General features: G+C 40.2%; 13 protein-coding genes across 26 annotated transcripts; 8 read left to right on the top strand and 5 right to left on the bottom strand.

Annotated features, from left to right (window-relative positions):
- The first annotated feature begins 1,703 nt into the window (after positions 1-1,703).
- mri1 (methylthioribose-1-phosphate isomerase 1) lies at positions 1,704-16,641 on the top strand. The gene is made up of 6 exons (XM_031753142.2): positions 1,704-2,432; positions 3,363-3,586; positions 9,934-10,103; positions 10,192-10,368; positions 10,461-10,685; positions 13,010-16,641. The coding sequence occupies exons 1-6, from the start codon at positions 2,301-2,303 to the stop codon at positions 13,141-13,143; spliced, it is 1,062 nt and encodes a 353-aa protein (XP_031609002.1). The 5' UTR covers positions 1,704-2,300; the 3' UTR covers positions 13,144-16,641.
- A 4,464-nt stretch (positions 16,642-21,105) lies between these two features.
- Positions 21,106-24,056, top strand: c6h19orf53 (chromosome 6 C19orf53 homolog). The gene is made up of 3 exons (XM_031753132.2): positions 21,106-21,261; positions 23,334-23,389; positions 23,494-24,056. Exons 1-3 carry the CDS (start codon positions 21,174-21,176, stop codon positions 23,638-23,640), a joined length of 291 nt encoding a protein of 96 aa, XP_031608992.1. The 5' UTR covers positions 21,106-21,173; the 3' UTR covers positions 23,641-24,056.
- Positions 24,057-24,207: 151 nt separating this feature from the next.
- Positions 24,208-28,040, bottom strand: si:ch211-196h16.12 (regulator of G-protein signaling 5). Its single transcript, XM_031753120.2, has 5 exons — positions 27,863-28,040; positions 27,724-27,780; positions 27,583-27,635; positions 25,081-25,244; positions 24,208-25,001 (listed from the first exon to the last, which is right to left on the bottom strand). Exons 1-5 carry the CDS (start codon positions 27,904-27,906, stop codon positions 24,834-24,836), a joined length of 486 nt encoding a protein of 161 aa, XP_031608980.1. The 5' UTR covers positions 27,907-28,040; the 3' UTR covers positions 24,208-24,833.
- A 2,074-nt stretch (positions 28,041-30,114) lies between these two features.
- Positions 30,115-47,016, top strand: slc25a23a (solute carrier family 25 member 23a). 2 transcript variants are annotated; one of them, XM_031753109.2, is made up of 12 exons: positions 30,115-30,628; positions 33,650-33,867; positions 37,593-37,716; positions 37,802-37,889; positions 40,008-40,119; positions 40,256-40,414; positions 40,545-40,697; positions 42,071-42,184; positions 42,310-42,477; positions 42,558-42,705; positions 43,718-43,900; positions 44,294-47,016. In XM_031753109.2, exons 2-12 carry the CDS (start codon positions 33,673-33,675, stop codon positions 44,302-44,304), a joined length of 1,455 nt encoding a protein of 484 aa, XP_031608969.1. In that variant the 5' UTR covers positions 30,115-30,628; positions 33,650-33,672; the 3' UTR covers positions 44,305-47,016. The 2 variants fall into 2 exon arrangements, with proteins under 2 accessions (XP_031608969.1, XP_031608965.1); XM_031753105.2 differs by having other exon boundaries at positions 30,116-30,628; positions 43,718-47,016.
- Positions 47,017-48,781: 1,765 nt separating this feature from the next.
- On the top strand, positions 48,782-58,028 carry LOC116330680 (KH-type splicing regulatory protein). The gene is made up of 18 exons (XM_031753093.2): positions 48,782-49,101; positions 50,832-50,934; positions 51,017-51,070; positions 51,151-51,187; positions 51,281-51,339; positions 51,439-51,510; positions 51,598-51,655; positions 52,616-52,763; positions 53,257-53,355; positions 53,444-53,545; positions 53,679-53,781; positions 54,199-54,323; positions 54,745-55,041; positions 55,150-55,259; positions 55,359-55,444; positions 55,525-55,734; positions 55,964-56,160; positions 57,710-58,028. Exons 1-18 carry the CDS (start codon positions 49,012-49,014, stop codon positions 57,716-57,718), a joined length of 1,959 nt encoding a protein of 652 aa, XP_031608953.1. The 5' UTR covers positions 48,782-49,011; the 3' UTR covers positions 57,719-58,028.
- A 1,143-nt stretch (positions 58,029-59,171) lies between these two features.
- Positions 59,172-66,906, top strand: dcaf15 (DDB1 and CUL4 associated factor 15). Its single transcript, XM_031753082.2, has 13 exons — positions 59,172-59,343; positions 59,912-60,009; positions 60,441-60,579; positions 60,673-60,779; positions 60,882-61,027; positions 61,121-61,282; positions 62,274-62,897; positions 62,991-63,082; positions 63,318-63,440; positions 65,081-65,163; positions 65,259-65,363; positions 65,460-65,575; positions 66,244-66,906. The coding sequence occupies exons 1-13, from the start codon at positions 59,248-59,250 to the stop codon at positions 66,297-66,299; spliced, it is 1,947 nt and encodes a 648-aa protein (XP_031608942.1). The 5' UTR covers positions 59,172-59,247; the 3' UTR covers positions 66,300-66,906.
- Positions 66,907-68,148: 1,242 nt separating this feature from the next.
- rfx1b (regulatory factor X, 1b (influences HLA class II expression)) lies at positions 68,149-84,042 on the bottom strand. 4 transcript variants are annotated; one of them, XM_039613376.1, is made up of 18 exons: positions 83,926-84,042; positions 81,511-81,880; positions 76,052-76,149; positions 75,853-75,942; positions 74,672-74,745; positions 74,246-74,543; positions 73,966-74,147; positions 73,752-73,871; positions 73,319-73,440; positions 73,051-73,169; positions 72,491-72,594; positions 72,251-72,402; positions 71,959-72,056; positions 71,557-71,706; positions 71,236-71,447; positions 70,993-71,146; positions 70,827-70,872; positions 68,149-69,940 (listed from the first exon to the last, which is right to left on the bottom strand). In XM_039613376.1, the coding sequence occupies exons 2-18, from the start codon at positions 81,857-81,859 to the stop codon at positions 69,762-69,764; spliced, it is 2,547 nt and encodes an 848-aa protein (XP_039469310.1). In that variant the 5' UTR covers positions 81,860-81,880; positions 83,926-84,042; the 3' UTR covers positions 68,149-69,761. The 4 variants fall into 4 exon arrangements, with proteins under 4 accessions (XP_039469310.1, XP_031608913.1, XP_039469309.1 ...); XM_031753053.2 differs by lacking the exon at positions 83,926-84,042 and adding an exon at positions 83,017-83,195; XM_039613375.1 differs by lacking the exon at positions 83,926-84,042 and adding an exon at positions 82,200-82,887 and having other exon boundaries at positions 68,149-69,937.
- rln3b (relaxin 3b) lies at positions 83,932-84,640 on the top strand. The gene is made up of 2 exons (XM_031752650.2): positions 83,932-84,132; positions 84,235-84,640. Exons 1-2 carry the CDS (start codon positions 83,958-83,960, stop codon positions 84,513-84,515), a joined length of 456 nt encoding a protein of 151 aa, XP_031608510.1. The 5' UTR covers positions 83,932-83,957; the 3' UTR covers positions 84,516-84,640.
- A 1,668-nt stretch (positions 84,641-86,308) lies between these two features.
- On the top strand, positions 86,309-98,589 carry LOC116330636 (transportin-2). 3 transcript variants are annotated; one of them, XM_031753033.2, is made up of 24 exons: positions 86,309-86,505; positions 87,149-87,248; positions 87,473-87,548; positions 87,686-87,835; positions 88,071-88,177; positions 88,302-88,435; positions 88,558-88,639; positions 89,305-89,427; positions 89,512-89,630; positions 89,732-89,792; positions 89,897-90,068; positions 91,009-91,161; positions 91,740-91,965; positions 92,053-92,224; positions 92,307-92,501; positions 92,587-92,745; positions 93,289-93,382; positions 93,475-93,573; positions 93,682-93,777; positions 93,894-93,969; positions 94,288-94,387; positions 94,507-94,581; positions 95,618-95,747; positions 95,855-98,589. In XM_031753033.2, the coding sequence occupies exons 2-23, from the start codon at positions 87,150-87,152 to the stop codon at positions 95,723-95,725; spliced, it is 2,676 nt and encodes an 891-aa protein (XP_031608893.1). In that variant the 5' UTR covers positions 86,309-86,505; position 87,149; the 3' UTR covers positions 95,726-95,747; positions 95,855-98,589. The 3 variants fall into 3 exon arrangements, with proteins under 3 accessions (XP_031608893.1, XP_039469307.1, XP_039469306.1); XM_039613373.1 differs by lacking the exon at positions 86,309-86,505 and adding an exon at positions 86,566-86,680 and having other exon boundaries at positions 93,295-93,382; XM_039613372.1 differs by lacking the exon at positions 86,309-86,505 and adding an exon at positions 86,566-86,680.
- A 4,114-nt stretch (positions 98,590-102,703) lies between these two features.
- On the bottom strand, positions 102,704-113,844 carry LOC116330345 (Na(+)/H(+) exchange regulatory cofactor NHE-RF2). 2 transcript variants are annotated; one of them, XM_031752637.2, is made up of 7 exons: positions 113,181-113,844; positions 112,538-112,843; positions 106,137-106,328; positions 105,583-105,736; positions 105,282-105,502; positions 103,703-103,875; positions 102,704-103,484 (listed from the first exon to the last, which is right to left on the bottom strand). In XM_031752637.2, the coding sequence occupies exons 1-6, from the start codon at positions 113,385-113,387 to the stop codon at positions 103,708-103,710; spliced, it is 1,248 nt and encodes a 415-aa protein (XP_031608497.1). In that variant the 5' UTR covers positions 113,388-113,844; the 3' UTR covers positions 102,704-103,484; positions 103,703-103,707. The 2 variants fall into 2 exon arrangements, with proteins under 2 accessions (XP_031608497.1, XP_031608490.1); XM_031752630.2 differs by having other exon boundaries at positions 102,704-103,875.
- Positions 113,845-117,218: 3,374 nt separating this feature from the next.
- On the bottom strand, positions 117,219-124,430 carry nthl1 (nth-like DNA glycosylase 1). Its single transcript, XM_031753021.2, has 7 exons — positions 124,340-124,430; positions 122,406-122,739; positions 120,014-120,270; positions 119,773-119,943; positions 119,492-119,651; positions 118,440-118,545; positions 117,219-117,751 (listed from the first exon to the last, which is right to left on the bottom strand). The coding sequence occupies exons 2-7, from the start codon at positions 122,665-122,667 to the stop codon at positions 117,448-117,450; spliced, it is 1,260 nt and encodes a 419-aa protein (XP_031608881.1). The 5' UTR covers positions 122,668-122,739; positions 124,340-124,430; the 3' UTR covers positions 117,219-117,447.
- tsc2 (TSC complex subunit 2) lies at positions 122,387-154,722 on the top strand. Of its 6 annotated transcripts, none has more exons than XM_031752977.2 (41): positions 122,387-122,512; positions 126,273-126,458; positions 126,566-126,652; positions 126,748-126,858; positions 126,948-127,095; positions 127,692-127,809; positions 127,949-127,997; positions 128,836-128,961; positions 129,100-129,173; positions 129,248-129,401; positions 131,414-131,557; positions 131,811-131,948; positions 132,052-132,155; positions 132,308-132,389; positions 132,702-132,857; positions 132,946-133,065; positions 134,469-134,591; positions 134,674-134,780; positions 134,875-135,040; positions 135,377-135,499; positions 135,594-135,728; positions 136,351-136,540; positions 136,652-136,745; positions 136,828-136,930; positions 137,965-138,059; positions 140,764-140,904; positions 144,209-144,370; positions 144,464-144,625; positions 145,525-145,637; positions 145,898-146,140; positions 146,381-146,629; positions 149,821-149,975; positions 150,682-151,289; positions 153,134-153,212; positions 153,287-153,373; positions 153,466-153,652; positions 153,732-153,871; positions 153,959-154,037; positions 154,129-154,220; positions 154,303-154,401; positions 154,492-154,722. In XM_031752977.2, exons 2-41 carry the CDS (start codon positions 126,324-126,326, stop codon positions 154,648-154,650), a joined length of 5,637 nt encoding a protein of 1,878 aa, XP_031608837.1. In that variant the 5' UTR covers positions 122,387-122,512; positions 126,273-126,323; the 3' UTR covers positions 154,651-154,722. The 6 variants fall into 6 exon arrangements, with proteins under 6 accessions (XP_031608837.1, XP_031608847.1, XP_031608852.1 ...); XM_031752987.2 differs by lacking the exon at positions 122,387-122,512 and adding an exon at positions 123,677-123,697; XM_031752992.2 differs by lacking the exon at positions 122,387-122,512 and adding an exon at positions 123,945-124,118 and having other exon boundaries at positions 129,275-129,401.
- A 666-nt stretch (positions 154,723-155,388) lies between these two features.
- On the bottom strand, positions 155,389-226,908 carry pkd1a (polycystic kidney disease 1a). 2 transcript variants are annotated; one of them, XM_039613368.1, is made up of 56 exons: positions 226,003-226,908; positions 208,934-209,005; positions 208,743-208,811; positions 207,706-207,777; positions 205,745-205,926; positions 205,175-205,422; positions 204,427-204,687; positions 204,067-204,235; positions 201,557-201,734; positions 198,749-198,963; positions 197,404-197,525; positions 197,158-197,308; positions 195,995-196,257; positions 195,399-195,779; positions 194,647-195,129; positions 194,418-194,549; positions 193,840-194,015; positions 193,072-193,202; positions 189,875-192,498; positions 188,955-189,149; positions 188,555-188,854; positions 188,022-188,440; positions 186,692-186,842; positions 183,346-183,498; positions 180,951-181,091; positions 178,640-178,961; positions 178,335-178,551; positions 177,916-178,075; positions 177,655-177,807; positions 177,387-177,531; positions 176,544-176,867; positions 176,319-176,407; positions 175,630-175,942; positions 174,654-174,834; positions 174,262-174,526; positions 173,981-174,176; positions 173,601-173,771; positions 173,367-173,510; positions 173,031-173,241; positions 172,808-172,934; positions 172,589-172,699; positions 172,417-172,466; positions 171,849-172,063; positions 170,252-170,330; positions 170,045-170,160; positions 168,905-169,107; positions 167,670-167,864; positions 167,417-167,556; positions 166,910-167,040; positions 166,487-166,598; positions 165,985-166,110; positions 164,458-164,629; positions 164,077-164,367; positions 161,207-161,341; positions 158,815-159,138; positions 155,389-158,667 (listed from the first exon to the last, which is right to left on the bottom strand). In XM_039613368.1, the coding sequence occupies exons 1-56, from the start codon at positions 226,269-226,271 to the stop codon at positions 157,660-157,662; spliced, it is 13,983 nt and encodes a 4,660-aa protein (XP_039469302.1). In that variant the 5' UTR covers positions 226,272-226,908; the 3' UTR covers positions 155,389-157,659. The 2 variants fall into 2 exon arrangements, with proteins under 2 accessions (XP_039469302.1, XP_039469303.1); XM_039613369.1 differs by having other exon boundaries at positions 166,487-166,595.
- Between the last annotated feature and the right edge of the window lie 830 nt (positions 226,909-227,738).

Raw genomic sequence — 227,738 nt, 5'->3', positions numbered from 1 at the left:
ACATATTTGATCATGTTTAAGAAACACATGTTTGAAACCACATTTGAGTATCGACGATAAATTAAGCAGGGGTCAGGGTGCCCTCCCGCATGGAAGACTTGGTTTAATTAATTTGAATTTTCTCTGCATCAGAAGACGATGCAAATGTATTTATGTAAAGAAAAACACAAAAATCAGGCACCCGTTGACGATTCAACCCGTATTTTACTTGTAGTGGAATATTTCACTTATGCTTTTACTCCTCAGCAAGCACACTTTATCTCTCTGCAAACAGCAGAGTCTTTAGTCGCTTTTACTCAATGCCAAAGGGTAGAACAGGTTCAAATGCTCCTTCTGTTTTTCTTATGTTATCCGCTTGTGTGACTCTCATTTCAGATAATATGAGATTCACAGACTTGTATATTTAACACTGAGGTCTCCTGTGCTCTTTACTCATTAATGCAAATCATGAGTCTGTGCTGTGGTTGGTAACATGATTTTAATTTTTAACTAAAACAAAACACTAGGTGTGGGGAATTATAGTAACTGGATTGAAAACAAAAACTAGACTTCAGACAAAAACTTAAAAGAAAACATGTAAAAAATATCTTTTAGGTTTAGTCTTAGTCACTTTTGGGCTTAAAATAATAACAATAATAATGATAATACACTGCTACAATATAATAATAGTGATTCATGATTGTACTGTTATACTCTTTTTAAACTTCCTCTTAAATCGCCTCACAAATACCTCCCAAATTATACTAATAGTTAAGAACTGAAACACAAAGTAAGCTGAAAATAAACATTATCAATAAATAAATGAATAAACCTACTCTGTAAACCAGGTGAAACAAAAATGTATTGTAAAATACTTAAAATGGAAAAATAAAATAGTTTTGTAATTTTATTACTTTTTGATTTTATGAAATGTTCTCATTTTTACTTTTATTACATAAAAAAAGTTTCGTTTCAGTTCAGATTTTATTACTTTCAGTGTTAGCCCAGCTTTTGCTTTCATCGTAATTTAGTTGTACAATTTACTGAAGGTAGCTAAGTTAGAGCAACTTGTTAATTGTGAGTGCACGGTACTTAGAATAAAAATTAAAAATAAATATATAAATAATAGTTCAACTGGCATATATACTAAATGAATCCGTTGCAAAAAGAAAAATGAAGTTATTCTAAGTACTGTGCACTAACTTAGCTATGTTAAGTAAACTGTACTTTGCATTTTGGCAATTTTTTAGATTTTATATTTACAACTTGAAACAGATACAATACAAACAAATACTCTGACTCGGTACTTGAGCGTGTTGGACTCAAGCCATTTTCTATATATTTTTTGCAGTGTTTATTTTAATTAAACTTCACAGGTCACTTTTGTTAGTTTTCCCTTTTAAGCAAAAGTCCAGTTTATATTTTTATTTCAGTTAACCAGTTTTTGTTTTTCATTTATAATAATCCTGATTTTATATATATCTGCACTGTGTTTAACAGGCATCGCCCCCACAGTCCCGTTGAGAGGATCCCCCTCTGAAATCTACTCCGGTAACATATTGGATTGGTTTTTGCAGTGATTACTGCACACAGAGCATGCGGTGCTTGGTGGGAGGAGGTGTCGCCAGAAGACAGAAACAATAAAATCTTGGGACAAAAATAGACTTGTCTTTGCAGAAGGAGCCTGCTGTTGTTGGGGGAAGCTTGTGGTTCTTTGGTGTTATGCTAATAACGTGCGTGAGTGTGAAATTTCCCCAGACAAAAGGTGGGGGGGGAAGAAAAAAATAAGAGGAAAAGGTGGGGGGAAGGGATGGCGCACAGAGGCATAAGAGGGGAGCCTTAAAGAAATTGGACAACCCCGCGAGACTTTAGTGGGCGTGGACAGCGAGGCCAGGGCTTCCTGCTCGGATGAACACGTGGTTCCGTGTCTGCCTTCCTGCTCGTCTGTCAGTGTGTGTGTGTGAAGGTTTCCAGCCCTTCTCTCACTCCTCTCCCTTTCATCCTCCCATACAGCAGACAGCACACCACCTTCTCTCCTTCCTCCGTCCCACCCGCACCTCCTCATCCTCCCGCTACACTTTCCTCCTCTTTGCGACGGGACTGCCGACAGCCAGGCCGCGGTCACTTCAGCGTGGATCAGCTCAGAGAGGGAGAACGAGTGTGTGTGTGAGTGTGTTAGTGTGTGTATATGTGTGTGTGTGGAAGTGTGAGTGAGTGAGTGAGTGAGTGAGTGAGTGCGTGTGCGCGCACCCGCCGGCAACCGGTCCATCCGCGTTATTCCCCCTCACCCCCTTCCCGCTATCCTGCCTCGTTGCTCGGTCATGACGCTGGAAGCGATCCGCTACCGGACCGGGTCTCTGCAGATCCTCAACCAGCTGCTGCTGCCACACCAGACCGTTTACGATGACATCCGCTCGGTGCAGGACGCTTATGAGGCCATCAAGTCCATGAAGGTACGGGGTTCTTCTTCTCCCCTTTCTCCAAACCTTCTCCTTTCACCCGCTCCCCCAGCCTGCCCTGCACGCCTGCTGCATGTGCATTCATTCCCGTCATGCATGTGTGGGGTTTTTGTGTGTTTGTTTTGTATGTGTCGGGTCTTTTGTGCTCTCACTGCTGCATGCATGCAGGCACACATACATGTGCTCGCCGCCGTCGGCCTGTATTTTTGTTTTTGGACCTACCTGCAGCATCGTCTCACCTACCTTTAAACCATCCGTTATTTTTAGTTTTCACATCATGTGTAAGCGCGATAAAACTGGGTGTCTGCGCTCACTGAGCCACCCAGCCATGAAATATGCCTCCCCCCTCTCTTCTTCCTCCTCCTCCTTTCTTTGGGAGAGATTATTGATGAATTATTAATGACCTTTGCCAGGGGTTTTTTGTTCGCGTTTTTTGGTTTTGTGCTGCACTCGGTGACACCTCCAGCTCCAGTTTGTCTCCACACCTGAATTCCTGAAATACCTGAGTGTTCACATACATGTAAGACGCTCAAGTTCTGTAACAGTTGGAGCATTTTAAGGTGTTTATTATTATCATTATTATTTTTATTATTATTGTTGTTATTATAAGAGCTGAGAAGACACTCAACCTTGTGTCTTTGAGTTGCACACACACTCACTAGCTGTTTGTTTGATCCTTTGTGTGTGTGTCAGAGTGAAGGAACGTGCCATAACCAGAGGGGTGATGTCATGTTAATAAAGTCTAATGGTAGTGAGAGAAATGACTCCAGTAACAGAGATGAGATCATTTTAGTCAAAGCTGTCGTGACAACTTTTGGCTCTGTGTTCACCCACTTCCAGCTCTGTGCTGGAAAAACATTGATCATCCTCTTTAAAACTGATGATGATGATGATGACTACTGTCCTCTTCGCTCTCTCCTCCAGGTGCGCGGGGCTCCGGCCATCGCCATCGTTGGCTGTCTCAGCTTGGCCGTGGAGCTGCGGGCAGGCGCCGGAGGTGACGACCCTGTGACCTTCATCAGGGAGTCTCTGTGTCACCTGACCTCAGCGAGGCCCACCGCCGTCAACATGGGCCGCGCCGCCCGCGAGCTGATGGAGTTTGCAGAGAATGAGAGTATGGAGAAGAACTCTGAGCAGCTCAGAGAAAGGTAGACAACAATTTGCTGTTTGTTGGTTATGTTTGATATGTTTTGTAAAATAAATGGAGTTGCATTTAATTAATCAGATAGCGGACAGTATTCTTCTGCGGGTCCTGCACGTCTGTTAACCCGGGACCTGTTGGCCACCTTACACTGATCAATCCCAGCCAAAATCTTTGCCTCGTTGCTCAACTTCTAATCTACCTAAAACCCCTCTCTGTGGAGTAATTGATACATTTCTGCTGTTTTGAGCAGCGATTCACATGCATGGTGCTGATCCACATTTTTGATGATAGCTTCACATTACTTCCTGGTCTACTGATGGTGGTTTGGGGTCAGAAAACACAGCGATGTGCCGGTAAAGATGAGCAGGATGAAGTGCACAACAGGAGTGGGGGATGATGTCTGTACTGCATTGTTTCTTTTAAGGTTTGCAGGGGCTCTTAAGGAGTTCCCTCTCTTTGAGGTGATGGACCAATGGGCTGTGATCTCGTGGGTTGCTGGTGATTAGAGTGATTTTAAATTTATTTTATTTTTTTAAAGCATGTTTTCTTCGTTAATGCATTAAAGCAACACTCATTATTATTCCCTTTGATGTCAGAGTCTCCACATGTGGCTGACATATGAGATGCACACACTTTCTGTGCTGTTTAAAATGAATGTGAGGAGCAGCTACAGTGAAACGCCGGGTGGTGTTTGTCTGTTGACTTTGCGTGTTTGATTTTTAAATTAGAACTTAATGTAAACACGTTTGCAGAGACTCTCGCTAGTCTCATCTCCTGAACTTTTTGTTTCACGGTGTGTGCGTTTGGGAGTAAAAGACTCCACGTAAAAGCGTGGAGGACACGCAGGGGAGCTTTTTTACACTCAAAAATGCACTCAACAAACTGGTTGAACCAAAAAAAATGTAAATAATCAGGTGAATCTTTTCAGTATCTGTTCAGCTGATGTAAATCCACTTTTAGTCCCTAATTACAGCTGGATAGGTCATTCCTCATTTACGCAAACGGCTCTCACACCGGCCTTTGTCTTCATGCTTTAAGTGGAAAATAAACTCCCAGGGTTTCTGTCTTACCAGCACCGGTAGCTCACTTCTGGATTTTTTTGGATCATGGTGTTTGCATTATGAAGGTGGGTTAACAAGTTAACCATGTCCCTGTTAGCCATGCACAAAAATGCTGTGAAAAAAAGACATTCCAGCTTTTTCCCTTTTTAAGGATATTTGTTTTAATTGTATCTTGGATATCTTGCTTGGATTGTATTACAGAATTAATGGACTGTGTTAACATTATTATTGTCTGCAACATACCGTGATCGTATCATGAGTTACGGTACTTGCCCTGGATTGGTGTTATGTCACGCGAGAGATTACTCCGTTCCCCGGCATTGGCCACGTGATGGACAATCAGTTAGATAGTCGATGACTGACAGATGCGCTAGATCTTCTACAGGCTTATAAAGAGTGCAAAAAATACACCTGATCGGAGAAACGCTTTGTGTGGTCTGATTTATGATTTCAAACCCAAATCAACTTGGCAGCTTAACTGAAAACTTTCTCATAATGGACAAAAGTATTTTTTGAAATCATTTGGTGTGAGAAATAATCCATGCAGTTGTTGAAGTCATCTTTATTTGAGATGGACATTGACTAGTTTCACAGATTTTCAGTAGTTTCCACCAGACCGTTATGGGGTTTGTGGCCTGCTGTTATATCCACAGGCACACAGTGAGAGCTTGGTTCATGCTGTTCGCAGTAAGTCAGTCATGGTTCGAGTTGGACACTGCTAGAGGTGCCATTTAACTTTTATGGAGAGAATTTTGATTTTTGTGGGTCTTCTGCTTTCATTAAATGATGACCTCCAGCTTACATTGGAGCATTTTCCAGCTGAATGTGACACGTGAGGAATCCTGAAATCCCAGGCATTTTGAAGTCGCACCCACACCTCGCCTTATGTGACCTCAATAGCTCACACGATGGCGGGGTGGGGCAATATCTCAGAGGTTTTAGTCGTCGGCCACGATGATGGTAATGACTAGAGATGGCACGATACCACTTTTTTATGTCCGATACCGATATCATAAATTTGGATATCTGCCGATACCGATATGAATCCGATATAGTGTGTTTTTTTTTTAATCAATAAAACTGTTTTTTTAATATCTTGCTGCATTTTGTATAAGTTCATACTCAAGTTTAAATAAACAATAACACTAAAGCTATTCTGATATACCTGTATGCAAAAAATACACTGCACCCAAAATATTTCACACTGATCAATCTAATAAACTTAAACCTACTCCATCCTCCCTATTCTGGTATTTTAAAGAGTACTTAGCAGAAATATTAAGCAACCTAACTAATAGGGTTGCAAACTCCCAGCAAAAAAAAAAAGGGACCACCCCCCACCCTCCACCTCATGATGCTTAATCGATGTAATCAACTTTAATTTGATGCAGGGTGAAAAAAAAAATGCACAGAAATAAATTATTTTTCAAGAATAATTAAATAGATTCAACATCTTTCTTCAACAGAATTGCAGAATTCACAGATGGTACCTTCTCAAAGAAAAAAGTACTATAGCTTACTAGGGTATATTAGACTTAACAGTTACTATATACAGTAATGGACTTCTATACATTTTACATCAGATTAAAACTTTGGGTGTAAGATTCAGATAATTATTTATTAAAAGCTAGGCATTTTAAATGAGAATAAGAAAGAAAAGTATGTCTTTGTGCCCCCTTTTCCCTGTTAATGCCCTATCAGCCCCCCTGGCTACACTTTGCTAGATCCGCCCCTGCACAGTTACCAGCCGTCAGCTGCGTAGAAAAGGATCCTGGTCTAGAAAGTAATATTAAATAAATTCTAACAACAGCTTATCAAGCTTAAACGTGCTGCTGTTGTTCCGCCGCTGGTTTCCTCTTTCTGGTGCAAAGTGGACCAAAAACAAAGAAGAGAGACGGACTTGCGACAGAAAAGCCGATCAGCTGATCATTAAGCAGTTTCACGATTGAAGTAGCCGCAGGAAGGTGAGGGAGAGAGAGAGTCAGTCGCTCCATATATCGGTTGTTAAGCTTAACATGGGAACGCTTTACAAACATTCAGAGATGAACTTACACACTTGCTTTACTTCTCTCTGGGATAACTTCCTCGGAGATGAAATGCTGGTTTGGTAGCGAGGCTACAAATGCACACAGCCGCTCTATCACATGAGGCATACTGCTCCGATGTGCTACGGTTATGAGCCGAGTTACGCTGTGTCGCAAGTTTTGTGAGGTGTTTTTTTTTTTTATATTTAATGGATCGGATTACATTTTTTATTTCTCGCCGATATCCGATCCAGTAATTTAGGTCAGTATCGGACCGATACCGATACGTAATATCGGATCGGTCCATCTCTAGTAATGACCCAAACATTTTTCCCCTCACCTTGGCTCATGCGATGACCTGGTAACCAAGATTGGGTTAACTCCCCCTAGAAACGCCTCCAAACAGGACAGACCCCACTAGGGGTTTATGAGCTGGGACTCTCTGAAAGTTACGCTTCTTATCCAAGACGTTTCTTCAGTTCTAAAACGTCTTCAACAAAACAAAAACAAAAAAACTCCTAAAGAAGTCCAGTTACCTTCTTTCCAACATTTAAGGCAGGAAATAAGCCACATGGTGTTTGAGTCCTAACAATGATTCAAAGATTTTCAGACTTCCCTGTTTTGCATAAAGTAGTAAACTTGCTGGAAATGCAGAGCTATGTGGACACATGCTTTCACTCTGTGATTCGCACATCTGGTAAAGAATAAAGGGTTCAAACTGTGAACAGCCGGCTTTGTAAAAGTTTCATCAGGAATAAAAAAAACATTTGCATTTTAAAAACGTTCATTTATCCTAAAGGATACAGAGACTTTATGCTGTTGAATGCAGAAGCAAAATTGCCAATTGATATTGACCGATATTAATATAAGATAAGATAAGATAACCTTTATTAGTCCCATGCGTGGGAAATTTGTTTTGTTACAGCAGTGGACAGTGCAAAGTTGCATAGAAAAATTAGAGAAAAACACTGGAATAACATATCAATAAGATACTGTTCACAATAGAATAGAAATAAAATAAAATAAAATACTATATACAATCGAATAAAATAGAATACAAATGCTATATACAATATGGGTATAATACAACGATGCCAGAAAAAGTATTGCAATATATTTAGTGATATCAGACATCAGGTGAGATTTTATATCTTAATATATCGGTGCTGTTCAGCAGTGATCTTTTTTTGTCACAGCTAATCACAAATTACTCGTTTACACTTAGCCCGACTGCTCGGATCAGCTGGTTGTCGTGTTTTAAAGAGTTCCTCTGGTAGATAAACTATGCAGCATCAATGCTCATAACATGATTGAATGGCATTTTTCCTCTCTGTTCTTTACTTTTTCCATTTTCATTTATTGGTCGTCATAAACGTTGATACGAGTATATCCGCAAATAGTTTTCTCTTTTACCTCAGAAGGGTTAAATGAGAATACAAAAAATAAATGAAAAAGTAAAGCTAGTGTCAGCCACACCGATATATCGGTCAGGCTCGACTGTCAACTTGTCAGTTGTTTGCTCTGTATGAACTTGTTCTGTTACATGAAATCATCTTGGCTCTTCAGTTTTCCTCCTGAATGGTGTCTCCCGAGTTAGTTGCTGCTGTAACACTTCCTCATTTAACACCAGCTGCAGGTGTCTTGTTGAAGAAGCTGCGGAAGCTATCGGATCAGTTGTGAAGTGAAAATTGGAAAGCATCAATATTATACATTTTTGCAGCTTATTAGTGTTAAAACCAAATTATCAAGTGGTAATTTTTACAGAGTTCACTTGTTAAATAGTGATTGAATAGCAAATTTGATTCATTTTTATTTTCAGACAAGTGGAAAAGAACGCGTTTGAAAGACATTGGTGTTTCGTGGTGACGGAAAATGTTCAGTCTAGGTGGATAATGTCTGTCAGGGGAAGATGATGCAACTTGTTTTTGGTAGAAGGGAGTGATCTACTTTACAGTAACCCCGGCCTCAAGGCAGCGATTCGCTTAAATTTTATGCAGAAAGCTACGTAGAGTTAAAAGAAGAAAATGCTGGCGCCAAAGCATGAATCGATATTTACTGCGGTTGCACCAATACATGCATTTCATGGTAACTGTTCCAGTTAAGAAGCAAGTGTTTCAGTTCATCAGTCACGGGCCTCTAAGCTTATCAGTGACTGAATGTTTTCCTGACTTTCGTGTCAGTGGGCTGAACGTAAGGGGGCCCTCCTCTTCGTCACTGTTTTTAGGTCAGGGATCAAAGTAACGCCATGTCAGTCGTTAACATCCACTCAGAGGAATTTGTTGAAAACAGGCAATTTTTAAACGGGTATTTAAATTGACCTTTAAGCTGGTATTGTGCGTTATAATTTGCTTTCAAGGAGTGAAATAGTCTCTTTGGACATTGGCTGCTTTTTCACTCTTTTTGCGCTTTTTACCTGAATGTTTTCAGAGGTTTGTTCGTTAAGCCTCTTGGAACACTGACTTATGAGTCATTCGAGCCCTGTCCAAACCAAGTGTCCTTTTAAAGACTGAGGAAACTGAAAGGGTGACTAGCTCCCTTCCCACGTGTTAAATGAATATGTTAGATTTCCACTACAAAGCAGTGAGTCACATTGCTTGGGGTGACTGTAGCTCAGAGACCTGGTCAGGTAGAGCAGGTCACCCACTAAAGGGAAGGAGTAGTTTGATCCCTGCATGCCACATATCCTTAGGCAAGGTACTAACCCCAAGTTACTCTCTGAATGTGGATGTTTGTGAATGTTAGAAAGAAACCACTTAAGCATAGAAAAGTGATTGTGTTTGTATAAGGTGCTCTGAGTGTTTATGTACAGTAGAAAATCTCTGTATAAGAACCCGTCCATTCATCTGAGCACAACTTGGGCTAAAGAGTAACCCTGTAGTGGTGGAGTGAAAGACCTAGCAGGTAACCATGGAAGATTTTTGTTACTTTAAACTTGGTGTGGGTTGAATTGTGGGCCAGTCTCCAAAAAACTTGTGCAAGTGTTTACTTGATAATGAGTGTCTGCAAGGTAGGAATCGAGACTGTGCAGCAAGAATAATGTAAGAAAGTGAGAGAAAACGAGGGAGATGTGGCACAGCTATGGCAGAAAAGAGAAGGAACAGCATGAAGAAAAAGATTGTGTATGAGAAAAGCGGAGAAAGCAAAGTCATGACAAACAGAAACACAAAGCCGTATTGCTCCTGCAGATATGATGGACACATTGAGTCCACAGTGGCAGACATATATCCTCTTCTCAATTCCCACCTCTTGTGGCCCCCCTCCTGCAGTGTAATTGCCTGGATCGAAGACATGCTGGAGCGTGACGTCAATGACAACAGGAAGATCGGTAACTATGGAGCTCAGCACATCCTTTCTGGCGTCCCGAGGGACTCGGTGACCATCCTCACACACTGCAACACCGGCTCACTGGCCACAGCTGGATACGGGACGGCGCTGGGTGAGACTGGAGCGCTGGCTCTGAATGAGAAAAGAAGGTGGTTGTTGAAATATTTATAGCACTGTAACTGATATGAGTCTGTGTGTAGGCGTGGTGAGAAGCCTCCACGCGCTGGGCAGGCTGAAGCGCGTGTACTGCACAGAGACGAGGCCGTACAACCAGGGGTCCAGACTGACGGCGTACGAGGCTGTAGCGGAGGGAATCCCTGCCACGCTTATAACAGACAGCATGGCCGCCCTCACCATGAGGGAGATGGACATCACAGGTGTGTGTTTGTGTTCCATCACGCCGCCTTCACTTCACTCAAACCTTACGTTTTTTTTCTTAAGACTTCCTTCCTGCTGTTTTCTCCCTCAGCTGTGGTGGTGGGTGCAGACAGGGTGGTTGCTAACGGTGACACAGCCAACAAGGTCGGCACGTACCAGCTGGCTATCGCCGCTAAGCACCATGGGATACCTTTCTATGTGGCGGCACCCAGCACGTCGTGTGACCTGAGCCTGGAGAGCGGCAGGGACATCATCATCGAAGTGCGCCCCCCCGAGGAACTCACTTCTATAAACGGGGTTCCCATCGCTGCCCCAGGTAAGGTGTGAGGGATGTCTGCGCAGAGAGAGCACTTAAATAAGCACGAGCTCGGTAGAGTATTGACAGGAAAGCATCAAGGTTGGAGAGGAGATGAGCTTGGCCCAGTTCCAAAGTCAGCCCGGAGGCTTAAGCACCGAACACACTCGGAGTTAAATTGGCATCACATGAAACGTAAGTGCCAGAGTGAAGGAGGCTGTTAGCTCATATGTCCTGCACAGAGGCGCCCAGTGGCCACTAATGTGCACACAAAGTTCTTCTGTCATCATTCCTTTTTATTTTCTCGCCAGGTTTTCTTTCTTGAACTATCTTGCAGGCCATTTATGCGTCTTTATTAGTCAGTGGCATGATAGAGATAACAGAAGAGTCGTTTTCACACATGCACCACTGCTGTGAACTTTTCCAGACGTCGCCCACAGAGGTGTACGTGAGACCGCAAATGTCAGACGCATTCATGTGGGACTTTAACTGGTTTTTAACCTCCCAGCTCCCCAGTACAGTCTGTGTGATGTCATGTGCTGCTGAACAAATTATGGAGCTAACAGTCCGGCGCATTCAGTGCTAGTGAGTGGGTGTCATGTGTCTGGCTGCCTCTACATGGGGAGCTCCTTTCAGCTGAACCGCATGCATCTGAAGCAGACTGTTTTCTGCTCTGTGCTGCATTACAGAAAGAACAGCTGTGCAAAGCTGGCCAAAGTTCATGTGTGGAAATGGCCTGTGCTTGGACAGAAACACAGTGGAAATGTGTGAGGGCAAACTAAAGCCTGGATTATCAGTAAACATATTAATGCTATGCACTTTGAAGTGCCCAGAGCAGCCCTACTGAACCACATTGCTTACAAAACAACTGTGCTCATATACCATTATGGCTGAAACCCAGGTTTGAATCCAACTTGCAGCTCTCGCTCTCTCTCTCTCGCCCTCCTTCCTGACTCTTCTTCACTGCTGAAAATGTAAAATAAAAGAAAAAAGCTAAAAAAGAAAAATGGCAGAGGCCACAGTGAGATGGACCTGAGTCTGAGTCTGTCAGATCAAACATTGAAAATGTATTTTAGTTGAGTTTGTGAGAGCTTAGTTGAGTCATTTAATCTCTCTGTACCCAGTGACATCACAGTAATTATGCTGAATTAATGAGTACACAGGCCCCCGGGGACGAGGATGTGTGCTTGCACATTAGTTTTTCCACTCTTTAACTTTCCCCACAGACTTTAATAATTATGAATTAACCTTTAGTTAAGGTTTTGGTGTACTAGAACCACACTGTTGCACTCGTTACGCATTCCTTTACCACAGTAAGCGGAGCAGTGTGGGGTGTAATCCTGCTGCTGTTTGAGGGATTATACACCCGAGCCAGAAAGCAAGTTCAACAAACCTTGAGTCTAACTGTGGGAGACTCTGAATATCCAGTTCCAGAAAGGCTGATCAGACTTAGTTAAATCAACTCTGAGTATGTTCACCCTGAGTGTAGCGCGATTAGGGAAAGAAAGCTATCATCAGTGGAGCTCCGATACCATGATTTACCCTGGCGACAGGTAAATATAGAGCACCGCCTCCATTTTAATCCAGTGTACTGAGAAATATGAACATGTATCACTTAAAACCATGATGTTTAGTTTAAAAACAAGGGGGCAGTTGTTGTATTCGCCAGCGTCCACTCAGTCATCGCTTACCCACTTTCAGTTTGTATTAACAGGAAAAGACGGAAAACCTAACAAAAAATTACATTTTTAAAATGATTCTGCTTCCGTTGTGACCGGGACAAAAATGCAGGTAACAGCAACTGTAAATAAGAGTATGTTTTATTATGACTGACTTATAGTTTTTGTACATAAGTAAGACTGATTTGGGTCATTTCGAGTGGAAAAGATGTCAAACTTTAAGCTTTTTGGGTGTCCGTTTTGCTTTACAGTATTTAATGATAATAATTTAATTCAAAGTGTGCACACAGTGTTCGAAAACTCACATTAAGGCACATTTAGATCAGACATAGAATCTGAAAGTAATTCAAGCCTCTTTTTGACTCAGGAGTCTTCACATCTTCAATATGATGAGACTTTTTTCATCACAGCAACAGATTGGACCACACCAAATGATTATTCATATTGATGATAGGTTTTTTTTTTTTTTTTTTTTTTTAATCAATCGTCATCTTGTTGTTTAAATCAGTGTTTAAACAACTGACAAGGAGCACTTTGGGCTCAGTGTCAGACTGTTTAACTGGGTTTTAATTCTCAATATAACTTACACATTAGTGCACTTGCATTATAATAACCTGTGAATTGTGCTGTGTGACTGACCCCCTCATTCCCGGCCGTTTCCTGCAGGTATCGAAGTGTGGAACCCGGCCTTCGACGTGACCCCTCACCAGCTCATCACAGGAGGCATCATCACAGAGCTGGGAGTCTTCCTCCCCTCTGAGCTCCAGGCGGCGCTCACCGGCCGCCTCACTGCCCTCTAGAGCCACTCGGCTCCTCCTGCTGGTCCGTGTGCACCACTGCACGTTTACGTCACACTAAGAGACACTTTCTCATCATCACAGATAACGCACAGTTGTATTTCTAATTGAATTTTGTTCAATACACAGTCACTGTTGCATTCAGTGGTGCACACAGGAGAAAAAAAATCTTGTCACTTCTCCACATACACAGCTACATAGAGTCTCACTGCAGGGAGTCGAGTAGCCACACACGTGCAGTCTCCCCTTTCTTTTAAATCCCTGTTCTGTCTTTGCCTTTCACCTCCAAAGCTTTCCATCGCATCTGTCATTGTCTCTTTCCGCCTCTCTCTCTTTCCAAATGGCTTCTGTACCAACAAAAAAAAGCTCAGCTGGACTCGAACCCAGAAATTCAATTTGGCAAACAAACCTAAATGAGACCTAAAAGTCACATTTTAACAACTTAAATAATAAAACGAAAGTCTAAATAGCACGACTGATTCTTTAAATTGAAACAAGTCGTGGTTTCTAAAATGCTGCTACCTACTTGTAAATATATATATCCTTGCTGGTAGTGTGTACATATGTAGAAACTAACCACTGCTCGTGAAACGCGCCGCTTTTTCATCCAAATAAGCGGTTATGTAAAAAATACATTTCCCATCTAAAAATGTTATATTAACATTTCATGTCTTTTGCTCAGTGTAGGAACTTTTTTGTAATAGACAAATTCAAATTTTTAGCTCATAGTCTTAATATGGAAGAATTGTGTTTCTCACTTTTTAACCCGTGTGTCAAAATAATTGGAACGATCGGTCACGCTAGTCAGCTGAAGCCTTTAACGTCACATGGCTGCTTTTATACCTCACTCCTTATTTGCGTCTTGCTCTTCCCAGTTATACTGTATCATACCACACATGTACTCTCATAATAGACTTGTATAAACTGATCAGCCACAGCATTAAAACCACCTGCAGAAACGGGTCCAGATCGGTCTCTTTCTGATGCATCCCGTGGCCGCTCGATCAGATTGAGATCCGGGGAGTTTGGAGGCTGGACAGCACTTTGGGCTGCCTGTCACGCTTCTCTGTAAGGAAGAATCATTACAAAAAATAGGAGTTAAAGGAGTAGTTTGCTTCAAAATGAAGGTTTAGTTATTGGCTTGTGTGCACATCAGTCGAGACTTTTAAAATAATTTTTTGATGTCAGCTTTCCTGCTTAGAAACGAATCTCTCTCCAGATGGTGCGTTTAACGACATCAGCCTCAACACACGAAAAGCTCCACAAAAAAGGATTTTTACTCTCACACTTCCTGCTCTGCGTGACGCAGCAGACAAACACAGCTGACAAGTAGAAGAAAGAGATGGTTGCTTTGATTTGACTCCAAGCTAATGGTTAGGTTGCTCTGTGACCACAGAGTGTCATCATAACAAACTGCTTTGCTAACACATCCGCCTTGATGGCTTGTTTTAACATTGGCTTAAGCAGCCTAATGATTATATTCCAAACCATGTGAGTGAAATCTCCAGTGTTCAGTCCTTTGTTGCGTGTCATACACCCACATCTCTGCCTTTATGTCAAGCTGCTCTTAACTGCCAAATAAATACCAAAATACTCTTTTAATATCTCTGTTACTTTGTGTGTTGTTAGTTTGTTTTGCCACTAAAGTGTGGAAAACAAATCATTGCAGTTTTAAAGCCCTCCAGTATTGACATCATGCTGGCGTTTCAAAGTGTCAGAGACACAAAACTTAGTCGAAAGGTTAAGTCTTAGATTTCAGACTAACTAGTTGGGCCATACAAACCTGAGAGACTGTCACAAATTTAATGTGGGGGTGAGCAGGAGCTGACTGTCTCTTTTTGTGGGGGTGTGAACCACTCGTTTATGATGGAGGGCATCTTCTGCGTTACGTACTTTTACGCCACCACCAATGAGAATGTAACATTTAAGTCGTATAAATGTTGTTTTCGTTTGGGGCCGGACGTCAGACACTCAGCCACTTCTTGCCTTTGCGCTCACCTTCGAATGTGTTTCGACCGCTTGGACTAATCCCTCCTCATAAACTGAAATATGTTTTACAAAGATCGACTCCCGGACAAGCTCACGACTCGCCGAAATCTGTGCCGTGAGCGACTGAAAGCAGGTCGATATCAAGAAGTACACAAAGGTTTTGTTTTTTTCTCAGAAGTTATTGTTTGACATTTCTGGCCCCTGACTTTCTTTTCTCTATCCTGATGAAAGAACAGGACTATAAAGGAAAAATGAATTTCATAATAGTAGGAAATGCCAGACTCGTCTAGTGCTGAAACTATTTGTACAGGAAAAGAATGAATATCTTAACAATATAGCAGTTGTTTAAAGGGAACCTATTATGCTTTTTTCCAGATCCATATTTTTATTCTTGGGCTCTAGTAGAGTAGATTTGCATGATTCACAGTTCAAAATAGTTCTTGTTTATTCTATTTATCCTCCAGTTCATGCCATCTGAAACAAGCCATTTTAGCTCCTGTCCATGGAAGACCACTCTCCCTTTAAGAAATCCCTTTATGAGCATCCAGCATTGTAACAATATGTGTGAATTTATAACAGAAAATAAAGTATTTTCACACAAAATACTAGTTGAAATTTTACAACCAATCTTTGGATAACTTGAAGTCACCTTCAAGTTATTTGCTAAATTACTAACTGATAAATGCAGGATCGTTAGGCAGATTGATTGATGCAAGCCTGTATTTGAGGTCTTGCATCGCAGGGTTTTGTGTGTGATTTGAATGCACTGAATTTTTGCCACCTGGCCTGTGAGCTTACGGTGCATTTGTGGTTGCGAGAGGCTTCGTAGAAACATCCCAGACGTCTCTTATCTGCGTGGTGACACCTAATCATTTACTGAAAGTCACCAGGTCCGCACTGTTTGCTGCCTTACAGGTGCAGCCTGATTGTAGCTTACTGATGTAAGGCAGTAATCCCCTCGCTCCGTCCTTCAACAGAGTTCATATCGTGTTGCCAGGGTGCTTAAAGGCTGAGGTAGGCAGTAATATTTTTTTGTGGTTATTAGACAAAAAATCCTTTAATAACCTTTCAGGATATTGTAATTCAAGTGCTCTCAGAGGAAACTAGACCTCTGAACCATCTCTTCACTCTGTTTTCAGGCTTTATTAGATCTAGATGTCTTTGTTCGATCACAGGCCTAATGGCTCCTCTGCAGATGTGCAGAGGAGTCCTTTGCACATACTTCAGATTGTGAAAAGTAGCAGAAATTCCTGAAGGAAAATATGATTTTCAAAATTCACTGCTTGCACTGCATCGCAGGCTGGTTTTTTGTTTTGTGGTTTTCCTTGTATATTACCTAAAACTCTGCCATAGCAATTGGAAGGTAACATTTTTGTTTCATTTAAAAATACAAAGCCTGATGGCATGTTGAAATCTCAGACTTGCCTGTTGGTGGCATGTTTTATGTCTGTTCAAACATTTCTGCCTCGTGCAGAAAGAACCAAACCTTGTTAAAGACGCCCTAAAAACACGGACAGCGTTTTGATTTTTATGCTCTGTGTCAGAAAATGCTATCCCACTCCTACACACAGTGTGTCCACTCTTTTGTGAGTGAGTGGATTTACCTGCACACTCGTATAATGGGGAAATGTGTGCATATAAACACACATGAAACGTGATTGTACTCCTACGTGCGTCAGTCAGTATCTGTGTAAATGGCCGGAAACTGCTGAGATGGCTCAGCTGATACATAAATGAGCGGAAACTCGATACTGTAATTACGCAGGGTTATGACTAACATCAAGGTTGAAAAGCAGTGCTCTAGACCAGCATGGTAATGTGCATGTAAATGCATTTACTGACTCGATTAGAGAGATGTCAGAGGTCTGGCCACAGGCACCACCACCTCACACATTGACTGCCTGCTACACAACTTCACTACTCTACAGGACCACAGGGAGGTTCTAAGAACACATCATTTTAAAAAAGCTTAGCGCCAATAATTACGACAGTGTCTATTGTCTATATCTTAAAAAATGCTGTAATGTAAGCTAATTTCTTCACTTTCTTCCTCATCAATCATCACCCCTCTCACCCATCAAACCTCAATTCACAAAGATGCTGGTAGGTCACACGCAAGTGTTAAAAAAATTACTTTCGTTTTGTAAAGTTAAAGACTTCATGATTTTTTGGGGGGGGGGATTTTAGACAATTTTCCTGACATATGTAGCAATTTTATGGCCCGTTAGATGCGCCGCCTGTCATTTCTGTTTAAGAGGTACAAGATTTTGTTTGTCTGTAGGTCATGATTATAACTGTTCTGCTGTGGTTTGTTGGTTTATTTCATGATTTCATTGTGATTCTTAGTGACTAGGCCATTAGAGCACCACACTGGGGAGGCCTCCTCAACCATACGCACTACCTCTCCGTCTGCCTGCACGGACTCGAACACTGAAATGCATGAACACAAGCACTTAATGCGCCAGCCTGCAGCAGAGCAGATTGACAAGGTTGATAAAAAGAAATACGGATTAAAATTTTCACTCATGTTTGTATCTTGAATGCTAAGTGACAAATAATTTGTGGCGGTGCTTTTAGTTTGCCAAAGTAGCCTAGATTCAGGCTCGTCTGTTATTTTAGGTTGCAGTTGAATTACAATACCTTGCAGATGTCTCAAGTTATCCCTCATTTCTTTATATTTCACTTCTAATAAGCCACATTTTCCTGTTATTTTTTTTAAATTTTATTTCAAGTGGTCTTGAGTAATAGTTCTGTAGGCTTTCTAAAGGTCTTTCAAAGTTCTTCTTTGGACATTGGCTGCTACATAAAATAGTAAAATGGTATATTTGCCCCAGCAATGTGATTCCCGAATAGCTATTAGCCAAAAATTTGGCATATCTCGGCATGGAGTGCTCTGAGTTCTTAAAAAAATTTGAGGAAAGTGGACAAAAGAAGAAAAGGCCGGTCTGTAGAAGTATCTACAGCAGAAAGTGTTTTTTGTCTTATATACTTACTAGGGGTGCAACAATACATGTATTGGTATTGAACTGTTCGATACAGTGCTTTCGGTTCGGTACGCATATGTATCGAACAATACAAAATTTTTAATTTATTTTATCAACTTTTCTTCTGGCGATGCTGTCTGTGTTGAGAGCTCAGTGGATCTGCGTTCCACTACTCCGCCTACGCTGCACAGTCGAGCGCAGATCCACTGAGCGCAGCGCAAGCTAGCGAGACAGAAGCTAAGCTCGTTGCAACATGGCAACTGGCTCAACGCTACCCGAAACTGAACCTCCCCCACCCTCTTTCAGATCTGGTGTTTGGAACTATTTTGGTTTTCATGTGAAGTATGACCCTGATGGACAAAAGTAAAACAGTATGTCTGATGTGCCAGGCAATGCTCAATTACATTGGTGGGAACTAGTGCGTTAGCGCAGTTAGCTCGTTAACGTGTTGACGCCGTCCAGCCCCACGCACGGGGCGATCTGCGGTAACTTGTTAAGGGAGATTTGCCGCGTTATTGCATTAACGTTATTTTAACGAGATTAACGCTGACAGCACTAGTGGAACACAACGAATATGACTGCACATTTACGCGGACATCCTAGTGCAAAGACAAGTGGAAGCAGACAAAAACAACAAGCACACATGCTACAAATTTTACCCGAGTCATTTAGACAGCCGTTAGCACATGATTCTCCTTATGGGGACCTGATATGTTTAATATGCTGCTGAGAATATAACCCAGAAGAAGGGTATAGTATAGCTTTTATTTTGGAAAGAGCCATTTCTCTGTAATAAACTCTTTTCCAAAGATGAGGGATTTCTCGATCAGATTTATTTTTTTTATTATTTTCTTGTTTCAGCAACATTAAATTTAAAAACTGTACTTTTGAGTTAAAATATATATTTATAATTTTAATAAATGACAAATTAAAAAGGCATGAACATTTTTTTGTATCGAAAAAATATCGAACCGTGACACCAAAGTATCGAACCGAACCGTGAATTTTGTGTATCGTTGCACCCCTAATACTTACATATTTGTTACCATGTTTCCATAAATTGGTGCAGTTATTTCCAATTTCTCAGCAAGATATAAAGAAATGAGGGGTGACTTTTGCACAGTACTGTATTTCCGTATTATGGATTAATGCTTTTTAAGCAGCAGCAATATAGTGCCGTATTTTATAAAGTTATAACGCAGTCCTCTCCTTCCAAAAAGGCCAAAACATGGATAATAATGAGGTGCCAAAATCCAGCACCGCCTGTCTCGTACTTTCCAAGTTGATTTGATTAATCATAGCAGATGTGTGTGCATTATAAAGCGATTGGTGCAGTCTGCGTTTACCATGGAAGGAGTGTTGTTCAGATGGCCTCTTTAAGTGCAAGTATGTTGTTGTTGTTGTTGTTGTTCTTGATAATCACCTGGTCTGGGTTTGATTTTGTAACATGTGGAAAGTGTTCTGAACTGGGTTTTAAGTTTTAATTTAATTTTTTTTATATTTACGTATATGAATATAATGCTGTAAAGTGCAGTCATAAATTAAGAGATTTCTCTTTCACATCAATAAAAGAAAGTAAACCACAGCAAAAATGCACAAAGAGAATTTGCCTTTTTGTCATTTATTGAGCAAAATTGTGAATACATGAGACACATGACGTAAAAAGTAACCAAGTCTTTGGCCTCAGAGGCGCCGATGAGCGGGCTACTGTCACCTCACAACAAGGTTCCTGTTTTGAACATGTGTGGGTTTGATTTCTCTCTCCAGAGCATTTCATTCCCAAATACTTGGTCTTTGTCATATGCTCACTGGGAAACTGAGGCCTTTTTGTTGGCAGGCGTCCTATGCAGATCAAATGTGTACACCCTCTGCCTGCCACCGCCAGTGACACCAGTGGCTGCAGGATTTTTCTGCAGATTGTTTTGTGAAATTTGGCAGACTGGGGGACTTTTTTTTTTTTATTTTATTTTTTTTTACTTTAAATAGCTGTCTCATGGGATAAAATTGCTGGGATGGCAGTCCTAAAGGGACAGGAGTTAACAATTCCACCTTACAGCAAGACGTCTATGTTCAAACTCTGGTTTTCCTTCAAGTGTTTAAGTTAACTGGTGATTCTAAACCGTCTGTAGATGTGGACTGAACAGACTATGGTCCTCTTTTCTTTGTGTTAGCTGTGAGGGCCTGGCAACCTGTCCAGTATGTGCTACCTTTTTTTTTTTTTTCCCCTCAGTGTCACCTGGGATAAGCTCCATCTCCACCACAACCTTGAAATGGAATAAGTGGATGAGTGTATGGCCAGCCAGCCACACGCTGTTCAACCAGCATTTGTCACAAGTCAGTCACTGTGGTTGTGTTGGTCCCTTCTGCCACAACAAAGAAATGATCAACCAAACACAAATATCCTTAGTTTTTGTGCTAGGTTTATTTTTTAAATCTCTTGCCAGGTTCATTGGCCATCCACAACTGTTTATGCCTTCGAGGACTCTTTTGAACTTGGAATAGCAATAGCAGATGTCAGAGTACACCTCTGACATCTGCTATTGGAACCAGTCTGCTAAAAAAGACTGGTTCCACCTGTCCCTAAAGTACTGGACCTTTATAAAGGATAACAATGCCAATGACACAAAACCACTAAGGAGTGACTTAAAAAGAAGAAATTGTGGGTCATGGAATCGCTTAAATAAGGTAAGCACAAATGGCCACATATTTTCTATTTACATTGTTAGAGGTTACAATGAAAATATCACATTATTACATAGAAATCCACCTGGTGCCCTACAGCTTTGTCACTGCCAGCCGGACAGCACAGACTCTGTGCAGTCATTTGCAACACTCGAACATCAACTAAACTATAAAACTAAATTAAGTTTAAGCGGGACCAAGTAGGTTTAGACTTAAATGTATGTAAGTGATCGTGTGATTCTAATGCAGCGCTTAAATTCATTTCCAAGGCTGTACTAAACAGTTGTAAGCTGATTAACCAGCAGGTGGCGTTAATGACAGAAAGAAGGCTATAAACCACCTTTTTATGCGAAGAAGAAGAAACGGAAGGACGCAAAGATGGCTCAGGGTTCGCAGAAGTTTAAAGCTCAGCGTCCAGGAAACAAAAAACAACAACAGAGCAAACAGAAAGGCCCGAAGAAAGGAGGTATGGCTCTGATTTCTTACTCTTATGAACCCCGACGATTAAAAATAATAATAACGTGTGAAGTATTTTTAGTCGGTCAGCAGCTCCACCATGTGACCCGCCTGTAAACAGCTGAGCACGTTTCAGATTAATTACCTCAAACATGGGGACAGTCTGTCCAGCACGAATACTTAAACGGCACTGAAACCAGTAACCCACTAAAGCCTTTCAAAGGCACACAAAATAAATAAGTACAAATAAAAAAATAAGGGGGTTGTGAGTAAAACAGAAACATCAAATTAGCTTCATGCCTTTGTAAACAAGCTAGTGACATCTAGATACGGTATTGATCTAGAATAAAGAATGGAAATAGTACAGTCTACAGGGTGGGCCGTTTATATGAATACACCGTAATAACATGGGAATGGTTGGTGATATTAAAGTCCTGTTTGTGGCACATTAGTATATGTGAGGGGGCAAACTCCTCGAGATGGGTGGTGACCATGGTGGCCATTTAGAAGTCGGCCATCTTGGAAGAGGGCCACGTGACACATCAAACTTATTGGTAATGTCACAAGAAAAACAATGGTGTGCTTGGTTTCAACATAACTTTATTCTTTCATGAGTTATTTACAAGTTTCTCTTTGTTCACAGCCATTGACATGTCGAAGAGGTTAACACGTGAGGAGCGGATCGAAATTGTGTTGATATCTGGTGAACGCAGTAACCGGGTCATTGCAGCAGATTTCAATGCAAGACACCCTATGAGACCACCCATCTCCCATGCTACAGTTAGCAAACTGCTTGCTAAGTTTCGTGAAACTGGTTCAGTGTTGGATTTGCCAAAATGTGGACGCAAGAAAACTGTCACTAATGAAGAAACATCAGTGGCTGTCCTAGCTTCATTCAGCAAGAGCCCACAGCTTAGCACTCGCCGCATGTCACTGGAGAGTGGCATTAGTCGAACATCCCTTCGGCGGATATTAGCTACTCACAAATGGCACCCTGACAAACTGCAGCATCTCAATGAGGATGACCCAGATCGGCGCACAGAATTTGCAGAATAGGCAAAACAAAAATTGGCTGTGAACAAAGAGAAACTTGTAAATAACTTATGAAAGAATAAAGTTACGTTGAAACCAAGCACACCATTGTTTTTCTTGTGACATTACCAATAAGTTTGATGTGTCACATGGCCCTCTTCCTATTGAAAAAACAAAAGTTGTATCCAAGATGGCCGACTTCTAAATGGCCACCATGGTCACCACCCATCTTGAGGAGTTTGCCCCCTCACATATACTAATGTGCCACAAACAGGACTTTAATATCACCAACCATTCCCATGTTATTACGGTGTATCCATATAAATGGCCCACCCTGTACAATAAATAAACAGCATAGTTAAAATGCCACAGGTGCATAGTACACAGTGCAAGTAATGATATATAGAACAGTGGCTAAAACGTTATAGAAGAGTGAAAAAAGAGAGTAGTGCACATCACATTCTTTTTTTTATATATGTATGTATGTGTGTGTGTGTGTGTGTGTGTGTGTGTGTGTGTGTGTGTATGAAACAGCTGCAAGAAGGCATAACTAAAATGTGACAAAATGTCAGCACTTGGGAGCGAGAGAAGTGTAAACTTACAGACTTAAATTTGATATCAGGGAAAACTGTAAACCATGTGGAGCAACTTGAAGTGTACTTTCTGAGGAAGCTTAGTAAACAGTTTTCTGATGTGTCTTTATTAAAGTCTTAACAAATACATAATGAAAATTTAAAAATATGACCTCAATTAGAGTCACAAATGAAAATAAAACACAGTATGCTGTATGCTTGCTGGCCTTTTGAATGACAACACGTGAGTGAACAAATGTCTCAAATGATTTCAAAAGATGGTGATAACAAACATTCGGCTCAAAATTCACTAAATTCATTAACCGCTGTGATGTCATGGTGGCTACATCCATCTTTCATATACAGACTGTAGTTTTTGCAGGGTATACCAAAAAGCGCTTGAGCTCCATGTGATGGACAAACCTTCAGAGTATCTGAAAAAGGAAAGTTCATCCTTGTGATGCTTTCTGTTATAAAGGGAGGATCATTGCACCGAAGAAGGCTCAAGTGGTTCAGCAGCAGAAGCTGAAGAAGGTGAGGAGGACAAGTGACAGGGAATCAGAGGAATTTAACAGTGAGTACAGGTCTGAGCCTGACCCGCTTTAACTTGTCTCCAACTCCTCTGCTGCTCCTTGAAGGGTCTAGAGGTTGCCATCAGGAACAAGATTGAGCAGGAGGTGACCCAGAAGGCCAGCTCCTCCCTCCACAAGCCGCTGAGTGTGATTAAAACTCCTGAGGCTAAAGGAAACCCTGGAGCAGCCCGTCCTGGAACCAGCTCCAAATAAAACCAGCTCGCTACAGACCTGAGTCTTCTAGTTTTATATCACAAATTGATTAAAATTACGTTTTAATGGGTTGCAATTAATATCAAATGTTACGTGTCCTATTGTTTTTTTTGTTTTTTTCTTTTGACTGCAAGCTGACTTCTATGTTTTTAAGAAGTTAATCCAAACCATTTAGCGATTACACTCACTGGACCATGGAGGTTACATCAAGCTCTTGTGGAGCTATCACAGGATTTTATCTTTTCCTGCAAAGATAAAATCAGAATAGACAGAGGAGACAGATTTTTGGTGTTCTGTCAGATTATTCTGTAGTTATCACTGTACAGAAAATTGTATTGTAAAATGTATAAATGGGCTTGATTTGTGTTGATAAATTGTTTTGTCAGCTTGTTTTATAAAACTAAAGATGATCAGTTCACTGTCTCTCTAAACTGTTGTGAGAATGTTTACACACTGACAATAACTATGAAACTATCACCACATATATTTTTTAATAATACGAACATTTTTTGGGTGTCACTTTTTTTCTTTCCTTTGACGGTACTTGATCCATGCTTTGTAAGGAGTATAAGAATTTTACAAGGACAAAAGAATCTGTCCTGCTCATGTTCACACTGACAACTTTAAATATGATTGGCAGGTCCCCACAGCCTTTTCCAGATCACAGTGAAAATGTAAACAGGTCAAATAAAAGCAGCAAAATCATTTTTAAATGCCTCTCGCCCAGTCAGACTCCAGCCATGCTGACAATAGCTGCATGCTCAGACATGGTTGCACGTTTACTGGTGCTTTTCTAACGTAAGCACATGTGTTGTAGTGATTGGAGACAAAGTTAGACAGGCAAGACTGAAATGGTTTGGACGTGTGCAGAGGAGGGATGGACAAAGGATGCTGAGAAAGACCGCAGAGAAGGTACAAGAGTTCTCTGTTATGAGGTATTTATTTAAATCCTTTTGCTGGATTTAATTTGTAGCCATGCAGAGGTGCAACATCTACATTTAAGTTTGATAATTATGAGGTTACAACGTTAAAGCTTACTGATAGTATACTGTGCATATAAGGACAGCACTACCTTATGGTTAACATGATCACATATGTTAGATTAATTGCTAAAATACAATCAACAATTGAAGCAGTACAGATTCACCAGCACTTATTTCTAAAGCAGGTCTCTAGTACTAATCCGAGCATGTTTAAAAAGCCTTAACGGCCTCCATGCAGTGATGTGAGCGCAGGAAACGAGGGAAGGAGTCCTTGGCCATCAGACTGTAGATCCTCTGCTGTGCTTTGTTGAATGTTTTGGGACATGGAGAGTCCATCACACTCAGCAGAGCCTCCCGGGTCTCAGCATCCAGGTTTACCTAACGAGGGAAAAGTTATTTAAATAAGTTTTGTTCTTCATCATTTGCTGTTTAGTGACGTGTGCTCCTCTCTACCAACCTCCAGTGGGGCGTCAGGGTTGATAAACTGGTTGTAGATACTGCAGGCCTTGGTCTTCTGCAGGTTTGAAGGGGAAACCCTGTAGTCCTCGCAAGCCAGCCAGAACTGAAGGTTCTCCTCACTGAACTCGGAGCGCAGGAACGCCCGAAAGGCCTGCAAACCACCTGAAGAACAGTTCAGGTTTAGCACAAATTTCAACTAATCGTCTGAGCTTTTCATGTTTTTACTTGGATACAAAAATTCAAAAATACTGTTCTAAAAGCCATTTTTACACAGTTCCTATGATAAACTGTGCCACTGGAATTAACCTTGAGTTATTTCATCTTAATTATCCTTATTCAGGCTTAAATGGTACAAAATATGCAGTTGTCAAACACAGCTGACTGCCTTTCCTTTGATACATACCGTTTTAAATAGTAAGTCAGCATTAGCAACACTAAAAAATAATTTAGCCAACAGTAATATGATGGTTTTCACCATCTAGGACAGGGGTGTCCAAAGTCCGGCCCGCGGGCCGCCATTTTTAATTGGCCCTCAAGTAATTTTATAAATAGAATAGAAAATGGCCCGCACTTCAACTTTTGCTTGAGTGTATTGCACTTCTTAGTTTTAACACCAGGGGGAGCTACTGTTGATCAAGGCAGTTGCTCCACCAAAAAGGACAATCACAGAAGAAATTTACCCCCAAGTTACCAAACATGGCAGAACCAAAGAAGCCAAAGATAGAAAGTGAGTGCAGAAAATTTCAGACATGGTGGGAGAGTGAATATTTCTTCAAAGAATTCAAGGGGAAGTGTGTCTGTTTGATCTGCACTGAAACTGTGGCAGTTATGAAAGAGTATAATGTACGACGTCATTATGAAACCAAACATCAGGCCTATGCATCCTACACTGGTGCTGAGCGAGAGCAGAAATTAAAGCAAAGGGTAGCTCTCCTGCGGGGCCAGCAACAGTATTTTTTCGTGCTCAAATTGTCCAGGAAAAGGCTCCAATAGCAGCTATGAGGTCGCCCAACTCATCGCAAGACATGGCAAGCCTTTTTCAGATGGAGACCTCATAAAAAACGCTGCCTCGTTAAAGTCACCGAAATAATGTGCCCGGAAAAAGTGCAGGACTTCAACAACGTCAGCATGTCCAGAAATACAGTTGTGCGACGCACTGAAGACTCGTCAGCCAACATTAAACTGCAACTGTCTGATAAAGCTGTGCTTTTGATTTTTACTCCATCGCATGCGATGAGAGCACCGATGCCACAGACACCGCACAGCTGCTAATGTTTTTGCGGGGAGTGGACGAGAGCACGAGCACTTTAGGTGAGTAAAGAATATATTCCACAGTACCCATGTGTTAATGTGCAGGTACACATGTTTCAAATATCAATAATGCGCATCAATTCTGTCACTACCCTGCTTTTGCGCACCACTTTCTTATATGCGTTTTTCTTGTTAACACACAGAGTACACACCGCTGTGCACAGCGCACGCACACGCAAAGTCAGCTGATCTCATCTGATGCAGATCTGCTCCTTGATCAAGAGACATTTGTCCGGATTTTTGGCACGAGTGGCGTACGATCAGCACCGCGGCTGGACGGCCCGATTTACATACCCAGCGCAGCTGATACTCACCAGAATAATTTACTAAAATTATATGCACTCCTGTTATTAAGTCCAGTTCAGTCTGTTAATGTTGATAACCGTTTCAAACGAACGTTAATAGGTGTGTTGCTAAGTCTAATAACTTAAATAACAAACTTGAAATGTACCCGTCCCATTTTCCCCTTTATTGTTTTTTCTCTGTACTGTAAATCTTCTGTCCAAGAAGAAATCTGAGGCTGCTGTTCTGAGAATGAGCTACCAAAGCTTTTTCTGAATAAATCAATAAAGATCCATCGATGGAAAGCTGTGTCTTTAATTATATTCAACAATATAACACATTTGACCACTTTTAAATGATTTTTCTAACTTTAATACGCTACAGTTGAGGTTATATACCTAATTTCTAGTAAGTGGCCCAGCCCCTCCTATATTTGTATGTATGTGGCCCTCAGTGAAAAAAGTTTGGACACCCCTGATCTAGGATATTAAGAGTACAGGAGATGTGTATAAAAGTAAAAGTACTCTTACTTTACAATTATTTCTATAAGAATGAACTCAGTAAAAAGCAGTTCAATTAGGATGAACCCCGAATAAATATTACTGTTTCACATTTTTAAAAAGGAAGAACACTACATGTTAATAATAATAATGCCTAATGACTTCACACTTTTAGCAGAAATATCAGTGTGTATTCTACACAGTAAAAGCACTTTGCTGCCTGTGCAAACAACTGATTAACCTTTCTCAGTAAAGATGTGCTAGAATTAACCAGAAAAAAGGGCCAAATCTCCTTAGCCTTAAGATATTGATTAGTCACTGAACAACAGACTAACATTGATCTGTTTTTCATGTTTTATTGGTAAAGTGGGGATTTGACTTTAGAAGTAAAATAATGTGAATCTTACTTTTGCTGTTTAGCAGAGTTTCCAAGTCTTGCAGAATTCTTCCATCCTGAGTCCTGATAAAAGGGGCACAGACAGTCAGAAATGTAGCTTCAGCTCCTCTGATTTACTCCTTATTCGAAATACAGGTTTCAGTGAACTTACTTGTTCTTGTGGTGGGTCTCAGCCAGGTGGCTTAGCTTCACCCGCATCTCTTTTGCCCTGAAACACAGACAAAAGATGTCAAACAAACTCAGGGTTTCATTTATTAATGTAAAACATAATATCAAAAATAAACACTTACTTCTCCAGACATGAGGAAGGCAGGTAGGAGAGCCCCTTACACATTGAAGCTGCTAGTATTAAATGATCTGCAAAGGGAAAATTAACCAAGCTGTATTTGATGAATTATTCCGAACCAGTCTCCTAGACTCAAGGGTGCTGCTCTTATATACAGCAGTCCGCCTGTGTGCTATCTGATCTGTCAATCTGCTTCGATTAGAACAGCAGGTGTGGCGATGGGAAGTGAATAGAGATTAAAACCGTTGAATGAGAGGCTGTATACGTGCTCAAAGGCCATGTAGTCCTGTCAACAAGAGATACAAACACAGTCAATATATAATACAATAATAGGAAAATCACATGTGTGAGTGTACATGAGTGGTCAGGGTACACTAGTCATCTTGAAAGTGTGTCATAAACAAAACACAGAGTGGGCTGCAGACTTATATCACAGAAGAATAAAGTGATGAGGGAGGAGCAGGTGGACAGGCACAACCACTCATCGCTGGAGAACATCTGAGATCTGCAGGATGGAGATGATGATGGACAAGCTGGTGGACAAAATTAGAGGAACATCTGGCAAAATCATTAAATAAGGTCCAGCTTTTCTTCTCTGTTTCTAATTTGTTAGTTGGCTGTTTTATAACCCTCTTATGTGGCTCTCTGCAGTCAGTGCTTATCTGTATGTCAGTGCAAATAATGTTAATAAGAGAGCTAAAACTTTGTGCCAAATTCTGACCAACTCCATATTACTGTAGATTTGTAAAAATCAAATCAGAGACACATAGAGACAAAAATGCTGCTGTTGAATCATAACTTCCATTGTTTGAATAATGTGACGTGTGGAAGGCCTGCAGATTACGTCATGCTCCTCCTGAATGAAAAGATGACACTGATTGGTTAAACATTTGCACATATGAGTCACCTAATTTTTAAATACTGGTGTTTCGTTAGACGCTGTGAGGAAAACCCCAAATTATCTGAGCTACTCAGAAAGATCCCCACCTGTGTTCTTGTTCATTGATGTTCTTGTATCACCTGGAGAGAAAAATCATTTATGAATACATATCAGTGCATTCGGTTATCTTCGCTGTTTAATATTATTGACTTGAAAATGCACGAATATCCTCTCTACATGTTAGTGATTCCTTTTTTCCTTCGACCATATGCTATTGCCAGCTGTGATAGGTTATAAAATGTAACAGACTGGCTTTACTTTAAAACATCACAGAAACTCATGGCCTCTGAAAAATGAAGCAAACCAAATTTAAGATGGTAATTTGTGCCTTCCTTAAATTAATTAAGACCCAGAAACGACTCAAGTCTGGCAGGCTCTTACATCGGAAACCAATCTCTGAGTAGACTACAAGTTTAGCAAACACTGGGGATTTTCCAGGGAGACTATTTGTGCAACTAGAACTAGATTACTTTTTAGATTATTTCCCATCATCTGCTGATTTTTTATGTAATGTCATTTATTTTAATCTATTTTCAGAGAGCAGAAAAAAAAAGAGCTCAACACAATCACAGCACTGCTACAGATGGAGCGACAGAAAGTTTGAATATTTGTTGAAATAAGAACACTGTTTGCATTTACAGTGTGAGAGAAACCTTTTACTGTCACTCACAAATGTATATACTTGGATGCTTGAGCCTCACTGTGGTAAACTATGTGCACTCAGGCTGTTTTCACGGTCATCTGCTGGAGGAGGAAGGTTTCGCCGTGCTCATCTTCAAGAGGTGCAGGGAAGTAGCAGGAATTTTGTGACATAACTAGTGTGGAAGCCAGTCACGTGTGATTTGGAAACTTGAAACCTCCAAACACACTGAAAATAACGAAGAAGGGGACACCTTGTGCCCAACAGCGGAATTGTTGAAATGCCTTGAATAATTTTAGGTAATATACTGTGTTAAAAATAAACAGAGAGGGGTTATGCGAATGAATATTTAAAGTATTTTAAAAAGTCAAACTAGTATAGTTAAAATCCAGCATGCACGAACGTGTCCAGCTTTTAAAAACCGCTCGCAAAGCATTGAAGGTAGAAGAAGCTCATTTAGCAGAATCGTGTCTATCAGTAATATATATATTATTTTTGCGTCTGTGCAAGCTTTCAGCTTTAAGTCAAGAGATTTCACAAAAGTACTGCATTAACTGTTTAGGAAGTGCCGCCATTTTTAATCATATTGCTCAATAGTAACTGGACAAACTAACTTTAATTACAGTATGACTGTTTGAAAGTCCACTGTGGTGGTGAACAGAGGCAAAACTAAAAACACTGTCATTGTCCAAATACTTATGGACCTAAATGTATTAGCCTATTATAAGCATTAGGGAACCATGGACTGATGAGCTTATTATTTATGAATCTGGCCCAGGGGCTCTAGCTGATGTCACGTGAGAAGTCCGTGTCGTAAACAATTAATAATTCTTTTTATTGACGCAAAATAAACTGCCGGCTTCACACTCTGAGTACACCGTGGACACACACGGATCGGACACTTCAGCAGCAGGCTTCAGCAGCAGCAGCAGGAGGAGGACGATTGCGTGTTTCTGTCTCTTCCTGCTTCCTCAACAAGAGAGTGTCTGAGAAATCTGCAAGACGCGGCGCTAAGCATTGCAGAACACGGAGACCCCCTGAAGCCAAAGGGAGCCCGCTTGTGTGGTTTCCAGTGCTGTTTTAGGACACGCTCGGCTCCGGACTGAGCGAACCTGCCGGTTTCTCCTGCGTCCTGATCCTCCGCATCCACCCGAGCATGGGCGGCGAGTCGGTCTGCAGATAAACACACCGTGAGTGCGCCTCAAAATGGTCTCGTAGATGTTATAATTAGACCGTAACAGCGTGCGTAACGCTGTGAGGATCAAGTGAAAGCGATTGTCATGTATTTAGAGGATAAAGTGCTGTTGTGTATGTGGATGAACCTGTGAGCCGGGGTATTTCATGGCATTCCCAGTTTACCGGTAATAACCAGTAACTCAGTTACTGAGTGTTCGGAGAAATCCCACAGACCTCTACACATCAGCATTAGGTTACAAATTTACTAAACGTTCCACTGGATGCCCACATGCCCTGCTGCTTGCATTCATTTTTCAAAATAGGCTAATCGTAGCCTATCAGATTAACAGGGTGGGCACAATAACAGCGCCTTACACAACTAAGACTGCGTCCTGTGCTACAAAGTCAACTACAATACACACTCTGAATCAACTACACATCCACTATGAATAATAGCGTTCGACTGTATTCATTTCAAATGGTGTTTTATAACAGGAACACCATGTAACAGCTACAGTACACCCAGTTTAACCCTGCCAGATGTAATCTTTACCTATCATCAAGGCTTTGTAAACAAAACTGTGACTGATGCCTGTTATCAACAGATACAATATATATATATTATATATATATATATATATATATATATATATATATATACATACATACATATATATATATATATATATATATATATATATATATATATATATATATATATATATATGTGTGTGTGTGTGTGTGTGTGTATACATAGCCTAAAGGCTTAAGTAACTATGCAGCGTATGTAAAAATATAGAGATAAATAGTAATTTTGTGACTTTCATGATTTTACTCCTCAAAACCTGCCTACAGGTGTTGGGGAATGAGACTACATAGTGTAAAATGCGTATAAAGCCTTGCAGTTTCAGAAGGGGTTTGTCTGAAATACTTTAAGACAAGCATCACTTGGACCTGAGGGCAAAAAAATGAAGGTTTAAAACTTAGTGAGTTTACATCTGAAGCTTCCTCCTCATCTTATCTCTGCTCAGGGGCATCTAGTTTTGGGTAAAAGCTCCTTGGTGGCAGGAGGAGCCTTTTAGCCTGGAATGAAATGTTTGTTTTTCCTTTGCTGTGTTTCATCCGTAAGTAATTTGTCATAATTAAATTGCCTGAATACATCAGCTTGGTGACTGAATTTTGATTTCACAAAAATAGTGGAGGCTCTACTAGAGGTATAGAGGTGCTACATTCACCTTATACAAATGAAGCCGACCCCACCCTTGGCCTTGCTTTTACACCACTAATTTATTGTATCTAAGTGACAGCTAATGGCATGCATCAACAAAGGAGGGAAGGCAAAGTGAGGGGAGTCAGCTGTTAACAAATTTAAAGGTTTGCAGAGCACAGCTAACAGGCTTAGAATGGTTTAGCAATTGTTAAAGACAGTGAGCCAGTTTCAGATGTGACACTGCATCTACCAAAATGACCCAGGACAACCTACAACTAACAGTATGAAACACATGGCCTTTCATTTCAGAAACAGTCAGAGAGAGTGAAGCAGCTCCAGGCCCCTCTCCAAATGATCCGCAAAATGTAACACAAACTGAGGTCACATCACAGCAACTCGGAGTATTTCCAAACAATCATTTCTATCCAGAATAGTTTCAGCTGAAAGCTTAGCCACACTAATGCCAAGTGTCTTCATGATATGCTGGACCAGTGACTCTCAGCAATTAGACAGTGAGATTTTCAGGCTGATGAAACAGCATTTTTAAAATACCACAGTGACACTGCTTCTTATTTAAAAAAGAAAATTATGTAGTCACTTTTATGGGTGTGTTTATTTAGCTTTTGCTGTTTGCTGTACACCAGCACGTCTTTGTACACTTACAAAGATTGTCATGTGTTCCAAAACCACCCGATATATATCTGCAAAAACAATAGACTTCCTTATATGATATAGTTAACTTCTGCTTTAAACATGAAATAAATACCAACAGAAAGCGGTTGTTATATATTATTTTATCACACATATCATAAAATTAATTAAATTGAATGGATTTCATTATTCTGTTATTCAACCTACTCAACCAAAGGACTGTAATTGTAGCTAGTTTTCAAACCTTAGTCAGTATCTCACTATGGGGAAGCACCCTCTGGTGTGACTAATCACAGAAGCTACACTACCACCACGTCTATTCAACAGACCAGTCACTGCAAAGACACGAGGTCCGCCTTTATTAAAGTCACTGGCCCCACATGAGGTATTTTCGCTTTCTTCCCCAAGAGCTCCTTAGCAGTCCTGGTCCAGTTTCATCCACTTAGCCATTCGCTGATACAGCCGTCAAGGTAGTCCATGGATGCGGGTTCCACTTTCATAAACACAAAGAAATTTGGAGACTTATTTAAACTTTCACAATTATCAAGATAATCACATTGTTACAACTTATAGTGTGTCTCAGTGATCTGGGTAGACCTCTAATGTACCTTAGCACTAAACAGGCTGAAAACAGTGCTAGGCTGTAAGAAGGTTAAGAGGCTTATACAGGCTACAGTATGTTACGAGATGAGGATCCAGACATGGGGAGATTTTAAGGTGGGCAGACTATTGGACATATCATAGTTTTGTTTTTTATTTTTTTAATCAAATGCAGAATATGAACAGTTCATTATTAGCTACACTGAAAGATACAGATCAAGAAAGGAAGGGGGCCCACAGAGACTGGTTATGAATGGGGTCCAGGGTCCTGCGCTGTGCCAATGTTTCTGTTTAATATTACATTTGCTGCCTCTGCAAAACCCGCCAACCACATAACAGCTGTTTGCAGTCGGTTTTAATAATTTTCTCGATTGTTTTTCGATCTCTTTCTTTTCAGCCCATAAGCTTCAGTTTAGTGACCCTAATGGGTTGCAATGCTCTCATTAACAAAACTTAATTTTGATAACTGAATAGTTTGTTGTGCAAATGAAAGTTTGAGGCATTCACAGATAAACAGACATACTGTTCTGTGTCAGGCTGTGGATACTGAACTGGTGCCCCTGTATCTTATCAGCTAACTCTGACTGGTGACCAGTCATGGGACCCCAGTGGACTTGGTTCCCCTGGGTGCACTGCCAGGAGAGTGAATCCTCTAGTCCAGACGAGGAGCGGGAGCAGCGCTGGGCTGAACTCTTTGAACAGCTGGACATCAACAAAGATGGACACATTGACATCCTCGAACTGCGGAGAGGGCTGGCAGACCAGGGGCTTTCCAAAGGCTCAGTGGAGAAGGTAATACAGCAGCATACAGTGATACTGTGCACTACAAATGGGTTCATTTTCTACAGATATTTGCTAGTTCATGTTAGACACTTCCCAGTGTCAGTGATCAGACTGTCTCGGTCTTTAGGAGCTGGCCATCTGTGTGGCTGTAGCTCAGGTGGTAGAGCAGGTCACCTACTAACTGGAAGGTTTGCGGTTTGATCCCAGTCTGCTCCAGTCTGCAAGCCAAATATCCTTGGGACACTAACCCCATGTTGCTCTTCGATGCATCCACCGGAGTATGAATTTGTGTGAATGTTAGATAGTAAGCGCTTAGAAAAAAGTGCTTGTGTAAAGTGCTTTGAGTGCTCAGATAAAACAGAAAAGCGCTAAATAAGAACCAGCCCATTTATCATCAGACACAGTTTTACCATTAAACAGTCAATAAATCATTCCTTATCTGTTCTATGCTCTTTACAAATCTTGTTACCTAACATGCACATGAATAGTGGGCCATTTTGATAAACTACCCTACACTGCAACCTTTCACTTCATTCAGTCTTTGCGAGCTGCGTTGACCCAGCATGTAGCTACATTTCTTGGGAGGTGCACATCAGATTACGTGGAATGTTAAACCGTAGGGTTTAAAGGAGTTTCCAGTTACATCATAAATTATGAAGCAGATTTCCCGCTGAAGCATAATTTAAGCATAATATGATTCCTAGCACAGTGGGACAATCATGTTGTCTTCCCAGTCTCATTACACATTTCCACCCAGCTGAATCCTGGAAAAAGGAAAGTTGAGTTCCCAGAAAGTTGATTCTGTTTAACCGGACGTTGAGAAATGCAACGTCCAGGTAAACAGGATCAACGTTCTGGGAACTCAACTTTCCTTAGTTTTATGACTGAGTGTGCAATACATTTATTCAGGGTGGTTATAGCGAAAATTTTAAACAAGTAGACAAGAATGAAAGTGAAGACATTTCTGCTTTGTATTTCTTTTATTTTAGGTAGTTTTGTAAGTCTGCAATTATGCTTTTGTTATTTTATTTTGTTTTTCCACATCTAATTTTAGTTTAGTTTTAGATGATAACTTTGGTCCCCAGCTGGCCTACTGTCTCTACAGCAGATCATACTCAAGAGAGAATATATCCACCAAAATCCTCCAGCAGGTTTCTACTTTTGGGCTTTGCCATTTGCCATTTTTGTATATTGAAGTCAAGGTGCATTAGAGGACTCATGAGGGCTTGTCTCTGTAAATGGCAAACATAAGTAGAGGGCACTCTGTAGTACCAGCAGCCACTTCACATTAAAGGTCACATCAAGTCAGTTTAGTTGTAAAGAAAGATTTCAAAACCAGATGCTGGTTTCAGACAAAACTTCAGTAATTCAGCTCAAAGTGGCTTTTTTTTCTCATCACTTGCTGCTCTACCGCTGGAAGGCCATTGTTTAACTCAGTGGTTTAACCTGCTTATGCATGGGTTTTTGTGGGAAGGAGAAACTGTGTCTAAATTTCATCTTCCCACACAATTTCTATTCATAAAGAACATTCATCTTTCCTCTTCTCTTTACATTAAACAACCAGGAAAGGCAAAATCTCTGCCCTTCTCCCTTTACCTTCTTGTTCCATCTTATCTGCATCCTTACTATTTATGCAGCAGCAGCAGCAGCAGCAGAGAACATCAACAGCATGGATTTGTATTGTGAAAGCACACAGGCTGTCTCTCTCCTCTCAGTCTGTCTTTGAGTGTTTGTTTTGGTAAAAAGTGTCTGGGTCACCGAGAGAACTCATCAGTTCTTCTAGTTCTGCTTCTTCTCTCGTCTGGACTGTGTGAAAACTGTAAGCTGAGCCTTGCTACTCTTTGTGAATTAAGAGGTCTGAAAGCATAATATGGTTTATTTCAGAGTTTAAGGCTTATGTAAGGGTAAGATTTAATGTGTGAGTGTCTGTCTGTCTTTGCACACATGTAAAGGGCAGCGGGATGCTATTTTGGTCGAAGGAGCAGGACTTTGTAAGCTGAGATTAGTAACCTTTTGCTCTGTCATATGCTTGATCTCTCTATACATAGATAATTGTCCAAAATTTCTTTTTCTCCTGTAACATTTATCAGTGCTTCTGTGTAATTCCCACTCTACGTTCGATGTGTTTTGTCACCTGTTTTTCCAAGAATATTTCTGTGATGAGACAGAGTTACCTTTTTAGGTAACTAGACAGGGATTCTTATTGTTATTTGAGCCACTACATAAAAAAAGGTGGACACCAGAGTTTGGGAAAAATGGGTTTTATTTTAAATTATTAGGTAATCTAATAACAGAAGCCAGGAGAGCATGACAAGCTCTAGAAAAAAGTGGTGTCTTCTCCAAGCTGAGCTAGAGCATGCTTTTATCGACACTTCATCAGGTGTAGACAATCAGCAGTTAAGCTGAGGCCACAGCCAAAGACTCCTGCACTCAAACTGTAAGGAGAGTAAGGGTTGCAGAGTGGCATAGTAGTCATCCAAACCTTTTGTTTAAAAGAAATCTATTTTGCCCTTCCTTCTTTTTCTTTCATGTATGCCTTTACAAATGTGGACGTTCATAACACACATGGCCAAAATTTCAAATGATAACATCATGATAAAGTCAGCATACATAAATGTAATCACTGTAAGTCATACAGCTCTTACAGTGAACACATAAGCCCTGCCTGACTACTGTTTTCTCTTCATGAGGGGCAGCCAATCAGAATGAAATGGCTTGTTTTAGACTGAGGAGCTGCACACAGATAAATGTCATAGAGTATGTGAAAACTGAAGTCCAAACATTCTTTTTTCTTTTTATATGTTTTCTAAAATTTCTAAACTTCTAGATTGCAAACAACAAATTTTTCTATCTTTTTTTTTTTTACTTGATAAGATATGAAACTCTGTCAGTTCTGACAAACGAAAATACTCAGCAGATAAATAATTGTTTATAATCAATTACAATTCAGATAAAAACTCCTTTACATTTACACGAAACCATTGATTGATTACAATCCACACAGTGTCATTGCCACAGGCTAAAGATGAAAAAGTTGCGAGCACCACTAAGGAGGTAATACCCACTAATGGATTTTAGGCAAATCGGTGCGTTGTTTATTTGCAGTTTATTCATTAGAAACTGTTTATTAAACTACATTTTGAACACAGTTTTGAGTGATATTAGTAGACAGTGAAGATAACAAACACTGGAAATATTGGAAATGATACTGTTCACACCTTAAATTAACTATTAGCTGGTTGTGCAAAGTTAGATTAATAGTTTTAGTTTATAAAGCAGCCTTTTTTACTTTTTAAAACAGATGAACCGATCCTTCTTGGGAGAAATGCATTTCATTTAACACATATTTCCTTGACTGCACAACACCTATCAGCCATATTTGTCCAACAGATGGCAAAGTTTATGTAAAGTCTCAAACCCCAGAGGCTGCTGGAGTTTTGTGAGGAGATATTTCTTTGCTGTCAAGGTCACCTCAGCTCTGTGTGCTCTGATAAGCTGAAGCAACCTTATGCTGTTGTAGAGAACTACAAACACACTGTCTTTGTAGTAATGTGTAGACAGGCTAAAGTCCATTTTTGGTCCTGATACTTTTAAGTAAAAGTAAAAGTATACTTTTAAGGACCAAGCAGCACTGTGTAATATAAAGCAGGTATTACACTTGTTTAAAGCCTAATTAAGACCTGTTTTTTGTTCTTGACCAAATGTTGTTTTACATCACATGTCCTTGCTGTCAGATCGTGGAGGCCGGAGACACCAACCGTGATGGAGTGCTGGACTTAGAGGAGTTCACTCAGTATCTTCGTAGCCATGAAAAACAGCTTAAAGACATGTTTCGCAGCCTGGACAATAACAACGATGGTCTGTATCAGATCACAAGATGATAGTTTTTGTAATTATCTCACTTGTCTCTCACTCATCCTGTGTGACTTGTGGATATCTGCAGGTCGCATAGATGCAACAGAGATTCAGGTCTGTCTTCGCAACATTGGTGTGAATATTAGCTTGGAGGATGCCAACAGGATTTTGATAAGGTATGTTATCAATCAGTAATCCATATGGCATTAATAATTCCTAACGATCCCTGTCTGTCATCAAATATACTGCCACCATTTCTAATAGGTTGAGCAGCGTGACACTTTCAATATTAAGTCACTGACTATGCTCTATAACCAAACTGGGGAGAATTTTTAGAAGCTGTTCAATCACCTCAGTCACAGTGACCCATTGTTACAGGTTTGTTAGTTACTCTCTAACCTAGAGATTTCGTTTTGTGGAAGTTATAATGTCAATTTTTGCTGGAGTCAATCCTCACTCTGGCCCAGTGATGGAGAGGAGTTATCCATAAAACCTTGATTTTAGCCTCATATTTTAAAAAACTTTCAACAGAGAGTTGAAAACTTGAATATGAAGAGTTCTCCACACTGATGAAACTGAGTCTTTAGAATAGAATAGAATAGAATAGAATAGAATAGAATAGAATAGAATAGAATAGCCCTTTATTGTAATTGTACATTTACAACAAAATTGTAGGTGCTCTACACCAACTGTCCTGGGTTAAAATATAAATAGTAGACAGCAGGAATAAATAGAAAACAAGAGAAAAATATACAAAAATAAGAGAACGATTAAAACATTGGACAACAAAATAGTTGCAAAGTGCTCAGAAGTAGTGCAAAGAAAAGACTTGGTCTGAAAAGAGTCCATGTGTGAAAGGCCATAGTGATGAAGGTTACTCCGACGATGGCTCAGACTAGGGAGGATTGGTGGGCAGGGGTGGGGTGTGGGCTTTATACTGTTTCTTGACAGTCCGAATTGCTCAGGGGAGGAAGCTTTGTGAGTCTGGAAGTGTGAGACCTGATTGACCTGAGGCGCCGGCCAGAGGGCAGCAGGTCAAACAGGGGGTGGGTGGGGTGCAAGGGGTCACCTGTGATGGGCCTGGTTTTCCTGAGACAGGAGGAGCTGGCAATGGTCTCAAGGGGTGGCAGAGGGCAGCCAATGATTTTTTGGGCAGTGTTAATTACCCTCTGCGCAGCCTTCCTGTTCTCAGCTGTGACCCCTGCATACCAAACACCCAGGCAGTACTAGAGCACACTCTTCACTGAGGAGCGGTAGAATGCCAGCGGCAGGTTCTGGTCCAGGTTATTCTTCCTCAGGACATAGAGGAAGTGCAGCTGCTGAACTACTAATAGTAGTAGTAGTAGTAGTTAATAATAATATTAACTTTTATTGATTTATATGAACTTAGTGTGGTTTCAGTCCTCCCATCTGCAGTGAATCTGTGCTCCACCAGGGGGTGTCTCACAGTTTATGAACTGCTGCCTTAATGTATCAAATTGGTTTCAGTTAGTCAAGAGACACAAAGGAATATTTGTGTCTTCTATTTCAATGTAAAACATAGACTGCATATAAAAGATGTAAGGTGTCTGAAACCTGCAGACATTCTAATGACCAGCAGGGGGCAACAACCCCTTGTCTCCCTTACTCTATGACCCCAGAAAATATTTTAATGACTAGCTTATAGACTCAAATTTGGTTCGGACCACTGCACCACAACCTCATAGAAGGTCCAGGATTTGAATCCATTACAGGGCCTTTCTGTGTGGAGTTTGCATGTTCTTTCTATATCTGCATGATCTCTCCAGCTTCTTCCAACAGTCCAAAGACATGCATTGGGCGAGGTGAATTGGTGACTCAAAATTGCCCATAGGTGTGAATGTGAGTGCGAATGGTTGTCACAGTCTCTCTGTGTTACCTCTGCGATAGATTAGTGACCTGTCTAGGGTCCACCTTGCCTCTCGCCTCATGGCAACTGGGATATGCCCCAGACCTCCTGCACCCTGAATTTGATAAACATAAGAAAATGGATGAATGGATGCATTATTTAAACCAAGTGAAGTCCACACTGCATGTGTCCCTCATTTTCTCAGTCAGTTTCACCGACTGTCAGGTTCAATTTCAAAACACCAAGAAGGAGAAGGAAATGGTCAAAGTTTCAGGAACACCCTCCACTAACCAGAGGGTGATGTCACTGTGGCTTTGGCCATCCTTGTTGTACAGTCTCTGGTGTTTTTCTTTCTATGAATTTTATGACCTTTTTATCTATTTATATTATATTTTAAAAAACATTTTTTATATATGTGTTTCCACAGTATGGACAAGGATGGGACAATGACCATTAACTGGAATGAGTGGCGGGACCACTTCCTGTTTAACCCTATCACTAACATGGAGGAAGTGGCACGCTATTGGAAACGCTCATTGGTAAAGTCGGAAAAAAATGTATCATACAGTATGCAGTGTGTTTGATACCACTGTTAAGGATTCAAAATATTTTTTTATTCCCCACTCCTTGTTACTTATTTTTTTATACATCTTCTCACCTGCATGGCTTCAGTAGATGGTGGACATCGGTGAGCAGCTGACAGTCCCAGATGAATTTTCAGAAGAGGAAAAGAAGTCTGGGTTTGTCTGGCGGCAGCTGATGGCTGGAGCCATGGCCGGATCTGTATCCCGGACTGGAACGGCCCCTTTAGATCGGCTTAAAGTCTTCCGACAGGTCAGACTGGTGCACTTACAGCCTTATCTCTCTGATGACTCTGAATTCATCCATGTGTTAATGTTTATGTATAAAAGTCTTTTTTGAGCTCTGATGCTTTAATATTGACTTTCTTGCTTTACTCTGCCAGGTACACGGCTCCTCTGATTTTAAAGGGAATGTGCTAAGCAATTTTCAGACGATGGTGAAAGAGGGAGGAATCTGGTCTCTGTGGAGGGGAAATGGAATCAATGTCCTAAAAATTGCCCCGGAGACTGCTATCAAGTTTGCAGCTTATGAACAGGTGGAGAAAACTATGAACACACATTCAATTTTTCACCTTACACTCCTAACTCTTTCCAGGCTTTACCGTGATTCATCATTCTCTTATTATTATTATTTTCCTTTGTCCAAATATTTAAATCTTTCTAAATGATCTATTTAGATCATTGTGAAAAATAAACATATTCTCTTATTTAGAACTGAGGGTCTCTTCTCTCTGTGTCGAATATGAATCCAAACCAGCAGCAGCTAGTTAGGTCAAGATATCGCGGAAGTGAGAAACAGATGCAGGACTTCTCAGGCTATTATTTCCTTCACTGTCCTCTGGTTGCATGGCAACAAGACTGCAGAAAGTCACAATGTTTTTAACCTTCTGTGGTACAAATAAAAAAAGATTTAACTAATGAGAGATGCTTTCCTGAAAATGCTTATTAAATTCTAAAACATGACAGTGTTGTTTCCTCATTAAGCAAATCACCCAAAATGTTGACTTCCTCATTATATATTAATTATACACAATAAACATTTTCCCCTCGCTCGTGCACCAGTTTTGCAGTTTTGCATGTACATTTTCCATCTAATTTTGTTTCATAACTGCAATGTAAAATGCTCAATTTAATGGAATTTGCGCAAATGAAATTTACTTGATTGGTATACATTCAGTTTATACTGTCCTTAATCATTAATTATATGAATAAATAAACATTTGATTTTGTATAATCCTGTTGCATTTTAAATTTAAAATTATTCCTTCGTGTTTATGAAGGCAAAGAATTTTTTTCTTTGCCTCTAAAGCAGGGAAGTGTCTTTACGGGGTGTTATGCAGTGGCTTTACTGGTCTGTAAATGTTGCACATGAGCTAAAACAGCGTAGAGATTCCAGTATTAGACTTCTGTTACCTACTGATCTACTAGAAATTCTGAGAACCACAAACCCTCCAAATCCTGGAGTGCTCACCACTGACCCAATCTGAGGCTCACTCTGTGCTATTTTTGGATTCTATTACTCTCTTTCCTTGCTGTTTCCAGTACCAGGGCTTTAGTTTGTTTGTTTTTGTTGTTGTTTTTTTTGCAAGGTAGTTTTTCTACAAGTAGTTTAGTTGTTCCAGCATCCAATATTTCCGCTACCTGGGGAAAGCTGCTGATAGCTACCAGTCATCTTTTTTTTATTTCACAACTCAAGGCTTGAATTTTCTAGGACATTTTGTTGCTTGGTGACATCTTAAAAGCAAAGCTTGCATGGAACAGATGTAAAAGCTGACAGTCATGTTATTCTCATTGTTCAGTTTACTTTTTAATGATACATTAACAATAATTGCCAAAATAATTTGTCTTTCTTCTCTGATTGTACAACCATTTCTCATTATTAACTTAAAAAGTATGTATTTCTGCACAGATCAAGACAATGATGCGTGGCAGTAATGAATCTAAGACTTTAAAAGTACATGAGAGATTCGTTGCCGGCTCTTTGGCTGGAGCAACAGCTCAGACAGCCATCTATCCAATGGAGGTAACAGACATAAAAAATATTTATATATTATTGAGAAAACACATTTTATAGAGTTCATGAAAATGAACAAGTTCTCTCCTTTTGTCTGCTCCTGTTTCTTTTCCTTCTCTCTTTCTTCCCCTCAGGTGTTAAAGACCCGTCTCACACTGAGAAAAACAGGTCAATACTCAGGAATAGCAGACTGTGCCAAACAGATCCTACAGAGAGAAGGCGTCGCAGCCTTCTACAAGGGCTATATACCTAACTTGCTGGGTATTATCCCTTACGCTGGCATCGATCTGGCTGTCTACGAGGTCAGAGAGACATGAAAACGCACAGCTCCTGCTGTGTTTTCCTTAGTCTTGACCTTCTTTTCATGCCTTTTATTCAACAGACTCTGAAGTTTGCTTGGCTGAACAGGAACAGAGGTTTAGTGGACCCAGGGGTCACGGTGCTGGTCGGATGTGGTGCCGTGTCCAGCACTTGTGGACAGCTGGCAAGTTACCCTTTGGCGCTGATCCGTACCCGAATGCAAGCGCAAGGTGAGGAGAAGCATGCTCGTACTCACAGTTACAAATAAGTGACAAATCAGAGGAATTTCAACACATGCTGGTGTGCAAAGATAATAATTCATATATGAATTTTATATTTCTAAGTCTTTGATGTGACTCTCCAGGCGATATATATGGTAAAGGATCCTACAAAGCATCAACTGCACATAATCACATAAAGTGGGCAACTCTTTTAGTGTGCTAATACAGCTGAAATGGACAAGTACTCCAATATAATCTGATGCCGTCTCGAAGAAATATTGTCTTATGCTTTGGTTATTGACAATTACAGTTCTGAGGGGCTGTGCACGTTCTTGGAATAACTGTCTTAGGGCTGATTTAGACTTCTGCTGTAAATCTTTGTAAAGCCTACGATGCAACCTACATAAGTGGCTGAATCCTTTAGCAGAATTCATGCTTTCGTGGGGTATTTTATGGGTTAGTTAGTTATATGTTGCCCCAGCCATAATAGAAAGAAATAAAGTGTTGGGTCTTTTTTCCTGTGTCCCTTCTATTTGTTCTGGTCAGGTTCTTTTATTTATAGGCAAACAAATTATTTCCATTTCTTTGGAAATCCACAGGAGAAATCAACAGTACTGAAAAGTCCAATCACAATAGTCACAGGTTGCATCTATGCATCTATGTCATTAGATTTCCAGGGAGATGTAAATCAGGTTACCGTGTACTTATGGCATAAATTTAAAACATAAATTTAAAACAGAATCATAAATCGCCTGTTAGCAAGATGTCTAGCCACCACAGGGCTTTTAAACAGTAGCTTGACCAAAAAAAGGAAACAAAGAACATCTTAGTTCAAGGTATATTTCTTAACTCTTTTCCAGAGTCTTTAGCTCAGTTTTCTTTCAACAGAGTTTGCTTAGTGTTTATAACAAGTTCAGAAATATGTAGGATTGACATGTTCAGCTCCATCAGATGAAGACCATATTGTGCCCCTTGTGTTAAAAGTATCTTGATGTGGCTCATCTCTTTTCTCTCCCAACAGCTTCAGTGAAGGGAGCCCCTAAAGTCTCTATGTTGACGTTGCTTCAAAACATTTTGAGCCAGGAGGGCGTTACTGGACTTTATCGAGGAATTTCTCCCAACCTGCTCAAAGTCATCCCCGCTGTGAGCGTGTCCTATGTCGTCTATGAATACACAAGGATATTCCTGGGAGTGGATATAGAGGGTAGGAGGGTAGGAAAAGGAAAGGGATAGCAAAAGGAGAAATTGTGGTGCTTTTTACCTGCAAGCTGTTGGAAGTGCATGGGTAGACAGGCTTCTGAATGATACAAGAGAATGTAAGTCTTTTATTTTGAAGATAAAGATGAGAGAAATCAACATATATACTGTATGTTATATATACAGTATGACGTGATCTGGCAGCTGCTGGAAGCTTTTCACGTGTGATTGCTTTGCGATGCATGCCAGCAGATGTGTGAAAGCTAACAGACTGACATTTTGCTGCTGGAGTGACCTGGACAGACGAGGATTTGCATGAACTTGACTGAGAACAGGTAAAAGGTATAGCCGATCTTGGAAACCATATTATATTGCTACAACATTATTTTTTTTCTTCCAGGTGGTACTTAGAGAAGATGGAGGGCTGATCCAATTTCCTCATTTGTAAGTGAGAGGAATGATTGGTTACATCGTAACCAATTTTCTCTAAGTAGAGAGACTTACAGGGTCTCCCAGTCCCACATATTTTACATGTAAGGGGTCTGATCTCCCTGGGGATACTCTTTAAGAGACATCACTGATTGGCTATAGAGTCAGAGAACCTAGGTTACAAAGTAACCAACTGTTCTCTTATGTATCAAGGCTCTCTCTCCACCCATTTTCAATGTATATGAGGACTCTGTAAGAAACACGGTTAGGAAACGAAGCAAATGTAGCACAAAATGGCAGCTGAGTATTAGTGTGATTGTAGAGTTCTTCTACACATAAGCATATGCTCATGGTTTTGGTCCAAGATGCTACCAAGGGTTAGCTGCCCCTCCCAAGCACTACGGCTACTTGCAAATGTAAGGAAAGCCACTTGGCTACAGTGAAAAAACAACATCATTCTCAACCATATGTGAGCCATGTGCTACAGAGTCCAGCATGCATTTTTCAATTAATTCACTTTTAGGTAAAAGTGGTAAAAGTGGACAGGTTCGTCCAAAAGGCTCCTGTAAAAAATTTCTGTGAGAAACACATCCTGCAGTAAAGCCCATGAGGTGGTAGAACTCCTCGAGGAAAAACATGCACTCTGCAGGTCCTGGCCTGCCCGTTTAAATGAATACTAGATCATCTCAACAATCCAGTGACAGGTTTCCCCAGGCAGTCTGGTCTGTTACAGACAAGTAGTTCACCTACTGATCTCTGAACACGAGTCTGAAAAAGATACATCTTGAAAACAAGACCTTAAGGTGAAGTGGAGGGTTTGGATAAAGCACCGCCTGCATAATCTGGCAGCCAGCTGCAACACTACCTGTGTACTGAAAGCTCTGACGTTCTCACAGTCTTTCAGCTGACACCACAACCAGCATGAACACAGAACCATTACCTCCAAATCCCATGGCAGGACAGCAAAGCATAACACTACAAGCACTTTTGGCAAACCAGGCAGTACAGGTGCTAGTTTATGAGTACCAGCAAAGGTTGTTTTCATGGCTGCAATCAGTCCCCTCAAAGCTAAGAGGGACTTGTAGAAACTGGAGAATGTCAGGGGCTGTGCAGATGAGGGAATCCACCTGTCTCACATTGAACTCTGTTTCAACTTTGCTTGAACTACTCCGTAGTCATAAGAACACACCACCCTGTCTGATCAAGAGCCTGGGCCAAAGCTGTGGCTGGAAACTCAGAGGCCAAGCCTAAAGCCTCAGCCTCTGTGAAAAGGAATGATAAAGGTTGCTAACATACAGACCTGATGACCACAATGATGAGGGTCACTCAACCTAAACTCTTTGCAGGAGGATATGGAGTAAAGTGAGGCAGGTCAAATAGAAGGCCACTAAGGCCACAGATGTGCCACTGTGCAGTTAGGTGACTGAAAACACAACCCAGCGACACAAAGCTCCGGTCACCTGGGTCCTCTGAAACTGGCTGGGCTGGTGTAGCCTGTGGTGTCTTTAGGATACATTCTTCACAGCCTTGTGGGTGCATTCTTGACACTTCCTCTTGAGCCTGCTGTAACATCAAGGTTGCATTTGACTTGAACAAAATTGATGGTACAATCTTTTGGACAGGCAGACCTGTCTTCACATCTTTTCTTGCCAAGCAAGTGGAAACTTCTGCTAATCACAATTACACAAACAATAGACACAAACACTCAATGCAAGTTGAAGAAACTGTAACACAGTGGTCACGAGAAACACACCACACGACTCCAGACTCTCAGTTTCAACTGTGCAAGCACCGTTTATTCTCACAATTAGTGATTTAGTGGTCACACTTTACAGCGCCCTTTCCTCCGTCTGCGTCGCTCTGATTTCTCTCTCTGCTTCACACCACCGGTCCCAACGTCCTACTGTGTAAATAAGGGAGGTCATGATTAGCTGATGACTGGCAGCAGTGCCAATCGCCCCTGGCACTGCCCCTGAACCCTCTGCTCCACCCCTCCCCTGCCGCTGCACCACAAACCACACCCTGCCACCATACTCATGTTTTCTGGACTCCATGGAAATCAAGTTATTAAAAAGCCCTGCACACATTGCACTTATACTGCGGTATTGCCAACCATTGTGTGTACACCACAGGTGATGTGTCTTAAACAGTATACACAGTAACTGAGCTGGGGGGATCAGTCCTTGTACATGTGGAATATGTAGGGTGGAGGTACACTCCTGACTTAAAAGGGCCACAATTAGTAAAGCAAAGCAATAGGTAATGAAAAAACTACTGAACTTAAACCATTAAATGATTTTGTGTACAAAAGCGAAATGGGGCTGGTGAAAACAGGAGAAGAGGCACTCTGTCATGCATTTCCTAGAAGAGTTACTACTGAATAAAGCACACCCAAAGACTTCATGGTTTACAGAAGATGAACTGCCAAAGCAATATCAAGGAGCACAGATTGTTTCAGATAACTTCTTTGGCAAAATGCTCATGGGTAACATCACTGTTCTTATGCAGAGAAGTATTTGAATGCTTTCTTACTACATGGGCCAGTGCCATATACATTATTTTCATAAACACTATACTAAGACTTATCTTTGTCTGTATCATGAAACAATAATAGTATTTAATGCCTGTGAACATTTTTTCTCAGTATTCAAAATATGTATGAATGAAAAATAAAATGAAAGCAGTGAACTAAAAGAACTTTGTAATTTGTTTTTATTGAATGCTCCTTGTATTTGATGACTGTGTGTTAAAAGATGTAATCAGACTTTAATAACACTCCTACTAAACCCCAGCTTGTTATTTTTACCTGATATACAGCAATTATGCAATTAAATTCAAATGTAATTAATTGTGGGGTTTGTTCTTACCGTTTCCTATGAGAAGTAATTCTTTTGTGAATTTCCAAATAATTTCCTGCAGTTATCCAGGAGAGCACTTCATTGCAGTCTAGAAGCTGTTGAACGCCAGTGAAGACATTTTTATTCTGCACTGAGTTTTTAAATTTTTCCAAACCTTTGAAATTGTCAGATTTTTCTTGATTTGCAATACAATATGAGGATTTTTTAAATTCAGAATTCTGGACCTTACAGTATATAATTTAGTTCTTCTAAAGGTCAAGACTGTTCAATTGGGACACTAGTTGATAATAATGAAGGAAGAGGATTACCTCCAAATTCTTCAATTTCACCTCAGATCAATAGCTACACAGTTCAAACTCGGACACAGTTCGGTGTTTCAACACGACACTGATCCCAAACACATATTGAAACTGGTGCAGGAATGGATAAAGCAGGCAATAAACATAAAAGCAAAAAACAGACTCAATAGAAGCTTCTACCCACAGGCTGTCAAACATGCCCTACCTCCAACGTGATTGAAGATTAACTGCACTGCCAAGACTCATGGACATTACACTTTTACACTCTTTCTTGTGTAAATGTAAATACCTGTGTTATTGTGTAGATACTTATGTTATTGTGTATTACACACAATGGAAAGATGCCAAACTGTGTTTCATTGTTCTTGTAACAGTGACAATAAAAAGCTATTCTATTCTATTCTATTCTATTCTATTCTATTCTATTCTAAAGCTCCTAGAATGGCCTCCCCAAAGTTCTAAACTCTATTGAAAATGGATCTGTGCCAGGAAACCAACCAGTTTAAATGAACTCCAATTCTGCCAAGAAGAGTTGTTTGGCCGAGGTGCATCTTGCTAAGGCACTAAGCAAGTTTTTATTTTTTAAAGTCATGAAAGATGTATGCTGTACAATCACGTCACCTTGGAAGATTTAAAGAAATCATCAAAAAACAAAGTTACCACAACATTCATGACCATTATGAATGTATGTAAACTTCTGACCTATTGATAAGTCAAAAGTTGACCTTATACTCTTTGTCACGTTTCTTTAGTTGAATGATTTGGCAGTGTGGTTGTCAGGACCAGAGTCAAAGGGTAGCCACAAATGGCCAAAGCCACTTCAGACTTCACTAAAGAGCCAGCAGTGGAAGCCACAAAGGGACAAAGCATATAATCGCTGAGTGGGAGAAATATTCTGACACCATAATTTCTCTAGCAGATGTCTTTTGCTGAATAATTTCTCCCCATATTTATTGCCACATGAACAAATTTTAACAGTGCAATGACTCATCTAAAGGACAAGTATCTTATTATCTGTATCAGCAATTACATAAATATAAATTTAAGCATCCATTGCAAAGTCTTCATGGTGTATCTCTACATAAACAAATTACATATCTGATATAATGTTATTAATCTAAAATTACACTTAAAAGCCCACAATTACTTTAAAACATGGAAAGAAAAACCATTGAGATCACTACACATCGGTTTCTGTGGTATTTCAGTGCAACTACACTCCAGTCCAGATGGAGGCGACATTTTTTATTGTGTTTGAGATTTTTAACCATTTAACCCTCAAAGGTACAAGGAAGAGGAAGAAGAAAACCCGGGGTCGAAGATGCAATGATTGGTTATTTCAAGCAGGGAAGTTTGCCGGCGTGGTAGGAGATCTCACACACATCGGTGTCTCCCTGTACGCTCCTGTTAACCTTCCCGCTTCTGCGCAGCTCGACCCGGCCAAAGCTGTCCAGCCTGCCTGCCCCCCGCCCCCTCCCCCGTGTGTGTGTGTGCGCGCGCGCGCGCGTGTGTGTTAGCCCTCTGGGAGCAGCATGTCTGATTACAGCTCTCTGCCATCAAATGGAGTCGGAGCAGGAATGAAAAACGACGCTTTCGCAGATGCCGTTCAGCGAGCCAGACAGGTAATCCAAGCGCTCGACTACGAGAGGAGTGAGCCGGCGAGCTAGTTAGCTGCTGGGAAACCACAGCTAGCATAACGAGCTGTAACGTTAGCTTTAGTTAGCGAGGTAGCACACTAGCTAATAGCAAAGCCATTCATTTGCCCTACTTTCTGTTCAGATCGAGGCAATTGAGGTTGTGCATGTTAGCATGGCTCTGTTACATAAATGAAATGTTTGTCCCTACCGCGATCCTTGAGGTAAATTTAGTGAACTTGGGCTAAGTAAGCAACGTTTACTTATTACCCGTTAGTTAACAGTTAGCTGTTATATGGGGATCATCTCCCCTCATTTATGAGGCGTTTAGTAGGTAACTGTATTATAGCATTATGGCTGTTTTGATTCATGTAGATCATTGACTGAAAAGAGTTCAGGAGCCATCGTTTACTTTTTTTCACTGTAAAGGGTTGTTTTTCAGCTAATGACTACTTTCATTAACATGTATAGTTGTTTATTTCAACAATAAAAAAAACACACGTCGTCTATTTTATCTGATGACGCTTAAATTTTGAGATGTTGAATATATATAATATTAAACAATTTTGTTTGTTAAATTAAGATCGTTGAAGGTTATTTGTGATAATTGAAGGGACTGTTTGCATTGGAGTATTTTCAGATTAGCTTCTTTTGATTTATTACATATAAATTAGTGTGGGGTTGTCTGACTGTTGTGCTTCCATTAATTTGGGGGACAGTCACAAAGGCTCATCTTTCAAAGTGGCTTCTAATATTATACTAAGTACTTAATATTTGATCAATTATATGTGGATAAGCCCAGGGAGTCAGAACAAACATTTATACAACAAGTGGTAGGATATTTATTATAATGCATACCACAACAAAGACAAACCAACAATAACCAATAATAAAAAGCAAATTAAACTACACCTTCATACAAAACAAACCTATTAAGTTATTCAGTTAGAGAAGAAATAAATGAACATACTGAATAGACATAGAAATGGAAACAAATAGACTTACTGAAAACATAAGAAGTCAAAACAAAGTTTGTTTAAAACAGTGATAAAATGGACATTTAAAGATAACTTATTCCAAACGGAAGCTGCTTGACACATGAAAGCTTTTTTTAAACCATTTATCTGTGATACAAAAGGGACATTAAAAGACCTGGGGATCACATCTTTTTGATTTATAATGTGGAGCAGAACTAAACATTGTTTTTGACTGTAAGAATAACCAGAGTTAAAATAATAACTAAATCATTTGTACCAGTAACGCTTAAACAAGACAGAGTCCATATCAGCACTGTACAGTGAAGGGTTAATGAAAAGTCTGATATAAATCTGTAGTCAATTATATATAATATTAAGAGAATGAGGATCAGTTTTGGAGGGATTTAATACACTCCAATATTATTGGTAGTTTATTCCTCCCAGCCTGGCACATGCTCACATCTTTCAAACTTTCTACTCTTTCTTTGTAACAAATAACCCAAACCCCTGAATACTGTGGGAGCATCGTTTATTAGCACTACATTATCTCCTCACAGTTAAACATATCTTCATGTGTCTGTTGATTGCAGTTTTAAATGTGAAGATCTTTTATTTATATGACATGAGCTGAACATGTCCAAGCAATGTCAAAGATTTCTTACCAAATTCGACAAATTTCAGATGTCTTAATGGTGTCTTTGCAAAGTTGTCTGATTTAATCCAGTATTCCCCTCTTTCCAGATTGCAGCTAAAATTGGTGGTGACGGTGTGCCCATGACAACAAACAACGGAGGAGCTGAGAGCTATCCGTTCACATCACAGAAACGATCCCTGGAAGAAGGAGGTAGAAAATCTGATCAAACTTGGACTCTGTCTCCAGTTTCCTTTACTCCACTTTAAAGACTCACTGTTATTTTTGTTTCCAGATGAACCCGATGCCAAGAAGGTAGCATCACAGAGTGAAAGAGATTCTGCAATGTGTACGTTAAATAATTCTGTAGTTACAATAACTCCTTTTTGCTCAATTTCCACCTGCTCACCAGTTTTGAATCTCTTACAGCTATTGGAGCTCAGCTAGCTGCTCTGTCCCAGCAAAGGTTTGACTTTTATTTTTCTTTATGTGAACACCTTTTGCTGTTTATTGTTGAAACACTATATGTCATTAATTATTCATGATCATGTGTCTGCAGTGTAAGGCCCTCCACAATGACAGAAGAGTGCAGGGTGCCTGATAGCATGGTTGGGCTCAGTGAGTAGACAAACCCTTCATAAACTGTACAAATTATTCCCGTGTTGCTGTGTTACGCATGTTCAGACTAAACTCAACATTCTTCTGTTTTCCTTAAAGTCATTGGGCGAGGAGGCGAACAGATTAACAAAATTCAGCAAGAATCTGGCTGCAAAGTCCAAATTGCTCACGGTGAGCTGTGAATAGTTAAGTAACCGGTGCCCTATCGATATACCATCGTCCCTTTTGATTTATAATTATTATCATATCAATCCACAGACAGTGTGGGTCTGCCAGAAAGAAGTATTTCCCTCACAGGATCACCCGATGCCATACAGTAAGTTGGTCCTTTAAGTCTTTTGAGTATTGGGAAAAGCTGTCAAGAAGTTTGGTTTGTGGTAAATTTTGTTTCATTATTAATATCTGTAGGGAGAAGTAGTGACAAGAGATTGATGGCCAGCCTAGTTAAATGATAGACAAACCTCCTGGTGTACCTTTAGATTGTGTGAAATTTCTATTTCCTGTGTACTTGTTAAGTTTCAGTGGTTTGTACTGTTGTGCTGAGTTTGGCTTCTAAGACACGACTCTGTGTTGTCTGTGTCCTTTATTAAGCTTAAACCACAAATATGGTCCTTAAACTAATCATTGTTTGTTTGCTATTGTATGTATGCCATGAATCTTTAGGTGACAGAAGAAAGTTGGCGTGCTGTCAGGGATTTGGACATGTTGTGTTACTGCTTGGATACTATAAGATGTCAGAAGCTTTATAAGTTCCAAGGCACTCTGTGCAACATAGATCTAATGAAGCTTGTCTAGGACAACAAGACAGGTTGACTGCATAGTGATTTAAAAAATATTGAATCATGGGCTGTGACTCTGCTGTTGTTTGTTCCCATTCTTTGTCCTCCTTGAGGCAATCGTGATAACAGCTTGAATACACAGCATACAAAACAAACTACTTCTGCCTCAACTTGGCTGAACTTCCTTTGGTGGAATTCCAAACTTTTTTTTTTTTTTTTTTTGGATCAGCGTGTTATTTCATGCAGCATTCCTGTTGGTTGGTCCTAGGTCGTACCTACAGTCACATTGGGAGATAGTCCTTATTATAAACATTTGGCAGGGTTACCTGTTCGAATCCTTGCAGCTTTCTGAGGCAATGCCATACTGTGTGCTTTAAAAGTTGCTTGGACTTTCTGCAATAATGGTGTGAAATGTTAACTAGGTTGCTTTTGTGCCACATTAACCTTGTGTTCTTCAATCATTTCATGACCCTTCTTTGATATGAATTTGCTTGCAGGAGAGCCAGGGCGCTTCTAGATGATATTGTGTCCAGAGGTCACGAGTCAACCAACGGTCAGTCAAGTTCCATGCAAGAGATGATAATCCCTGCTGGAAAGGCTGGCCTTATTATCGGCAAAGGAGGAGAGACTATCAAACAACTGCAGGTGACGATGCAGCATTCAGTTATACAGATGGTGATGATTATTTATTTAACCAGGAAAAGATGGCTAGCAGCATTGCTTTTGCAAGAGTGCAGAGATCAGTGGTTGCATAAACTAGTAACGCAAACAAATGTGCACATAAAATGCACAAGTATATAATTAAAGTAGCAAACTTAAAGCTAGGGAAACCTAAAACAGCAGAACAGTTAATTGATTTGATTTGTGCCAAGAAAGGCCTTAATAATCAGGAGTAACATTTAGAACCTGAGGTAACTCAAGGTCATTTAAAGTGACTTTAAACACATTTAGACCATCTCCTGAAGTTTGTTTTTAATTCTCAGATGAGGGAGAAATATTTGGAAGAAAATTATTATTACAAATAACATCTGACATATCACATAGTAGGAAATCCCAGTGCAACAAATGGACGGTCTAATGTGCCAAAGTTTGGTTAATCTGTCACGTGTCTGTAACATACCTCTTCCTTAATTCTTAGGAGCGAGCTGGAGTCAAAATGATTCTTATCCAAGATGCGTCGCAGCCACCCAACATAGATAAACCTCTTCGTATCATTGGAGACCCATACAAAGTCCAGGTACCTTTTTGGGTTCAGTGGTTTCAGTTTTGTGGGAAATATGTTAAGCTGCTGTTGGTTAAAATTTTTCTTTGTGTTGCCTTTCTAGCAAGCTAAGGAGATGGTTAATGAGATCCTACAGGAGAGGGATCATCAGGGTTTTGGAGAGAGGAACGAATATGGATCAAGGATGGGAGGAGGGGGCATAGAAGTGAGTAAAGACAGTGTGTTTGAATTTGAGCAGCACAGTTACAGCTAAACGTTCAGACTAATGTGTGTGTTTCATAGTTCTATAAGTGAGACACATCAACTCTGAATGGTTAAGTATTTATTTAATGTTACAGATAGCTGTCCCGCGGCACTCTGTGGGAGTTGTGATTGGTCGCAGTGGAGAGATGATCAAGAAGATCCAGAGTGATGCTGGCGTGAAAATACAGTTTAAACCAGGTACACTCTCTCACTCTACTTTCACTGCATGTAATAAAATTGAAAAATGTCTTCACCCCAGTGGGCAGGTGGGCGACATGGACAACCAAGTTTGGGAATACGATAACTCTAAAATGAGATGACAGAGTTTTGAAATTCATACCATAGGTGCATCTGCTACAAATCTTGGATGAGTTTGAATCGTGACTTTGACCTTGAGGTCAAGGTCAGAGCTCAAGTTTTCTGAAAGTCTTGTGGGTGTGATAACTCAGAAGGAAGTATTCTAGGATGTTCACACTTATACCATACATACATCTACTCAATATTGGTGGCTGGCAGTTTTGTTTGTTTTGTTTTGTTTTGTTTAGGTTTGTTTGTTTTTGTCTCAGTGTGGACCCTCATCAATAAACCGAACTGTCATTTTCTTACTCTTTACAGATGATGGTACAGGTCCTGATAAGATTGCTCATATTATGGGTCCACCAGACCAGTGTCAGCACGCTGCCTCGATCATCACTGACCTGCTACAGAGCATCCGTGCCAGAGAGGAGGGTGGGCAAGGGGTAAGTACATGCTGAAGAGACGGGGAGGGGATGTAATTTAAAATCCTCAATTTCAACTCCATATTTTTATTCTTGGATTATGCTAGAGTAGCTTTGCGTGATTCAAAATAATCCTTATTTATTGCATACTGGGTGTTTATGCAGCCCCTCAGGTTATGTGTATGTATTTTAGCTCCTCTTTTTTTCTCTAGATAGGCTAGCCATTAAACAGAGAAAGTGCAAACACAAAGTGGGTGGAGCCAAAGCTGTGTGGCTGAGATGACCATTAAGTCAGTCTTCAGCCTGAACTTTTGGCACCCAGGGATAAATGTTATATACACTGACCTCATTATTTGAAATGTTACACATGTTTAATAAGGGCCTCTTTAAGATTTTAATGTTGAATTTCGTGTTGATTAAAAAGAATGTGTTTCTTTCACAGGGTCCACCGGGTCCCGGTGCTGGTATGCCACCTGGTGGCCGAGGGCAGGGTAGAGGCCAAGGGAACTGGGGTCCACCAGGAGGTGAGATGACTTTCTCCATCCCTGCTCACAAATGTGGGCTTGTTATTGGCAGAGGAGGAGAGAATGTCAAGTCCATCAACCAGCAAACTGGTGCATTTGTGGAGATATCTCGTCAGCCACCTCCAAACGGTGACCCGAATTTCAAACTGTTCACCATCAGAGGGTCTCCACAACAGATAGATCATGCAAAGCAGCTTATAGAAGAGAAGATTGAGGTAGGTTCACATTACTTACAAAGCAGAGAATGCCTTTAAGCAGCTGCCTAAAGATCCCATGCACTCTGAAGTTATTGGTATAATGATTTTTATTCCCTGTTTTTCCAGGCTCCATTGTGTCCTGTGGGTGGTGGTCCTGGTCCAGGAGGGCCACCTGGTCCAATGGGTCCCTATAATCCGAACCCTTATAATGCAGGGCCTCCTGGTGGAGCTCCTCAGTAAGTACAGTGTGAAAATAGTTGTGCCAGTGTGTTTTCTTTCAGGGGAAACTCATTTAAGTAGCTGGTTTATGCTTTAACTTTTCTGTCTCTCTGCAGTGGAGCTGCACCAGGTGGTCCCCAGTATTCTCAGGGTTGGGGAAATGCCTATCAGCAGTGGCAAGCCCCAAATCCATATGACCCCAGTAAGTCCTTTATTTATTTCTCTTTTGTTGGTTTCATTACTTGATGTATTCCTCAACTGGATTTCATCTTTGCCAATTAGATAAGGCCGCAGCAGACCCAAATGCAGCATGGGCAGCCTACTATGCACAATACTACGGGCAGCAGCCCGGGGGCACAATGCCAGCTCAGAATCCAGGAGCTCCTGCAGCAGGAGCATCACCAGGAGACCAGAGCCAGGCAGCCCAGACTGCTGGGGGTCAGCCAGACTACACTAAGGCTTGGGAAGAGTATTATAAGAAGATGGGCATGAGTAAGTTGGAACTAATTTTGAGTAAATAATGTGTATTACAGTCTGTAACTGACAGCATTTAACAACTTCAGTTATTTAATTCTTAAAGAATTTTAAAAGTCACAACCATCAAACGTGCTGCCATCTCACAAGTGACTTTAATGCTAATATATTATTCATTCATCCATATGTGCTTGTAGCATGTAACTGTAGCTATATAATGTATGTTTGCACTTGTTTTCTTTTCCAGCTCAGCCAGCAGGAGGGGCAGCAGCTGCTCCAGGCACAGCAGCAGCCCCCACAGCAGCTGCAGCAGGAGGAGCTGCACCTGGTGGCCAGCAGGACTACAGTGCAGCCTGGGCTGAGTACTACAGACAGCAGGCTGCCTACTATGAACAGACAGGCCAGGCTCCTGGACAGGCAGCTGCTCCACAGCAGGGACAACAGGTATGGCTGGTATTTAAAACTGACCTCATGGCTGCTTGGAAGGGGGTAAACTAAATTCATTAATTACCTATATATTTAATTAATTAAAAAAATAATAATTTAGGAATTTAAAAAAATTCCCCAAATTTTGTGCATAGAATTCTGTAAAAATGGATAATCGAGTGATCCTCACAGTTATGAGATAACATTATGGTATGCTAGAAAACTGTTCTGGCAGCAGGGTAACAAATGGACACCGCCTTGTGTAAAGATGGAGTAAAAAGCAAGATATGCCTATATGTGATTTGTAGTTCAGTTGGAATGGTAACATGCAAAAATTTATATGCATCTATGTCAGAGTACGTTGGGCAAGTGGGTTGGTCAAAAGGCCAGTGATGATGTTTCCAACCATAACAGGTATGAGTTCACCGATGAAGTGAACCTCAATTACATGTAGGATATTTTTTTTTCCCCTTTTTCTTTCCCCTTGCTGTCGGTGTTTTCACATTAATGAAAGTCTATGAGGCTAAGGAAAAAACTTGCACTTGCACAGATGTGTGCAAACTGTAAGGTATATTTAGTGGGTGAGAGCCTCAAATTATAGCACAATATTTTTTAGAGAATTTGCAATAATGACATTTCTGACTATCTGTGGCTGAGATTGTTTGGAGATATGGAGAGGAGGGTTAGTGGATATATCAAACAAAGGATGTTAAATATGGCAGGCAGGAGGAAAAGAGGAAGACCACAGAGAAGATTGATGGATGTAGTGAAGGAGGACATGCAGAGGATTAGTGTGACAGAGGAGGATGGTGGGGATGGGGTGAGATAGAGGAGACATGACGACCCCAAAAAGGGCAGCATCCGAAAGAAGAATATATTTCAGATGAGGAAAAAATTCAAACGAATGCTTAACGTTTTCAAACACTTTCAAAGTCAAATGTGAGCACAAAAGTAGCCTAGGTAACTTAACTGCTTAACTCATTAGTATATTAAAACTAAAGTAATGTAACCTTGTAACTTTTCAGGAGCTATAGAGTGCTGTCTCATAATAAAACTGTTTTTTTGTTTTGTTTTGTTTTTGTTTTGTTTTTTAATATAAACCAGGGATGTTGTATTTTGGGTTAAGCTTCTCAACCAGTAGCTTATATCGACCACATCAGTACTTTCCATATTCTTCTGTCTAAAGATATAAATGGCATTTACTTTGAATTATTTATTTGGCACCTTTCATGCAAGTTACCTTCAGTTCAAAGTATTTTACAGATAACTGACAAGATGATGGAACAAAGCAAATAAAAATGTAAACATTGGCGAAATAAATCAAAATTTAAAATGACTCTTAAGTACCATAAGGGTATATCAACTGAATTTGAGAAGAACTAGAAAATACAGTAAAACTTGATACTAAAAAAAAATAAATAAATAAAAGTTTAAAGAAAACAGAAAAAGCATTATTTTTAAAAAAAGGTTAATACCAGGAAATTGACTACATCAACTGTTGATGTTGATTGTAAGAACATTTTTGTCTTTTATTAGTGTGACTTTATCAGTTTTCTCTTCTTTTCAGGCCCAGTAAACGTGTGACTTGTTCTGTTGGGCGGATGTGTTGAATCTCCGGGCTTGTTTTTGTTTTTTGTTGTTGTTGTTTTTTTTGTTTTTTTTGTCTTTTTTATTCCTCCCAGTTGGGTTTTTTTTTTTTTTGTTGTTGTTGTTTTTTTTTTTTGGCTTTAATAGGACAATAAGCCTGTGGTTAACTCATCCTCTCAGACATTTTGTATTCAAACCTTCCTGTTTGTTTGTTTATTTTTTATTTTTTTTAAATGAAATTCAAAAGGGAATGCATTTTGCAGATGTATTGAAAAAAAAAGCACTAACTTACCCCTTCACCTCACCTTCACCTTGTAATACATCAGATGGTTTGGAGTTTTTTTTCTTAAATGTGAAATAATAAGCATCTTTGCTTGCAAGCTAGCACAACAGCATCTCAACAATGACTCACATGTCAGTAGTTTTCCCCTTCTGTTTGCTGAAGGTAAAAACTGTCTAGCAGTATTTTGAATATATTCAAAAAATTATGTTTGTATGGCAGAAGATACAGAAGTTGTTGGTCTTTTTTTTTCTTCTTCTTCTTGTTCTTGGTACTTTTTTAAACTTCAGTTTTTTACAAAAAAAGATTCCAGTGTTTAAGTTGCAGGTGAACTTCTCCCTGCTGTCATAATTTCTTATTTTTAATTACATTCTTTGTGATTTTCGTCAAGGGGCGAGTCTTGTGTGTCTGTATACAGTGTATGCTACTGAACAGAAGACTGCGTGTAAGTTGGCTGTAATAAGGCACTAACTGTCCTGCAGTTATGTAGGCTGGTTGTTTGTGCACGTATGTGTTTGTGTGCTTGACTGCCCTTAGTTTCATTTCTACATCTTTACAATGAAAAGAATAGTCTCTTTTCCAGTAAGTTCTCTTATTGTATGCTGATTTTTCTTTTCTTTTCATTTGTTTTGTTTTTTACAGCTTGTTTTTAAATACTTAAATAAAAACATTCAATTACCAGCGTCTTGTGTGATAATCCCCTGTGCTGGTTGTAATGCCATATTAGGTAAAATGCCTAAAATGAAAGTTATCCTTTCAAGTTTAATGTTTTTATTCATATTTGAAAGTTTTCAACACTGAAATAAAAACTATAGCCTCTTTAATAATAATGTAGGGGATACAAAATATTACCCCTGACAAGTAAGTTATGATCAGATATTACAATAAAGCCAAGAGGACATCACAATCTCACTAAACATCTTCATATATATCATCTCATTCTTAATGTCTTGACAAATTTGGCCAGGTTATTTTTATATCAGGTCACTAAAAAGAATTTTCACAACTGCCTATTTGTAACTAAAATCCTGGGCACGTCAAAAAAAAACCAACCCCACAAACGCATGCATGTCTTCCTTTGTGGTTGCTTCCATCGGGATGTTCCCCTTGTCGTGCCTTACTTTTGTTTGGGGTTTTGATGGATGTGAGTGCTGGCGAGTGAGGGCCGCCCCGTGCAGCCCGTGAGCCAATCGGGACGGGCCTCTGACGGGCAACTGGGAACAACAGTTCAGGGGGAGATGGCGCCCAGCTCGAAATCTGAAAAGGACGACAGCAAACAGAAAAGCCAAAGAAAACACAAAGACCATGTCGTGAAGCTTCTTATGCGCGGAAAGGTAGGCATGCATCCGCAGGACCTGAAGAGAGAGGTTTAGAATGAGCCGTCAAAGAGAAGGCCTCTAAGGTTTCAGGAGCTTCTGAGGCCAGCTAGGAGCTAGCTGCTAACTAGCACCGCGGCTAACTTAATAACAGCCAACGGCTGGCAGGTGGCTAATTGGCTAATGCTCCAAAATGTAAAACAATGCGGCTTCCCTGCTCTATGTTATGATATTTATCGATTTTACTTCCCAGGTTGGTTTGCAGATGGCCCATACACATTTTAATGTAACCGAACCGTGTTAAAGTGCTAGCCACTTAAGCCACATTTGTAAAGGTCTATTTGAACTGAGTTTTAACTTTACCGGTCAGGTTTAGCGTTTATAAAACCGCAGCAGCGCACCTCAGATTTAATGGCAGTCTCTGTGCATCAAGCGTAATTCGTTTACTGTTCGTGTCGTCTTATTGTGCTGGGCATTACACGAAGATGAACAAAAGCACACCAAAAATTGCAAAGTATTTCGGGCTTTGTGTTACACTGTGTGCTAATTAGCTGTATCTACCTCTACTGTGGTTTCTGTCCTGCAGCTGTCAGGGCAGTTTTCTCAGCGCCTGTTCAGGAAGCTGCCACCTCGAGTTTGTGTACCATTAAAGAACATTGTCAGCGAGGAGTTCCTGAGAGCAGGGTACGTATGTGTTTATTGCATAGCTTTACTGTGATTAAAGAACCTTGACTGGCACAGTATGCTACATTACATGCATGTACACCACACTAGCTGCATCTCAAATAGACTGGGATTATTGATGACTGAATCAGAGCTGTTGACACTTGTGACACATGGCTGTCTCTTGAAGTTATGAGGGTTCAAAGATGATGGAAAAAATTGGTTAAAAGCACCAAGTTTCCACCCGCCTCTGGTGTACTTTAAGTATCTGGTACTGGAAAATATTCATAGTATGAAAATAAAATTTTCCATATGGTCTTTGAATATGATAACATTACTGTATTTAAAAAAACAATTAGAAGATTCTGAGGATGTCCGGTGGGTAATTGTTGTTATTTAGTATTGTTCAAGCTGGAGCATGTATGACCAGTACTTTATCTTTTTGTTTTCAGGCACATCTTTCTTGGCTTCACCAAATGTGGACGCTACGTTCTGTCTTACACCAGTGACTGTGGAGAAGATGATGATTTCTCTTTCTATACTTATCATCTTTATTGGTGGGAGTTTAACCTGCACAGCAGACTGAAGCAGGTAAAAAAAAAAAAAAAAAATTCTAATTGTAATATATAAATATAATTGGAGAATTTATTTTTATTTTCTTTAACTCCTTTGGTTTCTCTTTAGGTCCATCATGTGCGACTGTTTGCAGGAGAGGAAATCTACAGTGACCTGTACCTTACAGTATGTGAGTGGCCAAATGATCACTCCAAAATTGTCATCTTCGGCTTCAAGTAAGGAATGATAAATATATTTATTAATGGCAAGAATAACCTTACTGCAAGCCACAGGTAGTGATGGCTAAATTATGTGTTGGTGTGTATGTTTCTGCTAAGTACACGCAGCTCCAACTCAGTCCTGATGAATCTAATGATGAGTGATGAGAACAATAGAGACATCTACATCACCATCGCCTCCATGCCGCCTCCTAAACCTTGCGCTCAGTGCTGTCCTGTTCCTTCAGTCACTACTATACGCACAGGTTAATAAAAATACATACAGAGCTACTACTTCACCGCTCTCATTACGTCTGCCTCTCTCGCTCTCATCAGACATTATCACTTTCTTTCCACAGGAAGTGGTGAGTGTCTTGAACACGGATATGTGCTCAACAGCAGGTACCAGGTGGTATATCCGTTCCCCACCTTTCAGCCAGCTTTCCAGCTTAAGAAGGACCAGGTCATTCTGTTAAACACTAGCTACTCTCTGGTAGCCTGTGGCATCTCACTCTGCCCAGGTAAGACACACACAAATAGTAGAATTGCCATATTTCTTGTCTCTTTATAATGCCTCAGATAAGGTTTTTTATGGATTTAAGATCACCACATTATGAATTTCCTTATCAGTGAGTCCACAAAGGTTTACGCAGCTGAAAATTTCAGACCACCCACACTCTGCAGACTGTGCACATACACAGACTGGTAATATAATGGATGCAGTTTCTGAGCATAAAAGAGAAAGGCAGTGTTGGAAGCGCCTCAGTTCTGCATTCTTTCTGTTTGCCAGCAGGAGGTGACTCCACTGGTTGCAAAATCACTTACTATTGTAAATAAGTCTATAGGGAAATTGTTCTCATCTCCCCTAATCTGTGACTTCAGTAGACACCTACGTTATGAGTCACAAGTTTCAAGTTCTATAAACCGTGATGTTGAGTTTGTAGATTTTGGTCTGTTTTTGAGTCGGTAAGTGGGTAAAAGCCTGTGAACGTGCGGTAGTGCTCGGTTTCTCAGATGTGCACCTTGCTCATAACATCTCATTGCAAAACACCAAGATGGTGACAGTGAAAAGACTCAGCTAGAGGTTTTGCAACAAGACCAACCAGAGGGTCATGTCATGCTGGCTATATCCCCCCTCTTTAAATTCTATCCAGGTAAATAGAACATAAAGAATATTTTAATTTTGCTGTGAGGATGTTAACATCAATTGTTTTTGCTTGTTTAATGCATAGGTGCATGGTTTGTCCATGTACAAATATCTTCTTTTTTGTTTGTTTTGTTAATTGTAGGAGCATATATGTTGATCATATCTACAAACACGGCTGTTCATAGGCATACATTAAACAGCAACCCACTCTTATCTCCAGATAGGATTAGAAGGAACAGTGCTACACTGAGTAGGGGCCTAAAAATGCTTGTTTCTTCAAGAGTGAAAACCATCACAGTGATGTTTTGCTGTCTGATTTTCATTGTTATTTTTCATTCCTTTTTTTTGATTTGTGTTTGCTTCAGGTAAACAGGGTCAGCCATCGCAAATCCTTTACACAAAGAGAGCAGCCCTGTCAAGTCAAGCTTCGACGTCTTTTTCCTCCTCTTCTTTGGTCTCTTCTTCCTCACTACCTCAAGAATCTCCTGAACATCGACTTCCACCTAGCAGACCCACTCCAGTCCCCACTCCAGTTCCCTCATCTCCTAGCCATTCACAAGCTGCAATGCGAGCCCGGGAGTTTGCTGCCGACCTTTTCAGGCGAGCCCAGGGAGGAGGGAAAGATGGTGAAGGCCAGGGGGAGAGGAGAACGTCTGATGGTGGTGAAAAAGAGGCAGTACAGACAACTGGAGACAAAGGGACCATTGCAGAGACTGTGAGAGAGGAGGGTGGTTGTAAAGGGTTGAGGGTAGAGGAGAGAAGGACTAATTTACTACAACCATTAATCTCAGGTGTTAGCCATAGTCTGCCACAGGTATCGGAACAAGTGATGTCTCCTGCCTCTTCTTCCTCATCACCGTCAGCCACTCCAACTATGTCTTCGTGCCAGGAAGCCAGCCCCACTGAGCCTGGATATGTAAACTACTCACGCCTACACTACCGCTTACAACAGCCAGGGGCAGCAGAGCAGAATGCTGGAGGTGCAGGAGGTGAGAGATAAGAAAAGAGAGAGTCAAAGTGTGTGTCAGGTCAGATCCAAAGATGCTGACTGGCATTTCTTCCTCATTTTTTTTTTTTTCTAGGTTATGAAGATGATAAAGTCCAGCTGCCTTTCACAGTTACAGATCTGAAAGGACGTAACCTCCAGCTGGTTACAGGGCCACACAATGGACAGGTAGGTGTTGGTGCATGTGACTGTAAAGTCAATGGAGAACATGTATGGAAGTAGCAGTAAGGAATAAGTCAGAACTCTCCTGGGGATGTTGGAGTTACAAGGCTGAGTAACCAGAAGGGACATGGATTAGACACTGAAGACAAAGGTAGAGAGGCAAAGCTGAGATAGTTTGGACACGTACAGAGTATTTTTTGTGTGTCTGGTTGATCATGAATTTTTGCTTTTTGTCTTGCAGAGTGTTTGTGTTGAGCAGCTGACTCTGGATTTCGAATATCTAATCAATGAGGTGATCAGGAGTGATGCTGCCTGGGCCACACAGTTCTGCTCCTTTAGTGACTATGATGTTGTGATATTAGAGGTCAGCACACACACACACACACACACGCGCGCAGAGCTCAGGACACTCACATTGTCTAATTTACACCTGACTCAAGGTTGCTGTAGCTTTTATGAAACTTGTCATATCCGAAGACTGTTTTTATTGTGTTTATTATAAAGTCTTACGGTATTAAAACAGTACTTTCATGTTGCATCACAGCGTAGACTACAAATACCAGTTCTCATTAAACAAAAGCAAGAGAAGTCCATAGACTAGTTGTTCCACCTTTTTTTTTTTTTTTTTTACTACTGGTCGCTAGTGACGGGACGCAGCTACAACATGTAGGCAGCGGCCTGCAAAACAAACTAATCTGATATTGAGCTTGAGCAATATTATGCACAGCTCAAAGTGTACATTTCAGCGACATTTAAAATATGATTTGATTTTTAAAGAATGTGAATCTTAGTTTTAAACAGTCCCCAGCTTTCCCTCCTCTGAATCAGGCTGGTGTATTGCATTGTTTAAAGTTGATTCTAATAATTTGTTTGTTACTTTCCAAATTGTTATTGCTCTCAGATCTCAGATCATGTTGGTATTTATATCTTAGGACTAAATTGAAAAAGTATCATCCTACAAATACCTGAGTATCTTTGTGAATCTTAAACTCACTTTTAGAGAACATATTGAGCCCTAAATGAAGTAATTGAAGGCTAAATTATGTTTTTATCATTGAAATATGGGCTGTAATAATTTAAGTTTGGAGTTAGGGAGACACTTGCACATGCTTCGTTCCTAAAAGAGTTTAGGGATAGCTCAGTAGGTAGAGTGGTTGCCCCACGATCAGAAGGTCGTGGGTTCGACCCCACTGAATAGGTACCCCTGAGAAAGGTACAGTCCCTACACACTGCTTCCCGGGCGCTGCATTGATGGCTGCCCACTGCTTCACTAGGTGAATGGGTTAAATGCAGAGGAGTAATATCCCTACGGAGGCTAACGCGCACACATTATTAGTAGTAGTAGTAGTAGTAGTAGTAGTAGTAGTAGTAGTAGTATATTTTTAACTACAAAGCCAAATGGAGTAAAGTCTTCCTGATTTGTCACAAACCTACAGTTAAGATTTTTCCCTCCTTTAGACCTCTTCTCTTAAGGATACTTGTATTTTTGCAGAACTTGGAGGCATAGTGTTCTCTTATTTTGCACCTTGGTCACAGAGTAACCTTCATAACAACAAGAACTAAAGGTTAATGTTTTTGTTTCGCTGGTGGGTTTAAAGAGCTTCTAAATGATTCTGTAACTGAAGAGTGCAACTGTTGCTCCAGAGATGGATTTTAGATTATGTGTTGCTGTCTGTTTATGGAAAATGCAGCTTTATCATTTTTGCAGGCTTGTAATGGTGTGTTTCCTTGGCTACGCTTCCCTTGAAAAAACAACAGAGATATTAATCTCAAGGGACTTTCTGGTTACATTAAAAATAAAAAAAGCAGGGCTTAAATACACAGAGTCAGTGTTTAAGCCTGTTCATTAGATTGTATGGATTTTTTGCAGTTTTTTTTTCCTAGTCCACTAGTTTTCTCCAACTAGGAATTTTCTGATTTCCCTAATTTTAATTTCATACATTTAGTGCAAGAACCGTGGAGGAACACTTTGCATGTGGGTAACATGTTTTTGATGTGTATCAGGTGTGTCCAGAGACCAACATTGTGATGATCAACATTGGTCTGCTGTTACTAGCATTCTCCAACTCTGACGAGGAGCACTGCAGGTACTTCGCCTGCTCTTTTACCCTAAAGCCACCTCGACCCTCACCTGTTTCACCCGCTTTGGATTTGTGACCCGGTGGCTCTTTTTTGTTTTCAGGCCAAACACATACCATTCCAACCTGCAGGTTAGCTGGGACCTCAACACGGGTGTGTGTCGCACTGTGGGTGTTGGTGACCTCACAGAAGTCAAGGGTCAGACAAGGTGAGCCCTGCAAGCCTGTAACACATACACAGGTTTCTCTCTGCCTCCTGTTTCTCGTTAGTTCAGTTGTGTTGAAAGGCTTTGTCTGTCCGTCAGTGGGACCGTCTGGAGTTCGTACAGGAAGTCCTGTGTGAACACGGTGATGAAGTGGCTTGTCCCTGAGAGCAGCTCCCGCTACATCAACCGCATGACCAATGAAGCTCTCCACAAGGGTGAGTGTATAGTCACAGAAACAGATAAACATAAATCCTCCCAAAGAAATCTGTCAAAAATAGAAACTGCCAAATGTTAAGTCCTTTTTGGAGAAATGAGGCCTTAGTGAGCTGTAAGATAGAAGATCAGAATAAACAAAAGAGCCTTTGACTTTCTTGTGCAAAAAAACAAAAACAAAAAACTACTGCACTTTGTTTCTGTTTAGGACCAACCATTTTGGATGAATCATTTGACAGCAATAGGCTTTCTGTGCCCCATTTGCTGTTTAGAGACCAAAAGCACATCAAAAACATTAAAAGATGAGACGTCTCAGATGTTAAGGACTTGTGTATTTGGACTAATGTTTCTGACTGACTGAAAAGATGAATTGATTGCTTCGTTTTTTAAATATATGGGATGAGTTTTTATGTTACCAAAGATGAAATCACATTCCACCTCATCTATTTAATTACTAAGCTTAATACTAGAAGTCATCTGAGAAAAAAGTAAAGACTGATCCTCTTTGCAGCTGTAACACGTTAAACTAATGTTACTTCCTTATACTGAAAGAGAAATAGAGATCTGACTCCTCTTCCTTAAAAACTTTACTGTTTTTAGTTTGCATCTTTTGTATTTTTTTGTTTGTTTTTTTAAAGAGAGTTAAGTCCCGCTCTTTTCTCACCTGCAGGCTCATCTCTGCAAGTGTTGGCAGATAGTGACCGGTGTACCTGGATTGTATTATGAAGGAAGAAGAGATCCACATGTGTCGAAACAACATAAAGAAAAGCACATAGACGTACACATTGACATTGACATGAGCTCACCTGCAGTATCAACCTTCATCAGAGGCTCCGTTTGTAGCACGTGTGGCTAAAGCCAAACAAAGAACCAGATGAAATACTGTAAAGGTTTTTGTGTGTTTTTTGTAATTGTGTACTGAATTGTTGTAACAACCAAAACCAAGAGCTGGACTGAACAAAGACTTCATTTTTACTTTTGTTTTTATACATTAAGGCAGTTTTATTGTCTGTGAGTGTGAGTAACTGAATGTATGTGATATCTGTACCTGTGTGATGTGCACAAGGTGGGTGTGTGTGAAATTTAACAGATTTTGCTGCTTCTGAACTCGTTTCTCATTCAGTGTGGACCAGCTCTGTCCAGCTGTGTGTAAGGCTGCAGTATTTGAAATTTGAAAAACTCTACTGCTTCACTTGATTTCCGTTTTTGTTTTTTAAAACCCTCGTCAGTGGAAGCAGGAGTCACCTGCTTAGCTGGCTGCTGTCGTGCTGTATGAGTGACAGCATGGAATACAGACTGGGGTCTTTTGTTTAAATAAAATGTTTAAAAGCCTTATGAGTGTGCTGTGATGATAAATGGATACATGAAAATAATCCAACAGTCTGCAGAGAAGATCTTGCCTGGAGGGGAAATGAATACCACAAAAGTTGTCATGTGACTTCAGCTGAAGCAGTGCTGGTTCCCTAAGTAGAACCATTTATATACAAAACAGAACAGGCCCAACATTGGAACAGACATCACACTGTCTGGTACTAAAGTTACATTATAAAGACACAAAGAGCTGGCAGTGTACAGTGAAGAGGTAAAAGTACTCCACATGTTTAACTGATTAACATACAAATCAAACACAAATGTTTTTTGTTTTGTTTTTTTTTTTAAAACATTGTACAGTCTTGACAACGTGTGAGATCTGCACTATCCATAAAGCAACTGAGTTTTGGGTCTGTTAGGGTAGTACTGGGTATTTGCAGTGAGGCTAAAAACACTCAGAATTTTTATTCTTTTTTTTACATTGTCAGTTTGGTCGTCTGAAGCCTAAAGACCTTTTAGACTATTTATCAGATTTGCAGGTTTTAGATAACACCCTTCACCTCAAATGAGTAGTTCATTACAGGCCATGGAAAACAGATCTATGAGGAGGTAATTTAGCCATTTGACATTTTGGATCACTTTTTTTTTTCGAGGCCTTTCACTAGTCCCTAATGTCTATTATCTGATCTACAAATTTCACTAGTCCAATGTATTATCTGATCTACAAAGTATTATCTGATCTCCTGTCTTTTAGCTGAAGTAGACCCCCGGGCCATCCATCAGGTCTGACTTATACAACCCCAGCATTAATTTGTATAAGAACCAAAGAATGAATGAGGGACACGGTCAGTTCTGCAAACTCCCACCAAAGTATTCCTCCTGAATCTGAGGTTTAACTGATCCCCCTGAAATGGCTACATGATCAAAGGTCCGCTGCCTTAGTTTGCCAATCCAGAGGAATTGCCCCTGACTTCCGATGCTGCAGCGATGCGTCAGTGGCAACAGCCCCACAACATCTAGAGCAGGTCTTCTCTGAGCCCTCAGGTTCTCTTTTCCTGAGTCTCCATTATGTTTAAATAAGTCAAAGAAAAAATATTATGAAAACTCAGGTGGTCATTTTTTTTTTCCATTACAGCATTTGTTTCATTTTGAGGACTCACAAACCAAACTTATGTTTTGCCGTAGACCTCCAGTTGGAAAAAGTGGTTAAGAAAGAAATTCCAAGAACAACACAGGGAATGAAGGAAAAACAGTCTGGCACAAGTTTTGATAGCAATCACATCTCTTTAGTTGTAACAGTGAGAATAAAGCTACAAACGTTGATCACAGGTTTAAGTACAAAGGTCTTCAGAATAACAGCAAGAACCTCGTTCAGAAATGGTTCTGCAGCACAAGCAAGGGACAGAATCCACGGCACAGTTTGTACGACATCGCAGTTAGCGGTTAACTTTAATTCGAGTCAGATTTTGTAGCCTGCTCTCACATATCTATATTTATATATAAATGTAAACATACTTTTTTTCTCCTTTGTAATGTTCTTTGGTGACATCTTTGTAATCAGGTGGTCCTGAGGGACATCCAACTACCATTACAATATTTTTATTTCTTTTCCCCTCAGTCCCACACTTACACATTGCTGCTGGTTGAGCGTGTGCTCTTTGAGGGGGTTAATCTTAAGTCACCATACTCACATGCTTGGTCCATCATCACAATAAAAATATAGCTCAAGACTCTGGCTGGTGGACATACCACGACATACTTATTAAGGCAATAATGGTTAAACAACATACGAATATTTTGGATATATTACGTCGTTCACAAAAAGGTACATAATATAAGTTATCTACAAACGTCCAGCATACACACTTTCTGAAAATAAACATCTACTCTTACACTACAAAAACTTTGAGATAGCTGGTACATCTAGCTGGTACAAAGATTGCAAAATATGTGGAGCTGATCAGGTGGGAAAGCTTTGGCCTTGTGTTGCCCACACATGCGTTGAACAGTATCTATGAAATGCGTGTGTGTGGGGGGGGGGTTTGCACTTGAGTCATCTGTATGTTTGTGTGTGAAAGAAAGATGATGATGATGTTGAAAGAAAGGATGGATGACGAATGGATGAAGACCAACAAACCAGGCAGAATCATCACAAAACTAGACGATCACCTTTTTTTCTTTTAACAGCTACAAAAAGTTCATGACAACACCACGACTACTTCACAGGACGTTCATTTATTAAACCACCGATACAGAATATATAGAGCACAACCTTTTTTTAAGCCTAGAAATCTCTCAAAAGGCACAGCGTATCAGTTAGTTGGCCAAATGAATAAGAAGTCGCATTTATAAAGCCAAATACCTTTCACTCAACGTCCATGTGCCAACAAAAATTCATGATGCAGTATCATTCCAGATGCTACTCTTAAACAAATATATTTTTCAGACAATACCATTCATTCAAAAGTTCAGCTCCCCTGCATAGTCATTGTGTTAAAGGTAATTAAAGTGATATTTGAGTTTAGAGGACAATGAATCTCTCCACAGCAATCAGGTCAGTGGTTAAGGCGGGATGGGAGGGAATCAATAATATATGTATATATAATTCAGGCTGAGCAGGAGCAGCCACTGAAAAGGCAGGGAAGGCACAGGGAACAAAGGGAGGATTGTGAAATGATCACGTGAAGGCAAACATAAAGGTTGCAGCACAAACAGTACAGCATAGAAAATTTGGCAAAAGGCCCTCCCACTTTTTCACCACAGACGACCAAACATGCAAACCAGGAGCTCACGTGGTGCGACAGAACAAGATGACATGATTTGAAACTTAAAGCAAAGGCATGTGTCAAGCATTGTGCTAACCGTACAGGTGATTAGCTAAGGTGGTGTGCTGTGTGTCTCATTGAGCGTGTGCAGACTTATGTTTGTCCTGGGCTGTTTGACTGGCGGCTCCATCACCTCCTTCTCCTCATCAACCGCGCTCAGAGAGCTGGACTGCAGCACCAAATCTCCGCTGTCCTCCTCACTATCTTCATCGTCATCCTCCTCCTCTTCTTCTAAGACAAGAAAGACAATAAGTAAATACCACGGTGCCATGATGAGTGTTGGCCTGTTGCAGCAGCTACTGTGCAATTTTGTTTTGTTTTTTGTTTGAATCTGCACATTTTCTTGATCACTTACTCAATCTGAATAACTCTAATGCATACATTCATTTGTCTTCTCTCCCATAGTTTGTGTTTTACCCTTGTCTCACCATCTTTTTCTTTTCTCCCCCTAAACAAGAGTTCTTCCTCCCCACCATCTCTATGTGATAGTGCCTCAAGCTGATTTTATTTTGATTAAAATTGGATCAAGGTGACACCAAATGTAAAAATCAGTATAAAAAAACTTTATATTACCCACATTTTTTATGGATGATCTTCAAACTTCACAACAATATACTAAACATTACATACTAAAGTATACCATTTTAGTATGTAAGGTCAAAGGTCAGGGTAACACAAATAAGGCAAAAGTTCAGCACTTTCTTTGCTTGAACTCTTTAAAACATGATTTCATGACTTTACAATGATGCAAAAAGAATAATATACTTCGCTACATTTCCATATTAACAATACGCACATCACCATAAATGATCTCTAAAAACTGCTGATGTCATCATATCGTCATAAAAACTTCCCCTCAGTGGGGACCTCGTTACTGTTTGCATAAAAAAACAACCACAGGTGTGAACTCTAAATCTATAATGCAAAGAGTTTTATAAAAGATGGACGAGCATTTGAAAAGTGAAGCCAATACAGAAGTGCATTAATCCAGCATTCTTTGTAATGGCCAGCAGGGGGCAACTGCTGTGGTTACAAAGTAGCAAAACAGCTAAGGCTGAGGCTGGTGCTTATGGGGAATCCTAATAAAAGACTATTAAGGAAAACCATCATCATTTACCTTTTTCAATGTCTTGAGAGGTCCGGCTCTTGACAGTACTGGCAAACTGTGTCCACAGCAAAGAAAGCACATTTATAAATGTCTGCGAAGGTTCTCATTTATAGACATATTTATAAACTTAATTCCAAAGTGGAATACAAGTATGAGTGTGTGTTCAGATACATACTTCTGCCATGACTGCTATGGGAGTTTCTCCTTTAGCCTGAGCCACTCTGTGCTCGATCAGGTAGTACATGTACTCATCATACAGCAAGCGGATCAGATGAAAGGACCCAAAACTTGCAGCACTGCGCAGAGTCAAGTCCCGGATTACCATAGAACTGGTGAAAAAGAAGAAAAGATTCAGAAAATATTTCTTTAACATAAAACTGCATCTTTACAGAGCACATTTTTTCCCATTTCCCCTCACCTGTAGAAGGACCAGTTTAGCAGGAAAACCTTTGCAGCCTTTGGCAGGGCCATAGGGTTGTGCTCATAGGGCTTTAGGACCTGGGACACAACACCATCTAGCCAGGTAGCCCACTGTTCCAGAGAGTTCTGCTGCTGCAGAGTCGCTTTAAAGTCTTGCTCCAGCCTCTGGATCACACGGTCTTCACACTGACAAACCCAGGATGCCTGTTCCTGAGGGGGACGCAGGCAAGCGCAGTGAGCACTCTGCTGTTTTATTTAAAAACCACTGATGTACAGCAGCAGGTAAGAGCAGGAGTCACAGACAGCAGTACTGGCAGACCTGTACGTTATTGAAATCAACCCGATTGAGGTCGGAGAGCATCTGGTTGATCTGAGCTGAGTTCTGGAGGACGGCCCGGGCAGCCTGAGCCAGGTGGTTCAAACTGGTGTAACGACGCAGCGTCTGGGAGAAAGAGCCAATGCACACCACCTGAAAGGAAAAGTGATGAGAAGGAAATAAAGCACCCTTGTCAAAAAGAGCTATAAAGAGGACAAGTCACATTTTTCCATCACAAAATGGCAGCACTAAAAACCATCAAGTCAGAAAATACATCACAAATCCCACTTATTTTGGTGAGCTAAAGTGAGCTAAGTGCTAAGGGATGCACCAGTGTATTAAATAAAAAGCTCTAAATTAAAGCACAGATACAGAGCTCAATGTAAAAAGAAAAAATACAAATACCTTTATGCGAACCATCTCCTCTGGGATGTTCATCATGGCACCTGTCAACCAGTTTTCCAGACTTTTGGCAAAGTTACGGATGGCCTGAGTTAAGGCACCTGATGGCGGTGATGCAAAGAGGAAAGATGCAGTTTAAAGGGATATACAAAAACACAGGAACACTTCTCTCCATTTTTAATGAGCCGCAATGTATAATTCTTACATACAGTATACATCACCAAAACAGCAGTGAACGTATTCAGGTGGGTTTCGCAGAAAATTAAAACATTTATACATGACCTTATTAACTTACTTGGAATGGGTCTCAGTACATCGGAGATGAGGATCTCCACCAGAGTCTGGTAGAGCAGGTTGTCACACTCTCTTGTCCAGCGTAGCACTGGCTCAAACTTACACAACACCACCAGGCACGATTTGGGCAGTCGCTTCTCAGACTCGTTGTGTCTGGGTGGGCATGTGAAACAGCTGATCAGCTTCAGTTTCAGCAGGGGATGCTTGGGTGCACACATTTGAGAGTGCTTGCGATACTTACAGGTTGAGTGATTCTGCATCATTGCTCTGGCTAAACCTCCAGAATGATTTCCACAAGGTCTCAACGAGAGTGAACTGAAGGTTGACCATCACATCCAGAATAGCCTGCGAGGATCACATATAGCATCACAGAGGTTTGATTGGGATCTATATGTATAACACTGCAATGGTGGATGCTTGTATTTATGTTAAAAATTTCAAGTAATAGGCTCAACGAGTCAAACATGATATTTATTTACACAGGACAGAAAATTAGAAGAAACTGGGCTGAATAAACTTGGGGGCTGCACCAATGTCCAACATAAAATAAAGATTATTTTGAACTGTGTGAATCATCCCAAGCTATTCTGGAAATGACCACAACTTCACTTCAATGTTTCTGTTTAACTGCTTAGCATTTCTTTGGAAGCTGATGTTACTGTGCTTTACAACAACTACAAGAACTTTGCTTTTTTTTTTTAAATGACAAAATGAAATGGCAAGAGAAATAAGTACACACACATGGAAAGGATGTCAATTATATCAAGTCTCTGTGTCCTTTCCTTTGTCTAAGCTGCATACCTCACAGTGTTCTCTGTACAGAGTCTGAAAGGCCTTGAGGTGCTCTAAAAGGATCCCATCGGGCAGGGTTCGATCTTGAAGATCAATTTCCACAAAGTCTGGCAATGTCTTTGATGCCTCTGCACATGATAATGCACATGAAAAAAGGAAACACAGAGAATTGATTCAGTATCATTTGAAATAAAATCATATCCATCCATTTTTTAACTGCTTATCCAATAAACTAAAAGAAAGAAACAATGATCAATAATGTGCAGGTGTTCCTCACCTAGGAACTGCTGGTACTGGTGCACCTGGGCCGAAATGTCACAAAGTGTCGAGCCCTGTTGTTGACCTATCCCGCCTGCAGTGCCGTTGGCGATCCCCTGTGACTTCTGAACTGGCTTTACCCTATTTGACACACCATTCACATAGAAACAGAGCCGGAGTTATCGGGACAGTTTAATGTTCTACTGTTACATATTTTTGTTTGAGTGGATCTTTTCACACAAGATGTTCAGTTTTGACAAAATAACGTAAAACTCGACAGGAGGACCAGTTGTGGATAAGAATGAAATGTCATCCATGCATAGTATTAAATCATAAACCACAGGAGGAATTTTTTTCAGCAGTGATGTACTCTACTAGTATTTCATACTATATCTAGAAGCTCAGTACCTGTAATAGCTCAAGGACAAATTTTAGAGTGCATGGGTGGCTACCTGTTTTTCTGTGAGAAAGGCTGCTGCCTCATCGCCATGTGCTGTTGTTCATCCATCAGTCTGAGAAGAGGTGACCCGGATTTGATCCTCAGACCATAGTAGTGGTACTTAGAGTTCCCTCTGAAACATACACAGGAAAAAGTTATGATAAACCCTTGAGAGCCTGGTCTTGCACAGTTCATGTATGTGTGCCTGTATGCGTGTTTTTGTGTACCTGGTTCCTAATCTCCGTGTACGCAGCCCCATGAAGACAGACCTGATGAGTTTTCCAAAAGATGCAGCATTAACAGGTTCTAGTTTCTGCTCCTGGCAGTGGAGCAGGTAGTGGTAGTAGAGGGTGCAGCGAGGTAAACTCACGCCCTCAGCCCCCTCGTAATTATCACAGAGCCACTGCACCTGGAGAAGAAGGATGTCACAGGGCTCAGTATTTGAACCTTTGGGTGGCAGGCTGTCACTGATCATAGATGTGCTTCACTTTCAACTTTTCGACTCACGGTAGCAGGTGGGGCACGAGAGTTGGGGCTGGAGTAACTCTGTCCTCCTCCTCCACCACCTGCTGTTGGAGTTCCTCCTGCTCCTAAGACATAACCTCCTTGAATAACGTAACCACCTCCACCTGCAGCAGCTGCTGTGCTGCTGGCTCCTGCTGTTGCCACAGAAACTGGCTGTGAAGTCACAGATCCAGTGATGTCTGACTCAGAGCTGGGCGTGGCCTCGTAGAAGGTGGTGGCAGACGTAGGAGGTGTCTGGGAATACAGGGGCGACTCGGAGAAGGGGTAATTGTTCGGTCGACTGGACAAGAAAAGACACAGACACCGAAATATATCAATGGCTCTGTGATGAGCAAAGTTTCAGTGTGTGTAACTGAATGTGTGAGCATAGAACAAACAGACAGACAGATCAGGTGCTTCACTACTTACATGGTGGGTGTGGTGAAAGTTGCATCTCCTGCTCCATCCACATATTGGACCTGGCCAGAGTACACATGCTCCACCTGAAAAATGACCAAAAAGGAGATTAGATTTACACAATTAAAGGGTTGCAAGAACTGAATGAAGTCCTCCTTTAGCATAGAATATATTGGACCATCCTCCTATAGGAAAGGAGATGGGACCCCACATCTCACAATTTAAAGTGACACACTAACAGACTGTGCTCAACATGACTAACAGTTGCATTTTCCACCTAATGACATAACTCACCAACATGCAGATATGTTTTGAATGCCCCACTTTATTAAGACCGCTCCTTATATCTGCTCCTTATGAAGGTGTTGCATGAACAACTGTGAAAAGCACTCTATAAGTGAAGATAACTAATGTAATTAAAATGACCAAAGTGAAGAGAAGGGTGCAGTGAAACTTAGCGTGCATCAGTTATGCTCTCAATAATTATTCACATTTTACTTATTAAAGCCGATAGTAAATATTGTAATGAAGGAAAGATGAATCGGCTCTTCAAACGCAACATAAAATATGAGTAGGCACAGTGTGAGCAAGACTGCTAAACCTTTTGATTTCACATTTGTGACTGAAAAGCTATATTCTTTTTTAAAATTCTAAGGAGTTACTATACAAGATGCACTTTTTTGTAGTACATTTCAAATCAATGAAATGCAAGCTTAATGCGATGCTGGTGTGACTACTAGGTAAAAAGATGCAAAACTGTTCTCTTTCTACACATCCACTTGGCGTGAAGTTATCTTTCTGGCTATTTCAAATTGGTTGCAAAAACATTCCTTAAAACATTTATACAAAAGCAATGTCTTAATCTTCATCAGGCATTATGTCGACGACAAGCAGAGCAAGCGTTCATTCACCAAGTTCAATATTTGATTTGCTTTCATCGAGTCCTAAAAATTAACTGTCTCTTTGACTGCCCACGAGGTTCTCCCGGTCTTCAGTAATATCATACTGTGCACTCAACATGTTGATTACACATTAATTAAACCCAATTTGTTTACTTAATTGTATGATAGCAGGCTATTAAGGAATACAACTAATGAAACAAAACTGGCAGCGGTGTGCTGTTGCAGATGAATGTAAGTGGTGTGGCATGACTGACATGCTGATGAAGTGATGAGAGGAATTATCTTCCTTACCTCTGGGCTTATATGCACAGACTGCAGATTGTTGACGTGGCCTGTCTGATTCCTCTTGGCTGCCTGAGACACGGCTTGCAACACTGACCTCTGTTAATGTATAAAGCCAGAGCGTCAGATACAACCAAATACAATGTTACGCTTGCGCCGACATAGTCATGGCAAATTCATGGGGTTTGTTCATAGGTGTGCATCTTACCTGTGGGGTGGTCTGCACTGATTGGACCACCTGAGTAGGTACACCAGGGGCGGGCGGGCTGGAGTCTGACAAACTGTCACTGGAGGGCACGGAGTCATCTGTGGATGAAACAGAAAAGGTAAAGGAGAAAGGTTTTATTTGACGATCAGGCAAATTTAACTGAAAACCCATCCACCATCACTTCAAGTGAAGCACTCACGACAGACTGGCTCCAAATCGTAATAACAGCCACCACAGAACATCTCGCAATCAAGTTTCTTTTTTGCTCTACTGAGAAAAGATGGACAGTGAGGAGGAGGAGAAGTGTGTCTGTCCAATTCTCATTTCATCCTTATATCTTGTATGCAGAAGGGACAGCCTTGGACAGCTAATCTCCCCAGATGGAGAGAGAAATCCCTCCATCTTGTAAACATGCAGATCAGATGAGAGGGGAAAAAAGAGAGATACGTGTGGGTTGACAACGGCGGGAGAAAATACAGAACGGAGGTTGGGTGGCGGAGAGGGCAATATTCACTTGTTTTTATTTTCAGGTGAGAAAACATTTTACTTTAACCACCTGTACTGTTACTCCTGCTGTGATGCTCTTATTTCAACCAAGGTTGAACACTCCAAGGTTGAAATACACTACCAGTAACTACACTTTGGTCAAGTCATAGCTGACTGATGCACAGTGTACCACTCAGTTTAATTTTAAATTATTATAGCGAAACGCTCTGGCCTAGGTGCTTGTAAATGATAAAAACTGATCACAATTTCACCTCCCATTTTTACAAGAAAAAGTGTTTTATTCAGGCAACAACATCAGTCTGACAGCTAACTGGTCACCTATGTTTGGTGCAACAGTATAAATCCAGTCTGTCTGTGGTTTGGTGGATACATTTATACAAGATTTGTCAATCCTGTGTAAAAAGGATGGCTTGCATTGTTTAACCTGGTTTAGGGCTTGTTTGTAACCCCAGCCCAAATACACCACTTTAGAATTCTATTGTTTTCATCAATTGGTATAATTAGTACAGTTGATAAGTCAGTTATTTGTTAGAGAACTTTGCTTTTATTTTTTCAATCACCTACCAATAATCCAAGCCTATACAACCTGAAGGTTACAAGGACCATAAATAATTTTTTTTCTCATTTTACAGCTATATTGTTAACTATTGAATAATGAAAATGTTATGTTCTAGACCAGACTGAAGCAACATTTAAGAAACAACATCTAAACCTTACAGTGCAAAATAACATCTAGTCGTATATTAACATTCATAATTATTTGGACAATGCCAAAGGTTTTGTAAATTTGCCTCTATACACCACCCCAGTGGATATGAAATCAAACAATCAAGCTATGACTGAGGTGCAGATTTTCAGTGGGTTTAAAAAAAGTACTGTATTAACTGTTTAGGAATTACAGCCATGACCGTGTAGACATTCAATCATTTTCAACACCTAAAAAAGAGAAGTAATTGGACAACTGGGAAGCAATTTAATGGAAAGGTGAAGACAGTTCCTTATTATTGCATGACAAATTCATTAACTGTGCTGAAACTGTTTAGGCAGCTGTTTACTGGAACGTTCAACATGAGGTCTACTTGTCAATGTAAGCATGGGAAGCCATCCTTAACCTGAAAAACCACAATAAATCTGAGAGACAACAAAAACTTTAGGAGAGGCCAAATCAACAATCTAGTGCTTTCTTAGAAAGGAGGGCTGCTTTGGCCAGGTCAAAGTGCACACCACAAAATACATTCAAGAACAAGACGTCCACATTAAACTTTGACAGAAAGCAAGCGCCTACACAGTTCTTTGGACAGATGAGACCAAGATTAATGTGTGCCAGAATAATGTGAAGAAAAAAGTCTGGAGGAATGGAGAAATAGCTCATGTTCAGCAGCTTACGACATTATATGTTAAATATGGTGAAGATAATGTTATGGAATGGGGATCCATATCAAACAGTCGAACCCAGTCATTAGTGTTTAGTGATGAAGTGACTGCTGATAAAAGTATCAGGATAAATAACGATGCATACAGGGCTATAGCCTCTGCTCAGATTCAGCCAAATGTTGCAAAACTAATCAGACGGGGTTTCGCAGTGCAAAAGACCATAGTGCTGTCGATTATGATCCAAAGCATACTGCAGAAGCAGTATGAATTTCTCAAGGCAAAGAAATGGGTTATTCTTCAATGATCAAGTCACCTGACCTCGATCCAAACAGAGCAACCTTTCAGTTATTAAATAATGAATGCAGGGAGATCCACAAACAGCTGAAGGCAGCTGCAGTTCCAGACTTCAGGCAGCCATTGGCAGGATAGGATCTCATCCAAGTATTAGAAAACAGTCCTTATTTTTAAAACGTTCTTAGTTTGTCCAATTACTTTTAAGCTTCTGAAGATGTGGGGCTGTGTTAAAAAATGGCTATAATTCTTAAAGAGTTAATACTATTTTTGTTTTGGTTTTTTTGTTAAATTACAAAAAATGTGTCAGTCACTAAATTCTTATGCCCCTAACTGCATAATATTATCCATGTTATAGAAATCTGAAACTATATTTCCAACAAGCTGTCAAAAAATTGAAATACAGAAAACAAACATGCACAAAGTCTGTTCTTTTTACTGTAGTCTATGTTCTAGATACTGTTACATTGTGCATTTTGTATTCCTACTTTATGAGGCAGAGACAAGCCCCAGGCAGCAGGCCTGTGAGGCTCTCACTCTGGGTGAGAGGGCACAGCGTCACTTGATACCGGCAGGAAAAAAGATCTACAATTAGAAGGCCCTAAAATAAACATAGAGATAGGCACTGATACTGGGGTCTCTTTTCATTTCCTCTAGTTAGCATAATATTTTAAAATACTGATTTGTTTTTTTGACTAAGGGTTTGTATTTATTTAATAGAATACATTTTAAAAGAAGACATGGCTGATAGTACTTCTTATCTAGGAAAAGTTCAAAGTTCAAAAGTGTTATAAATCCATCTTACGTTAGCTACCTTCATTTCTAATGTCTAATTTTGTACATTTGCTATTATGATTTACAACTTTTGTGGCATCCCAACCCAAAATTTTCTGGTTTTGTTTTTTTTTCTTTTCTACAAAAGAAGTTCAACAACTGCTAGGCAGAAATTTAAAGGTATGTTGATGTAAAATAATTATTCTTAAAATCCCCATATGAAGATCTATGTATAACAGTAAAAGCAGCAGAAAAGAGGTGCAGTGAAGTTTCATTCATTGGCTACCCATAGTCCCTAGTTTACAACTATTAAGGCAAACAATCCAGTGCATATAGATTGTCATTATAATGCATCACCATCACACCGCACAGGTTCATTCTACATCAGTGGGGTTTCTTTCTTTTTGGTGAGACTTTCCACCAACAGACTGCCTGTGCTGAGATAGGTTTACCTTGGTGCCTTTTTGAGAACCATCCCACATTTGGACATTTTTGAAGACTGAATGTTACTTAGTGTCACTGGCGAAAGCTTCCATTGCCGACACAATCTGTAGACTGCATCTGTGAATCATCAGTAAAGTTCTTATGGTAGTCCCTCCAGTAGCCAGTGGATTCAACTTTTGGGAACAGCAATTATGTAATGTCTTGCCAGTACTAGCTTTTTGGCACTAACACCTTTTTATTTTATTTTTTTTCCCCACAGGGGGAATGCGTGGAACCGGTTCTACAGTAGGCACCAGTGCTGCTTCGTTGGAAAAAAGGTATTAGATATCCATTGGACTTCTTCTTTCTTAAAGAGATGGCAAGAGATGACAGAAATTCTCTGTAATAAGACTGATGGGTGATCAGGAAACATCAATGCAAAATTATTATTATTATTATTTATTATTATTAATAGAATAATTATTATTACTACTGATATTATGCTCTAGGTATTCTCATTGAGATTGAAATCTCATTTTCTGTGTAAAAACATTACGCTTGGATATCCAAGCATAATGTTTTTAGTGTTTGTACAACACACATGCACTGACATCCCTTCATAGAAGTTCTGTTATTCAAATACCCATGAGCAAGCCAAAGTTTGCCACATATCTGGGCGGCTCTAGCCCAGGAGGTTAGTGGTTTGATCCCCAGCTCCTCAACTTCACATATCAAAGTGTCCTTGGCCAAGATAGTAAAATCCCAAAGATGCATCCATTAGTAGTGTGTGAGCGTTTGTTAGGTAAAGAGCTCAAAGTGCATAGAATATAGTCCTGTATGAATGCGTGTGAATGACTCAATCTGGCTAAAAGTGTAATGAGTCTTTGAGGAGACAGTGGGACTATGAAAGCACTGCATAAATACCATATCATGAGCATGAGGTTTGCGAATGTAATGAGCTTAAAACATTGATTTGAAATGCAAAAAAAAGGTAAACAAGGCCTTGTGTTTTACATGCCTCACCCAGCTATTCATTTCTGTGGAGGAAATTCCCTCTTTCTTTAGTACAACAACACAGTTCATTCACAGAGTGACAAAGTGATGTGTCTTCCCCCACAAACAGCATCTCGGAGAGCGCATTTAAAGACAAGCAAAGAGTCACTGTAGTTGTAAAAAAAAATTAAGTATGTGATACAAAATCTAGTGATTCTCAGTGTTTTTTCAGGAAGTATGTTTTTTTCTGTTAATAAAATATGTTTTGAGGGTCTAATTGTCTTGTCAAAATCAAAAAGCTTGAATCCAAGCCAGTATTCATCTGAAACATTAGGGACAGATTAATGGGATAAATACCTCTCCTCTGATCATACAGCCTAGTGCTCAATCTAGAATTGGTTCCACACGTTTCTACAAAACAAAAAACAGCTGCACCCAGAGTCTGAAGTAGAGATGCTAGTAGGTACAGGAGGGGCTGCTGCAAGAAATTTATCACCATTTGCTTCCACATAACCATATTAATCCAGTTTCTGGTACACAAACTATGTAACACAGCTGTGTAGAGACTTTATCCAACAGACACGTGGCAAAAAAAAATTCTACTAGTTTAATCTAAATAACACTCAACCCTGCATGCTGCGCTAATCATTGCCAGAGAGAGATGGAACACTGCTGTCAGCCTTCAACAAAGTTTACAAGAAATCTGTGAAATTTATACATTTCACAACTATATAGTAAACAGTGTCTGCACACAGACAGTTTTCATTTTCATTTCATTTCTTCACTTCTTAATTCAACAGTGGTTTGACTGTGTAAAACTAACTGCTGGTGGATGGAAGTAGAGCAACAGATCACTTTCCTTTGCATTTCTTCATTTTAAACAAGATTTTTGTTGGCATTTTAACATAAAGATACTGACTGTGAGAAAAAAAATACTCATTAGTGAAGGTTCATTCCAGCCAGTTATCCAAACATTGGCAGCTGACCAGTCAACATGCCTGGGCTAAGAGTTCATTGGTAATGTTGAATCCTGGTGTGTGTGTATGTGTGTGTGTGTGTGTGTGTGTCAGTCAGTCACTCCTAAGGTAGTCTCTCACCTGGAATTGTTACTATGATGTACTGAGGTGAGCTGCTTTGACCATTACTCTTCTGGACTGGAGAAGGCTGAAGATTAGGGTTCACGTAGTGCTGTGTGGGAGTAGTCAGAACCACCGCCTTCTGGCTCTGGGCTTGGGTGGGCGGAGCCTGAGAACAAAGTGCATCCTGTCCAGTTTTAGAAGCAGCAGTTGACTGGTTAGCTGACGAAACGGTTCCAGAGGCTGGTGGGATCTCAGACAGGAAGTGTGCAGTCTTTGCGGATGAGGGTGTGGTGGAAGCAGGTGTTGCTATGGTTACTGTGTTGGCCTGCTGAGGCTGAAGGTCTTCGGAGTATCCAGACGTTGCCATGGCAACCAATGCTTTGAGGCACTGGTTTTATGGATATAGAAAAAATGCCATTCATTAATGAAAGTGCTATGGACATACACAGAAATACAGTTTGTTGTCCTATTATCTCACCATGCTTTGACCACACAGAGTGAGTGAGTGAGTGTGTGAGTGAGTGTTTGTGTGTGTGTTTGTCCTTGTGTGCCTGTAACATAAACCTTATGAGGAAGTAGGGCTTTTGTCTGAGACTAAGCAGTAGTCTAAAGCCTTTCCTGTTTGGTCAAAACGGAAAGAACCAGTATGATCTTACAGCATAACAGATAACGCAATTAATCAAATTTTCAAAATAACATTGACTGACCATGGCCGTGACATTCCATCTCAAATAAAATAATCAAAACCGCTGAGCAAAAAGCAATTACATTTACGGATTGTGGACAGTCCCGTGATTGCATAACCTGAAGAAAGAAATTACTGGAGGCATCGTCAGGCCATCCTACTGCGCGAGAAGCCACTCCTGCGTGAACCAACATGTCACACAATACAAGCATGAGGTACACCGTCCTCACGACAATCACTTCCACTGGATTCAATGTCAGCGCAAGAAACTTTTTCAAAGTCACTAAATGATTATGAAACATACTGCAATCATCTTCTGCGCGTTTAAAACCCATTAAAAACCCATTGGTGCGTGTGTAGTTTGGTGAACGTTTCAGTATTTAATCTCTTTAGTCAGCTTTTGTTTGAAATGTGAGTTGAGAAAGTGATAGCTCCCCCCTCTCGAGCTAGCAGCTCGCTCACGTTGACTTATGACGTTAACGCAAGCTAGCCAACTGCTAGCTAGTCACGTCGATAGCGACTAAATCTACGACCACGTTACAAATCTCGCCTCGTGAGTTTCTCAGTAATCGAAACTGTGACAAACAACCTGAACATTATGACAAATTAGCACAAAAAAGTACCACAGGCACCACAACACAACCGCCATCTTGTGCTCTTATCAAAGATCTGACATCGCCATAACAACGGTCTACGTTTGGAAAGAAGCTAGCAACCACTTTCATCACCGAAACGCTCGAGCGATTTTGCGCGAGCGTTCGCGACTGCACAAACACACGCACGCACACACACAGTTCACCTAAAATTAAATGGGAATTCAGAGATAGTTTACTTTTCACCTGTTTGTTCCGGTTTTATCCTTTTTAGGCGTTAAAGTTTTTTCCTCTTAGATTTAGGTTGTTGTTGTTGACTCCCGTTGCTTAGTTCTTGTCGCCAGGACTACCGTGACTATGGCGCCGAGCCTTCACCGGGGCAACTGTTGCTACCCTCTTGTCGTTACCCCTCCCTCTGCTAAATGTTGATTGGCTCTGTAAGGAGGTGGTCGAAGCGTCAGTTGGAAAACTCGACCGTTGATTGGCTGGTTACACCTGTCTATCACTTTCGCTAGATTCTAACGTCAAATGAACGCTTGTAATGTTACTTTTTTTGATTGCCCAAAATGTCACACAGATTGGAAATGATGGGATGTAAATTCATTCTTATTCACAGAAAGCGGTGGTTATCTCTGTCCCCCGTGTGTCTCTCTTATAAATAATTAGTATTGGATGATGATAATAGGACGTTCACAACTGATTAGTCACTGTGGGGTCCACTGAAATGTCTCTTTAGTGTAGTGTGTGTGTGTGTGTGTGTGTGTGTGTGTGTGTGTGTCAGCAGCGAACAGCACCCTTCCTTGGGGTGCAAAGATAGTGATCTTAGTCCCATGGTAGGCAGAGTTAATGGTGATACTGTGCTGGTGTCAGACAGCCCAATCAAAATGATGTGAGGGACAGAAAGGCCACTTAAAGGTCACAGGTGATGAGATTCCCAGTGGCACTGTTGACATCACCTCTGGTATCGTTCAGCATTTTAATCACAACATTTCTTTTTCTCTGAGTGCATTGTTGCCCCTAAAGGTCTCCAGCCTTATCTCGAGGTATGACGAACACTGGAGGTGAGTTGAGGTCCTCCTCGCTGATGCTAGGCCCTATAAAAGGTGGAAAGAACATCCAAAAAGAAACACAAACCACAGAGACACTTCAACGTACCTTCGAGATACCTTCAATATTTGTTCAGCATCATGTGGAAGGCAGCGCTCTTGACCCTGGGCTTGTTGGTGGCTCTGGTAGACAGGGTGCGGCCCAATGATGGTCATCCCTCTTTTTATGGGGTGAAACTGTGTGGAAGAGAGTTCATACGAGCTGTCATCTTTACCTGTGGTGGTTCTCGCTGGAGGAGAAGCGCAGAAGACTCGGGTAAGACGGTGTGATTTTGTGTGCTGATTTTCAATGATGTGCTTTGTTTTCCTAGAATTAAACTGCAATATTGACAGATTTACTTTTTTTTCTTTTCATTAGCATTTATTGGAGAAGAAACCTATGATCCATGGAAGGCAAATCCCATCCCTCAACTTACAAGCGAGCAAGATCCTGCAGATTCCGAACCATGGCAAAATCCAGCGTTAGATATGGCATCTGTGGCAGCAGGATTCAGCCGCTCAGCTCGCTCACCGATCACAGAAGAGGTACTGGAGGCTCTACGGAGTGCAGACAGGAAAGGACGGGACGTAGTGGTTGGACTGTCCAACGCTTGCTGCAAGTGGGGCTGCAGCAAGAGTGAAATCAGCTCTCTCTGCTGAACTTCGATTTTTCTAAATATACACCCTGTTCTGTTCAAAATGAAGAACTTTACTCCCACACACAATTTCTTAAATGTTCACTTTCGTTCAACTACCTGTCCATAATGTGAATGTGTTCTTGATATTTGTTTGCTCTGGTTGATGTGATAATAAAGCTTTGCTTAGTTGATTATGAAATGTTCTGCTTCTTTAAAAAGAAGAAAGTTATAATTAAGATACTTCATGCTGTTAGAGCACTTCCCATTTTCCAAAGGACTGTTTCACAGTTTTGGCAAGTATTTCGAAATTAAGGAAGTGGTGATAACTATGACTACACGGAGTGGCCTGCGATTAACTGAATTATACCCAAGTCATTTTCCTTCCTTAAAATGTATCTGATTATAGTTGCTTACTATGATTCTGCAAGGGCTTACAATGTGACATCCCTGCAGCATATTAGGCTTATGATGCCAAAGGTTTTTTATTCTTTTTCTTCTTTTTCTCCGTAAATGAAACTTTGCAGTGCAATTATTTGTTTTCAGGGGGATATCTGGAAGTGTGGACTCCCAATGAATACCAATGTAAAATTGGACTGGGGTTGCATGAGAATATGGCTAGTACTTGTGTTAGTTCATTGGGAGGTAACTTAGTAGATTTCTACTTTCTACTTCTATTATATTTTGGACACAAATATTGAACTTTATACCCCATCACACTGTTGTGAAAACTGCTGAAGCCTTTCCCAGCTGCCATAGGGCGAGAGGCGGCTGGGATAGGTCTGAAAAGGTTCCCAGTCTGTCCCAGGGCCAACACAGAGAGACAGACAACCATTCATACTCATATTGACACCTACAGCCAATTTAAAATCACCACTTAACCTAACCCCACTAACTGCATGTCTCTGAACAGCGGGAAAAAGCTGGAGAACCCACGCAGACATGGGAAAACCATGCAAACTCCACACAGAAAGCTCTAGCCGGATGGTGGACTTGAACCCAGGACCTGTGTGGCAACAGTGCTAACCACTGTTCCATCTTACTACCTTGTATTAGTATAGATAAAGCTAAAATTAGTCATTTAATTAAGTAGTAACATGTGAAATAAATGTATGTATTATATATATATATATATGAAAGTGTACATATTGATTAATTAATATTTATCATCCAATAATATCGCACATATATATGATGCTGCAGTAGTGGATACTTTATATATTTTAGACATGTTTTGAAAACTTTAGTACTATTACTTATGGAATTATAACTTTTACTTAAGCAAAATCGTCTAAATACTTGTCTAAGCACTTTACAAATTACTTAATTTGAGTGTAGTGCCACTCTTCAAATAATACATATGTTTGAAGGCACAGGAGCCCTTGAATATATACACAGTGTTTTCAGTGCCAGTTTTAACACTGTGTTTACCTTGCTCATATCTCCCCTGTGCCACACCGGTGACAAAAATCACGGAGACGCCCATGATTGTGATTGTTGCTGGGCCATCATCTCTGGTGACTGTTTTTCTGTCAACGCCCTGTCTCGCTTCATACACATAGCTAACAGGCTAGAGGCGTTGAATATGGCTCCATCTAGTGGAGAAAAATGAAACCGCACAAACCGACGTACGTATAATGTATAATCTGCTCCGTTCACGGAATAAAATGCTATCATACTTTTATAATCATACATGCATTATTAATTAAGCAGTACATGCTCATAAATGCTGAACACATAGTGAAATAACACTAATAGTTAAAGTTGTTTACGTCCCTTTCACCTCTCTCCAATACGGAAGCCGAACGTGATCAAACAGATCACCCGGCTTGATTGCAAGGCATGCAATCTCTGTCACATACCAACTAGCATAGCAACCACGTAGATCTACTGCGATTAGAAGTTTGTATTTAGCTACACAGAGCGCGGACATATATATTATTTAATGTTAGTTTGTACATTGTATCTGCGCGGTTGTCTGTAGGAATATAGATCTACCACATCGGAGAAACCAGGTAAAACCTTTCGCGGTACTTTCAGGATGCTGCTAGCTAGCCGTGCTACTGGGAGCTGCCGGGGGGGAAAGGGGGGTTGGTGTGCGGCTGCCTTCTTATGTATATTAATTGAACCCCTTTAGCGGCGTCTTTGTGGCTTGGATTAAAACATGACTGGGGCAGCCGGGTAGTTGATGTAAGAGAGCGTTTCGGCAATCACTGAATCGTTTACCTGTTACTGCGACGCCAGGCTAGCTTGCTAGCTGATGGAGCGAGACATTTGCGCCTTTACCGTCTGGGCCTCACGTAGAAAAGGTTCTTAGGGTCGCGGTTGATAGTTGGTGATGTTTGGCTACTTATTCGTGAAGTCTTAAATGACCACTGGTTGTTGATGGTGCTCGCCAGACATGTCAAATGTTCATAAACGCCCCTGCTTCCGCAGCACTGTTTTGCTACGCTATACATAAATATTTACACTGACTCCAACATTTTGTCTCAAATTACGATTGAAAGAGCCGGTTTTGAGGCTCTTTTACAATTTGGTGCTTTTAATAAGTCAGCATAATTCATTTGTTCGGTAGTCATTACATGGCGTTTTGATTTGTAAGATTACAGGTGCTGCAGTGAGCCCCTAAACGACTAACGTGTGTGTATTCTGTTATAGGATGGAGTGGCAGCCGGATGAACAAGGTCTACAGCAAGTGCTTCAATTACTCAAGGATTCCCAGTCCCCAGACACAGCAACACAGAGAGCTGTACAAGAAGTATCCTTACATCTGGCTCTGTATGTGTGTTTGACAGTTAGGGTGAGAGGAGAAGGTGTGAAATGTTGCCTCCCCCATGAGAGCTGGTGTGTCAGTTTGGAGGACAATGAGAAGATACTGTTTGTTCAGCTTGCATCAAGTGTCTGTGAAATGAACGTCTGTGAGGATGTGTGAATTCTTGCTCTGTGTTTATAGATGATTCGACTCCTTAACAGACTCTGCAGAAACTGGAACAGCTTAACCAGTTTCCAGATTTCAACAACTATCTCATCTTTGTTCTCACAAGCCTAAAATCTGAAGGTGAGTTTGTGCATGTCAAATTTATAAAAAAAAAAAAAAAAAAGTGTACTAGATTGTTTCATCTTTGCTTACCTCTCTGTATCTCACCACCTCCTTTTGTGTTTTCATGCTGCCTCTCTGCTGTCTTCCTTCTCAAGATGAGCCCACTCGCTCTCTGAGCGGTCTGATTCTGAAGAACAATGTGAAAGCTCACTACCAGAACTTCCCTCCCAATGTGGCAGACTTCATCAAACGAGAATGCCTCAACAACATCGGAGACCCTTCACCGCTTATCAGAGCTACAATCGGTGGGTGTTTCAGTCAGAGAGGGAAGCTTGAGAAGTAAAAGGTTTAGTTAGATGGAGTTTTTCAGCAGTGTGAGTCAGATTATTATGGAGGTGGGTGAATTTTTGCAGGTAATATGGTTGTGTGGGAGCATGTGTTGTATTTTCAAGATGTTTTAAATGACAGCGGGTGAGTTATCAGGCTGGGTTTTAAAGCCTAATGTACTAGTGTGTAACTTTTTAACTCTTTATCATAAAGGCATTCTGATCACGACCATCGCCTCCAAAGGAGAGCTGCAGACCTGGCCAGAGCTGCTGCCTCAGCTCTGTAACTTGCTCAACTCGGAGGACTATAACACCTGCGAGGTTAGGATTACATGCCTTAAACACATTCACAGCCTTGCAATGATAATTTGGTACTATATTGGTGATAAGATTTATGTCTGTTTCTTTTGTAATTTCTTTCTGATTTGTTTTTGTTTTTTGGCAGGGTTCTTTTGGAGCACTGCAAAAGATCTGTGAGGATTCATCAGAGTTGTTGGATAGCGATGCTTTGAACAGACCTCTCAACATCATGATCCCCAAATTCCTCCAGTTTTTCAAACATTGCAGCCCTAAGATCAGGTCAGTGAAATCAAAGTCTCAGTGTCTGAATCTGTCAGAATTAGCAGTTTTCATTTCCTCCTCATCTAAAATCTCCTTGTTAAAATTATCTCTTAATGATCTTCTTTCTTTTTTTTCCCAAGGTCCCATGCTATAGCTTGTGTGAACCAGTTTATCATTGGCCGAGCTCAGGCTCTGATGGATAACATCGACACCTTTATTGAGGTGAGCAATTCAACATTTTTTACTTTTACTAACGTTTTTACTAGGATCGCAAAATTTTGCTCCATTAAGGTTTTTTTTGTTGTTGTTTATTTGTTTTTTAAGCAAAAGTATTTTAGTTTGTGAAAGCCTCTTTTCAACTTCAAACAGAAGCTGCATGAACACGGCACTTTTTCAGCTTACTGTGAAAACACCATTTGGCGCCGCACCACCGTCTGCTCAGCTGTGATATACTCTGCCACATGTGTTGCAGACAGTGCTGACAGTTTTGTAAACAATGAAGTCTGAGCTGCTCTGCTGGACAAACTATGTGATGACATAATTTCTAAAATATTCCAAGCCTTTTTTTTTGCCGGGTGTTCTGCAAAACAAAAAAGAAAAGGTTTTATATTTATTCCTGTTGAGCGACATATCTGCTGTGTCAGTGACGGACCAAAATGTTCTTAGACTCTAGTTAGTTTGTGGATGTGGGTAGATTGCCAGCACATGTAAAATAATTAAACAGACCTGCACACGTTTTATAAGTTGTCAAGCCTCTTAAAACCTCTAGAATAATAAATTAATAATAAATTGTTTTTGTTCCTTCCTTCATTTTTGTTGACTCTGCCTGTCTTTCCTTCCCGTTTTTCATTTGTTTTCTTTCTGTTGTTTGTTTATTTTCTATCCAGAGTCTGTTTGCTCTGGCCGGGGACGAGGACAGTGAAGTGAGGAAGAATGTGTGCAGGGCTCTGGTTATGCTCCTAGAAGTCCGAATTGACCGTCTCATCCCACACATGCACAGCATCATCCAGGTAAAGGCCTGACTCATCTCGACCTTAAACTATGTTTGGCTGTTGTTTTCTCATCTTCTTAATCACTTATTGTTTTTTTTCCAGTATATGCTCCAACGGACGCAGGACCCAGATGAGAATGTGGCCCTGGAGGCCTGTGAGTTCTGGCTGACACTGGCTGAACAGCCCATCTGTAAAGAGGCCCTTTCTGGCCACTTGGTCCAGTAAGTGCTCACTTTGTCCCTTAGCAAGGACTGGGTTAATGATGAGATAATTTCATCTGAGTAGTAATCTGTTTCCCTATCTTTTTTTTTTTTTTCTTCAGACTGATACCTATATTGGTGAATGGGATGAAGTATTCTGAGATAGATATTATTCTACTGAAGGTTAGCATCCTTTGGACAAATCAAACACAAACACCCTGGCTTCTCTTCTTGTGTTTGCTGTTTACCTGTGTTCTGCATTCACCTTGAGCTCTGATCTCCTCCAGGGTGATGTTGAAGAGGACGAGACGATTCCAGACAGCGAGCAGGACATCAAGCCTCGCTTCCACAAGTCCCGCACTGTCACTCTGCAGCATGAAGGAGGGGAGGGCGAGGAGGGGGAGGACATCGATGAAGATGAGGACGATGATGATGACACGCTGTCTGATTGGAACCTACGTGAGTTTTGCGTGCAAAGTTAGAATTAAAGTTAGATTAGATTTCCTTACCAAAACAATTAAAATGGAGCAGAGCAGCTCAAAAACTAAAATGTAGAGCTAAATTATTAATAAAGAAAAGATTCTTGTGAAATCTTTTATGGCATAAAATAATCTAAGCATTAGAAGGAAAAAGGTAAGACTGGGTGATCTTGTGAACATTATTTTAAAATTAAGGTTAAAGTAGAATAGAATACAAGGATGTTTGATTGAAAAGGGATCCTGTAGGTTTTTTGAACCTGTGTGGATCCTGCATGATGTCAAAAACGTCTTTAAACCTAAAACCTTTTATATACTTTTTTTTAGGTAGTGTTATTATTATAATGACTGTTATTAATATTGTTTATTGTTATGTGTATGTTATTTAGATAACAATACAATAACAAAATTAATTCACATTTTTATACACAAAATTAATCCAGCGCACTGGACTTCCCTGAAAAGTCAGAATTAATCAAGCATAACCATAATGAATCATTAAAATAATTTTTTCTGTTCAGTAAGTGTAATTTGGCATCTTAATCAGAAAATAAAAAAGTGCTTCACATTTTTTTTCTTCTATTTTTTCTTCAAAACAGTACATTTGAAACTTCATGGACAAGGTTTAGGGTTAGCATTGAAAACGGTTTTTGATTAAAGAGTGTGCACATACTGGTGAATTACTCATTACAGAAACATAAAAATGTAACAAATTTGTTAAGCGCCCTGTGTGTGTGTGTGTGCGCGTGTGTGCACGTGTGCAGTTATGTGAGAGATGAATAGAAAGGGAGTGATTTCTCTGGGGAGCATTTACCAAAAAAACATCTATTTATCCTCTTCATTATAACCTGTATAACCCTGTTGTGGTAGTTTTTATTATATCATCGTTATCCAACACTTATCCTGGATTTTCCTCTTTTCAGGGAAGTGCTCTGCTGCCGCTCTGGATGTTCTTGCCAACGTGTTTCGTGAGGAGTTGCTGCCTCATCTCCTCCCTTTGCTCAAAGGCCTGCTTTTCCATCCTGATTGGGTCATCAAGGAGTCTGGCATCCTGGTGCTTGGGGCTATTGCTGAGGGTAAGATAGGGCAGAAGCACAGTAACAGGGACTTGTTCATGTTTATCTATTTTAACAGAGGAAAAAATGCATGTCAATTTTTTAATCTGGGCTTTTTGTGGTGCCCCAGTTCATCCACTACTGAAACAAGCCATGTTTGTTTTCTTGGCCCCTCCTTTTAAGCTAACTTGGCTATCGCTTGAAGAACAGCTGGATGGATTTTTTTTTTTTGCTACAGCCAGAGCTGAGTATTTGAGATCACATTAGGAAAATCTACTCTGACTGACCAGAACCAAGAGATAAAAAACTATCTGAAACAAAGCACTTAGAGCAATCTGAAAATTGAACTTTTGGCTCCTAGGGATTACCTTTGTATATGACAGAAAATGGGTATGGGTTTACCTAGGTCCCCTCTAAAGAAAACTGATCTTGAAAGTTAAGTTTGAGACTGTAACTGTGGGGAGACCCCCCACATATTGTGTAATCTTTTCTAAAACATTTAAAAAAATGTTTTCCTTTTTTAAAATTTTATAAATATAAAATCAAATTGTTTTCTCATTTGTACAATAGTGCTAAATAAATTACGCTTATCCTTCCAGGATGTATGCAGGGTATGGTACCTTACTTGCCTGAGCTTATCCCTCACCTCATCCAGTGTTTATGTGACAAGAAGGCCTTGGTGCGCTCCATTGCCTGCTGGACCCTCAGTCGCTACGCCCACTGGGTGGTCAGCCAGCCCCCTGATGCTCACCTCAAACCCCTCATGACAGAGCTGCTCAAACGGATCCTGGATGGCAACAAGAGAGTGCAAGAGGCTGCATGCAGGTATAGATCTTCCTTTTTCTTTGTTTTCTGTGTGCTTTCTAATTTCTTACTAATAACTGGTTAAACAAAACTCGTCCTTCCTCAAAGTGCATTTGCCACTCTGGAGGAAGAAGCATGCACAGAGCTGGTGCCATACCTGAGCTTTATCCTGGACACCCTGGTTTTTGCTTTTGGGAAGTACCAGCACAAAAACCTCCTCATCCTCTATGATGCCATAGGAACACTGGCAGACTCTGTGGGACACCATCTCAACCAGCCTGTGAGCCCGAACGTTTTAGACACAACTGCATGCATTTACACAAAAATGACAAAGACAAAAATCTCACTCTTGTTTTGTTTAGGAGTACATACAAAAGCTGATGCCTCCACTGATAGCCAAGTGGAATGAGTTGAAGGATGAGGACAAAGATCTCTTCCCTCTGCTCGAGTGTCTGTCATCTGTTGCCACAGCGCTGCAGAGCGGGTTCCTTCCCTATTGTGAGCCCGTCTATCAGCGCTGTGTCACCCTGGTCCAGAAGACCCTTGCTCAGGCCATGGTGAACCAAACATGCATATTTAATTACTCACAATTTATGCTTTTGCTGCTTTACATAAATGACACTCGTTTTGCGTGCATCTCAGATGTACAGTCAGCAGCCAGACCAGTATGAAGCACCCGACAAGGACTTCATGATTGTGGCCTTGGATCTTTTAAGTGGGTTGGCAGAGGGACTTGGAGGCCACGTGGACACACTTGTGGCTCGCAGTAATATCATGACCCTGCTTTTCCAATGCATGCAGGTGAGGAGAGCCTATGTTTGTGTGAATGTCTTTCCAGAGATCATCCTGAGTCAGTGCTGTCTATGTTTAAGTTTTCATTTTTAATGTTGGTCTATGAATCTCTGAGTCTCTCTCTGAATCAAATTAGCTGCATGCATGTATATCAGTATTAGTGTAATTTCATGTAATGGATTTAAAAAAATAAATAAATCCCAGGTTCTTTGTATCAGTTGTATTTAAAAATGCTCATGTAAACAGCATATTTTCCACTACTCTTACTTTTCACTCTGCATTTAATTTTAATGTGAAGTAGCCAGAGGAAATGTGCTATATTTGTAGCAGAGTGCTCAGTGCTTGCAGCCATTTGATCACAGAATGTTTATCTGGAAAGAAACACTTTTTTTTGTTGTTGTTTTAGACTGCTCATGTTTTGCGATTTTTTTAAATTTTTTTCAAAATCGCAGAAGAAGGAGGACAGCTGGCACGACATGTTAGATGTGCCAAATTCTTTCAGTCAGTTGATGGTGTATATTCACATTACTCTTTGTCTTTCTGTCTCTTTTGTCCCAGGATACGATGCCCGAAGTAAGACAGAGTTCATTTGCGCTGCTGGGTGACTTGACCAAGGCTTGCTTTCCTCATGTCAAACCCTGTATTGGTAAACATTTAGCTGTCTGTTACCCTTACACACCTGTACATACATAAACATGTCCCATAATTCTGCTTTTTAACATTTTGTGTCTCTCTTAGCTGAATTCATGCCAATCCTCGGAACAAATCTGAACCCAGAGTTCATCTCCGTCTGCAATAACGCTACCTGGGCCATAGGAGAGATCTGCATGCAGATGGGTACGTGGAAGAAGCCCAGTTTTTGTTCTGTGTATTTATGCTAACTATTTGATGTGCAACTCAGTGTGAGATGTCGTGCGTCTCATTTGATTTTTATTTCTCTATCAGGAGTGGAGATGCAGCCATACATTGCTATGGTTCTGAACCAGCTGGTGGAGATTATTAATCGACCCAATACTCCCAAGACCCTGTTGGAGAACACCGGTATATGATTTCACAGATCATTTTATGCATGCTTTCAAGGGGAAGGGAAGGGACTTGTATAGATACAGATACGCATTTATCTAGACCAGGTTTGACTCATCTCTGTTCTCTTCCAGCAATCACCATTGGCCGGCTGGGCTATGTGTGTCCTCAGGAGGTTGCTCCCATGTTGCCGCAGTTCATCCGACCCTGGTGAGAGATGGTTTGATTCTGAGTCTGAAAAGTCAAAATGCAGACTTAAGATGCTTTTCTAATGGATGCATTATCATTTACATAACTTCATTCTTTAAATGATTTCCAGAATTATTACTGAATTCCTTGAGGAATAAGAATTCTTTTCTTCAAGCCAAATAGAAAAATAAGTCGTCTTTCACAGTGACACAACAGTTTGCATGTTTCCCATTAATTTTTGATTTGGTTTATCTCTTATTAAAATGGAACTTGTGAACTCACAATTCTGGCAGCATCATGCTTAGCAGTCACTAACTGGTTAATAATTGCACAATGCAGGTGTACGTCTCTCCGAAACATCCGAGACAACGAGGAGAAAGACTCCGCCTTCCGTGGGATTTGCATTATGATTGGCGTGAACCCTGGAGGTGTGGTGCAGGTGAGACACTGCTCATTGCAGTCATTAGGATTCACAGTGTGCGTATTTGGCTGTAAATTAAATCAAAAGATAATGTTGAGGTTGATCTTGAGAGTTGATCTCTTCCTCTGTTTGTTCAGGACTTCATCTTCTTCTGTGACGCAGTGGCCTCCTGGGTTAATCCTAAAGATGACCTGAGAGACATGTTCTACAAGGTGAGGGTCCAGCTCATTTTAAGGGGCGAGTTCTTGTTTCCACAGCTAGTACCATCCAAAAACTCGTGTTTATTCATCATGAAATAATCTTCTGTCTCCTCTCCCTCTGAGAGTGACTCAGTGTGAGGTGCAGTGACCTCAGGCGCAGCAGAGTGTTAACTATGAACCTCAGCAGCACAGACAGGGATGTTTCTATGCAGAAAAACTGACTGCACACATTCCCCTCAGGGTCCATCACATAAAGTGTGATCTAAGACTAGACAGACAAACATCAAAACACAAGGATCCATTCAGTAATGTTTAATTCACTCTAATGGGCTTCATTATAAAAGGAACCCTTAATATGGATTTGGACCAAACTGATGCATTGCAACAGAACTTGTGTAGGACTCTTCCTTTGATGCATTTTATTACCCCATTCCTCTATGGCAAACAAAATGAAATTGGTAAATCTGCCTGGTCTATATATTTACCTTTTATACTATATTGATCTAAACTGATTTTGGCCTAGTTTATAGTATTTTGATACTATATGGCGTAGGTCTCCAAAAAATATTGGGTGATGCTTATTAGTTTCACTCCATGTCCCTGAAGGAAGTAACCACTTACTGGACACTGTTTTACACACACATACTTTACTTTGGCGGGGCTCTCAGCTATGTATGGCTACTCATTTAATTTTTTTCTTTTTTATGTTCCTCTAAGAGAACTATTGCATTATTTTGAAAGTTGAATCACTGCTAACCGGCTACCTTCAGCTGGATTGCTGGCTCGGTGGTAGTTGTGGTGGTTAAAATGTGACCACAAATGACACATTCAGTGGGTCTATAATGCAGTAAGCAGTGGTTGCTGCATAACATATAAAGACAAAGTGGAAATGTTAGAGCAGATAATAACAGAAGAACCCGAGGTTGTAGTTATGTTTTTTCAAGTCAAGCAGGTTTGAATCACTGGATTCACTGTACTGTTTCTCGATCAGTCCACTTCTCCTGCCTGTTTGAGATATTGAAGAGATGCCATTTTTCTGTTTCCAAAGATCTTGCATGGTTTTAAGGAGCAGGTTGGGGAGGAGAACTGGCAACAGTTTTCAGAGCAGTTCCCACCACTGCTGAAGGAGAGACTGGCAGCCTGCTATGGGGTTTAGATTCTCTACACCCACCTAAGAGGTAATGCCACATCCAGCTTCATTTAAACTGCATTTTTAGGCACAAACTGCATTTGATTAATATTAACATTTGTGTCCATCGCTCTCTTACTTTTTCACTCCTTCCAGGTGAGCCAGCAGGAGGAGGGTGAATGGGAAACTCATCCATCTGTGTATTGCACTGCCCTGATCTGGGGGGAGGGAGAGGGATGCTATTGGCCGCTCCCCCTGATGGACGGCCCCCACGCCCTATGTGTTTGTCCATAGAGGGAGGGTAGGCGGGTGGGAGGGAGGGACAGGGAGGACACCTCTAGATTAACTAGGCAGGGACCCGACACAGAAAAACTAACTGGTAGGGACAAATAGAGAGGGACAGAGAGAAGGAGATGGAGGGAGAGACAGGATGGGGAAGAGGGGAGGCAGGGAGAGATACCAGCATAGAGAGAGTTCAGGGAAAGAAAGGGAGGGAATTCAGTAATAAGGAAGGGAAACAAGAGCCACAGAAGGGTCTGTTACTTGGCTTTGAGGACAGGGACAGCTGAGATTTTAATGGGATTCTTAAACTTAAGAGTAATAGATTTCTTGACTGACAGAGACAGACCAATGAAAACAGACTCTCACACTTTAACTTGCACATGCTGTACATTCAGTACATGTAACAGACTGAGAGTGGCACTATAATTTAGACTTTTTAAGACCTACTACATGTAGTTAGGGACCGACAGGTGTCTAAACTCTGTTCATTTTCTGGGTGATACATTTCTTTTCCGGGGAATAGGATTCAATATAAATTACTTCATCCATAGTCACTGAAACAATACTTAACTGTAAGATAATCTAGCTATCTTCATCTATGTTTCCTACCTTCATTTTTGACCAGAGTGCTGCTTCACAGAGCTTTCTATCGATCAGACGTATTCCTGTCACATTTTCTACCTGATCAAACTAGAGTAAGAGAGCAGGAGGGAAAAAAAACTAAGCATCTTTTCCTCGTGGCTTCACAGCAACCATTCCTCTAGGAAGGGAGGATTAGGGCTAACACATTTGTTTTCTCACCAGAGGGGGAGGAAATCTTACCAAGAAAATCACATTTTTAGTTGTGTCTGTGCAGTTTTGTGCGTGTGAATGTGCACGCGCGTGTGTGCGCGCATGTGCAGTTTATAAATCCTTACTTCGGCATTCTGTGTTAACAGTGTGTGAAATGTGTATTGTTTTTCATATGGTACCGAGCTAAAACTTGACTCCCACCGCGATGTCCTTTGGCACCTGTTAACTGTGACCAAGTGTGTGTGTGTTTGTTTGTTTTTTGTATGTGTGTGTGTGTGAGTGTGTATGTGTTTGTCTACATTCGTACTGATATCCATTTGATGCCATATCAATATCTTAAGTAAAACAGTGATTGGCAGTGTCATTGTGATCTTTATAATGTTTTAAAACTGGTCCTTTTTTTTGCTGCTACTGTTGATTCTTGTTTTTGTTTTTTTATATAGTGGATTTAAATTCGCACACTTAACACAAAAAAATGAATTAATGCTATTTTCAGTGACTGTTAAGTTGTTTTTTGCACTTTTTTTTTATTTTATTTTACCTATATTTCTTTTTTTGTATGGATTTTTTTAACCTCACCCATATGATATGTCTTGACCCTAATGTCAGTGTTTGTCATACTGTGTTGCACTGTGAAATTAAGTGTCTGTGACTGGCAAAAATATCCCAATACTAAATGGCAAATAAAAATAACTTTGTGAAACTGCGACTAATCCGCACTTTTACAATGACTAACCTTGCCATATTGCTGAGAGGTACGTGTGTGCGTGTGAATGTATGTGTGTGTGATCCTGCATGTGTAGGTGCGCATGAGTACCTTTTTTACCTATGAGCATGTTTTTGATAGTTTAGTTTTGATGTGTGCACAGCAGGGATGCAAATGATATTTTCTTTCTGTATTTGGAAGGGTTGTAGCCTGCCCCAGCATACTTTGTGTGCATGCTCAGTGTCGGTGTTTTCACCTTGCGTGCGTGTATGTGTGAAAGTGTGTGTGTGTGTGCAGTTTGATGGATATTTTAGAATAAAATGATTGCCCTTTACACACCAACACATCACCTCAAATCACAATAAGACAAGAGCACAGTACACTTAAAATAATAAAAGCTAGGACACTGCCAAAGAGCAATAGCCACTGAAATTTTAAAAGCAGACAGTGAGTAGAGGTGAGCTGCTATTCCAATAGTCACCTTGTTTGTCATGCTGGTGTAGAGTTAGACGCACAGTGGGGCTTTTATGGATAATCATTGTTAAGGTTTTTCCAGCAAAATTGACTACAGGGATTTTTTTTTTTTCATTTGATCTGCCAGTGTTTTGCAGCATGTAGATATTTGGAAACACGCAGTGGTACTTGGTTTGACCTAGACTGTGATCATAGAGATAATCAAACCGATCCTTAGTTATTTCAAATATGAGACAATCTCAACCCCAGTTTAATTCTCTCGCCTCTGTCTCTTAGTTCAAAGCTTGAACACACACAAAAAATGTTTGTGGTTGCTTGTTTTTAGTATTGTTTTATTTGCTTTACTGCTATTTTTTTATCTTCATGAGCAGTTTTTGTATTGGCAAGGTCGGTGTATTTTGTTTCTTTGTCTGCTTCAGTGCCAGTCAAGGTTTGAAGTGAAAGTGGGGGCGTGACGGCTTCTTTAAGAGGAGAAGAAGCAGTTTATGTGTCAGTTCTGTTTATATAATAAAGAGCATGATAATGTTGCAGTTTGGCAGAAAGACCTTGGTACTTTTTGTTTTTCTGTGAATTCCTCTCGCCAGTCGTGTTCCCTTTTTTGGAAGATGGGAATAGAAATAAAAATGCTTTCAGTCTATTATATGATTTATAGTTTGTGTGTAATCTCAAAAATCCAGATGGATAGTGGAGTCTTGAAATAAATCATGATGTGCATGCTGAAGGATGATTGTTACAGTTGCCAGTCCAGTGTCTTTTATCAAAGGATGACGGTTTGGCGTGAATGTTACTCTTAAAAATCCTTAGCCCTTAGGGCTTAATAGATTTTTTTTTTTTTAATGCTGTATTTTCTGTTCATGCAAAACTGAGCTGCAAACTCCATCATGATCAGCCATGAGTTATCTCTGGAAATATTAATGACACAAGAATTTTCTATGGTCACCTCATCTGGAACTCTGTGGCACAAAGGTGGATGTTTTACAAAAGTGAACTGCAGGAGTCTCAGGAAACAAAAGTAACATCACTTCCTTTGGTTTCATTTTCACAACAGAGCTTGTACTGAAAAGTAATGATGCAAAGGTCGAAGCAGTCCCGCTAAACTGTTACCTTTAGCCCAAAAAACATTAAGAGACAATGCTGATTTGAAGTAATCTGCAAGGGTCATTTATAGCTCTAAGAACAGTTACTTTAACGTGTAGGTGGCATATTCACATGTTTGTATCTGCAGTTTCTTTACTTAATTTCAAATATGGACTTTGTATATATTTCACACATTTTTCACTGCTGAACGTAGAGTTTTTTAAAATACCAATTTCATTTTCAAAATTACATGAAAGATGTAGTGTTTTGATCATTGTAGTGCATTTTGGGCAAATATACTTTTAACTGTGAACTAAAAGAGCATATGTGAGTGTATATAACACCAGCCATTAGTTCGTGGATTCTGCATTTTTAAGCTGCCATATTAGCATTTTGACCACAGCCATGTTATACTTTTAAAGTCAGAAGTGACTCCCTAAACTGTACAGCTACAATGCACAGACACACATAGGCCACTTTCTAATTATGTTGATAAAATACAAGAATTTCACTCACCAAGACTGAAGCACAAACATCTGGGACGTATAAATTGTCAGATAATTCAATTAAAAATCGAGACACAGCTCCGAACTGTTTCCAGGAAATTTTATGGCGGTCTCTGAGCCAGTTGAAGAGGTTTGTGGGAAATCAAAAAATTGTAGCTTTCATATAAACTCATATACAGTAATATAAAGCAGCTGCACTCAATCACAAGATTTAAGGATGAGGTAATGGAGCTAATAAAATATAGTATAATAGTAAATACTTTTAATTTATACAGAGTGTTAGAGTTGAATAACACTGCATCATAAAGCTTTGTTTACAGTTTGCAAACTAGTCGAGGTACATGAGAGGGAATCCATTTTTACAGTTATGTAACGAGGAAAACAAAACTGTTTCTCACAAAGATAACCATCTCCTTATGGTTGCATTAACATGACAATACAATACAGAATATGCTGCTTTCTGAAAATAGTGTAAAGATACAGTATTTGTAAATGTTAACACACCAGCCCAAATGTTGCAGTTTATAATTAAAGGCCATATTTATTATGTAAACAAGTGAAGATCTGTGAGAAGTCTCCAGGACCGTATTACATGTGATTTCAGATTTCTGCTATGCTGCAGAGCTCCACCTCAGTATTTAGCCTGAAGTTTGAGGTGACGTTTGGGCAGAGAAAGTTCAGGGAAACCCCTGAGTTAAGCTCTTTTTTTGTCTGATCACTTCTCTCCCAGTGTTTCCTTCCTTATCTGTCCCTTTTCTGTCTCTGTACTGAGACACCATCACACGTAGATCAGCACACAAAATCTGCATCCAATGCAAAAATTGTGAGAAAGCTGGCTCGCTCGCTTTGACAGGTAAAAATGTAGGCTCAGTTGTTTCTATATGTGTTTGTTTCAGCTGTAAACTGATACGAACAGGCTTTCATCTTCTGTTGGTGTCCTCTTTCAGCCTTTTGTTCGTGTCCCAGTAGTTGTAATGTAAGTGTCATAAAAAAGGATACAACTTACAAAGTTCACAAAAAAGAAAGGAAGAGCTGCTGGTCCCACAGGGCCAGATATTTTTGCCATGCCATGAAGACTTTAGTGTCAGTTCACTCTGGTCTGGTTTTTGCTACAATGCTTGAAGAGCAAACCTACAAATATAATTTCACCTGAACAGAATTTTGGTTGTTTTCTGCACTAAATAATATCTAACAACATCTTTTGGATTTTAGTTTTTAAAATAAAAAATTGTTGTAGTTGTTTCTTTCACTAAGCTAAAGCACTTGATTTTTAAAGTTTCTCATACCAGCAGTTCTGCTAACTCAGAGGTTCCCAAAGTGTGGGGCCCGCCCCCTAGGGGGGGCGCAGAGCCATTGCAGGGGGGGCACGGTATGAAAAGAAAAAAAAAAAAAAGAAGAACGCTTGGACACTGCTAGCATAATGGACAGGTTTTTGACGGGGCTCCCACACAAACGCAAAGCAGGAGATGAAGCATCGCCAAACATATTTCCAAACCAACTTCCTTCCAAGCCAAAGACTAGAAAATATGGTGAAGCATATCTTCCCTTTGGCTTCACCTGCACAAGTGCCAAGGTAGGTCTCCCCTGCAAAATTAGTTTTCCCTGCGTCCGGAGCAGCGCGAACATTTTTCTTGTAAAACAAAGGGGGGCCTGGCAAAAAAAGTTTGGGAACCACTGTGCTAACTAATGACTTTTGGTGGGATTAATGGAAAAAGATGCAAAGGGATGGGGGTTTGACAGCTGAACGGGTCATAGCATTCATGAGAAACTGCCAGTTGAACAACCTAAATGTTTCAGATCATCAAACAAACTTTAGACATCGATGTGGAAGAATTTAGGTTCTTCTTTGCAGATTTGTTCTAATTGACTATGTGCACGTTAGCATATGCTACTTCCGGTGCGGAAACTCCTGTGGGGAGCTTTGTTTCCGGTGTCCTATTCGCGCCTTGTTTACGGTCCAAAACAAGTTAAGCAAATGAATGAATCAAGCGGCGATTTACATTTCTATAGATGTTTTGGGCATTTACCCAATATATCTGTAAATGATGTTCATCGACTTGTCGATATTTTTCCCCCGCACCTCAGGGCAAAAGAGAAAAGGGATTCAAATGTTATATTTCTCAGCTGTCCCTGGTTTATCGCGGGTGTTATGTTCTAAAAATAACCAGCGATGGGTGAAATCAAGTAGCCAGTTTTATTTTTTGACGCGTGGACATCGTGGACATACAGTACTGCACTTCAGAGTCACACTGCTAGCGATCGATGCAGCGATTCTGTACTGTACAGGAGAGACGTCACGGAGGAGATTGTCTGCAGCGATCAGGACGCAGGACACAATGTGATGTAAAAAAAAAAAGCATGCAAACTTGCACTAAAAATCTGCGAAACAGCGAGGTGAAAAGTGAACTGCGTTATAGCGAGGGACCACTGTAATTTTGAAGGTAAGTCACAACACACCCTTCATAAATACTAATGCATAGAAACCCTTACCAGCAATCGTTCATTTTTTTGTGTGGCTTTTTTTCATGGTTTGTTAACATGCTGTGTAGGCGTGTACTTGACTAGCTGATATCGACATAATGGGGAAACATCTGGTTTGACTATTGTTCACCTGTAGTTTGAATGCTGAACATTTGCCTGTTTAAATGTCTTCTGCATGCAGTAATGCAGTTCTGCTTGTGTTGAGTGATGTAAACAACTGATCGATCTAAACTCTTTAAACGTCAAAATTGATCATTAGATTTTTTTTATGACACAACAGTGGTGAGTGTTCCCACCTTCTCCTCTTTGTAACTTAATGCGATCTTTCCGTTTTCGAGTTTTGGACATGATTTTGGAGTATATCTTCGCAGTAGCGATTGACCGCAAAGTAAAGCTACCGGAAATGTACAACCCCACATCCGGTCTCAAACCAGGAAGTTAGCATTTTCTCGTGCACAGGGTCAATTCAACCACAGTGGTGGTGGTGGGGGGTTGTGAGCATAAACGGCCTGTTTAAGGTCACACCAAAGCACCTCAGTTGGATTTAAGCCCACACTTTGACTATGTCACTCCAAAACCTTCATTTTTTTTCAGAGTCATGCAGAGTTTGACTTGCTGGTGTGTTTTGGATCATTGTCAACATTCCTCCACAGCAATGATAGTTGTAGCTGCCAGACAAAAGGAAAAGAAAAGAGCAAATACGAGGTTTGTGGAGATGACGAGAGATGGCGACATGTGCGACAGAGGAATATGACAACAGGAAGTGTTGGAAATGGATGATCTGCTGAGGTGACCCCAAACAGGAGCAGCTGGATGAAGTTTAGGATTGGCCTTGCACATAAATGCTTGTCAGACCTGGATATTACAACACTACTGTTGCATTTTGCTCATATTATGAAAGTTTATTTCACACAGCGAGAAATAAATGGGCACACGGACAAGAAAATAATTTACAAAGCTAAAACAAGTAATCAGAAGCTACTTAGTCTATCTTTTAAATATTTTCCGGTGCAGAAATCACTGTGGACCATTTAAGAAAAGTGCTGAAGTGATTAAACATCATATATAATATTGCCCTGAATTCACATTTAAAAGTCACACGGTATCTAATCTGAGATATTGCACACATATGGTGACTACCTACTCCAGGACGCCAGTCTGAAGGCTTCATTTATAATTGAAAAAATAATTTCCAAAAAAAGCTTTATCTATAGATATATATATAGACATAGATATATACAGAGGAAAAAAAGAAACATTTATCTACAGCAAATACAGCAGGTACCCATAATATCATAGAGACATGAGAGCACTGTGCTCATGGCTCTGAAATTGCTATGATTTCACACACTCTCTGTGGTCTGGGCACCATAGGAACAGTAAATGGTTTGCCAGTCATCAAATGTCGTTGTTTAATACAGCCAGATTCCTGACACATCCACAGGGCATGTCTTGGTCCTTAAAGACACTGGAAAGTAGACATATAGACAATATTATGCAATATCTTAAAATGATTTTGTACACAGAATAAAATTTAAGAATATTACCACAAATGTTCCTTTCCTTATACAGTTTATCTTCTTGCACCTCTTTCCTTTCACATGCCTTTGCAAAGTGAAGCTATGCTCCTACAGCAATCATGATATCAATCCCCACTTTGTTTCAGTCTCTTATTTTACCCCTTACTGGGGTCAGAAGTTGCTGAAGATCTCGTGTTTCTTGCTCCAGTCCATAGGGGGTGCTCTTTTCCTGTTGCGGCTGCCCAGGACCTTTTGCTTAGCCTCGGCAGCTGTTGGGCTAAGACGCAGACCACTGTCCATAAAAGGGTCTGGAATATGACTGTCATCCTCATCAGGGATCTACAGAACACACAAACACACCTTCTTTAATTACACTATCATTTTCAGATCATATTGTTGATCTCACACATCATTTCTTCTCAATTTTTATTTTTCAAATGCCAGACAATCATAAAGCACATAGGTACACATAGAAATGATAGTCTCTTCTTTTTCTTTTTTATAACATTCAATAAACATAAATAACATAGATGGCATGAATACCCCCACTCCCTCCCAATAATTTAAAGGTGAATATGTTACAGAAAGATGGATTAACCCATACACACAAAAAACAAAACAAACAAAAACAAAACAAACAACAACAAAAAATCAACAATAAAGTGCTAGTGCTTATCCTTATAGATTAATATTAACATTAATCAACATCAGTTAATATTAATATTAATGACTACTTGCTCCTCAGTTGAAGCAAATTAATAATGCTGGAATATCTTAAATGAATTAGTCTTATGAGGTGGAACAGCCACTGCCGGCAAAATTTGTGCATGGTCATATGGTGGACTACAAAGAGATTTCTCGTGCTGGTAACTTTTCTAAGTGTTTAAGTAATTGTTTCCAGTAAGTAAAAAATCTATCCGACGAGCCTCTGAGGGAGAATTTTATCTTCTCCAATTTTAGAAGTCTTAGGATGTCATGTTACCAGACTTTGATTAATGGTGGCTGAGATGATTTCCACAACAACAAAATTCTTTTTCAGGCAATAAGAGAAGCAAAGGCAATAATGTTATTTTGGATAGCTGTGATACAAAGGTTATTTGGTGGTTTGCCAAAAATAGCAATATGTGGAGTTGGAGTTAGATTTATACCTAATATATCTGAAATTGTTGTGAAGAATTGATGCCAAAATTCAGACAGCCTGGGGCACGCCCAAAACATATGAGTAAGGTTGCACCTAGACTACAAAGTCCTTTATCTTCTAAGACAGAGAATCTCGAGTCCGTCTTTGCTGGAACGAATAAATGATTTCTCGCACATCATTATTGTGCAGGTTCTGAGTCATACAGGTCATGGTAGTCTTAGGAGCTTGAAAAGAAGGTGACTGTGCCTAAAAACCAAAAGGCTGAGAGTCCCAGGTTTTTGAACCCAAGTGGACATCGTCCCTTCGGAGGTGGTTGCTGACCCACTAGCAATCATGTATGTCATCAAATGAGCCAAGCTGTGTATAAAGCTGTGGGGTCATTACCACCAGAGGTTTTGGTTGAAACCAAGGTGAGGCCTATTAGGTCACCAGATGCAAGGTCATCAGGTGTGGAGTAGGGGGTTGAGGCACCTGGAAAGGGATTTCAAGAGTGCATTATAGGTGTCTGAGAGTTGGTGTTGTAAGCCACGCCCTCTGTTCAAAGAAGTCCAGTCGCCTTCTTTTCAAGCCCTAAGATGGGTCTCATAAATAGTCCCTCTCTCACCTGAAAGCTCATGTCTGAGCTGCTGATCTCTGACTGGGTGGTGGAACTTCTGGAGGACTGGGATGCTGAGCTGCCATTGGTACGGGACTTGGGAGAGAGTTTTGTAATCAGGGAGTTTGTCATGGTGACGTTTATTATCGGTGCATCTGTGGCAGAGAATTCAGTGGTTGGAGAGGGCGTAGGTGGCTCACTCTCAGGGGCTGGGTCATCCACACACACCTCTGTGAAAACAGAAACAACGATAAGCATTTCCTTTCAAGAACAAAAATAACTGTGTCTAATAGCACAGGTACTATTTAACCTTTAATGTGGGTGATAGTAGGTATGATTCCCAGTCTGTTAAAGAGCTCATCTGTCTCCTGGTCCACCACTAGGAGGCGTACTTCATCCCCTGCTGCTCTGATGAGCCCTACGACTTCTGAGTGCCTCAGGCCCTCTGTGGTCACTCCATTCACCTGAGACAGAAAACAAAAACAGAACAGCATTGGAGACAGAAACAGGACAGTGAAGATTAAGAAAACAGGACAATTAAAGAGCCTAAAGGCACGACACAGGACAAAGAATAGGGAGTGGCTTTAAAACTACGTGACAAGCAAAAGGTATGAAAAGATCAAATCCAGAATGATTTGCATGAATTCCCTTCCTGCCTCTTCACACTTCCTTTACCCAACACAGACTAAAAATCTCTGTCCGTGAGTATCCCATGAAATTTCACTTTCTTTTTGCCAGTAAAAAACATCGCTCTCCCACACAGACTGACAGGAACTGATGTTTTAATTCCAAAATTAACGACAAATAAATGAAGACTTCCAATAATCACCAGGTATTCAAAAAAATGACTGCATTTTAGTTTACCTCCAATATTCTGTCTCCAGGACGCATGCCTGAACCCTCAGCGGGTGAGTCGAGATCCACGGCACGTACAAACTGTCCACGCTTTTTCTTATCACTGTGCAGGTTAAAGCCATAGCCTTGCTGTCCCTTTACCATGTGACACAGACGGGGAAGGAGCTCAACGGCTGGCTCTGGTGAAGGCCCGACCTGCAGCTATAAAAGAATGAAAGAGAAAAGCAAAGATTGGGATGTTAAAAGTCATGTTTAAATGTAGCGATGGAGAAGATACACTGACCACAACACTGGTCAGTAACTTAAAACTAATGAGAGGTGAGGTCAACTAAATTAAATCTATTTCCCCTGAGTTTGTGTGTGTATGTATTAATGCAGTATAATCCTTAACATTTAACTCAATAATGTTTGATATACTGATAAGGCTTAACATTTAATAATGTTGTAACACGAATAAGATGAATAATGTACAACCTAAAAACTTCCATTAGAAAAGAATATCAAAAATACTGAAGGACAAGCAAAAATTTTGAAAAGGTCTGAGGACTCCTTATGAACTTTAAAAAGGATTTGGATTTTACAAAATAGTTGTCAATAGAAACCATGCAATATTTAGTGTCAACTAAATACTGCATGGATGCTGTTTGTTTTTGTGGCAATTGTTGCCTGGTTGTTATTATTTTTACTTGTTAAAAGAAAAAAAGAGAAGAAATGAGCTCTACCATGAAGCAAAAACTACTCAGGAGCCGTATTTGGGATACCTCCTCTTTATGACATCATACAGAGCCAAGAGTGGGAAAAAACAGCCTACTCTTGTCAGTCAGAAACCTGAGATTTTGGCTCATATGGGTTACTTTTACATATGCTGGTATCACTGTTTCAGACTTTGTCCATGTTTAACATGACACAAGCATAATAGCTCCCATCTAAAATGCATGAAGAGACATTGATGATGAACCTTTGATTAAATACATGAATACAGATTTGATGTAATAGACTTAAGGGGTTTATAATCATGTGAGACTCAAAGCCTGGAAAAGAAAACCTCAACTATGTCAGCATAGTTTGCTGTGATATGAAGTATACTGTAAAGACATTATATTTTATAGTAAATTATGTGATAAACACTTAATACAATATAAGGTTCATGAAGATCCTTTATCTGAACTTACTCCACCTTATAAACTGGTGACTCTCAGTTTACAACAATTAGCCACAACATTGAAACTGGTTGTCTAATAAAGTGGGAGGTGGGTTTAGTATTCAATTCAAAAGAACATACTAGTGTCCTGTAAGAATTAACTGTGTGAAGAACGCACTATTCTTTACATATTTATCAAATATTTCATTTCACGCAGTTATACAGTAAGCAGCAGCTCCGAGTTCTTGACACAGAGGCGATCCTTTAAATATGCAATATGTAAAAATTGTTGGTTAGTTTATTTTGTTTTTATCCAATCCTAATCTAGTTTGATGTCAAAAATTCTTTTTTCTAACAAGAAACAAGCAAAAACATTACAGTATGGCTGTCCCAAGATATGATTTATAACAAGGCTCTTGTATTGGATTGCAACAGATTGTTCTGGGCATTCATTCATTGTGGTATATCAGCTTTCAGTACAATGGTGTAATGAGAATATGATCATATCAAATTATTTTTTGACATAATTCAGTTCTAATAAGTTTCACAAGTACATTACGAGTCAAAATGAACAGAACAGAAGTTGTTTTGCACACTTAAGACATTTTGCTATATGCAGTTTTACATTTTGTGTGCAAACTTCCACAGATGTGGAGGTGAGAGTGTTAGGCTGTCTGTTTCTCTGACAGCCTAACACTCTCACGGTTGGATAAAAGAATAAGGTGGATGTTTACCTTGCATAATATTGCGGCTGCACTAAAAGTTAATCAGAAGGTAGTGGTTGCCGGGTTGAATTAGTAGTCTAAGTGGATCTGGCTAAAACACATTAAGCCCAATGAAGGGCCTAATTTCCAGTGACAAGAATTGGCACAATGTATGACTCAGCTGCTGCCCGGACCTTGACTTTGGCTTATAGTACTAGGTACATGCTGGCTTTGTGTTTGTGTGTCTCTGTGTGTTTTGCACCAGTCCCTTGTATTAGTCCTTGTCCTGAGGGTAGCATTTAATATTGACTGTTGAGTGACGCAGTTGTGACTACACCTTCATAAGTAAGCTGGCCTGAGGGCATTGTGACAGATCGCTGTGCTTTCTGTTCAAACAAAAACTGAATGCAAAGCACTCACAACTCGAGGAGTAGCAAACATATATGAATAACTACAGTCCGGAAAGGTTCATCCCTAACTGTCAGTTTTAATTAAGGAACAACACTGCGACTGCTTTTAAAGATCTCTGTTATATTATAGACGGATTAGCTGTATTTGTCATGTTGACCCAAAATAACTGACACATCAAAACTGCAGGAAATGCTTATCTGGAAATATCTCAACTGATCCATTTGAGGATCTAAAACTTTTCCTCTGTAGATAAAATATTTGCATATTATATTAATGATAATCAAACAGGCAGTTCAACAGACAGAATGAATTGCCTGCAATGGAAAACACTGTTTTAGATTCTTGCTTCAGGTTTTAAATATCTTTGGGTTTTTGCTCTATTTGTCAGACAAAAAGTCCTTTTTGGGCTCTTGAAAACCACATTTTGATAATTATCTGACAATAAAAACAATTAACTGAATGGTAAAAGCAGAAATCTGCACACTAACAGATGCCTTTTTTCTATATCCATCCTATACCATCTAAGCAATAACAAATGATATATTGTTTTTAAAAAATTAAGGAAGTCTGAGTAATTGAACGCAGCAAGTGGAAGCGAAGTGTGTCTGTGTGCAGGTAGCATTTCTGTGACTGAGCCAGATCAATTTGCAACTGTAATACCAGCTAACACTGTAGTTATGTTAGACTGTTGTATATGGGCATCTGCTTCCATAATAACACCACGGAGCAATGAAAATGTGTCTGTATTTACACGTACCATGATGTGAATGTCAGTCACAAGACAAATGACACAGAAGTGGAGAGATTAGAGCGACTGTGTCTGCGTATGTGATGTGCTTGTCAAGGGCATGAAAATTTCATCTCTCGTGCACATCTGCAAAAAAGTATATGTATCATATACACAGAATTACCCTTCTGTGTAAGTGATACATGCAGCTGCAAAAAAAAGTTCAGGTCCACGCTGAAAAAAAAATCCCAGATGTAACTATAACATAGAAAATCCTTTAGCAGCAGCTTCCTCCATCATATGTTTCCTGTAGCTGCTCATGAGACTTTTACAGCAACAAGTAAGAATTCTGGAGCATTGCTCCCAACAAAACTTCATCAATATTTCTAGGATGCCTGGATTGATGTGTGATGTCTTTATAACACAACCTTTAGAGATTTTGTTCAACTGGAAGACTTGGCAACAAAGACTGTAAGAATCTGTATTGATTTTTGCAGCTGTGTTGCTGTGGGGTTGCTCACTTCTTTTAGGTCTCCACAAGAGGTCCACTCCTATGGACAGTAGCAATAATTTGTCCCAGTTTGTCCTGGTCTTTAAAAAGATTTACGTAACCTTTTTCAGCTACTTACAACTCTATTGTGTTTTTTGAAAGATCCTGTGAAAGTTGGCAATTCTTACTTTGATAATCCACACTTCCAGTCTCAACCTCATAACTTGAAAATCTAAGTCTAGTAATTTTAGAAAAAAATAAATTCCATTTACAAAGACTCACTAGCAACTGCAGAGTAAATTAATTATCAGCATAATTATTACAGATTTCAGGGTCCTGGATTTTGCACTTTCAGTGAGTTTTTAGACTTTGAATTAATTTGTAACTATCTTGTATCTTTAGTTTTAGTTGTTGTGCTTTGTTGTTTAGAGTCTTTACTTTAGAGTCTGAGTTCCCCTTACTTATGTTACCATTAATCTCATATGGTTTTATGCTGTGAATATTTTGTTCCTCGGGTGTTTCTCAGTTGTCTGTACTCTTCAGTAATTACCCTTCTGTGTATATATATTCGCAGGCTCCTTTTGTTTTTTGTGAATGCCTCAGTTTAAAGTCCCTCGTGGCTCTCAGTTTATGTTTTAGAATTAGGTGGATTGAAGTTGTTTTCTTTTCTATATTTTTGCACCTTGTGGACTTTGGCTTCCTAGTAAAAAGTTCATTTTTATGTTTACCTGGTTTATCTATGAGTCCTGGATTTGGGTCCACTTCCTGCACTGCGTCATATTTTATTTTGTCTTGTATTGTATTTTCACATTAATTATGTGCCTACAAAGTAACTTTAAAACATCAGAAATCTAAAAGAAATGGCTACCCTTGCAAATGATGTGTTAGAGACTCACATTGTTCCCTGCAGAGGGGGTGGCCACAGTAACACCTGCACAACGTAATGTAAAGCTTAGTTAACTTTTAGTTCGAGCAGCTGTTGGCTGTGGTGTAACATTATTGTAGAGGGATTTCTTATATTTCATTTTATTCTTTATGCAAACCTTTTACTGAAAATAAGCCGCTGTAATGGCCATCAAAGCGACAGCCGCTTTTTACTCTGCCTTGAGCTAAACAGATGGCAGTCTGACGTGAGCCACTGGCCTTACAGATCCTGGTCCTCTTTGTTTATATCCCAAACAGTCAGCTAAATCTCTGACAGCCAGTTGCCGTTTATTTCTGCAGCAAGACTCTCATTACAACGTCACATTGAGGTCTGGTGGGCACTTGTGGAAATTTTGTTTTTGCTCCATCATACACACTGAAATTTAGGAATTTAATTGATTTTGTGTTTATTTTGTTAACAAAGAATTTACAACAAGAGTTTTTTGCAGTCAGATGTAGTACAGACCCTCACTGAAGGAAAATAAGAACTTTGCTAGAAGGCTCACATTTTTTGACTGTTTTAATGTAGCCTGTAGTCCTGCTGTGCTTCACCTCATTATTCTCTGTATATAAAACAGAACAAAGTTTTAAGACTATTTCAACTACAACTTCATACTATGTTCTCAAAATAAAAGTCTGTCTAAACAATAACTATTGTATTGTGCAGGAAACTGTTATGTAAGCAGGGCTTTGTCACTGGTTTTCAGTCAGGTGGGAACAACCAGATTACATTAATGAGAGGTGACGACGCTCAAAGAGACAGCACTCTTTGATTACAGCTAAACAACAGTGGCTTCAAACTGATGTAACAATAACCTTTCATCATATTTAAGCAGATTCCTGAATCACAGGAAAAGCTAAAAATAGAGCAATAAAATTTGACAATGCATTTTGACTAGAGAGGAAAGTAACAAGTGTGTTTCTGCAAACCTGTGTGGGTGTTATGGGTGTAAGACTTCTGTAACGCAGACTGAAATTTCAATACAAACAGCCTCTATGTTGCATCACAGTATATTCCCTTACCACGCTACCCATATGGCCCTATTACTGCCTAGGCAAAGCATGCATAAAATGCATCAAAATACTAGTTTTTCATTTAAAAAAATCTATTTATGATCAAGTTTTCAGGCATGTGGTCTCCCTATTTTTTACATTGATCCCCTGCATAGAAAAAACAAGCAATGAACCAAAACCATGGGGTGGAGCATTTTCACTTCTTGTGGATATCATCTCCGTCCAAGACAGCTAGCTCAGTGAAACAGTAAGTAATTTAACCTCCCAAATAGTCCCCCCATCCTTTTACGCTTATCCAGTTCAGGGTTGTGTGGGGGTGGAGCTTATCCCAGCTGCCAAAAGGTGAGAAGCAGGGTACACCCTGGACAGATCACCAGTCTGTCACAGAGGCAAGACAGACAACCATTTGCACTCACATCCAACCTTATGGACAATTTAGAATCACCAGTTAATCTAACCAACTGCATGTCTTTGGATTGTGGGAGGAAGCCAGAGCCTCTAGGTACAACCCACAGAAATACTTTTGATGGATTTGAACCCAGCACCTTCTTGCTGTGTGGCAACAATGCTAACCACTGTGCCACTGTAAATGTCAGTCTTCTAGTGGGTATCATCTCTGTCCAAGACACCTAGCTCATAATTAATAATAATTATTTAAACTCCCACATACAATTTTATATTTTATGAAGAAATTCATGTACCTTCATCTTAATGTTTTAACCCTGTTTAAGCGAGTTTCTGGAGGCAGCCTTGTGATTTGTTATTGTCGGATTTTTCAGTCTCACCTGTTAAGACAAGTCAACAGGCTTTCTAAAAGTACTTGTCTGAGACTGAATCCAGGCAGCATGCCAGCCAAGTACAGATTAGTGCATGAGAGACATCAGGTCTTACACATTCTTAGCACATTAACACATTGGTTCACAGTAATCACATAGAATTATTTTGAAGACTCAACTGTTCCTCTGGCGCTCATAAAAGTGTCTTGATGCTCACTCTTACCTCCGGGTCTGTCACTATACTTGAAGTCACTGAGGAGCTCTTGACCTTGCCTTGTGTGATCATGCGAGTGGGTGACTCTGCAGCAGGATAATGAAACATAGGAGTGTAGCTGGGCGTCATGGGTGAATTAGCTCTGGGAGAGATGCAGGGTGTCTGTCCAGGAGAGGGGCGTGGGGAGAGGGTTCCCATCTCAATGGCCAGGTCCTCTGTGCAGGCCAGGTCATGGCTGTGGAGGTAGTCTTCTGTTTCTCGATCCACCACCAACAGTCTGGTGCGGTGGGGCACCTCACGGATCCTGTTCACTACCTACAGAGAGGAGAAAGGAGTGACAGCAAGGAGTTTCATATGTATTAAAATGGCTAGATGTGTCATTCAGTCTAAGCTGTTTAGAATGAACTGATCAGCTCATTACATTTACATTACATTACACTTTTGTGTTATGACAAAGGCAAAAAGTCACAAAAGACAAAAAGGCAAAAGGCTCACACTGACCCATTTTACAACCCCACTCTCTCCTACTCCTCAGGCAAGAGAGTGGTCTAACAGGTACTCGTTGTATATGTAAGGGTTTATGGGCATTCCTGGATCGTTTCAACCAAGCAAACACATGAAAATAACTATAAATTACCGAACCATCACTCACTTGATGATGAGTTTCATTCTCTACATTCTCTCCGTTCACCTCCACCAACCGGTCACCTGGTCGCAGCCCGGCCAGGTCAGCCGAGGAGCCGGGCTCGACTTTGCGGATAAATTGTCCTCCTCTATTCCGCTCGCCATGCAGATGAAATCCATAGCCACGCTCTCCTTTGACCAAAAAACAAAGCCTTGGTCTCAGCTCGATTTCCATCCCAGTGCGTCAGTAAGGGAGGGAAACAGGTTCGAAGGTCTCGGGAGAATAAGCAGGTGCTTTGTCCAAGAGCTGTGGAAACGCACTGGCTTTTAATCCAAAGTGGTTATGCGCTTCAGTGACCAAAAGATCATCATCGCTTGGCATCCTGTGAGTCTTTAACTAATCCACAATTGTTCCAGTGAAACAAATTAAAATGTAGGCTAAAAGTAATGAGTGCTTAATCCATCGTAAAATATCCAGAGCTGCAAATATGAGCGCACAAAAACTGTGCACAGTGCGCGTAAAATTGTGGAAAAAAAACAAAACAAAACAAAACAAAAAACCACGGACAAGGACTAAGTCCCGTCCATGAAAGGAATAATCCAAGAGATCAGAGATTAGAAAGCTGCTCCTGGCACGCAAAACTTAATTCTCTTCGTCAGCTGGGCGTGTGTCCTCCTGTCCGACCCGGTGAGAGTGAGGAGGTGTCAACGGCACACGGACTCTCCCCCTTAGCGCATACCTGACGCCGCGCTATCCAAGCAAAAAAAAAAATAAAAAAAAAAATATATATATAGCCTGAAAGGAAACCTTGTTTAATCAGTGAGATCAAGCGTTTAAAACATGCTCAACAAGTACTGAAAGAGTTCTTCTGAGGGCATTTTTGTCTTTTACAGCCTCCCCAGAGAGATAGAATCTTTTCCAAGTAGGTGGAGTTGAAACACGACTAAACTGTGACCTGAGAAAGGAAATCTGCCTTATCCGTCCTTTATCCTCATCTTCGCTGGAGATCTATAAAAAGAAGGTTGGGTAAAAATGTTTCGCGAAATATAAGCTGTCCTGGTGTGACGTGAGAGCTGGTGCACGAGCATTCATCTCTTTCAAAGTGAGTCTTTAAAGAAATTCAGGACAGCTGACGTTTAAGGACTGAGAACCCGATCCGTAAATATGAGACACTGACAAGGTAAATATTTGCGTTATATGCAAACCCTGTAGGTTTGACAGACATAGGTCGCTAAAGCAGATCTTCCCCTGAGCAATCAAGGAAAAGAAGTTTATTAAATCCCTCACACGACATGTGTGAAGATAGACATGTCGTGTGAGGATGTCGTGTGATGGACGCATAAAAATAAACTGATTTTAATAGTAGTTTTTTTCTGGTGTTTTTGTGTTTGTTTTCTCTCATCTCCCACAAATAAATCTCACAATCTATGACTCTGCACATTTTTTAAAAGCTTTGATGGATACAAACTTCCACATTCCCGTTTTATGAACTAGAAGCAGATTTTCGTCACAAGTGCACATCTTAAACTCAGAATTAAAACGTTTAACTTTCTCAAAAAAAAAAAGCCCCAAGAAAGCAAATATTTCTGCACAGTAACGATGAAACAGGCAAAAAAAAGTGAACAAGTGAACTGTAGGGAGGCTTCTGTAAACACACCTGACTAATAATATAACTGACTCTTAAGCAAGATGCTCAGCCAGCTCTAGTTAAAGACATCATCAGAAATCAAAACTAAATCACTAAAACAGACTTCAAAGTAGCTTCGAGGTAGTGCATGTTTAAGACTTACATAGTGTTAAGTTCTTACATTTTTTAAACCTTCTGCAGAAGAAATATTGTTACACAGGTGTAACTAACAAGCAAGTCTTTTCACTTTAAATGGTGATTTATGGCATGCAGCAAACATACACAACACAATGAGCCCTGCAGCAGGCACACCTGATAGGATGTTTTATTTTGTTGTTACCTGTACATTTCTTGTTATAGCACACCTATTACTCCATAGAGGAGTTACAGGTCACAAAAACCAGGTCTGAATAGTCTCCAAAGGAGGGTACGTATTTTAGTCACATTGGAAATTCAATAAGATTTATGTTTAAATGACCAATATTAAGTAGCAGCGGGGCTTTGCTTGCTTCAGCTAATTAACTGAATAAACTCATTATTTCAAATTAATAATCATGTTAATATAAAGCAATGATAAAATACACAATTTCTGCTTTTTACCTTTGTAGGGACATTTTTTTTTTACTCTTTTCGTTACACCAACACAGAAATTTTTATTATCGAGTATCACAGAATCACTGTATTATAATATGTTTTCATATCAAGGTGAAAGCTTATTGTGATACCAGTTGCAGTGTGATTTCAATTCTCAGTAAAAATCTAGAGGACCAATTACATCAGAAATGGAAAATTGTGAAAGTGACCTTTGAGGAGGACATCTGAGTAATATAAAGGTAATTTGGGCTGTTATTGCACAGCAAGAACAACCTGGGTTTGCATGCTCCACCCCTACCTGGTGTTTTATCTGGGTGCTCTGGTTAGGTCATCTATGAGCAGTTTAGTAGTGCAGTGATTAATACTGCTACTTTACAGCAAAATGGTCCTGTGCTCAAATCCATAAAGGATTTTTTATTTTTCTATTTGATTTCTCAGAAAAATGTTGCATATAAGAATTTTGCTTCCTGCTTAAATAAAGTTTTCATAGGACTCTCCACATCCATGTGAAAAACAAAGTGCACCCCATGTTTCAATAGTGTGTAGATCCACCTTTAGAAAGAATAACATGAAGGAAGTGTTTTCTGTGTAAATTTATCAGTTTCTTTCTTCTTGTGGAGAAATTATGACTCACTCTCTCTTTACAACATTCCTGCAATTCATTGAGGTTTCTGGGCATCCTTCGATGCACAGCTCTCTTAAGGTTCTGCAATAGCAGGCTTCAGAGTTTTTACGTTGACAGGGCAATTGCAACATCTTTTGTTTTTCAGCTATCATCAGCGATCATGGCTCAAGAGTTGGCAGTTCGGAAGGTTGCCAGTTCAAGCCCCGGCTCCGACAGTCTCGGTCGTTGTGTCCTTGAGCAAGACGCTTCACCTGTTGCCTACTGGTGGTGGTCAGGGGACCTGGTGGCGCTAATGTCCGGCAGCCTCGCCTCTGTCAGTGCGCCCCAGGGCAGCTGTGGCTACAATGTAGCTTACCATCACCAGTGTGTGTATGAATGGGTGGATGACTGAATGCAGTGTAAAGCGCTTTGGGGTCCATAGGGACTAAGTTAAGCGCTATACAAATACTTTGCCTATGAATATAGTGTATTTACCATTTTATTCATAGATTTGCTGCTTTGCTTGGTACCATTGTCCTGTTGCATGACCCAATTTGGGCCAAGCTTTAGCTTACCTTACATTAGACTCTAGAACAGCCTACTTTGGTATACAGACATGTTTATAGTCAACTCAATGACAGACAAGTACTTAGGTCCTGTGGCTGCAAAAGCAGCTCAGATCACCTTCTCTCCACCACCACCACCATGCTGTATTTGGTTTTCTACAAATGTGATAGTGTGCATTATGGCCAAACATTTCCAACTGGGAAGGACATTGTTCCAAAAGTCTTTTGTTCTTTATGTTGCAACATACCTAAGCCAGACTACCACATTTTTAGAGTCACAAAGCACACCTGAATACGCCAGATTAGCCATATGTTAAAGCATCTTGTGTATTTAATTAGTAGCACCTGGCTCCTACTTATCCCCTCAAACAGAAGCTTACTTTCTTACTTTCTAACAAGAGTGTAAATGCCATTTTATTTCCTTTTCTGTGCAGGATAAATTGAGTGCGAATTTTCAGGTATTTGCTTATGTTTCTTAGGTCATAATTTATATCCTGCTCCTGTTTTAAAAACAATTTATACTGTATGCTAACTATCACTATAAGTCCTGTACATCCTAGGTACAATATTTTTAAGTACAGTTAATAGTATTTTAATTAATATTAAAATGCTATAAACTGCACGCCTAAGAAAATGTAGTTTATGACACCACACAAATAAAACTATATAATCTTTGTAGTTTATTTTCTTCTTCTTAGACAAAACTTTACATAAAATGTTAGTAACATGTTTTTTATTTGGTAAAAAAAAAGAAAAGTATAAAAATATTTATCCTTTAAAGGTGCTGTTATAGTGTCAAATATATTCTTATATACATTTTTTTTTAAATCTATCTGTATAAGTAAACACATACTATGTCTTCTTGTGCTCACTGTCTGCTGACATCACAAAAATTGGTAAAATTCAAGCATTAATCTTGGTTTTTAGCCTCCTCTTTGTGGTGTGGGAAACAGGTGTGGGTAGTAACTCCTTATTTATCATCTCATCTTTAAGAGCTGCTTCCTGTTTAGGTTCAGTTTTTATTTTAGAAGAGGAGGTTGGACTTGGAGACCGTGGTGATCCCGATTTAGGTCTCTTTGGTGGAGAGTTCTTGTGTGCAGAAGGACAGCTGTGCTGGTTCAGACACACAGAGCAGAGAGGGTTGACGGGCAGACAAACCTGCTGTCCAAAACCCACAAGCAGCCAGTTGATCTCACTCCACAGCTCCCTGCAACAGAGAAACATCACCTGATGACTTTACAGAAGTACTGCACTTTGAAACATATTTTTGTAGTAAACTAAATGATATCACTGGTGCTGGTGTTAATATCACCATATCAAAAAATTGTTATATAAGTGTCAAATTTCATGGATTGAAAATGGGTCACCATGACATCTACTGCTCTCTGGCCTGAGGATCTCTTGACTTATAAGTGACTGCTCTCACATTTGCTAATTAAAGCTGCTTTAATCTGTTTTTTTAATTAACAGAAGATAAAGTAGCTTTTAATTAAGAAATGCTGTCAAATTCTAATTAAATTAAAAAATATAATTTCCTGTTTATTATTGTTTGGGAGTAGGTCTCTCGCAATATCAGATATATGTATAATGTATGATCAAAGAAGTGTAGTATTATATTGTCATTTCTGGTATATCGCGACATCAGAAGAATATAGTGAGATCTGCATGTTGTTGAGCACTTATTATTATTATGCCTTCTAAAAATAAATTCCCAGATTTCCACATTTTGATTTTCATTGCTTCCCACTGTCAGTCAAACGTTAAAGAGTCAACATTAACCACTGGCAGCGCTGATGTATGGTATGTATCGAAATCAATCCTGGACATTTTTATAGGTTTGTTGATCACAAGTTAATCAGGTTTCGCGGATCAGCAGTGAGTTGTCATGCTGTTACCTGGGTAACCACTCCTCAAGGGCCTTACGTGTTTCCTCCGGGTTTTTGGTCGCCTTCCTGAGCCAGCCCAGCCTATTAGATATACGATGCACATGTGTGTCCACACCTAGACAAAAATGATCAACACAAATGAAAGCCTAGTCTCATCACAATACTTGCCAGTTGCTAGTTTATTCGGTGCACCTGAATAAATCTGATGCAATCAAACAGAAGAACCCTGCAACACGTCGTAACTACACGATGAATACAAGGCTCAGTTTTTGTTTCAAAGCGATGTGATACCAAAGGATGTAATTTCTGATGTTTCTCAAATGTACTGCCTACATAATTTTACAAACCAGTGATTTCTCAATGCAGCAGAAACATTAAATATGATGACTCATCAAAACCATTGATGTGTCAACACTTGTTAATAGAGGTAAAAATAAGGGAATTAGTACTGGTCAATCAAGAGAAATTATTATGGCTATACATCATACAACATATATGTGTAATCTTACAGGGTAATTTATTGAGACAAACTGGCAAACACAACCTGGACTTTGTGCACTTCCTTCTTTTATGCAACTCGAACTGTTCACAAGTTTTAGATGGCTAGCCAGACAAAAAGCTAAACATTTTACTATAATAGCATGAATGAAAATTATGAATTCATCTTGTAAGTGTTCCAGAGACCGTTAAAAAAAGGTGCTTATATTCTATGTAACTCTAATCAAAATACAACAGAAATGTATATATTTCCTGGAAACCTGTATTAAAACCCCACCCACAAACAACACAGATTACTGGTTATAAATTGTTAATGCTACCCAGTCATATGCAAAGTGTTAATGGGTGGCCAAAGTGTGACCCACCTGCCACAAACTTCAAGAGTAAATTTAATTGAGAGTAATATCACAAACTAACCACCTCCTATTACCATTTTAAGTATTTGCAGCCCAGCAGGGGGCCCCAGCCTACACTTTGGGAATCACTGATCTAGAATTTTGCTCAATCAGTTTCTCGGTGGTTAGCCAATTGTGTCTGCATGTTTAACAGATGGAAGTCCCTACCAATGCCAGACACCTGGTCCCAGGCGATGTCCATAGCCAGGTGAGCCATTTTAGGACCAACTCCCGGCAGACGGACCAGCCCCTCAACACTGTTTGGGATATCCCCTCCAAACTCCTTCTGCAACATGGCTGACGTCAGCTTCAGATACTTCACCTTATTCTAAAGAACACAACACAGAACAAAGAACACAGCTGAGAAACCAGGTTCATCTAATAATTTAACTTTTATTTACTGAACTTTGATTAAACATGCTAACAGCTATGGAGACCATCTGTTTTACCCTCCAGAAGCCAACAGGATAGATAAGTTTTCCCAGTTTTTCATCATCTGTAGCAAGTATGTTTTCTACAGTGCAGCCGTGTGCTCTGAGCTTCTGCATAGCTGCTGCTGTCACCTGGTCCTTTGTCTGACTGGACAGCATGAGTGACACCAGCACCTGGAAACGTCTCACCTGCGGATAGAACAGAGGAATTAACAGGTTCTTTTTAAGGGGACTTTTAAAATATCCAACTCACACCTACATGCGCAGGAGCCTCTATGTCATAGCATTTCTCTGCTCCCATGTTATCTACAGGCGCATCACGGCCGCTCCTCATCTCACGAATGAATCCTAACTGTTTCCTCCAGTCGGCAGGTTCCCAGTGCTCAGTTTTCATGGGAGAAAACCATTCATCCTTCTCGTATTCCACCTTTAACTGTCTCCTCCTGCGGCTGTGTGGATACTCCGGTAAAGTTTCTGTTTTTGGTTGCACCGTTGCCTCGTGGAGGAGTTCAGGACCTAAACGAGAGGAAGCATGGCACCACAGTAAGCACCATAGCTAAAAATTAAAACACAAATGATATCTAATCGAATCTAATTAATCAAATACTAGTTTTGATGCGAAAAAAAGAAAAGAAAATCAGTATAAATAAGATTTTTCTCCAACCAGTTCAACATCTAAAGGTGCTGGATGTTGGAATAATTTCACCATCTTGGTTTAAAAAACAAACAAAAAAGCCCTGTAATCTTCGCACACTTCCTTGTTATCATTATTTTATAGAAGCAAAACATTTTCAGTCCAATTCACTTTCACTGGGTCAATGTTCATATCATGAGCGATGAAAAATTATTTACAAAATCAAAATCAAGTTGTATTCAATAAATTTTGAAACTTAACAATTAGGAACAAATGTTTATTAGGAAAAGGTTTATTTAGGCCATAAATCAAGATAGAAGTAAAGTGGTTCTCTCACAGACTTTTATATAACCAGACTCCTTTTTTGCAGTTAGGAGTCACCCCCTGCTGGCCGTCACAGAGAATGCAGGTTCGCTAATAACTAAGACTAGGTTAGATTCATGTTTTTGTAAACTCATTAGAAGTGTCTAAAAACCCTTTAAAGAAAGAGATTTAGACACAGTGACCCCACTGTGTCTATGTCCAGTGCTGATTTATAAAATTTACAATTATCTGTGAAAATTTCTGCACAAGAAACTGTCTTTTTTTAATGACGTCACAGAGTCAACAGATCTCAAGAGTGAGAGACTTCCAGAGTGTTGGGGTCAATGTTGCAAACGCAATCTCCTTTAGTTCACAAGCTTGTATGATCCACGGCCAGCAGCGCCTGATCACATGACCTCAGGGACCTGATGAACACTGGTGCTCAACTATGCAGAGCTCTAAAAGTCAAAACCAGAATCTTAAAGTGGAATGATTTTCGCAGAGAGCCAGTGTAACTGAATTAGTAACGATGTGACAGGTGAGTACTTAGTAGTCTTAGTCAGAAGCGTTTTCGGGGGAGTTCTGAACTACTAACAGATGTGCCAGATGTGATTAATAAACAACGAACTCTAATTCTAATTCAGTAATGAACTAAAAAAAAATCAGACCTGATGAAATAAAGGCATGAACAACAATTTCCAATTCGGAGTACAAAAACAAAAACGTGTCTGCACAAAAAAGTACATTTTTTGAATTTCGTCTTGTGGAAACAAATCTTGAACACAGTTATTTGTTGCAGCTTTCAAAGAGGTGCAACAAAGAGGCTCAAAATGTTCATATAGTAGGGCAAATATTACAGAGACATGCTTTAGAGCAGGGGTGCCAAACATAAGGTCCTTGGGCCAAAATTGCCCCAGCAAACACTACAATCCAGCCCACTGGACGGCTGTACTTTTTTTTTCTGCACTGTATGCACAGTAATAAATAAAAAAATAATAAAACTAGGAAATTTTCTGTGAAATGACGAAATGTTTCCACTTTATTATTATTATTACAGGGTAGTCTGGGCAATGAGCTACCAAAGTGTAGTGTTGAAATTACTCTTCTTTTTCTAGAAATGCATAGTTAAATATCTTTACACTGACAGAAAGGGTATTTTTTACTGCTCTGGCCCACTTAAGATCAAAGTGGGTTGTGTGAGGCCCAAGATGTAAAATGAGACTGACATCCCTGCTGTAGAGCGACCTTTATAAGTGTAAACAGGGTTTTGTGCATGATAAACTGAACTCCCTGTTTATTAGCACAGACTCAGTCTCAAGTACAAAATGTGTCTCTTGAGTGTAAAGGTCATTTTTGTCTTATGGATGCACAAAACCTTATATCCTGCACGTTCATAATTCTATTTCACCTATTTCTATTTCACAGTCGCAGAACAAAAAAACCCAAAAACAACATATGTCACTCTATGCCCTGTAGTGTTCATTGATGACTCCTGCACATTGGGCCAGAAAGGTGATGATTAAGCCTGGTGTTCAGCTGCCAATCGCCTTTTTAAGATGTAAAGGTGTAACTGTAAAGTTGGTAAGCAAAGCAAATCAACCTGATCCAGAATCTGCGCAAGCGCAATAGCCTTCTGCCACCAAATCAGCTAAAGTTAATTAATTTGTATCCACGTGTACCAACGTACGTGGTCAGTTTGTGTGGTTAGCGTTACCGGTTGATAAAGGAGTAGACGAAGGTCTTAGCTCTGACACGATCTTCTCCTCCACCTCCACCTTCACGGGCACAGCGGAGACCGGGTCCTCGTTCCTCCGTCTCTTGGTGAGTTTGGTCCTTAGAGAGGCTGCAGGTGTGCAGCCAGCAGTTTGACTCGCACTCCGAGTTATAACAGACCTGTTCTCCATGAAGTAAGGCGAAGTCATTATAAAACCTCGGACTACATAGCAGACCCGCGCGCTGCAGCGGACGTGAAGCATTGAGCTGTTACTGAAGTTAGGTTCTCATTCGTAGTTTTTGGATCGCGGGTGGAGCTGACGAGCTGAATTCGCCTGCAAGAGGAAGAATGACATAAACACAAAGACTCAATTTTATTTATCTTCTTATTTTGCTTAAAAAAAAAAAAATCTAATGCTCTGTTAATACAAAAAATATTGTTTTGAGATATGAGATTACACTTACACTTCCTGGTGGAAGTGCCAATTTACTTTTAAAATCTAAAAAACAATAAACAAAAAACCTACAAGATACTCAACTGCGACTGAAAACGGGTCATGGTGATATTATTAGTTTAACTGTAGACGTACTGAAAAAACAACAACAATATAACTGTCTTATAAATAGAAGTCGACAATGGTTTCGTAAGAGATTCACTAAATAATTAAATTTTATTCAGGACTGTATAACAACAACAACAACAATAACTTACAAAATCAGCTCATTTTCAAATGCATGTTTTTATTCTTCGACCATACTAAGCTTTATGTGGCTTTACATGAGTCACAGACGAAACATAATCCTTATTTATCTTATACTGGGCCTTGATAATCTTCCTTTACTCCCTTTTAAGCTAACCTTCCTCTGATTGGCTGCCCCTCACAAACAGAAGGTTTAAACAACTGGATGGACTGAAAGAGAGTGTTTAGAGCAGTGCCTTTGACCCAAAGGTACCACTTTACCATCAGTGTGGAGCCGATCCTGTCATGATGTCTACATTTTGATAAGTTTGAGAACCGATTATCACAGTAGGGTCACTGGCAGAGGTTGGACTAAATTATGTGGGAATAAAGTCATGGCAGACAGAAGCTGTTAGTTGTATTTGCTGAATATTGGTGAATTGCTTGTGGTAGTCCAACTTGTGTCCTAGAAATATAGCCATTTTTTGTCCAGGCTTAGAGCCAAAAATAAAAACATTTGCATTAACTTGTCCTTAAGCGCCACTCACAGGACCCCTGGCCACATTGCAGCTTGTAGCTTCAAAAAGGAACCAACTTCACTAACAGCAGCACGGTAAGCTAGCTGGTAGCTTAACAGCTAAAACCGTCTTACTTTACGCTAAATTTTGACGGCTAAACACTTTTATTTAGTCTTTAGGAAACTTTCCCTGCGCTTTACTTCTTTGTAGATGTTATGCTTTCCCCTCTGTGCCACAACACAAAAACTCATACTACTAACAAACAGACTAGCATATTTAGTCTACCCTTAAAAAATACATTTCCCGCGAGGCAGTGGGGCAAACGTGTTTTTGTAGGAAGTCCCACTGTCAGAGCATTAGTGTGTCATCCGGTTGAGGAGCAGGGGTGCTGGGAGCGAGCCGTCCTTCGGCTGCTAAGACAGAGTTATATCAATGCACAGAAGCGGACGGCTCGGTTGGCTGCAATCTGACGAAGCAGCGACTGAATGAAACCAAAACCGACTCAACTTCACTGAGGTGAGAGGAGAGGGGGAGAGGGGGAGACGGAGGTAGGAGGGGCAGACGCTGTTGTTTTATGCTACCAGACCTTCAGTGCCACAACAGAGAAATGCTAGCTTATTACAAGCATTGTGAAACGAAGCTGAGAGGGTTTAGCAACGCCACACTACGATTGTGCTGATATGAAGTGTTTAGGTTGACTTGTGTCCACAGATATATCAACTCTGGTTCGAGCCTACCTTGCACCGTTGCTGTTGTTGTTGTTGTTATTGCTGCTGCTGCTGGTGCTGGACTGAAACAGACCAACCGTTGTCCGTCTGCTCACCTCCCCTCCCCTCTATCTCTGTCAAGTCCACATGACAGCAAATTCTTTAAACGTTCCCCATGGGTTTACATATTTACAGGCTGCAGTGCCAAACTTTACTCCTGCTTAAACGGTGGCTTGTAGTGCTGTGTGGACCCACCTGTAATGTCATAAACTTGTTGCTCAAGTTTATTTTGCTGCTGTATGGTCTAAGCTGACATGCACAGTACAATAATATGCAACCCTTTAACGAAATATAAAACACAATTCATTACAGACATGGACAAGGACAAACTGGAGTCGTTCAGCAATCTCTTATTATCAGTTTCTCCACCTGCTAAGCACAGACTTCATATAAGCTAAAAATAAGTCTTTTTGGCCATTTGACCTCACTTGTGTTTTTAACCTTGTGCTAACAGGTGAAAATCCGTGCTTAACCCATGTGTTAACCTTCATTTTACTTTCCAAGATGGATTTCTTTCCACTTGAAATATGACTTGACTAAATACACCTTATTATATCTGGTCTGAAAAGTTTCCAGAGCCCAGCTCCAGCTTACGCAACGTAACAATATGCTGACAGGTCTACTGGTTGTGAAGTTATGGCCCAATGCTGATTTGTAAAATAACTATTTGTTATATATTTTTTGTGTTACAATTTTTGTGCCGAGGAAGCAAAAAGAAGTTATTAATAGGGAATGACTGAAAGCTCTTTTTTTTTTTTTTTTTTTTTTTTTAGTTCTTCATCAGAGGACTGTAGAACAGTTAGCTTGCACAAAGTTGATAGGACAGATAAACAGTGGACAGCGGCATCTGTAAATCTGTACTAATTCTAAATGTATATACAGTCACTTGAAAGAGTTATCACACGACTCTACAGACTCATGTGAATAGTAAGTATATATAAATTTTCAGTAGCTAGTAAAACCACTCTTAAAGTCCTGCCATAGCATTTCAACTGGGCTGAGGTCTGGACTTACAGCAATTTAATTCCTTTCTTTTTCTTCTTCTTTCTTTTTCAGCCCTTTTTTGTTTGGTAGATTTACTAGTGTATATGGGCTCATTGTCTTTCTGCATGACCCAATTTGTGCCAACTGTGCTAACAGGTGGTGTTACGTACTAATGTGCTGTGTTTGTTTTTTTCCAACATGTGCATGGGTGTATATTATGGGCAGACATCTCCACTTTGGTCTCATCTGTTCAAGAAATGCTATCATTTGTACTGATGCTACTTTGCAAAGCTAAACTGTGCTGCCATGTTCTTTTTAGAGAGAAGAGGCTTTCTTTTTTACCAACTATCCAATTGTGCTGTCATGAACTTTAGCATTTGACATGCTTATAGAGTCTGAGACATGGCTTTTGGGTTTCTCTGAGTATTACATGGTCTAACCTTGGGATGAATATGCTGGGAAGATGGTGGCATTGTGTTAAAACAGACCTGAATGTGCCAGATTAGCAAATTGCCCAAAGTACTTTTATAGAGGTGCTTACCCATTAATCAATACATATGATTACCAGCACCTGGCTGCTGATTGCCCTCTTAATTGCTATAGGAGCAGTAATGGTGTACTTAAGTGTGCACAGGATTGCAATTATGCTTTTTTTTTTTTTTTGTCCCACACATGTTGTCTACTCCAACTGTACTTTCTCATATTGTCAAATACCTGGCAATACATTAAATCTATTAAAGGAAGGTTTACACATTTCCATAATAGTATTAGTTAGGTGGAGGTGGGGGAGGATGGCATTTATGTTATCAGCAGTGAATGACATATGAATCCACATTTAGAATCTACAGGAAATGATTAACTAATAAGCTTCAAGGGGGAAAAAAAGGTGTGACTCGCTCTGTGTCTGGTTCTGTGACAGGCAGCTGCCAGTCCCTCGCCTGTGTTGTGCATCACCCTTCCAGGCTGGGCCATGAATAAACAACCAAGCAAGGAGAGTCTCAAGGACAAGGTGAAGGGGATCTTTGGGCTGGGTACACAGCGTCCTCCGAACAAACAGAGCGACACTAAACCCTCCGAGTTTATCATTACGGCTGACATCATCAAGGTCTGCAGAAGCAACTGAGTATCCGTGCATGTTCACTGAATGTCTCTCATTCCTTTTCTAGCACATCTTCCACTGTTTGATGTATTTTTTGCTTTGGTGTGTTTCAGGAGCTCCACCCAGATTGTGGTCTGAGCAACCGTGTTCGCACTATGAACCACATCTGTGAGCTCGCCAAAATGAAAAAGTTTGAGGAGGTGAGCCCACTGGCTGCGGTCTGTTTTTGTTGTTGTTTGTTGAACATTATGCGGTCTTCTTTGTTTGTTAAAATCTGAGTGTATATGTTGTTCAGCATGCAGTGGAGGCTGTATGGAAAAATGTGGAAGACATGCTGACTCCAGAGCAGCCACCAGAAGCCAGACATGCCGTCCTGCAGCTGCTCAGGGCCATTATACAGGGGCAGGTATAAAAACACAACATGCACACAGACAAATGCAAATAGCTTCTGTATGTTTATTTTTAAAAAAAGTCTTGCCCACTGTTTGTGTGAAGGGTGAACGACTTGGCCCTCTGAGAGCCTACTTTTTCAAGGTAATCAGAGACTACCAGCCATGCAATGAAGACCTTTCTGACAGACTGGAGGTGTTTAAGGCTTTAACAGAGAATGGGAAGGATATCACATACCTGGAAGAGGACATAGGTAAAACCAGGATAATCCTCTTTCTTTGTCAGTTGCAGTATTTGTGTTTGGATTGTGCATTTAAAAACATAACTTCAGCTTTAAGTAACCACTATTAATCACTGATAAATTTCTGGCTGTGTCACACCTCAGCTGATTAGGTTCAACTCATGTTCACTGTTCCCTTTTTGTGCATTGACTCTGTTGATATTATGTAATAAAACAGTTTGTTTTCTTTTTTTAATCACTTGTTTTTCATTTTGAGCACAATGATGACAATGGGGTTTTTTTAAAATTCTAATAAATAGCTCTTTTTCTGCACACAATACCCGTAACTGTTTCTTTCAGGAATTCTTTTTTTTTTTTTCCCCAGAAGGTGGTAGTGAAACCTGCCACAGGACAAATAACCACATCCAAGATAGTTTGACCCCTGTATTATCTGAGAAATATGACATTATATGTTCAGCCTTATTTGAGCTACTTTTTTAGTAATATTTATAACTGTTGCGTTCATAGAAATACTGTGAATACTTTTATTTGCCATAGTATATTAACCTGCATTAACGCTTTTCACATGGATTTTTTTTCTTTCTATGTTATTTGCTTTTCTTTCTCAGCACGCTTTGTCCTCCTGTGGATGGATATAGGCCTTACCTCTGACTTTCTCCATGTTCTTGTCAATCTGGTGAAATTCAATAGCTGCTACTTGGACCAAAATGTTTCCATCATGGTCCAGTGAGTCAGAGAAATACACACACACACACACACACACACACACACACACACACACACACACACACACAATGATTCTCTCTTACTCAGCAATTGTTCTCAGTGTCCATTTTTCCTACTCGTTCTTCTGTGCTCTCTGCAGGAAAATTTGCCTGCTGTGCAACAGAACGACGTCTTCGACTGATATTGAGGTTGGTATTTTGTTTTTACTTTACAGTTTTTTTCTTTCCCAGTTGCAAATAAACAGATGTGACCACTTAAACCACTGCATTTGGCAAGAAGCACACTTGTAGCATGGAAATGGTGAAATAGTACTATTTTACCTAAGAGGCACCGTTAGATGCTGCTCCAGATCAATTTGCTCCTGAAATTATTTCTCTGCCTCCTCAGACGTGTTCCCAAGTGTACCAACAAGAGCTCAAACTGCCCCACTGACATCCTGAAATATGTACAAAAGCGGTCGTGATACTCTCTTTTTTTTTTTTTCCTTTGTCTGGAACAAACCGTTAAAATTTCCCTGCTGCTGCTCAGTTTCTTATTTTTAACACTTTCTAACGCATTATAACACTAATGGCTTGATGCCAATTTCATTTTTATTTTTTTGTCTGTTTTTTACAGTTTGAGGAGGAATTTTTCACAAAAAAAACAACTTTGCAACTGAAAAAATTTGAATTTATGACATTTATTTTCGCAGCACCTTCAGTGTGTAATGGCCTTTGTACAACATGCTTATCATTCTTCTTCAAAAGAAGGTGCGGTTGTTGTTTAGCAAATACATAAGGAGGTTTAGGAAACACTGAATTATTGAAGAACTATCCATATATTTATTATATGTGAAAACTCTGTACTCCAAAGCTAGGGATGATTTTAATCTGATATATAAAAATAATTTTTTGAGTGAATCACAATTATTAGCTTCACTTAAACCTACCAGTTAGACAAACCCTACCATATTTTTGGATTTGTGAACCTCAGAGTGTTTTGTAGCACTGGTGGTCACCAGCATTTCCAACCTTTGTATTTTTCCAGGTGGCTCTGCAAGTGCTCGATGCAGTTGTGTGTTACAACTGCCTGCCCTCTGACTCTTTAACCGTCTTCATAATCACACTCTGCCGTACGGTCAACGTCAAAGAGTTTTGCGAGTCCTGTTGGAAGGTGAGGGAAGAACAAACCTGCATATATAGTCTTCTGCCTCTTGTTTGTAGTTTTTGATTAGAAGGGGAATAATTCATAACTGTCCTCCTTTGTGTTGTTTGTTGTCCCTACACTTTGTTCTGCTCTCTGGTCCTTCAGTTAATGAGAAAGGTTTTGGGGACTCACCTCGGCCATAGTGCGATTTACACCATGTGTCGCATTATGGAGGAAAGGTATTATTGGTTAAATTTACAATATTTCTGAATTTGTGTGAATGAGCATATATAACTTTGGAGGTATGGTGCAGTTCTTCTTTGATCTGTCCCTCCACCAGGGTGTATATGGAGGATGCACCGTTGTTAAGAGGAGCAGTTTTCTTTGTTGGAATGGCACTTTGGGGCGCACACAGACTGCCTGCACTCAAAAATACACCGACGCTTGTTCTGCCATCTTTCTACAAGGTAACTCACATAAATATACATGCAGTTTTGCAATGAGATTATAATACTGAGGGTCAAGTCCACATCTCATAATCAAAAATTTAACTGATAGGATTTTATGGTGGTAAGCCTCTCTTGCACACTGGAGTTTTGAAGTTTCATAAGGACTTATTATACTTTTACTTTGTTTAGTATGAGCAAAAAATAAGGACTGCTTAAATTGCTTGGTTTTAGGCATTTTTTCCCTGGTCTTAAATCTTTGCAATGTCATTCAGAGCAAATCTCCTTAAAGGATAGGAATTTCTAAGGATTTAATCATTATGATTCTATTATCGATATCATTTATCAGTTCAGTTCTCTTATCGATGATCATTGGGTTCCCACTGGGTCCACTTTGAGAGTCACCACCATTGCTGTGCAGCGTATTAAAGACATTACATGCATGCAAATTAATTGCATGCTGTGGGTCAAGCGTATGTTAATGTTGGAGGTATTTCCCATTTTTGTTGTGATCAAGGTTGGATCATAACTTAAAAAAAAATATTATTACACAGAACACTTTTCTGTAATGCTGTATGGTACTTAATTACTCCAAGGAGAAAGTAATTCATTATACTCCTATATTACTTTAATGTTACTCTGTAAAATAGCTGAAACACCCTCTCTAATAATTATTATTTAACAATATAAATCTGAGGCTTCAGCCCCATACATCAGCACAAATCCTTATCCTAATAAGGACACACATTTTATCTTTCTCTTACTAATTAGGGATGAACACAAATCAAAATGAAAACCAGCACAACCAGGTCTGGCTGCTGGGCTGGTGTTGGGATTCACTCAGCCAAGAACCCAGAGTGAAAGCTAGCTTAGTGTTAGCATGCTGCGGTCTGTGTAGATCAGGGGTATCGAACTCCAGGCCTCGGGGGCCGGTGTCCTGCAGGTTTTAGATCTCACCCCGGGTCAACACACCTGAATCAAATGATTATTTCATTACCAGGCCTCTGGAGAACTTCAAGACATGTTGAGGAGGTCATTTAGCCTTTAAATCAGCCGTGTTGGATCAAGGACACATCTAAAACCTGCAGGACACTGGCCCCCGAGGCCTGGAGTTTGACACCTGTGGTGTAGATGCTTGCAAAGAGCCAAAATTGTGCTACCAGCATAATGCAGCAGTTTCTGTCTTGGATGCAGTTTCCACTTTACTATCATGCCCTCGTCATTTTGTGCAATAAAAATAATGTTCATATCCACGCTGTAGACTGCGCCTCCATCTTCCAGCTCCGACCCGCAAACAAATCGGCTTATTATAGCGCAAGTGGAACCAATAAGCGGGTTCAATAGGCAAGCAGACTAACAGTTCCAGGGAATTGGACTACTCGGAACTTGTCTACAAGAACTTGTTCTCGATTCCTGTCTCGAGTCCTTGTTGTGGTCATTTCAAGCACAGTGCCCTGGCTGTGAGCACAGCAACCCCACTCACATGGTGTTCAAATGTTTTTGTTTGCAGGGAGAAGCCAATAAGTAGAAAACTGGCTTAAAGCAGTAGTTTTAAATTGGGAGGCAATATTCCACTTTGATTTTATTATTGTTAACAATTGATTTAAAAAAAAATCAAAGAATTATGAAGCTTTTCTTCGTGCTTCTGGATTGAAAGAGGCCTAAAATTGATAGTTTTAGACAGAGGACGAAAGAGGAGCTGCAAAAAAGCCCATTGTAAGATAAATGAGGATAATTTTGACTTGTCACGCAATGATGCTCTAGTATAGAATAGCTTTGCTTTGCATTAAAAATATAGAGCTGGAAATCTGCACAATAGGGTGAAAAAGAACAGACTGTCTGACTTCCAAACCTGTGGCATAGATTTTCACTTTTGTGTTCAAAGTCATACTGATATGTTCTTTCAGGCAGGATGTAGTCAAACTGTAAGTTGTTGCCACTTGTTTAGATCTAAGCCTGAGGTTGAAAAATTGTATGGGTGTTAAATGGCTGCACTTGATATGGTGACTGTGACTTTTATCTCTGTCCCTCAGGCCATGTCATGCGCCAACGAGGTGGTCTCCTACGAAATTGTTCTTTCAATAACAAGACTCATCAAAAAGTACGGCAAAGAGCTACAGGTGGTCACTTGGGACATCCTACTCGGCATCATAGAGCGACTGTTGCAACAGATTCAGGTACTTGAATATATTGTTCGCTTGTGATTGACCATGCTTCATAGTGTAGTAGGTAACACATTTTTTAAGTAAGTGAAAGGTTTTTTGTTTGATTCCAGCTGGAGACTTAAATCCCATTTGGGCTTGTTTTAGGAAGGAGATCTGCCAAATTTAACTTGCAGAGCTCTAGTTTTTAATTTTTATATGGTTGAGTATACAGAGTAAAAAGTAATGGTTCTAGCTTGACCAAGTGGTGTGCCTCTTGTTTTCACAGACAATAGGCAGTGCGGAGCTAAAGGCCATTGTTTATGAACTGTTGACCACCGTGGAAGAGCTTTATGAACAAAACGGTTACCACGGCTCCACTGAGAAGTTTTTCAGCCTGGTGGAGAAATGTGCTGATAAAAGACCAGTTAGTGCTTTGAATATCTCCTGTCCTCCTCCAACCTTTGTTGTAATTTAGACCCCTTACACTTTGCTGCTTCCCCCCCTAATCTGAATCTTATCTTTTGCAGGATGCATCAGTGCTGACACTTATCTCCTACAGGGCTCAGTCTATCCAGCCTGCTAAAGAAGGCTGGATTCAGAGCCTTCACCGGCTCATGGAGAAATTCTTCAGGTAGGACACACACACGCACTCACACATATAAAGGATATGAGGGAGGTTATAGTATTATCCTTGTGATGTTCAATCTCTTTCTTGTACCATCTCTGAAGTATCGTAATCTCTGCTGTCCCTTTCTGTTATCTCACCCTTTGGCTCTGTGAAAGGAACGAGACTCGCAGTGTGATAAGAATCAAAGTGCTTCATATCCTGTCCTTCGTTCTCAGCACCAACCGGCAGCTCTATGAGGTCTGTGCTCTCTTACACATGCTCACATCAGAATCCTGTGTAATTCCAGTCCACTGTCCAGACTGAAAAGCATCTGGTGCATTTCTCTTGCCATAGTTCCAATTTTTACTAATGAAGATATTTTGATAGTTGCATGCACCACTCGGGTGCTAACATACTAAACTCTTCTGAGTCACCCAAACTTTACTTGCATGCAATTTATTTCGCAATGGAGCTTGTACAAATGTGTTAAAATCATACTTTTCCCTTTGTGTTCTTTACTTATTTTCGTTTTTTTGTTTGTTTGTTTGTTTGTTTTTTTTCCTTTCCCAGGATGAATTGATTGAAATGGTGGTGATTCCCCAGCTCAGTGGGATTGCTGAAGACCGGGATTTGGCAGTTAGAAAACAGGCTACTCAGCTATTAGTGGACCTTGCTGAGGGCTGCAACACGCACCACTTCACCAGCCTGCTGGACATCATTGAACGGGTACAAAAAGAGTACATACAATAACACAAAACCGTCCCATTTCTGTCACAATGTCATTACTTCTCTCCATTGTATAATTATTTTTTAGGTGGCTAGCCGCTCTCTGGTGTGTTCAGGGCCCCTAGAGGTTTCTGAGAGAGACCCCACAGCAGAGTCTCCTATGGAGGATGTTAGGACTTCTATTTTGGGCCTGCTTGAAATCCTGCAGGTATACATAAAAATAGTAGATGTTAAGAGTTGTGGGTGAGTTAAAATAGAATATTCAGACATAGTTTCTTCCACATTGACTTATCACAATGTAGGGCATCAAATGACATCAATCAACCCCCCTACCCCCCAAGAACAGTTCAATACACATTCAAATTGACTAAAATTGGCTTTGTTGACTGCTTTCAGACTGTAAATGTCGTCTTATTTGGTGACATTTTACCAAGCTCAAAGATCTCTTCATGGCACAAAAGGCTGAGAATATAACAAGCAAAAAAATGTAGTTCACAAATAAAAAAATTGGGCACTTAATTTGTCCAAACCAAATTAACCAAACCCAAAAGCAGTTTTTGTGATGTTGCCTCACTGTGTCTTTGTATTGCTGTCATGCTGCAATTACTGTACTCTGACCTGGTTATCTGACACATACCCATCAGGACACCGACTGCCCTCTCCGGCCTAAAAATGTATTAAAGGAAAACTAACTTGTGAGATAACTTTTTTTCCTAGCTAAAGCTAGCTGCTGCTAATTTAACTTTTTTTTTTTAAAAATTCCTCTTAATCAAATGAGTCAGCAGCTAAAACTTTTAATGATGAAATGACTAAACTAATGCTTAATATTGCAAGCTGGCTGTCAGCTTCTCAGGTGTGATCCAGTTTTAGTGATGTTGTTTTGTATTTGGAGGATATATCTGCCTTGTAATCAAAATTTTATTAATATACATTGAATGGAAATTGATGTATATACCTGGACAGATAAACACGATTACCTTTATCTACAGACTAATACAAATGTTTTATTTTCTTAAACAAAGTTGATTTACAATAAAATTGAAAATGTCTTTTTTTTTCTTCGATCCTTGGAACAGTGTGTGAAGTTTATACAAATTTCAGTGTCTGAGCAAAGATGAATCGCTCAGACTTAAGACATGCTTCTAGAATAAACGTTAGCAACAAAGTCGTTCTAGAAGCAAGTGTTGCATCATGTTAATGCCGCCCGGCAGTTATTAATCTTATAATTAAACTCCAAACATTAAAATGTCGTTGATGATAGATTTCAGCCTTCTTGGTGACCACTCTCCAAAGTCTGTAATTATGTTGTATCTATAATTACTGTTTTGTAATGTTGGATATTTTTGCCAGTGTAGTGTCATGTGCTTGCATTTTATGATATTTAGCCGACTGTTAGGTACATGCTAAGGTTCAGGAGATGCGCAAAAAGAAAAAGAAGTAAAGTAAAACATTATTTATAGTGTGCTATATTGATATGAAATTTTGCATGCTGCCTAAGACTTTAATTCAGCTAGCAAAACTAAGATTATCAAGGCTTATCAAATAAACATGCACCAAAACATTTTTTATATTTTGCCTGGTGATAACATGTTATCCTTTTTCTTCTGACAGAGCAAACTTTACAGTCTGCCTGCCAGCCATGCGAGTCGTGTTTATGAGTTGCTTATCAGCCACCTGCAGCTCCATTACAAGAACAAGTACTATTCAACTATTGCCTCCACTATTAGACTACAGGTAGGTGATCTGTTACTACCCAAATGTTTTTACCTCTTACTACATCATTTCTTTGTTGACTCCTCCTTTTTTTTTTTCTCAGGTGTTTGACTTCTTCCTCATGATGCGTGCAGACTCTCTTCACCGTCTTGGGGTCCCAAACAAAGATGGTGTCATGAGATTCAGCCCTTATTGCTACTGTGATATAGGGTGAGAAAACAAACATTTCCTTTACTAGAGGTATTTTGCTTTCTGACAGCTCTCTAACATTGTGTCACTTGTTTTTGTTCTTGTTGCTTTTCAGGGAACCAGAGAAACGTGTTGGTGAAAAGAAGCCAGCAGGTTCAACCTCTCCGCCTGCTGGCAGCCCTGCTCCTCCTGCTGCTCCTCCCACTTCAGCAGCCTCAACACGCTCAGCCTATCTTCCCTATTCGCCTGCCTTCAGTGTCCTCCTGCAGTGCCTCAAGATGGTACACACAATAATTATTGTATCAAACTGCATCGCACAGTGCAAATAATACTTTTGTGGTTAAACAATTGGCCTCATGCCCAGTTTTGTCTTTTTATTCTTGGACTCAACTAGAGTTGCTATACATTTTAAGCTAAGATTAAACCTTGCATATCTTACAATGGGGCTAGATGCACCCCCTTGGTTTTCTTTTCTGATTGGCAGACAGTATTGAATTCAAATCAGAATTAAATCATGGGCATTGCAGCTGTTAGAATGCAGAAATAGTGACATATAATTGCAGTGACTTCTCTTTTATCTGTAAAGGTTTCGGATATGATTTATTTCTCTCTTACAGGAGACAGATTGGAAGGTGCTGAAATTGGTTCTTGACAAGCTGCCGTGGATGCTGCAGTACAAAGTGTTGCTGCTCACATCACCATGCAACTTAGATCAGCTGTGTTCTACACTGTGCTGCATGGTAGCCTGACTTTATGCACATAAATACAGATCCATACACTGCATGTTATGTTGTGAGTGAATTCAGTCGTTATTGATCTCCTTTGCGTGTGTAGGTGACAGATCGTCTCATCTCAGAGCGATTGAAAAAGACTCCAGAGGGGTTTTCGCGCACAGATGTTCAGCTGGCAGTGATTCCTGTTCTTACAGCAATTACCTCCTACCACAACTACTTGGAGCAGTCAAGACAGGTACACAAACTAGTCTGCAGAAATCAAACACCTTCTGTGTTCCTCACAGGGTTCTACGATAAGTTTTATGCTAGCATTTACAAAACAACTCTAGACTATGTTGGGAAAATTAGGTTGGAACCAGGTTGCTTGTCTTCACATGCAGCAAACAACAGGATGTACTCTGCTTTAGGTAGAAATAACATGGTTTTGTTGAGCGTACCGGAAGAGGCAGGACATAAAACCCACTTTCTTGCTGTGAATGATCAGATTAGCTTAATTATATAGCAGACAGACTTTGCATTACAGAACTGGCAAATTAAATGTGCAGCCTGACTATGTTTTACATTTGCATTCTATTACTATTATTACTCATATTTAAACACAATTCATGCACGTACACACCATTGACAAAGTCTCCATGGTGTGTACGTGGAGTCCATGGAGTGTTAGTGACACCCATTCAACTGCTTGTTAATGTAAATGTCTAATCAGCCAATCACATGGCAGCAACTCAGTGGGCTTAGGCTTGTAGACCTGGTCAAGACGACAGCTGAAATTCAACACGAGCATCATTAGGGGGAAGACGGTTGATTTAAGTATCTTTGAACACTTACATTCATCATTTCATTGGTCCATGCAGAGAGAACTGGTTCAGTGCCTCGAGACTGGGCTCATTTACCGCTGTGCCAAGCAGTGTGTGGTGGCCCTTACAATGTGCACGGTGGAGATGCCTGATATCATGATCAAGCTTCTTCCTGCTCTTATCGTCAAGCTCACTCACATCTCTGCTACTGTTGCCATGGCATCTCCTATGCTCGAGTTTCTCTCCAGTGAGTACTTCTCTCTTTTTTTGTATTCTTTTACATTGTTGAAGGTCAAAGTCTTAATTTCTTAGACTGTTTTTCTTTTTTTTTCTTTTTTTTTTTGACTGTGTTTCACAGCCCTCGTGCGCCTTCCCCATCTGTATGCCAACTTTGTAGCTGAGCAGTATGTCAGCGTCTTTGCCATCTCACTACCTTACACTAACCCCTCAAAGTAAGTCCTAGCACATGTGACAAATTGTATTCCCTGATGCAGAGACACACTCTGATCTGAGTATTTCTTCAAATCCCATCAGGTTCAACCAGTACATTGTGTCCCTGGCCCACCATGTGATTGCCATGTGGTTCATACGCTGCAGACTACCCTTCCGCAAGGACTTTGTTCAGTATATCACAAAGGTACAGCACAGTGACAAAAAAGAGCCTTTAAACCTGAAGCTGAATTTACTGTTACTGACTTGCCCATACACATGAACAATATAAGGAAGAGAAATAATGCAATACTAAGAGCGAGTACAGATGCGTAGCTCCTGCACTGAAATCAATGTCACTGAAAAGGACCTTGTCCTTCTTACTCATACATTTATAAAAGAAAGTGTCTTCCTTTCAGAGACTTTTAACAATAGTTTAATTAAAAGGCAACAACTTGTACAAACTCTTATGCAATACAAAACAAGGCTCTCTGGACTTCCTTCAGTTCTTGAGAATAACTTGTTGTCCAGTAATTATCAGATAACTGTTCGTCTGCTTTCTTGTCAGTAGTGGGCTTAGAATGTTTTCACCACCCTCATTTCCACTTGTTATTTATGCTTAGCATAAAAACTCGGGGGAGAAAATGTTAAAGTGACCCTGGTGTATTTTCACCAGAAAAGAGATGGAAAACAACAGAGACATAACCCTCAGATTAGAACAGACCAGCTCTTTGTGTTTATGCTGAGCTAACAGCTTCAGGCTGCAGCTTTATATTGGACAGAGAATTGAGTTCTTGACAAAAAGGCAAATTAGCATATTTCTGAAATATTCTTTTAAATTGTCCTTGGATATTTCCACTGGATTTGTCAGTTCTACTTATTATTTAATGCTTTTTATTCATTGCATTCTGATAGTGTTGCATTGCATTGCACATAGTTGTTCCTTTCTCTTTTGCAAAAAAGTTGAGGTCTCAGCTTCTTAATGCACTTTTGGGCATTCACTTGGATTTATTTGCTCTGGCAATGGTGGCTTAAGTAACTGCACAACACACTTTTAACCTCAAATGTCTCCAGAGAGATGTTTCATTGAACTTTTGTACTGTTCAGGAGACACATGTCCAGTTAGGTGCATCTGGATGTTTGAGAAACCTGTAGTAGAGGGGGCACGACTGGAAATCGTCTGTAAATCTGGATCGCCGTTTTTGTTTTGCATATCTGGTTCATATCTTTGTGTTCCTTCAGGGTTTGCGTTCCAACGCCCTTATGCCATTCGATGACAGTCATGAGCAGAGTCCGTTTCGTGCCCGAAGCACCAGCCTCAATGAGAGACCCAAGAGGTAAACTGTATGTTCACTGTCAGTCGCCAGCAGTAATGTGCAAACCAGCAGCACCGCACGCTGCCCACGTGGCTGCTGTTGTGGTAAAGGGTTGGGGGTAGCCAAGGTAACAGGGGACTCAGCATGATTCGTACTGTGGCGTGATGGTTGCAGTGACACCTCTCAGGTTGCCATGGTGATCATTAGTTCATTTGATCTGTTTATGCTTTTTTATGTTTTAAAATGTGTTCTTATACAACCACTTATTTTTATTTTTTATTTTTCCAAGAATCACCTCATTTGACACACAGAGGGTGGACAAAATAGCATAAACACCTGTATAATGCTATGCCTTTATTTAGTTTATATTTGCTGTGGATTATTATATATCATTATTCAGGTGTTTGTGTGCTGCTTTCACCACCTGTATCTCACAAAAATACATCTCTAGTTAATAGCATGAGTAAGAGGTACAGGGTGTCCCTCCCCCTGTCACACTGTGCTGTCTGACTGCTGTTTGTGACCACAGAACATGTACACAAAGAGAAATACACACCATCTTTCACACAGAGGGATAAAGAAGCTTTTCTCAGCAAGGTGCCATTCTCATTCGTACAAAGTGTGAATGTTGTTTGGTTGTCCACACCTAGATTAGTTGAACAGTGTACATTTAAAAACATGTACAAAGTCACTTTTTAAAACACTCTAGACTGTGACACAGAGAGAAGGGTACTTAACAGAGGTCTATTTGCGTTAATTAATAATACTGCTTTAAATTGTGCCACCACATACGCTATGCTGTAGTACCCACTAAGAAATGTAACTACAAAGACACAGATTGTTGTCATTACGCTTGTAAAGTGTTTTACCATGTAAAGATGGTAAATCATTAACAAAATGCATTAGGCTGTGATAGTTTTTAGTTTGCTCGCTATGCTAATATAGCCAGTGTTCTGTCAATGTAGGGATAAGTTATTTTTTTCTTATTTCCAAAGCTGTCATAATCCCCAACTCAGTTGCTACTAAAATGTTCTCTTTCCCGAGTTTCCTTAAAAGTAACTTTTGTTCAGTAATTATCGCCAAGTCCAAACTAATCAGCTCAGTTTCGCTTGTGAGTGTAGAGCAATGCAGATCAAACATGCACATAAGTACAAGTGCAACTGCTGTGTAGATTCTGCAAGGATTCGTCACAGGACTAAAGATCAAACTTCACTACTCTGTGTCTTAACTACACTTTGTCTGCAGCTCTCCTTTGTGAGAAAGTTAGAAGTGATAGGTCTATTATTTTGTTTGGTATGAGTCCTGTAGCTTGCTGTTATCTCACACGCTGCACAAAGCAGAAGGAGAGTGAGTGGAGCCAGTGGCAGGAGAGCAAAATTAAAACGCCAGTGTTGTCATTTTCATACACAAAAAATTACATGTTTTAAAAATAAGTACTTGGTGTAGAAATCCCAGTTAAACCTGAATTTACCCAGTGAATTTTAGAGACTCTATAATATTTATCTTCCCCTTTTCCTAATGTGATTTCTACTTTTATGCTCACGTTTATTGTGGCATTTTTATTAATTTTCCATCTTTTCTTAGATTTGGGTTAACAAATTGTTTTTAATTTTTGTGAAGCCCTTCCAGTATCTTTAACTTGGTAATTAAAAAAACCAAAACAAAACAGCAAATCCCTGTTGCAGCTCTCCACAGTAATCCAAAGTGCTTCTGCTAACATTAATTCTTCCATAACAGTTTTCCATATTCTGGTATCACAGTCCTTGTGCTGCTCATTGCCCATAATGAGGTTGGAGTTCCTCAGCTCAGTTTCCACCAGGATGCTGGTCAGAATGTCAAGTTTAAATGTATTAATTTAATTCTTAAAATGTTCTTGGCAAACGTTCCACTGTGTCCAAACATTACCTTTGCATACATAAAAACGCATACATTATTTGGTGATGATGATACTAAACTAGTATTTGGTCCAGTCTGAGGCTGCTGTGCTCCAACCCTCAGGTTTCATCCAGCTTTATGTTTCAGTTGTGTTTTAACTTCTATTATAAAGCCTGTGCTGAGTCCATCCCTACGGTTATACTTCTGTACTAGTCCTTGGCTTCTCTACAAACCTGCTGTGTGAAGTAATGTTTATTTTGTTGCTCTCCTGAATACTTTCTGTGTATTTTCTTTTCTGAATAGCAGAAGCTGTTTTCCCCTCTGCCTTAGCTTCTCTGTTTTCTGTTTAGTTGGCGTGTATCCTTTTATTTTTTTTAATCCTCTTTTTTTCTTTCTCCACTCTCCTGTAATCTGATTCATAATGTTCACTGCTGTTAATTTTCACCTTGTTGTGTTTTTCCTTTATTTGACCCTTCCCCCTCTCCACTGCCCCCTGTGTTTGGTGTGGTTGTGGTTTTGGGGGTGGTTGTGTCATCCTGGATCCTTTCTACATTGCTCCTGATCCCTCCCTCCTCATGTGACGCTGCCCTTTGACCTTTGTGGCCCTCTCCTCTGTACCCTGCCCCTCTCCATGTGTGGCGTGCACTCCTGATCACCTGCTCATGTTGCTCTGGTTCTCTGGTGATGATTCCTGCTGTCTCCTGGTATACTTTTACACCACACTTCCTCCACACTCCCAAACCACCACCCTCACGATGACCCCTGTCCTCTCACTGCCCCAACGCCACCGTTACTCCATCTTGGGCCCAATCCCCCTCGCCCTTTGCCATGGACACTCCTCACCGCTCAGCCTGCGGGCAGCAAAAGTGGCAAAGGCAGCAGCAGCGGTAGCCAATAGCAGCAGCTCTCCAGTTAAAGAGCTGAGGGACCTTTCAGCCATGGACGCTTTCCGCTCCCGCAGCATCAGCGTCTCCGAACATGCGGTCCGCAGGTTAGAGAAGAGCCTTCTGGGTAACAAACCAAAAACCAATAACAACCCAAACACTTACTGCTTTCTTCATGGGATTGATGGGGTCTAGGGTCATTGTCCGTCTTTGGGGGGGGGGGGATTTGTTGCCAGGGGCACCTGGAGTGGGTGGTGCATGCTGGAGGAAGGTTTATGTGTTGAGCTTTTTGGTTTGTTTTGGGCTGTGTTTATATTTGTGCTGGTTTAAATGTTGCCGTTTTTCTGATTTGCTTTTGCATGCAGTGTTTGTTGAAGACGTGGGAAAGCATCTTTTCATTATTGATGTTTTTCACTTTGCTCTAACACAGATTTTGCTTTTTTTTTTTTCATTATTTTGCTTTGGTTTGATTTTATTTGTATGTGTCTTTTATGTGCTGGGTGTATTGCTGACTGATTTTCATTGGCCTAACAACAAATGAATGGCAAAGGGGACTGGTGCAAAGCATGTGTATTCACAATGGTGGGATCTATATAAACTTCACTGTAAACAACTGCAACCCCCTACTTTGGCTCCCTCTGTGTGGTGTGGGGGCACATCTGCCTCTTCGACAGTGACCGTGGCAACAGCAACACAACAGCTTTTGTTTGCTTGCTTGACATAATTTTAGTGTTTTGTTCCACTGAAACATCCACTGTACTGCTATGACCATGGCAATCTCCTAGTGTGGGATTTCAGAACTACCTGGGTTGAGATGAACTTTTAACAGTTTGATCAACATCACTCGCATCAGCACACGCAGATCCACACAAACACTCTTCCTCACTAATTTCATATGCTTATCTGTCCTTGGCTGACTTTCTTGGGCATCTGGAAGAATTACAATGCAACATTGCAGTTGTCAGATGTGGCTGCCCATGCCACTTGATTGTCATAGGTCATATTAGTATTGCCACCAGATGGCAGCAGCAGCTCAGTACTTAATATGCTTAAAAGTACTGTTTAATGTTCAAAGACAAACACAAAATTAGTGGGACTAAACAACTGCATTGTTGCTCTCTTTAACCTGCTTTAACTGTTGACTGGCTGATAATCTGCTTTTGCTCTCAGAGCTGATTTTTGTGTGAACTGGGTTTAAAATTCACCTCCTTGTGGACACTTACTCCATATCGCATAACGTGACCACATTCAAAGCTTTCAGTCTTCAAGGCGACATTTTCATTGGAAAAACTGTATGGGATTAGATAAGGTTACATTTGTTTTTCTTTACTTTAAATTGGGTAGTGTCAGTGAATTGAAGTTCAATAGCATGTGCTGGGATGACAAAACAGCAAACCGCGTACTGTTTCAGGCGTGAGTCTTTCATGGTCATGTTTTTGGAGTATGTGTCCACTAAACATTGAAATGAAAAATGAGTCATTGTCAGTAGAAGAATAGTAGTTATAAAATGTGACTGCATAGTTGCTGATTCACATTCTGGGACTTGAGAGATTTGTTTGAGCCTCATACTAAAGATGTACGCATCAGTATTAGTCTGTATGTGTGCCTATATTTTTATGCTCAAAACATTTAAAGTGGCAATAGTATTTATATATACATCTTTGAAATTCTGGAAATATAGTTGTATTCCTGCCAGTCCAGACCTTCCCTAACCTTTTTATAGAGTATTTTTATTGGACCTGTAAGTAATAAGAATGGAGGCCTTAAACAAAAACAAGACAAAACAAAAAACAAGACAAAACAAAAAACTAAGGACCTCTTGCTCTCTGTTTTTTAAATCCTTTGCATTGCTACCTTCTTGTTTTAATATTTGATAATTTCTTTCATTTTTGCATTTGTTTATGATTTGGCTCTGAAAAACAGTCCGCATGTCTTTAATACTCCCCGCTGTGATGAGAAGTAACATCTCAGATGGCTGGAGTGTTGCTGTAAATTGCTCATTTTGAGCATGTTTACTTCTAAGCAGCAAGCTTTCAAAACACTTCCATTATCTCCCTTGAGCTGATGTTCACATCTGTAAATTTGCTTCCAAACTGATTCTTGTGTAGAGCATGGAGAAATGCTTCATCTGAATACAAAAAGCTGCTGCTCAGCGAATGCTAATTGAAAGATTTGACTTCAGTGAAAACATTAACATACCGTCAAACACATCGAGTCACACGTTGCTTCTACCGCCTGGTTTTTCTGCATCAAAATATTACACATCCGTTTACCCTCCCAGAGAGAGCTTTTTTACATTTAGTAGGAGAATCAGTGTGGTATCAGAGCATGCAAAGCCATGTATTACTTGTCCCAGCATGTGTCTCTGCGTGTGCACTTAGAGAAATGTAATCATCATATGGTAGTTGAGCATAAGAAGTTGGGTCCGTAAATATTTAGACAGTGAGTGTGCACAATTTTGCCTCTTTACACTATCATTACAGTCAACTTGCAGTGAAGCCCTCAGGAGGTGATAGACGTGTAGACTTTCAGCTTTCTTTCAATCAACTGTTTTTGCATACTCTCTATCCTATAACTAACTATGTAACTCTGCGCATCAGACTTATTTCTGCTACTATTATCAACAGTTAAAACTGCATAAAAACTAGTGACCCTGTTCCACTGGGATATTTACATGCTTGCACCATCAAAAATTTCTTCACTGCTTTTGATAAATGATGTGAAATGCTTTGCATTAATAAATTCTGCCTCTGTCTTTAGTTTCATATGTCCACATAATCTTGTTAAAGAGTGGAGACTATGGAGTAACTCGTAACTCATAAATAGTTATATCTGGGGTTTTTTATGTTGTAAGGCCCTACAATTAATTGAAACTTAAGGGTTGAAGTTCGGATGTGGTTAGGGTTATGGTAAGGCTTGACACTTACTTTTTATGGTTAACCTTTTGGGTTGAAGCCTTGGGAATGCATTAATATCATTAAACTTGCCTAAACTTACTGAGTTCCCAGCAGTAGATACCAAAGTTTACTTCTGAGCCAGTGGCTGTAGGTCCTAAACAGTGGAATATTTTGAGGTACTAGAGTAACATCTTGATTGCTTTCTTTTAGTACCGATGTGATGGTATACAGAGGCAAAAATGCAAAATTTGTAATCCTTTCCAAATACTTATGAACCCAACTGTATACAAATGAATGCACGTTTCCATGTGTGCTTGTGTTGAATGTGATCTAGGCACGGATATGAGCACGGGTGATTGTGTGATTCTTCTTGCAGTTTTCTCTGCACCAATAAATCAGAACTTGCATGTTTCTGTGCACTTTACATATTAAATACGCAAGGAGCTTGTGCCTTCATCTCGCTCTTCTCCACCTTTTGCTGTTCTTTATTTGTCTCTTTGTTTCCACCTTTTAGGATGCACACCTCAACCACCACGTGCAGTCTGGGCTCTGCCGATGAAAATGCAGTAACTCAGGCCGATGAGGGGCTGAAGACTGTACACCTAGAGCTCACAGAGACTTGTCTTGACATGATGGCACGATATGTGTTTTCCAACTTCTCTGCACTGCCGAAGAGGTTAGAAGAATTTAATTTTTTTTAATGGTCATATTTTGTAAAAGGAATTGGAAAAAGCAGCACGAGTGATGATTTTGGCCTCTGTTCTCTTAGGTCTCCCATCGCAGAGTTCCTGTTAGCAGGAGGCCGCAGTATGACCTGGTTGGTGGGCAACAAGTTGGTCACCATAACAACCAGCGGAGGGGTCAGAACACAAGCGCTGCTGGGCCTGGACATGGCTGATCGCCTGGGAGGAGGAGGAGGGGAAATGACCAGGTGATGCATGCTTGCACACATACTAAAAGGAATTTGTCTGCTTTTAACTGGCTCAACAAATCAAAGAGGTGCTCCTCTTTAACTTTCTTCCCTTTTTTTTTTTTTTTTTTTCCCCTTCTTCCCGGTGAGCCAAAAGTTAATTATGAGAGCATTATGCTGCTCTAAACACAGTGTTTTTTTTCCTACTCTTGGCTCTGTGTAATGTCAGTAACACTGAACATTAAATGCCTAGCACAAAACTGTCAGCATTGAAGACCCACACATCTGTTGCTGAGACTATTAGTTTCCGAAGGCACACACACACACACACACACACACACACACACACACACACACACACACACACACACACACACACACACACACACACACAGAGGTTGAACTGAGTAGCTGCCTAGAGACCCAGAAGAAGATGAATAAGGATTATTTTGAAATGGGAATCATACAAAGCTACTCTATTAGTCCAAGAAGTCTAAGAATGAAACGATGGAGCTGGAAATAAACACAATAGACCACCTACCACATGGCATTTACCCAGTAGTGCCACAATGGGGTTGACATTTATCCTTTTGAGTAAAATATTTTGACATTTAGTGGATGAATAGCCATGAACTAGACCCCACCCATTCAGGATAAATTGCAATCATTTTAGCTTAATTCTTAAAGACAAAATGTCTAATTAAAAAAAAAACAAAAAAAAAACAACTTTTGTAACCTGCAATTAAGAAAAATAGCAAAACTGTTGACATTAAAGCTTCAACTTAAATATTTAACAATTACAAAATTAACAAATTCCAAAATGATAAACTAAGTTGGTGATCAACAGTGTCACAGAGCAGCTAGCGTGCCTGTAACCACTTTGGATTGTTAGCAATAATGTTGCTCTCCTGTTCCCGCAGGTCAGACCCATCACTACACACCCGAATGACCAAAGAGGCTCCAGCCAAATTGGAGTCACAGTCAAGCCAGCAGCACAACAGAGCTGCACGCATACGAGTTCGCTCCATGTCAGGTAGCAATAAAAAAACAAAAACAAATACGTAACTTTTTTTTTTTTTGCCGTTTCTAGGAAGGTAACACTGCTTTTGTAGAATAACTATACATTGCTGTATATATTTCAGTTCTAAAAGTTATATTTCTATGTAACTATCCTGTGGCTTTATTTGACTTACAATCCTCAATGTAGGAGTCTTGGGAGTAATAATGATGTTGAGCTTTCTCTGATTGTCTGACTTTACAATAAAGAAATCTGAATCTGACTTTGACTTCCAGGTGGTCATGCTCTACGTGCCGGTCCCGCTCAGAGTCTCAGTCCTCTGGTGTCTCCCTCTGAGGGTGAGTTGACTGCTCCACTCTCTCCCTCCTCTGGTCCTGCTCTGGATAGTTTAGGTCCATCCTCTTCCACCTCTGCCACTCCATCTGCGCCTCCTACTCTAAAAGACAACCCCACCTTGGCTGAGTTTGCCCCAATGCTCACACAAGGGTGGGCAGAGATCTTCATACGCAGACCGTCAGGTATGTCACCTGTAAGAATGTCACTTAGAATGTCACTACAGTTATTGTAGAAACTTTCTGTGTTTTTGTTATTATGTGAGTAATGCCAGAAAGTGTCTGTTGTGGATGATTTTTGTTGTTCCCCATACCTTTCAGTGTGCTTTGGCATTCATTTTAAAGATACTTAATTTTTTGCTGTTTGTGTTATGTGCTCCCTGACTCTCTTGCTTTCTGTGCTGGGCTCTAATTCTGTCATCACAGGTAACACAAGCTGGCTAATGTGTTTGGAGAATCCACCTAGCCCTTTTTCTTCCGAGCTTGGCAACATGCCGTTGCAAGAGCTCTCCAGTGTTCTGATGGCAATGGAGGGAGTGAAGGAACCTCCCACTCAGACAGCCAGTGCTCCTGCTAGCACAGCTGTCCCTGCTCCGACTCCTGTCTCTGAGTCCCTAACCCAAACATACAGCAGTGTTGGAGGAAAGGCAAACCTGATTCAGCGCTCCAACACAGGTGAGAAAGGGTCTGTCTGGGCATAGAAAGCAAGAAATATCAGAAAGTTTGTGACGTTTTTCTCGTGTTGAATAAGAGGTTGTATAAGTGCTGATGAGTTATTGGTCCCGACAAATTTGGATCCTGCTGTTATCCATGAAATTAAAAACAGCACATCCAGATAAGCAAGCTACAGTATGATGTAATGTTATGCATGAATGCATCCCTTCTATCTGCGTGACTGCTTGTCCTTGATCCCCTTTTAATGGACTAAGTGAAATGCTAAATTGCCTGTAAGTGCTGGATTTGAGCCTGACGGTGTTCAGTAGCCCAGCTTGGATTCACTCAGATTATTGATTGTCAGATATCACTGCCTTAAATCACATGTTCTTTTTTTTGCAGGTGCCTCTGTTTCAGTGTGCCGTTATTTTAGTCCTTTTATTTGTTCTGGGGATCCATTTCGAGTTTCCTCAGGACATCAGACCCCCCCTCACCCCATTCTTTCTTTCATCCTTCTTTTCATTTTATTTTTAACTGCACTTTCCTCCCTTGTTCTGATTGGTTTCTTTACATGTTTCTTCATCCTCATCACCCATGCTGGTTTGTGATTGGCTGCGGTGTGTTATGTGGCTTCATGTGCCACTGACCTGTCCTCTGACACTTCGCCTGCAGTGGGTGGCTCTCTCTGCTCTCTGGGTATGGGCACTGCCCCCCCAGGCCCACCAGCCCCTGGCAGGTTGCACAGGAGCATTTCCTGGGCAGGTACCGTCCACCACGCGTGTGACCCCACATCTACCCCCCCCCCCCTTCAAAAAACTCCTGGTGCAGTATATTTCTTCTCACTTGCACAACCACAACACAGCAGTCTGTAAGCACAGATTAGGAATCTTTCTTTAATTATATTCCCTGATTCATTTGAGTTAGATGAGAAGCTTCATACCAATCTCATATCTGTCTATTGTTTCGAGTGAGGCGACTGTTTGCAAAAAGAAGGGAATGCTTTTAATCCTGCTTTTAAGACCAGAAGCATTGGAGCTATGCATAGTGAAGATATGAGACCATTACAAAAGCTGAAATGTAAAACTATTTTTTGTGGCTTTATGGAAATTAAGTGTCAGAATTTTCTTTAATCAGTTGAATTGGGCCGTGATTATATGCCCTGATGATGCAGACCTTATGGATGTAGTTGAGCATCCACACTTGCAGGATGACTGCATAGTTTTTGCTCTGTGTAGTGTCAGAGCAATTTAAGCAGCAACTGTACTCTCCTGCAGACGGAGACTGCAGCAGACACCACAAACGAATAGTCACTGTGAATTATATTCATCAGCTTAAAGTCCCCTGTAAGAGTGTGTGTAGTTAGTCCTTTGTAGTTTTGTGTGTCCAGATGGAGTCCAAACAGTCACAAAATTACTGGCAGAATATCCATGCAGAGCCTCACACTCCAGTGATGAATTTGTCCAGCAACCCTAGAGCGCACTCGTGGAAACTATAACATGCCTATTAAACACAGAGCCTTGTGTTTACCAAATGCAAAGTGACGTTTTTCTTTGCATTACTCATGCTAACACAGTGACTGGAGTATTTTTGGATTTTCCAACCCAAAAATATCTCCCCCCACAACTACTTTCTATAAAAAATACAACCACTAGCTGAAATAAATTCACTGTAACATTTTCAGAACTTGGTGTTCTTTTCTTCCAGTTCTCTATTTATTTATTTATTTGGCCTGTCTCTATGTAAAAATGAAATTTAAAGATGCCCTCAACTGGTGACAGTTTTGTTTTGCTATCTTCAGGAAAATCCAGTTTTTTGGGGATTCCTAGCAAATAGGCTTTTGTCGCACAACACCTGTGTTGTGTTGTTGAGCAACTTTGAATTGTTGCTCTCATATTTAACAATTGACAGTTGTACTGTTTTTTTTTTGTTTTTTTTTTTTTTTCTTCTGAAAGTCATTACTGTAAAGTTGTGAGACAACTAATAAAGTGTCCTGTTTTGTTTTTGTTTGTTTTTTTAAATGCTGCACTATAAAGCTTTTGGCACTGGTTTTCGTATTTAACAGATATGAGAGTGAAATTGGTTTTCTCATCTAAGTTTAGACAAGAAAATTCCCATGTTTTCCAAAACATCTCCTTTTAATTTTAAGAAATGATGGGAAGGGCCATCATTTTCCATGAATTCTCAAGCACACCAATCACATTGTGTTATGTGAAAGAACTGCTGTTGCTTCCTTAAAGATTGTGCAAGTATAGATACTCAGCTTTTCGGCTTTATCATTAGTCTTCTATTAACACGGGGCGGGGGTTTCTCTTACTGCTAATGAAAACATGTCTGCGCTGGAATCAGTCAGCCAAATGACACCTAGAGATGAATCATGATTCAGTTTTTTGTTTTTTTGTTTTTGTTGTTTTTTTGGACATCTTCTGCATTATATTTTTTTTTTCTTCCCAAATAAGTTTTCTAACCCTTTTGTTTCTGAAATATACTCCCAGGTTTTGACCTTTAACCTCTGACCCTCTGATGTTGTCAACAGAAAAGCCCAGACCTCATCTAAGCAACATGATGCACTTCCTTGCTTTACTGGTTAACCAGTAGGGTGATGAAGACTTTTTCTGAGCTGCAGTTTGGGGGTCTTAAAAAATCAAATGTGCCTGCCTGTGATTGTGTTTCTCTTCTTCTTTGAATGTGTTGTTTGGGAGATGCAAGACTGGTCTGGGCTGCTGTTGCAGTAGCTGCAGTGCGTTTGGGATGAGATAACCAGCAACCAAAACGATGCATGCGTCTAGATGGAAAATGAGTAAATGAACTAGTGATGCTGCCTGCCGCACTGATAAATCTGTCTCTGATCTCAGTGTTTTTATGTTGATGTCACTGTAGGTCATGATCTTGCACATGGCTTTGTTTTTTGTTTTTTTGCCTGAGATTGATCATCAGTGTAGATGTATATGATTCTGTTACAATGACTTATTTGAATTATTGTGTGTTTAACCTGAATTGAGATTTTAGAGAGAATGTTTGTGAGGTGTTGGTGTCATGATTACTACTGACAGCTGATAAAATCTTTAGTCTTACCAGCTGCATATTTGTTTATGTCTCTGATTGTGTGACTAACAGTGGACAAGACTGTGATGTGTGTGTCTGTGTGCTTGCATTGCTTTCATATACCTGCATTGACTTATAACCAACATGGTTGTGGCTGTATCCTCCTGTAGACTCTGTCGTGGTGCTGGAGGAGGGATCAGGAGTTTCTACAGCAAACACGCCGCCTGACTGGTTGGGGAGTGCAGAGTTTGAGCCAATGTTGTCTGATCCAATCTTCATAGCTGCTGATAAGTTAACAAAGACTCCCCCTGAAACACTCAGCAGGGTAGGACCATGTTAACCAAACCACACATGCAGACTTAATGATGTCTTGTGCAGCAGTAAACAAATCACCATGTGCACATTCATTAAAAACACTTGTTGTGGTTTACTGTCAGTGCCTGCACCTACAAGCTGTTTATTCCATCATTTGCACCACCTGTGCTATTTAATTATAAACTGACAGTCAGTGTTGTCTGCACTGTCCTTTTTTTATGTGGCTTTCCATGCCACTGCTGTAATAGGTAGCAGCGAAGTGGAGTGCAGCTTCTGAACACACACTCAGCAGTGCCCTTAACAACCCATGCTGTGCTTTGGCAGCATGTTAAAAACATAGACTGTATATAAAAGATGGAAACAGCTTGGAGGTTCTTGTTGCAAAAGGAAGTCTGATTGTGTCATCCTACTGCTCACTTCTGTGACCTCAGAAAGCACTTCAAATGTTTAATGATTCAAAACAGCATGACCTTCATTTTCCAAATTATTTCACCTTTTTTGTCTCATTTAATGTCAAAAAGGTGACAAAGAAGGATATGAGTTAGAGTATGGCTAATTTGTGATTGACATGTCCATTTAGCTCACACCCTCGCTCTCTGTAAATGCTAATCAGGAGTTAAAAAACTAGTGGGTGATGTCACAGTGGGGTCTGTGGTTAAAACTTGCATACTGTCATTGCAGTACTTTAAATAAACAGCTTTTGTTCCCACTTTTAGTCCCCCTCCACCTCAAGTCAGGATGATGAAAAGTCAACCCTGGAAGAAGTAAGCGAGGGAGCAATTCCAATCGATCAGCCCCCTTTTGGACCATCCACTCCAGGAAGCCAGGGGCCTGATCTTCCTTTCCAGACACACACTCAGTCCCAGGGTCATGGACTCAACAAGTCCAGCTCCTCTCCTGAGCTCCAGACATTACCTGAAGCTTTTGCCAAGGCTGCTATGGAGTCAGAAAGTGCGATGGTTGACACGTCACGGCCTAGAGCACCCTCAGACGGCAAGCCTCAACCCCAGCAGCCCCAGTTTGAGAAAGAAAAGGTGGAGGGAAACACTGGAGTGGACACTAATGTAGCGGGAGGTCCAAGCCCAGCAGGTGAAGGGCAAGCTGTTTCGTCATCTCAGAGTGGAGGAGCGGGGATGAGGTTGTCTTTTCCACCAGCACCAGTACAATCTGGACCCATCTCACCCAGTGGAGGCCACCGGCCCAGAGGTCACACAATCTCAGTCTCAGCCCCCTCCTCCAGGAGGGAGAGGAGGACTGAGAGGGACGCTTACCACAGTCGACCTGGTCCCAGCAACACTGAGAAAATCTCTGGACTGAGCCCCAGGTATTGTGCGATTTATACAAGAAACTGCTGCAGCTTCTGTGATGTGTTTCTGCCAAATTAATGATGCAATGTAGCAAGTAAAATCAGTAAGCTCATTTTGACTTGCAAGATCAAAAGTGTCATCCTGTTAGTGAGCAAATTTTAATTATGTCCTGCAACCCTGTTTTTAAATAATTTTTTTTTTTTTAAGGTGATGAAACATCAGAACGTGCACAGAAACTATGCAATGCAGCACTTGGAAGTAGTTATGAACACCTTCTAAGAACAGAGACCATGCATAGATGTGTATTTACAACCCAGTTCCAAATTATTTGGGACACTTTTTAAAATATAAATAAAAACTAAATTTAAGAATTTGAAAATCTCATTAACCCATATTTTATTTACAACAGAAAGCATGTCAAATGTTTAAACTGTCATTTTTGAATTTTATGGCAACAACAGGCCTTTTAAAGTTTGGACAGGGCCATGTTTACCACTGTACAGCACCCCCTTTTTAACAGAAGTCTGTAAAGGTCAGGTATCTCGACTTTTGGGAGAGGAATTTTGTCCCATTCTTTTCTGAGGATTTTAGCTGCTCTTTTTTGATGCACCAAAATGTTTCCAGTTTGCAAAAGGTCTGGACTGCAGGCCTGTTCAGCATCTGGACTCTTATACTATGAAGCCATGCTTTTTAATTGATTCAGTATGGGGTTTAGCATTGTCTAGCTAAAATATTCAAGGCCTTCTCTGGAAAAACGCTGAAACCTGTGTGTATGGCTTTCAGCATTAATGGTCCCTTTCCAGATGTTCACGCTCCTAATTACATACACATTAATGCACCCCCAATATCCTAATCAGATATTATGTCTTTTGAAGTGAGTGCTGCTAACAAGCCGGATGGTCCTTCTCTTTAGTCTGGATGATGCCCTGTCCATGTTTTCCAAAAAGAATTTCAAATTTCCATTTGTCTGACCACAGAACAGTTTTCCCCTTTGCCTCAACCCATTTTAAATAAGCTTTGGCCCAGAAAAGATTGTGGTGTTTTTGGACCATGTTCACATGTGGTTTCTTCTTTGTGGAAGGCACTGTGTTCAGTGATTTCTGGAAGTGTTCCTGGGCCCATGCAATGATTTCCATGACAGAATCACACCTGTTTTTAATGCAGTGCCACCTGTAGGGCCTGAAGATCACAGGCGTCCAATGTGGACTTTCTGCCTTGACCTTTGGATATCTCGTTATCCACAGCATATATCACACATATTCAGAAAATCTGTGGAAACCTCTGTGCACGAAGTCTTTGGTATCTTACGCAGAGGAACATTATTTTGAGAGTTTTCTGCAACTTATTCACACTTTTTGTTGTTGTTGTCATTGTTTTTTGCTGATTGGTGAACCTCCATATTTACTTTTGTGATGCTCTTTTTACATGCAGTCATGTTACTGAGTCATGTTATTTGCATTTTACACAGCATCCCAACTTTTTTGGAACTGGGGTGGTGCTTATAATTGTCATGTAATACATAAACAGATGCTTGAATAGAAATGTTTAGATTAGTGCTGTCAGCGTTATTCTCGTTGAAATGACGTTAACGCCATAACCGCATTAACGTGGCAAATCTCCATTAGCGAGTCAACGCAGATTGCCCCGTGTGAACGAGATTAACGCTGACAGCACTAGTTTAGATATCTCTTGGCATGGAAACGATATTTGGTTCCAGAAGCTGTGCTGCTTTTATTTACTTCCTTATATTTTGTTTGTAGTTCTATTGACCAGTCACATATGAGGTAGCATGAAGGTAGATTGCCTTTAATTTACATATCCATGTGTCTAAACTGACTTTCTTTCTTCTTATATCTTCTAGCTTTGTGTTTCTGCAGCTCTACCACTCTCCTTTCTTTGGGAATGAAGCCAACAAGCCACTTCTGCTGCCCAAAACTCAGGTAAACCTGACTTCTCTCCTACACCTTCTTCTGGATCATACAGCATGGTTTACATTGTGTGTTTTCTGTCGTAGGTGATTGACCGTGCGGTAAAGGTTCTGGACCAGATGCCGCCTTATGACACCCATAAAATCGGGGTGGTGTTTGTAGGAGCTGGTCAGGTGAGGACGCACTGATTGTACTTTTGCTTATCACCATCATATAATTTATATATTCTCTGGTTTAATGTCTTGTTCCTCTTCACTTTCTTCAGGTTAACAATGAAGTCGCCATCTTGTCGAACGAGTACGGTTCGAACCGCTACGCCTCTTTCCTCACGGGTCTTGGCAAATTAATCCATCTGAAAGACTGTGATCCAGACCAGATTTTCCTTGGAGGGCTTGACCAGTATGGAGATGACGGAGAGTTCACCTACTGCTGGCATGATGACATCATGCAGGGTTAGTGCGTGTGTGTGTGTTTTTATTTTTACAGCGAGTCTGTCATTTGCATATTATAAATGAAATTGTGTCCCTGCAGCTATCTTTCACATAGCCACACTGATGCCAAACAGGGAGAGCGACAAGGGTTGCTGCAACAAAAAGCGACACATTGGCAATGATTTTGTCATGGTGGTGTACAATGACTCTGGAGAGGAGTACAAACTGGGCACAATCAAGGTAGATGCACACACAAGCACGGTAAAAAAAAATCTGAAATTTGCTGTCGATATTCTGTCTTTTAATGCCCATTTTCCCTTCATTTAGGGTCAGTTTAATTTTGTAGAAGTCATTATAAAACCACTGGATTATGAATGTAACCTCGTTACCCTCCAGTGCCGCAAAGGTGAGCTAATCATTTTCTTTTTCTGATCCCGTTCTTCATTTCTGTCAGTTTTGTTTAACTTTAATGAGTTCTTCTTTATACCCTCTTTCAGACCTCGAGGGATTAGTAGACACAACGGTGGCAAAAATAGTTTCAGATCGAAACCTTCCCCTGTTAGTCAGGCAGATGGCTCTGCATGCAAATGTAAGTCTTTTATCTTCTTACATCTATTCAAACACACTTTGCAGAGGTGACACACATTCTCGACTCTTCTCTCTCTCCTCAGATGGCCTCTTTAGTGCATCAGTACAGAGCTAACCCCTCTGACGCATACGCTTCTAAGTGGCTGGCAAGGTTACGACACATCAAGAGGATCAGGACCAGGGTAAGACCAACATACGAAGTCTTCCTCATCACCACTACTTGCACTTATTTTCTCTAATTTCAACCCATTTATCTTATTGCTATAACTTAGGCTCAAGAAGCCATCCAGTCTCGCTCGACTCCCGGGATTTCACTGACGCAAGGGCAGAGCAAACCTTTGTCACAGAGCAGTGCTCCAACAAATGTGGAAGCCACCGGACAACGAAAAAGACTGGTGTCCACTGTAGATGATTTCACAGATTTTGTTTAATTTCTCGACAAGAAATTAAACAAAGACGAGACAAAAGTATGTGAACTGAATAAAACAAAGTATAAAAACTTACAAAGTGGCATTGTGCTCATTTTTGATCCAGAAAGAAGGAATGAAAGCCCAAGTGCACCTTTGAGCATCCTTAAGTCTGAGTCAAAGCATGTATAATTATTTTTCTAACAATATACCAAATGTAATGTAAAACAGTTTACTTATGAATCAGCTGTTCCCCCTTAGCTTTGGAGTACTCTGTAGTGAGTTTCTGCCCATTGTTTAGATGACTGTCCAGCTGTTTTACTGCTTTGGGTCAGTCTCACTTCTCTAAGGGAGTTGTTTTCAGCAACAGCGGGGAGCTGTTTTTAGTGAGAACAGAAAAATCCTTTGTACACAAAAGATAAAGGGAGAAATTTGTTCCAGAAAATTTTCCCAGGAGTTAGTGAAGGCCACAGACGGAGTGAATTTTAGACACTAGACGCTATAGGTGGTTGGAAATGTGACAAACTGTTCCTGTTGTTTATGTAACTCCTGGATTTGTAAAGAAGAAACTGTTTGTTTGTTTTTTTTTCCTTTCTTCTTCAACCTTTCAATCTGCACACTGATTATACGATTACAGGCTTGGCATCGACAACTACCGTACATTGCGGCCAATTTTTCAGCAAATCGGAACCTACTGCACTACCTACAGGGTGGAAACCAAGCTAGCATTTGACATTAAAAAAACTTTCATTTTGCAAGAAGTTCAGCTGTCAAATTCTTTATTTGACTTTGTCAAGTGCAAAAGCATGAGAAGTGCGACAACTGCAAAATACAAACGAGCATATAGACAAATCTTTAACGCTGCTTTAAACAAAATGCATTTTACAACAGAAGACAACGGTGAGCTTTGGCACTAAGCTGTTACACACAGAGCAGGAATATAACGCTGGTGGAGGTGGGAACTGCCGACTGCTGTGCTGTTTGGGGTTTTCTATTCGCCGTCAAAGAGTAAACTGATTAAAAGCTTTGGCTGTAGTACTTCGATTACACCAGTGGAACATAAAACTGAAGTTTGCAACACCAGTGCTCGACCTATGTGTACGTTGCTGCAGCACAAAAATGACTGATCATGAAAAGCAAAAATATACATCACAAAGCGCTAATATATACAGAAATGTACACACACAGAAGAAGAAAAGTTCCCTTTTTAATTGGATTTTAAGAGCACCTGTAAGTTTGCTTTATGCTCTTTAACCGTGGTGTTTTGTATGAAAACAGAGGGGAAAAGATGCCCATAACTACTACTTTAACATTTTATATTTTAATTAAATCCAAGGCAAATTCGATGTAGTACAACTTCTAGAGCCTTGCTGAGAAAAGGAAGGGAGGGAGCAGGGGTCACGTTGACCATAGTTGCATATTTTAACTACTACATATCAGTTTTTTTTGTCTTTCCTCGACTTTCTTACAGGTTTTAAGGGTGGGTTCCCTGAGATCTGCCCGCTGGACACAAGAAGTGCGCATGTTGAACAAAATAAGGCAAAAACATCATCACCACAAAGAGCAAACAAAAGTACAAACAACTGCAAGCTACAGCTTGATTACTTTGATAATACTTACTAGGACGTTTCTATAATGTTGCTGTAAAGGCATGACTTGACACACGAGAGTTAAATATGGGGTTTGATATCAGCTCCATTAAAGAATAAAGTGCAAGTACAAGAATGAATGAATTATTTAACTGGTGTGGTTAAAATCTCAGGATGCATAAATGATACAAAAGCTTTGGCAATGTTTATAATTAAGATACAGTATGAGTGAAGCTTTCTCTAATGGTTTGGATACCAAGCTTATTATTTAAACCACACCTCATTTAAAAAAAACAATACTTCAGAACAAAAGTGCTTTTAAATTGCTTCCATATGGAACAAAACACAACGAAAAATAAACAATTAGGAAAGATAATCAGACTGGGAGTCATTATAGCTTTATAATGGGAGAACTTGTGTAAATACTCAGTATTGTCTGTTTCCTTGTCTACGATCAGACTCATCTGTTCAGTATCATTTTCTTCACACTAACCTTGCTTTTCACTTGCTACACCTCCTTGTCATTGGCTCCTCTGACTTCATCTCTCTTGTCTTCAGTCTCTCCAATCATCTCTGGAGAGGACGGATATATTTGCGCCCTGAATAACTGGCTGCTGGAATCCCAACAGCATTATGTCTATGTGTGTGTGCGTGCATGCGTGTGTGTGTGTGTGTGTGTGTGTGTGTGTGTGTGTGTGTTTTCACCTGTAACCCAGTGGGCTAAAGTGTACCACACGTTCCTATTTGCTGATATGTTGTCTACAGTGTTATTTCTACACATGTGTACACCTGCATGTGCGTATATCTGTGTGCGCCTGCATGCAAATTTGGGACAGGCCACAGGTACCCATGGTGACCAAAAATAGAAAACGTAACAGTTTGTAGACAGATAACATAATTGAAAAATCACACTTTCTTTCTGAGATACACAAAAGTCTGATTGCATAGAATGCTTTCAGTTCATTGAGTCTTATGGTGAGCACTTTTCTGCGCTCCTGTCAACGACCCCAGGTAACCTCCAGGGTCACATGGGATCAGGGGGCAGTTTTGGTCCGGGGAAAACAATGAAAGGAACTTCTTGGTTTCACTGCTGACTTTATGTCCCCTTAACCAGCTCAGCTAGCATCTGGTGACCTGCACCTTGAGAACGGAGTCGGGATTGAGACGGATCACTGCTTATAAACCTGCAAAGTCTTATTTTATTGCTCTTTTCGTCTTTCAGTACCCCAAACTGCTTGTTTGATCCTTCTTGATTCTTTCCTGCAGCTCATCCTTGTACTTTCACATCTATTAGTTTCTGTCCTTTCCTTGGGTTTAGAGAGTGGCATCTGAAGACAAAACCTGCTGCCCATGAGCGCCTCCTCTCGTCCTTAACCCATCATTTTAAGCGCACATCCTTTTTCACCACCTTTCACTTCTTTTCATTCTATCTGCTCGTATCAATCTAAGTTGGGTGCACTTTGTTTTTGAGGGATGGGGGTTTGCGTTTCCGTTTGCGTGTAGGGATCGTGGTTGTGTGAGCTGGGTGGTTGAACAGGCTTGAGGAAGGGAGGGTCTCTCTCTCTGCAGGAAGATCCCAGTTGCGTGTAATGGGCGTAGATGGCAGGGAAGGGGTGGGTGCACGGGTGGATGGAAGAGCTGTAGGTGTTTTTGATGGCAGGACTTGGGAAGATGATGTGTTTGCTGATGACAGGGGGAGAGAGGAAGAATCGGAGGACTTATCTGTGACTGGTGTGGGTGGAGGCACACTGATTGAAGGTTTGGCAGACAACTGGGGAACAGGGGGGTTTGCAGAAGCAGAGGAGGGTCGGGGCTTCAAAAAGGGAACGGGTGTAGCTACAGGAGTCTTTTTGGGGATGGCAGCACTGCTCCCACATTCTTTTGGAAGTTCACTTTTATCTACCTTTTTCCCCTTCCTGCTCCCTTTGTTCTTTTCCTTGCCACGCTTTTGTTCTTTCCAGGCTTCCCCTTCCCCTCTCTGTCCCCCTTCGCTCCTACCTCCCTGAACTCCATCGTCTCTCTCCCTCCCTCTACGCCTCCTTTTCCTCTGGGCTCGCTCCAGTTTACACTCAATGTGGTACAGATCCTCTGTCGTCGTATTGACACGGTCAAGCTGTTGCAGCAGAGCATCCAGGGTGGGGAGGAGTCTTCTAAGAGAAGCTTCAGTCTCTGCTCTCTCTCTCCAGCTGTTACCTCCCACCACCACTCCTGGGCCAAGGCCCAATCCAAGCCCCAGGCCAAGCCCCAGGCCAATACCAGGGGCTTCTGTGAGGCTGCAGGGGCTGGAAGACGCTGGACGCCACGAGGCCTCAGAGCCAGCATCAACACTGTCTGGGGTAGGTGGGGAGTCTGGACTGTCCAGAGGAGGCAAGCACAGGGACTTACAGTCGCTGGTGGAGGATGAACGGGACGGTGGGAGTTCCATGCCTTCGAAACGCACCTTGTGGCGAAACTAAGGAGAAAAAAAACAGGATACCATTTTGGGTACAGCATTCAGATATCAGTGTTTTGTTCCAATAGTATATATGAAAAAGTCAATCTATAAATAGAGCAACAAGAATTGTCCTTAACAGCTATAGATATGAATCAGAATTTGTACCTCTTTGGCCCGACTGAGTCCCATCCACATTTTGAGTCTTCTGAGGAACAGTTCGACCATCTCGTAGTCTTGGAGATCCACTGCTGGGCGGTATAGTTCTGCCCGTGCACGCCGGTAGTTCCTCAGTAAAACAGAAGTGACCAACCACAGCAACACCAGGCGAAATATAGCAAAGCTTATGTGGAACAGCAGTGCAGAGAAAGTGCTGGGACCAGTAATTATCCAGGCAGGACGCCACGACAACAAGCCACACCAACCGGAACCCAGTAAGGACAGACTGGCTGAGATCACATTGCTGTAGCCGTCCAACACAGAGTGGAAGAGCTGGAATGGAAAGAAAAAGTTTCCTTTTCATCAATTCTAAGACAATATTTGAAAAATAACAAGAAATGTAAACATTACTGATGCAGTATGAGGAAAAACTATTGATCATTTACATGTGATGGGCACATGATGACTGGTAGGCAATGCATCTTTTTGGAATAGGGAACTCAAACCAACTGGTTGGTTGTATTCCGGTTATATCCCTATATAAAAATCTATGAGCTTCTGGCTGATTCTGAATGTAAATATTCAATGTGAATTTAAGATGGCAATAGAATAGAATAGAATAGAATAGAATAGAATAGAATAGCCCTTTATTGTCACATGTACAATGAAATTGTGGGTGCTCCACACTAGTTGTGCAAGAATAAAACTGAAATAGTAAGATGAAAGTAATAAACACCAAACAGGAGAAATATATACAAACTAGAGGATGATATACAAAACAAGAGAAAGGCACATAATAGAGCAGGGGTTGCAAAGTGCTTAGAAGTAGTGCAAACGACTTGATGTGAATAGAGGCCGTGTATGAGTGGCCTGAGTGATGAGGGTTACTCGGACTATGGCTCAGATTGGTAGGGTGGGCGTGTGTCCAAATAGCCCAGGGGAAGAAGTTGGCTGTGAGTCTGGAGGTGTGGCACCTGACTGACCTCAGGCGCCAACCGGAGGGCAGCGGATGGGATGCAAGGGGTCACCTGTGATGGCCCTGGACAGGAGGAGCTGGCAATGGCCTCCAGGGGTGGAAGAGGGCAGCCAGTGATTGATTTTTTTGGGCAGATTTGTTCTATTCAGTGAACTGCCACATGATCACAAACAGATTCCATGTAATTATTATGACCTCAATCAAACACAAACTGATAGCAGACCGACTCCATCTTACTGCTGTTTTAACACAGTCTTGACACACCAAAGGCCCTGTGAACCCAACTGTGAGTAGTCGCAGATCTGGTCTGTACTCAAAGTCACTCTTTCAAAAGCAACAAGAGTGCAAGACAACTGCACACCTTCTCAATAACTATGGTCATGCCATGGCATCCAACCACATTTTTGAGCCAAACGGTTATTTTAACACAGACTTCATTAAGAAGAATGTAGGCATAAGGTACTTCTGCAGTGGCTTCACTTTTCAGACCATTAAGCTAATCGACCTTTTACATACAGTCCATGCTTCTAGCAGCATGAATAATTACACAAATAATCTTGGATGGCTTGTTGTGAACTGTCTTAGTCTCTTTGTATTGCTGTGGCCCTCTTATCTGCCAAAGCAGTGATTGCTGGTTGACGTAAAACTGCTGGCACACCTAGTAGGAATGTGGCCAGAGACTGTTAAACTGTGAAGTACAAAGCATTTACCTGATGGTGACAGACTTCATCAGTAGTTGCAAGTTTGTTTGGCAAGAGTGGAAATGTAAATGATGTTAATTTGTATAGCTGTGCTTTCGCTCATCCACAAAAGAGTTTAATAGTTTGGCAGTTTTTGGCTCTTTTCTTAACTATTATTAATCATCTTACTCTTCTATCATCTGGAAATGTCATGAAACACAATTATTCTCCAGTTTTGAAGGGCTCTCTAAAAAAGAGAATTGAAGGGAACATAATGTCTAAATAAAGAACAGTTAAAAGTCTCTTGGATGAAGCGGTGCCATTTACACAGCAGAAACATTCTGCAGGTCATTATTTATTCCGTGCTGGTTTGAATAAATGACTCAAATATTGAATAAATGCTATTTGTCATAATGTTCTCGTTCAGTAAAGCTGTTTGGCAGCAAGGAAGCACGGATGCTTTCATGCTGTAACAATAAAAGCAAAGCTGTATTATGCAATCTGTGCAAAAGAGCAGGTTTATTTGAAATTCTCTAAAGAAAGTGAACTGTAGCCATGACAATGAAAGTGAACAGACCAAAAACAAGTAAACTGAACAACCTCGTGGGCGGACACACTTTGACAAGGTTATGTGCTGAGACAATGTGGACTGAATTTACTGTTTATTTGGTGTGTGTACGTGTGTGTGCGGGGGAGAAGCTGAGCCAGAGGAAAACAGAATGAACAGAGAAGAGAAAAAACTGACCAGGTGTCCCGTGTGTGAGTAAGCCAGCACCAACAGCAGTAACGCCAGAGCAACTCCCAGCAGCTCCCAGACTGAGCGCCGCAGAGCTCTGCCAAATACGGCCCACTCACGGAGAAACCGCAACTGGTGGGACGCCTGCATGAGCAAGGACAGAAAGAGAGGGAGAGCAGGGAAACAGAAAGCAAAAATATGTGTTTGGAAAAAAAAAGTTATCATGTAATTAAATCTAATTTAGCCAAAGGACACAAATGTTTCTCCATCACAAACACATTTGGAGCCATTTTGGGTTTACAATATAATAACGTGTGTAGAAACAGTCGTACCTTTCTCACAAAATAAGTGCACATGCAAAAGTACCAGGAAATTAATAAAATATGGAGAAAAAGAGCTTCCTAATAAAATATGTTACGTAAGAAGTGTTTCCATATTGAGCTCAGGCTTCAGCCTACAGTTTATCAGACAAAATTTTGTGTTCTTTACATTTAATTCAATAGCTTTTTGTTTACTTATGCAGTTCTATAAGCACTCTTTTTGTTTCTTTTAGTCTGGAAAACTGGAAATAATATGCATTTTTTTAAAAAGATTTGTTTACATTTTCTAAGCCAGCCTCATTTTTAGTGCGTACACACAGTCAAAGGTAGTTCTACACTTATACTGTAAGAAAATACAGATCCTGGGTTTATGTAAAACTTTGATTTGTGGTTTAAGCACAGATTTGTGTATATGTTGTGTTTATGAATCAAAAACAACCTCATTAATGGGCTTAAACAGCCATTACAAAGCAACAACAAAAACTTGCAATTAAGCTTAACTACTTCTGCTTACTTCCATTTAGTTCTGTTTACTTTAACAATTTTGCTGAATTCATGTTTTGCCTCTTTAAAAATAAAAAGGGCAAAAGAATATGTTTATTATTGCATATTGTTAGTTATGCTTTTTGTTCCTTCTTATTTCGCTTTGTGAGGCATCTTATCTGTCACACACTTTGAACTGTACTATATATTTAAAGACTATTTAAACTATTGTTGACACAAAACAAATGAAAAATTGAGTTAGATACATTTTTTTTTTTCCAGGCTATACTCCAACTCTTGTCCTATGACTCTTGCCAATCCCAGGCCCATATGCCCTATGACACTGGGATAGGCTCCACCCCCCTCCAACCCTGATAAGGAAAAGGGGCAGAGGATGGAAAATACTGGGTTCATTTGTTAGAGGTAAGACTTGAGATGCTCAGAGTAGGCATCACAATGCAAAAAAAACCCACTGTATGAAGGCAGACTCGCAAGTCATGTAGAAATCACAGTCTCAAACCTAAGCATCAGTTCTTCTCATAAGCCTAGTTTATGGTTGTCACATTGGTTGTGATGTCACTACAGCCTCGTCACTGTTACTTGAGGGAACACCGTCTTCTCTGCAGTCCCTCAGAAACTTTCTATAATCTGAAAATGTCTGCTCTCTGGCAAACCACGTCACAAAAACAAGAGCTGAAACCAAAATGACCAAATCGTGGCGCGCCCCAGTGACGGTGATGTCACTACTGTCGAATGAGTATAAAACAGGCTTTAAGTTACATGTGCTGATAAATCTGAACCAACTGTCAGAGGTTAAAACACACTAAGACATTTCCTGTATTTCCACTATAGGTTATTTTATTTTGGTTATATTTATAAGCAGAAATTTATCTTTTTTCCCATTTAAAAAAAAAAAACCTTTACCTACAATGACCTTAATCTCAGTAACAGTAGTTTACCAGTTTAGCTCAGATCACCTCCTCAATTCGTAATGAAGACGTTGCAAATTGATTGCAATTGATTTGATTATCCATGCTTTTATCTCTTCTCGTTTGGATTATTGTAACGGTCTTTTTACGTGTCTCAACAAATCAGCTCTGGATCGCCTTCAGTCTGTACAGAATGCAGCGGCAAGACTTTTAACTGGTACAAACAAGAGGTCTCACATTACTCCAGTTTTGGCTTCTCTTCATTGGTTGCCAGTAAATTTTAGGGTTCATTTTAAAATTTTAGTTGTAACTTTTAGAGCTCTGCACGGTGAAGCTCCCCAGTATATCTCTGACCTGTTGAAACCTCATGCTTCATCCCGAGCACTTAGGTCTTCAGGTCAGAGGCTACTGGTGGTCCCACGTACTAGGTTTAAAACACGTGGGGATCGGGCTTTTCAGGCACTGGCACCTAGGCTGTGGAACTCCCTGCCGTTGTCTTTACACTGTCTAGACTCTACTGACTCCTTTAAAAAGCAGCTGAAGACATTTTTATACAAACGGGCTTTTAATTAATTTTAACTTGTATGTCTGATCTTATTGTGAAGCACTTTGTGATTTTTACCTGTGAAATGTGCTATATAAATAAATTTTACTTACTTACTTACTACAAATGTTAAATGTATACGCTCTTTATTTTCCTGAAATAACTGAGCTCTGCAGCTCAACAGTGTGCTTGTTTGGGACTATTTTAGCTGTGAATTAACACAGATTTAGTTGATTAGTGAATATTTACAACAGCAGCATTGTGTCTGTGAGAATGACTCTGCCAGCCAGAGCAACTTAACGACACACTGATGCTGTTTTTAATTATTTCAGAGATAACAAAGGAGCGCTACAGCGATAGTGATAATTGCTTCCACAGACAATGCTTGATATTAGATTAATTTCATTGCTGCTTTTTGGTCTCAGATTGGATTTGTTGTCAATAATAACAAGTAAAAATCATTACAATTGTTTTCTAAATCGTGACTGTTTATCTTTTTATCTTCTTCAGCGCATTCCCAGATCGTTATACAAGCAAAATGTCACAAACAACATGCGATATATTTCTGTAAAACTAGCCTGGATTCCTCTCTTTCTTTCTTACCTTGAGTACCAGTATGAACAACAGCGAGGCAGACATGACGGTGTACATCTGAGTCTGTTTGGCCAGGGGGTAGAAATCTGTGAATGTATCCCGAGGGTGCTTCAGGTATGATGTCCATTGCTGTTTAGCTATTATGCAGCGGCACAGGTGTATTCCGAATACAGACGCTGCTAGAGACAGTTTACAGATACCCAGGAGTCTCCAGGCTGACAGCAGGTACCTATAGCCTTCTCTGAGGAAGCCCAATATGCCCCGAACGAGGAAATACAACACCAAGGCGAGGAGGATGATCTGAAACCACAAAGTGCCATTTTAGAAATGATACTAAAGGGAAAATGAAACGGCTGTAGTTCAAGGATTCATGGTTATAGGAATGTTTACCATTAGAAGAAGCTGCAGGTCCAGCCCTGTGATTGGCCACAGTGTGATGACAATGAGGTCAAAGCTGGACTGGGCACGCTCAGAGACTGGGAACTCAAACAGGAAGGAAAAGACAGCCAGCAGGTTTGTGTTTACGTTATAGAGAGAGAATTCCACAAACACAGCACGGGTCCTATGAACAGGAACACAACAAAACACAGAGTTAGTGCACATGATAAGATCAGGAGCCCACATTTAAGCTGATACCAATATTTGGTCATTTAAATTTCAGATTTATGACCCCACTGATATATCGGGCTCTAACCAGGACTCAAAATATTTCACACAGTTTTGGTCAGGTATCTGTTTTGATACTCTGATACTTCATTGAGCTGAACATGTTATAGGTTTAGTTTGTTTGTTAGAAGAATGACACTAACAATTATTGACAGATTTACATAAAATTCTTCCAGATGTGGGTCTTGGCCCAACTTAGAAGTGATTAACTTCTGGAATTGATCTGGAACCATAATTTCTTTGGAAAGATTTGTTTTCCAAGGGTGAGTACTCAGGGACATTTTAATGTCTTTGAGAAAACATCATCAATATGTCAAAGCAGACCAGAACCGGGGCCTGAAATCATGCACGTTGAAGGGATTTTCTGCCTTGGAGGAGGTATGTAGACTGCTCTTGTATTTTATTTACGGCAGGAAGTTTTATTTCAAATGAGAAATAAAGGGTACAAACAAAATAATTTGACCCAAATTTACTGTCTTTCTCCCCTGTGTATATCTGTACCCTAACACAAAATGTGCTGGGATTAAAGAGTTGTTTATACCATGAGTTATCATTCTCAGAAACGGTTGTTAAATGTTAGCCAACATTCTCAGTGCATTGAGCACTGGATTGTTTTCTGTGTCTTATTTTGATGTTTCATGTTTTACTGCCATTCGTTAATTGATTATGCAGTGCTTTAATTACTGCAGGCTCCAGGGCAAATTGAGAAAACAGCTCATGATCTGACAGTAAACCTCTGCTCAAGATTTCTAAAGCCAAGGCCACAGTTGTGTTTGATTCCAAACATTGTGAAATTATTAGCACAATAACCTGTACCCAGTTTCTACTCCCTCGCAAATTGCCCCTGAATTTTGGAACAACCTGGTCAATGAAATCAATGAGCATGACCTCTTTCAGGTCATATCCTCACTCCCTCACTGGCCAGATGATCTCACACTTCGCTGGACCGGAAAGCATTTGTTTTTGTTCATGGGCAAGGTTAGCATACACACCAGATGAGCAGCATGCCAACATCCAACTGAACTCCACATGGGCCAGAATAAGGCATGTTTAACTGTTTACTGGACTGAACCAACTGGACTTTGCAGGTCAAACTGGCTCAGCTCAGTCCAAAGCTACTGGTGTGAGTACATGTTTAAAAAACACTGTGTTGGCCTGAACAATACAAAGGAAAATATGTTTTAATTATTTTGATGTAACTCAGACTTTACTTGTCCTACTGCTGTGGTCATGTCTTCACATGATCACTACCTAGAGTCGAGCCAGTGCAGCTGTTGCAGCTGCTTTAAGGAGGAGGAGGCTTCTTCCAGGCTTCTGTTCAGCTGGTGAACCACATCTCTGCTGTTATACACCCCCATCTGATCCAAACGCCACACCCTAGGAAAACGTGTGGGAGAAATTACAAAAGAGAAAAAAGTGAACAGAGAACATCAAAGAAAGCCGGATGTTAAAAACAAAACAGATCATTAACATCCACCAGCTTGTTGTCAAACCATTTAGAATTAGATTTTGAGTTAATATCTACACCTTTTATGGATTTTTGCCTATTTGAAATAGCCAAATGGAAAAGCTCATAAAAGAAATCTGCAAATCCAAAATGCATGTATGAGACTTTATCTGAAAACTAATTTCTTCTGTTTTTTCTTAGTCTATCTCTAACGCTAAACAGGTTACCGATGACCTGCAAGTTAACAGTAGTTAATAACTTTTAATAGCCACACAGACACAAGCAGGTTTTCAATAATTTCCTTACCAATCTGAATCCATGGCACCAAAAACTGTACTATTATCCTCTTCTTTACTTGGAGATATGACCACGTTCTTTCCCCAAAAAGATGATGTGTTTTCTGACCTAAGAGAATCTGCTAATGGAAAAGTTTTGAAAAGATTACAATGACGTCAATCTGCATTTATTTAATCAGTTTACCCAGAAAAAAGAATGCAAACATAAAATGCAATTCAGATAATAGTCAGGATCCTGAAATATTAAACATATTATGTATCTGACTCAGTAGTACTACTGAAGAAAGCTACACAAAGAAGCAAAGAAATGTACTTCAGCAAAAATAGATAATTCAATAAGTCTGAGATATGCTCTGTCAAAGAGCTCTGATGTAGCTCCAAACAATTTCACATCTCAGTAAAGGTAAAGATAGTGGCCACAAAGAAATCTCACCCTGTGTGTCACGGATTTGTCGGAGCCTCAGCGTGCCGAGTAACACGCTTCCTGTGTCTCTCAAGAGGGCAGACTCATCCAGGAGCCGTGGCAACATGGAGTCATGCAGCCACGCTAGAACATCATCTCGGCTAAAAAAAAACAACACACAAGGAAGGTGTGGACGCGGACTGCTGTCAAACAGGCTGAAGAGGAACATACAGGATGGTCGTGCCCACTCAGTAAGACTTAACACTATAATAGAAGACACTCTAGAGCTGAGCACAGGTAGTTTGTGATATATTTTCACAACTGATCTCTTTTATTTAAAAAAAAAAAAAGAAGACAAAATCAGGTGAAATCCTGAGAGAAAATCTGCTGCCATAAAATCCTTCCTAAGACTTCTCACAGTTTCTGAAAGTCTTATGAGCAAGTCAGCCTTGACAAATGAGAGCAGCAACAATGTTTCGGAAACAAAGAAAGATTAAACCACGAAAATATCCCAGCTCTATTCATGTGCATTCATACCTGCTGATGTTGTGGTACTCGGGCGTGTGTAGGGCTCGCTGCAGCTGAGTGCGCAGCCTGAGGCTGTGAGTGTCTTTGGCTGAGTCGGAATAGTTGAGAAGCAAAACGACCAACAGGAAAAACATATAGACCAGAAAATTCTGAAAATAAGAGAAAAGAATTCTGTTATTGAGCACCATTTTAACATTTAAATATTGAAAATAGACTCCAGCATCATCTCTCTCTAACCCACTATATTCTCTTCCTCACTGACCTTCAGCATCGTGTGCAGCATGTGGACCTTGCGGGCCTGGTGTCGGGCCTGAGACAGAGCAAAGCCCTGTGGAGGTCTCACCCTCGGTACCCGCTGGACCACTCTCTCCACCCTGGGGAACTCCACCAGCACATCCTGGTCCTCGGGACGCAGCCGGCGCACACACAGTGCGTAGTAAACTGCTTCACACAGCACCTGTGGCGCAGAGGGCAGAGAACTTGTTATGCTAGGCAACCAATTTCAAAGCCCAGATTTTTGATGTTACATTTACTCAACCCAAAGTCAAATGTGTGATCCAAATCGATCCGCTCGAAGGAAAATTGGACAACCTACTATTGACACGACCACGGCCAGATGGCAATTTAGTGAAAATGAGTGTCTGAGACATTGAAAATGTAGAAAAACCTCGTGGGAACAATCAACTTGTCCTTTCTAAACTCATTTTAAACGTTTTAAGGGTCCAAAGTGGTGCAATTATACATTCTCTAAACCTGCTTTAAGTGTGTTTTTGACACTTAATGGTACTGTAACAACACAATATTATCAGCTTCTAAAGATGGTGTGGTGAATGTGTTAGTGATGCCTTTTTAGATTCACAGCAGATATATGAAACAGCCTCAAGGGTCTGAATAAAGCAGCCAAAGTGGGAAGTGCCAAAAATTGCAGTTCCACTTGAGGATGGCTCTAAAAGCGAATCAATCCCCATAGACGCCCATGTTAAAATCCCCAACATTACTGAAGCAAGAAAACAAATGTTTTGAGTATTTAAAGATGTTTTAAAGTTAAGGACATGAGTGCTTTGACTAACACGTCCAAATAAAGTACTTCTGGATCAAGAAAAAACCAAGACAGCAGTGAGCAAAACACTAAAAATGAGATTTTACTAAGGACTCTTCAAAATAATGGCTGATGTCATGGTGGCTACATCTGTCTTTTATACAGTGTATGAGCTGCTGTCTTCATTTGGGGGCACTGTATCTTGTCACTTCACTTTAATTCAATTGATATAGGCCCAAATGACAACAGGAGGTTTATATTGTAAGTTAAAGACCCTACAATAATACAGAGAAAAGCCCAACAATCAAACAACCCCAATGACTTGGCATGCACTTGGCAACAATGGGAAGAAAAAACTCCCTTTTAACAGGAAGAAACCTCTGGCAAAACCAGGCTCAGGGAGAGGCTGGGTTGGGGGTAAGGGAGCTGAGATAGGACAAAAAACCATGTGTCTTTACCTTAATTGGCTCCAACAGTAGAAATGAGCAGAAGAAACTAGCAAAGCAGGAGATTAACCACATCATGGCAACATTCTGACTGAACCCATAGCCAGCCCAAACTGAAACACCATTGGCCAGAGCGATTCCTGCCCAGCTGCCCCACATGGCAGCACGTCCACACCAAGGTGGAAATCGTCTTGGACGACACACGTCTGTTACAACTGTGAAAAGAAGAATAAGGTGCCAAAGACAAAACAAATACAAATCATCAGGCACTGAAAACTTAGAAATAAAGAGACTTTAGGGAGTATTTAAGCGTAAAACTATTTAACTAAAAAAATTTAGCATTTTAATGATCCTTTTAGACTCTTTGAAGGTTATTTCGCACTTTGCAAAAGAAAGCAGAGTTCTTAGAGACTTTGAGTCTTCAAGGACTTCAAAGTCTTTTCAATTAATAATGTCATTAGTAAATATATCAAGTTTCCAGAGGAAGAATAAATGACGTTGTAAGAAGTTTGGAGCTGTAAAAATGTGCCTTTTCAATTTACCTTTTCTATCGCAACCAAGGACATGTGTCACTTATTAAACATTCAGACTGCAAAATGAAAGCACAATGCACAGACGCTGGTTTCACATCAAAGCACAACTATAATGGCTCAGTCACACATCTGGCAGTACAAGAGTGATTACTCTGTGAAAGTAACAGCCTTTTTTCTTTTTAAGAGTAATCACCAAACTTTGCTTTGCCTAATGAGAGTTATAAGCCTTCTAAAACCCTTGGATAGGTGATTTATGTGTCCTCTCTCACTAATCTAAACAAAGAGACAGCAGGACACTTTAAAAATAGAAACTCTACGGGGGCAAAAAACATCTGGATGGTCTTTTTAAAGGGACAGTTAAAATCAAATCTGCATATTTTTCCCCTTGGCTGTAGTACTATTTATTATAAAAGTCTGCCTTCTCTTAATTTGTATTTTACAAGTCAGTGTTTCATTAATAAAATATTTATTTTTGAGAATAATTTTCTGAATAAACTATGAATCTTTAAAATGTGATGAGACTCTTTAGTGCATTCTTAATTGTAATTCCTCAAAGTTTAATCAGTACGGGCCTCGAATTTGAATTTTACTAGATAATTCAAACTGCCTGCACACACACCTGTGTTTGAGGTGAAGGCTGTCTTTGGTGGGTCCCGCCTCACAGATTCCAGAAGAAGAGGGTCATTCAGCTTTGTTAGGAGAATCACTTCAGTCTTATCCTCAAAAATGCTCGACCTGCAACGCAAACAGTGGCAACACAAAATCAAGCAAATCTACACAGGTCTCAAATGATTCTGGGGAATTCCTTGTCCCGAATATAACTTACAGGTCAGCCATCTCGCTTTCATCTGCCTGAGGAAAGAAGTTCTGTCCGTCTGCCAGTATGTGCTTGATCAGATCTTCATCTGTAAGAAGACAGTGTGAAACTGGATTGTCATATACATTCATTGAATTCATTCATTAAATGAACTCGCTGCCATGTCTTTCTGGGGTTTCTGAAATGTAAAATGTTAACTTTTCTCAGTTATTAACATGGTCATAAACGATCAAACTACTCAGCTATGACAGAAAACCACTACTGAGGATACGCTCTATGATTACAGACACAATTTGTGTAATTCTGCCTCTCTGCACTACCTCAGAGGATTTTAAACCAAACAATCAATTTGTGATTGAAGTGACTTTAATCTTTAATTCAAGGGGCTTTAAAGAAATTTTGCATGAACTGTTCAGGAATTACAACAATTTTTACAAACTGAACCCCATTTTTAAACAGTCAAAAAGGATTCGCAGTTGGCTGACATGGTTTTCTTGTCATTTCATGACAAATCAAGCAGAATATCAATATCTGAAGCTGATTCAAAGCATTGAATTTGTATTTTGTAGTTTTTCAGTGTAATGTTGAAATGTAATGTTTCTACTTCCTTTAGGGGTCTGTATGATCCTCTTCATATGGTTCTCCTGAGGCCTCTTTCCCCTTGTTTGGCAGCTCCATATTCATATATCATACACACACGTTTTTCTAGTATATCCACTGTCCCTCCTCTGTACATGTCCAAATCTTAGCCTTGCTTCTCTAACTTTGTCTAGGTGGCTGCAGAAAAACCCTGACAGAGCATCACAGTGGAGGAAATACAGCATATGGTGATGTCCACTGATTCTTGATATCAACTAAAGTGCTTTTATTCAACAATCAAAAAATTATGTTCTAATTTCTAAAAAAACAATAATGCATTACTTTTGTTAAATCCCTTGAATTCAAACTGAAAGTCCGCAGTTCAATTGCATCTTCATTTTTTGGCATAAAATCCACTGTGGTGTGATACCAAGAAAAATGGTAAATGGTAAATGGCCTGTATTTGTATAGCGCTTTACTTAGTCCCTAAGGACCCCAAAGCGCTTTACACATCCAGTCATCCACCCATTCACACACACATTCACACACTGAATGTGTGTGTGAATGTGTGTGTGAATGGGAAAACCACAAAATAACTTACTGTCCAAAAACAGTTAGACTACACGAACTGTATGAAAATAAATAACTGAATGATTATTTATTGTGCACTTTGTGTGTAGTTTATTTTCCTAAAAAGAAATGAAAAACAAAAAAGATGAATCTGACATTACTACTATAGCTTTTAATGCAATATTTGCTTTTATAGCCTTATTGTTTGTATTTCTTTAGATTTTCTGTAGATATTGCTGTACATTTAATTCCACAACTTTCATCAAGTGAAAACCTGCTTTCATCACATTTAGCTTAGGCCATTATGAGACGCTGCATACAACTTCTAATGATCTGTTGTCCATCTATGGCCTTTTTAAGAAAACTAAATTCAGTGTTTCTGAAGTGTTTTCACAAATATCCCACTTTTGCTCACAGAACATTTGATTTAATACTGCAGCCTGTTTGCTTCAGTTACCTGAAGAGGTGAAATATTTGTTGCGTTGCTCAGCGCCTTCTTCATCATCAGGGTTAAAGGCCATGTCAACACCGAGGTGCCTGCTGCCCTGACCCCTCTTCAGCCTGGGCATCCCTGCCCCATGCCCAGCGCCTCCAACCACCGATGTGTCACTCAGCAGCTCTGGCCAGTCTCTGTCCTCCGTCTCCTCCTCTACCATGTCCCAGCTCTCCTCACTAAAATGCACAATGAAAAATGTTTGTGACTCAGACTAACTTCAGCAAATAATTCATTTGCTCTGAAGGTCATTCCAACAAAACAAGTTTGTCAGAGAAGAATAATGTTGTTGTCATTATTCTGATAAAATTGTTGCTTTCGAATTTAGAGTTGTTTGGTGAAGAAAATGTTTCGCTCACTTCACATTCAAAAGACAGTAATTTTAAAAAAACGTATATTCTTTAAACTTTCACATCTCTTGTAGATCACAATACGATGAGCCATTTCCACTTTATTCTTTGATTCTCACAGCTTGCTTTTCCACTACATCTGTTTTCCAACATAGGTCGTTACCTGAAATAAATATGGTTACCTTTTAGTTGATGGAGTGGGCAAGTCCACGTTGGTCTCCTCTGAGTTGGTCTGAGGAAACAGAGATGATGGATGGAGAGAGACACAGAAAAACATCAATGACCTGAAAAGGTGAAAGTATAATCTTTCCCAAATCTGACTTTTAAACCCCGTGTTTTCGTGACAGACTTTACCTCGCCATTAAAAAAGAGGAAGGAACTTCCTGCCATGGAGTTGTCCAGGAAGTCATCGATCTCCACTGACTCCTGGTCCACTTGTTGTGTCACCTGCTCCACGGTCACACACTATTGTTTACAGATACACAATTGCAGAGGAAATATTCTGCTTTATCCAGGGCCTTTGAAAGACAAGAAAGCTTGATCATATATCACATTTGGTAAGGTTTGGGTTACCTTGCTGCGGCTCATTCTGAACAGCGTGAAAACAAGCAAGTAGAAAGGGTAGACAATCAGACAGGTGACCACACCTGCTGCCACTGTCTCGCCGTTTAATGATGAAGACCTTGACACAGCCCTCGGGCTGAAGGACATGATTGCATTCATTAGAAGTTGCATGGTGGGAATTTACAAAGAGAGACAGACAAGACAAAAACCCCCGTCATACCCATTCACGTACCCGTATCGCTTGTCCACCACAATGCTGTACCACAGAGTGTTGGCCAACAGGAAGAGCTGGAGTAACAAAGCACAGCACGTGGCTCTCTGCAGGCGGGTAAAGGGGCTCCGGGTGGGCCTCTCCCACAGCGAAACCCACAGGTGACTCTCACACAGTGCCCTCTGCAGCTCATACCGCAGGAGGCGAGGCAGCTGAAGAAGCACGGCCTCCTCTGGGAAGAAAAAATAGAAAGCAATACACTGGAGTGAACAAGCTAGCATTATCCATCAAGCAGTTGTTTTACTGCACTCAACATTCAATTATTTAATTACACGCCATCTAATCGCAGTTCCTTACCTGAAGCCTCCACCTCCATCTCCACCTGTCCATGAGTTCTCTCGTTGTCCACTGACAGCCAGTCTTCCACCAGAAAATAGTAGCTGCTTCCTGTCTGCAAGTCTTTTACCAAGACATACTGTAGCTTCCATGCTGGAGACAGACCTGAAGAAGGGGCAGCAAATAATGGTTACAGATGGATAAACATTAATATACAGACTCTGCTTGGGCTCCTTCTGTTGTGTGTGTCTTTACCTTTATTGTCATGCCAAATACGTATTTTCCAGACATTGCCCAAGCTGGTGTCTGTAGCAATATGAAAGATGTCGAGTGCATTGCGGGTAAAAGCCCCTCTGCTGTCGAGATGGCGATGTCCGCTACGGCCTTCACGCCCATATAAACTGATTCCAACGTGAGCCGTGGTGCCTGGATGGAAGAGAGAGGCAGTTTGCATGAATTCTCTTCATTTTTTGACGTAGGAATTGATTTTATTGAGTTTAAAATTTGAACTGTTATGATTTGCCTTATTTTCTGTCATACATACACTGTTACAGTGAGGCATGATGCTCATATTAAACATGGGTTTCAAAAATGACGTCAAAATGACATCTACCTGTTACGTGGTTTTATCTCACCTGCCCCTTGGTTCCAGCCAGTTTTCACCTGGACCTCATACTTAAAGAGTCCATCTCGGCCACAGAGTGGAACCACACCAGCCCGCCGTAGATCCAGCTGGTCCAACTTGTGTAAGATAGCCGCCGCTACAACATAGCATATTAAGCCCAATAGACACACCAACAGCACGACCAGGCTTGGTGCTCCTGAACGCTCCTGAAGGAGGGGGAAATGGTTTGAGTGTTTTTTTTAATTTAGTGCACATGCACAAATAGTGACTGGGATTTAGTGAGATACTGACTGGCACTTTAAAGCTGATGGCATTGGTTGGCACAAACAGGCCTGCGGCAAAGGATGTGAGGTGCTTGGTACGGCAAACCGCTCTGCTGGAGTTGGTCTCTGCTAATGGCACCATGCCATCTGTCCGCCACTGCTTTTCACTCTCACTGAAGTACTGACACAGAGAAGCAAACACCCCGACCTCCAGACGAACATCCACGGGCAGAGAGTCAGAGCTGCAGGGCGTACTCACGTTGATAAAGTAGTCCAGAGTGGTGTCGTAGGTCCTATGTAGCAACAGGCGAAATTTTTGCAGATAAACAAGAGACAAGGACAGGAGATGCCAGCCATAGCAAAGTTACTGCATATTCATGCGCACTGTATTATAACGCTGCAAATGAACAGAGTTCTTACTCTGGTGACAGGAAGAAGGTGTAGTCCCTGTGGTCGAGATCTTGCCCTCTGGTCATATTGAGAGTGATACGTTTTCTGTCTGTGCAGTTGAACTCATTGGGTTGTTCGTGGGAATGGAGGTAGGCGGTGATGAATGGCTCCTCTTTGTCATTCTTTTCTCTTTCATACTTTTCTTTTACATCTAGGAAAGGAATGAAAATAATGAAAGTAACACCAACACAAAAAATACACAGTCAGTAAAGAAACAAACAAAGACACAATTTAGCTTTAGAAGTACAGACTTAGTCACCAAATGACAAGACCAGACAGCTTTACAGTTCACTCCCCCTGTTATTTCATCTATACTATATAAAGTACATAATGTTATTGTCTGGCAATTGCCATAGCTGTATGTTTGCAAGCCCATTCAGAATCCATACTGAGGCATTCATATATTGCAATAAAGTACTGCACAGAGTCACAATTACATATTTCTGGCATTATAATAACATATGTATCTTTCAATTTGAACATGCTAAAAACAACACTAAATCCCTTTTTTCATTCATTCCTAAAAAAAAAAGATAAATTCCAGTTACTTGGACGATTAATATACATTTAAAACACCTCCAAATGATTATTAGCTTAATCATCAAGCAGCTCAGACTGAGCAGTGTGGAGACAAAGTCAGAGAGGCAAGGCTGATGCGGTCTGAACATGCACAAAGGAGGATAGTCAATGTATTGGACAAGGCAGGAGGAAAAGAGGAAGACACAGAAAAGATTCATGTTTGTAGTGAAGGAGGACATGCAGAGGATTGATGTGACAGAGGAGGATGCTAGGGACAGGGTGAGGTGGAGGCAGACGATCTGCTGTAGCACCAAATAAGGGGAGGAACCAGAAGAACGAAACAAAGAGATCAAGCATATTTTTGTATTAAAGAAATTAGTTTGCTCAGTTCTACCTACTAATGTTTGTGATAAATGTGAGTGCTCACCTTGGATGGTGAAGTTGAGCTGCACAAACAGCCCTGCCTGTCTGTTGCCGTTTCCTGCGCTGACCCTAACGATGACAGAGTCACAGTGGCTGATGTTAACGGCCCCCGCTGTGGGTACTCCTCCAGTACCAGAACCTTCAGAACCCACTTCTCCAATGCTACTATTGTTAATGGCAACTGTGATGGCCAGACTATCATCAAGACCAGAGATTGGGATCTGGGTTCCATTTTCAGTGCGAAACTCCATGGATGCCACCTCGGTAGAGATGGTGTAGTTGGCCACATAGTTGAAGGGGAATGGGTTGGACTCCACCTGGATGGAAAAAGTTAATAAAGTAAGTAAAAGTGAAAGTGAGGATCTTTTATCTGAAAACAGAATTTGAAAAAGACCAAAAAGAAGGACACAGTTCAGGCAAACTCTTTCAGTGAATGTGCTCATGACAGACTTCGGCACAAACAGCTTTCATGCTGCCAAGTTCTTTGACAGCCATCTTAGGAGAAGGTTCAAAAGAAGAATTTTGTACTTGACTTAGAAGTTTCTGCTCTTTTAAGTGTTTTCTGATGTTCAAAGAATGATGTCAGCGTATGTACAAGTAATCCCTGTAGGGCCAAAAGCTCGGACCTCAGAAAGCTGGTTGGTTTCAGTTTTATTCTACTTGAGTGTCTGGTTGACAATAACATGAACAAACCTGAAAAAGTAGCTGCATGATGCTTTTTCCAGCAGCAGCTCTGCCCAGACGTTTGTTGAAAGCTCGGGGGATGGAGAACAGCTGGCACTCTGGTAATATGAAGAGAGAGGAAATTAAACACTGTCACCATGCACATGATTCTTCACAGTTACAGTTTATAATGTCCAACTTTCTGCAGTTTATAGTGAAAAATTCCAACCTGAGACACTAAATGCACAAACAAACCTGGGCTGTTGTTGCCATGGTAGCAGAGGAGACTCTGGGGGTCTGCCAGTTTTCCCGTGGCTGCTATCTCAGCTCCCCTCAGAACGAGTGGCTCCTCGTTGAGTACGCGGCCGTGCATGAGGATCAACATGAGCACCGAGGACAGACTGTAAGCCTTTGCTGCCACACGCAGAGGGTGTGGCTCCAGTGTGTCTAACACGGTGTTTCCATACTCTTCACCAGAGGAAGAAGGGGTTGAGATGGACGGGGGTGAGGAGGAATCCAAATAAGCAGCCTGGAGGTACGAGTAGGAAGCTGACTGACTGACTTGATGGATCAGATCACCTTGTAAAAAAAAGAGAAAATATGACATAAGATAAAGGTAAATTTAAAAAAAAAAGAAAAAAAAAGACACGGCCCTCAAAACTTAACTAATGTGTTTTTGAACTGTTGGTGCACGCAGTATTGGTGACTGCTCATTTATTTAAGGAAAAATAAAATCATAAATAGATTTTTGAGAGTAGATTCATTCAGTTATGTAATCTACTCAACTACACCACTTACTAGAATCTGGAAGCGCTGTATTACTGAGCATTACACGGCTCTAGTTTAGCTGAATTTACACAAATGCACTGCTTTTAGACCAATAAATAAACCAACTTTTACTTCCTTTACAGATCAGCTATGTTATTTAGTCATAAGTAACAACAGTTTCAAAGCAATATCCTCAACTTAGCAAAAAATACACAAAAATATTGGACTGGGTAGAAGTTCCTAATTAGTGTTGCAGTTAGAGCCTCATGTAGAAATGAGCAACACTGTCCTACAAATGCATTTACAGACACACAGCAGTTTCGTTCTTACCCATGATGTTCAGGATGTTGTCAGCTATTTCAGTTGGAGTGACGACGCCCTGCTTGGTGTCTGTCTGCAGAATGTCCAGCATGGACTCCAGCTTGTTCAGAGTGCTGTTCTGACACTCCTCACAGATGAACTCTCGACTTACCGCCTGGAAAAAAGACGCATGCACATTCACTCGTAACTGATTTGTTTGCATTCTTGGCTCTCCTCTTCTGTTGCAGCCTTAATAATTTCCTTTAAAAATGACCCCGTTTTCTCTCATCCTGCTCACCGTGCACTGTGCGAGAGCAGCGGAGGTCTGCTGGATATCGCTCACAGTTGTCAGATCCAGAGCAGTCAGAGCTCTTGTGATGTTGCTGCGGACTCTGACTCTATAATTGCGCTCATCTCGGGATACGCGTGACGACTGACTGGTCTGCTCGTACTGGGAGAAAGTAAATGCCGATATAATTACCCCTCATGTGTTATCAGCTGTTGTGTGACTTGACAAATGATTGCATTAATCACTGTTTTATGGCTAGGCCTCTCTTACCTCATTTAGGACTGTAATAAGAGCCAATGATAACTCTCTGACCCTCTGGGAATCTCCCTGCTCCAGAAGCTTCTTGAGTTTGCTGTCTGTCAGATTGGAAAGCCAGTGGGGAAGACTGCTGTATTCAGGAGGTGGATCTGGCAGTACAACCTCAATGGTCCTGGACACAAACGGGAAAAAAACACAACTGAATATAGAGTCTGAAATGTCACCTTATGCATGTGGAACAGCAGTCATTGGTGAACAAGAAGAGCAACAATAACAGAAATGTTGCTTCTAGATGCCATGAAACTCAACAACTGAGCAAAAACCTTGGGGACTGTAGTGATTTCTTGAAACACTTCTAGCTAAAAGTGACTTAAAAAGATTCAGACTGAAGGCTCATCATAAGTGAACTAAACCGAGTAAAGCAGAGTTACTTGTTAAGTGACATGATGGCAGCTCCCTGGTGGTCCTCCACTGTGATGTACACGTATACATGATGTTGGCCTATGCTGAAACCTGGAGGCAGGAAGGCCGAGTGCTCTGGACTGCTCCCTTTGTACACGCAAAAGTCCTCACAGTATTCTTCTTTGCAGCGTGTCACTAGCAGACTGTACAGCAATGTAGTTTCAGAGTCCCCCAGATCACTGTAACCTAAAGGAGTAAAATTAATGCAGGGTCAAAAGACAATAATCACTATAAAGGATATGACAATTAAAAAGTCACATTTCCTTCTTCCTACCAGAGCAGTTGAAGTGTACGCGGTCCAGCAGTGTGCGTATCCTCCTGCCTTCACCATCTAGATCCGCGTAGGCCACTCCTGCCTCCCCTCCAGCTCTCAGGTGACATTCCCCACCTGCCGGGGCCTTGTTGTGATGCAGTGTGATAGAAGCAGCGCCCTCGCCATTTAAGCTGCTGTCAGTCACATGCAGGGTGAAGACATAGGAATCATTATGCCGCAGGACCCCCTGCCGTAGCACCAGATTCATACCGTCGCTTCCTGTCGTGGTGGAGGAGGAGTCCAGGACCAGAGTCTCATTCTTTAGCGTCATGGCACTCCAGCGCTAAGACAGAGAAGGAAAACAGCCTGTAACTCTCTGTTCTTGATATTAGTGATATCAGTGATATCAGTGACACCAGTGTGCTTTTTCCTGCTTGAGTTGCAGTTGAAAAGATGAGTTGGGAACACACAATAGATCATAAAACAGTTTGACGGTTGGCCGGATAATCAGGTTAACAGCTTTAAGGGGCAGGTCATTTCAAAATACAACTTTTCAAACAGCTCAACCACCACACAAACAAACTGTTTCGGTTTAGTTCTTCTCAAAACTGATGAGCTAAATTTAAATCTGCCAGAGGAAAAAAAACACAGATGGAGAAATATGTAAGAAAGAGTGGACAGGAGACTGAGATAAGAGATCATTTTCAAAGGTAGGAACTGCTCAGCGAGTGGAAACTTTATAGACTGGAATGTCCTCATTTATTTTAGATATTGGATACAGACATTTAGTGCAGGCTGAAACTGACACGTTTGGAGTACAGTGGTCCCTCATTTATCGCGGTAGTTACGCTGTAACCCGCGATAGGTGAAATCCGCGAAGTAGCCAGCTTTATTTTTTACAATTATTATAGATGTTTTATAGCTGTAAAACCCCTCACTACACACTTTATACACTTTTCTCAGACAGGCATGAACATTTTCACACTTTTCTCTCTTGTTTAAATTCCAAACCCTTGTAGAAAAATAAGTCCAGTATTACAGAACGAAACCAAAGGCACTCGTAGGTGCAAAATGTTTCATTGACATTTTTGTGTTTGTTGGAGAAAACTTACAAACATACAATGCAGCACTTCAGAGTCACACTGCTAGCGATAGAAGAATAAGCTGAACACATTCTATACTGTACAGGAGACACGGCACAAGATTGATTGACAATGGTCTACAGCCAATCAGGACGCAGAACACAATGCGCTGTAAAAAAACAAACAAAAAAACCCAAAACAAAAAAACATGCAAAATTGCACAAAAAAAAATCCGCAAAACAGCGAGACCGCGAAAGTTGAACCGCGTTATAGCGAGGGACCACTGGACTGGTTACATCTAGGGTAGTGTTACTAGACATGAGGGAGGCATTCTGATGTAACTCTCAGCAATAAGTGTATTCCTTAAAATGTCAAACTATGCCCTTTAAAGATGGATAGCTTTTAAATCATCATGATAATAAAATAACTATTCTTAAAGTGCTCAAAAGAGGCGGTAACCTTTGACCCGTAATTTTAGCTTTTTCCTTATTAATAATTTAGTTCCTCTTGAGAAACTTTTTTTCTACAATTTATGTGTACAATTTTTCTAAAGCGTCCATATCCATGTTCACACATGCATGACAAACCTGACATTTTTCCAGTGAGTTAATCTTGTCTGTCTCCTAAGTTCCTTATAACTTATAACTTAGAATTGCAATAAGTACTGTATAAACGATTAGACGTTAAAACTGATGACGTGTAAGTGAGACAAAACTTGCTAAAGTTGTTTCTTTTCAAGCTGATGGATATCTTTCCCTTCACTGAAGACATATTAGTATGTAATGACTACATATATTGAGTCAGATATGTGTAGAGAGTCCCAAATTCAAATATACTCCAGTCAGTATGGATAGTATAGTGTAATCCTAACAAAGTGACACTGGTTATCCTGCAGCTGAGCAAAGTCAGCTGGTAGGTGCAGTTCAAACTCCAGAAACTCAATGATTGTTTTGTCTTTCAAATTGGTTCCTTATGTAAGTTCAACACAACATATTCTCTCTGGCTCAGCTTAAGGGATGACCTCATTCTCACGCCCACACACTACTGCCTGCATCACAAATCCCAGGGAAAGTCTGAATTAAGGAGAGAGGTGGGGCAGCAGAAGAAGAAAGAGAAGAAAGGGACGTGGAAACGTTGACTTCACTGTTGCTTCTGTGGTGCAGTGACCTCATTTTGCTGAGACATAGAAACAAATTTTTTGCCAGATTCTGCCCTTAGAGCTTGATGTCAGTGTTTGTGTGAGTTTTTACCACACGAAGAACGCCGTGGCAGTTGGTGCAGGTTCCTCGGAGGTAGACATACGAGTTCTGGCTGACCTCGTAAATCGACTGGGCCTTACAGGACACACACTCGAGATACACAATGGGAATGTGGCCGCTTTGGACGAGCACCTGTTACAAAAACAGACATACAGGGATGCAGTCACCACGATCTGAAAGGCAAAGTTTAACCACCTGAAAAGAAAAAGTTATATATGTGCACATTTGGCTTAAATCAGATGTATGCATATGAATATGCACAATCTTTAAGGAAAAAAGCAATATTGTTTATTGAACTACTATTTTAAAGAAAATTTCGTGTTTAATCCTTTTTTATTTACTTGCATTTCTAAACAGTGATCAGCACACAGAACAAGAAGTCTTGGACCGCAAATCTGCAGCCTGCACTGGAACCCTCAAAATATTTGCCATGGTTCATTATTACAATAGGAAACATTTGTGTCATGCCATGTTATGATGGCTGGATCACAATAGCTTTTTTGTTCACATTTCTTTTCTTCTTGCCCTGCTTTACACTTTAAGCTCCCTTTCCCCTCTCTTTAAACCACCTTTCTTCTGATTGGCTGCCCCAAAGTTAGAAAAGCAGAGGGCTGTACTACAGCGAGATGTGAGAGGAATTTCTTACAGAGAAATGTTGAGCTTAAATGTCCTAAAAGTAGCCATATTTTTACCTGGCTAAATCACTGTGGTAACTTGTGCCGAACACAAACTGGAAACAGTTAATGTTCACAGTTTAAAATCGACTAGTTGCGTTTTGTTGTTTCTTTTATTACATCCACCAAGGAGATTGTGTTTTTGGTAGCATTTGCAGGTGCGTCATTCTTACTGTCTGTAAACACAATAGCGCGAAAAAATTTTAAGAAAGTACTATATAAAGATTTAAAATATCATGTCCCATCTGACCTCTCATTCCAGGTAAACAGACTGATCTCAAGGTCAAAGTGATTATAATGCTATACAGAACTATTTACTATTAAAACTACATTCCACACTTCCATTTGTATTAATTCATATATAGGCATATGGGGAGTGATATATAGGAATTCTAAATACCATATTACGTTGGACCTCTCACTTCAAACTTTCATAAAATGTCTTTTATCTTTAAAATTGTACTTAAAATGCTACTGCCTTTGTTTCTATTGGCAACATTTAGGAAATGATGCAGGTTTATGTGGATTCTAAACATCACATTACAGTTTGCATCCTGCCTTTGAAGTGTCTTTCTTTCAAGTTGACCCCAAAACGCTTTTCAAAGAAATGACTTATATCCACATTAATAAAAAATAAAATCCCATATTGAAAATTATGTCAGAGACTGAGCTGTCTTGGCGAAGGTTTGCACTCTCTGATTGCTTCTTGTTTACAACATGTTTTAAATGCAATATAGAGTCTCTGCTGGGCGAGTGCATATTATATGTGCACCTTGTTAAGCTGTACATTACTAACATCACAAATGCAGAATGTGTATAAATGTTAATTGTTAAATGTATCCAGTCTAAAAATCTCAGAGCTCCCATCTGCTGTCATCAATTTAAACAAGCTGTTGAAATGAAGAGCCAAGATCTTATTCAGCATTAAAACAATTAACTGTAATTAAAATGTTTAGTTTACCGTTCTATACACTAAATCTCTAAAAGATTAATGATTTTCTTAGCATTAATCTCTTGTTTTATTTGCAACACTGTTCTATTTTATTGCTAAATCTTTATGTTATTTATAGATTTTCATCACCACTTTATCATTATCTGATAATGTCTCTGAGTAGGTAATACTTATAGGGATCATTTTGTGTGACCCATGAAACGCCACATTTTTATGAGTGTGCACAGAATTGGAAGCAGAAATCCTGGATTAACACAGCAAGTTGATAACTGCTGTTTTGATACTCATCATCTTTAACTAGGGTTTTAGATATTGTTGAGCCACCTCATGCAGACAAGACCTCATCTTGTTGAAAATCCTTTGTAGTATATCTCTCAGGTGGACGTCCACCTAAGGTGACCATCTCAGGCACACAGTGAGTAAAATAAAATTCGGAATATTCAGAAGTATTATAAGGATTATAGGGATTACCTGCAAGCTTTGGCCATGTTTAATATGTGAATCAACCATTTCAACAGTACATATGGCATAAAATCAATTATTTATCTAATATAACTAATTAATAACTTTCACTGGTGATCAATTAACCAAAGGTTGTGAAACATATTTTTTTTAGAAGAAGCATTATTCTCAAGTAATAGAAAGAACATATAAAGAAAAAATATAAAGACTGAGCAAAATCTGTGTATAACTTAATGAACAGATTGATTCTTCTGATGCTATTAATATGTATATAATATGTATATAAAAGGAGACTTACAGTCTGTGTGGTGGACTCTGGTGCCAGGCCATCTTTGCTTATGGTCAGTTTGAAAGTGTATTCAACCTCAGCCTCCAGCTCTGAGCCAGAGATCCCCAGCACAGGGCCGCTGGAGCCCAGGCCGAAGTTCAGGGTGGAGCAGTGCTCTGGACCCTGAAAAGAGAATTTGCAGCAGTTTTTTATTTATGTAGTCTGTCAAGTTGTAAAAAATCATGTTCCACACAGTCTCAAATTCATTCCAACAAACACACTTGCATTTGTAAACTATGGCCCAAAATAATTGGGGAGAGATTAAGGGAAAGCTGACCTACAAAAATAAGTTTCCAGTATTTCTTTCAAATAAATCGCCGACCCGACAGCATCAGGAAGGCTGTTCCAACGTTTGGGTGCTACAGCAACAAAAGTCTGATCACTTTTGGGGCTGTAGCAGAACGTGGCGCATGGAACAATTAAGAGATCTCGACCAGATGATCTCAAATTTGCTTGCAGTTTAAGTCTCAGTAGCTCTAATAAATAAGCAGGGGCCTGTCCATGTTGTCAGTTGTTAATAATGGGATGTTAAAGTGGATTCTTAAGCTCATTAGAAGCCAGTGACGGGAAGAGAGAATATGTGTGATATGAGAGTGCTGCCTTGTTTTTTTAGCAGCATTGCTGCTGTGTTGTGCACCAATTGGACATGAGAGCTCTGATAGATACATGCAAAAAGAAAGTTGCTCTTATTCCAGCCATTATTATTGTAAGAAACACACCAACGTGGTCAATTATTAATTGGTGGAGAGTGCTAAGAAGTTTAAGGCTGCGGCCTGGATTTTTCAGTAGTACTAACAGAGGCTGTATCAGAGGTTTTTGCTGCCCGTGGGTTCTCATTAGCACAGGCACAGACAGAGACCAGGTAGAGCAGCAAACAGACTTTGCATAAACACACACTGCATAAACTAAAACCCTATGTGCTCCACTGGAGCTTGCCTGGCATGGTGAGGCACACTCAACTCTAAGCAAAGCTAAAGGAATATCGTCTCCGTAGTTTGGTGCAAAGCCCACCATCAGTTATGAGTCTCAGCATGTGTGTCATCTTGTCTCAGCATGCTACTGCATAAAAGGGGAGGTTGATTAGCCAGCTTGCAACAGGTGAGTCAGTCACCTGGCACTGCTCCCGTACCATTCTGCCCAACCTGTTCTCCTGCAGCTGATCTAAAAACCACAGGCCATTACCACAAGGATAAAATCAATCAAATACTCAATCAACACTTCCTGTTATATTTGATAAGAGTTTAAATATATTTCATTATTTTATCTAGAGAAAAACATGGGGAAAAGGTAAAGAGGTACCCGCAAACGGAAAGAGGATATGAACAACTTCAGACCACAGATGTGCACTAAAAAGCCAATTTAATGTCTTCAATATCAGAGTTTTCTGTCTCTCTCTATTTTTACATGGCTAAATCACCACAGTAACTTATGCTGAACAGTTACATTTAATTTTTAAATGTATCCAGTTAAACTTTTCAGAGCTCTAATGTGCAGCCACACTTTAGAAACACATGTAAATAGCAGCACTGTGAGTATAGCATGGAAATAACTGACGTGAATTGAAATGTTTATTTTAAAACTCTGAGTGACAGATCCCCAGATTACTGATTTTCTGCACCATTAATATTTTTTCTTATTTGCAACAGTGTCGGATTTTACTTAATTGTTATTTTTTATATTCTTTACACCTTCTCGCCATTTTATCGTCATCATTATCTGATAACATCTCTGATTGGAGCAGGCAGCACTCATAGAAATCATTTTGTGTGCCCGAACAGTCGCCTGACCTGAAAAACATCCATTTTAATGTGAGCGTGCACAGAGCCTGAAGCAGTAAGGCCTGTGTTGAAGTTCATTCGCTGTATACCACTCATCGTTTGTCAAAGTGTGGATAACAACGGTACAAATGTATTCCTATAGAAGAGCAGTAGAGCAGTTCAAGTTTAGTGTTTAGCAGACCCACACAAGTTCTCCTCCACGGTTGAAAACACATCTTTTTGATGACTGTAATACTGTGTGTGCCAAGTTTATTTCCCATCTTGTAACCAGCACAAACTCCTAATTTTCACAACTGTAGTTGTATGGTAAATTTTGTAACACAACTTAAATAGTCACCAAGTAAATAGCCAAGTAAAAATGATCACAGACGTTATACTTGATTTTGTGCACTGTATTTAAGAAACAAAGCAAAAATCCACTGCCATGTAAAATGTAGTTTATAAGATGATTTGTCAGCTATTTCATCTTTTATTAAGCAGCTCTGTCATCATGTTCAATTGTGTTTGTATTCAAGGTCAGGAATGTTTAGAACACTTCAAGACCTCGGATTTTGTTAATTCCTCTTTCAGTCTTTGAACTGAGCGTCTTTTTTTAATCAATAGTACTGCACAACTGTGTGTGAGTGTGTGTATGTGTTTGTGTACTGTGTAATTGTCAGGGTGGGGAGCAAAGCACCAGCTGTGGAATGCAGAGTTTATCTCTAAACACTTACATAACCCTTTAAATGCCTATGTGCTCAGATGGACACAAGTACATCTCTGCACAACTATCTTTGCGATGACCTTGTTGGCCCTGTACTTCTCTAACATTTGTCATAATGACAACTTCAACCTGCTTCTAACCTGAAATCAAGCTGGCCTGGCCCAAATATCCTCACCTTCAATTTTCTCATTCAAAAGTTCTCCACTAAAACTGGTCCTCATGAAAATGGAAATACAACTATGCACACAAACTCCATCCTGCTGGACACTCCCATCCCACTGGGTCTTATATTGCGGGTTTTTTTGCTGCTCCGGCAGAATGTGTTCCCGCCCAGCCAAGAAAGCACTAAGTGTGAAAAACACTAAATGGACACACACATCAGCATACACTCAACTCAATTTAACACAACGCACACAAACTGTGCTAAGCAAATTTCTCCTCTTCACACCAATGCTGAAGGCAGTTGCAGTGTTTGGGACTGTTATGTAATTCTTTTTTTCCCCCCTAGCCTCTTTTACACAATCAAATCTGTCCTCCAACCCCTGTTTTATGAATTCACTCTTAAAAACTGCAATAAAAATTTCTGAGAGCAAAGTTTGCTTTGAAAATGTAATACTTTTTCTTATTAGACTAAAAACAATAAAAACAAAACAAAGAAACCCAAGAGACATGACAGGACACTGTTGTCCGACCAGCAGAGCAAAGACAATTGTGTTTTAGACACAACTGTAATGCATGACACTAATACCTTACATCTGCCACATTAAGGTTTCTCCACATATCAACAGAATGACCAACAACAGGCCAAATCAACCTATTTACTCCCAGTCCTTACCTTTGAGGTATTTTGACATTCCCAGTGGTAGTGGAGTAGTGATTGTCTGCTTTGGTCCATGTTGGGGTCATAAGACTTTTCTGCACTGAGCTGCAGGTCTTGTGTTCTTGACCACACCCTGTAGGTGCCTCCTTCTATAATTGGCACCAGCCTAAAAAGAAAAAGGGTTCAAATTAAGCAAAAAATTCCTTGCAATCTCTTATGCAGAACTGGACTGATTTTTCATTTCGTTGACACAGTAAAGTTAGAGCGATGTTCCTACTTGAATGCATAAAAAAGTACTTAAGTAGAGAAATGCAGAATAAGAAACTAATAAGAAAACCAAAACAGTACCTTGTGCAGAACTACATGTAAAGCAAGTACTGTACGTTTTTCAAGTTTTTCTTTTGCAGTTTAGGTTTACATTTCTGCACTGTTAGCTTACTTCTTCTTAGTCTCAGGTTTTCCTGCTGTTCTCATTTGTTTGTCACTTCCTGTGATGTTTAAGTCACATCTTAAAATTTCAATATCATTACTCTTGTGAAATAGTCAATCTCCTGTGCTCTCCAAGCCTCTAGTCCCTAGTCTTTTTTTAAGGTCACTCTACCATCCATCTCTCACCCTTCTGTTCTTAACCTCCTCTGGGATGTGCAAATTATTTCATATAAATATCAGCTTAGTCTGCTCTACCATCAACAGCATCTAAACTCCTTTATACCAGCCACTATCCCCAACCTATCTCCAACACAGTGAACAGATCCCCATATTTGATTTAGAAAACAGAAGAACGAAAGAAGAAAATGGCAAATTTAATAGGGTAAAAAAAAAAAACACAAAACTCCAAAAACATTTTTATTTTATGTCCAGCGACCACATCGCTGCACTTTTCAAGGATAAATTGGAAAGAAATTCACATATTTGAACCTGTAGGATCAATAACGCATTAGAAACAACGTGAGCAGAACACCAACAGCACTTCTCTCCAATCATGCTGTGAAGGGAGGAAACAGACTCGTTTTCAGTGAATGTCACAAAGACATTCAAGGAAATATTAATGGAGTCATTTCCTTAAATTTGGTTATTAAATTTGATTTGAGATCGACTGTTGTAATTATTTATTCTTGGACTCTACCAGAGTAGCTTTGCGTGATTCACAGTTCAAAACAACAGATCTGCACAGCGGGTACCTGGGGCAACTGTGCTAACAGCCACGGCTGTCTCACAGAGACAGAATCTATTATAATAATATGTTTGGAAAACATGATACATGCTGAAAGGTAAATAATGAAAAGAGGATCGACATCACAGAAAAAACTTAGATGAATGTTTGGTTACTAGTTTTTCTACTGACCTAGTAGAGACGATGCTTAAATGCAGACAGGCAGCCTTCCTCAGCGGCACACCTTCATACGACAAAGAAAACACTAATGTGTAGTTCCCTGCTGCCAAAGCCATCTTAGGCAACGACAGCTGCAGCCGCCGCATGTCCACCTCCACTGCCAGACGAATCGTAGCCCCGAGGGTCACCGATTGGTCCTTCATGATTTCACTATCGCAAGAGGATCCTGAGAATATCTGCCAGAGGTACTGAGCTCCGTAGCGTATGCAGCCTTTCAGATCCACATTGGCCTCTACCAGAGCGGGTTGGGAGCGCCAGATGGACAAGCGTGGAGCTTGAACCACATGGACTTCTGGCTCCTCACACTCTAACACACTGATGTTTACTTCCACCTGCGCCGACACCCAGCTCACCATGTTACTGCAGTTTACCTACAAAGGAACAGAAACAAGCTCATAAAATGACAGCACTTAGAAGATACAGCATTTTTTTTTAAATAAATAAACCTAACAGATACAGACAGAATGGAATTCAAAGAAACGTACGTGAACCAGATAGTGTCCTTTGTGTCTGTACTCATAGCCCACAGTTGTGGTGTTTGTGCGAACGGAAGCAGAGCCATCGCCAAAGTGCCACAAGCACACCACAGGATTAGATACGGGGAGGATATAGGCTCTAAATTTCACCGTCTTATTAATGAGAGTATCCCGTGGCACAGCGTTCAGAACTGCAGACTTCAGCACATTCTGTACCAATATCCACTTGGTGACTTCCTGACCTTGCAGATTGTTGAAAACCTTCAGGTGAATGGTCAAATTACCTGGTTCTTCTGGAGTGTAGTATGCCTGGAATGATGTGATTCAGTGAGATACAGCAAACCACTGCCTGTTATACTGTGATATTTATGTCAATATTACGAAATTTTTAATATACAACCGAGTTTACCTCTTTGCCGATATGTGTTGACTTGTGATGGTGCAGATCAAAAGTCCACAGATAACTAACAGAACTGCCCGCCAATATTTTGGCCACAAACATTTTATTTTCACCAACTGCGATTGCATCTGAGATTCCTTCAATGGAGAGCCCACGCACCAGCTCCATCACCTCAACATGGAGATTGATTCTCTTAGAACTGACCTGGACATATAGACAAGGCAAACAAATATGTGAATTGTGCCGATTTGATTAACATATTTAATAAATAATTAGTGCTGTCAGCGTTAATCTCCTTAAAATGACGTTAACGCCATAACTGCATTAACGCGGCAAATCTCCGTTAGCGAGTTAGCGCGGATTGCCCCGTGCATGGGGCTGCACGGCGTCAGCGCGGTTAGCTCGTTAACGCGTTAGCGCAGTGCAGCCCCATGCACTGCGCTGCACAGGGCCATCCACGCTAACTTGCTAAAGGAGATTTGCCCTGTTAATGCGGTTATGGCATTAACGTCATTTTAACGAGATGAACGCTGACAGCACTCTAAATAATTTATTCTAATTTCTGCATGAAATCAATACATAGCATTAGTTTTAACATAATGCTGGTATGATATATGTTTCTACAGTCAAGTTAGCATAAGTCATTTTGATTATTCTACTTTGCGCCTTATAGCGAAGCACAAAACATTCAAAACCTCCCTGATAAACATGCTGTCACTGACTCTATAAAGGGCACTATGTCCAGAACTTATATGATGCACTTCCTAGATGAACACATTTGGGACATTAAAAAAGGTGATGATGGGGACTGAATTTCAAGTGACAGTATTTTATTTAGTATCTGTTTAAATATATGTTTTATCTCATATCTTGAGTAAAACTGAGTTGTTCTTACAATGTACATTATCTACCTTTTTCCTTTACATTACCTGGTTGTGAGCAGTGAGGTTCGCATTGTATGTTCCCACCCTGCTGAATACGTGGCTGTAGATCTTATTAGGCTTAGCGTAAACAGTTGCATCGCCGCTGATGCTGAGAATCAGTTCAACGTCCGAACCTGCTGCCATGGAAATAATGAAGTCCACCTCTTCATTCACTGCTACAAAATTCTTACTTGCCTTAAAGTCCAACTTATCAATCTTTTCCTGAACAAAGAATTCCTTTGAAAACACTTGCGAGCTGACACCATTGGTGGCATTCAAAGTAACATTGGCTATCTTTGGCTCCTGAAAAATTACAGATGTTTTCTTTCCCGTTTCTGTTTTTCCATCCAGCAGCCATGTCCATGTCACATTGGTTCCTGTCACTACCTTCCCCTGTAGAAAGATGCTGTCACCCGTTGCTATGTAACTGTCCTGAGTCCCATTAGTGACCGAGAAGTTTAGGCCAGAAATTACTTCCTGGACACTGACAAGCTTTGACACAGTCCTTGAGCTAACTTCATTAAAGACCTCCACAGTTACTTGTTTTTCCCCAATAGTGTTGAAGGTGTGGGTCTTCCAGGGAATATTCCCCTGCAGAGCATTCCCATCTACAGACCAACGAAACTGTAGGTCTGAGCCTTCTGTAGTCAGTACTGTGAGATTTACTGAAACATTGACTGCCACTGGGTTTTTGCTGATCTGAAGGTGCACATCTCCAGCTGGTTCCAGGAAGCGGATGGTTCTGTTGACAGACAGCTGGCCCAGAAGGTTGGCAGCCCAGAGTAGGATGGTACAAGGACCAGGCTTGGGAAAATTCAGTTGAACTGTTTTCCCAGTTTTGTTGAATGAGCTGTCAGGGTCTTGCTCTCTGATGATGTTCCAAGTAAAGGTCATGTTGGTGCCTTCCTTTAATCCAGCTTGAAGTTGGAGACCACGGTTTGTAGAGAAGCAACAACCATCCAGTCTGATGCTTCCCTCTCCCCCAGTCTCCTCTGCCAAAATCTGCAGCCCCTCCAACTCACGTTGAACAAACAGGAAGATATTTGCTTGTGCTGTTCCTACATCATTCTCTGCTGTCACAATGATGTTGAAAGTCCCAACTGAACGAAAGGTGTAATACATAGTGTAGGTCCCTGGGATTGAGGTACAGTGGTCACACAGTATCCAAGAGTACCGCACACTTGACCGATCGCCCTCCTCCATTTGGGCTTCAAAGGTGACTGAGGCGTTGAGAGGGACTTTTACCAAGCTTGCATTGACTCTCAACCCACTGATTGGTGCAATCACAATAACTGTTAAAGTAGTATAATTCTGACTAACTGTGTTGGCTGCTTTCAACGTGATATTGTATTTTCCAGAGATGTTGTAGGTATGCAGGACATTCTGTCCTGTAACCTCATTTCCATCTCCAAAGTTCCAGGTGTAAGTGACATTGGAGGCCAATGAAGAACTGATAAAAGTGTATGGTGCTCCAAGTGTCAAATTATTATACTTAGTGCCATTATGCTGAATGACAATTGGTCCAATGGGCATCAGAACCTCAATGACAGCACTAGCGTTACTGCTGGAGATGTTATTGAAAACATTTACCGTCACCATGTAGAGACCTGGGTTCTTAAATGCTGTCACCATACTCCCTGAACCATGAATGAGCACAGGGTCTTCTTCTCTACCAAAGTCCCACTGATAACTGTAGTTAAATTGAGGCTCAGCTCTAACCCAGAATTGTATTTCTTCTCCCACAGCGTAATGGGATATCTCAGGGGTAAGGCTGATGTTTTTCAAAGCTGGCTGCACACATACCCAGGTAAAGAAATTGGCCTTGGTGGTCTTGTTGACACCGGTGGAAAGGAGCAAGGAAAGGTGGTAATTCCCACTTGCCAAATAAGTGTGAGAGACTCTGGGGTTGCCACGGTGTGTCTCGGTGGGACTTCCGTCCCCAAAGCTCCATTCATAAAGGTGAGCTGATGCGTTACCAGACACCCAGGCTTGAAAGTTGACAGTGGTCTGCTCTCGGACACATCCGGAGGGCTCCATTCTTATAACTTGGAAGACAAACACCTGAACTGGAAGGATTGTCCATCCAGAGCTTACAGCATTCATAGCAGTCACATTTACTGTATAGTTACCATCTTTCGTATAGGTATGTGACACGTTAGGCTCAGATTGGGTATAAATTTTCCCATCACCCATTGAGAATGTCCATGTGATGTTGTTACCCAAACGAAGGTGTGCCCACACCTTTGTAGGACTGTGAAGCTCTGTGGGAGAAGTGCTTTTAGCTGTTAGATCTTCAATCTCCTTATAGACAAACATCTCAGCACAAGCACTATTAGAGCTGATGGTGTTGTTTACTGAAACACAAACAGTGAAGTTGCCCGACTCTGTAAAGGTGTGCGGCACACGGCGACCCATTTGAGTGACAGAGCCATCTCCAAAGTGCCACTCATAGTGAATTCCATACGGTGTGGGCAAAGGGTGAGCCTCAAAAAAAGCTGATTTGCCAGCGAGGAGAAGTGCTGGCTCCGTCTGTATATTAACATGAGTGAGGATGCTGTAGACGCTCATGTTGATGCTCTTAGTGATGTTCTCATAACGATTGGAAACTGACACCAGTGCGGTGTATATTCCTGAAAAAAAAAGAAAAAGAGGTGGGAACAGGAAAATCATGAAAAAAGATATTTTCTGTACACGTTTGGATCATAAAGTTCTGTGACTCTGTCCACAAACAAATAAAAAACATGCATGATTTAAATTTAGCTTAAATTTAACTTCTGGACCTCTTCCAGCTCTTCTGTTATATTTTTGGATTTTGCTCCACTGAGCTGGCTCAGAGGTCCCAATCTGACCTCTTGCCTTTAGGTCTGAAATTTCACCATGCACTTAAAATTTGCCAGTCAGTCTCATAACTTTTGTGTAAAACTGATTGGACTTTCATGTTGAGAATTAAAAAATTGGTAGTTGTTCAGTGGAGGAACTAGCAGTGTAATGGTCCAGGCGCACAATCAAGAACATGCTTCTTTTGATGTATTCAAAACAGCTGTGAACTGTCCAATATGACTAAGGAGACAGCCCTGAAGGGGAGAGAGGCTTCAACTTCAATCAACCTGATTATCATAACTTGTAAGCTATTATCTACTTTCAGGCTTAAAAAACAAAATACACAAAAATAGGCTTTTTTATTTCAATGCTGTTATTGTTACCTGGCTGAGAGTAAATATAGGTAATATTGTTGCTTAGGAGGACTTGATTAGGTGAGTCTTGACAAAAGAGGGAGGAAGAGTAAGGAGGCTTGTATTCAAATTCCTTATATCCTCCATCACCAAAAGACCATCTGCAACATGATACAATGCAAAAACATTAAAAGAAATCTACAAATAAAAAAGCAACGTTCTTTATGTCATTTACAGTACCAACAAAGTGAATGTGTAAACAAGGTTATAAAGACATAACACGAGTAATACCAATACATGCACACAAACACAGGCGCACTAACTGGAGAGATGGAAAGTGGGAATCTTTTCTGACGATGCAATAGAGGGTTTGGATGAGGCGAAGTGGAAACTGGAACTGAGGAAGCCTCTCAGAACCAAAAATGGTGAGAGTGCAGAGAAACTAAGTGAGAGAGTACTCCAAAGTTAGTGGGATACAAAGAGTGGAAGAAAAAAATGAAGAAAAAAAAAAGTAGAGGGGAAACAGCCGCACAGAGGGGAAAATTCTTGTCAGCAATCTTCCCTAACCGCACAGTTATAAATCCAAGGCTTCTCTTTGACTTGACTGCTGCAGTGCTATTATGGCACACAAGAAGAGAAAAACAGAAAAGAAGAGCAAAGCATAAGAGAAATAGAGAAAACAAACAAACAGTTTTTCACTCAGTCTTAAAAATATAATAAAAGTAATAGAAATAGAAATGGGCAGTTTTGGGATCACTGTACATAATGCTGTCCATCTATCCACCCTGGTGTTCATACCGGAAAGTGGCAGAAACGGACATATCCATGAGCACCGAGGCAGTAAGAGTCTGAGTGGAGCCCTGGGGGACCACATTTGGCACTCCCCTGACTGTGAGGTTGACCATGGGCTGGAGCCGGTCTACGGTTACGTTGAAATGGTCTGTGAGTGTGCTGACATGGTTCATGGCTGTCACCTGGGAAGATAGCACGTAGTCAGTATGACATTAGGCTTGTGTCACATCTGCATAAGTAAGCTGTTACAATGAAAACCGCTATGTTATTCTGATAACCAATGAATCAGTTCATTTTTCAGTTTAAAATTCATTTCCCAGACATTTATTGGCTCCAAATTCGAAAAGATGACTGTCTTCATTCTCTGTAGCTATTTTCACACATTCACTGCAATACACTACACCTCTGAATATTTCTAGACGTTAATGAGAGATTTGCATGAGCGAAAACAGCTGTTTGATGTAAGTGGTATCAAAAACAGATGTTTTACATATTAATTTATTTTTTAAAAATGGGCATAATGTGTCTGTATCTAAACCCAGGTGTGACAACAGTTTGACTCAATAGATGAGACAGAAACTCACTGTAAGTTTGTAGACAGCAGCATTCTGGTAGATGACATTGAGGACAGTGTTGTAATAAGTGAAGTAGGGCTTGTCATCCACTGTCCATTTAAATGTGGGGTTGGAGCCTTCAAGCACTGATGCTGTGTAGCTCTACAATAGACACAGAGCATAATGTAGGATATAAACACGAATTATGAGCTCTTCATAAAACTGTCATTTAAATAAGCCTATAAGCAAAATAACTCACCACAACTGACTCCATCAGTACCCTGCGTGCAGGATGCGGCTGTACCACCAATCCTCTCAGTGGCTTTTCCAGGTGAACAATCACTTTCAGGCTGGCCTCTATTACATTATTGTGGGCTTCCAGCTCCACCTGCACTGGATCCTTGTGTTCCTCCATTTTCAGACTCAGATCCAGCACTGCAAACTGGCTGGGCTCTGCAACCACACCCCCAGACCCTGGGTTTGGCCCCAGCTGACAGAGTGCTGGATTGGACAAAAAATCCAGGGGACATTCAAACTGGAAAGTGGCACTATGATTACTGCCACGCCAAGATACCGTTGTTGGCTCGCAAGACTGCACACGGAGTAGAAGCCGGGTGTCATCGGACTGCATGTAGAGGGTGCCATTCTGCACAGGGGGATGGAGGATTGTCAGGCCCAATGGAGCCACCACCCGCAATGGGCACGATGCAGAGACTGAGTATGACGGTTCAACAGAAGTTACCTGAAATGTAAATGCATTTTATTTAAATTATTACTATTAAATGCAAACATGAAAAAACGGTTAACCACTCTAATAAATCTGCTAAAAGATAACATCCAAAAACTTCCTTAAATGTTTAAAACTTGTAAGTATCTTGTAACGTTGGTGTTATAGAAAAAAATATATACTAATTTTAACACTTTAAACTCCTCACGACAGGTTCCATCTTCCTCAGTGGCCTCCACCTGTGCGTAGAAATCTCTCACATGGATGCTGTGTTGATGGCTTACCAGCAGGCTGTAGTTTCCAGGTTGAGGAAGCCCAGCAGACAGCTGTGATCCCTGCAGCTGAGTCGTACTCTGTTCCATATAGAGCACTCTGACAGGGCAAACCATTTCCTCCAGCCAGCCTGCCTCGCCACTCTTCACCAGTGTCTCTATGTCGAGCTCCGGGTCAGGCAGAAGGTCAGTGTCATGTTCAGGTGAACTGTCTGCTGGGAGTCTGGTGTTATTGATCCAGAACCAGTCTGATCGTTTAAGACCTAAAACAGGTTGTCGCCATGGTGACTGTGGGGAAGACTGGCAGTGAAGCAGGGAGGACGGACCAGCATCATGCTGCAGAGCGATCACATCACCATGTGAAACCAAAATGTCCTCCAATTGGTCTTTTAACTGTGAGAAACAGGGACCAAAAAGGTTTAAGTTAAAGGCAGATAGAAATTAGATACCAATTTGTCTTCAAATATGTGTATTTACTGAACACAGTTTTAGTAGTGACCTAACAGGCATTGCATAACAGCAGCAATCATTTAATTGTTTATCTATTTTGATTGTACACATACTCAAATTACGTCACTGATATTAGAAGCAAAAGCAAATCCTCTCACCAGCACATGTAAAGCTGATCCTGCCGGCAGAGTGAAAACCACCTCGTCCTGTAGGATGTATCGGGGCCTAAATGTCCCAGCTGTCAGGTGCTGAACATGGGTGCAGTTAGGACAGGAAGATGGTGGGCAGGGACTAGAGAGGGGCAGGCACCGACCCTGGAAGGGACACCACTGCTGTAGTCGGGGGCAAGAGGATGGATCACTGCTCTTGGTGTCAGTTGAGACACAAAGAGCTACCGGGGCACATGCTGGGCCTCCGCAACCTAAAACAAGAAGTTTTGTGTTATTTCTTAAAAATGAAATTTGCACGTGCAGCAGTGTTATTCAACTTCACTGCTATTGCATACGCAGATGGGTAGTTACATAACAATAACAATTTTTCATTAGCTGCTCATATCTGCATCTACAGACATCCCTCAGTTCTTATGCTCTTGACCTTGCTAAGAACACCTGTGAGTTCATTAGCTCTGCCAACAGGTGCAGTTACTTGAAATTAGCTTAAGACAAATGGTCACTGTGGTTTTCTTGTTTTGACAAACAAGTATGAAGAAGCAAAAATGTAGATGAAAGCAAAGAATTACTGAATGAGAGATATTAAATCAAACAAGAAAAAAATCTCTTCAAAGCAAGTCAAAAATTGTGCACTTGTGGAACAGGAAAGTGAAAGATGTGTGTGCATGTACGTCTGGGGTAGACTAAATTTGCCATCAGTGTGATTAATACCAAGCTATATTATCCTATTATCTCCTCCATCTCGTTCCCTGCCTCACAAGCTTGAAATCAAAGTGCTTTTGGAAAACATGCTCACATGTCTTTAACCAGCTGCCTCTCTCTCAGAACCTTTGATTCTCATGTCTTTCTATTGTACATCTTTGCAGTCATGTCTCAGTGGACCAATGCACACATGTCACTGTGTGTCTGCTGATTGTAAACGAGGACAGGAAGTGCTCAGGACTGAGATGACCTTGTTTGTTTGATTTCCTTCCCCTCATGTTTTTCTATACTTTCTGTCTCCATGAAAACTTTATTTTCACGTTCACCTACCTAACAATTTAAGACAAGGCTGGTCAGTGTGTCTGACTAGAGGTGTGGGCTCAGGTGGCTTATATGTTTCTTAACACCTGTCGAGTGTATATTAGTGAGTTTCTGTGTGTGTGACTCACTGGGGAGCAGCAGGTGTGTGCCGTGATAATGACAGTGAGGTCTGTATATCTGAAATCGGACGTGGACTTGTGAGCTCAGGTCCTGAGTGGCAAATTCCAGGGAGGACAGACGACCTGCCTGAACAAAGCTCAGTGCAGGGAACAACAGCATCTGAGAAATAAAGCAGAAACAGCTTGATGAAATAGGCTCTGGAATGAGTGTGATGCATAAAAAAAGAAAGATATTAAGCTGAGATATCTCCTTACCTCAATGACACTGCTGGGAGGTTGTGAAACAGAGTGGAGTGTGGGTGAAGCTCTGTGGAAAGGATTATGGGAAGGAAACACAGCCATGCCAACCATGTAGATCCCGGCATCTGGAACACGGACTGGAGAGGCAGAAGAAGGATGCATTCAAGGTGACAAAAAAAGCAGAGGATAGAGGGAGTAACAGATTTCTACAGGCATTTTTTTTCCATGCAATAGATAATTTTGAGATTTTCAGCTTCGTTGCTTACTTAAAAAAAAAAAAATAAATAATAATAATAATTCACCATAGTGTATGTCTGTATATTTGCTTGTATGTTCTCCATCTCCTCTGCATAATGCAGGGTTTGGTAGTTTACGAAAAAAAACCCTCTAAAAACCTTCGACGTTAACAAATAACCATAATGAAAATTGGCATACCAAGCAAACATGCCCATGTGTGCCCACAGCGGGTAGCTGTGGGTGAACTTGGACCTGTGTGGGCCGGGCAAACCCATACTTATCCCATGTGGGCCCCAAGTGGATGTGCTGTCACAGGGCCCACAACAGTTTTGCTGCTGGGGGCCTCTATGTGGAACTATGGGCCCACTGCAGTTTCACCCTTTGGGCCCCCAAGAGGGAATCCATGAGGGTAGCCCACTGCGTGCTGCCCATAGAACAGCTAGGTGGGCCCCTGAGGTTACTGTGGGCAACCAAAGACCAACTAACTTATTTGACAGAGTTTGAGGGCGCATTTTTTTTTGAGTTGGAAGCTCCACAGTTTAGTGGTTCACACATTTGCATACCAAGTAAACATGTAAACCAGCCTTGAAGGAGACATCTTTTTTGTGGTTGTTTCAGGAAAACAATACAATGAATATCTTGCAAATCAAATGTGTGGCACTGCTCTGGTAACCCCTTCTTAAACACCTTGTGAATAAACAACATTTTTGATTAGTATTCTCCAACCTCCATATCAGTTAGAGGCAGTAATGTACCATAGGGCACATGTGGGCTCTGCACTGTGAAGCATTGGTGCGCAGCCCACTGTGGGCCCACATGGACCCCTAAAAAACAAGCTATCTGGGTGCTTAGGTAGGTAGGAGGGAGTTGGGTATTAAATGCTCCTCACTTTCTATAAGTGACACATGAGTTTAGTGCCCAGACACAAATGGTAACTTTATTCTACTGAGGTAATAAATCATTTAAATAGGAGATGTCTGGCTAAGCTTAATTTGCATACAATTCTAGGCGCAGTGGGTAAAATTGCATTAAATCTGTTCCTCAGTTTTCATTTCATTTCTCTAATCTAGTTATGTGAACTGCTTTATATTTGGATTATGAGACAGCATGTCAGTGAGCTTACCTTCGGCAGTGTACTGGCACATATACGGCCGCTTGGCATTGCATTGGTATGTACTGGTCTGACCGCGTGCTTCAAGGAAGACACACACATTGCCACGAGAGCTCGTCAAACGAGGATGAAGTATCTCCTCTCCCTCCTGCATCTCTGATCCGTTCACCCAGTGCAGCTTGCCAGGGGTGTCTATATCACTCAGGCCCAGCCACACACCTCGCTCCCTGGTGCAGAAACAAATAGGTAATGCACAATGATTGACATTTAGCTACGTGACTTGAACCTCGCACCATCTTTTCAGAATGCACACAGGAAGACACACACAACAAAGGTGAGGAAAAAATGAAATGCAGGAAAAAACAGCAAAGTTGATTTTTTTTGATGATGCCTGACAAAGAACAAAACCCGACACAAACCTCTTTACAAAACATTCAGAAGTAAATGAGTTTGACTCTTAATAAGTGAGAATAAAGTCTGCCAATTGTGCTCTCAATAATCAATGTTTGCAGGGCACAGAGACTGAAAAGTGGTTTTGATTGAACCCCGGTGGGATAATACGGAGATACTATGTTAGATAAATTGGATTTTGACTCAATGTGTCCATTAATGGACCTCGCCGCTCTCCACTTTGATTTTCCTTCCTCCCACGCACAGTTAACTGAAAACAAAATGGCCTTCCCTCTAAAAGAAAAGTCAGCGTGATACTCACCATGATCTAAGGACAGGGGGAAACAAATCAAACATTTTAGACATTTTGTTTGAAGCAGGTTTTAGCCATTTTCTGATGTTTTCCAAAAATTACCTGGATAAAAGTAATTTCCTTTTCCCCCACTTTTTGGGATTTTTCAAAACACCTTTGATAATGACATCAGAACGAGTGACCAGCGGTTACACAAAGGCAGAAAAAGAACAAGAAAACTTCTTTGTCGCAAAAAACAAAGACAGATTCTTTTAAAAAAGAAAGAAAGAAAGAAAGAAAGGACGTTCCTTATATAAGAGAGGGGTGGAGGAACACACGAGACGAAGAGGATGGCGGGGATAAGCTCCATCTGCAGCAAGTTTTTTTTCTTCTCGTCCCCTTTGGTATACGAGTCCTACACTCAAATTAGCACACAAATGTACACACACAAAAACTCAGATTCCTACGGTGTTAACGTTACAATGCAGCTGTGCTTTTACAGATGTGTTTTTGTGACCTTCTTACACTTAAACACAAAACACCGATAGCCTTCAGACCAGTGCGAGGGCAGAATACTTTTACAAAACCAAAGCAAAGCCAAATCCAGAGCTTTGTTCATATACAGCGCATTAAACAAACGCACATGCAGCGAAAAAGTGTATCCTATCAATGTGAATGAGACAAAAAAAAAGTGCACACATAAGGCAGGGGTCACATTCAGTCAAATAAGGATAAGTTCACACACAAACACACACACACACACACAGAGGAGGAGAGAAAAAAGACAAACACATTTTGCATGCACCCTTATCCAACCCATGTAATTCTGTGACTGTCAGTGATCGAAAGTTTAACATCTGTTTTCAGTATTTTTGTCTGTTTTGATACTTTTTGGCTGTCGTTTCAGCAAACAGACTGGAACATAGCTTTGTTTGAGTTTGTCACTGAAATAGGGAAGACAAACTGTGTGAGCTGGCGGTCCCTCCAGTGACACGATTTAGATACTTGCTCAGAAATAAGACTCGTTTACACCTTTAACACATCCCTTTTTCCTTCCCATTCCTGTGATGCGTTCATGGTGCAGACATGAAGTTTCAGTCGCTGAACTTAAGCTAGCTACAGAAGAGGGGCAAGCATAGATTTAGTACTGTTTTTTTTTTTTAAATTGAAGGTCATTTAAAATGGAGCTTTTCAAACAGCTCAACAAAAATCACCAAATACACAAATTGTTTTATTGCAGTCTGTCACAAAACTCTGTGAGCTAAATGCACATTTCCCAGGGTGGGAAAAAATGATATTGTTTAAGACTGATAGATGGAGAGAGATGTCAGAAAGAGAAGAAAAGGAAGGTGGAAGAAGAGGAGATTATCTTCAACAGTAAGGACTGCTCAGAGAGTGACATTTTATAGACTGAGCTGAAGATGCGAGGTGAAACGTCTTCAAGAAACCTAAAGAAGTCCAGTTGCTTTTCTTTCCAAGCTCCTTAGACTACCATGTTCTGGATGACTGAGAACCTATACAGATATTTTATAGACTGGAAATTTAAATCTTAAATGTAATATCCTCATTTATATTAAGGTCTTTAAATCAGATAGTCGATCTATACATGATGTTCTGATAAATAATGTTTCTGTGAAACATCTAAAAACAAATTTAAGTATACTGTTTTTGTGTTGAAGGTTGCATGGAAATACCAGGGAGTTTAGTACAGGCCACACTGGTTAGATTGCATTATTGTGTTAAACAACACATTATGTTGGACCGGTTAGCTTAAACTTATACTTATGGCGATGATTAGATTCACTCACTAAATTCTACCTTTTATAATAGCTCTATAGTGTCTATAGTGTCCAGTTATCTTCATGTATTCAGTAAACTAAATCCACAAAGAGCAGTCAGTATTGGAGTAGCTGGACAGGTCAGCTGATCACAGTCCCTACAGGAAGAAACATTTATTGCTGCTCACAAAACAAATTCTTATGTGACCAGGCTGTACTGCTACACCTGCTCTCAGGGTTCCCTTGGTAACAATGCACAGATACATTAGTTCTTGAGGAAAAAGATTAACTGAAATTATTTTCCTGTTTCAGTTTGTGAAACTTGCATTTCTGCAGCCTGAAGGGAGGGAAAACACTCACTGTGTGACTTTGGTTGCCAGCAGGTTACGCAGCTTGTCACTCCTGACTATTGCCAGATCCCCACCGCGGTTCAAACACTGTTTTCGAGCATCAGTCCAGCTCAGCTCTCCTGGAAGGATCTGGAAACAGCTTGAGGACTCGTGATCGTGCGTCGCATCTACTGGACAGAAAGGAGAGGCTGGAAGGGAACAGAAACATGAATGTTGTTTAACAAATACTCTGAAGGTAATCTTTCTGGAAATAAAAAAGTGCAGCTACTATTTCATAACCTAAAGAAACCAACTTAAAACATGCTGAAGTACAGAATAACACTGCATACCTTTACATCCCATATTCACACTTTGGAAAGTTAGTAAGTTGCATATCATTGCAAATCAGTGTGCTCAAATAAGATTTCTCATTAGGAATGTGTTTATTTATTTTATTTTTTACTAGCCTCAAATATTTGTTGTAGAACAAGTATTAATATGAAGTTTTCTTCAAATATGTCTCTCAGTCAAACTCTTCGTTATTTATTATATAAAAAGAGCTACAAAAATCTGTGAAAAAAAAAATTTGTTTAGAGACTTCACAGTGGAAAAAAAAACCCTGAAGAGCTTCTAAAAGCCTCAGAAAAACAAGCAAAAAATGTAGACACAAGAGATGTTGATATATGGGTGCAAAGTAAAGGACGAGGGGGGAGACAGATGAACGACGCAGGGCCTGACTCACATCTCTAATGTGCACAAACACTCCTTAGCTGAGACAGTAGAAAAAGGAGTACTGGCATTTCTTTCCTATCATAATGAATTTGTCCTTCAGTAAATCACATTAGTTTCATAGACTCTTTGGCATTTTGTAGAAATTCTTTCCCATAATATCTCAAAGAAACAAACCAGTGAAATGAGCAAATGACAGTTAAATATTACATTGTGAGAAATTGTAAGGGAGTGTCTTAGAAGACGAGAACAAGTATAACAAAGGTGGAAAATGGAGTAGAGGGACAGTACTGTGCAAAAGTCCTGCGTTACCGCGCTATTCTTTATAATTTTCTAGAAAATGGGAGATAGGTGCAGCAATTTATTGAAACAGGTTCCTTTTTATGTTTTTCTATCCAGGTATACGATTACTGAATATGCAGTGTGTTTGGGATCATTATCATGCAGAAAAATTAAGACAGCCAATCAGAATTCAGCCTTAAAAATTAAGCAAAGATTTTGGATTAATATCTGACAAAATACTTTGTCAGCATGTTGTCATAATTCATAATTTCTTAAGGGCGTGACTTTCAGACACTGTTAATCTACAGTGGACATTTTTTTGGCCTTGCTTTTGGCCTCCATTTGTCAAATTTCCTCTCATTTTTAAGGCCACACTGCACACCTTACAGAAATGCAGAGTGTTTGGCTGATAACTGATGCAAAAATACAACCCTATGTCTGCCAAACTGTGTTATTTTTGGCATTTTTCAAAACTTCAAGCAAAGAAATGGGGACAAATTATTTGTTCTTGTGACAGGCTGCTGGTAACAAAGTGCCTGGAATGAAAATGAGTGAAAAAGCAGAAAATTTACAAAGAAAAAGTTGACTTTTAGACTTTTAAAAAAATCCTGGAGAACTATTTCTGATGACTACTTTAAAGCACAGGAATGTCTGGCTCCTTGGAAACAAAATATAAGAAAAGAGATCTTTCTCAAGACTTTTGTCCAGTAGAGTGTATAAAGTTTGTAGTTTATATAAGAGTTTGTATGTCTGTGCATGTGTGAGAAAGGAAGGTGAGTGAATAACAAGTGCATAACTAAGACTAGACTGAACAATCACTTGAATGAGAAAACTGAGCTCAGATTGTAGAGTGCAGACACAAAGCTACAAAGTTTAAACTGACAAATATAACAAATTTTGTACAGCTGCTTTGGCACACACAAAAACACATATATATATATAGAGAGGTGTTTTGGGGGCATTTTTTAATACTAACATGCTCAGTGCAAAAAGGCAAAACCCAAAGACAAAGTTAACAACTAGCTGTAAAACTAAGTAGATCCTGCCACAGCTGATTTGTCACGCATTTTCCCATCAGATGGCTACAAATATACAGAACAAGTGCTACTGTTAGACCTGTTGGCTGGATGTGTCCATTTCCTCACAGATGTACCATACAAATACTCAGCTACAGTGTCAGCGCTTCATTCATAACTGGTTTTTGCTGTTCCCAAGTGCCCAAAAAGGAATGCTTTCTGGAAATGATTTAGATCGTGCAATGTTGATCTTTCATTACTGCCAAATTTCTAATTACAAAATATTAGCAGATTAAACAATTTAGTCTTCCAACCCAATGATGGTAACTCCTGTAAACATTTATCCTTCCAGTTTTCCAGATAACCCCCACAGAGAAGCATTAAGCTAATGTTCAGATTTAATCAGCAGGAGAGAAAAAACTAATTGGATGTTGATGATCACGAGGAGCTCAGAGTCAAACGCTCGAAATGTGTGAAATTTCAATAACTGAGATTGTGTGTTGGTATACTTTACCTTTGGCAACTTGGACATCATCTTTCGTAATCTTCCAGTCTACATTCAAGCCAACCGAGCCCCAGCTGACCAGTGTGAGCTCCAGACTCCTATTGGCCACAACAAGAGGTGGACAGTGCAGCTCTAGTTTGGGAGGAAGCGTTACAGTCACCTCCCCACGTGCAGACACCTGAACACACACAAGTAAGAATTTAAAATCCAAACACACACACACACACACACACACACACACACACACACACACACACACACACACACACACACACATAGTTTCATTCTTTAAAAAAAATCTCTTTGAACATACATAAAAACTTCAGCCTGGATAAACAGATGGTTTAAAATCCCGTTCTTTTCTCTAACCTTCTTATGTCCCGCCAAGGCCGTCAGACTGACTATATAAGATCCAGGAAGTCCGTATTTGTGAGCTGATGTGGTGCTAACGGTTCCTGTGGTGTTGGCACGGGGTGAAAGGTCACCAAAGTCCCAGGACAGCGTCACAGGTGTGACAGAGGAGTTGGCGGTGAAAGTGATGTGGTTGTGAACGCTTTGCAGCTGGAGAGGAGTCAGCGAGACCGAGAACTCCACCACAAAGACTTCGCGAGCCAGAGCCCACCCACATTTCTGTGAATTAAAGGAACCCATATGAAGAAGAGAAGGTTTTGGTGTTAATACGTACGCATTTAAATAAAACAATAAACAATTTTTCCCATTAATTGTTAAGATAACTGTGGTTTTCCTATTATTTTATATCTCTGAATAAAATCTGAACATTATATATAAACTGTTCCAATTTTAAATAAACCATTCTTAAATTTTTATTTGGAGCTTTAACTAACTTCTATTCCAGATTTCCTCCGCACAGCACTCTTCAGGATATAGGGAAGTCATTCAAACCACAGAGGGAAGTTGTTGTTTGGCTATTGAAATTTTACAGGAAATCCTGAACGTTGTATAATCAAATGAGGAAAGAGCAAAGAAAAGGAAACTGGATCTCCAAAACTTGCTTTTTAATCAAGTGACGGCTGACTTACAGAGAAAATATAACGGACATGACGGAGCACCAGAGGTTATAAACTGAGTCTGACAGAGCAATAATCTTTACACAAACCTTCATCACATCGGGGTTCGTACAGGCAGCAGAACACTGAGACGTGCTGATATAGTTGGGGTCCGAGTTTTTACTGCAGAGGCATTCGTGCTTCTCTCCTAAGCCCCCATACCGATGCGATTCATTGAAACACACACTGTGACACTGTTCCCGTGTCAAGTTTCGGAATGTGGAGTAGGAGAAGATAACAAGTTCGCTTCGTCCCAGTCCTCCACTGTTCTTATCCTCAAGGCACGCAGCATACAGACCTGAAGTGGACAACAGGTTTAAATCTCACAGGCTTATCAGAGATATCAGAGCATCTCTGCCTTTATCATAAATAAAGGCAGAGATGCTTTATCATGAATCTGCATAATACTACACGATTATGTTGGTTGTTTTGTCTGAGGTAGAAAACCAAAGTATTTCACCTTTGTTGTATTTTCAGTTCATCAAGTTACTTTTCAAATAAAAGTCCATAAACTATTTATTGTATTATGTAAAAGCACTGAAAAAAGCAGAAATGATTTCTGGTGAATTTTATAATGTGCATGTTTTCTTTTAACTTCCCAAGATGATGTGTATATTAACCTGTATTTGTTTTCATATCACAGGTGGGCAGTCTGACACTGAGTAAAGGCTGATCTTGGAGGTCAAGGGGGTGTCTGCAGCGCAATTCATTTGAGCGTCGAACTTGCACCCCTTTTTGCTGAAGACAGCTGACAAACCGGAACAGCTTACAGTCACACTCAAAGGGGTTACTGCTTAGATCACTGCAGAAGAGATGGAGACAGACAAGGAGACCGAATCATTAACTGTTAAACACCTCAACAGTCACAAGGTTGAGCACCGTGGTTGCCACTGCTAATTAAACTGTCATCATGTGGTGATGACACATTTATAAACCATTAAAGCTAAATTAATATGCGCGTAACCAACAAGTAGCCTCTCTCTAATAAATTAAGAACTCTCTAATTTATATTTGTGAGTTTTCTGTCTGTTGTAAACCTTTCTCAACTTCATCCTTGCAGGACATGTTTCAGAGCATCGAAAAAGCATGGTGAGTTTAAAATGAATCATGTTTAGCTAAAAGCAATTTTCCTTCCCACTAAAGGCATGCAGCTTGTAAAAAGATGAGAAAGGAACTGCCCTGGGTTTGGAGACTGCTGTGGGACAAACTTTAACTGTAGTCCACTTCGCATTATTCTACCGATGATGTGCCATCTCCTTAAAAAGGCTAGCTTATAATGTGTATGAGTGGTGTGTGTGTGTTCAGCAGCTCAAATCAAATGTCTTATTTTAGCAATCATCATCCATCTTTTTTATCTTTTTTATCACAGCAAGGGTTTTATCAAAGCAAGTAACCAATAAAAGTGACATTACAGTTTGATTATTTAGCAACACTTAGCCACTGATTTCCTTTTCAGTAAACATCATATTTTAATCTCTTATTTGACTTAATGCTAGTTTCAAAGACATATTTAACATAGTTACACCTATAATTTACAGAGCCAATGCTGACATCAGATGTCGGCCCAGTAATAACTCAGACAGCTGGAACTCAGCTTTTCTTTGGTGTTGATCTATTAGAGACAATTCTTGTATTCTATATTATATTTATAGATTTATATCCACATACTAGATATTACTACATGTGCAGGTAGAGCCACACATTTTGTATTCTGTTTGTTTTTTGTGAACTATTTTATGATTTAATTGAGATTTAATGGAAAATGGCGCTCAAGTGGGTAATGACCCCACGGGTAGAATTATAAAAGATAAACTTGCAATTAGCATTATAATAGATTTTATAATAATTATTCATATATATTTATTTTGTTTGCATTTTTGATACACTGTGTATAAGTAAGGGGGATTTAGAGTAAAACATGTAATTATGACATATTTGAAGGAGCTGGATGGTCACAGGTAGCCTTTCTCTACCTAAAGAGACACTCGTCTTTGTGAGGGAGACAAAGCGTAGTAACTGTGCTCCTTTAAGCCACTACAATGAGCATAATAAAAGGATCATGAAACACATGCTTAATAGTATTCAACCTGAGTTTTTATGCTTCAGTTTCTACAGAATAAGCGTATTTAAAGACACATGAGAAAGGGAAATGATGAAGAATAATAAAAATAACAATACTGGCAATGACAGAAAAGAAAAAAACACTGAAGAGACAAAAAAGAGAAGGAACTGAAAAGATGGCGCAAAAATGAATGCAGGAAAAGAAGAGGACGTCAGAAAGAGGAGGAAGGTTACGTAACATGTGCCTCTCATTTAGATTAGCCTGTTATTGATTAGTCTATTTACAAAGACTCTGCACAAGAAGAAAACTTTTCTTTTAATGTGTCGTGTTGTGTTTAACATGTTTAATATGTTGAAGTTTAATTACTAATGTAGTCAAAACCTTCCATCCAGCTTTGGTTCATGTGCTGTGTAAACAGTTTAAGGGGACACCTGCTTATTTCATAATGTGCCATCAGCTGTGAGAGACAAATATTCACAGACATAAAGCTTACAGTATACAGTAAGTGTAATTACTTACATCTGAGTTAGATTACATAGGTCGTCACATATCCTTTCTTCAATGGTGGTGATTTGGTTGTTGCTCAAATCACTGATGGAAACAAAGAGACAAATCAAATGTCAATATCTTAAAACAAGAAAAAAAACAACAGAAAAGACTTTTTCCTTCACTTTTTCACTAATGTATACCAATTACTATCATATTATCGTTTTGGCAAGATTTATGTGACTAAAAATGACCAGACTGAACAATCACTCTACCTGACTAAAAATCCAACAAAAAGGTCATATGATGATTGAGTTTGTAAACCCTGTTTCTCCTACATCGTTACATTAAATTAGTTACAGACTTTTGTTTGTTAAAGAAAATATTATTCTCACACCTTTAAACAAGAAATGACTCATATATATGGTGCAAGACAAAAATGAATAACTAAAAGTGCTGAACATTGACTTTTGCTATTTTACTTTGTCTCATTTCCATCTGTCTGCATGGAAATGCTCTCTTCCTCCTCTTCTCCTCTCTCCCTTCTTCTCGTTTCCTTCTCTACTCATGATCTCCTTTTCGCTCCCTCCCTCCCTACTCTATCCAGAAGGCTACATAATGGAGCCGTTGTGTGGTGGTTTTGGAAGGAACTGATGGAAACCATCAGTCCTCTCTCATCACACACACATACACACAAACATGTGCTTAAACGCCCATTCAATGGGTGGAAGAAGTAAGGTAATGGATGGAGGAAGGGGGAGACCGACAGATGGAGAGAGGGAGGTAGTGGGAGCCTGGAGCAGTAAGCTGTAATTGAAGTTAATCGTCCTGTGATTACTGTGTGTGTGTGGTTTTGTGTGTGTCTGTGTATGTGTGTGTGTGTGCGCGCGCTGTATACACTTCTTTTGGTGAACTTGCTCTCGTTTAGCTTACTCCTGGGATTTCTGCCTACTTTAATCCAGACTAAACCAAGCTTTTGTCTTTACTACTCTCTTTTCATCTTCCTCATACTTCTCTCTTCTTAACATTGCATTTGCCAGGTCAACATCTTTCCTGGACTTTCTACTCACAGGACTGACAGCAGGCCACAGCAGAACAGTCCTCTGGGGAGAACATTGATCCTGTTCCCTTGAAGATGTCTGAAAAATGATGTATTTAGCGTGATGAATTATAACATTTATCAGAGATGCAGTTATATAAAAAGATAAACTAGATTTAAGTTGAATTACACAAACACACAATCAATGCAGTGTTTACTTACAGTTCTTGGAGGCCGGTGAGCTGATGTAGCAGACTGGTATCAAGGGAGGAGATGTGGTTCTTGGACAGATCTCTGTGGGAACAAATATATCCATATTTAAAATGGGGGCAAGCTGACTAAATGCACACGCCTACACACAGAACTATTTACAATGCAATGTGATTGCTCAAGGACTTGGAAATGAAATGCAATAATAGAAAAGGAAAGGAAGGGAAATGCTTAGGTCATACAAATACTGATGGAGATAAATACAACCAGAAACATTTGGAGGTGCTAAAGAATAACACAAGATGCCCCAGAACACAGGCTCTTTAGAGGAAAAACCTTGGTTTTTTTGTCATAACTTAAGCTAGAAAACTACTTGGATATATTTAGAAAAAGCCTAACGATCAGAAAGAAGAAAAACGCCTTCGCAGCCGGTGTTATCTAGAGGTGGAGACCAAGTCCAGTATGAAGAACTGAAACTGTCAAAGAAAAATGTGTAAAGAAGAAGATTAAATATGAAAACTGGTTAATAAAATATGGATATTTCTTAAGAAAACAAACAAATAAAGGAATTAATGGAAAAGGGAAAATAAAGCCCAAAATATTTATGTCACATTTTATAGATTAATTCACGCCTACATGTATTTTTATATTACATCTGCTGCATAAAAGGGTTAATTTCTAAGTGACTGAGTAATTGGTTACTTTCAGTAAATGATGACTCAAATCCACAGTCCAGCTAACCTCATTAGCTCTGCAGTAAGCCACCACACAATGAGTGACCTATGATTGGCTGCACACTATTACCATTATGTTTTACGTAAGTACGAGTAGGAGGAGTCTGCACACCAAACTGTGTCTCAGCTAGAACACATGCCAGATGTCCTCCTCGATTTAATCTACGACACGGGTGGGCATACCTACCACGAGCACAAACGCAACAGAATGATTCTTTATGCAAAGCAAAAAAAGCCGATCTTAAACAGTGAATAAAGTCTGCCTAATGCCGGTATATTTTTTTTCTCTGTGGCCTCATTATCTAATCAGCAACTAATGACTTAAAAATCCTTTGCTTTGCTTTATCAGACTATTGCTTAATCTAAGGTGACGCCTCCTCCCACTGGCAAATGTTTTCCCCTCTTTTAAAGACAAATGCTCCTCCCTCAGGCCTTGTCATCACTTCACATCGAAGTCGTCATTCAAAATATTTCAATGGCTCAATGGTCTCGCTGAGCCCCTTAAATAATATCTGCCAAATCTCCCCGCTTGCCTTACAAATGGCGTTCTTTTATAATTCCATGTACTTATTTTGTAACACTGGTGTCCAGACAGAAGCCCAGATGCCAAAGATGTTGACATCATCGGGGTCAACTTATTTGACTTCAGAAAGCATGATCAATAAAAAAGGCATGCGTGCAATGACTGGAGTGCCCCTTTAAACCCAAGTCAAGGCCCAAATCACGCCTCAGACCGAGAAAGGTTTTCAATTATCAAACAATATATGAAAAGTGATCTGGTTTTAGTCCTTCTGTAAGAATGAGAACATGCTTATTGATGTGAGATAGTTAGAGCTGGGAGTTTCATAATTAATTAGATTAATTTTTAAATACGCCAATGTGAAATAAACGCCTGTTTTTAAGCTGTGAAAGGAGAAAACGTTGACTAATAAAACCATACCTCTCCTACATTCTTAGATTTAAAGATTGTAACTGATAAGAAAGGAATTGCAATTTAGACCACTTCAAAACAGCGCTTGTGAAGCTGGTTTTATCTGTATTATCTTTTTGTGTCTGTCAGGTCTCCCCTTCCACAAATTAGGCAAACCACTCACTTACACATTTTCACACATGTTTTTCTCCTTTATTGCTGAAAAAAATGGAACAAGTGCTGATGAGGAGCCAAAATGTCAGAGCCAGCAAGCAGAGTTGAGTGTAGCAATGTGAAATTTCCTAAATCAAGACATTTATTTCATAATTGCACAGATACAAATTTGCCAAAAGTTTTCTCCTGTATTAACTATTTTATGATTTCCTTGTAAGTCTCTGGTACAAATGCACACTAGAATCTAACCAGTACTGCGTTTGTTAATCTAAAACTAATATACTGGTTAATAACATAAACAACTAATGAATTACAACCAAAAAATATTAGTAGCCCATTTTACAGCTAAAATATGTTAGAGCACTTTAAAGAAAAATACAAATCTGTGACAGACATAACCTAAAATATATTTTTTTTCTTATTTAACACTGATTCTCTAAAATCCTAAGCATGATTTATTGATTAAACTGCAATGATAATAGTACAAATTCACATTTACTATACATTAAATACAGACTGCTAGCAATACATTCTGTAACTAAACCCTTGCATGCCACACTCTCTATACTGGAGCTCAAATTAGTGAGAAACCAACAGATAAATTACTAAGGAAATGAGAAAATTGGGTTGGTTAAGCAGTGGAGATGGGCTCAGTGAAGTGGCTTCAGTCTCCTTTGCATTCCTTCAAAGCAAAGCCACAGCTGCACGTGAGAACGGCGAGACAATCGGGAGAGAAAAAGAACAAGGAGCAGGAGACAAAAAGCCAGAGGCTGTAAGGGAACAGAAAGCACTGTAGCCTATAGGGATAAAAGAAGAAGGTGCTGGACTGCAGGAAAGCTGTAAATTAAAACTCAAAAGGTTGAATCAGGGTGCTGATCGATATTTCTATTCCCAGCTGCTACGAATTCAGTAAATACAAACAAAAAACAAGACGATCTGCCGCAAGGGAAATGTGAATTGATATGTGCGGGACTGCGTTCCACTCTCTCACACTCTTTTCTCTGTGTGTGTGTGTGTGTGTGTGAACAGACCAGGACGCCGTTCCCAAAAGGAAACATCTGTACATTCCAGACAAGCTGTGTAAGAAAGATGGAGACAGAGAGAGAGACAGAGAGAGAGAGAGAGGGAGCACTCTCCTCTGCTAAACCCATCAGAGGATGGACAGGACAGCAGAAATAAGCTCCGCCCACTAGCTGATCACTCATACATTAGACGGACCCTTCACCTTATGTAATGTGGTCGACATCTATGGCACAGCGGGAATGTGCGTGTAAAGATTTGTGTGTACGACATATGAAAACTGTCTTTCACACCTTACGGGTAAGACCACATAGACAAGAGCAGATTAAACAGAGACAGTCTGTATGTGTGTTTAACATGACCATATAATGTGACCTTCACCATGTCTATTAGCAACAGACTCCCGTTCTCAGCTACCTCTGGACACACATGGTTTTACTTACACATACGCAAACACACACATACACTTTAGGTATAGGCCTGTGCACAAGCACACACACACACAGCACACATATGGTTCTGTTTTACTAACGGTGTGGCCAGTGATCTAACAACTCCTTATAAGGCCTGTCTGGTGCCACTTATTCTGAGTTGGAGGATGAGAGCGCACACAAAAACACACACACACAGCCCTCATTGACTACACTGTGCTTGGGCAGAGGGAATGACACAGGAGGAGTGGGCATGTGCTCTGCAGACAATATGAATACAAGAAAGGAAAGATCTGAAGTGAAACAGAAAGGGGTGGTTTTCTTGTTCTACTAAAGAAAACTGAAATCTGTTTGAATCCGTCTTTGTTCCATCTGTGGAGAATTGAGAACAAAAAAAAGTCTTTAAAGCATAGTGATAAAAACTGGGTTTAAGTCAGATCATAGACAAACTGGTTTCTGCAGGCTTGTGGTGGTAAAGTGGTCCAAGTCCCTATGATTGAAGGCCAGCGCTCCACTAACCCACTAAACACAGACTCCTCTGTGGTTGCTTTCATCTCACCTCAGCCCCCCCTTTCCTCTGCTGCCCCCCCCGCCTCCTGATTTCTCCCCTCTTTTTGGTTCTGCTTCTTTGTTTATTCCTGAAGTCTGCACGAGTCAGATGGGAAGGGGAGCAGGACAAAAGCTGAGGAAGGAGTAAAAAATGATGGAGCTGGAGAAAAGGGCAGGTGTGAAGGGGAAGCCAAGGAGAAGTTGGAGGTAGTAGCAGTGAGTGACACGGGCCAGGTGTGGAGAACAATCAGCCCACTGTGGGCTGCTTCGTTTGAGAGCTGCCAGCCAGAACCTCATGCCTGCGACAAGGGGTGAGGGGGTGGGGGAGATCGGAGTAGTCGGGTACTTTCCCTACTGCAAGAAAAAAGGGAGCATGAAATTAACAGGAAAATAGGGCTGAGGACGTTTGGTCTAAAAAGCCTGACATTCGACTTCACAGACTGGCTCGCCTTTCCTCTTTAGAACATTCTGTCCATTTTTCCAGCTGCTGCTGCCTGGGTTGTCTGGTGTCCAGCTGGCAAGTTAAGGGCAGCTGTGTGCAGCAGTTTAACACTCTTATTCAAAGAATGATACACTGACATACAAACAAACTCTTTGACATAATACCAATTCATGCGGGAAAAACAAAACTAATTGTTCTTTTCCTGGTAAAAGAAAGTGAGTCAGTGCCACATATTACAAGTCATTAAATGTGGGTTTAAAACACAAACGGGTCTCTCAAGCATCTAATACAACTGTGGTGAGACAATAAAAAGGAAAAAAAACAACCGATGCTTCCAGTGAACCACTGAAAACTATGCATCATCTTGCAAAAGGCTGAAAAACCTCTGTCTGTGAGTCTGACTGTTCTTTGTCTGTCTCTACAACCATTCATCCGGTCCACTTCAAGCTTGGCAGGTGTACTGCTTTGTGCAAGTGCAGTACTCAATTTGATGAGCTTCTCTTACTGTGGCTAAAAGTTGCTCTCTATGACCATTACTACCACTACTGACTGCTCCACTCTGTGTGTAGGCGAGGCAAAACAGATGCACAGATAGGGATGTTTGTTTAGCTGTCTTTGTGAAATAAATTTTTTGTAACGTCTGTGAGAAATACCCTAGCTTAATCCTAACTTTAGACATAAACCCAACTAACCCTTAACTCTCAAACAGTTCCTTGAAAACATAATTGCAACACTTAATTAACCTGATGGTTAAAACTCAGACGATTCTAAACAAAATTAGCTGGACATTTTTTGTAATCTTATATGTATTACTGGATTGTGTGAAACGTCTGTCCAGTTGGTATACTTATTCTTACTGAGAAAAGCTAAGAAATTGTGGTGGTTGATGTTATTTATGAGCTAAACATGGGTACTTTTAGCACGTTGCAAGCTGGTTGCTAGGCAACAACATTGCAACTTTTGTGGATATAAATCAATACACATAAAAGAATCATTTTATAAAGAGTGGGTGCATTAACTTTTTGAAATTGAATTATATATGATATTAGAGGTTAATGTAGTAAATCAAAAATGATACAGTGTTTTTAAATGGTGTTATAGGTGTCAAAATTCTAGCTAACCACAGGTGGTTGCTAGGCAACAGGGTACATTGTAAAATCTGATATAGATAAGAACCTTCAGGGACATAAGATCTACCAGTGTACCAAGCTTGGTTGCTCAACCTCTGATGGTCTGAGATGAGTTCATGGTCAAAGAAACAAAGCACAGACAGAGATTTTGCGTTATAGTCAATTTTTTTCTTAGATCTTCAGTAACAACCAGAATTTCCATGTTCCATTTTAGGCACAATCAAGCCACAATCAAACATACACTCAGCAAGTGTATTCTTACAGCTATTCGCTTCAAAACTGTGTTTGGGGGGGGACTTCTTTAAATTGCTGCTAATAAAAAATAACACGTGACACTCTGCCCAAACAGCCCTCTGCATCAGTTGATTTTTAAATACAACGCAGTCGGTAAAGATCTCTGAAACAAATGCAAACAAAGACTGCATCTACTGCTTCTCATCCTGTTATATTTCCATACACCAACCACACAACAGTCATTTTGAACAAAAGCTTCTGCCAAATGAAGGTAATGTGTGACAAGTGTGATTAATCGAGTAATCATGAGCAATTATTTCTCCATCATCAACGTCAGCCTCGATCATATTAAGATATTAATCTCATATTTATCCATTTTTAATGATGCAGTGAAAGAATTTTTCAAATGCAGCACCATGCAACATCAATTCATCATTTCTAATAACTGGTCCCAACAATTAGACATAAAAGCACAATGAACTTCTGCTTGTCCCCTTCACTCTAACAAACGTGTGGTGTCTGTGTTATGTAAGCTGTGTTGCTGAAAATGTTTTTTTGCTGACCTATAATGCATTTTTCCATGCATATTTTCAGATGGTGGATTTTTATACAATTCTGCAAAAGTTGAATTTGTAGCATTAAAGTGAAGAAGATGTGTGACTCATAAGCAAATCCATGAAACTTCCAAAACAATCCACAAACTGCACAAACTGAGCACCAGTGCACACTGGAGGTGACAAATCTCAATCTTCAGTGGTGGTACATATATACACCTAAGCAGAGCATTTAGTCGACCACAGTCTATATGTTTTCAGTTATATTCCCGTCTGCAAATGAAACATAAACAAATGCTCTGGTTTGTTGTATCTGTGCCAAGTGAAGGTAACCCACAGACTGTATATAAAAGATGGATGTAGCCACTATCATGTCACAGACTGTTTAACGAATTTGCATTGTGAAGCCATGAGCTGAACATGTTGTCTGTTATCTTGGTGTTTTGAAACCGAACATGATGAGTGAGGGGTTGATTTGATTAAAAAGGGACACTGTGTGCTGACATAAGCCCACAACTTGTCAATCACAAGGCACATTAACCCTGCTTTATCATTCCTCTTGACTCTAATAGGGACCATAATTCATAAATTAAACATCCTACTGTATTTAATGAGACATGAGACTACTAAAGGAAAGTGTTACGTGAGGTCACAGAGTAGAGGAACTCAGACTTCTTATTGTGATCACAGTAGTCACCTCCTTCTGGCTATTACAAAACATTTAGGCACATCCATAATGGTTTCATTTTTCAGACCCGGAAGCTAAATTCATCTCTTAAATACAATCTCTCGTTAATCTAAAACAGGGGAATCAGATTTTTCTTGTTCCATAATAAAACTTTCCCTACCTACCTGCAGCTTTAATGCATCATGCATTTAGATTTTGATCATATGTCTGAGTGTACATATTTCAAGCACTGGACTTAGTTCTCATGTATTTGGCCTAAGGCTATCAAAGTGTGTACAGGGAGTTGTAGAGACCAGCATTTTTGTTTAATTTATCTTGTTTGTAAAATCTGGAAACACCACATAAACTGATGCAACAAGTGAAAAAGGAATGGTGGCAATAAAAGACAACACAAAAAATGAAGTCTGTCACCTCCAAAACCATAGAGACAAGCAGAGCTTCAGCAGCCCTGAGAACAAAGGCTGGCTGCCAGCACAATCTGTGGTGAAGATGATGACTACTTCAGCTGAGTCCTCCACACCATCATCTGGCAGCCCTTCATCTTTTATCTACTGATTGGTCTCTGTTACTGTGCTCTCTGCTTGTTGAATCAGTTTCAGGTTCATTGGCATGAAATCAACAGAGGATCCACTGTGCTTACAAATGACACAATGCATTTGGTTTATTTTCTTTTTCTTACGTCTCTGTTTTAGTTTCATTTTTTTTCAGTAATTTTGAAAAGGTTGCATTAAAAAAAAACAACTCCAAGGACAACTCATATTTCTAAAAAAATGCAAATGGGCTTGTTATGAATTTTAATCATGTCCTTGGATTGAATGTAAATGAAACACGGTGCTGATTAGCATTTCATTACAGTTCTGGCAGGTTTGTAATCCCAAGTTTAGAGGCTAACAATTCACTTTTCGATTTTCAGCCTCGTAGGCCCTTATTAACATTTAGCCCATGGATTGCAGCATGTTATTCTGGGATGTCTTGAAGTCTTTGACTCTCTGCAGCATAGGCTACACAAACAGGATGTGTTTCTGCAATTCTCTCATAAACACACAAAGACATGCACAAGCAACAGCGATCAGTATGCATGAGCTACACACGTAAACACTCGTGTTTTGGCTGTTTATATCTGAAAGCGGGGAACAAAATCCAATTACTGCCGTCTTTTTTTTAATGGGGTAACGGAGAAAAGTCTGCTTTTTAACTGGGGTAAAAGACAAATGTTTCCTATGTGATCAACGCCTGCATTTTTCACTCTACAAATGTAACTCAAAAAAGCACCTAGTTTATAAATTAAAGATGTAATCTATACAGGTATCCCTTTTGTCGTTTTATATTAATTTCCATCCTTCAATTTTCACATTAAAATTCAGTGCAGATGTTAGATACTATATTGCTGAGGTAGAGTGTGCTTCTCTTAAAAAATACATGAGTCAGTCTTTGTGAACTGAAAGGCTTTGCCAAAGTGAATCCATCCATCTCCTCTGATTGGAAAAATACTGAATGAATCCCTAATGTAAAAAACAAAGCTTGAAGCATGACTTCATAAGACATGCATTAGCCATAGCATGAGCATACAGCATGTTTTGATAAATTACTTTAATTAAGAAGTCGTGCTTTGATTATCAAGGGTATTTTAGAGAATTGGAATACTTAATGTAGTTTTTGCCCTTTTCCCCCAGTAATCTCTAACATGCAGTCTCTGTTCTGGTGTGTCTTTTGGACAGCAAGACATTTTAATTTTTCTGCATTTTACGCAGTTGATTCGATGGTATTAATTATGCTGCACATCAGAAATAAATAACATTTATTCTACATGAACACTGTCCTCTGTCCATCTGTCCAAATCAAGAGTGCATTTATCTCTGCACCCCATGTGCTGTTATTTTCTGAGATAGCCAAAGCTACACAACTCATAAGCATGGATGCTTAGTACACATGTGGAAAAAAAGTAACTAAATGAGATAACCACTTAGTAATCTGTATTCCCCAGCCAGTTGTTGAGTGTTTGCTGGACATTACGAGATGAAAAAGGTGTATAGTCCTGTACTGAAAACCTCCTTACAATTGCTGTGGTCACTAACATATTCCCATGGTCATGGACAGAAGATGCAAACTACACTTAAATGACAGACTCCATTTTTTAGCTTTTTAAATTTTTACTATGCAAACCAGAAACAGAAAATGTTCACCTTCAAAATAAAAGCTGTACCTTTTGAATTATGGTTCTTGCAGCAGCAAGGCCAAATTTGACTGTTTTCGGTTTGCTTTGCACTTCTTTAAGTTTCACTACTGTTTACAGAATATTTAAGAGTTTTTGATGGGCTGACATGCTCCCTGTAAACTATGGGCAACTGCAGCAATCTGCTAGTCACCAAAGCAATAACAAAGATTTCTGGTGCAGGACCCAATTTGCAACTTGTGTCACCAAGCAACAATCAGCAACCTTCATAATTACTCATCAACCCATTGGGGAGTAACCATTTTCCTCTAGGCCTGTGTGACTGAGGTCTGAGAAACTGTGCATTCTTCTAAATAAAAACATACTTTGACAAGTTCTGATAAACTAGTCAAACCAAATAAAACAACTGTACAAATTATACCTGTGCTCACTCTGCTGAGGGCACCAGTGTGAAATTGAAGGTAATTTACTAACACCACTCCACTATTCAGAAGCAACTGCAAAAAGTGCAAAAACAAGTGAAAGGATCTTAGAGAAAAGGTCACACATACAGCTTTCTCTCTGCACTATTTGTTAGATTGGCAAAAAAAAAAAAAAAGTGTGCCAGTTTGAAAAAATGGAGGGCTGTGAAAATAAAGTGCAGAAGAAGACCCAGACAGACTGGATTTGAGAAACAGAAGCACGTATCACTCTGGAAGATAGGAATTACCAGATTCAACTAAGTTACCATTCAAAACAGAATCACAGAGTGTACTGTACGTGCAGAGAGGGCGTAATGTGACAGAAACGATGAATAAGATGAAAAATTGGTAGCAAGGAAAAAAAGCAGCTTTGGAGATGTGAGTCATTATGACTCGAGTGCATTTAGGTTTAGATAAGCGTGATAGAAGTTTGTGTGAAGAATGCAAGTGTGAGAACTCCAGGAAGACTAGAGGTATGAACATCAAACTCTGGCTTTTTTTGTCTTAATTTATAGGTGAGCAAGGATGCACTGATGCAATCATAATTCTGGATGCAACTTAAAGAAATCACTAGAGGTGGGCGATATGACCCAAAATTCATATCTAGATATTTTTTAGCTGGATGGCGATATAAGATATATATCTCGATATTTTTTTAAAGCCATAAAGTAAGAACAAAAAGAGAGTTTTGTCAAAGCTGTGTCCCAGATGTCACACAGGCACTTTTATTAACATAGAGCATAGATGTACATGAATTATGAGCATTTATTAAATAATGATGCTCTATAAATAAAAGAAAACTATGTTGTTTTGTGCATAACAAAGAGCAAATTGTGCAGTCAAAATGTAAACTAACAGACGCTGACCATAATAACAAAGACAGATTTCACAGCTGCTCTGTTCCCAACTTCTACTGCGTGACTGACAGCCTGGAGTTTGAAATCCGCTTCGTAACCATGTCTCTGGACAGGTGCCATTTATGGTCCTTATACACACACAATACGGTAATATTACGTTGAAGCACAGTACGTATCACTCCGCGAGGCTCCTCGGTAGCCGTAATGCTCCGACAATCCATCAAGCGGTGCAGCTCCGTAGCTTAGCAAAGTCGAACTAAAACATTTTTTGACAGATTGCTGAGCGCTGTGTATCACATAAAATCGGTTCGCGGTCATCAAGCACAACCAGAATTCATACAAAAGGCGCGCAGTCAACTTTTGAGAAGATGAAAGGATTTCAGGCCGTGCATGGCGTTAGCGTGGCTAGCTCGTTAGCGTGGTTAGCTCGTTAACACGTTGACGCCGTCCAGCCCCACGCACGGGGCAATGCGTAAAGACAAAAGTGGACGAAAGAGAGGCAAACTTGCGGCTCCGCAACTATAATTATAACGTAACATAGACTATATCGATATAAAGGATATTGTCACATCTTATATCTCGTATAAAAATATATCGATATTTTTAAAAATCTCGATATATCGCCCAGCTCTAGAAATCACCCCAAAAACATTTTTTTTAACAGAAGGATAAAGTGCGCAGGATAAAGATCCAAAGCATGCCAGCAACCTACTGAAACAATATTCTCTTAAGAAGATAATGAAATAATCATTTTGATACTTGTGAAGGATCACAGATACGGTTACATGAATACACTGAAGGCTTAGTTGGGAAAAGGAAAGCTTTACCACAGCTATTGCAGAAATTATTCCATGCCCAGATGAAGTCCAATTTAATAACAAACTACATATTAAGCCACAAGTGTGTTTACAAGAACTTTCTCTGCTGCCCGTTTTTAACTGTACATCTGTTGTGTTTTTTAATAATTTAAGACCAACAAATGTATTTTTCTAGAACATTATTGCTATTGTTTCTTTACGATAAACACCACCATCTTTAATGCTTTTTAGTATTTAAATATTTCTTGGGCATACTGTAAATCCTGAGTCAAGTATAACTTTAAAGAACACTAGTGCCATTTTTTTCCTTTTTTTAGCATAGTTATTTCTATCAAACCCTCTCTGTATATTAACAACCATGATCGGTGTGACTGATATGACGGAACATCTCATTTACTTGTTTAGAGGGATTTTGAAGATTAAAATGAACTCTTTCAGGAAACAGTTTGTGGTGTGAGACTGCTGTTAAAATAGTTATCTCAGTTAACTTGATTTATGAGTAGTGTAATGGAATATAGAATTTATTTATAACTGAAAACTATTTAAAAATTAAGAACAACCTATATCTTCTCAAAAGAAGAAAATTGTGACTATTAAGTAAAAACCGTATTGTGTTCTTTGTGTTACGCTGTTACTTCCTAGTCTGCATGTGTGCATTCTTTTTCAGGCTTCTTTCTCTGTGAACACAACACATCTGGCCGAAGTTTTGCTGGATAAATTGCAGTCAACTATGTGAACGATGCCCACATGTGTATAAATAAGCCTTTGAGTATGACAGAGCAGTGTATTTTGGTGGGAATTTGTGAGAGAAAAAAGGCTTGCAGTGCTACAAACTAACATTTTAAGGTGCTTCTTGATTAGTTGCAATCAGTCCGTGCAGTAACATTCCCTCCTCAAGTACACTTTCATTATCATCCACAGGACACAGCGCCTTGAGGTGACTGCTCCTGAGAATTGGTGCTTCATTGATCAACAACTGAGGTGACTTGAACTGAAGTCGTATAGAGTTAAATGTCGCCTTAGGAGAAGAGCAGGTCGTTTAATAATCAAATGTTTAGTGGTTTGATCTTGAGCTCTTCAATCCTCCATGTCAAAGTGTACTTGGAGTAAAAGGAACTTCAATTGTCCCTGATGCAATAAAGTGTGCATGTGTGTGGGTGGGTAAGTATGTACTGTAAAAGCACTTTGAGAGGTCAATAAGTCTAGAAAAGGTACATAAAAATGCTAGTCCATTCACTAAATCACACTGATACAGTTTTTACAGCTACTTTTACTATGCAGACTTTCCTAATGCTTTTTGTTTTGGGTGCACATATGACTCTCCATACAATCTTTCCCATTTGCAAAACTCATGTAATTCAGATGTGAGATAAAACATCGACGAGGATATTTTCAAGGAGTCAGATGGTACCATGAAGCATTTTTTATGTTAAATTAAGTTTTGTTTGTTCACAACAAGCTTTCATTTCTGATGGGTAGTATAAATCCACCTCTTCCAAACAGACCTAGGGTTAGATTACCATAATATAAAAGAAATCTGTGCATAGCGATATAACATACCTGAGCACATTGCAAACTTACATTTGAGAAAACACCCTAAGAAATCTTCAGACACTGCCAAAACGTCAACATTCAGATGCATGACTTTCTTCTCCAGCCTGCCGCCACTAAGTTAATGATAAACCAAGACATTTCTGGCACCCCTGGTTGAAAAGTACTGAGTGCATGAAGGCTGAGACAAGCTACACACTTGTTTCTTTCTGCTGCTATGAAACATTAAAAGTAAGGTATCATTAATTGCGAGCGCTGATAATTTCATTCGCCAATTTAAGAACAGTTCAGGATTTGGCACCCATCATACATTTCTTTGTGTTAAGCAACCTTTATTCTGAGGATTTTTTTTTTTTTTTTGCTAAAGGCATGGGCAGGCATACACAGTGAAAGGAAGGATGGGAGCTGGCTCTTCTTCTCTCCCTGGTTCTTTCCTCATTCTCTTATTTATAACTGCCTGGAATGTCTGCACTTCTGTGAGTGATGTCATCAGTTACTTTTGCCATGGTAACACAACAAAATCTCCCCTGCATATGGTCAGTACATTCAATCTTTCCCACTTCATTAAAGTCACTCAGTGTGTGTGTGTGTGTGTACAAGTAGGTGGTTGTAAGACTGATAACCACCTTTGGATCTGGAAGTGAGGGCAGAAAGGGAATGCAGGAGACAGTGAGAGAATTTTTGATTTTATAGTATCACCTGTTCAAAAGCTGTCTCGAAGCCCCAAGACCTATACACAGCCAACCAGAAAATAAAATAGTTTCACAAACATATCGGCCTGCCTGCAGTGGGTCTGCGTGTGTATGTGCATCTTGCTGTCATGGCAACACCACAAAATCCTCCTTGGCAGAAGAGATAGGAGAAGGTATGCATGACCACAAGTGTATTTAAATTTCAAACAAACTATGCTACTGCCTAAGACACAGTCTGTAACGATGCCGAAGAACTGAAGAGCTACTTTACATGTTACATGGCCCGAATAATAACTACATTCTTTGTTTGGTGTACTCTGTGGTACCGTTCTTCAATGACAATGCCAGTGCGTGGAGCCTACAGCTATAGCTACAAACACCAGTGCACAGCATTTATTGCAGCTGAAACTGAAAAGCAAAGTTAATGGAAAGTATTTTCTGCTTACTGGACTGTAAGTACGACCTAACAATGTCTTAAAACAAAAAGTATTGCATACCCACACAGTGTATGGTCAAAAGAGCCAAATGTTAGACTTCTCTCGTGTGTCTGTAACACTATTTGTTTTTATAAACACTATTAAAAACTACTGCTTTTTTTTTTATTTAATAAAGGCAAGTTTATATTACTATCTGATAAAGCTATTTACAGAAACAACACACACAAAAACTTACAGTAATGAAAACATTTCTAGTTCACTTTCTCTGTCTTACGTCCCGGGACTCGTGCACCACTGTGATGATGTGCGTCCCAAGAATATTCAAACAAAACAACAGCACTTGAAAAAAACTGAGTTTCATTTTACAAGTATGTCCCAGAACTGCAAAACTCTCCGTATGAAGTGTTAAGAGATTTTATTATGTGTGTGGGTTGGAGCAAATGGACTCATGTGTAACGGGAATGCTTTTCTCCAACTGCACTCTGCAGTATGTTAAAATATTTCACAGCCACTGGATGTTTTTTTTTTCCACCAAGGGTGTGTCTAGAACATTTAGATTTGGGGCCAGATAGGGGCATGGACAGAAAGGAGAGGAGCTGGTGTTTAATGGATGTGAAATTAGTTTTATTAAAGTCTCGGTGTAGCTGACGTATTCTTGCTTCAGTTATTTTGCAGTAATGTGACACATTAGAAAGGACTGGAGAAGGCACGGAGAAAAGAATTGGTGGCAAAAAAAGCTCTTTGCTAGCAATTTCTTCAAATGGAAATGTGGTATTTTTACTGAAAGAAAAGTAGAAATTAAACAGGGAAAAGGCACAAAATCCATTTAGACCTACAGCATGTGTTCACAGTAGCATCCCTACGCCTATAGCTTGATCACAGAGACTTTTCCTGCATCTCTCTCTCACAAAGCAGTGAAGTTGTGAATGCTTTCTAAAGCCAGCCACAGTTAAATTAAATTTCATGGTGAGACACTACAGCATTACACTGGGTCCTATCCAGTTTTCCCACAGCTAAATAATGTTAATAAATGTGCACCGACTGAAAAGTGGATGCACAGTTATGCGAAGAGGACTAAGGACAAGATTACTAAAGAGTAAAATATATAAATAAAAACATGGTCGCTCTGTTATCTATTAATCATTTACAGCATCGCTCCTTGTGGATGACTAAAGGACAGTCATTTACTGTGAGCGCTGAGTTCACATCTATTCAAGCTCAAATCTGTAGTCGGCTCCTCCAAGGTATCAAATTCACATACAACAGTGACAATAAACTAGCCTGACACCGCTTTAAGACAGACAAATCATTCACTGCCTATTCATTTTTGTGGTGGTTATCTGCTCCAAGGCTACATTTTTGAGTCTGGTAATAGTCTCTTAAATAAAAAAAGCTATTTATTGCTAATATAAAAAAGACCTATAAGACCTGCTCTGCATGCTGCAAAGATTCACGGTAGCCTTACTGACTCTTCTCTGCATCTACTAAAAGATGTTAAAAGGACAAGGATGACTTTAAGAGGGCTAACAATCCAGACCTGAACTGTCATCTCTCTGCCTCAGACAGACCAAAGGCCATTATTCAGAAATCGCTCCAAGTAAATGACCTTTTTTATTCTTTAAAGTCCAGCCTGCAGCATTATTAAATGAACACTACCAAGATCTCCAGCTGATCTTAGCTGATTGTCTCATCCTTCTGTGAAACCAGATTTAATTAAGAGTAAAATATTTGATATCCACCACATGTGTCTGCCTATTGAGTAGGACACAAGTAGCTAAATTAGTAATTACAGTTAAGTTCACAGCCAGTCACCTTTACATATGACTTCCGCTGGTGCAGTAGGGTTAAGGAGGTTTATCTACTTTGATGCAATTAACACGCCAACAAATTCCAACATGAGACATTAACATTCAGATAAATCACAGACAGACAGTGCGGCAGAGTCTGTCTCTAATTTATCTGCCTCTAAACAAGCCACTTTGCTTCTTTTATGCAAACACTACCACTAAAGGTCAGGTGATAATAGGGGATCCTGTTGAAAGTGGAAGCCCTTTATACAACAAATACAACCAGTGTACCTGCAGAGTTTTATTTACTTGTAAAACTCTGTAAACAAAATTATAACGCTCATTTTGTGTCCTAAAGCAAGACCTGCCCAAAACAGTGTGCACTGATTATGTGCCTGGTATTTATAGTAAAGTCTTAAGTTAAATACTGTAAAGAAAGGTAGTTTCAGTAAAAATAAATAATGAATAACATATGGCTTCCATCGAACAGAACAGAATGTTCTGCTGCAGCTACACCAGAGGCTGAAGTCTGATCTGCTCCACCTTTGGTTTCTGGTCACCAACTTATTAATACCAACAAACGGGAAAAAAAGATGCGCACACGCACACACAAACACACACACACAGTCACCAGGCGTCCTTCTTTTGACATAAAAAGTAACCTAAAATTATATTAAATATTATTATTATTATTATTTTTTTGCCTGATTGAAAAATAATTACTATGTGGAGACAATCAGTTTCGGGTTTGTTTGTGTTCTAACTACACTGGTGCACCCAGCAGACCATCAAAGCCAACTTAATCAAATCTCCACATCTGTCAGAGCGCTTATACGTTCACGACGCCACAATTTATTCATGTTTAATCTGCTAATTACTGTATCGATTACTTGGATAAATACAAATGCTAATACCATAAATATTTTCGTGACGCACCAAGGGGGAAAACAAACAAACAACAGAAACTTCCAGCCCAAAGTGGTAGTTAACAGGATTTGTTCCACCAACAGCCCCAAGCAAAAAAAAAGAAAAAAAAAATACAAATTTCCACTGAGTTTAAGTAGCACAAGAGACTCAAACGCTCACATTTTAAAAGCTTTTTTGCTCGTTTGATTCACAGCGGCTCTCACGATTAATTCTATTTTCCAATCAGCTGATCTCACTGCATAAACATTTGACCCTTTTAATTACTATAGAACAGCAGCATAAACAATAAATCCAAAAATCACGTCATATTAGGTGTTTGGAATAATGGGGTACACGCATATGGGGATATAACAAGCGGACTGATAGACAGAACCCCAGATGAATTACATTTTTACGTGTGTTACGCTTGTTTTCCTGGTTGATGGTTATCTCTAAAGTTTGGGCAAACTGGGTGAAAAACTCTCCACAGTGCATTCATATCCTGTGCAGCCAGTTTTGGTTTCTTTACTTACAACACATTGGTGGCCAGCGGGATCTCTTCCGCCGCAGGGGCCCTTTCCAACCCGATGTTGGAGCAGTTGACGACGCAGGACTGCTGGGGCCCCGTACAGCTGCAGTTAACGGGACAGGGACTGCAGCTCTTGCCGCCGTCCGCCTGCGCCGCGGAGCCCCATACTTCCAAGCAGCAGAGCGCCACAAGCAGACTGGAAAAGAAACTAAACCTCGGGAGGCAGACGCCATGTTTTCGCTTGGATAAAGTCTGTCCATTTCCACAAGGCATAGCTCACTCACATCTCATCGCCTCTGATGGTGTAAGTCCTCACAGTCTGGGAAGGAACAAAATGCACGGAACAAAAGCAAAAACGCGTGTCCTTTTTCCACGGCTTTCATGTACAGAGACAAAAACAGAAGAAGTCATTAACTTTTTCACACCGTTATCTGCCTTTATTTTCCCAGCGTTGTTTTTCTTCTCCTCGTATCCCCTTCCCCTGGAAATGTAACGGAGCTTTTCCAGAATCCTTTGAGGAGAAAAAAGTTTTGGAGAACTTCCTCCCTCCCCCTTTTTCCATATCATGCAGTTCCCTGAGCCGCCACTGTGACCTGGCGAATAGCCTACTTTTCCTTCTCAGTTGAATGAATACAATATTAGACTGATTACCCATTTAAAAAGGGCAAACATTTAAAGTGAAAGTTACTAAATAAAACAGCTAGAAAATGGCTTATACCGTTTTTTTAAGTTGCCAAAATAATCGATTGAAATAAACACAGTTTTGAAGTACATATGTAGCCAGGCCTCAAATTTCTGGTAGTTTTTCTCTGATGAGGGTTACTCTTGGTTAGAGGGCACGGGTAAAAGATTCATGGGCATTCTCTTTTTGTTTTTACTGATAAAGTAAAAAGTTGACTGCATCTTCACTTGCCCAACACAGCTTCGATCAATCCTTCATTGGCAAAAAAGTTGGGATGCTGTGCAAAAGGCAAAGAAAATCAGAATGCAGTCACTTTAAATCTTCCATTTGCTTAAATTTGGTAGAAAGAAAGCATAGGGAAACGCTGAGAGTAGGAAATGTTATTGATTTTGTTATCGGTTTTTGAGGGGAGAATATGGTCATTTTAAATATGATGCCAGCAAGACATTTTAAAACATTTGAGACAGAGGTAAATTAATGAATAAAGAAAGAAAGAAATGAAAAGTCAGTACCACCTTCTTTTGGGGTATAAAAAGTCCTTCTAGTGAGTCCTTCAGAAGTGAACACGGAAACAGTTTACACTCTGTCAAAAACTGCATGGACAAGCTGAAAAAGGTTTTCATCAGCCGTAGTATGTGATATCATTGACAGATTAAAAGAATCAGAACAAAAGTGGAGGCAAAGGACAAGGCCCTAAAGAAATACTGAATGACATGGTAAATGGTAAAAATGGCCTGTATTTGTATAGCGCTTTACTTAGTCCATAAGGACCCCAAAGCGCTTTACACTACATTCAGTCATCCACCCATTCACACACACCTTCACACATTGGTGATGGCAAGCTACATTGTAGCCACAGCCGCCCTGGGGCGCACTGACAGAGGCGAGGCTGCCAGACACTGGCGCCACCGGGCCCTCTGACCACCACCAGTAGGCAACGGGTGAAGTGGGTGAAGTGTCTTGCCCAAGGACACAACAACAGAGACTGTCGGAGCCGGGGCTTGAACCGGCAACCTTCCGATTACAAGATGAACTGCCAAGTCTTGAGCCACGATTGC

The sequence above is a fragment of the Oreochromis aureus genome, linkage group 6, assembly GCF_013358895.1.
Source record: "Oreochromis aureus strain Israel breed Guangdong linkage group 6, ZZ_aureus, whole genome shotgun sequence".
NCBI classification, from domain to species: Eukaryota; Metazoa; Chordata; class Actinopteri; order Cichliformes; family Cichlidae; genus Oreochromis; species Oreochromis aureus.
This window is presented reverse-complemented; position numbering and strand designations above follow the sequence as displayed.

Excerpts from the sequence above, each read along its gene's own strand:
- rln3b (XM_031752650.2), top strand. The coding sequence starts at position 83,958 with ATGTGGAAGGCAGCGCTCTTGACCCTGGGCTTGTTGGTGGCTCTGGTA. Across the intron at positions 84,133-84,234 it reads GAGAAGCGCAGAAGACTCGG|CATTTATTGGAGAAGAAACC; the intron begins GTAAGACGGTGT and ends TCTTTTCATTAG.
- LOC116330636 (XM_039613372.1), top strand. Across the intron at positions 87,249-87,472 it reads CACAGAGAGCTGTACAAGAA|AAACTGGAACAGCTTAACCA; the intron begins GTATCCTTACAT and ends CAGACTCTGCAG. Across the intron at positions 93,383-93,474 it reads TCATGTCAAACCCTGTATTG|CTGAATTCATGCCAATCCTC; the intron begins GTAAACATTTAG and ends TGTCTCTCTTAG.
- rfx1b (XM_039613374.1), bottom strand. Across the intron at positions 73,170-73,318 it reads CCAGTACCAGCAGTTCCTAG|AGGCATCAAAGACATTGCCA; the intron begins GTGAGGAACACC and ends TATCATGTGCAG. Across the intron at positions 71,707-71,958 it reads AGGAGATGGTTCGCATAAAG|GTGGTGTGCATTGGCTCTTT; the intron begins GTATTTGTATTT and ends TTTTCCTTTCAG.
- c6h19orf53 (XM_031753132.2), top strand. The coding sequence starts at position 21,174 with ATGGCTCAGGGTTCGCAGAAGTTTAAAGCTCAGCGTCCAGGAAACAAA. Across the intron at positions 21,262-23,333 it reads GAAAGGCCCGAAGAAAGGAG|GGAGGATCATTGCACCGAAG; the intron begins GTATGGCTCTGA and ends TCTGTTATAAAG. Across the intron at positions 23,390-23,493 it reads AGCAGCAGAAGCTGAAGAAG|GGTCTAGAGGTTGCCATCAG; the intron begins GTGAGGAGGACA and ends TGCTCCTTGAAG.
- dcaf15 (XM_031753082.2), top strand. The coding sequence starts at position 59,248 with ATGGCGCCCAGCTCGAAATCTGAAAAGGACGACAGCAAACAGAAAAGC. Across the intron at positions 60,580-60,672 it reads TGCACAGCAGACTGAAGCAG|GTCCATCATGTGCGACTGTT; the intron begins GTAAAAAAAAAA and ends GTTTCTCTTTAG. Across the intron at positions 63,441-65,080 it reads ATGATGTTGTGATATTAGAG|GTGTGTCCAGAGACCAACAT; the intron begins GTCAGCACACAC and ends GATGTGTATCAG.
- pkd1a (XM_039613368.1), bottom strand. The coding sequence starts at position 226,271 with ATGCCTTGTGGAAATGGACAGACTTTATCCAAGCGAAAACATGGCGTC. Across the intron at positions 198,964-201,556 it reads CTGGCAACCAAAGTCACACA|GGAGCGAGGTGTGTGGCTGG; the intron begins GTGAGTGTTTTC and ends TTTCTGCACCAG. Across the intron at positions 186,843-188,021 it reads TTAAGCATCGTCTCTACTAG|GCTGGTGCCAATTATAGAAG; the intron begins GTCAGTAGAAAA and ends TTTTCTTTTTAG.
- slc25a23a (XM_031753105.2), top strand. The coding sequence starts at position 33,673 with ATGGGACCCCAGTGGACTTGGTTCCCCTGGGTGCACTGCCAGGAGAGT. Across the intron at positions 37,890-40,007 it reads GCCAACAGGATTTTGATAAG|TATGGACAAGGATGGGACAA; the intron begins GTATGTTATCAA and ends GTGTTTCCACAG. Across the intron at positions 42,478-42,557 it reads TCGATCTGGCTGTCTACGAG|ACTCTGAAGTTTGCTTGGCT; the intron begins GTCAGAGAGACA and ends TTTATTCAACAG.
- LOC116330680 (XM_031753093.2), top strand. The coding sequence starts at position 49,012 with ATGTCTGATTACAGCTCTCTGCCATCAAATGGAGTCGGAGCAGGAATG. Across the intron at positions 51,071-51,150 it reads TGAAAGAGATTCTGCAATGT|CTATTGGAGCTCAGCTAGCT; the intron begins GTACGTTAAATA and ends AATCTCTTACAG. Across the intron at positions 55,042-55,149 it reads TTATAGAAGAGAAGATTGAG|GCTCCATTGTGTCCTGTGGG; the intron begins GTAGGTTCACAT and ends CTGTTTTTCCAG.
- tsc2 (XM_031752977.2), top strand. The coding sequence starts at position 126,324 with ATGAATAAACAACCAAGCAAGGAGAGTCTCAAGGACAAGGTGAAGGGG. Across the intron at positions 129,402-131,413 it reads TTCTGCCATCTTTCTACAAG|GCCATGTCATGCGCCAACGA; the intron begins GTAACTCACATA and ends TCTGTCCCTCAG. Across the intron at positions 133,066-134,468 it reads GCCTGCTTGAAATCCTGCAG|AGCAAACTTTACAGTCTGCC; the intron begins GTATACATAAAA and ends TTCTTCTGACAG.
- si:ch211-196h16.12 (XM_031753120.2), bottom strand. The coding sequence starts at position 27,906 with ATGTGTAAGGGGCTCTCCTACCTGCCTTCCTCATGTCTGGAGAA. Across the intron at positions 27,781-27,862 it reads CCTTCCTCATGTCTGGAGAA|GGCAAAAGAGATGCGGGTGA; the intron begins GTAAGTGTTTAT and ends TCTGTGTTTCAG. Across the intron at positions 27,636-27,723 it reads GAGACCCACCACAAGAACAA|GACTCAGGATGGAAGAATTC; the intron begins GTAAGTTCACTG and ends CCCTTTTATCAG.
- mri1 (XM_031753142.2), top strand. The coding sequence starts at position 2,301 with ATGACGCTGGAAGCGATCCGCTACCGGACCGGGTCTCTGCAGATCCTC. Across the intron at positions 10,104-10,191 it reads TGGATACGGGACGGCGCTGG|GCGTGGTGAGAAGCCTCCAC; the intron begins GTGAGACTGGAG and ends GTCTGTGTGTAG. Across the intron at positions 10,369-10,460 it reads GAGGGAGATGGACATCACAG|CTGTGGTGGTGGGTGCAGAC; the intron begins GTGTGTGTTTGT and ends TTTCTCCCTCAG.
- LOC116330345 (XM_031752630.2), bottom strand. The coding sequence starts at position 113,387 with ATGGAAATCGAGCTGAGACCAAGGCTTTGTTTTTTGGTCAAAGGAGAG. Across the intron at positions 105,503-105,582 it reads TACTATCACCCACATTAAAG|AGGTGTGTGTGGATGACCCA; the intron begins GTTAAATAGTAC and ends CTGTTTTCACAG. Across the intron at positions 103,876-105,281 it reads GCTCAGACATGAGCTTTCAG|ATCCCTGATGAGGATGACAG; the intron begins GTGAGAGAGGGA and ends TGTGTTCTGTAG.
- nthl1 (XM_031753021.2), bottom strand. The coding sequence starts at position 122,667 with ATGCTTCACGTCCGCTGCAGCGCGCGGGTCTGCTATGTAGTCCGAGGT. Across the intron at positions 119,944-120,013 it reads ACATAGAGGCTCCTGCGCAT|GTGAGACGTTTCCAGGTGCT; the intron begins GTAGGTGTGAGT and ends TTCTATCCGCAG. Across the intron at positions 117,752-118,439 it reads CTTGAGGAGTGGTTACCCAG|GGAGCTGTGGAGTGAGATCA; the intron begins GTAACAGCATGA and ends TCTCTGTTGCAG.